We start from the raw sequence: 215,943 nt of genomic DNA, 5'->3' as shown, positions 1-215,943 counted from the left end.
TACACTCACTTCGAACCTATAGCAAACATTGTTGTGTATATGTATAAAAAATGTAATTCGTTGCAATATCGATCTATGTTCTTCAAACTATGGACACATTCCTACTATGTCTTATATTTGGTCTATTATTACACACAAGAGCATGTGAAGTAATTTTGTGAATGGTTGAATTGTGTTTTTATTTGTATGAAAAAGGGAAGTACATGAACCTCGTAGAGAATCATTCCCTTAATAATTTTGATGGGACATTTTTTAATCTTGGATTTTAATGCAAAAGAAAAGTAGTGAAATAAATACAATTTTTTATTTAATCAAAGTTTGCCTTTTAATGTGATTGGTTAGTACACGTTAAGAGCATTTGTTTAAGACAGCTTTGAGCCAATGGGTGGGTCCAAAGTCCCATTGGGTATGGAGTGGATGCATAGATGTATGTATTCCAACGAGAAACGGTTAGTGCCTTCGAGTTTAGACAAACTAACAGACCTAGTAAATATATAGCAATAGAAAAATAACAAAACTACTCTCAATCTCACCACGGCAAGCTTGAGCATAACACAATCGCAGTTTGATGGACTCAACACCCTTAGTTTATGGATCTCTTACTTGTGTCATTTCAGAAAGCAAGACCAAATCGAGAGAAGCGAGTCGAAGATCAAGTCTATAAGGACACATAACGACAAGAAACATAGATAAGATCTGAACACTAACCATATATATCTTGACATTGATTCAAATATTCATTCGAGAAAACTATCAAACTCATTCGTTGAAGAAGTAGGCATTGTAAAGGTATGAATACAACTCTTTCTATTTAGGCACTGTTAAATTGCTACTTAAGCTAATAGGATAGACGATGTAATATATTTAATCCTTATATACATTTATATATTCTTAACACTTCGTTACTAAAGAAGAAAAAGGGCATTGTTTGGCTAACATAAATAAATGAGTCAAGCTCTAAAACAAGCATATACTATACATGTTATTTATCAACCCCAAGCAATAGTTAAACATTGTACAGATTTTGTACTTTTCAAAGAAAATTGTGAGAGAAAGAGCGGGAAAATTTTTCCTGACTTGCTAACAAACAGGAAGTGCCTCCCTAAAACCAATGCTAAAGTTAGTATTCTGTTGACCCTTCTTGCCCAATTCACCATTTCCCTTTTGCATCATTGCGACGAACTCGTTGTAATCTATTCGACCGTCCTGGATACAAAGTTAATGACACAGAGATGATTTAGAAAAAACAGAAATACAAACAGATCCTTGAGAATTTTGAGTTTGCATTGCATGTAAAGAAAAGAGAGAGCAGATGCTTACATTATCCTGATCCACTTCCCGGATCATATCTTCCAAGTGAACGTTTTCAATACCGAATTCTTCGCAGGCTTGTTGAATTTCATCTTGTGTGATATAACCGCTCCCGTCCTTGTCGAAGTATTGGAAAGCAGCAAAGAGATGATCTTCTCGCCCAGCTTTGTTCAAATGAAGTGTTGCTGCTATGAACTCCCCATAGTCAATGCAACCATTGTTGTCGAAATCAGCCTGCATTTCGAAATCAGTATCGTTTTGTAGAGATATTGCATGATGTCGAGCAGAAGAGTAAACAAATTTAAAATGGAAAAGTTCAATTGTTTTTTAGAACTTACAGCTTGCATAAGATCTTTTATCTCTGTCTCATTAAGATTTGCTCCAAATCTTCTTAGTCCATCTTTGAGTTCTTCAAAAGTAATTTGACCGCTGTTATCAGTATCGATCATCTTAAACATTTCCTTTAAACCGGCAATCTCTTCTTCGGAGAGGCTCTCAGCAATGACCTGAGAGATAGTGCGGTTCAGATAAGGTGACATAAATTGAAATTTCAGTTTTTTAGGCTTTTAGACCATCAGCAACTAATGCTTTTAGAATTCGTCGTCGAAGAAAAAACGTACTCTCAGAGCCATTTTCTTGAGTTTGTTCATTGCAGAGAATTGTTTCAAACGACTCAAGACTGCAGAATCAAGAGGTTTGTCTGGAGCCATTCCATCAACCTGAAGCCAAGGATGGCCTGGAAAACCGATACCGAGGTTATTAGAAATTGGCGCAGTTGTACTACCAAAACAAAACTATATGTTGGTCTTTTTCAATACAGAAAATTTATTTAAATAACTAGTCAATTTCAGTTAACTTTCTCTAAAACTAGCATTTACCCAAGCTTGTACCCTTCAAGTGTTCATAATGAACAACAAAAGAAGACTAGTAGAATATAATTCTAAACCTGCAAAATCTCCTTTGGAACTAAAAAAGGGTGGACATGAGAAATAAAATTGGGACTGAAAAACGAACAGATATTTCAACCCTTGATCTGACATGTTTATTGTTGAACATTCCCAATTTACAGTTGTTTATATCTACTATTTTTCAGATAGAAATAGCCAGAATCGACCACTTTAATTTGGATTTACATGGAGGAAATTAAGAGAACTCCTTGTCTGATCTTTTGCACTTGATATACGCCTGCTATGAAGTTTCATATGCCTCTTCATTTAGAAGAACATTATTTTATATTCTCAAATATTTACACCAGAAGATTTTCCAACCGTCGGCATCCTAATTAATAATAATAAAAGAAAAGAACCATTACATATTAGAAACTTACATAAAACTTCATGAGCGGTTAGGCGTTCTTTGGGGTTTCTAATTAGCATCTTCCGTACCAAATCCTTGGCACCATCAGAAATACTCGGCCAGGGATCTAAGGTGAAGTCAAGATCTCCGTGTAAGACTTCATCAAATATCTCTTGCTCGGTTTCTGTGTGGAAATAGCGTAAAGGAACAAAAGAATATAGCATGATCAGAACATTCAAATGGTATATCACTATATGACGACGATTCAATAATCAATTGTAAATGCTAGATATCAAAGTATTTTTTATACCTGCCCAAAATGGAGGCACCCCACTTAAAAGTATGTAAAGCATCACACCAGCACTCCAAACATCAGATTCTGGGCCATATAATTTGCACAAAACTTCAGGAGCAACATAGTAAGGACTCCCAACCACATCGCTAAATATGTCTCCTGTAAAACCATCAGTACCAAATTAAACATGTAGATACACAAGAAATATTCAAATGAAATGTTGGATTCATGAAACTCTTAAGAATTGCATCTTAATTAAAAGGTTTGTCATCGACCCATTATGCATGTTACTTGAAAACAAAATCCTACTACAAAAATTTGACAATATGTCTAGCACTAGTTTTAAGCATACCTGGCTTGAAGAAAATAGACAACCCAAAATCGATAGCTTTCAAGGGAGAGTCTTCCCGTGAATCGACAAAAAGAAAATTCTCTGGCTTGAGGTCACGGTGCATGACTCCAAGAGAATGACAAGCTTCTATTACACCAATAATGGTTCTTGCAAGTTCAGCTGCCTGTCTTTCAGTGTAATGACCGAGCTTAACAATCCTATCGAAAAGCTCACCACCTTCACAGAGTTCCATGACCACATGTACAGCAACAGCATCTTCATAAGCACCTTTAATAGAAACAATGCTGGGAATACCAACTAAATGATGCATTATCTGAATCTCCCTTCTCACATCTTCAACGTCTTCCATTGTTGCTAACTTCCTTTTAGCTATCGATTTGCAGGCATACTCTTTCCCAGTTGACTTCTCCAGACAAAGAAAAGTTGTCCCAAATTGCCCATGTCCAAGTTTCCTTCCCAAGCTGTAAAACTCCCTCAAATGACCAGTTTTTGTTTGCAAAACTGACTCTACCATCAAACCTGCACTTACTATTTTCTTAGGCTTCCTGATTTTCATCAAATCTTCAGAAACATTATCATTATTACCACCACTACTACTATCTTCCTTCGGCAGTGCCGATTCAATTGGTGGCATTCTCTCTTCGACAAGTTTTGGTGGTTCGTCAGCTGGTTTTGGAATTAACAATTCAACCGGTAATCTCTCTTCAACATATCTAGGTGGTATTTCTGCTGGTTCGATCAAATCATCCATAGGCACCAAAGGTTCTAAAGGTTTGATGATGATCATATCTTCTTCTTTGGGTTTTATAACTTCCAATGGTTTAGCCTCACATTCCAATGGTTTAGCCTCACATTCCAATGGCTTAGTCCTTTCATCAACCATCATTACTGGTTCAGGAGGAGTGTTTTGAACTTCTTCATTAGGTTTAGGATTAGGGTTAGGGTTTTTGATCCCTTTGCTAGAAACCCCTTTCTTAGTATGAGGGTCCATTTCCGATCGAGACCACCAAATTGGATGGGAAATCGAGTAGAAAAACCCACCCTTCGAATTCCTACGAAGACAGTTATTACCCATCTGAAGAAACACGATTCAACACAATTTCCTTTCTAAAATTTTGAGGAACAAACATCACAAAAACGCCCAAATTCATCGTCCATGGCGATTGTCTCCCCCAAAAAAGGGTCGCAGAATCGGAATCAACCGATAATTATTAAAAAAAAACAGAAGATAATGCGGAAGAACTCGCACACGAACACCCAACGAGAAAACAAAGCAAACAAAATCCCAAAAGGAAAATGAAACCTTCAAATCGCTGAAAATGAAAAACAGAGAAAAACCCAGATAAATTTACTCAAATCCCACCAAATTCAAAGGCAGCCGGCCGAACCCCACTGAGATATTTTAATCAAAACAGCAATTTCAACGATACCCAACAATGAAGACTGGTTAAATTGACAAATTCCATACAAAATATCGACAGTTTGATCGGGTAAAAGCAGAGGAAAAGAATAGGGATAGAGACAGCACCGAAAATCGATGAAGAACAAGGAATCTTGTAATCGAGAAATTAGGGGTTTGATTTTGTGGATATTTTCCCAGTTCATATAAATATTCATTGGCGAATTTAAATGAAACAGAGGAATAGAAATTGTAAGGAAAACAAAAGCATCAAGAGAGATGAGAGAGAAAGCGTTTACCGTTTTTTCTGTTAGGATTTTAAATTTTCATAAACATTTAAAAATAAAATAAAAACGCGTTAAATTATTAACACAATATTGGGCAGCTTCCCACCGTTGGATTTTATCTGGACGACTCTCATCTTTCTTTAATCTTTGGCTAATTATGTAACGTTATTTTAATATTTATGTCATTCTTAATCCTTTAAGTTTATTTTATTTTTTAAATATTTAGATTTTCCTTCTCTGAAAAAAAGAAAGGTTGTTATTTTAATATATAAATTTCATCACTAAACTAAAGTTTTTGTTAGAATGATTCATTATAATAAAATAAACAAGACTATGATGATATATAATATAACAATTTAAATTTTACTTAGTATGACTATAAACCAATTAGTTAAGACTTGTACTTAATAATCAATAAATAGTTTGGTAATTAATCTAATTTTTTCTTTTAAAAAGGTCTAATTTTCATGAATTTTTTATAAAATTTAACAAAGAGGAATGCAATTTTAAAAATAAATTATGATATATTTTGAAATATATTTGTTTATTTTCCTATATATATATTATTATTATTATTGAGAATGAGTTTTGAACTCTCCGCCAACAGCCGCTGCCGGCCGGCGATCGTCGGAAGCTCTTTCCCTCTCTATAAACTTGAATTTTGCTTTATATATTATAGTTTAAAAATATATTTGGGTATTTTTTATATTTAATTTTGGATTTATTGTATTATATTATTTTATAGGTATTTAATTTGAAGAACTTAACTTTTCCATTATATCACTATATTTTAAGATTATGTTTGATAATGTTGAAATTATATTTATCTACTCATGATTGGTTTGATACTGTAGGGAATATGAAATTGAATGGGTAAAACAAAAGTTTCACAATATATGTATATATATATATATATGTATGTATCTAACTTGGAATTGAATAGCTAAAATGAAAGATTTGAATGAGTGATAGAAATGGAAGTTATTTTGTGGACCAAATCAAGTTTTGGTATATAAAATTTCCACAATGAAAGATATATGCGTTTTGGTCAATCAAAGTGGTGAGCCACTCCTCATTTACTAACAGATACCAAATTATATCTTAATATACCTAATCTTTTTATATGTATTGCAAGTAAACTTCTTGATTCCTTTGCAACCGAATCAACTTCAACTAATTTTTTTTTTTAAAAAAATAAACCTGTTATATTCCAAAGCTATAAATGTATAGATGAGCTGACCTACAAAAGAACTCTTGCTACCATGATGACGAGTCACACATTCTTATTGGTGGTATTATCTGCTTATTTATAAGACCTTGTAGCTAGACAGTATCGACATGAGAAATTTCAAAAAGATTAGTCATCCCGTGTAACTTTGGAAAACTCTAAATATTACAAGGAATTCAATAATTTTTTATATTAAGGTAGTCTTCAACATAAATTAGACATCATCATTAAAATTTGTGGTTTGATCCTCCACAACCGCCATTGTTGAACTTTATTTCTTTAACCTTTGTGTGAATGTACAGCCAATTGAAACTAAAAAACTTGGTTGTTTTCAAACCAACAATTTTGCACTATTCAAGAAAGATTCCCACACATAATCAATCAATATGTCAATATTTATAAGCAAACGTTGAATATATAACAATAATTGCTTAAGACTTGATCTCTTCCAGGGAAAAACAAAACTAGCTGAAGGAAAAACTAAAGAGTATTTTATTGATTACCAAATGTACAGCCACCAAAATTAAAGACAATATACTGTGTACCCGTAGTATCTAACATCAGAAAAAGAAAGGGGCGATCAGGTTCATTTAGGGCATTTAGACATCCCTGGCCAATCCAGATAGGTCAACGTGACCAGAATCGGGCTCTTTTGGGTTGTAGAAGAACACTGGATCATGATCTTCTTCAATGGGTATACCACGTCTCATCGATGCGGAGGACGACGAATCTCTGTTGAATAGGGGTGGATCTCTTAAAGAACCAAAGAAACCATTCTTAATCTCTTCAGCTGCTTCAAAGAACCCTTTCATGCTACCAAAGAGACTCTGTTCAATGGCATCAATATCACTACGGAGCCCAGGGAAATCAAGGGGTCGATGTTCTGATGGTGACGATCCCAACGAGAATGACCTATTGACCATCTGATCTGTTACATCCTCTTCCGTAATTTCCTTGTTGGACTTTATCACTTCGGTTGGCCTGTACAAAAATGATGCAACCAACATTTAGTCATATCATTTGTATCATTAATACAGCCCAACCTTTTGTTTTTCTTCTAAATTTCTGTCTATGCAGTGTAAAATTATCATTACCAAATTGTAACATTCCCCAACGATGAAGGGGCTGAACCGAAGAATGTTAAAACATAAGATATGTAAAAACTTCTTAAACAATAGGAATCAAATAGAAAAGGCCTTAAACATTAGGAACTTATATTCAGCCACTTCTTCGTTCTTTTGGCTAAATATCTAGTCGTGTAAATTAAAGTGCAACATATACCATATCACCAGTAGGATATTTTAGCGCAAAAGAAGAAAACCTGATGTGATAGTTTTAAACACCCTCCTTTTATTGTACTTCTTCAGTGTTAACCTTTATTTTGGTTAGCTTAGTTATGTTTTCATTTGTTGTTTCGCTATTTTGTGACTGGCTACTTAGGTTACCTTCACCGGAAGCTTAGGTATAAATTGGCCTTTAGCCATTAGTTTTCGTTATGAATAAAGATTATCCTTTGAGCTCTTGGTGCTTTTGCCTCAAAACCCTAACGAAATTAATATGTTACCTCCCTTCAGGAGCTAAACAAAACAATCACAATGATCCTTTATCACGAGATATGTAATTGTTACTATAAATAATAACCATAACTACACTTACAAGTATGAAGCAGAAGCATGTATTGTACCAATGGAGGAGCCCCAAATCAAAGAATAGAATGGTAATTCAACTAATTGATGAATGGGCTAGGAATATTGACAGCTTAAGCCCAATAGGAGAAGAAGAAATCACCTCCCAATGAACTACAAAGAAGATTGACCTTCGGACCAATACATTCTGATTCAACAATCAAGTATAGTTCTTTCTCTAGGAACTAAGCATGTCCTTATGAAGCTTACATGCAAATAGTCATAACTTCACACCAATTATTGGTTACAGATATTCTTAAAGTTTTTTTTTGGAGAATTGAGTTGCGTTGGTAATTAATATAGGAGTGAGTAATTGAGAGAGTCGACACAAATAACGAAATTTGAGTTAATAAGTGAGAAAGGTGAGTTAACATGAATAACGAGAGGATAACCTCTTGAACTATTGGTACTCCTAAGTGATAGATGTGTTTTTTTTACCCACCCAACTTTACTCAACTCAACTTGGGTGCCAAAAGCCCCCTTAGTGAGAAGAATCCCTGGTCTAAGATCAACAAATGATCTTGGCCGTAATCTTTTGACAATAATTATTTAGAAGTTTCACCTCAATTAAGAAAGGATTAAAGAAAAACATTTCAACCCTCTAATTTCGCATCCCCCTTAATCTTTCTCATCCTTCTCATATTCCAAGATCTATTTTCAGTTACTCCCTTGTCTTTTTTCTCTTCATTCATCAGTTCCTTCCTTTCATTCTTGTTTTTCCAAAACATTAAAATCCAACTTTTAAGAAAAAAATGTTAAGAACATTTATTTAGTGGCAAATACAAAAATGAAAATTTTGGATCCCTTATTTTAATGAATTTTCATAATTTGGAAGAAAGATCTAGAAGGAAGCCAAACGTGCACATGCATGTGAAATTGTGAAGTTAAAGCAGACAAGGAGAATGTCTGAAACAACTCAAAAAAGGATAAAACAAATCTTCTATCTTGGTGCCAAAATCCCTAGTGATCTCAATAAGTGGGGTAGGTCGTGATTTTTTTTTTGGTAAGAAACCAAGCTTTCACTGAGGAAAATGAAAGAATGTACAAGACCTAATCCCACACAGAAGAAAGTATACACTGTCAAACACTAACTAAAGAAACAAACCCCGAACCAATAGGATCAAACCCAAGGGCTAAGGTGAGTATAGCTCAAAGATAGTTCACATGTACTCCTTCTTGATCGAAGGTTCAAGTCCCCATAACCCTCAAATGAACGAAAATATGATCAAACCAACATCATGATTACAGAAGAAAAAAATAGTCCGGTAATGAACGACAATAAGCACCCATTAATCTAACCCAAACCTCCCAAGGCCAAAGGTTTTGAGACCACATCCCACCTCACAAAATTGAAAACCACCCTCTCGGCATCAACCAACTCCCACTGAAAATCTCTCATCATCTTCTCAATAGCCTTGCTAACCAAACACGCACCCTAAACAAAAACAGTAAGTAACTAAGAATGTCAGATAAGACAGACCGGATAAGTGTTAATCTACCTCCTTTGAAAAAGTGGCTCTTCCTCAAGAACCCAAATGCTTCCGCCTTTTGCCCCCTTTTCACCACAGGTTTCAGAAAGATTGACACTTTGAATTACTCTCAAAATGACTCCATAGTTCAATTAACAAACTGCAAGAACTAGGCTTTGCCTTTCACAATCACAATATACTTTTAAATTTACATCTGTGATATATCCAAAGAAACTACACCCATGTGGAACTGAAGGCAACACCCATTTGATTCCAAGTCAATGAAACCCAAGTTCAACAATTTCCTTTCTATCTACAACAAACAGAACCAAACAGTTCATCTGTTCCTTCACACTATCGTAGGAAACACACTTCCATAATCAAAAGACAACATGTGTCTAAAACAAGCAGCGAGAGGAAAAACAAAAATAGGAGAAACACACACGCACATACCTTCCAATGCAGTCTCTGAGAATCTCCTCGGTTCTCTCACACTTCCTGACGAATTTTCCGGGCTCAACCTCCTCGGTCTTGCAGTGCGACCTCACCACATTTCTTGTCGAACACCAATCGCTGGATGACGGAGAGGTGGAATTATTGAACTTATCGGCATCGGCAGCGAATGAATCCGAATCGTCGGTGTCGTCTCTCCAGACCCATCCCATTTTCGAAGCTCGGATATCGCGAACCTTCCTCAACGCCACAAGATTCTCTCTTAGAGTGGAGTTTTTCTTGAGCGCCACGGCTTGAGTTTTTATAGCTTTGAAAATGGCTCATAAAAATAGAAAGGGTTAAAAATGTAATATTGCAATCATAAGAGATCAAATTTCTAAATTGTAAAATTGAAATTAATGCGTGAATTTGATGAGGTCACGCTCGGTGGGACTCGAACCCACAATCGTCTGATTAGAAGTCAGACGCCTTATCCATTAGGCCACGAGCGCCACTGTGGACGATTGGGTCCCTTTTGATTATATTTAATATAAATCAATCTTTTTCATAATACTCGAACAATTTCATTGATTCACTGGAAACGAATTCGAAGAGATGATCCCCGTAAGAATGCGGAGGCTAATTCGTCTCCGTTCTCCATATTCAAATTCAACTCTTAATTTTCTTCGTTTTTCGACTTTTATAAGGAAACGAAAAGGTTCTTCTTCTTCTTCTTCTTCTTCAGGTGGAACCCAAAAATCTCAGTACCCGGAAGCGGTTGATGCTTCTTCAAGCTTCAGGTCGCTCTTCAATGAGATTACTGAGATTTTGGGTTCTGAAAGTTGTGTTCATGATAAGATATCCTTTCGGGATTTGGGGTTGAAAGGAAGTCCAGAAGGGGAGTTTTTGAATGGGGAAGAACACTTACCTGGCGCCCCAGATGTTTGTAAAAATGCTGAGCAAGAAACTGAAGGTACCCAGTTGGTTGTCTTGGAAGAAAATGATGTTAGTTCGGTTGTTCATGAAATTACAGCCGTCATTCGTGGTGGAAATGGGTTGGTTTCGATGGAAGAGAGATTGGGAAATTTGGATGTTATGTTCAGTTCTGAGATTGTGGAGAAAGTTCTGAAGAGGTGTTTTAAATTCCCACATTTGGCTCTTGGGTTCTTCAATTGGGTGAAATCCAGAGATGGGTTTCAATGTACAACTAATGTTTTCAACACAGTGCTTAGCATAGCTGGTGAAGCTAGAGATTTCAAGCTCATTGACAAGTTATTGGAGGAAATGGAGAGTTACTCTTTGCTAAAGGATATCAAGACTTGGACCATTCTCATTTCTCTCTATGGCAATGCAAAGTTAACTGGAAAATCCTTGATGGTTTACAGTAAGATGAAGGAAAGTGGCTGTGAACCAGATGGGGTTGTTTACAAGACTTTAATCTGTTCACTCTCTGCTGCTGGAAAGCCTGAACTTGCCATGGAGTTTTACCAAGAGATGGCCAAGAAAGGAATTAGCGTTGTTGACATGAAAATGTGCAAGATGCTGTTGAGTTCTCTTGCTGGATCAGGAGACACAGCCTCTGTTCTTGACATTGCAAAGGACATGGTAGCGTTGTTTAATGTTCAAGAACGTGATGTGTATCATTATATTCTCAAGAGTTTCTGCATTTCCAGGAGAATTAAAGAAGCTCTAGAGTTCATTCGTGACCTCAATAGTAAAGGTATAGTACTAGACTCCGAATACTTTGAGATTCTGATTGGAGGACTCTGTCGTGCTAATCGTATTGAGGATGCGTTGGAACTGATCAATATTATAAAGAGGAAAGGTGATGTTGATGGTAAGATATATGGCATTATCATTAATTGGTATTTAAGGAAAAATGAAGTTTCGAAGGCTCTTGATCTGTTTCAAAACATGAAAGAAATGGGGTATTTTCCTACGACTTCAACTTACACACAACTTATGCAACATCTCTTTAGTTTGGCTGAGTATGAGAAAGGCTTTGAGCTTTATAAGGAGATGCTGGAGAAAGGTATCGAATTAGATACAGTGGCAATCATGACAGTGGTTGTTGGTAATGTCCGCCAAAACCGTATAACTGAAGCATGGAATGTTTTCAGAACCATGGAAAACAAGCCTACATGGAAATCCTGTTCAGTCTTCATCAGGGAGCTTTTTAGGATTTCAAGAACCGACGAGATAGTCAAGGTTCTAAATGAGATGCAGGAATTGAATATTGTCATCCCTGACAAATTATTTCGATCAGTAGTGTCTTACATGGAGAAAAATGGAGATGTAATCTGTTTAGAGAAAGTAAAGAAAATGAAAAGTATCGTTGAACTCTTTCCACAAGAAGATGAGATAAATAGAGAAAACGACGCACCCACGATAAAAGATCTTGGCATGGAGGTGAACTTTAAGCACTCCAAACCAACAAGTGTCACTTGTCATTTGGAGACACTTCCAAGAAACTACAGAGAGGAGGATCTCGATGCAATTTACAAGATCCTATCATCTTCGACAGATTGGAAACTAATTAAGAAAGCATTGGAAAACTGCAGCGTTGAGTTCAGCCCAGAACTAGTTATCGAGATATTGCGCAAATGTAGTTTGGATGGTTGTGCTGCATTCAACTTTTTTGCATGGGTAGGAAAGCAACCAGGTTATAATCATACTACAGAAACTTACAACATGGCTATTAAAATCGCCGGGCTCGGGAAAGATTTCAAACACATGAGAAGCCTTTTCTACGAAATGAGAAGAAGGGGCTGCTCAATAACTCCATATACTTGGACAATCATGATCATGCAATATGCTCGAGCGGGTCTTACAGAGATTGCATTGAAGTCATATGAAGAAATGAAAGAAATCAACATCAAGCCAAATGCCAATACGTATAAGTATTTGATCATGTCCCTTTGCGAGTCAAAACGGAGGAAGGTAGATGAAGCCATTACCTTGTTCCAAGAAATGATTCACTCTAAGTACATTCCCGATAAGGAATTGTTAGAAACATATCTAGGTTGTTTATGCAAACTCAGTAGGCTTTCAGATGCTAAAAAATGCATAGATCACCTCAGAAAAGTTGGTTTCTCAATCCCCCTTACTTACTCTTTATACATTCGAGCTCTTTGCCGTGCTAGGAAGTTAGACGAGGCATTGACATTACTAGAAGAGGTAGTAGGGGATGAGAGATCCAAGCTAGATAGCTACATCTACGGAAGCCTCGTTTATGGACTTCTACAAACAGGACGAACCGAAGAGGCATTGGCAAAGATGAACTCAATGAAACAGGTCGGAATAAATCCAACTGTACACGTATACACATCATTCATAGTTTATTCATTTAAGGAGAAACAAACAAGAAGAGCTTTGGAAATACTTGCAAAGATGCTACAGGAGGGTTGCGAACCATCAATTGCCACTTACTCAGCAATTGTACATGGATACATGAACATGGGAAAAGTCTGTGAAGCATGGAAAGTTTTCAATTATATGAAGAAATATGGGCCATCTCCTGATTTTAAAGCTTATACAATGCTGATTTCTTGTTTGTGTAAAGCAGGGAGATCTGAAGAAGCATTGGAGATTATATCTGATATGCTCAACAATGGGATTGCTCCCAGTAGTATTAACTTCAGGACAGTTATCTTCGGCCTGAATAGGGAGGGAAAGCATGTTTTGGCTCGTGATGTACTTCAACAAAAATTGGGTTTAATTAGAAGAAGGAAGTTTCAAATTTGACTTTTTTAGCATTTGAAAGTTCCTTTGGGAGGGTTTGATAGATTTATGGAGAATTACATTTAACAAAAAGAATCTTTTCTACGATTTGTTAGTTCTAACTAGTGTAAAGATAAAAAATCAAACTTTCAACTTTAAGAAAGTTAATATAAAAAATCAAACTTTCAACTTTAAGAAAGTTAATACGTGGATTATCAAGATATATATTCTTTAACAAGTTCTATTTCATTTTCACTCGAAAGTTAAAATTTTGGATGAGTACAAAACAAATATTGTTAGATTTTGTAAAAACAAACTAGGAGATCATATAACATTTAACTACCTAAATATCCAAAAATTAGTCAAAATTCAATCTTCTCCAGCCATAAGATAAAGCAACTGAATGAACCTAGCCATAAAAGTATCAAAACTAACATATCCAATGATACAATTTTCATTAACATTAAAAAAAAATGCACAATCACCATCTCTATCTTGTTACAAATCTCCAAAATACATGAGCTCAACATAAAATTTCCACTTATTCAAATTCAATCAGATAAGATTATTATTTCAAAGTTATATTGGTTCATAGAGTATTGGAACAAAGGTCAACTTCACTGAATAAGGAAAACAAAAGAGTAAGAGGGATCCACAGACAAGATTATTTCTTCCTTCTTTTTAAAATGTATCAACATACTCAAATCTGCCATTAATTTAGGGAGGGAAAAAGAATTTTAGTTCCGAAACAAAATTGAAAAAGAATCCTGATCTGACAATCTGTAATTTGTTCTTTTATCTTCAAAAACACTGTTTCTTTTCGACCACACTATCTGTTGTTTTGATTGTACAAATCACAGTGTTAGTGTGGTTTGTTAAATCTGTGCTTTCTTCAAGAGATGATCCAATTTCTCCTCGGGAAGGAAACACCAAGTGGAGGTAGCATTGTGACACTCAATGCACATCAGCAAAAGTATAGTCTTGGGAAAATGCCCCATGCCCTCAGCGGCAAAGTTGTAATCTTCGCCTTTTTACCCGGTTGATGCATTTGAGATCTGTTTTGGCATGTTTTGACTCCATTCTGACTCTAACACGGTCCTACGGTCCTACTTCTTAGGTGCTCGAAACTTACAAAATCATGAAGTAAAAATATAAAAACTAGGAAACGACCACGATTTAAGTGGAGCGAGATGGCACATTTTTAGTGCTATCAAACCTGAAAACAAAGCTCACAAATATTATTTACTCTATATACTAATCTAAAAAAGTATGGCAAGAGCAATCCAGCAAATATCTCTTTCTACCCAAATTAGTAGTACACATACTATGATATTCTTAATGCAACAGTTAACGTAAGGATAAACACCCATATAATATAGAAAAAGAATTGATATCTTGTAATTTATTACAGCCTCATTTTAACGACATAATATCCATGCTACTTATTGTTGTCATCTTGGGCACTTTTACTATTCCAAATAACTCCCGAGAGAATTGGCAAAGGTAAAACCAGAAGGGCAAATTTTGGAACATATAAAAAGAAACTAAAATCTAAAAATCTAATTGAATATATAAAGTAGAATAACAAAATTCCGTCCAAGAAAGGTGGGATTTTTGTAACATTTTCTCCCCTTGGTCCTCTATGTCCATAAGTCCATAACTATACCGGCTTCTTCATACAAGCATAATAAATCGATAGTGAACAGTTTTGATGGATACATTGGATAGTCATTGATCAAAATATTGGCCTCTGAAGCAAAGAATTTTGGAATTAATGTCAGAAAGAAAACTGTGCCATTGATATGATATTAAAGCAGTATTTATTTGAAGCCAACAGTTATCTCTCGAAATCTCAGTTTCGCCATGTTAAATGGATTAATGGTTTCTCTATAAATCCAAGGTTTACTAAGGCAAATTTTTAGTGGACCATGTTGCTACTGCCAAACTTGCTTTAAGAGAAAATATAGTATTAACTTATATGCTAACTAAGGCCACCCACGCCCAGTTCCACTTACACTTACCAGACACATTCACTAAGATATATTACCAAAAACAATACCGAGAATGTGGTCATCTGTTTTATCTTTAAAAAATTAGAAGACATAACTCACCTTTTAATGCTTTGTTCTTACTGTTGCTGCTTGTGGAAAGAGGATTTGACAGTATGAGATCAGAATCACTTTATCTTGATAACTCTCCCTCCACATGTCAACTATTCTCCATTTCCTCATTTGACATAACTCATTTATTAGGGGGATAAGTATTAAGGAGAAAGCTTGGGAAAAGTCATCATGGTCAAAAGATCAAGGAGCAGCATGAAACGTTATATGTAAACCATCAACTGATCAGATGGAGTGTCATGAGGCAACATTGTTGTGTATGCCCTAGGGTGTCAACCATTAATGGATAAAATGGCATGCTGAGAAAGTTGGTTGTCATGAATTCCCTAGGCCCTCAACTAGTATGCTGCTTACGTTATCTTCAATGGCGGAATTCTCACTAATTAAAACCTTGTCCCCAGTCTTCTCTTGAAATAGAGAGCCAATCAGCAATCCATGAGTTGTAGCATCTGGTACCCACCCCTTTTCCAACATTGAGTCCAACAATTTACAAGCTTCATATTTTCTGTCCTCTTTCCATAACCCATTGATCAGCAAGTTGTATGTTGCAGTATTTACAAGGTCAGTATGAGTAACCAGTTTATCAATTGTAGTTGAAATCATATGCAGCTGAGAATGGTTGGCTATACATAAAAATAAATCATAAAGTCTTTCTGAATCAGGTAGAAGAGCCTCATTGACCATATGGTTGAAAAGCAATATAGACTCCTTTACTCGATTAATGGAACTAAAACTATGTATGAGAATGTAGTATGTCTCCAAATCAAGGTTACAACCCAACACCAGCATCTGTGATAAGACAAGTAAGGCAGTCTCTGCCTTATTAGATTTAGACAACTCATGTATTATAGAAGCATATGTCACACTTTTACAAGAAGTACCGGCATAACTTGCCAACTGTAGCAGCACCAATGCTTCATCAACATGTCCTAAATCACACATCCCCTTGATCAACGTATCAAATAAGGACGGATGAAGAGGGTGTCTATTTTTAGACATGTGGCAAAAAACTTCTGCAGCTTCAAGAGTCCTATTGGCTTGGCAAAGGCCTTCTATAAGCTCAGAGTAACATCCAGCATTAAGAATCCAACATCTAGAATGTACCTCATTCATTAACTGTAATGCAGCCTCATACCTCCTGGATTTACAGTTTCCAACTATCAGAGCTGCGTAAGTGTCTTCATTGGGAACAAATGAAAGCACAATCATTTTACCAAGGAATTCAAAAGCATTTCCAATTTTTGCATTGTTGCACAGCCATCCAATAACTATGTTCCAAGATTTGCAATCATCAATATTCATTTTTGACATTTTCCCCAGGATACAATTTGCTAATAAAATCTTTCCAGCATTGGTGCAACCTTCAAGCAACGCATTGTGAGGAGAAGTATAAAAAGCACATCTATCTTCCACAAACTTTATAGCTTCATCTGTTTTCCCAAGCTCAAAAAAAACTTCTACGATACTTACATACACACTTTCTTCAGGGATCAAACCATTTTCAACCATCTCCTCAAGCAGGAATAATGCCTTATCTAATGAAAGGCTTTTGCACAAACTTTGTATTAGAGTACTATAAATCAAGGTACCTGGTACAATATTCGAAGCCTTCATCATTGTAAACAACCAACTTCCAACATCTATTCTATCTTCCCTACAAAATAAAGATATTGCACATGTGTAGAAGCTCAAATGAAGTTCACACCGAATTTTGTACATTATACCCAAAACTAAAACAGCTTCATCCACTAAATTTTTTGTAATTAAACCATTTACGAGAACCTCAAAGGTTTTACTGTTAGGACTGCATCCTTTCTTTCTCATTCTCCTAAACTGGTTCATGGCTGTCTTAATTTGTTCAGCATGAAACAATGCAGCTAACAGAAAGTTTAATGTGTCAACATTTGGTACAATGCCAGCTTTCACCATTTCCTTGTAAACAAATAGAACTTCCTGAATATCTCTATCTTCCTCAACCAAAACAGCCAAAACAACATTAAATGTTTCTACTGAAGGCCTTAAACCAACCAAACTTATATGAGGAAGTACCCGAAGTGCTTCTCTAACTCTACCACGTCTAACTAAGGTATTAACCAAAGTGACAATAACTTCTTCTACACCTGAACACCCTTCATTCACAAGATCTCGACAAGTCATTTCCATTTCCTCAATGTTACCATCCAAACCCAGCTTGAGAATAGTCTCGTAATATGTTTGGACAGACTGAAAAATTCCTTTCTGGATAGCCAGAGATTTGAAGATTTCTACCTCTGAGTTCAAGTTCTTATCATAATCCAAACCTTTAACAGAGTTGACAGAGTTGTTCGAGACAGACTTATCACTCAAGAATTGAGTGCTTTGTTTTAACCTTGGACAGTTCTGATTGTTTTCCAGGAAAGTATCAACATGAATACCACTGAGAATTGGAGATAAGCATGAATTTGGTACGACCCCTTTGAGAAACTTCTTCATAAGAGTCGACGGCATGAGCCTTGCAGCCATTCAAGCTTATCATTAATTGAAAAGAGATTATCATTGTGTAACTCCTGAAAATAGGTGAGGAAAATATTAATAGAGTGCTCAAGTAGTATAATGAAATTTGAAAGTAATCAAACAGATAACTAAACCAAGCAGAGATGACAAGTACAACAATTTTTCCACACTCAGTTCACAATGCCCACAATCTATGTTTCTTTTAGCAGCATAACAATTATTTTCCCACATGTTCAAATTATCAAAAAGATGACAATTAAGGATTTTTAAAAAATAATAATACAGAGCAACATCTAACCCTACAAACAAAAGAATTCATTAAACCCCAACAGCAATATTCAAAATATTTATTTTAAAAAAAAAACCAATAAGATTGTGTACACATCCAAGCAAAATTAGTCATATGCAGATTTCAATACTACAAAGAAGTTCATAAATTACAGAAATCTCAACGGCAACAAAAGACAACAAGCGCAATGACACAATTTATTAACATTTCAACAGCTAACTATCACGACTAAGAAATCAAATCATTCTGTAGTACGAAATCAATGAAAATTGTAAACTACTTGGCATAAAACAAAACCACAGAACATTTCCACTTCAATTATTTTATCTGTAATCTGAAATAGATAAAAACCCATTTGTTTAGAGCACGAGAAGGGGCAGAAGAAGAAGAAGAAATTCAATATTTTCACGAAATGACAAAGATGTGTGATTGGGTCTGCAATCACAAAGCAGAATCAAAATAAAAGAAGGTGAATAAATGGAGGAAAAAAAAAGGAAGAATAGATTACTCAAAAATGGTGGAGGCGGAAGTGAAGCATGGAGTAAGAGGGAAGCAGTATGAAACATAAATGAAAAAAAAAAAAAGAGAAGGAAGATCAACAGCGACGATATCGGAAAACCAACAGGAGGAAGAAGAGGGAACCCAAGTTAATATATCTGTAAAATTGGGTTTTTTATTTGTTACTTTTTGTTTTTGTTAAGTTTTTTCATCTACTCAAATTGGAGTTGGAAGGGAAGATCAAAATTCAATATTGTTTATTGTATTAACAAGAACATTTTTTTCCTTTAGGGTTAACGTATTTTTAAGGTTAACTTCAAAAATGTCCTTAAAAAACTCTATTGTTTGTTTTAAAAATATGTCTAAAACTTTTATAAGCATTTCAAAAGTATTGTTTGGAATATAAAGTTTTATAGAAATTTGGACAAAGCTTAAGTAAATAATGACCTAAAACAAAAACTTAGATGACTGACTTATTGTTGTGAAGTTCTAAGTTTTTACAAGATTATTTCTTGTATTTTTCAAACAAAAGACAACAAAACAAAGTGCAAGTTTCAGTCTATATTTTATTTTAAAGAAGTATTCTAAAAATTTGGGTTGAACTGAACTGATTTCATAATTATCTAAGAGGTTATGATAGCCACCCAAAGCATAATTTGGCCCAATGAGGAAAAAAAAAAGGTAGAAGTAAGATTGTTGTTTCTATTTTCGTTTTTTTAAAAAAGCTTAATTACTTTTTATCTCCTGATATTAGAGTGAAAGATTAAAAAATAAAGTAAAATACGACCCACAAAATTTCTTAAACAATACAAATTAATGAATATTTATTAATTAAATATTATTATATGTAAACTGTTTCTCAACATTTCTAATAGTTAATCTGTCTCTCTTTATTGGTGCAGCTGAGACTACCAGTAAGCATTCAGCAACATCAGAATTACAAAATTGGTATGAAATATTTTACCACCAATCTATGAACTTTTTTAATACTTAAAAGCTGAAGTATAAGCAAGCATATGATGAAGAGGTTAGATGATAAAAGATCGAAGAATTCTTTTGTGGGAATTTTGTGGATAAGCTACACAGTGCTTCCATCGATTTTACACCTCCTGCACTAAAGCTTCTTTGTAATTTCTTCTTTCACCCGCTCATAGTATGTCATTCGCTGTATGGACGAGACAGCATCGTTGAAGTTCCTGTCTCGCAAAGCTTTTGCAAATGTGTTTGACCAATGATTTAACTTCTCTTGCATCTAGATGAACAAAAAAGAAAAATGAAACAGGTTTAGGCATCATTACATGCTATTTTAATTCTTTAAATGCAACTTCCACTTTCAATCTTCCACGTGAATTTATGAACGAAGATTCAAGAGAAAGGAGGTTAGATTACAAATTTAGTCTCGGTTCCAATTAAAATTAAGACCCAAGGTTTGATAAAATCCACTAAGACTATAGAGGAGAATTTTATTTATGAGGTTTTATCGAATCATAAGAACTAAATTCTAACTTTAAAAATCATAGATACTAAATTCTAACTTTCTCCGAACTTCAGGGACCAAAATTGTAATTTAACCAAAGAAAGATAAAGATGATGAACAAAATGAGCATTGAGTAGCACCTGTGACTGAATCTGGTTTAATTCCTGAGATCCAGATGCGTCTTCTACAGCTTCCCTGATTTCCATAATCTGCGAAAAGGGTTTGGTAACTTCATATAAATCAAACTTTAAACAGAACACAAGCTTGCAGTCAGACATTGAAAATCAGTCGAATGTGTTTGACTTTCTTCTCATAATCCATAACTCATCACATAAAATGCTCACAAAAAAAAAAAAAAGCTAAAAGCTCTCACAGAACTGAATAACTCAGACAGGGACGAATTTAAGGTCTTACTAATTACCTCATTTAGCAACTCTGGTTCAGAAATTGTATCCTCTTCATCAACATCTACACCCTCGAGTTTCAGCTGAAAAGAATGGCAAGAAAATACAACAATCTCATTGAAGGGGAAGACCAATAATTTACAAGTTGGAGAGGAAGCCTATAACTATCACCAAGACCAATACAAAATGTTCAAACTGAAATTCTAGATTGCAGATGGCATAAACATAATGCATAAAAACCAAGATCACAAACATCAAACTACAGAGATGCAAATGTCTCATAAATATAAGAAAAAATAAATTAATTCCAGAATATAAATGATTGGTTGAGCTTTACATAATTATAATTGTAATTGTAAAAAAAAAAGGCCCTATGAGGAATATTTCAAGTTCTAACCACAAACCAGCAACGTTGCTCTTCAGGAGGGCAAATGTTATACGGAGTAATGGACTAATATAAGAGTCCAAGTAGGAAATAAAATTGGTGTAGGTAGGGCAAAAAAAGTAAACCCTTCTAAAGGCTTTGTCTGTTATCTGATCCCAACACTAAACATCACTCGGGATTAATGCTTAAAGTGCAAGTCTGTACATCTTTCCAATTACACCTTATAAACAAGTCCCTCCCGTTCAAGGACTCAGAAGACTTGCTCTATATTTGAGCGATGTGCTCTGTCTCTTGAGGAAAAAATGAAAAAGCAACCTCCACCCAGTGCATCGAAAGACATTTAACTCCAAAATACCAAATCATATAAAATAGCTGTAATCAATTCTTCCGCAGCATAGTTTATAATTGTCAGGAAGAAGCACAATCAATTATAAATTTATAATTACCATCACATGTTGGTCCATCACTTCCATTTATAATGTAAGTGCTAAGTGGGATGGGGTTGCAAAGGAACTAAAAAGAAAAGTTGATACAGAAATTTCCTGAGAATGTTTTATTACACTTACCCAGCTTGAATCATAAAACTTGAAGTATTTGGAGGTGGAAATGGCTGATAACATGGAATCTATTTTAAAAGGAAACGTTAACTTTTCTTTTAAAAAATGAAAAGAGACTAATACTCAAATGAAAAAAGTAATAACTGGAGAAGAGAGAAACAAAATAAACCAAAGGTAGACAATAATACTGAAATACAATGACAAATTTCCAGTAAGCAAACTCTTATAATTCTAACAAACCGAAAAACGACAAATATATCCCACTGTCACAAAAACTTTAAATCGAAATCCAACAAATAAGCTTAAAAAAATCCTACGGTAGACATGCACACTTACAATATATATTGCTCTCGACAATGGCTTACTAAGAGTACGGTAAGCATCGATCACCCGAGCAGATTGTTCAGCAGCATATTCTCTTTCTCTCTATAAAACACGGGAAGATAAAAATTAGAGCCCCTCAAAGACTACCAAACTTCACAAAAGTAAAATGAGACAGACGTCTGATTTAGAATGAACTAAGTCGGGATGTAATTTCTTCTGCCAATCTTTATACTTGCTCTCCAGATTGACATCTCCAATTTCATACTCCTTTTCCCTGGAAAAAGATTTAAGAATTCTAATTATACATCACTTCGTTCGGGAATTCTATAACCCACCAACTAGCAATGAGTCAGAGAAGACATTCCATATGTCCTCCAGCGAGTGAGCCTGAAGGTTTAAGATAAGAAACATGACCAGTTGATTGCATCAATTCTCCAAATTAAAAAAGAAAAACCATTATCCCAATTTTCCATGGACCTTGAGTAATTAGAGGTAAGAGGTACATTCACACAGGATAGAACAGAGAGAGAAGCTTTGTAACGAATCAATACATCAGAAAACTTTCATTCGAGTTGAGCCCAACAAGTTTCAAAGAAAATGGATTACAACAGACCGACCCATCAAGCCCTAAGTTCAAATCTTTCATCACTTCCGATAATCAGCAGACAATCAAATTCCAACTTCTACTCACTTTCCTCAGCAACCAATACAAAGTTAACATAAATCAAGAAAGCGTAAAGCAACCCTCATTATTCTATACACTTACAATCCAAATATCTGAAAATAATCCACCAACTGGTCCACAGGCTGAATGCTCCGACAAGAATCGCACACCAGAAACACCGCCGACGATGGAGCCACCGCACCGCAATTCCAGCACCCAGGTTTAAGGACGGACGCCTCTGCCGACCGGGAGCAGAAAACCCTGGAGGAAAAGCTCAGATTGTCGAGAAATTCACATGCAGTGGGTGGCGAAGGCCGAGAACATTCAGCGATGGAAGGAAGTAGTGAAATTGAAGAAATTTGGGATGATAGAGCCGAATTGGAAACATTTGGGAAATAAATGGCGGAAGAGAGAGGTGTGTTGGTGCGTAGAACGTAGAAAAGTGAAGATCGAAGCTTCATCTTCAACATTGGAAGAAGAATCGGTCCGAATTGTTCGTAACTGAATCCACTCTCCAGAGGTTTAACACTGAGATTTTAGAGTGCTCTTAGATAGCTTTTTAGTGCCTAACAAATTTACAATTGTATCCTTTTAAAAGTTTTAAAATTAAGAATTAAAGCTTCCAAAATTACTCAAATTTCTCTTATATAATTGTATAAATACTTAAGTTTGATGATTCAATTTTTATTATTTGTGAATCCAAGTTTTAGAATTATGTTAAGTTACTTGACAATAAAGTGTTGGTGGAATCCGATTGTGAGATTGTTGCCTTGTGGAAGATTAGTTTTGAACATGTTAGGGTTATTGTTGGATTGGAAGGTGTAGTTGAGTTAAAGTAGGTTTTCTTCCATGGAAGATAATTAGGTGTTTTGATAATATTTAAAATATTAGTGAAAATTTGTTCAAATTAACTGGAGAGAAGAGATGATCTTTTTATAGAAAAATGGTTTTTATTTAAATCTTCTTTTACAAAATAACTTTTGAGGGTTATCTAAAGCATTAAAAGATTTCAAAATTTAAACAGTTGAAAAATGACAGCAAACACCCCTCAATGTTTGAGGGTAAAATAATTTATTTTGGGAATAGAGTTCATATAAAATCAAAATTCTTCTCAAACCCAATTATGATACATGATGATGATCCTAAATGCTATGGAACTTGTCAAAATTGCAAGACTATTGCTAATATTTTGTGAAGACTGTTCATGTAAATCTCAAATTGAAACCTTTGCACATTAATCTATGCCAAAAGGGTTTATTCAGGGAGCTTATTCCTTCCACAAATTATCAGTTACAATCACATAAAAGAAAAGAGTTATCATAAATATAATTATATAACATTGGTAATAAAAGAAAACACAAAAAATTCAACCATATTGGAGTTTATTGATGTTTTTACAGATGTAGCAAGATGTTAAGAAGAAAACTTGTTAAATAATCAGTTAAGGGTGGCTTCTTCAGAAAAGCCTTTGCCATTTCTGCTTCACCTTCAACTAAACTTCAACTTCTTCCCTTCTTAAGCCGAATTGGATTCCCCGGAAAGCACCAGTACCGGGTTTTTCTGCTCCTCACATACCTCTCCACTGCATCCTCACTGATGTCGTTGATGCTATTATGCTGACTTATTGATTGCTTAACATGATCATGAGAATTTTGATCTGAATGCAGGTTTTGTGTCATTCCATGTTCGAAAAAACTCGATATCGTGTGGTTAACTTCAGCAGGTCCAGAGGGTAAAGATTTCTGTTCTGGAGATGCTGGAACTATTTTGTTGTGGTTGACATCCTTGGACAAAGAATTTGATGATCCTAAACGCCTGTAATACAATTCAAAATCATAATTAATTATGCAAACTTGTCAAAGTACTGAGATGCATTTTCATTGCAGAGTTTTTATATGTTTTCATGTGGAAGGCAGCATAAAGGAGACTTGAGGGCTACAAAAAAATCATTGGCTAAACAATAATAAAAGCAAATACAATAACACCCATAAAAATTAGTTTAACTATGATAGCATGATCCAGATATATGGCAGAAAATGAACTAACCATGATGCTTCACAATCAAAATTAGTTTAACTATGACAACATTTGGATACCAAGAAAACTGATAGGTTAGGTGATCACCATAGAATTAACTCATGTTACTCACTTAGTCAATCTATGATAGTTTTCAAAAGCATTCATTTGGGAAAACATCATAGAAAATTGTGCAGTTCAATTAAAATTATTACCTGGAACTATGGTTAGAGCTCGTTCGATGTGGTTCATCTGAACCTCTCTCTGTGGTTTCTTTCTTTGACAAATTAGCAAATAACTTAACTTCCGAGTGAACATTGCTGTCTTTTGAAATACTCAAGTTCTTCTCAGTATCCTTCTTCTCCATATTTGGAGGCTTTTCATCAATCAAGCAAGAAGCAGCCTTCGCTTCAGTATTGAGTCTACATTTCCTCATCATATTGATGACTTCATCTAAAGTTTGCAGAGCCTTTTCCACCTCTGGACTAATTACAGAAATTCTTTTACCCTTAAAGTTACTTTTTTCTGCAATACTTATATCTAAAATGTCATTTTTATCCTCTTCATCTTCTTCTTCTTCTTCTTCTTCTTTATCATCCCTACTTTCTTTGCTCTCTTCCTCCTCAATCTCCCCAAAAGATTTAGTTTCGTTGATCTCAATGGTTTTTGTGGGTTCATTTGTATCATAAATGACATTAACAGTCTGATCTTCCATCGAGTTTTCCTCCTGCTCTTTCAGCTGCTCTTCTTGAAAATAATGCACTCCAGCCTGATCGATTTGATAACCGACCTCTTTTTCTTTGAACACCTTTTCTTTTCTATTCCTCTGGTAGAGAGCTTCATTAATACGAGTGTAAAGTGGGTCTTTCAAAGCCTTCATAAAATCTTCATCAGATTTGAAAGAACCCACTACCTGCAATATTATTGACAATGGAATTTTAAAGACAACAGTGGAACATAATACTAGAATAATTACGTCCAGGTAAACTTTGAAGGTTGTTTTACAGTTCCCAAACCTCTTACAAAATGGAAGATGGAGAACTAATGAAGATTTTAATTTGAAAATGAGAATTAGAAGAGTAGAGAAACAAATAATATGATTTTGAGGATTAGTTCCTGACTATATTGGATTAAAAAAATGTTTAACCTTTTGATAGAGCCGGAAACCACTGCCAATAAGTTGCCTTGAGACGAAGTTAATGAGCGAGGGAGGGACAAAATCCAGCTTCATGTCCATGTTTGCTATTGTCCTGCAAAAATTTTCACGGTTCAAGTTCCATATGATGATATGGACTAGGTAACAAAAAAGAATTTCTTACAGAACAAGGAGTCGAGGACAATAAATTTTTGAGATAGGTTTCTTTCCAATCCCCATAGTGGTCCATTATAGCATATGGATGATAATCTTGATTCTCAAGTTATTTTACAACCCAACATGCGACAAACTCAATCTCAGAAAATTCATGACATAAAGCTATTTTCAAAAGAGATTCTAAATAATTTTAGCATACCAGAATCAATAACTAGTCTAAAAAACTCTTTATCCCAAATAAGCAATATAATGCCATTTCAATTACAAAGGTCTATAGCATTTGAACTACATACAGAATAAATTTGGTTAGGGACTCAATTCAACTTTTTTAGAAAATGGTTAAATTATACATTTCAACCTAGCACTTTTGTGTTTGTAAATACATGCAATTTAAAAGTTTCTATTCTATCCTCGTCCTTCAACTTATCAATTCCAATGGTTGTTACGATAAATGAAGATTAAAAAATTATTGTCCAAGTCAACAGCGTACCATTCCTAGTCAACCGTACTCAATTTCTTGTATGTTTATGTTTAATTTAATTTATTAACATCAGAGTTCGCTGGGATTAGTAAATTAATGTCAATCATAAAAGAGAGAAAAATCTTCACCGGAAGTAGCTCCTGTTATCTGTCACCTTCTGTATAGCAAAGCCTCCCACGACATCGATCCTTACAAAGTCATCTGCATCTGGGATGGCATGCCTGGTGAATCCATGAGTAGTTACATCAATGCTGTCCAGATCAGATATCTGAAATGAAAGAAACATAATAAAACCATCTTTGTATTTAGATGTCAATCTAGCAGTTAGCGGGTTAGCCAAAACAAAAACAAGGAACAAAAGGGAGGGGGGGAATCCTAGCTTACAACGATTTACATGCTTTAGAAGATTTACAGCTGTTAATCTAAAGGAAAAATTACCGAGTTCAGAAGAATGACAATAAGGTCATCCTGAAAGTACTCGAACAAAAAGTAGTGCACAACAATCTCCCTGGTTGACAGGGGCCATGAAACCTTCACCCTTGCTTTCAAAAAAATTGAAGAAGTTCAGTATTCCAAAATAAAAATGAGAGACTGATATATTTGTGTGCGTGCGTGGAAGTGCTGACTATATAGCTCGACAAACCTTACTAACGCAATCTGTTCACCGATCCGCACTTTCTGGAGACATTTGCTGGTGAGAATTTTAAAGGATGGCAGGGTAAATTGAGGCCACCTGATGGAGAAAAGTGGTAAGAGGAAACTAGTGACTAAGCCTCCTACAAACGTCATTTAATCATTCATTGTTAAGAGTTAATTTAGAACTCATATTATTCAGCAGCTTGACTATGGCTGATGCCATGTTGTGGGTCCAAGGTGAATTAGGGTAATTTTTGCATAGCTAGATGGAGTCCCCTAATAATAATCTTATCCATTGTTGTTTCCTGAAGCTGGTCTTTGAATGAGTGAAGTCACATTATGAATTGAGAGATGGGCCATTTCAGGTAAGATTCTTAATACTCCGCACATAAAAAAAAGGGAATACTGAAAAGATCATCCCAACCAAATACCATTGACCATCAACAGAGATGTATAATAATAATTGGAAGGAAAGTTGATAACAACAGAACGAAAGAAAGAAATAACATAGAGTAATACGAATTAAGCGTATGTCATATTATCGACTTCAGCACATACGAGAAGCTTTGTTTACTTGTTTCTTTTGCTCTTTGCAAACTAATACATGTTTAGCTGAACTATATTTATGTTAAGCATGCACAACCAGACATAGTTTTTCCAAATGCACAAAAGATCAAAGATTATACCCACCATCTTTTATAAAGTTCAGACTCCCAAGACGTACACAAACCTGCAAACAAATAAGTGGGAGTTGTGTCCATGATCAACAATCACATCGGGCTTAAATGTGATTTAGCAAATTAAAACTTTTAGGATAAAGTCAACTATTTATCAGTAACACTTACAAATATCAACAGGCCCATCTACAAAACCTTCAACAAGTAATGTATGATATGGAGTGCCCTTTGGTCCTTCACGATACATAACTCGAAATTCTTCATCATCGTGCTTTGTCTGAAATATTGAAGATTTTAATTGATCACAGGATCCAAGTGCAACCCAACTTTCAAATAGAATTGACTTCACAAACTCTAAGACAGGTTCATTATACGAGAAAATGTATTTTAACATTTTCTGATATTATAGGAGTACTATACAACAGGTCAAAATTTCACAACTCTTGCATATTGCATGGAAACATAAGGCAATTGGCAAGGTTTCACTGTATGCAGGAAACAAAGATCAACAAATAAGTCATCAGAATGTTCTTCTTCCCCACTTTTTTTAACTTTAACAAGGGGGATAAGTGTGGCCTGTAAAGTGATAGACACTTTAGTTATAACAGTTGGTTTTCTTTTTATTCACTCCTCAAATTTTACCTTTCATTTTCTTTGGAATGAGAAAAGAGAATTTATTTAAATACAACAGAAACAATGAAGATGAAATTTCAGTATAACATACTTTCCATTCAGAATGCGCTGTCTCAGAAGCTCTGCTGCTAGCATTATCATTACTTGAAGGACTTCTCAACATGTCAAGAAAATTTGATACTTCGGCACTTCTTCGTGCTACCACATTATCATTACATCCTTCAACATATAAAAGAAATATCAGCACCTCCAGAATGGATGGCTAAACGAACATGATGAGGACATACATAAGCTCAAGATGTCTAAATATCCTAATTCATCAGTTCATCACCAACCTTCAGTTCCATGTCTCAAATTCGAACGATGAATTTGATTTGACACTAGAGAATAAATAGACTCCTGGTTTGTTAGATCAGGGGATGCAAGTGTTTTGTCTAGCCTCTCTCTATACTGCGTGATCTTTTTCTTTTTCTCCATCTTGCATTTGAACTTAAAAAAAGAACAAATGTATTCTGTCAGAAGGCACCAGGGAAAAGGATGCAATAATTTTCACCTTGTCTTCAGAATCACCTCCTAGATTTTTATGAGATGGATGGTGTTAATAAAGTTCCGAGAAACTGAACCAGAACAATGAAAATACATCATCAGTAGCCATTCAATCACAGGTTTATTGAAACCTTAGTACCTTACTCAAACTTGGTCGACTGTAAATACTTTAAGCAAAACATTTGAAGAACTTGGGTTCAAATTTGTAGCAGATAAATAGAAAGTGGGTTGAGGAAATAATTAACATCCCTTGTTGACATCAAATGAAGCACACTAGTACGTATAGGAAGATATAAACAGCTTTAAATGACAATCGAATCCTTAGGAAGAAGAACATTACTTACAAATTACCAAACAAATCTTAACAGAAGATCTTGCAAGTTCCAAAATGCTAGCCAACAAGCTCATAGGAATCTTACTTATTAGAATTTTCCTAAATTGAATGAATAGCACATGCCATTTAAGCAAACTCACCATCATCGTATAGCTTTACATAAAAGTAATCCTTACCAACCAATAAAACAATAAATCAAACCCACAAAAGATAAAAAGAAATGCATTCACACGTATTCAACACAAAGGTTCAAATAAAAGCAAATTTCAATGATGACATAACACCCCCCTTTCTCCCGGTAAAGAAGGCTTTCCAAAACTCTCCTTTTCAGAGATCTACAAAAGTTTCAGTGCGACAGTAAAGCTTAGAAAATCAAAGCACAGTAAACACATGATATGTACTGTTAATCATCAGAATTATTGGTAGAAGTACCCAGATGGAACTACAGTAAGAAAACTCCAAATGTTTCACTATTGAAGCTGTTTGAGGATTGACCAGTCAGCATATATAAACATCTCCAACTCTTCCAGAATAAAATTCCCCGACAGTAAATGCAGATCTCAATAAGACTTGATACAAATCACATCGGTTATCGCTGAGGAGACAAAGCCAGCTGATAAGAGCAAATCCAGAAACAGGGTCAGTGTCAGGCGTTCGTTTCGCCCTTGGGATTAACTCACTCCACCGCTAAATCACACGTTTCAAGAAGCAATCGAATCCACCAAAAAAGTGCGATAGAAGAAGAATCAAATGAAACCCACAAAGGGTTTGTTTGAATACGCTAAGTTAACTCATCCCCAATGGCAAGAACTAGTAAAAATCGAGCAGAGCAGCCTCTTTTCGAGGTGGGGTTGAAGGAAAACAGAAAAAGTGATAAACAGTGAGTGATTTGGAGCAAATCAAGAAGATGGGTCCAGAAGAAAACTATAATGGCGAAGGAAAAGGAAGGGAAAGGAGAGAAAGAAAAAGGAATTGGGGATTTGGCGCGGGGCCTCAGCTTTGTAATATTCGAAGGAAACGTCATTCAGTGAATGAATGAATGAATGAATGATGGTCACGTCCTTGCCTTCGTTCTTACGCTGAAATTGGTTGTTGAATAGTCAACTGAATCCAAAATTCTCAACCTTTCCTAATTCACATTCAACCCCCCACTGATTATTTCTAGATAATCGTCCTGAACAGAGATTGAAGCTAATGAATTTGGACTGTTAGTTTGGTTAGTTTGTGTGTAATGGTAGCCTCATCTTTGAAACCTTATAGGAGAGTGACAAACTAAGTCAATTCTTTTAGTATTAATCCGATAAGATTTAGGGATGATAACAATTTATCACAAGTTTAGATATTTTCTAAGATTTCATTAAAAGATCTTTCTCTTTCTTTCTTAGAAGGTGGAGATTAAGATTTTTTCTATCATACTCATAAGTCGAGATTGTGACCGTAGCATTTAATAATTTTCTTATTCTGCTGTTTTAACTCAAATCTAAAAAAAATATTGGCAGAGTAATCTAATTTAGTTTATTAAGTAATAATAGAATTTGAATTTAAAACTTATGTTATTAAATAATCAATAAACTATATGTTTAATAGAAGGATTCTCTTCTCTTATTAGCTTTATTTTTAGTACATATTGAGGGTTTTAATTGATTCGTTTTTGTGTATGAAAAACATCTTAAGTAGACTTACTTTTATTATTAGTCCAAATATTTAATGCTATAAGAAATTAGCTATCAATTTTATTTATATAAAAAAAAATCAAATGTGGGATCGTAATAAATTTTGTTTCATACTTATATAATAAATTGTACCCCATAAAATAAATGAGAAAATGACACATACCTATTTAATTTGGTGTTGAAATTGAATAATTCCCTTATATTAATTGCACTTTAGATTTAAGTTCATTTTTAAAATATAATAATTTAGTTTATTTGAAAATTTAGATTTCATGGTCACAACAAGAAACTACTCTCATTAATAACAATTAAAAGCTTACAATAATAGGTTATATTAAAATAAAGTCAAACTCATACCCATCCCATAGATATATATTAATTAATACAAGCCATTTGACATTCAATAGTTAAAAGACAAATAAGCAGTTGAAGAACATTGTGTATTAGGGATGTTTAAAAAAATTTAACCTACGAACCCAACCAATTCCATATAAATCATAACAGCTTGGTGGATTAAGGAAATTTTTTATTTCCGTTAGGTTGAAGTTTTCAACTATCTTTCATATCTTTAATACATCACAAAATGAAAATTTGAAATGAGAGATTGTGATGAACCACTAATGTTTTGTTATTGCATACCTATGTTGTGTAAACGTAATCAAATATAAAATCCAATTTAAAATTACAATTTATGGTTGAGAAGTTGAGGAGATTGAATCTAATCGAGAAGTTAGTAAAACCCACCCCTTTTCTCATTATTGTAAATATAACATATTCATTATCTTAAGTAAACATAATCAAAAATAATCTAAATACTATGAAGATTTATATTATATCCATTATTATTGATTCATCCATATAATCTCATTACAATTACACCAATTTTCATTACATATGGATAAATATGACCTAAACATTAACCGACCAATTTCCATTGTCAGGAACTGTTATGAATGTTTGTCGAAAAAATGTTCATTTATTTTGCTACTTTCCACGAAAGAACAAAATAAAAAGATGTAGACTAAAAGCACTTAATTCAAGGTAAGTTGATCATTAATTTCTTGAGAATTTCCTCTCACCCTCCTTAATTTCATACCATCAAATACTTTACAAAAAAAATTAAGAAATGAAAGTAACCAAAAGAGATGCTGCTTTTTTCTCCATTTCAATAATTGAAAGCTTGGGTGAAGACTTTCTTCTTGCAGTGAGTAATATATACACAAGGAATTACAGACGTATCCCTATGGTGGGAGGCAAAAATCTTATACTTGTCCCCCCAAAAGTGCTTTTCTTGCTGTACGTAAGTTTCCTTTTTCTTCTTCTTTTCTTGTCTCCCAAACATAATACAGTTGTATAACAGTGATGATGTAGTAAGGGAGAAGATCTCCTAAACAAAGTAAACCAGAAAAAACTCCTTTTTGGGGAGTGTGTGTAGGTGTGTAAGGTGTTGTCTAAAACACTAACCTTCAAAACCATGTGTAGAACTTTTACCAGATTATACTTCTGCAATTCTTTTGTAGAATAAAACATAAGCAGCAGACGACTTTACAACGTCTTCACTAACAGGGATAACCCGATCATCGTCGAAATCGTACCATTTACCACCGTGCTGCATGAAAAGATTGAGCAGTGTCAGAATAGAATAAGATATTAAGATCATAACCAATTTGAATGAGAATCAGATTTCAAATCTACTCATCTCTTTTTACATCAGAGACTTGGCCAATAGAGAACAGATTCAAGGGGGAAATTTTGTCTAAAACAAGTAAAATATTTGCATGCTTTTCAATTGTGAAACATAAAGGCCATTAATGACACTATATTAGAAGCTTGAACTTTCTAAGTCGTCTTCGAGATAATGATTTTTTAGAGTAATAGGAAAACCACTTACAAGGACATATGCAGTATAGTGACCTGCACCCATCCCTCCGTAGTGATTACTAACAGCATATAACATATAACGATTGCTCAAATGGCTATTCTGGTAAGCGATGTAGTTTGACAGATCTAGATCGTCTATTGGAAAATCAACGAATGTTTCCAACTTGTTCTTAAAAAATCGGCTATATGAAAACCTTTTGAGATGAATGACAAGAATCTCAGGCAACCTCCAGAGATCCAACTTTTTCCTGGCTTGTTGAGGCTTCTTGCATCTAGGACAATACCTACAAAATTTACAAGAATTATTTGTATTCTTCATAGTGTTTTTTAAACACCTATAAGTTTATACAACTTTGAAAACCCCAGTGAAGATATAGGGATGACATTGTGCAAGGAAGGCTTCAAAAAGGGGAACAAATCTTACTGAGCATGAAAAAAAGTGAAACAAACAAACAAGAGAGAGAGAGAGAGAGAGAGGAGATTTTATAAAAAAATATGAGGGCCACTAACTAACCACATATCGTCAGGTCCTAAAGGTTCCTCCTTCAAGAAAGCTTCAAGGCACTTGTACAAATCGACAGACTCTTGAAGTCTCCTTGGATGTAAATTTGGCTTGGAAACATCGGGCAATGAACTCATTAGACATGTATCATATTTATTAACCATCGTGTCCGGCCACATAACAATCACATCCAGTCTCTCAGTTGACTTGGAGATAGCTAGAGGTTCATTCGGTTTAATCAAGGTACCTTCAGAAGCTCCCATCTGATGAGCCAAATAGAATGTGAAATCAGCAGGCAAACAAGAGTTTACAATAGTTTCATCATTTGGACTACCATCAGGATCCAAGTTTGCCGGATCTGAGGCATCATCCATCTCGAAGTCATCATTAGCAGAAACGCCAGCTTCACCATCACAGTTGCTAAACGATTCCTCTGCAGGCATTTTTAATGGATCAAGAAACTTAAGGAACAGCTGACGAATATCCGATTCATGAGGAAGGTCAGGCACTTTTGCTACAAATGGGGCTCCAAATGTTTTCGAGCCTGAAATTAGCTTTCCTGAATTATCATGCCTGATCACCAAGCATAAGATTAAAGAGAGATGCAGAGGTTAAGGAGTTTTAAGATGTTTTAAGCTTGCAGCAGTGAAGATTACTAAAGGCTTCATTTGATAACCATTTCAAATTTTTTTCAGTTTTTTAAACACAAAAACCGTACATATTTGATAACTGTTAGTTTTCAGATCTTAAAAATGTAGACAGATGAAGTGTTTTAGAGAGAGATATATGCAAAAACATGTAAATAAGAATTTAAAGACATTGATACAAATGTTTTAGAGTGGAGTTAAAACATGGTATCTTAGAAACATGAAAGAAAAATATTTAGTGATCAAAATTAACGAGAGATATTATAGAGAGAATATTAGTTAGAAAAAAAGAAAGAGGAGGCGAAGGAAAATATATAAATTTTAGAGAGGAAAAAGTTTTTTAAAAAAAGGATAAATGTATAGAGAGAAAAGTTAAGAGTCAGGCTCATTTCAATAAATAAGAAAATTGATATGTTGGAGAAATATGTGTGAATAAGAAACATAAAAAAACTGTAGTGAGAGAAAATAATTTCGAGAGAGAAGTTGGAGATCTATTTAGTGAAGAGAGAAATTTTAGAAACAACTAAGTTAGAGAGAAGATTTTGTTGGAGAGAGAGATTAAATAAAGATGCGCATTTTAGAGATAAAAGAAAGTTCTGAAGAGATGGAAAATGTAGAGGAAAAAGAAGTGAAAATTATATAGCGCTGAAAATTTTAAAGAGAGATTTTTTAGAGCAAAAATATTAGAAAAAAATTGTTGGAACGAGATATGTCAAAAAGGAAAGAGATAAGAATTAGAAGAAAAGTAAGTTTTTGAAAAACAGAAATCTGTTTTAATCGACTTCTTTGGTTTCAAAATTCACTTGTAATTTCAAAAACATTTTTAAAAAGTGGGAAAAAAACAGAAATGATTATCATTAAAATGAAAAACAATAACCGAAAACAAGATTGTTATCAAATTGGTCGCTTAAGCAATTCAGGAAAAAACAAAACTAAAAGACAATAATGGCAGGTATTATTAATATGAAAAAGAGCTTTACGTTTCTGACTGTTGATGCATGTAGACAATCAACTTAGATGATTCTTCGTCTCTTGGAAACCTATAAGCAACAAGCTTGTCTTCATTCCTAATCAAGGCCAGTGAATCAGAAGGATCCTCCAGAACACGACAGATACGATTCTTGTATACCTGCTCATTCAAATTAGAAATAGAAACCAGATCACTGACATTGTAAAAAATGAACAAACAAATAATAGTATAATTTCGGTTCGCGTGTAGGTTAATTGATCAATGATACATACATTGGTTCAAAGTTCAATGTGGAAGGCAGGTATTCTTTAAGATATAACTCAACCTAAATAATAAATCAATCTAGAAACCTCAAAATTAACTGACATTGCTCTTGTAACACAGAATTCAACTCTTCCCAAACTTTACAACTCACTTTTAGACTCCCAAACTTTCAGGATTTAGTCTCTCAAATATATACTTTTCCAGAGAACAGACCTCTCTCTCAGTTTGTTGCTTTGAGGAATCCTAATTCTTAAAGTCACAAAAAATTGCTCCGGGATGACAGTTGGCTCTATGCATTCAGTTGTCTGCACTCTGCACTGTGTAATGGGGATTAAACTTGGATCCTATTTCAGGGAGATGTCACTAGTCACTTTGTTACAAATATTTGGGACAAATTTAGGTGTATCCCGATAGTCTTTTTTTTCTTCTTTATGTGGGTGCTTGTCAGCTTAGATGTTGTTTCTAAGTTAGTTAGCTAGCTGTCTTGGTTAGAAATAATCGATTCTTTATTTTCTTAGTTTTCTTCCGCATGTTGTTTGGTTGATTAGGAGCAAAATCTCACTACAAATTGTGCTCTCTTCGTGATTAAGGAAGATTTCCCTTTGAATAAGATTATTAAACAAGAAGGATTTACATCAAATTTCTTGATGTTTTTCACTTTAGTACGACTCTTATAATGGGTTGTCAAAGTAGAACTAAGTACTAACGTAGTGCATCTCCACTTTTTTCAAAGGAAGTATCTTATCCCATCCACCCTGTTCCCAACAGGAAAAAAAAATACTCTTCATTGGTTTAGAGGATATCAGAAGGATTTATGGAGTATGGCTCCCTCTCTTTCTGGTGTCGTCTAAATTTTCAAACTCTTTAATCTTCGATCGTGGACATTAGGAGCCTCAATCTTTAACTTCCTTTTTGTTAGTTGCGTTGTTCTGGACTTGTTTTTGGTAGCCCTCTCATAAATGAAATTCATGTGCCTGCGTGTGTGTTAAATGCTCGGGGGCTGAAGATGCAAAAAACCCAATCCAAAAAACTTCTCAATCCCACATGTTTTCAACCAGAGTCTTGTATCCCATTACTGTATTAAAGTAAAAATAATCACTGTTTTCTTCTTTTTCCTAAAGACCAACTTTCATAGGAAGAAACTGAAAGAATACATATACTATATAAACCCACACAAAAGAGCAAATCGATATATGCTTCTAGACCAATACATAACCATACCTCAGCTAACAACAGGGTCTCATCTGCTCTCAAAGAACAAGCAGTGCTTAAAGCATCAATAAGATCTTTCAATCTTCCCGACTTTGGCACTGATACAGTAAATGTAGAAGGCAATGAAATCCCATCACATGAAATTACCATCAGAGTCATACTGCGCATTGTTGTTGACGGCAATGGCAAAGAAAGGTACATAAATGGATCAAATGTAACTGACAACTTATTGCAAGCAGGGCACACCAATGTTGACCGGTACTGACCCTACAGTTACAAGAAGAAAAAAGGAAAGTCAGTTGAGGGCTAAGGAATTCCCCAACAACAGGTATATGAATAAGAAACACTTATTCCATTTACTAAACTAAAAGAAGTGAACTTCTTTACAAGACCAAAAAGAAGTAACAAATTAAAAATCAACCGTTGAGACAACCTACTTGCAGAGCAGCAAAGGCTTCAGCAAGTTATTTACAAAAGCAAATTAAGACCTTTGTTTATATATCAAAAAATATAATTCACTTAATCCCATATTTTTCAGATGGATTGCAGGAAATAAAAGTGCTCTCTCCTCTCTCCTGCCCTTCTCCACCCACCAAACCATAACCGCTCCTCCACCATGCTAATGTTGAATCCCCTGCTCATCTTTTTATTCATTGTCCTTTTGCTCGACAATTTTGGGGTCTCAGTTTGAAGGCTTTTGGTTGGTCTACTGTTCTGTCTAATGACATTTCGGACATCCTCAACTCTCTTATAGTGGATCACCCGTTTATTTTGGATGCAAGAAGGTTGTTTGGCTGGCTGTTCTTCGAGCTTTCTTTTGGGCTTTAAGGGGCAAGCGTAATAGGCATCTTTTTCAAGACTCCTTTTCATCTTTTAGTTCTTTCTTTGACATGGTGTTGTCCACAGCTTTTTATTGGGGCAAAATCGAGCACCCTTTTCAGAACTTTTGCTTATCAGTCTTAGTTGCCGATTGGCGCTCTTTTTGTAATCACCTTTAGGTGCTCGGGATTTCCCCTTATTTCATTTTATCAATGAAATGTTTGTTTCTTATAAAAAAAATTAAGACCTTGGTTTGGTTTAATACTTGCATTTAAACTTGCAGCAAAAAAAACTAATATTAAGGAAGAGAATAAGGAAGCTTTTAGGCAAGAAAACCCACCTGGCATAAATCAACTATAATAGAATCATTACGGGCAAGGTGATTTTGCCAATATTCTTCAGCTACTTCTTCGTCTCGGCGGCCCTCTACATCCTTTGCTTCAAAATATGGCTTGCATTTAACACGATTTAGATCTTCATGAAGGCCATCCAACAAAAAAGAAAGAAATTCCTGCACATTATATGTTTTTAGCATGCGTCATGACACCAGATTAAGAGAGGAAGATCAACGGACCAAATAAAAAAGACTGACTGGACTAACCTGGGAATCGTGCTGATTATAACCACTGAACTGGGGAGCAAAATTAGCAAGTTTAAGTTTAAACATTCTTGGAGGCACTGACTTCGAGCCAGGGGCCCATAGTTTCCTGAGCAAGTCTCCAAATGCTAAGGCAAGCTCTCCCTAAATAAGACATGACAAGTTAATTAAATGGAAAGAGCTGGCTTAAAACGCCTAATAAGGCCACTGTGGATAATAACTTACTTTCATTCCCAAAGGATTATCATAATTTATCTCCTTTTGGAAATTTCCAAGGAAATAATCAACAAGCTTTGGAGTATGCACCAAGCATTGAAGAGCACTATTCATGAAGCAAGTATTCCCGAGATTCTGCAATCCTGTCAAACCCATTGAACTGGCTACGCCAAAACTATTTCCAGCTATCATACGGTCAGACTCAGTCAAATGAAATTTCACTTTCTCTGTGATCCCATTTATGATAGTGGGGGACTTTTCAGTCTTTCGCTGTTCTTCAGTTAGCTTAGCGCCCTTCCCATATCGACCCATCATATTGTCCAAAGTTTCAAGAACTTGTAACTCAAGAAGGACCTGTTTAAGGACATTAGGTACCCATTATGCAAAGAAAAAACCAAATAGGATCTTGTAAAAAATTCTACAATTCTTTTGTATGAACCACCTCACAACAAATGAAAAAATGAACCACCTCACAACAAATGAAAAAATGAACCACCTCACAACAAATGAAAAAATGGAGGAGAACACAGAAATAAAATCCAGTCAGAAGGAGCCAAATTAAAACAAAATGGAGCTCTAATTCAGTAAAATAGGCCCCGATAGAATAGCTATGAAAAGGACCACACACGTTCACCTAAGCCCTCAACCCCTCTAAAAATTCTATTGTTCCTCCCAACCTAAAGACCACACAAAATCACACACAGTTATAAAGATTATAAATTTTCTCAATAGAATGTTAGAAACATTTTCATGAACAAGGAAACTCCAGAGTCATGTAGGAACTAATAATCGACAAGAAGGAACAAAATATCAGAAGGTGTAGGGTTGAAATTGAAACAACACTATTCTCGATGAGCAGAAAAAAAAAGCTATTACACAATTCTTTTTTCTCCATGCTTCTAAGTTCTATGATTTCATTGATAATATGAAATTACAAATGAGAAGCAAAACCAATCCCCCAACAAGGGAGGTTACTAAGTGTCGTTTGATAATGTTCCTATTTCATGTTTTGAGTTTAACAATTCCAGAAGTAGAAGATCGAACCCATTGATCTTTCGGGATGCTAATTGTTGTCGTATCCACTATGCTTTGCTCGAATTGTAAAAGATATGTTTGATAAATATTTTCAATTTCTTCTCTTTCATAAAGGAACTAGAAACAAAACTATGTTCGATAACTATTTCTTGTTTCTTATAATTTAGATATAATATAATGAAATATATAACATGCATGCAAGCAAATATAAAACCATGATAAAGAGTTTATAATATTTCATAATCTTTTACCCGAAGTAAAGTTTGGAAAATAATAACAATAAATTTCATCCTTCAAAGATAAAAATTGTGAGTGTAGTTATTTCATTGAATACACGTCTTTTAGCTATACTTAGAAAATGTATGCCTCTGAGGGGAAGAAAGGGCACAAAGAATATGAGAAAAAAGAACCACCAGGAAACTTCTTGGTAGAGGGTTAGGACGTGGAATTTGGGGAATTGTATCAAATCATAAACTTTTCCATCTTTGTAAATAGGAAGCCTATGGGCCTAGGAGGATTATGTGCAGTATATGGGTCGAGAGAAACAATGGAAACTTTAGAGAGGTTGAGATACCCAGTGAGGAACTCTGGCTGTTGGTCAAGTTTATTGCCTTCATGAGGGCTTCAGTCACTAGGCCATTTTGAAATTATGACTTTGGCCTTGTGCTTTTCTTTTTTTCTTTTTTTTTTTGTTCTTTTTTGTATTGGAGTCCTTTTCTCTACTTAGGTTTGGACTCCTTTGTCTTTCATTTCTCTCAAAGGAAGTACCCTATCTCAAAATATATATATATATATATAAACACATACACACATAACAAAAAAAATCTACATATTGCATCCTTGAATAAATCTTAATCCCTTCTCGAAGTATCATTGAATCAACCACTTCCAGAAACTTCCATCATTGACTCACATTCAGTAGCAAGGTTTTGCATAACATTTTACAATGGACTCCAACAGAAAATTGAAAAAACTATTCGGCTCATTGTTCAGATACAGATATACTTGCCTCTTTGACTCCTTGAACAAGAGAACCATCAAGAAAATTGTTCGAGTTATTTGTGAAAAGTTTATTTGTTTGCCCTGAGAAGTCCCAAATGTGAAACTGCCAATTAGATTACGGGGTAAATAAACATTAGTACCATTGAACAACATGTTTAACAAAACTTGCAATATTTATTGTATGCTGACTTACCAGTTCAGAGTTAGAATTGAAAATTACAGAAGCTCTCTTATAAAAGTTAGCTGAATTATCCTGAAAAACAGTTTCTATCAGATACATGATACAGATAAGAAAAAGAGGCGGTAAACAAGAAATTCTCAGAAAGTCTTTTTACCAATATTTTGCTGAATATATCAAATATTACCAAAGAGAATAGGATAAAGCCCAGAGCATAAAAATGGAACGACAAAAAAGTTATCCATTTGACCAAAAGTAATGTTACAAACTTACGCCATAATTAGAAAGAGGATGAAGATGTTTAGACCAATACATAGCCATAAGGATACTGTTTAAGAAAGTTGCATAATTAGAAAGTTGCATATTCATTTTTATAGATCCTGTAGTGTGTTCATTGAGAAAAAAAATGAAAGAATACAAAGACATTCAAAAAAACCACAAAAACCTCACTAGAGAAAGGGGGGCCAACTAAGTACAATGTTCCCTAGACAGCAATCCCAAAAAACCTTCGAAATCAATGTCCGAAAAGAATCACAAAATCTCACCCAGGCAAATAATTGTGTCTCATTAAAAGTCTTGTGACCACGAAACCAGCTTCATGGGGGCAACCAAAAAGCCCTCCTTTTGAGACTTCTTATGGATTTATCACAGTTGTGGGACTCTTTAGTTTCCTTTTTGGGGTGGGGATGGAGACCATACAAAGACCACATCAAAGAAGAAGAGAGGCTGTAAATTAATACAGAATCGAAGGGTTTTACTTCTTTATTAATAATGAGGGGAAGGAATACATAATAAAGGGCACAATGGAGTCCAGATCAACAAAGGATAGCTCAAGAAGATTCCATTTACAGAATAAACAAATTAAATTTTGTAGATTTTGAATTCCTTGCCCAAGTAAAAGACAATACTTCCTTCTATTCCAAAATTTACAGATGAGATTGGTTGGAGAGAAACACATTTTAGCAAGGAAATTTTTTAAGGTTTCTAAACTCTCTCGAGATTTTTTTTTTTTTTTTTTTTTTTTGAAAGGAAACAAAACCATTTAATTGATAAAATGAAATTACAAAAAGACATCTTTCCAGTGGATTACCAAAAAGATTTACAGTTGGGCAAAAGACTAATAAGGCTATAATTACTAAAGGGAGGACTCAATTTAGAGCTAAAAAGGTGGGTGGAAGTAAAGAAAGATTGAAAATCTTGTTCCTTGTCTAAGAAAATGCAAGAGTTACACTCCAACCATATTGACCATAAGAAACCCCGTGAGATGTTCATTCTCAAAATTACCTGGCATGCTCAAAGAATATCTTTACTTGGCTCCACATTTAGCTTTCATTTGGAAAGTATGGTTAGAGAGGAATAGTATGACTTCCAAAGAGAGTTAATGTAACAATCATATAGCTGGCCATATTCACTGGCTCTCTTTGGAGCTCTTAATCAAAAAACTTAAAATCATTCCTGTCTCAAATACTTCTTTTGTAGGACCTCTGTCTCCAATACGTTAGAGACCCTTTAACCTCCTTGAGCGGCTTCTGGAAACTGGGAAGATACCCCATCTTCATTTTTAATGAAAGTATTTCTTCTCTAACAAAGATTCCATCCCAAATATTTTACACATTGATTCTGTTCCTTTATAGCATAGATGCAAAAAGATAGTAATCAGAGTCTAAGTAGGTTGGTTTTCAATAATAAGTGTTAAAAGTAAGAAAGAGAATCACCTTTCGGTTTATCTTCACAGTTAACAAATTTGTCTCCCATGATACCAAGATCCTAATTTGCAAAGGAAAAACAGCCTGCAATATATCTTCATCTCTGAAAAGCCGGCCACCATAATTCGATGTTGCTTCAAAGTCATTATGCCTATCAAATCAGAACATATCAATACAATATGCCACAGGAAAAACCGGCTCATTCAATAGGAATGTAATGTCTCACTACAATATAAGGCAGAAAACTCACCAAATTCTAGATACAGGTGGAAATGTAAATTCTTCCAATCACATACACTTCTCCAATTTTAATGTTTTATTGTACTTTGCTGATTCGTTTATATCTAATTCTTTCAAGTGTTAAAAGAAAACACTCATAGTTTTCATTTTTTTGATAGTATCAACTGCTTTCATTAAGAAAAACAAATGAAAGAATACAAGGAGGAAAAAAACCCCACAAAAACTCACTAAAGAAAGGATTTCCAACTAAGTAAAATGTTGCCTAGGGATTTCTTTGATACTGAAGTCCAAAGAGAAACGAAAACTTGCCGAAGACTAAGCTTCTCTAAGGTCCCTCTCCACATTTTGAAACACTCTACTGTTCCTCTCCCCCCAAAGATTTCACAATAACACACACCCCCCATCAAAAGAAAGCAATTTTTCTCATTGAAAGGCAAATGAAGGAAGAATTTCTCAATCATCAAGCAAACCATCATAGTTTGGTCTAGTGGTAGAAAAGGAGACATAGTCTCAATAACTAACTAAGAGATCATAGGTTCAATCCATGGTGGTCACCTACCTAAGAATAAATTTCCTACGAGTTTCCTTGACACCGAAATGTAAGAGGTTTAGGCAGGTTGTGCGGGAGATTAGTGGAGGTAAGCGTAAACTAGCTTGGACACTTACAAATATTAAAAAAAAAACCATCCCTCTACCAAGCCATAGAGATATCAAACTCTTGAATGAGATCATTCCAAACAAAACTCGCATACACTCCCAAAGAAGGCAATCAAGGCTTTGCACCGCCTTCCAACAAAAAGGACCCATAACGAAGGCATCTTTCTCAAAGATGAGGAAAAATGAGGAACTTCTAGAATACCTCCTTTATCTTCAAGGTTTCTAGAACTGTCATGGGAATGGTGTAATTAGCTAATAAAACTTAGAAGTAAAGAAGAAGACAACGACCAGCAGCACTGGGGGATGATAATATAATTCGCTTTGCCCTTTGCCACCATGATGAGAGAGGGAAAGAAAAAAAAGAAGAAAAGGCTATCCTAAATTGACCTTCATGTATCATTACTATGAAACGTCGGAATGATAAATGGTAAATCAGCAATACATGAACGCTCATAAAAAACCCACGTCTATAGATGCCAAAAACAAGAGGCATTGGTTATAAATAAATAGCAAAAGGATCGTGCCTCACCGCTTCAGGGCCTGCAACCACATGGATTCTCCAATCAGGGCGTATTCACGACCAGAAAATCCCTCTTCTTCACCAGCGTATTCTGTGTGAACTTTTTCTTTCCTGAGCTCCAACAGAATTCCAGAATCACCATCCTCCTCTGATGACACGCTATATAGAACACCTACTACTTGATCACTATCATTTTGAGTTTCCAACCACCACCTAAATTCCAAAGCAAAAGCAAAGTTAAATTGTGAGAGAGGGACTGGCTTCTCAATGCATTGTCTAGCTCAACCAAAACCAATTTCAATAATCATAAACCAAACAAACCAATTAGTTCCCAGTTATCATACCATAGGGGTAATCTGGAAAATAAAAGAATGAAACGAAAGAAGAAACACACATTTCAACCTCCCAAATCTTCCAACCAATAAAATTCCCACCCACCCCACATGCAATCCAATCTGCACTAACTTACAATCAAACCAATCACAGCTAAACTCCGGAACAACAACAAAAAACCCACTTCCCACAAACATCCAACACCCATTTCCCCATTTGTATTAAAATTGAATACCTGAAGGGAACAAAGTAGACCTTCTCGGCATCATTATCATCATAATCAAAGTCATCGAGCAGGCGAGGGCGCTGGGGAGGTCGGGAGCGAGAGCCAACATCGATGTCCCAAAACTCATCGTCGTTGGGGAAGAGATTGTCCATGGTGAAAAGGGCTAGGGTTTTGGAGGCAAGAAGACGAACGAAGGACTTGCAGAGATGAAGAGTGGAAAGAGAGAGACGAGAGAGGTTGAGGAGAGAGAGAAAAGAGATGGGTTTGAGTCTGAGGTTGAGGTTGAGATTGAAGTTGAAGAAGAAGAGGAGTGAGAAACGGGTGGCAACTGATAAACGGGTCATATAGCAACAACAGTAGGTCGCCAAATCAGAGCAAAAGGTAATGTTATTGAATCGCCATGGAATCTGCTTCCATTGGTACTTCTTCTTCTAAAGGGCCACATTATTATTTTTGTTCTTTTTTTTTCTCTCTCTCTCTTTTTATATATGCTTTTGTGGTTTATATGCATTTAGCGAAACAAAAAAAACTTTGGCTCTAACACTTAATTAACATCGCAATTCTTTTTCTCCTCACCATTTTCCTTTTGTTATTGTTATTAATCTTTCCAAGATGATTTAGCTTCAAAATTAAGTATTAAAAATAAATAACTACAACAATTTGGAAAAAGTAACATCACAAGTATGAGTAAATCGCAAATATATAAAACAAATTATCAATATCAATATAAAATAACTTTGTGAACTTCCTTTTCTCAAAATGTCAAGATGGCCGAGTTGGTCTAAGGCGCCAGTTTCAGGTACTGGTCCGAAAGGGCATGGGTTCGAATCCCATTCTTGACAATAATTATTGTTAGGTTAAACCTTTTTTGTTTTATTTAATCAACTTACTTGTTATTTAAGATATCACAAGATAAACGCAAGATTACTGTTTCTATATATATATATGATTGTTATTTTTGGACGTATTGCTTAATTTGTACTTAAGCAATTAAAAAAAGTTCTCCTTTTCTATGGGTTTTTTAAAAATCCAATAATTTCCATTTTCCACTATGTATAGTACTACTATTAAGGAAATCACTATTTCATTTCTCTAAAAAAAACGAATGTTGTTTTTAAATATTAGTAGTTTTTCATTTAAAATAATTAAAAGAAAATAAAAACAATGATAAGACTATTATTCGGAAGAAAATAAATGTTTAGAAATAATAATAAGGGTATTTAGTACTTATATATATATAATTCGCCAAAGGCTTTTATTGGGCCGTTGTGCGTCACGAGGCTCATAAGAAAGGCCCGCTTTACATGGCCCAAATTATCTATTTGGACTTTGGAGGTACGTTCATCATTTTATCATTTGGTAGAAAACCCTCTAAGTTTCAATGAAAAATTTGAAACGTCATCGTCGTTGTAGTGAGCTAACATTTTCTCTTTAAAAAAAAATTACTCGTTTATTCTTTAAATTTGTATGTACATTTATATTTAATAGATCATTTTACTTGAAAAATGTGTAAATAAGTTTATGAAGTTCATTTTTTAATTTAATTGACCCAGCCCTCGAGTTATTCAGCACTTAATAAAATTAACAAAATTTTATTAAACCTAAAATTAAATATTGTGTTGAAAATATATTCAATCTTGCAGTGGATAAGTTTCTAAACACTAAAATCGTTAAACACTAAAATCGTTAAATAATTGGATGAACCAAATTGAAATACTTCATCTTATGTGGTGTATTGTCTTCTTGTGTGTATGCGTATGTGTTTTTACTGGTTAAAATAATCAAACTCTTTGATTTTGATATTGTTGTACTAGCAATATGTTAGTTGAATTTTACTCATTTTTCACGATGTGTTAAGTGTTGTCATGTGGAATCATGATTTTGACGAGTCAAGATTATAACCAATTAAAGAGAAGAGAAAACGACGACGTTTTGTGTAAGTGGGGATAATGGTGTGACAAAAAAGAAACTTGTGTGTGTCCCCAATTAAAAAGGCAAACACTAATTATTTAGATTCCTATCTAAACCCATTTGAGGAACCACAAAATATTCAAATACTCAAAAGTGAAACATTAAAGTTTGTTTGTCACACACCCCCACACCCCCACAACCAATATCATGGTGGATTCCAAACCTTTCAAATACCAAATTCTATTGCTATATGTACATTACCATTTATTGTAGGCTCAAATATTGGCACGAGTTCAAACTCGAAACTTCTTATTTGATATCACTTTTAACTATTAAATTAATGATTGAGTTATATTTGACTTTTAAAAACGTGCGAAGTTAGGAGTAGCGTTAATGCCTAAACAAAATTATTATAAGACTTTGTTGTAAGTTAATAATTTAAGCCTCAATTTTTAGTTGGTCCGTAATTTTTATGATTTGTAACTTTGACCTTGATTTTTCATTAAATGCTCGTTTTTCGTCTTAGGTATTTAACTATTCAAGTTTTTCTATCTTTCTTTGCTATCAAAATTTCACTTCATAATTATTTCTTGTTAATTTTAATGATTAAAAATGATTTTATAATGAAAAATCAAATTTGAAATTGCAACCTAAAGACTAAATTGAAATGAAACACAAATCTGATAGAAAAAATTGTATCATTCTCAAACCAATTAACAAAAATCGAAATTAAGATGTTTTATCCTTTAAAATTGAAGTAAGCATAGTCTTTTTCATCTAAAGTTAAAAGATTCCAATTCTGATGCCCAGCTCTTTTACGATTTGATAAAATCCAATAAATTGATTTTAGATTTTCTTTTAACTACAATTTATTTATTAGACTTTATCTATTTATCTATAAGTAAGCTTTTATAGTTTAGAATCACAAAAATTAAATGATAACTTTTGTTCAAACTAAAAATGATTTTTTTTTTCTTTTCGAAAACAATTTTAACAAACATTATCAAATTATTTTCAACCTAAACATTCCAAAAATAAAGTGGAAGGATTAGAAAATGAAGAAAGAAAAAAATGGAATGGTGATTTTAAAAAACAAAAAAGAAAGAAAGAAATAAGAATCCAACTTTGGAGGGGGGGCTTCTCTACTAGGGTATGACCTGGCATTTAGCTGGCAAATTCATTTGGTCCCCTAACATTATTTCTACAAAATATCTTCCTTCCTTCATTTCATTTTAATTAAACTCCTAATCTCTTCTTCTTCTTCTCTATATCTTTCCTTTTCATCCCTTCTGCCATCCTTCTCTATTCAATTAAACAAACAAAGAAAACTTACAACTAGTAGCTTTTTCTTTTAATTCAAGATTTATAAGTCCTAATTAGAGATAGAAAATTTGAGTTCTCGTTGTTGCTATTATCGTGCTAAAAAAATGGCTTTGATCATTACTTTTTTATGTTAAAACTTCAAACGAAATGCACTATTTGAAGTACAATTCAAATGTTTGATAATGTTGGAATGTATTTGCCAAAGTTAATTATCCTTAATGATTATGTCGTCGACTAATCTAATGATAAATTAGTGTAAAAACAACAAATTTAGTTGAGGGAGTAATCGAAACATGTCAATTAGTTGTAACTTTATTGTTATTATTTTTTAAATTTTAATAATATGTATGTGGCATACCATTATAATATAAAGAGTTGGATTGTTGTTATTATTATTATTATAAACCATATGGATGATTTTGATTTCTCACCATTTCATAAAGACACACAACAACAAAAAATGATAGAGTTATATAGGTTAAAAAAAAAAGTCTATTAGCTGGTGCAATGTAATTAAGAATTCCCTTTACTTTTAATCTAAGAGATTTACGTGTACTAATTTGTATCATGTGTATATATGTATAATCTAAAATTAGGTTGTTGTTGTCACGATACATTAACATAGTCTTGTGTCAAAATTATTAAAGTATCTAAACCTAAAATTTAATTGAAACTGATGTAAATGTCTTTTCTTTAAATCTTTTTTATTAATTCAAGAAGACACACGACATCTTGATGTGATAGTCTTTTTGTTGATGCATTTAAAAAATATATTAGGTTCAATTATAAATTTGGACTATGTGGTGTAGAAAATGTTAGAGTTTAGTTTTAATGATTTGATAAGACCTCATTAAAAATATATATTTTTTAATCATAGGGACTATTTGTGAAACTTTTATCAAATCAAGTGAATTAAATTGAAAGTTTTTTCAAATTTGAGGACTTGATTTGCAATTTAGTCAATATATATTAAACTTTGAATGATGATATAAAGTAGATTGATACTATACGATAAGTATATATGTTTTGAAGTTGACCTTGCCTCGACCTCTTTTTCTAACACAGCGCATGAGGCAAGATTACCGATTATTGTTTTTTTATATATAAAAAAAATTGGGTGTGATTAGAAAATGCAAGAAATATTAAAAGATTATTATTTATAATTAATAATAGGTAAATGAATAAGTAAATTAATAGTGTGGATATAATGGGGGCTTTTAAATGTGTGGTAGTGAGATGGAAGAGTAAGGAGTTAGTCAACTTCTACAATCCGATGTGGCAACAATGATTAGGCATTTCCAATAGGATCATTTTAGAAACTCGAAACGTGGCAGCTGATCATTGGTTTGGTGCCTCCATTGATTGGTTCGCTAGTGGACCCCACACGCCCACTTTGTAAAACTCGTGGCCAGCTTTGTCCACGCGTCCCTTTCGTCGGCTCTGTGTGGGGCCCACCTTACACGTCTATTTTTCTATATCGGTTCGCCACTAGTTGAAATAAAATATTTGTTTGTTTATTTATTTATTTATTTTATGTGGTTGAAAAGTCCAAAAACAAAAATATAAAAAGAAAAGGGTTAATAAGTCCTTTTACAATTGCCCATAACAATTTAATCGACTTATTAATTTTAAATGAATTTTTATGAATAAATAAAATACTTATAAAATACAGCAAAATAATTTAAACGTAAAATAGAGCAAAAAAAAAAAACTATTTATAAAATATAACAAAATAATTTAAATCGATTAGATATAAAATATAGCAAAATATATATATATATATATATAATATATATATAACAAAATAAAAAACTAGAGGCCAAATGTACCTTCATACCTAAAAACAAATTTTATTCCCAAACTAACGATTTTCAATTTTTGATTAAAAGAAAAATTATAAAAAATATAATATTTGATTAAAAGAAAAATTAAAGGTAATATATTAGTTTTGTTTTATGGAATATAAACAATTTTCAATTTTTGAAAAAACTTCTAATTTCAATCATAATTTTGAAAATTGTTGTCAAACTTCATGGAAAAAAATATATACTCTTGTGTACTTCTCATGAATTAAAAACCTTTTATTTATTTTATTTTAACAAAAATAGTTCATAAATGTTAATGATAATAATTTAATCATTATACTTTCAAATTTAAATAATTGTTAAAATCTTAACCATAGTATTCTTAAAAGTATAATCAAAATCTCGTAAAAATTAATGTCAATTTTTAGTAGGCAAGATTAAGTTTTAGAAATATTTATGTACACTAAAATGTAACACCTTAAAACAAAATTGTTACAAAATAAAAATGAATTACTAAGGTTGAATGCAATGTAAGTATTTAGTTCTTAAAAATGAATAGAACAAATAATAATTATAATAATATGAATGTGACGTGGGAGAGTGGGAATGACATCATTGAAATTAGGAAAATAAAATGAACCGACCTTTAACCGGTTGCTGAGATGGACTTCCAACTCAGATATAACCGAAAATGCCGGTGGATATTTTTGGAAAGCACTTTACCGAAATGTTTAAATTTTTCTAATTAAAATAATAAATACATTTTTTTATTTCTGAAAAAGGCAATACACAACAAATATATTTTATATATTTACAATCTACCTCATCTTATCATTTTATTTTATTCTAAATAATGTTATCTTGTTTTTAGACGAAGACCTAATTTGACAATTTTTTTGTTTATTGTTTACATATATTTTAAAAGCTAAAAACATGTATGAAAGCTATTTATGTTTTTTGTTTTCTTATTCAATATATGAATGAGAATAAACGTGTTGGATAAATATTGGTTGTTTCTATTTTTTTTATGTATTCTCTTATTTATAGTTTAAATATTACTTGATTATGCAAAAAAAAAAATTTTTTAAATTGCATCATCGATTACAAAAGTTTCTTAAAAAGTGACAAATAACAAACATAAACAAGAAAAACGATTCATCACATTTGTTTTATGCATACATTAAATTTAAAAGAATAGATAGAAGTTATAATATATATATTTATTTATTTTTTTCATTAATTATTTTTATATATCCAATAACTATTAGCCACTTTAAACATTATTTCAAAATTAAAATTACAAAGTCAATAAGTTAGGTTAATATTGCATTTATTTATTCTCAAAACAATTTAAAAGTTATAAATCTATTATTTAAAGTTAATTTTTAACTTATGAGTATGCTAAAACAATAACATTGGACGTTAATATTTTCTCTAAGTTAAAAAATCTATTAAATACAAACCACTAGAAGTTGATAAAGGACTTGTTAAATAGTAATTTGATTAAATTAAATGTCAAATAATAACATTTAAAATGAGAGATATAGCATCCCCACTCAAGAACTTGAAGTGAAATAACTTTGGTTATACATTTAATTATAGCCATTCAATTGAATGTGTCCACTTCTCCAAAATCCCACTTGAGTGTTCTTTCTCTTTTTTTTTAAACCACCAAAAGTAACAAAAAGTAAAACTTAGGTTAAATTAATTATTTTATTAATTTGAGTAATATGTATGTGTGTGTGTATATATGGAAGGCATGGTAGCTTTAATGGCATGAGAACAATGAGGAATATGGGAACCATTAAAATCATTGAAGATGATGTGTTTGGATGAACACACCACACATCATGATCATGCAAATGCCTTTCATCCCTTTTTGACCATTTTTTTCTTTTTTTGAATAGGAGAAAAAATGTGGTCTATTTTTCAATAAATAATGATTATTTTTTGTTCTTTTTTCTTTCTTTTTTCTGGGGATTTTTTCACACCATGAAGATATTCCACTCAATTTTATTCTCTAATTTCAATCTACAAAAAGTCAATCACATCAGTCTTTCAATTTTTTTTTAATATGATCACATTTTTCTTCATTTTTCTTATTTTCATGTTTTTAATTACGAAAATGAGGATTATTTATCCTTCAATTAATTAGTGGAAAGAAAACAAAATGAAATTCTTTCCATTAAACACAGTTCACACTACTGTTATTTAGTAATTTGATAAATCGAGTAAACTAGCGAATTACAAAATTGAGAAATAAATAAGATTCAAAATTATTCGATGGCATTAGAAATAAATAAATAAATAAAAAACAACTCGTTCTACAACAATATAATTTTGTTATTGATAATGGATATTTATATTTATATTTCATGTATTCTTTTTATATATTGAACCATATTCAAAATGTAAAATAAAACAACAAAAAAGTTAGCTTTGTTTACTTTGTTAGTCCAATTTAAGAAGAAAAAACTAGATTTGAATATAAAATATATTTTAATAGAAGATTAATTGTTTAAATTCTAATTTGATAGTGTTATTTTTCCAAAAAAGAAGAACACCGTCCAATAAAAATAAAAGCATATGAAAAAAGATTGATTGTAAATTAATAGTAACATGAAACGGATAAGCGGATTTGGTCGGTTAATCCATAAAATGGACCCTACAAATTTACGGATAATATTAAATTTTATTGACAATGAATTAATATCGACTAAATCGGTCAATTTATTATTTAACTTTGTAATGTTGTGACCATCCATTTTGCTAGTGTGACAACAACACTTTGGTAAACTATATTTATTGCTCTTTTTTAAAGAATGTATTTGTTACGACTCAATTAATCACCTTGCCCCCTCCTTTATCAACCATATAAATGTAACTCTTTTAAAAAATAGTTGTTGGAAAAACTAAATTACTACGTGTGACAATATTTTATTGGGTGCATAGAGAATTGAATTGATGCATCCTAATCGATCACAATTTTTGAGTTTTAAAGTTTCATAATATTTGAACTATTAAATTAAATTAGTTTTTTTTACTGATTTTTGTTTGATTATTTTTATTTTTAGTCCTATAATATGTTTTTTAATTTATTTATAAATTAGTAAAGTGAAGTCAATATGACAATTTGATTGGTTGAGTTTATTCGGTTATTTTTAGTTTATGATTTAATAGCTAAAATAGTTATTTGATTACGATTAATTTAAGTATAAAGTACAAATAAATTATATAGCATTATTACATAAAATTTTAAGTTATTTTATTATTAATTGGATAAATATTGTAAATCATGATAAAAGAATAATATATATGTTGAGGTTTTTATAGGAGTTAGCTAATGATCATCAAAATTGAGTCGAGAAAAGTTATAAATAAAACAATAATTGAAAAAAGTTTTTTTAAAAAAGAATAGTAAAAAATTTATCAAATTGACTCGACTTTACTATTTTATAAATAAAAAACATATTATAAGAGTAAAAGTTAAAAATAATCCAAACAAAATTTGTAAAAATAATAATTGAATTTAACAAATTAGGGAGGTTCAAAACTAAAACAAATTAGGGAGGTTCAAAACTAACGGATTAATAATATTAAAAAAAGAAAATCTAACGTTCAAAATAACTCTTTTTTTTTTTTTAAATAACCATTCATTTTTAATTTAGCTTTTCTAAATAGAAATTGATTTAGTTAAAGGAAAAGAGAGAATTTAATCAGAAAATTATAAAAAATAATAGAGAATTAAATCTCTAAGTTAAATAAAAAAGAATAAGAAACGCACTCTTATTCAGTCAAGAAAACGACTATTTATATCTAATTATTTTCAAAATAATCCTTTTTGCCTACAGTACTTTTTCAATTAAACCAAGTTGTAAAAAAATAATTTAATGTGTTTGATAATTTTTTTAAATACTAACACGATTAATAATGTAATGTAATTTGTTTGATTAAAATTTCTATGGCATTTTTCTTTAAATCGTGATAAGAAATCAATCAAAATATTATCTTCGGTGAATTCCATAAACTATGATTTTGGTTTTAACAAAGTAAGAATTTAGTTCGATCGTAATTTTCTGTATCGTAAATTATCGACTTTAATTTTTTGTTTATGTAAATATTTGTAAAAAATTGTAGAGAGCATAATAAGTTGGGATTGATGAAAATTATAACTTGCCCAACTTTGAAGGCACTCAAAAAAGAAAAGAAAAGAAAAAGCCAAGCTGTAAAAATTGCAAAAGAGTTGTCCCACATGGGAAGGAAGGAAGAGCCAAAACGCTTTTGAAAAGTCTTCTTAGATTCCAAACCATTCCTTTTGAACATACACTCACGTGCTTCGACCATGTCCCACACGTGTGCACTCTCTCTCTCTCTCTCCGTATATATATATTTTTCCACATATACCCCACTATACTCTTCAAAATTCCCTATCTTACCCAATAAGAAAAAACCAAATAACATATTATTATTATTATTAGGCAAACAATAAGATATATATATATAGATTGTTTTTTTTACCCATTGCTGAGTCAGAAAGCAAAAACCAACCATTTGAATGAGGTACCATAATGGGGGTGTAGAGAGAGAAAGAGGCATAAAACACAATACACCCACCTGAATTCATTTGACATTGGAACACACAACAAAACAAATTTTAAAAATTTAAAAATTAACAAATGAAATAAATAAAAAAAAATAGAAAGTCTAAGTTCAAAGGCTTGACTTATGGCATCCAATGACTACATTCTCTTTTTCCTAACAAAACTAACAACTCTTTATACAAAAAACAATGAGGAAGGGGCATAATTGTCCAAATCTTGGTTTCTTTTCAATAAATTTATTGGAGAATAGCAAAATGAACTTTAGAGAACTTGTAATGGTAGCAAGGACTCTACCCAATTTAAGTTGAAAATGGTAGTGTGTGTGGTGAAACTTTTGAAAGATAGTTGGATTTTGGTTTCACCTTTTCTATTCAATTCTATCTTGTTAGGTAGATATTGGACCAATGGCTTTCAAATTCGTATTCTTACTCAAGCTCGTGCAAGTTGCTTCACTCTAGTTTGATCCCAATAAACAAAAAATTCATTTAGTTTTTTTTTTTTTTTTTTGTTATAAAAAGATGAATTGAGTTAGTATGGTTGGTATAAACAATAAATATTAGGTTATTCTTTTTTGCTAACGGTAAAGTTTATAATTAATCAAGGCATAGTTGTACGATTGTGTTTTTAGATTGTTGAAATATATGATTATTATCATAATTGATTATGTTTTCACATTTTTTAAAGTAAATATATAGTCTAATTACAACAAACATAAATAAGTTTTTTATTTTTTATTCTTCAAACAAGACTTGATTTTTCAAAAGGATAGTCGTGAGAATTTTTTTTTATAGAAATTTATCGTTAATAAATTATGATATTTTGATATTATTCTATAAATATTTTCAACTAATAATTAATAAATTAGTATAATTAATTCTATTATATTTAATTAATTAATAATATTCATCTACTTGTTTTCTTCCATTTCACTAAATAATTACTTAATTAGTTTAGGATTCCAAACAATTACTTAACATTCAAACATTAATTAATAAAAATGACATTAATTATTCTATATTTTTATTTTATTTTTAAAAACCCATTAAATAAAAGATGGCTATATTTCAGTAAAAATTTACCAATAAAAGGAAAAGAAAAACGGGTCAAGTGTCTCATTACGACGCCGTTGGTTAAGATTATGAAAGATACCGTCTTATCGCATATATACCCATCTAACTGGTAACCGACCAAGTCGGTAATTGAGGGTTTACATTGATCAATTTTATTTGTTAGTTAAATAATTTATTTATTCAAACCTTAAGTTCTTTTAGAAATATACAAAGTATCTACCATCAATTTTATTAATAGATTATGTTTGAATATCTTCACCATTGATGTGAATGGTAATATTCGAAAGAAAAAAAAGAACACTAAAGTCATTCTTCATCAAGAAGTTTCATCTTAAAAAAAACAAAAAACAATGAAGAAGTTTTTCGTTGTAGCGTTGACCATATAGTGGCATAAACAAATTAAACCATTTTTTAAATTAAGTATAGATAAATGTATCGACATTTTTGTAATGAAAGTTGAATGGAGTTTGTAAAAAAAAAAATGAAGATTTACTAATAACTCAGAGGTTTTTTACTACTTCACATTAACTCAAATTTCTTACCAAAATGTTCACATCAATCCGTTGTTCACGTCAACTCCTCCAATAACTTTCTTATAATTATTAGCAACTCAACTCAACTTATTGTTTTTGTTGGTAACCAAACGTTCCCTAAGTGAGATTGATTATCATATCTTGTGGAGTGTAGGATCTTGAGTCAATGACCGTTTTATTTAAGATACTTGATCTTAACCTAATCTATGTTCAACTTAATTTTTAAGTTGAAATTGAGTAGATTTGAGGGTTTTAATAATCGAGAATTCATGGATTCTCATCCCAAAGGAGTGTCTAACCTCAATTCATCACGACTTTTTTTTGTTTGTATCATCTAATACTTGAGCTTCCTACTTGTAATACACATACTCTTTTTAACGTCATCATTGAAGCTTAAGAGACAAACACACACACAAAAAAAAAAAAAGGTTAATGAATACTATATTTTTTTCTTTTTCTTTTTTTTTTTTTTTGAAAAAGTTAACCATTTAATTTTCAAACAAAGACCAAAAACAACCAATCATAGATTGTAAGGACCAAAATGGATGATTGTCAACCTACACATTTACACATAAAATTTTAAAAAATAAGAATAAAAATTTGTCTCGTATTTATTATTTATTTTTTATAAGTCCATACATCAATATATTTACACAAACCAAGATTTATGTACATATCTATAATATCTACCCAAAAGAACAAGATAAGATTTTTACCAAAATGAAACACAGAACCTTTTTCTCAAAAAAACTCAAACAGTCAAAATGGTGATTTATGTTTTCCTTATTAATAAAAAAGTGATTTTTAAAATTAATTATATCAAAAAAAGAAAAAGAAAAAAACATATCCAAACAACCTCTCAGTTCCTCTATCTTTTTCCCCATAAAATGACCTCCACTGCCCTTCTTCCCTACCTTTCTTTGTCTCCGTCTCTCTAATTTTCATCTCTAAGCCAACGGCATATTCTTCTTCCTCTCCATTTCTCCCCAATTTCTTTTCCTTTTCTTCCTTATTTCACAAACCCACAATTTCCTTTTCCCCATTTTTCCTTCAATCCACCTGGGATTTCGCTAACTCTTTCTTCGAAGATCTTGGAACACTTTGGGGCTGATTTTTCCTCCATTTTTCCGTTACCCCTTTTGTTATTTCTTTATTTTTTCTTCTTCTGGGGTTCAGTAGGATCAGGTTCTTTTGTTCTTTTTCCTTTCATTTCTTTGTGCATTAAGCGATGGTGGTGAAGATGATGAAGTGGCGGCCATGGCCGCCGCTTGTTTCGAGGAAATACGAGGTTAGACTTGTGGTTAAGAGGCTTGAAGGGCTTGATCCGCCAAAAGATGGTAAGGGGGTTGATAAATTGACGGTCGAGGTCAAATGGAAGGGCCCAAAAATGGCTTTGAGCCCATTGAGGAGAACGGCTGTGAAGAGAAATTACACGAAGGAGGCTGATGGGTTGGATCAGAACGGCGTTACTCAGTGGGATGAGGAGTTTCTTAGCGTTTGTACTCTCTCTGCTTACAAGGAGAATGTATTTCATCCATGGGAGATCGTTTTCTCTGCCTTCAATGTGAGTTTGATTTTGGATTTTTTTTGTTGTGTTTTGTTCCTCGATTGAATCTTTGGCTACTTTTTGTGGTTTACGACACTGGGTTTTCCTGGATTTTGACTGTTCATCCTCGATGTTTGGATTGAAGCAGGAACATCTTTTAGCTTTTCCTATGAGTCTGTTTTTTTTTTTCTTTTCTTTTTTTCTTGTGATTATAATATTCAGTTTTTGGGTATTTTCTTCCTTAAGATTTGTACTGGAATAGAAATAATAATGGATGATATTTCTCCATTTCAGATAATCTGTGAGTTGTCATATTGTTTTGTTTTGTTTTTCCTAATTTTTTGAATCTGGGTCTCTCAGTTCTATTGTGATGAATTCTAATCTTTACTATGGCATTTGAAGAAACTGTAGCTGAGAGTATGAGATAAAGATTTGGCCCTTTCTCAAGGGGAGTTGAATTCATTAAAGGGAGTTGACTTTTGTAGCTTTTGATTTTGTGGGTTTCCTGAGTTTTGGTATTTGTATTCTTTTGAATGTTTTATGCTGAAAATCTTGTCAAAGCAAATAGTGTGTTTCTAACAGATTTGTTAGCATCTTATAGATGCCAATTTTTCTTTGTTATTGGATTATATGCTTTTACGTTAACTGTTGTTTGATTATGTTCTTGACATCAGATTTGTATGGATGAACTTGATGTATTTCCATTCTTTATCTTTACTGCGAGAAATTATCCGTAATGATCCATAGTGAACCTAAAGTTTTATTTTCTTTCCTTCTCTATCCAGGGCTTAAATCAAGGGTCGAAAAACAAAGTTCAGGTAGTTGGCTCAGCATCTCTTAACCTGTCAGAATACGTTTCTGTGGCGGAACAGAAAGAGCTTGAATTGAAGATACCTCTTAATCCATCTACAAATGCTACTGAGGCCAGTCACGTTCTCTGGGTCTGTATCTTCTCGTTTCCTTAAAATGCTTCTGTTTATTTTTCTATCACTCAAATTGCTGTTATGTTGCATACTTTTTTCTCACGGTTCCTGAATTGTGCAGATATCGCTAAACTTATTGGAACTTAGAACTGCTCAAGTTGTATCACAACCTGTACAAAGATCAATAGCCCCAGCTCCATCTCCTCCCTGGCCAGGAGAAAATGTCCCAGCAGAAAAAGATGAGCTCTCTGCTCTTAAAGCTGGCTTGAGGAAAGTAAAGATTTTTACAGAGTTCGTGTCAACTCGAAAGGCGAAAAAAACTTGCCATGAAGAAGAGGGAAGTGAGGGCAGGTGCTCTGCCAAGAGTGAGGATGGTGAGTCTAGCTACCCATTTGACTCTGATTCCTTTGACGACATTGAGGAAGGGGAAACAGATGAAGGGAAGGAGGATACTAACATTAGGAAGTCCTTTAGTTATGGCACTCTAGCCTATGCAAATTACGCTGGGGGATCATATTACTCTGATATGAAGATCAATGGTGATGACGAAAATTTAGTTTACTATAGTAATCGAAAATCAGATGTTGGCTGCTCGAGCATGGAGGATTCAACTGCATCAGCCTCTGAGCAACCTTTGCCACAGAGTTCAAAACGTGGTCTGTTGCCATGGAGGAAGAGAAAATTAAGTTTTAGATCTCCTAAGGCGAAAGGAGAGCCATTGTTGAAGAAGGCCTATGGCGAAGAAGGCGGTGATGACATTGATCATGATCGAAGGCAACTCAGCTCTGATGAATCACTTAGTATTGGGGTAAGATTTTTGAAATCATATGAAAATTGTTTTCTTGTCAATGTAGAATCTGCACCAATCTTTTAATGAATATCTTGATAATCTGTTCCTTTACAATTCTTGCTAAGTTTAAAGTTGGTTATTGCAGTGGCAAAAGACCGAAGAGGATTCATCTGCAAATAGATCATCAGTTTCTGAATTTGGGGATGACAATTTTGCAATTGGCACTTGGGAGCAAAAAGAAATTGTAAGCCGTGATGGTCACATGAAGCTACAAACACAGGTCTTCTTTGCTTCTATTGATCAACGAAGTGAGAGGGCAGCTGGTGAAAGTGCATGCACTGCTCTCGTAGCGGTTATTGCTGATTGGTTTCACAACAGCCAAAATCTCATGCCTATAAAATCTCAGTTTGATAGTTTGATTAGGGATGGCTCATTAGAGTGGAGGAAGCTCTGTGAAAATGATATATATCGGGAAAAATTCCCCGACAAGCATTTTGATCTAGAAACTGTCGTTCAAGCCAAAATTCGGCCCCTTTCTGTGGTTCCGAGGAAGTCCTTCATCGGTTTTTTCCACCCAGAAGGTGTAAATGAGGCGAGGTTTGATTTTTTGCATGGCGCCATGTCTTTTGATAACATATGGGATGAGATTAGCCGTACTGGGTCAGAATGTCCGGACAACAGTGAACCACAAGTTTATGTTGTGAGCTGGAATGACCATTTTTTTATTCTCAACGTAGAATCTGATGCGTACTACATCATCGACACGTTAGGAGAGAGGCTTTACGAAGGATGCAATCAGGCCTACATCTTGAAATTTGACAACAACACTACCATCTGTAAAATGCCTGAGACTAGCCAGTCAGCAGGTGAAAAGACTTCCAACGATCAATCGACTGTTGCAGCAATAGTTGAGGCGAAGGACCAACAAGTCAGCGGAAAGGAAGAGAGTTCAACACTAGCATACGCTACCTCACAACCTGAAGAACCATTGAAGGAGAAAGACGAAGTCTTGTGTCGTGGGAAAGAATCCTGCAAAGAATACATCAAGAGCTTCTTGGCTGCTATCCCAATTCGGGAACTACAAGCCGATATCAAGAAAGGTCTAATGGCATCAACCCCACTTCACCACCGCCTACAGATTGAATTACACTACACCCAGATTTTGCAACCTTCACCTATTTCTCAGCTACCAGAAGATCCAAACCCCACACCGCAAAGTCCTGACACCACATTAGCAGACGTTGCAGCTACAACTACATAGGTTTAATGTAAATTGTAGGACGCTTGGTTAATCTAACTAGTTCTTTTTTTCTTTCAAGTGACTGAGAGCTTAACAAAGAAGAGTTTATAGAGAGAGGCTTTCCAGTTGCATTAGTGAGGGGATGGAAATGCACTATAGTAGTATAGAGTATGCAGCAGCAGCAGCAATGTTAAGAGGCAACTGTCTGTGTGTTTTTTGCTTGCTTTTTTGGTGTCTAATCTCCCTTTGATTTGTCTGATCATCTTCCATGGCTATGAACCTTACTTTTGGACATAAAATGTGATTAGTCATTCCTGTGAATTATTGCATCAGCTCTCTTGCTTCTGCTATCTTCTCTGGTTTCAATTCTGTGGTTGAGGATGAAATGTTTTATTGCTGATTTCTGTTAGGGGCAACCAACGTTTGGCTATCTCCACAATGATGCACTTTATAATAATTTTTGTGGTTTATATGAGTTTTATGACAATTATTTGTTGCTCTCCGTTGGTATCCTATTAGGAGAGCTGGTAAAAGCTGGTGGGAGGGGCTATGTTGAGGTGTTGTTGGGGGCTTGGATTGCCTAGTGCATCATGATAAAGTATCTTTAGCCAGTTAGGCTGTCTTTCCCACTTGTTTTAGTTGTATTATTCTATCACTACAATTATTATACCATCTCCAAATAACAGGGAATCATGGTGGGAGATGGTGTTTGGCAACAGTATTCAAATAGTTCCCTATTTCCTTTTTGTTTTCAGAGCTAATTTTAAAGGGAAAGTTGAGACTATTGTGTATTTGAAATCTCATTCTCTGCTTTGTGATCTTGAAAGTAATTGACTTCATTTATTTCAAAATATGGTCTTGAAAGTGGGTTTTTTTTTTTAATGATTTTTAAATTCTCCTAAATGTGTACTAAATAGAAAATTAACAAACAAACAAAGGTGGGTCTTTACAAATGAATGAAAGGACATCTTTAATAGTTTTTATTAAAATAAAAAAAAAGGTGCAAATGAAAATAACCTAAAGCATAAAATAATTAGAGAAGGCATTACTTTTATGGTCAAAAGAAAAAGAAACTTTTTGTTTGATTAAAACTGAAGGGAAATCAGTTTATTAATTACTTCCAATCAAAGGGAAAGTTTTAAAGCTTTTGAATGTCAACCAAACCACTAAACATGCCATGATTTTAGTTTAATTGCATAGGATTCTTCTCCTTCCTTCTATGGTTCAAGTGAGTATATATATCTATATATATATTCCATTTCCAATAGCTTGAATTTTTCCCTTTTTAGATAACAAATGTGGTGCTGTATTGAACTTTCCACCTCTAAAAAACAAAAGTCATGTCAATTATTGTTAAACTAAGCTCATATTTATATTTGAGTTAATGTTAGAGTTTGCTCCCAAACTGTTACAACATTAAAATGAGGTTGGTTGTAAATTTTCATGTTAGGGTTGAAAATATGTTTTATATTTTTAATGGTTTGTTGTACTTTTAACAACTAATTTTTTTTTAAAGTATCAATGAGTTACTATTATGTAAATACTTGACTTTTAATTAATAAACATTTTTAGTCTCTAAATCCTAATCAATTAACTAATTTACAAATGTAAAATCTCATCAATTTTTAATATTATTTTTCATGATAATGACTAAGTTGTTAGATAGCTTAAAATACATGACTAAATGACAACGGATACTAAGATTCGATGACCTAAATTCTTACTATATAAAATTCAATAACTAAATTGTTGTTTTCACATAAGTTTATAGATAAAAATATTTTTGAAACATATTCTTTTCGTGGTTTTTTAAATTCTTCCTTAAACCCTAAATCGAAAAGCGTACTATTGAATTTTTAAAAAAACAAAAAGGGGACAAATATAATTTGAAAGTCACAAGAGAGAAAAAAAAACAAAAATGTACATAGAAGAAAGAATTAATTAGAATAAATTGAAAGGTTCAAGATTTGTTAGAAAAAGCATGTTGATTGACTCTTTTTTTAGTATGTAGGTATGGTTGTTGGAAACCCTAATCCAACTTTTAATGATTTTTTCACCTTTTTTTTCTTATTTATTTCTACTTTTTAGTAATAAATAAATAATAATAATAAAAAAAAAGCACATGTCTATTATAGCAATGAGGGAAACTTAATGATAATAATTGTTTGATTAAAGGCATAATTGAGCTTATTTAAACCAAAAGGAAAAGGCAAAATTGAGCTTTTTCTCCCTTTTAAACCTAATTAACACCTTCATGATATAATTGACATTTTTTATATATATAAAAAAAATTAATCAAATTTTTATTGTGAGAAATATCAAATCTCCTCCATATTATATTAAAATCTTAAACATACTCTCTTTTGTTAATATACCTTCGTGTGTTAATGTAAAAATGTCCTATATATTTATATTGTGATTATTATTATTATATTACTAATTTTGATAAAATATTTTGCATTCTATCTTCACATAACCTCCATTTATTATAGAAAAAATATAATAAGAATTCAACTTTATATATAAAGTTAATTGGTATGTTGCAACTTTAAATTGGACAAATAATAGGTTGTACAAAAATAGGCAAAGTTTAATCAACACAGAAGTATTTTTCTTATAGAGATAAAGTTAAATTTATTGACTAAAATGGAATTGGTAACAGAGGTGCCGATCCTATTATACCCAAAAATGCCAATTCTTGTAATATCAATGCTCAATGGTCCCATCATTTTCCAAGAAGGATTGTAAACCAAAGTCCAAAAATACTTTTGTACATTTTCTACCCTTATGGCTTCCTGATTTACTATCCATTCGTTCTTTAAGAAAATGGAATAACATCAAATAACATGAAAGAAACAAGTTCTTATTTAATTTTCTTCATCAATGGCTAATAGAGCCAAGGATGCAACTATTTTGAGTTAGTAATTGAATTTTGAATCTATTTGACCTTCAAGATAGAAGAAGATACTTTTTCCCCATCATCCATCTATTTCTTGCAAGACTGAAGGGGAGAGAAGGAGGGTAAAAAGACAGAACAGTAATGAAAGAGCAAGAAGAAAAAGCTGTCCTTTGCCCTTTAACATAAAGTTTTTGTAATCCTAACACTTCACTTTTCTTCACAAAACTTTTGATATCAATCAATGACTTTTTTCTAGGCTTTTATCAAAGCACCCATGTGCTTGTCCTCCTCTTCCCATCATCCATTTTCAATCATTTTCATATAAAAATACAATTATTTGAATGATCTCCAAGAACTTACTTTCAAGATGTAGGAGGTAAGAAAATGTAGCGTTGGTATGCTACAAATTCATTGATTTGCAGGAATACAAATGGTCTACTAGGAAAATAGATAACTGAAGAAAGAGAAGCTACATAAGAACTACAACGGCAGTCGTCGTTGAGTTCTAAAAGCTAAGCTAATGAACAGAAAAATCTAAAAAGATGTTGACTTACGTAGTAGATGGTGAGTGTTGTTACATGGGGAAGATGATTATAGTGTTTTCAGCAGCAAATGGGGCATTTGGCTAACCCATTCTCGTTGCAATCAGTACATCTATTATACAAGTTGTTATCGTCATCACCGTCGTAGGCGTCTCTAAGAACCTTGCAACTGCCATTGCAGTTTGGGCACACCAGAAACCTGGTGTTTGCACAACAAGAGCAAGGTGAATTTGCCAAGTCCAATGGTATGCCTTCCAGCAGTTTCCTTAGTTTGCCTTGCTCATGCAGGCCTATAACTTCGTCTGCTCCTCCGATGTACCTTCCCTTAATAAAAAGTCGCGGTGGGATCACCCTGCCTCCCAAGACTTCCCACAGCTCCTTCCTGAATTCCAAGTGCATCGATACATCTCTCTCGTAAAACAGCACTTTGAAGCTTTCGAGTAGGAACCGAATACTGTTGCATTCTTCAAATGTTTTCCTAATACTTCTCAAGCTTGTCGAGTAAAATATAACTGATTCACTTCCTCCTGGTGGGCATCTGTCTTCAAAGTCTAATAGAGATGAATGTTCTTCATGATTGCCCACTTTCACTTGGTGCCCACCATTTGGTTTCATGGCAATCGTGTCTGATAGGCATGGAGGCTCTGAATTATGTTTAGCAGCCAATATTTCTTCAGACTTTATTAAGGGAACGAGATGGTTTCGGTTGTTGACACTAATTTCGAGCTCACATTCTGCATCTTTTAGATCTCTAACATGTTGGGATATGATGGAACATTCTACTACAGGCAGGGACAGCCTGAAGTTGCTGCTCTTGGAAATTTGTTCTTCAAAAACTGGTGGGGTTTCACGTATTTGGCTACAAGTGTTCTCAGTGGGGTCAGACAGAAGAGAGAGGCCTTGTTTAAAAGAGTTAATGGAAGGAAAGAGTTTCATCTTCTTCAGCAACATTCCCTTGATTTTCTTGATCTATTTCTTCTTGTCATATCATCATTAAATAGACAATGGATGATGTGGTATTTGACATCTTATGATCAAGAAAGATAGAAGAAAGAGCCGAACTCACATTTTCACTTCTGGATTCCAATAGCTAGAAAGTGGAGGCTGGAAGGGAAAAAAAAAGCTGTTTGTTAGTTTGCTTTCAGAAGTCTGCATAAATTTATGACTTTAGCAGAGTGGGGCTTGGGTTGCCATTGTTTAGAGAGGCAACTATTTCTAACTCATATTCTGACCCATCACCAACAATGGTCCATCAATCATGTTATGACACACTAATCAAATAAAGAAAAAATAAACGATGATGAAGATGAAGAAAGAATCAGACCCCACCTAGTTGGTATGCTCATGAGAAAAGCAGCAAAATGAAAAGAGTGAATGCCAGAGGCTAAACCACACAATCATGATTTGGTGTATGTAAGAAAACGAACCTTCTATGCTTTAACTCGTGTGCTTTTTCGACAAGCTCCATAATTCATTGGGGGACAATGCATGCCTATACTGTTCATAGACTTTGGTGGATTACCAAAGTCCCCCTCTCATCAATTCTGACTATACTTTCTTACAATCCTCAGTCCAATGAAGAAATTTTTTATGGTAATTATGGACATATGAGACTACAAAATATCAATTCTTAAGTGTGTATATATAAAGTACATGAATTCAAACATCTATTGTAAGAAACTTCTTTACATCAATGACCACATTAAAACAAGAATGAAGAAAAGACTTGAATCTTTCCTGAAACAGTGAATCTTATTTTCATCTAATGTCACATGGATCGGAGTAGTTAATCGTTTCACTTTCCACTCTGTATCTACAAACAACAAAGACATGTGATGATAAGTAGTAGTAGTATAATGCTCCCACAATACATTTTTTTTTCTTGACTTTCACTACTCATTCTCTTGAATTAGTTCTTCCAATAGTCACAAAGCAGATGTTGTCTGCCCAAGGAACACACAAAGATCTACAGATGGCAAGGCTCTAGAAGGGTTCGTATATACAAAGATCAATAGCTGAATAATCAACAAATAAAATCTCTTAGCTATCTCCAAATAGTGATGCAATCACCAATTCATAATCAAAGCCAAAGCATGTAAGTTTATTATCATCTCCATCAACAATGGTTATCTGCATATGATACGAACCCTGAAAAGAAGGAAATAGTTAGAATGCATAATAGTTAAAGTCAAAAGAAATCAACGATTGTGTGAATATATCTAAGATATTTTATCTCAATAAATCCTAGTTTCTCTGGATAGTAAAGTTACCAGGAACCTCTTTACATGATATTCTAATTTTCAATAATTAAAACTCTGCTAACATAACTCCTATGTTTTTTGTTAACTGGGAGTTGGAGCTTTGCTCCTCAAACCCGAGCACATCCATGCCTCAAGGTGGGCTAGAACTACTAGTAGATTCTAATGAAATAGATAATACTAAAAGAAAACATTAAAATAAAGAGCTCATCCAGTTGTAAGGTAAATCTGAAGTAGAAAGAAAATTAGAGAAATGCTTCATATCAATTCAGGATGAAGAACGATTTAAGACTATTTAGTAGATCAATTACGTCAGAATAAAACATTGTTTATTTTAGGGGGGGAAAAACCAGAAACTAAAAGCAAAAGATAAACATAAGTGGTAAACATGTAAATAGTAGTAACTTACAGGTAAAAAGAACGCCAGAGGTGTTCGCAGTGGAGGGAGTGCAAAATCACCAGACAAGTAAGGGCAGGACGTCTCAACACAAATGTCATGGCTGTCACTATATATGTGCCATCCGAAATATGAAATATCAACTACCATTTTTCCTGCAATGATTGGCTTACCTGCGCCACGTACAGGTTGTTGTCGTTAACTAAAGATTGGACCAAACTTCAAAAAGACAATATATGAGTAGAAAGGCTCGATCAACTTGGGGTAGCAGGAGGGGATATACCTTTCTCTCTCAAGGGTTAAATAAAAACTGGAGGGGCAGTTGATAATTAGAAGTAAAATAGAAGTGATAAGGTAGGATCCCTCCAATCCTACTTATCTATAAAAAGATTACAAATCTAAAGGTGTGTACTAAGCAAAGCCAGCTTACAAATAATTTGACATCTTTTGGCTGAATCTCGTTATCAGTCGCACACACATAGGCTTATATGACCATTTAAAGATTCAGACACTCATGAGTAAGATTCACCTCCTTATTCTAGAAAATAACTAGCTGCAATTACATGATTGGCTCATGAGTAACAGTATACAAATTTCACCTTTGCATGATCTGTTTCTCATTAACACTTCTGTTTGGTCCCATCGGGGACATCCAATAAAATTGGAACGAGAAGATTAGCATGGCCCCTGAGCAAGGATGACACTCACAAATTGAAAAATGGTCCAAATTAACACTTCAGTTTGAAGTAACCTCAATCTAACAACTCAAGAACTCATTATTCTCCATAAAAGAAAGGAAATGTAGTCGGTCCTGATGAATAGATATTATTAAAAGAAGATGTCAGCCCTGTAACTAAGAAAAGAAGTTGTGCTCGTATTATTGAATCTTCAGGTAATTTTTTTTGCCTAATTTAAAGTTTGACTCTTTTTTCCTTCCCACTCACTGGGGTTAAGATACCTTGTTTTAAGAATAAAGATACCATGTCAGATTTTAATCTAGGCACACACACACATTAAATGGAATGAAGTGATGTATTTTTCTTTTTCTTTTTCTTTTTTTGATAAGAAAGTGATGTATTTTTCTATGTTAAGCACCAAACCAACTAAATTTACCCTTCAAATTTATTTTAGATGAACGAATTTGCACCAAGTCTTTGAGAAAGGGATTCATAGTTAATTTCAGCATGAATTTGTAAAAAAAAACATGGAACATTGAAATAAACAAGAACAGTAACACTAGAGATGATGAATAGGGCCAGGTGAATATCTGAAAGTACCTATAATTAGATTGAAGATCATATTTGTTGGATGACCTCTAACTACGGGGTTGGGAGATATCTCTACTCCTTTCACCGTGATATCATACTTAGCGGTCTCATCTGCATCAGTTACAGAAAAGATATCAATTACATGCACGACAATACAAAACTCCACTTTCTTTCAACAAAGCTCAACAAAATTAGAGAACAAAGATCAAGCTTCCACAGAACCCCAAGGGACGCCAGTGATAAGGATTTGAGAAGTTTAGAGTTACAAGATCTTAGAGGTAGGGGTCATAAGTACAATGTAGGAAGTGATTCCTAACCCCATTATTTAAAAAATCTGGTGACTTTGACTTCCATGGGATATCTAGTCCTCGATTACAATCTAATTAATTATCTCACATATCCATCATCAGTTCATCGCTATTCACCTTCAAACACGTAACACTCACTGAGATGTGATAAATTGAAGGGTGTAAGAAGTGCTACAAAATGAAGCTGTATAATCATGATAGTTAAATAGCATAACCAGAAATGCAACTATCAGCAGAAAATAATATGAAATGATGCTTCAAATAAAAGTATTCAACAGTACACTGACATTAACAAGTGGATTAACAGAGCATTAAAAACGAAAACTAAGATTATAAAACAGAATCAGAAACTGTATAAAGGAAAGCAAAAAATTGTCCAGAAATGGAATAAAAGCATTGATATCAGAAAGCACAAACCACATAGTTGGAGTCGAGTGGAAAAAGAGAACTGTGGAAAAAAGCACAACCAAAGAAGAAATGGGAAAATCAGCTTCATCTGAAAAATGGGTTCCATGGAAATGCTCTTTTTTGAGGTCTGTAACAACAAAAATGAAAAAAAAAAATTGAGAACTTCTAATAAAGAAGCTCAGAGGTTGCGAGAAAAACGGGGGGTTGGGTAGAGTAGAATGGGAGGAACAGAAAGATTCGATTGCCATTGGTGAGTGAGAAAAATCCCTTCTTCGTCGGAGTCTAGCAAATGGGATGATGATAAAATTCCAAAAAATTATGAAGAGAAGTTGAGCAGAAGCAAAGGAAACCGTTGACATAGCAATTTGCAGTTCTACAAAAACTCCACATTATATTTATCTCTTAAATAATTAAGTATATCAATTTATTTTATAAATAAATAAATTACTTTTGAGAATTTGCCATTAAATTTGTGTTTGAAATATACAAAATTTTATTGTTTAATAAGATTGATTATTTATGTATTTATTAAAATCACTTCTTAATTAAATTAAGCGTTCATTCTTAGAATTTTCTTTTTCAAAGTTTTGGTGTTCTTTACATTTGTAAGCTAAATTTTGAAAATAAATTTTATGGATATATATGTACTCTTCTTATGTCTTACCTTCTTGGAAATATATTTTTATTCCTTTTTTGAAGAATTGTAAAGAAAAATGAATGAGTTATAGAGATTTTAAATTAAAATTTGGACTTAAAATAAAATTGGAGAAAAAATTCCAATTTTGTCCTTCCTAATTTTGCTTTTATTGATATGGACGGTTGGTATTTAAGTCTATGAAATCATTTCCGAGATTAATAAAAAGAATTCACATGAAAAATCAAATTGACTTTATCCTTGCCTTTCCATTTCATTCTTATGTCTGTGAAATTCTGAAATCGAGACGTAGAGTATTAGGAATGAAAAATGGATTGAGTTGGATGGACAACTTGAACGGTATTCTCAATCTAACTCTTAAATATATGGATTGAACCAAATTTTTTTACTTAGATAATTCGGCTTGTCAAATTATTCTTATCAAATTTATAATAGCTATTTAAGCTAATTAACTACGATAATGATTAAGAATAATTTCCTTATCAAATTTATAGAGATATTTAAAATTATTTATTATCTCTGTCATTTAGCAATAAAATATTTAAAATTTTATTAAAATGATTCATACAAGAATCAACTATGTCTACTAATAAAGGGTATTTTAGGCATATATTTCAATTTCACTTTTAATCTTATTATCAGTCTCAAAATAAGTAACAAAAATGCAAAATAATTACTAACAACTTAGTAGCAAAGATAAACGGACAAGATCACTGGAGTCTAACAAACATATTGTTCTTTTATGATAGAAAAAAAAATTAATATTTTATGTGAACGAACTCTTATATCGACAACTGATAAATATGATATCTATCTCTTTTACCTAATATTTCCAGTAAGAAAACTAAACCTCAAACTATGAAGTTGATAATTTACGAGTGATGTTTATTTCAATAAAATATCATATCTTCCGTTTTTATTATAATACTTCAAAATTGTATGAAATCCATAAATTAAATTATTATACGATCTAATGAGTGGTAAAATAAAAACAAAAGAATTTTATGTAATAATAATAGAAATTTATTTTTCTGGTTTATAAATATTTTTATAACATGTGTCAATGTTGATTATGGTAACTCATTTTTTTAAAAAAAAAACGAACATCATCAGCTTAACCTAAGCTAGTTGAAAAATCTTTTTAAATTTGAAATTTACAACTTGACCTAAAGTTTAAACTAAACTATAAAAATATTATTTAATTAAAAAACTAAACTAAACTATAAAATTATAATTATTTTGAAGAAAGAAAAATAAAGTATTGCTATGAGAAAAAAATTAAAATATATTTACACGTCAGTTTTTTCAACTTCTTCCGACGGCCAACGGAATCACCTCCGCCAAAGGGGTGGAGATCGGCGTCGGCACTGGCGAAGTTCTACAAACAGGGCAGCTAGGGTTCAGCCGCAACCACGGATCAATACAACCACAGTGAAACAGATGGCCACAGTCTGGCAACAACCGCAAAACGTCGTCGTCTTTATAATCCACCAAACAAATCGAACAACCATTCGTGGCGGCGGACTCCAATTTCCTTTCCAATTTCGCCTCCGAGTACAGAATCTTCGGATATCCATTAATAACCTCATCTTCTAGCCCCTGTACAAAATCCACGACGAAATCCCGCCGTCCCCCCTGCGGGAGACGGCGATTCGGCGGCGGAACGGTAGTTCTGGTACATAAATAGGTAGTGATTGTAAGGGTTGTGAGGAGGAAGAGGATTCCGACTGAAATTCCGAGGATGTATGGGAAACCACCGATATCGCCGCCGCCGGAGTCTGGGGAGGAGTTCATGGAGGAAGAGAAAAAAGGTTGAAGGTGAGAAGAAGAGGATTTTTGGATTCTGCCATGGATGAGAAGAAGAGGGAAGAAATAGAAATGGTTAAGACCCAAATAAGAAATTTAAAAATAATTGTAAATAATACATCAAATTCAAACTCTTTTTATTTAAAGATACCTTATGAATTTAATTTCTCAATTTTTAATATAATGTTTGCTGGATTCTAATTTTAATATATCCTATTGTCAATGTCAATTTGTTTCAAACTATGCCTTAATTAATATAACTAAGTTTAATTCGTGAAAACATCATACCATCAATTAAAATATTAAATATTCTCATGGAGTAATGTTCATTGTGTTTAAATTTTTACAACTAAAAATAATATGATTTTTCAATTCTTTTAATAATTTTGAAACGAAGTATTGGAATCACCCGTCTTGTTGATAACATTAACAAAAAAAAAATCATCATGAAATAGACTATTTACCAAATTATTCATGTATATAATTAAAATACAACCATTTTTAAACACGAATAAAATAATAAAAATATGGGTAGAAGAATGGAACCTTTTAACATCGAGATCAGAATGATACAAGTTTCATATGATCAAAATGAGTTATACAATTATCTTTTTGCATTTTCTATTTATAGGTTGAAATCGATAAATCATCTATATAATTTTGTGAAAGTTTAATTTTAATATCTATATAATACCGTTATTTATATGTAATATGATACTGTTAATTATATCAAAATTGTTTAAATTATTATTATTCTTTTTCTTTTATATATATAAATGAAGTTTTATGTTTGACAATAGAAGATACTTTACATTATTATGTGAACAACTTGAGAGCTATAATAATTTTTCTTTAAATAAATGTTTACATTAAAAACAAATGATCTTTTTAAAGTATATTTTGTTAATGAAACAACTAAGTTTCCATTTGTAACCATATAGCCAGATGTTCATTTGTAACGGCTAAATGAGTAGGTATTGATATCAGCCTTTGTTCCCTACAATTTCAATAAAATTAATTAGATGTACATTAATATGAAAAATGATGGTAAAAGATAAAATTATTTTTGAAAATATTTACACAATATAGCAAAATTTCATATATTGTCAATGAAACACTAATAAAAGTATATTAATAATCGTATCAATTTATTGCTTTTTATGAAAACTGTTATGACATAGCATGAAAGAAACTATTTCTAAAATATAGCAAAATTTTTAAATAGAACGATAAATTTTACTTTATTTTTTTTTATGCCTCAAGGGACCTTTGAAATCATTGAGAGAATATATAATTGAGATGCATTAAAAACAAAAAAAACAAAAAAGATTGAGTTAAGACATCCAAAATAAATAGATTTAAATTGTCAATTAATTTGTACGTCAATAGTTTGGCAGTACGCACATCTTTACTCCATGGTATTTTAACCACAAACTAACCTATTACATTTTCTACACATATCAACCATTTATTTTTAAATTATTTTCAAATATCTAAATATTAATAAAATATAACAAAATTTTATATAAAAAAATACTCCTGCAATTGGATTTGAATACACTACCATAAATCTATAAATATGATTGATATTTAAAACATTTTTACCATTTTTCAATAATTTGTAACAAAAATTATTTATATAATTAGTTGATTTTTATAAGGGTTTGTAGCCTAGGTGGCATTTGAGAGGAAGATAGGGGAAGGTCAACTTTGCTCGTGCTATGAGTTGTCAACACATATAGGGTGGCCTCACTCAAGACACATATTTTATTACTTAATTTCTCTCTCATTTTGTTCCTCCCAATGTCTCCTAAACTTCTTTATTAACTACATTATCACAACACATCAAACTTCAAAATCTTTGTTTATTTGTCTCAAATTTTGGATTCACAACAATATATTTAATGTCAATCATAAATTTATCAAAATTACTTTAATTCCAACCTCTTATAAGTGAAAGTTTGAGACTTCTAGTTGATAAATAAGACGAAATTTATCATGTTAAATTAAATGACATTTTATAATTTATAAAACTTTCAACTAAATTTGTAATCTATTCTTTTTTTATAATTATATTAGAACTTTTAAGCTCACAAATTCAGAATCCATGCTAGATTATTTATTTATAGATAAAAGTCACATGAGCATGGCTAATCTTCCATGGTTTCTAATTGAACAATTTCTAATATGATTCTCATTTTAATTATTAATCAATTGTATCAAATATGGTAAAACCACATTAAACAAACTTGCCTTCATAGGAGAAGGAGCATGCATTCCACGTTGTCATCCTACTCTATTACCTTCTTTTCGAAAAAATAAATTATTACAACTAATAATTTAATCATATGATATATTATTATAATTACTAGTATATAAACATTGTATTTAAGTTTTAAATTAGTCGCGCCAATAAATATGTTTTTGATACATATTTATTTCTTTTTGCAATAAAACATGAGTAATTTCTATTTAGATCAAATTGTTCAGGGGAAGCTGACTATAAAAAAATTAGTGAGATATTTAATTATCGATTTTTGTGTTTTTCTATCCCTATTTTTATCGTTTAATATTAAAGTTGTTTTGAGAAATGGTTAAAAATAAAGAAGGGTGAATAGTTTGTCAATTTTTTAATTTTTTTTAAAGTTATTTTGTCCATTAGTTATCTTTTTTTTTTTGTTAGGTTCACTTTAAAAATTCTATCTATCTTCTATGACGTCATTTTGATTTTATTAAAATTTCGAATATCTTGTTTCTATCTTTTAATTAAAATTATAATAGGATGTGACACTTATCAGTCATTCTTCTTTTGATGATATTTTTTTAAAGTTAATATGGTGGCATGTTTTGTAAGGTATTTTTGTCACTAATTATTAATGTTTCATAAGGAAAAAAGAAAGAAGAGAAATAAAGTGGTGTAATTGAATTAGATAGGGTTTGGGGGAGACTTGAATAGTTCATTTTAACATTAATGTGGCTAAAGCAACTATCTTATTCATATATTATTTTAAGGAATTTGACTTATTTTGGTAAATGAATTTGTTCATATCATATGCAAAACCAACCAAATACATTAGGCTAAAATAATCATATAATTTTATAACTAATAATAAAGACTTTAGATTTTGGCTAATTTAAGTAAGACGAACCAAGTAATGTAGAGGCCCGAGGGGGCTTTTGTGATTGGGCTGGGCCCATTTCAAAACGAGCCCATTTAAAGTTTTGAATTCGGAATCTCTTTCTGCTTCTCCATGAAGTTTGACTCTTTACCATCACCGTTGACAACTTCGGTGCCGGTTTTTCTTCTTCGGCAGAAGTTTCCATTTCGACCATGGCGATTTCCTATCTCTCACCGGCGTCCGGCGTGCTGATTCTCTTGGTTACGGCGGTGGTTATCGAAGCTAGCGACAACAACCGAGTTTTCTCACCTTGCACTGACACAACTGTTGAAAATTCCGACGGCTTCACCTTAGGGTTTGCTTTTGCGACGGAGCAGAAGTTTTTCTTCAACAAAACATTGCAGTTGTCTCCTTGCGATAGCAGGCTTGGTCTTACGAATGGAAATTCTCTGATCTCTGTGTTTAGACCTAAGGTTGATGAGATCTCCCTCCTCACCATCAACACTTCTCGCTCTGTGTCCTCCTTCGATCCGGTTAGTTCTTCAAACTCTGCGTTCTTTGTTGATGTTGAATTTTTGGGTTTTCTGTTTGCTATTCGTTTGAAGATGAAACTAGTTTTACTTAGGATTTGTGCGAGTATTTGTCTAATGCAACGATCAATTTGTTTTGTGGGATAAGAGTGATAGGCTTTGTTAACTCTCCAACTAGGGCTTAGGAGGCAAAAAGAGCAGATCCTTATGAAATCACTTCGCCTACTTTGATTGCCTGATGCTAGTTCGATTTGATTTGGGATTTTTCGGTGTGTTATTTGATCATTGAGGGAAATTAGTAATCAATCTCCGTTTTTTGATAGTCTGCACGATTCAGTTTTATTGAGAAACTCAAATCTCAAACTTTAATAGGGAAAAAAGAAGGAACTTAGTTGGTGTTTGAGAGAGTAGAACCATATTAGAAGGAAGAAATTTATATCTCTGCTAGTTTGATTTCTATTGCTCACATAATTATGAATTTCTTTCTACTAGTTTATCTACGTTACCATCCTAGTTTTGGGTTCTTGTTACAAGTAAAGGAAACTGGGAAATTGAAGTTGGAACCTCTTGGTTCTTGGGACATACAAGTGTCAATCGAGCTAAGCTCTTGATGACATTTTGAGTTCTTATTACCAATCATGGACTCATGATTTCTTTTTCTCTTCTTTCATTATCAGTCTTCAAATGGCTATATGGTTGCATTTGCTGGTCGGAAATATGCTGCAAGGTCCCCTCCAATTTTTGTTGCAGATCAACAGCATATCGTAACCAGCTTTACTCTGGTAAGTTTATCTATTTATGGCATAGAAAGTATGCAATGATGATTTGATCCAGCTGTAAACAGGAAGCATGATCTTATAAAACTTAGGAGATCATGAGTTTGATCCATGGTGGTTAAGATTTAATATTCTGTGAGTTTTCCCGTCCAAATGTTGTAGGGTTAGACTAGTAATCTCGTGAGATTAGTCCAAATTCGTGTAAGCTGTTCAGACACTTACAAATATAATATATATATATATATAAATAAATAAAGACATAGAACGTATGGTATGGAATAGAATAACGTAACCTAAAGACCAGAGACACAATACTACACTAACTTGGTGGTATGTTTATTCAGAATTCAATGGATATATGGCAGAGGGTCGCATTGTAACAAATTTACTTTTATGTGAATGTGGTTGCCATAATATGGCAGTTTCCATTATTTTCGTTGTTAATCTCATTTATCCAACTGTGTAAAACTAATCGTGACATTATGACAGCATCCTTGGGTGAGAAGGGTAGGAGTTAGTGTTAGAGATGTGAGTGGGTAGGCTTGATAAAACATGATATGTTCAACATTTTCAAAACAGGATTTTAATTGTTTAGTTTCCCTCCGGAAACAAAAGATTAGATGAAAATAAGGTTGTATATATGTTTTTAGATGTGTGTTAGTGTTTGATAGCATATTTAGAAATTAGATTTTAAGTTAAGTAATTGTTCAAAATGTGTTTGATAAGCTATTTATAAACCATAAAACTACTTTACAATATTTGGTCAAGTATAAACTGTTAATTATTAAAATTTGTGACATGTTTTATTTTAAAATTTTCTATAATTATTATTTTGTAATATCCTGTAATTTATAATAGGTTTGTTCTTTTAATTTTAAAAAATAGAAACTAGATCGCCTACCAAACACTTCTTCAACAAATCTAAAATTGTAAAACATAATCTAGACTGACTTCCAAACAGCTCCTCCGAGATTAAATAAATAATCCATTGTTTTTTCTTGTGGATAGGTGCTTGAGTTTGAAAAAGGAAGGCTGCAAAACTTGTTCTGGAAAAGGGATGGTTGTGCTCGATGTTCAAACAATAGCACCTTTGTTTGCATCCACAATCAGGATTGCGCAATCAGAACAAACAGCTGCAAAAATAATGGTGGTTCCGTCGATTGTAGTCTCGCGATTCAGTTAGCATTCTCCGGCACGGATAAGCACCTTTCTGTCTTCAACTCTTGGTATGAAGTGTCGAGACTTCGTCAGTACTCACTCTTCAATCTGTATTCGAACCTCAAGGATTCTCTCACAAGTCAGTATAACAAGATTTTCTAATAGACCATATTTCTGTTGATGTATATTGTCATGATTTCCATCATTGTATGTTATAATTCAGTTTGTGCAACAAATTCGTTTGAAATCTTCTACATTTCTCATTAACTAAATGTGTTACAATAGGTTTGGGACGGCTAGTGTTTTGTATGTATTTTGTATACAATATCATAGTGTTCAATTTCTTCTCTTTCCCCCTTTGTTTGTTGCCTTTCCCTTCGTTCCAATAGTCCAATGCCTATTTTTGGGCTCTCTGTTTCTGTCGAATTAGATATGTTTGAGATTCATTTTAAGATTATCAAATTCGTTTTCAAAATGGCTAAGATTAATTTGGATGATATGAAATTTGAAATTAGAAGCGAACAAATTAAGTATTAAATTAATTTTTTTTTGTTATTAAAGACGGGTTAAAAAATGACATTAACAATTCACTTAGAATGTTGAAAAAAATCGATGTTGGCATGTGGCAATGTCTTGCTTGCACAACATCCCGTTTCTTTGTTAGTTTTGACCAAAAGAGTGGGAAAAAAAAATGAAAAGATGAGTCTCACAGTCATGTCTCACCTTGCAATGCATCTTGAACCCTAACCTTATACTGCAACACGCGAACACTTGAGTAGTCTTGGGATTCAAAATGAAATGTAAGAATGCTCAGTTTTATCTTAGATAAAAACTTTAATTTTATTGTCTAGTTTCAACTCAAACTCTTGTATTACTAAGCAATAAGAAAACATATAACAGGAGGTTCAGGAGGATGGGTTGCAAGGTGGGGTGTGAGACTCACTTAGATTGGATTCTAATAATTTTAAATGAAAATAAAGTGAGTATACTATTATTTGGAAATTAGAGATTAAATAAAAGTTTGATTTATCACCTTACATATTATGAGAAAGTTTTTACGAATGATGGGACCTACCATTAGTAACTGAAATAGAAAAAGCCAAATTAGCTTTGATCAAATACTGATCCCTTTTGTGTGAATTTCATGCCCTTTCCCTTTTATTCTTATCTTTTTACTTCCAATTTCCAACCCATCCTTATCGTCTCTCTTCTTTGCATTTCTTGTTTTTCTACCCTTTACTTTACTTACTACAACTTTCAACATCTGATATTAATCTACCTTTAACATGATACTTGATGTCATTTCAAAATATATACTTCAATTAATTGACTATTTTAATCCATTCTTCTTTGCTTTTATTATTGTTTTTTTTTTTTTTTTTTGTTAATACTCAACTCAAAATTTCAAATATTATATTTTTAATCTACTAAAAAAAACTTGTATTCTTTTAAAGTGTGTTTTGGAAGTGATTGCATGTAGCAAATTATTTGACAACTGTTTGGTTTTTAAAGATTGCCTTTTAATTTTCTCCAACAAAAAAATTTAATTGTTAAATCAAGAAAAACTTGAAAAAAAATTCTTAGATTTAGATTTTTTTGGGGGGGATGTAGGTGATGATTGTAAAACAAATTTTAAAACTAAATATCAATGGTTCAAAATCTCATTTGATTACTTTTTTTTTACCAATTTAAATATTATTGCTTTTATATGTGTATATATATATATATATATATATAATATACAACAATGTGTGGAAAGAGAAATAACCATTTAAGAAGTTAAATAACACAAACTTTATGTAATTAAGAGAAATTAAAAAAAAACATCCAAAAACACAAATACATTATAATAATTCGAATTTTAAAACAAAATAATTAATAATAGAAAAACAGACCTAAAATATCTCAAATGTTAAAAAAATTAAAGTTGAGAAAATATATTTAAAAGAAAAAGAAAAGGTTAGGAATGTGTATATATATATATATATAATTGATGTATTTGTGAGAAAAGAGACGAATAACTTTGATAGGTGAATGTTAAAATGAGTTGTCAAATTGGAAAATCTGGAACAGATGTGGTTTTAATTATTTCATGAAACCAATAAATATTAAAATATCATTCTTAGTTGTCATTTAGAATTCAAAAAGAATAACTTTATTATTATTATAATTATTCTTTTTCTTTTCAAAAAAAGTGAGAAATTGGAACTACCGTTACAAAAGATGAGTTTGAATTGATATTTGAAACACAATTGGGTTCATGAACTCTTCCCTTTTTCTAAAATTATTATTATTATTATTATTACAAATGTTTTTCTTTTCTTTGTAATATGCTATAATTTTTAAAAATCAAATAGTTATAAAAGTAATAATTAGATTATTACTTTTTTAAGTTGAGATGGTTACGAACGTTACTTTTTCCGAGATATTATTAAAGTATATGTTTTTAGGTCTCTAAACGGTTAACTATATGTTGCTTTTGAGGCTACTATTTTTATCATTGTCGTTTGTGGAGACTATGACTAGACATATTCTATAATTGTATGATATCTCGTTGTGCACGTGTTATTTGCATACTATAAGATCTTATCGTTCCATTCAAAACCGACGTACTTAGATACGTAAGCTACATTGTTTTTTTTACTTGTTTAGAATGTCAATTATTGAGATACCCATATCATTGTCAACGAACATATAATACTTGATTTCAACTATTAATAATCTTCATAGACATAATATATAGGTAATAATACACAATAACTTCATTAAATATTTTTAATATGACGAGATCGCAAATATAACAATTAGATTTAAAATAATTAAATATATAACAACATTTTAGAAAAATTGCAAAATCTGTCAAAGTCCCTATCAGTAATAGACTATGTTGCAAACAGTGATCTATCACTAAAAAAATCCTCACTAGTAAACTTTGTTATATGTATAATTTTTTTAAAATATTGCTATTGATAGCTCCTTTCATATTTTGAAATATATATATATATATATATGCATACATCAAAATTCAACTTATTCGTAACAAAATATAAGAATGACAATCAACACATGGATATAGAATCTTAAACTAAGAATTGGCCACTATTCACGTCCAATATATTAATGGTTCTTTTTCTTAGATGATTAACAATAATTAAAATATCAGTCATTCTCAAATATATATTTTAAAAAACAATATGTGTTTATATAACTTCAATTATGTTATATGAGATTTAAATATTCATGAAAAAGAAAAAAAAAAGATAATAATTCCTCAAAACTCTTTCCCAGAATAAGCCAAAAGAAGAATAATCATCCAAAATAATGCACACTCTCTCACACCCCTCAGGCCTCACGTCTCACCACCTTCCCTCAATTGCATGCATGGGAGACCTTTGTTTCTTGGACTCTTCTATAATACTAATAATAATAAAACCGATTATTTTTAAATATAATTAGATTAATAATAATAAATAAATAAAATCCTATTTATTTGCTATATGTTGTTTAAAATGATTTTGCTAATAATAATAACAATTACTGGAAGAATTACATAATCTGAACTTAAAAGATATCTAAATTAAATTCCTATTAGGAAAAAAGTATTTAATAACTCAACAAGAAATATATTTTAAAATTCACATTTGGATAGAAATACTCAAAATAATGATCATTATTAGAAATGGTGGTTGATCATACAATATCATTGGCAAAGTTGTGATCATCTCTCCAACATCTAATCTAAAAACTAAAAAGTATCTTCGCAAAATAAAAAGACTGTAAGATTATTATAAGCACTTAATTAGACACCAAATATTTCCCATTATTAATCTAAAAGGGAATTAGATTTCAACTGCTCATAAGAAACTAATTAATACGCTAATCTATTTCGCCTTTAGACAATAATTATCATAATTCATACCAACATAATACATATTATTATATATATATTAAGAGCTTAGATTATATATTTCTCCATTATTAAGAGCTTAATTAAACAAGAACTAATTAGCAATAATCATGGAGAACTGAAGTTGTTTGACCATTCTTTACTTAGAATATCATCTTCGTCATCTTCATCTTCAACTTCTTCATCTTCCTCTTCATTATTCTGATCGTTTCCATTTTGATTCACATTTTCATTCTCAGTTATTTCATTTTCAAACAATCCACTAAGCATCATCTCTCCATCATCATTCACATCAACGCCATCGGTAAACAGACTCCCCATGGGACCTCCGACGTTGCAGTCGATTCCAAAATCGGCTTGTGCGTGACTCAAATCCATTGAACTAGCATTAAGCTCAGCATGACCAACACCGCCAATATCGTTCACAAGCTTCTCAATCTCACTCATTCCACAATCATCATTTCCCCCAAAATTCCATTCCGATAACAAATTGTTCTCCTCACCATCTCCTTCTACGATAATCGTTCCCGTTCCGCCTATTTCGCTGGCCTCCATCATGGAATTTCCTCCTCCATTAGTCATCATGTCGACTCCATTCCCTTCCGATTGAACAAACCCTAACTCCCCTGCCATACTACTACTACTTCCGCCGGTTTTATCGTTGGTGTTCATCACCATATCAATAAACCATTGATCCATCAAATTCCTTCCATTATCAACCAGATCCATCTCATTATTCTCTGTTTCAAGTAGAGCAGGGTTAGAAGTAACAAGTCCAGGAGGAGGAGGAAGACGATGAACCTGATGATGATACTCGATTCGTTTTCGACAGTCTCTTATCCTCTCCTCGATCATCCAGAACAATCCAAGCAATTCGCCGTTGGTGAGTTGGTAAATCTGACGACCTTGATGCAATTGATGCATGAGGAGATCAAGTTCGAGTTCTTGATTCTTCTTGATGTGTTTCTTCAACAGATCTTGAGTCTTGGTGGTGCGTTCTTTGAGATAGGTCTCTTGGTTCGTCATTTTCTTCTGGCGTTCGACTTCGGGAAGGCTGTGGAAGCGGCGATAGAGGTGTTGAGCAGCGGAGAGGGATGGCCAGATGACAGGATGGTCTTCGTCGGGGCCAGTAACGACGGCGAAGGCATAAACGCCGCAGAGAGTGGTGAGTTCACTCACTTTCTTTAATAATCCGAGCCTTCGCTTCTTGAAACTGGCTTTTCTTGCATTGTCACTTGCAATCCAAACCAATTTCACTTTCTTCCTCGTCATTGAATTCTCTCGTTTATTTTCTCTTCTACTTCTTCTTCTTTGTGTTTTGTGAAGCTCTGATTCTGAGGTGCAACAATGGAGTTTATTTATAAGCCATGGGTTCTTTTTCTTTCTCTTTGTTGGTTTTTTTTTTTAATCTTTCGGGAAATGGATTACTGGGTGCTTTTTTGTCTTTTAGTATTTATAATAATAATAATTATAAATAAAAATTACATCACATCGGTGCATCTCTTCCACTCTCTTACTTTCTCACTTGATTAAAAATTCTCAACATAATTTGTTTTTTGAGTTTCAGCTCCTTTTATTTAATTGCATCCTCCTGTGTTCTTTATTAATATATATATGAAAAATATACAAATGTGACCATATATATTTCCTTTAATTACAAAAGAAAAACTATGCATGAAACAATGTGGATCAACCTCATGCACTAAAGTGTACGAGCAATTACAAATAAAAAAAAAAAGCCATAGCTTACAATTAACTTAAAACCTAAATTTGATGTTTGATTATATAATAAAATAAGTTTAGAGAAATCATAGAAGAAGCTATATCATAATTTAGTAGAAAATGAATAATATCCCAAAACTACAGATTTCTAATACATAAATTAGTATTTATTTTATGCCAGTCAACCTTAGAATTGTGATTGGTGAATGTTAAAGATGAGTTGTCACAAAGGAAAATCTGAAATTGTAGGGGTAGTTATATAGCAATTAACCAAAATTAAATATTACAATATCATTCTTAGTTGTCATTTGACTTTATAAAATAAATACTTTTTATTTATTTATTTATTATTATTATTAATAAATGTGTGAAATGGGAATTACGGTTTGTAACCGTTTGCATTCATATTTGAAACAATTGGTTGATGAACATTGTTGCCCTCTTTTTTCTTTATTCTTAAGTAACATTTTTTTATTTTTTTTCTTTCTTTTTTTTTTTTTATAATAATTTAGTACTCAATTTTAATATTAATATTTTACATACACTCAATTGTTACCCATTATATTAAAATCATACACTAAAATGTTACCTTTTGGTAGAAATCAACAATATGCTTTAACAGTGAAAATTTAATTACTAGTTTTGAGTGTTGTCTATTTTTATCAACGTCATTCCTAAAGATATGCTAATCATATTTTAGTACGATGTCGTGTTCTGCATGTGACGTTTGATTATCATGAAATCAATAATGTTCTTATTACGTCTTCCAAAACCGTTGTACTAGATAGCTAGGTTAGTTAACTACGTCATCTTTGACTTGTTTAGAATGTCCGTTATTATTGTATTTCATATCATTGTCCACGATAGCAATACATTATTTTAATTATTTATGATATATACAGTAAAAGTAGAAAAATTATTGCAAATAATAAAGCGGTAGAAAATATTTACAAAATATAGCAAAATTGTATCAATGTATAGATAAATATCTTGGTTTATTTTATTATATTTTATGTTTTTTTATTGACAAATTATTTTTTTTATGTTTTAATAAGCTTTTTAAATATAAATAAATAAATATATATATATATATATATATTTTGTCCTCATCTTCTCTCTTCTCCTTCCTTTCTCCATGGCTGCCACCTCTTACACTGTCTTTTTTCTTTTCCTATTTTGCCTTTATTCACATTTAAAATTGTTGTCCAATGCCCATTTTCAGATAAGTATTTATTTATTATTATTGTTTTTTCTTCTTCATGAAAGCAGATACAGAAATGGAGTAAAAGAGATAAAGAAGAAGAATAATTAAAATGTATGATACTGTAATTTGTTTTAAAATAAAAAGTTACAAAATTGATCAAACTCACATCTTAGCAATCAAAATTGTAAATTTTCTTATTATTTACATCAAATAAAATTACTTTAAAAAGTGAAAGACTGTCAAACAAACAAGATTTCATGGCAATATATGTGAAGCAAACAGGTTAAACTTAACCTAAGTTTTGAATAAATAAACTTTCAAATTTCAAAAGTTTTGAAGAAAATCAATCCAATGAGTGATTGGGCCTCAATTAAATGTGTTTCTGGTGGGTCAGGCCCAAAAACTTGATGGCAATATTGTACAATATTTTTACCTTTAAATTATGAAAACTAGAAATTTAATTCAACAAATTATAAGTTTCAAAATTATATTTCGATAGGATAGTATAAATTAATACCATTATTAGTTTGATAAACTCAATAATTAAAGAATATAAATTGATATTTAATTTGAATAAATTAATACCAAATAAATTGTAAAATATAAAAAAAGTAAATAATTTTCAAGAAAAATTAGGTTATACATTATGAAGAATTTAACTTTAGTCTATATACTATGAATGATTTTTAAATTTAGTTTAGTTTTTTGGTTTTCCAAAAAAGAAGAAAAAAAATGGTTTGTCTATTATTATCCGTCTTACGTCATATGTGACATATTTCCGTCCACCCCTCTATCTCTTTTCTCTCTCTCTCTCTCTCTTTTTTTCAAATTTATTTTATATATTTAAATTATACTTTAATGGGGAAATAAAATTCATTTTCATTTTTTAAAAAAAAGTCAAAAGGAAAATATATAAATTAGATATATCACATGGATGCCACATGGCAATTTATTTACTTTACAAAAAAGTGCCTACCATATATGGATAAAAACTATGAGCATGTAAATGAAAAAAAAAAAAAATGGTAGTGCATATCAGTTTGTATTCCATCTGTTACGTAGTCCTTTCTTGAATCAAATAAAAAATTGTCATGTGAAAATTATATGTTAGGAAGAATGAACTTAGGTACAACCTACCGTAGAGTATTGAAAAGAAAAAAAAAAAAAGTAAGAGAAAAGAAAGAGAATATTAATTATTAGTGATACCACATGAATGCCGCATACAAAACTTATTATTTTTTAAATATGTTTTCAATATAATATAAGAAGAATGATCGATCTATAAGTCAAATGCTAGAGAGATTTTTTGTTCTTCCTGCAATTACTTGCAATGATAAGCCCTTGAAACAGTGTTTGATTATGAAAAAGTTCTAATGCGTTACTAACAAAAAAAAAAAAGTTTAATCGGTAATAATATCATGTCCTTTTAATTTAGAAGTCGTTAGGATAATATAACGTGTTTAGAATATGTTTATAAGTTGATTAACTTGAAAAATAAATAAATTAAATATAAGAAGAAAATTATAAAAATATAACTGTTCTTATCTTAACATATATAAAAAAGGAGTTTTTAAAATAAAGTTTTCACAATGTTTCAAATATAAAAGTGGTAAAATTGTCTTTTTCAAAAAGGAGATTTTAAGGACCACATAACCTAAATAAAATTTCAAATCCCTTTATTTTCCAAATATCATTATAATAAAATTTCCATATATACATATAAAAAGAATATAGCTTATTTAAATGATCACCATTTTACCTTTTTAAGTCTCTAATTGATTGCTTTCAATCTAATTAATGTATTTCTATATAAAAATATAAAATTTAAAAAATTATTTCTTTTACACAATAATTACAATAATTTTGGAAGGGCCTTTATGTGTATATATAATTTTGAAAAAGAAGAAAACAACTAATATAAAAAATATTGTTTAATTAGAAAAGAAAAATATCAAAGGTAATACATCAATGTGGAATTATATTGCATATCGTTATTATTATTATTATTTTCTCAAGTTGTGTTGATATGGAATCTTAGTCCTATCCATCCCTCAATAATTATTTTAAATGGGAGTCAAGTTGTGAAGGACTTTTTGGTACCCAAAAATAGATTAAACCAATCAAGTTTATAGTACAATAATATTATGATATAGAAATTAATAATAAATGTGCCATGATGTTAAGCATATATATTGATGTCCTAACTTCCACTTTAAAAATATTTCATTTAGTGTTACTACTTTCTAATTTGTTTCAACTCAAAGCAATATAATATTATGTTCAATCTCATCATTTGTTTGTTTTTCTTTTTTAAATTATCAAAATTTTTAATTATACATATCTCGAATTTAAAAGGTGTCTTTTAACTACTATCAAGTAATAGAATAATAGAATAGGTGAATGTGATAAATGTTTTGAAAGATTTTGAAAAGAGAAAGTAAATAATAACAAATGTTAGGTTAGAGTAACTAAGTATAGCATATATTTTTAACCTAATTCTAATTACATAGTTGAATATGATAATATTTAAGAAAATCATTAGTCAAATGACCACGTGAAATTTATCATTCTCCCACATGATTTTTTTTCTAAACTTTTTTTTAAAAAATTTAATATTAATTTCCCATTTTCAACAATTATTTTGAATTCTCTTTCCACTCTTTGTTAGACAAAATCAACCAACTAACCTAATAGCTCCATTGTAATTAATTTTTTTTTAAAAAAAAAACAGAGAAAAAAGGTAACTTTGATGGAAAATAAACAAGAAAATAAATAAGGTAATTAATTAATGGTTTAAAGGTACTCGATTAACAGTGGTAGTAAAAATAATAATATTATGTCTTTTGTGTACATTGAAAAAAATAAATATTCTAGAAGATATCCATAATTTTAGTTGACCCAAATTAAATTTAATCACATTAAGTTAACTATATTAATATAACACTTAAACAAAATAGAACAATAAATATTCGTTTATATTTTATTTTTATCTCTCAAGTTTATTTCTTATTTGATTCTAATCTTTAATTTTTTAAACATTTTGATGAAATCTTCAATTTATACATAAAATGTACATTTTAGTGTTTATATTGTAATTTTTCATCTGTTATATTAACTATTTGTTCCTTGTTTTTTTTCCTACTTAAGTATATATATTTTAGATTTTTTTAAAACAATTTTTCTTAAAAAATCAATAAAAAAAACTTCCAAGAATCAAAATGTTTACTCAATTGATCATTAAAATTGCATACTGAATTAACTCAAGTTTATCAAAATAACGAACTAAGTCAATTGTCATAAAGTTTATTTACATAACTCAAAGATTAGAGAGTCTATTCTTCTTACCCTCTAGGTTGTAAAGAACCAATAAAAAAGCAATTTGTCCATTTCTTATATTAAAAGAATCTCCAAGCTTTGATGACCTGATCTGTTTTTATGTATCAATCCATTTTTTTAAGGGGAAAAAAAAGTTACAAATTATACTTTTAGATTTTCATTAAAATTTAAAATAAAACACTTTAATTTTAAGAAGAAAAAAAAATAAAAGAAAGGCATTGTTATGATTAATGTGTTGTATGTAGAGAATATTCTTTTAGGGTTCTCTTCTTCTTCTTCTTCTTATTTTTTTTTTATTGATTCATGTTGGACAGTAGATTCTATATTGACAAATGAAAAGTCAAATGTTATATAATGTATATATGATTGAAATAGATAATTGTTAAGTTCTTAATTACATTGTTTATATTTAACAAACAAAAATATATATTTTTTCAGAACCTAATTTATGAATTATCCACACTATGTTTTATTTTTTAAAAAACAATGTCAACCCACTTTATTTCTAAAAGAAAATGTCAACCCACAAAAAATACTACATTAAAGGGTAATGGGTAGTTATCATTTGGGAATTTAATAAAGAAATATGATAGATTTCGAAAAATTATTCAAATTAAATATTTGAATGATCTATTTAATTGTTAATTTGACAAGAACAATTTTTTTTTATTAATTTTGACTATTATCTTTTTAAAAAATTAATAAGATAGACACAAATATAGAGGGTTTGATTTACATTAATTTTACCCTAATTATTAGATTAAAAATAGTCAAAAACTATAATTGTTTGATAACATTTTATTTTTACTCGTGGTTAAAAACTAAAAAAAGATAGTTATATAACTTTTTTTTAAAAAAATTAATTTCGAATTCAACTCTATAGATAAAAGTCAGAAATATATGAAAGGAATAATGTTAATTTTAAAAAATAAAAAAACCATATAGTTATAGAAAAAAGGATATATAACTCTAATTTTATATATATATAAAAAAAAAATCAAAACCAGAAGGTTATAAGACATGACCTTAAAATTTGAAAAATAATTTTCTTTTTCAAACATTTGCTTCTTTTTATGATCGAAAATATGTAAATTAAGTAATGATAAATAATACACATAGTTGTAGCTAAGTTTAATGTATCATTAACATCTCTTTCATTTAAACAATATGAAAGATAATATTTGAGACACCAAACAATATAACTTTAACTAACTTTATTTATATGTTTTCTCTTTATTTTTGGATTTAAATCAGGTGGTTATTTAAAACATTGATAATTTAAGTTATATTTAATATGGAGTGAACACATTATATTCTTTTTGTTGTAATTACACTTTTGATGTCTCTTGAGGATCTCAAGAGATAAAAATCAAAAGAAAAAAAATAGCAAAATAAAACAAAACATTACTAATAACAGCAAAAAAGCCATCAAAATAATCCATTTTTATAATGAATAAAGTTTTAAAATGAAAAGAGAATCCACTGCATGCCTTTTCCTCTAAGTAATTTAATTTAAATTTTGTACATAATAAATAAGAACAAGAGAGAAAGTTGTACAAATCACATCAAATAAATTAAATTAAATAAAACAAAATTATATACATATATATAAAGAAAGACTTCGTGGACTCCACGTCACAGTTTGGAACTTCACTAATCCTCTAATGCATGCTGACGTAATAGCATACCCTTTTCAGCCTTTTACAATTTTAATAAAAAAATTATTTTGAATTCCATCTTGATTACTTGACTATAATTTTGGGTACAACATGACTATTACTTTTAAATCGTACTTTTTTCTTTTCTGATTTTTTTTTAAAACTCTCTTAATATTTTAAAATGAATCTAGAAGAATCATGTCATTTTAAATAATTTTTAGATTTAAAATACAATAATAATGCAGTATCTATATATACCCAACACTCTAGCCAACTTTTTTTATATTTAAAGTTAAAATTCATCAAAAAAAAAAAAAAAAAGTCGTGAAAAATTATTTTAAACGTTATCAAATTTTGTAATTTAACTAAAATTTGAAAGAGTTAAAGTGGGACAACAAATCTATTTATAATGTTTATGCATATATATATATATATTTATCTCTCACTCACTTAAAAGATGATTCTAATTTATTTTTATAATGAGAGAATCCAATAGAGTTGAATTAAATAAGTAGCTTAATTAACCCAAAGTCCATAATGTTAGAAAGAAAAGGAAAGAAAAAGAGTTAATTTGGTAATATGATGTGGGCTAAAAACCTTACTGGAAGAAAAAATTCCAATTAATTCGAAGTACATGGCATCTTCATAGATATCCCACTTGGACTCTTTTTCTCTGCCACGTGGCTTACACGTCATCATTCATGTAAGAGGAAAAAATAGGTATTTGGCTTTGTTTGATTTTTTTTTTTCTTTTGCTTAAATTTATTTGAGAACAAAAAAAGAAGGTGAAGGGTAATGGAGTGAGCACTAATAATTAATGGACACATATGTTTTAGTTAATATAATAGAAACCCTACTGATTATAAGTTAATGAATTGCGTTAGAGATTTAATGGGTTTTTTTTTTTCTTTTCTAATAACGAATCTCGTGATCTCTACCATATGTGTAATATTTGGGCAGGTAGAATCTAGTTTATTTATTATTTTAAATACTACTTTTTTTTCTTTCTAATAATAACACACTATAACATTTCAAAATTAGGAACTCGACTAAATCTTAATATCAAATTCTAAAATTTAAAAGTTAATTTTACACCAATACCAGGATAAAACTAGAATTAGATTACTTTTTAATGAAAAACCAAGAGATAATTAAGAATTCAAGGTTTGGACACTCCATAATAACAACGTGCATGATTAGATTTACCTGAAAACTTAAACATGCAATCCTATATTATCAAGAATTACAAGAATTGACGATGAATTTTATCCGAAAGGAAAAACTTATTTCAAATCTAATATGCAACCAATTAATTTTAGCACCTAATGAATCAAAACTTAAATGGTCTTCCAAATAAAGATAGGATGCAAGAGAATAAATTACAAAATTAGTCATACTTAAATGTTAAATGTTATTTAGAAAAATAAATTGAAAAAATGCTGAAATTACATCAAAAGTATTAAATAAAATATAAAAAATATTTTGATTTATATGCTATTCATATTGTATACTTTCAAACACAAAATTTTGCCCCCTTGTTAATATTTATTTCCCGAATTAGGATATAAGTTCTAAAATACGTTGGTTCTTAAATTTTGAGCTTTGTTTTGATTGGAGATATCATATTATACTACACGTGAACGGTCACGTATCTAAAGTTATACGTATGTAAATTTGTAGCTTGCTTGATATAAAAGTTCTAAATTCATCATTACTAACGACTAATATAGCTTAACCGACAATGTCAATCAATAATATGCTTAGCGATCAAGAAATTTATAGTTTAAAATACTTTAAGAAAGAATATAGTCGTGAAACTTCTAATATATCGTCCATCGTGATCGAAGAAAGATTTATTATTATAATATTATTTTTGTAAAGAAATTAATAAATAACAAAAGTTCAAATAAGTTGCATCGATATCACAACTAAAATAATGAATATAATGCAGTATTCAAAGGCATTTGATTGAAATCACAAAGCAAAATTCTTAGCAAAAAAAAGTCCAAAATCCTAACATTGTTTTCCTTTAAATAAATGTGTCGGTTTTAATGTTAACATTGCTTTTGATGAGATCGATGTTTCTTATTAACCTCTTATCTTTCTTTAATTTAATTAATTAGTCTTTCTTAATAAAATAATCTCTCTACAATTTAGTTTTTGATTGCTCATTAATAATTACTTAATTAAATCAAATATCTAAGCTCCTATGTACAAATGGAAGATAACAAAGTAGCTTCTTTAAATTTTATACTATTTTAATTAATAACCCTATGTATAACTTAAAATAATACACATATGTATTTGATCATTTTTCTTCTTTTTTTTCCTATTAAATTTTGAACATTTAATCTCTTGACTACTATGTTGGATGTTTTTAGAAAATATAGTAGTCTTTATTTAATTAATATATCAACACCTTTTTTTTTTTTCTTCTTGATAAAGTAAAAAATAAAAACATCTCAAATGTATTAACTAAAATTTCAAATATTCATCTCTCACTAAATGTATATACACGTACAATGAGGTGAATATATATGAGTGGTTCAATAAAACCCTAAACATTAAAATGTGTAATAATATATATGAGTTAAAAACAAATTTAATTAATAAAAAGAGGAAGATGAGAATTATTTTGTGAAGAATTTAGTAAGTGAAATTGTGTTAAAAATATTACTCAAATTCACCAAATTTTTTTCTTTTCTTTTTGGAAAGGTGGAAGATATGGGTGTTATCCACCAATGTGTTATCACTGTTTAGAGGCATTGAAATTGACACTGACACAAAAACACAAGTACAAAATAACACAAAAACAGTACATATAACTATATTTGCTTCTGACTTTGTGAACAAATGGTATATACTCAAATGTTCCCAATAATAATAATAATAATAACAGATGAGAAATTAAAAGAACATTGGAAACTCAGATTACATATTCATCAATTTTAATTTTATTTTCTCAAAAAAAATAATATTATTGATCTTCTCAACCCCATGTGTTTCACTTTGGAGCTTTACCTAACCCTAATGGGACAATAATTAAATTAATTTAAAGGAAAAAAGGCTAAAATAATTACATATATATATTTATATATAACTCAAATGATTATGTAAAACCTATCTAGTTTTCACAAACCACAAAGTATTTATCAAGTTGCTAAAATAAGAATGAACCATTGAAAGGCAAGTGGGAACCCTCCAAAAATATTAAATTATTAAAAATGTATGGTTCCTTTTTTCTTAAAATAGTTGATTTATTAATACTAAAGATTGAATGGAGAGTTTTGGACAAATTAGATATAAAGGGAAAATATAGATTATATTATCTATTTATAACCAAAACTAAATGAATTGATCAGAAAGTTAAGTTAAAGAGAGAAAGGGCAGAGCGTACCCTACACTTTGGTACTATATGGTTCTCTTTTTAGGGTTTCAATTGGAGGGATACAAATATGACAAGTCCCATTCTCTCATGCATGCAAATATGATATTAAGGGGAGTTTAAAATATATTAATTTTTTAATCAAATTAATATTAATAATGATAATGATAGTATTACCATTCATTTAAGACTTATGTGATTATATGTTTTCGAAATAAGTACAAATTCATTTTTACAAAGCTATCTTAATTAGTTCAAACTTCAAACCAATAGATCTTTGACTAAAAAAAAAAGTGCAATAATGGATCTACTTTTTATATATATATAAAATACAACTAATCCAAATATAACAAAATAATATACAAACTAAGACCTAACTTAGAGTTGTAGCTAGCAAACATTTTCCTTACTAATTAATATAGTCCATGGATTTAGAAGAAAAAACAACTTTCAATTACTTTAAAAAACAATTAAAAAAAAAAAAAAGGAAAGAAAAATAAACATGTTTGTATTTGGATCTCTTTAGGTATATTAAGAAAAAAGCTATATCCAAAGGGGAAAAAGTTTTTTTTTTTTTTTTTTCCTTTTAAATGAATGGAGGTTAGTAGCTAAGAATTCATTCTATCATCTTTCAGCCTTTTCACTAACTATTTCTTTTTGGTTTTCTCTTCTTTTGCCCTTCTTTTTTCATAGGAAATAGCCTTTTATATATATATATATATATATATATATATATATATAAGCAAACATATAGTAATATAATGGTTCTCTGATGCTGCATCTCACCTAAGAATCTCTCTCTCTCTCTCTCTCTCTCTCTAAAAGTACAAAAAAGATGAAAAATAAAAAAATAAAAACCCACTTTTGAATGGTTATTCTTCTTCTTCTTTTTTAATGTAAAAAAGAAACATTTATCTTATAGTTGGGGTTATTGGGTATAATTTATATATATTTACTAAAAAAGCCGGCTTTCAATTGGATGCTTAATTAGTCTTAATCCTTAAACCCACTTCTAATTGCAATTTTAAAGTCATATAACAAATTTCTCATTCTTAAATACACATAATATTTCACCACAATTTAGTGCAAATATAAATTTGTTGATAATAAACGACTAATCACTCATTTTACAAATCAATGAGCAATTCTTCACCCTTATATAATATAATTTACCTCCAAAATATTTCGATGTAATATTTTCTTTTAAGAACTAATGTTGAAAATATATTTTTCTAATGAAAGGTTGTTGTTGTCTTCATCGTGATTATCATCATATATTACTTTAATGAAAATAACTACAAGATTAATTTAAGTTTATCTAACACATAAATTTGGTATGAAGGCAATGGATGGTAGAGTTTGGTTTAAGGGTCAAAAGCTAAAATTTTGACCAATTAATTTCTATGGGTTTAATTTTTTACAAAAATTGTGAAAATGATAGGACTACTCTTCATGTGCATGTACATCATATTATTAATTAGGTTGTATGATTAATTACATTAATTTTCCATAATTAGCCTCACTCTCAGGAATTAAATTCTGTCATGTTTGAGTAATAAATTGAACAAAAGTTTGTAAGCGTTTGATGAAGAGGTAAAAAAAACTCAAATAAAATTTGTATAATTCTAAGTGGCAACGTGAGAATTTAAACTTTATAAAATTTAAAAGTGAATGGATTTTAGTTAGTATTGATGGCTTAAATTTGTTTTCTTTAAAATCTCATGTCAGTCTCAAAGAAGCATAAAAATCAATAATGCTCACCACCTATAAACAAAATTCAAGAACAATTGTGAAGAAAAAAAATGATTAAAAAATAAAAAATCTAGTCAACTTTTTGATATAGTTTAGAATAATCTGAAGCATCATCTAAAGTAGCAAAATAATGCAATAAATGCAGGAAAATGGTATTCCCTTCAATAAAATAAAGGGGAAAGAATTATGATATTTTATTTTGATGATATTCAACTTTGAACTTGAGTTTGGTGAGCCAAACCAGATCACAAACAACTATGAATTAAGGACTTAGATTAGCATGATTGGAACCACTAATCATTCCCTAAGCACACACTTTGAGTATTTGATTTATATTTTTTTTAATAAAAAAAACCCATCAAAGAAACAGAATTAGCAAACAGAAATTCAAAAAATTCCCAGAAAAGAAAGTTTGATTTTTCCCTTTTTTTTTGGGATAAACAATTGGGAGAAGGGAAAATCAGAGATTGGTGAAATCGCCCAAAAGTTGGATTTTTTATTTTAAAAAAATTGTTATGTAAAATAATTAAGGGAAAAAGTGATGGAAAGAATTTATGCAGTTATAATGAATGTGGTTCATATTATTAATGGAAGCTTTCCATATAGAAACAAAATTGTTGCATGCAAGGTAAAGATCATTGGTTATTGGGTTTTAGTTATTTTACACTTATATTTGTATTAATTCTTTTTCTTTTCTCTCTCCTCTTTCCTCTCTCTCTCTCTCTCTCTCTCTCTCTCTCTCTCTGTTAGTGCTTTGCTTGAAATGTACCAACAGCACTCCTATCAAATGGGGTTCCTGTGCCTCTATTCAATACCTGCTTCTGCTTCTTCTTCTTCTTTTTGCTGATTCTGAAATTGTAAGGACCGTTTTTTTTTTTTTTTTTGGGTTTTACCCTCTGATTTTTGTCCCTTTCTCTTCTTCTTCTTCTATGAACTAAGGTTTTGCAGCTTCAGTCCTCCATTTTTTCCATCTGAGGTTGTTTTTTGGGACTTCTTTTCATCTGGGCTCGTTTCATCCTTCTTTTGTTTGCTTCTATTTGATATTCTTTTTGTTCTATCTATTGTCTATGGCCTGTTGTTTGGGGGAAATTTTTGCTTATTGTTATTGTTTCACTGTTCTGTGATTGAAGGAAGTCCATGTGGGTGTTTTTCCCCTCTTGTTTTTTGCCCTTTTTAAAGTGGCTATTCATCTATTTTCTTTTTGGTTAATCCTTTCAGTTTGTTTGACTTGTGCTTCCCATTTTTGGATTAAACGTCTCATAGGCTTTTTGTTCCAACGCTGAATTGTAGGAATTGGTGTGAAGGGATTAGTAAAAACATCTGTTTGAAATGGCACCACAAACTGGGTGTTTGAAAGAACATGAACGAATTATTCCTAATTCACTTGGTCAGTTGTCACCTACTCCTGCTCGTTTATGGAGTGCTCTTGGGCAAGGTTCTCAATCAATCTTTGGAGATTTTGGTCAAGTGAAGGCTTCATCAATTCAACTTGGCAGTAATGGGAAGGAGTTCAATGGCACTAAACAAGTTGTTGCTCACGGCTTGGACAAACTGAACACAGCTCCATTTTCTATCTATCCTGGTAACTTTTTGTTTGATTGATTCATTTTCATCCCCCAAAGAAATCTTTGGAAGTTAGATGGTTTCTTCTTCTTCTTCTTCTTATTATTATTATGGTGGATATAGGATTTTTTTGAAGTTAATTAGAGGGGGCAAAGGAATCATTCATTCACAAAATCAATAGCTTCTCGAAAAATTAATAACATAAGGGGATTGATGAGGGAGTTGGATGTTTCTTTCCTGACCACTGGAAATAAATGTCTATAAGAAGAAACATGTTCGGGGAGAAGGGGCCTAAATTGTTAGGTGATTGAATCGACTTGTAGCTTAGTAGCTGAGTTGGCTTAGGCTGGGGGGGCAGGGAAACATCTGAATATCTCCAAGATTACATCCTCAATGCGAAAATAACTAATATTGAGTTCAATCCAAGAGTAAAGATTTTCCTCCTTCAATATTAGCTAGAATATCATCAAGGATTTAGCATCATAGAGCAATAAAGCTCAGATGTTAATGATTATAAAACAAGGGAAAGAGAATGAAATTCAAGATAGACCTGTTTTCCCCTGTTTTTGAGCCTTAGTTAAAATGTCGATGATAATGGTGAGTTTTCTATCCATGCAGGTGACTATAAGATTTCGATGGATGCACAAAAACCTTCACCAGTGTTTTCCCTGCAATCACCCCTGACAGAATATCACAATCGTTTTGAGCTCGGATTTGGCCAGCCCCTGGTATGATCTAGAATGTTATTTGGATTTCTTTTGGAAAAAAACAACGATGCTTGTTTATATTATATCTCTGATTCCGAAACAAAAAATGCAGATATGTGCAAATTATCCTTACATGGATCAGCATTATGGAATCCTCTCAGCTTATGGACCTCAAATACCAGTACGTTTCCTTCCATGTTACCTTCTGTTTTCTCTTGTGTATTGATATTCTATGTGAATTGTCTTATATTCTTAAATACTATCCCACAAAATGAGTGAAGAGAACTAAAGCATAGAGTAGATAGATGCATAGAGTGAACTAAAGCATGGCAAAAAAAACAGAATGAGAAGTGGGAAACAATACAAAATAGCTAAAAAACCAAAATTGGTGCTAAGGAGATGACAGAATTAGGCATCTATGAAATAAATATTACCAAAAAATTAATAGGAACAAAACTTAAGTTTTCACGTAATGAAGTCTGGATGAGTACTTTTCTTGAACAGTATTTTTGTTGGTTGGATTTTGATATTCACTGTAAGCAATCTGGAAAGGTCAGTCTGCCTATCTATGAGTTGAAACTTGAATATTTGCAATATTCAGGGCCGGATTATGCTGCCAATGAGCTTAACATCGGATGATGGACCTATTTATGTGAATGCAAAGCAGTATCATGGAATCATTAGGCGCAGGCAGATACGTGCTAAGGCAATGATGGAGAATAAACTTGCCCGAACTCGTAAGGTATTAAGTCTTACTTGGGTCTCTCTCCTAGTACTTGATAGGTAGATTATTTTTTTTGGGATCTCGGATTTCGTAGAAGATGTAGGTGGATCAAAGGATGTGAATTGTTCCTTTCGGTATATTTCCTCACCAGTATAACCAGAACAAGAAGTCAACCTGATGCAGATGTCTGTCTAAACAGTAACTCTTGTTCAGTGTATTTGGAAGTTCTGTTTACCAACCTGGAATTTTCAATATCAACAATCGACTTGCATATGATACACTAGTCATTATCATGTTAATTTTGTAAACTTAACAAACAGTTATCCTTTTCTATTCCATAGTAACATCCTCCAGTCCAAATATTTGTCTGTCCTGTACAGAACACTACTTTATATGCAATAGTAACAAAGCAATTTGTCTTTCCGTATATTTCCTCACCAGTATTACTAGAACAAGAAGTCAACCTGAAGCAGATATCTGTCTAAAGAGTAACTCTCGTTCGGTTTTATGAATTCCTGTTTACTAACCTGAGGGTAATGTGAATATTTGATACCAGCAATCGGCTTGAATATGATACCAGTAAGCATCACGTTAATTCTGTAATCTGAACAAACTGTTGTTATGCTTTTATATGCCACAGTAACATCCTCTGGTCCAAATATTTTTCTTTGTCCTGTGCAGAAAACTATATATCCACATTACTCCTGCTGATATAGATTGCATATCTGTCTTACAGCCATATATGCACGAATCACGTCATCTTCATGCAATGCGCCGTCCACGGGGATCTGGTGGTCGTTTCCTGAACACAAAGAATCTGAAAAATGGGAAATCTTCAATGGAACCAAAGAAAATTGATGAGGTGAACCTTTCTGATTCAACTGGTTCTCAATGTTCTGTGGTTCTGCAATCAGAAAGTGGAACTTTGAACTCCCCAAATGAAGCAAAAGGGAGGGGATTTAGTCTCTCGAGTTCTGAGGTATCGAGCCTATTCTCGAGGGGACTACAACGATTTCAAATCAACCATCTTGGACCATCAATCCCATCACTTGCAGAGATCATTGATGGAGGAGGACATGGCATGGTTCTACCCAAATGGGTTGCAGCAGCTGACAACTGCTGTGACCTTTGTGTTTGAAGGCGAAGGCAACGGGTTCTTGGTGCAAGTCATTGCACCAAAACCCTGTCTTTGTTGCGACCAAATCCAGCTTGCTGTCATGTTGTCAACGGCAATTGTCACAGGCTTCGCGATGAGGATAGTCCCCGCGTTTGGTTGCAATGGCAAGTCATTTTTGGCTCTTATCAAAGTAGGTGTAGGATGTCTCTTATCTCTTTGTTTTGCTTCTCCTAAGTATGAGAGGTGGCTGAGAGAATCAAAGGAATCATCCAGTCAGATACGAAGTACGAAGTAATTGCAGTGCAATAGACAAAAAGGGTCTGTTCAAGAATAAGAGCATCAAGAGTACGAATTCTGCGCTGCGTTTATTTGTGACCATGAAAGTAGAACAAGAAGAATGTTCATTAAGTGTAGTGTTTGGTTATCCAAAATCAGACATTCTGAAGCAATTTGTACTGAACAAAGATGCTTGGCTTGTGGGTTTGTTTAAGGACAACTGTTCGTGTTTGTCTTTCAGTCTGTGTGTAATAAAAAATATGACTGTGATATCATCCGTATTGTTTCCATATTAGCACAATGCAACATTTCTCTTACTTGACCATGCTAATGCCTACATCCTCTCTTTTCATAAAAATAAGTTTGACATACTTTTCTTTGACTATGCATTCACAGCTTTAGATGATTCTCTTCATAAAATTAATTACTTGGTGAATAAAAAAAAATCATATATAGTTTCTAAAAGTGTTTAGATGGAATAAATAATGAAAACGAACTAAATAGTTGTAGATTCCATTAATAATACTTATAAAGTAAAAGAAAATACCTTTTTGAAAAATCTAATGTAGAGAGACAGTAGATGATTCGAATAGTTAATGTAGTAATTCAACCCCCTTATGGAGATTGAAATAATGAGGAAGAAGAAAGTGATTTGAATAGATTTAAGAAACGAGAACCTGGATTTTGAGCTTCTTCTTCATGGACTCATATACACAGTCGATTGGTGAAGAATGTTTGGGTTTAGCTTATGCCTTGGTTCAAAAACCGATTGATGTTAATCAGAAACAAAGAGGAAAATGAAATGTTGTTTGGATTTTGGTTTGAATCGCCCCAACGTTCAAATCTGAAACAAAGAGGGGCGAAGTTCGCCGGAAGAAGAAGAGGAAGGAGAGGTGGGGAGTGGGAAAAGATACCATCTCATCTTATCACGTGGCAGCACATCTCATCTTTTCACACGTGACTAATTTTACTCCTACTTTTAAATAAACATAAATGGTGTTTTTTATTATTAGTAATACACACACATTTAGCAAAGTGTAAATATTATCTTATTCTATTTTTTCTCAATTAGTAAGACATTAAATTGTGTTTGCCTTGACATTAGGAAGTAAAAGTAAGATTAAAATGATATTTTTATCCTTAAAAATATAATATAAAAGAAATTAATGGTAGACATCAAATGCTATTGAACAGTTCTGTAGATCCAATCCTAAACTATGTCTTTTTTTATTTTTATTTTCTTCCCTAGAAATTAAACGTTGAGAAATGCTAATCAATGGAATTAATAGAGAATTAGAAAGAAAGAAAGAAAGAAAGAAAGAAAGAAAAAATCCGATAAAAGTAACCTTATCCAATATCAGTTGATGGGATTTTTCCAAGTGACGTGGAATTCCCAAGTGATATGTTACATTTTTGATCTTCCAATTCCCCAAGGCTTCCCGGAGCAGAAAAATCCATCCCTATCACTTGGGAATTTCACCATTCCCATTCCCCTTCTCTTCCTCAAATGTCAGCTTATTCTCTCTCAATGGCTGCTGCTGCTGCTGCTGCTTCAGTTTCTTCATCTCCACTCTACAACAAACACTTCTTCACTCAACATCCCAACCAAATTCCCTCTCATTTTTCTCCAAAACACAACCAATTGAAGCTTCTCAACCTCACATTCCATTCACCCAACTTTTACCCTCTTTCCTTCTCCTCTGTTTCTCATCTCCACTGTGCGCCTCCTGCTTTCGATGAGCTTGAAATCTCCGACCCAGAAACAGAATACGGACACATACAAGAATCGGATGGTGAAGAAGAAACCCAAGAAGAAGATGAACAAAAGGTATCGGTATCTCGTGAAGCAGGGAAGCTTTACATTGGAAATTTACCCTATGCTATGACTTCTTCCCAATTGTCTGAGGTATTTGCCGAAGCCGGTCATGTGGTTTCTGTGCAGGTTTGTGGTTGAACTTGTATTTTTTAGGGCCAATTACAACTGCTTCACCATTGTTGAGTTCTCATGTGATTTATCTTCTGCATCTTATGTTAGGTTATATACGATAAAGTTACGGATAGGAGTAGGGGATTTGCGTTTGTGACAATGGCAACTTTGGAGGAAGCTAAAGAAGCAATTCGGATGTTTGATGGCTCTGTAAATTACTTATATTCTTTCTCTTTTTCCTTTCATTTTCTTTTAGCTTAACAATTGTGGAAATTTTTGCATTCTTTCTAACTTTGGAGTTTGAAAGCAGTGGTTAGAAACTAGGGTTGGATATCCAGAGTTTGTTTTAGCTGTTAGCTTAACTTACTAGCGGTTGTTACTTTCAAATGCGTTCATAGAAGGGCAGAGTTTTTTGGAGAGTAATTTATTTATAAAGGTAGGGAAGTTATTTGAAGGTTTTGTAGAATTAGGTGATATTAGTGTTAGTGTTACACATCAGAGAGGGTGCTGATGATTCTAACACAACGGAGCATACAAATAGATTCTAAATGCCAAGTGTAATAGTTTTGGTACCATGGTACGATGTCTCTATATATGACAGACAAATTTATTGACAGTGTGTAAGATGTTCAAGATTGCTATAATGTTACTAATGGTTGCACTACTTGTCAGCAAATCGGTGGTCGAACCGTTCGGGTGAATTTCCCTGAAGTGCCAAGGGGAGGAGAAAAGGAAGTAATGGGGCCAAGGATAAGAAGCAGCTACAACAAATTTGTAGATAGTCCACACAAAATATATGCAGGGAACCTTGGTTGGGGCCTCACTTCTCAGAGTCTAAGAGACGCTTTTGAAAACCAACCGGGGATATTGAGTGCTAAGATCATCTATGATAGGGCATCTGGAAAAAGTAGAGGTTTTGGATTTGTATCTTTTGAAACTGCTGAGGATGCAGAGTCTGCTTTGGAGTCCATGAATGGAGTGGTAAGGAAGTGACAGAATTTACTGATGTGATTGATCCTTAACTACATTATTACTTTTCAACTACTTCAAAATGGGCCCATATTAACATAAACCTTGCAAACCAGAATTACATTATTTGAGAACTAGCCATGAAAAAATGTACCTGCATTTTGTATATTTAGCCCTGTGTTATAGATACAAGTCACACATTAACCTCTTCCTATGGCACATGCTTACAGGAAGTTGAAGGGCGACCTCTGCGTTTGAATATTGCTGCAGGACAGTCCCCAATTTCTCCAGCAGCATTCCCAAGGACTGAGAATACCATTGACGGCAAAGAATTGCTTACAAGTATCAGTGCGTGAAATCTGATGTTGTGAGTTGGCTTGAAAATTAAACTGAAACTGAAGGTTAAGGCAAATTCTGCAAATTGCATACCTTCAGGTCTTCCCCGCAATTCTCCCATTCCTTGCTCAACGACCAAGGAAGACTAGATTTTTTTCATTGAGTGGTGTATGTGAGTAGAGGGAAAGTGTGGATGTGTTGCCATAGGTTAACGAGTTTTTTTACGTATGGCTGGGGAATTGGACTGGATGTACTATGGAGTCTCTTTGCTGAGTTAATACTACAATATATTCATCTCGCAGGCCTTTTCTTACCTTATCTTTGCTAATTATGACTACAAATCTACAACTACTGATTGTTTGTCATCTCCTGAGAATTAACAATTTAAGTGTGAAAAAATCTCTACAAGGGAAAAGGAGACTGAAAAACTGGAAGCATGGTAATGAAAAAATGTAAACATACTGGAGAAAAATTGCTTCTGCTTCCAAAACTAATTGCGTGTATAAGTAATCGAGTTTAACAAAAAGTAGGTTCTGCATTTATACTAAATTTTTTCTTCAAGATCTCGAGAACCAGCAAGGAGAGCATCTGCTGCAGAGTCCAGATCTTGAGGAAAGAAAACTCTGCAAAGTAGAGCAACACAAGTAGAAAGAAAACGATAAGACTTCTACAAATAATTTGTTGCAGTCTTGCAGAAAATCCAAGAAGTGTTTGAACGTTAATATTTCATTCTCGGAAATTCATGATACCTGCAGGTATTGTGGTACAAAGTTTCACTAAGCTGATTGATATCCATGATGCCTTTACAGCCAGCCAAGACCTCAAGAACTTGCCTGAAAAAGAAAGCCAAATCTTAGAGAAGTAATAAACTGCATCAAATACAAATTCACCAAAAAAAATCTACCAGATAAGGGAAATATCCAGGATATGTAGAAACAAAACGATAAAGACATTAACAAAGGAAAACAGAGCCAAAAACATATAACTATAGTTGTATCAAACACAACCCCTCCTTTAAAGGAAATTACAAGGAAATGTCTAGAAACAAAAGGATAAAGAGATTGACAAAGGAAAAGTTTCATTTTAACAAGCTTCAACAGCAACAAATCTTTATCGTTTATAATCTACCAACAAAGCCAACAAATCTAATACAGAAATTCAATAGAGCTCACTATTGCAACTTCTGTTGCAAAATAGAAGAGGTGGAAAAGAAGAAACATAGGCTCCAGTGATGGATATTATCCTCCCAACTCATATTATAAATTTGCAGAACTATGTGCTTTTAAATTTGAGAATTTGCACAAAGTATGATGTAGTTCTTTCATATTATTTCTCCTTACAGGCATATCTAGTTGGTCCACTAAAACTAGAAGCAATTATTGGAAAGCATTTTCCTGGATGGTGATATAAATAACAGTTATAAAGTAAACAGGAAGTCTATTTGACGGAAAGAACAACAAAATATATCGCATCGTACCGAACTAAGCATGGTTCATTCCGGCCCTTCACTATGCACTGCTCATCATGCTTTTCTTTCTTCTTAGAAGCCCAGACCGATTTAACTAACTTAATCCCAGCATGTGTATTCTTGATTTCACAATATGGAGAGTCCGTCTCAATCATCAATCTCTCAATTGGTATACCCCTCACAACATCAAGATTTTCAGCAGTTTTCAGAGAGCAACCATTAATCCCTGTTTTAGCAGTTGCAATTAATTTGAGGAATGAGATGTAAGAGAAAAATAAATAAAGCTAGAAGGATGGGCACGTGGCAATGACCTATGTACAAATTACTGAATGAGAGAAGCTTATCACGATCTTCTGCACTATCTGTGAAAGAATGAACAACTCCAGCACAAAACCTATGCAACGAGCATCAATGACATAATCAACATCCGTGCAATCAGAAAGTAACTACAGTTGGAAAGTTCCTTATCATTTATGGAAAATACAACAATAAAAGGAAACGAGGAAAATGAAATGTGCAGACATGTAATACTTGAACCATATTCTTTATAACAGTGCAATTCCGTTGGACTTTTCAAGTTTGTGCCCTTGTGATTGTCACCTTTCTCCTCTCCGCCAAAAGAAATGATCTATGTATCTATGTGTATATGCATTTCTCTTCACTCCAATAGAGTATATTAAAGATGTTACGAAATCAACAATTAACCAATACGAAGAACATAAAAATCTGCACACTGCACACATATATACGTGGTTTACTAACAGTGTGTTAGCTATGTTCATGGACAAAGGAAGAACAAATATTATTAGAGAGAATGTTTTAGAATACAATACGGAACCACTAGGTAGAGAATTTATATATGCACTAAGAGTCAAAATCGTAAATAATTACATATACTCAATTACGAATTCAAGGCATTTCAACAAAAGATAATTGCATTTGTCTTAAGTAAGTTTATTCTTTCTTTGCTACGAGGAAATAATATGATTTACCTTTCAATTGCCCGTTTTATTGTTTCTATCATTTCCTTCACAATTTCTTACAAGAGAAAAGCTGGTGGTCGTGGTTAAATCTTAAATCTATTATGTATACATCACAGAACCGATTAATTAGTTAGAAAAACAAATTGGCCAAGGATATTGCTCTTGGTACTCGAAGCTTTATTCCTCAAAGCATTCACATTTTGGTTCTAATTTTCTATTTCAAAGCTAGATGACTAGGGCCTTAAATCTAAAAAATTTAATATGACAAAGGTTTCGTTTTCTCATTGGTTTAGAGGTCTGACCTTTGCTTATTTCGCTCTACAATATCACAAAAATCTTCAGCAGCTGCACGCATGTGTAGAAACATAGGAAGCTTTGTTGTATGTGCTAATTCAAACTGCTTCTCGAAATATCTACAATTACACAGCTCAGAAATAAATATCCAATTCTACAATAGAAGACTGCATATCTGTTGGGTTGTATAGAATGCATAACAATTAACATTGGATTTGAAGAATATTCCTCTTAGTATCACTTACTTCTTTTGAATATCAGCAGGGCAAAAATGAAGCCTGTCATAATCTAATCCACATTCACCAACTGCAACGACCTTGAATGCATGTGTGTGGCATGAAGATTATTAATCCTCTTAAATAATTACGCCAAAGACAACTAACTCTTTTTTCTTTTTTTCTCTTTTTGAAATGAGGTAGATACAAACCTTTCCTTTCTCAATTCCCTCTTTGGTCAATGAAAGAAGAGCCTGAAAATATGTCTCTGGGTCACCACTCTCTTCAAATTCCTGAAAAGAAAGTATATCACAGGCTATCAAACCATGAATGATGCAGAAAAAATAGAAGAATAAACTACCATGAATGATACACAAAAACAGAAGAATAAACAACCTTGCATCTAGTTGGATGCACACCCACAGTACAAAAAAGCCTTCCTACAAGCAAAACAACAGGTTGAACCAAGAGAAACAAAGTTTGAAAACAGATAAGAAGTTCAACAGAATTTAAACAACAAAAACAAAATAAACCATCTGTTTCTGCAATTTTAAGGGCTTCCCTTGATTCCTCGAGTGATCCACCGGTCACCTGCATTTACAAACTATTCTAGATCGTATCACTATCATCATCAGACCCAAAAAATCAAAAGACAGTAAGAAATAAATGGTTTATCAATTATCAGAAAACATCTTAAATGCATGCTTGTATGTTCATTTATAACTATTAAAAAAAAAAAAAAAACTTCTTTTCATCCTTACGGTCATGGAAATAAAAGCTCATAACCTCACTACTCTTCCGTTTCTTCATTGAGGCTCAGGCAAACGAGAGCATCAAGGAAGCCAATCCATGGATAAATGTTTCAGAACTTAAAGATACTAAAAAGGGAAATCAATAACCGAACAATGGGTAATTACAAAACAAAATGAAAAAGACTCACAATGATTCGCTGAACCCCAGCACTCCAAGCCCTGCTCAATACAGCTGCTAGGTCAGCTGCGTGGTATTGCTTACCATGGTAAATTCCTTTGAACATACCATCTGCATTCAGAACACTATCTCATTCCACAGAAAATAAAAGGGCAGAGACCCTTTCATTTACCCTAATGCACAAATAACTGACATTTTATCACCAAATGATATGCTGGCCTCACCTGTAAAATTAACTGCAATATCTGCAAAACGCCATTGATAGAAAGGAGAACTGAGTTAATTGCAAAGTGGATTGAGTAAAGAACGGGGAAAATTGTGTTTGGCTGGGAGGAAAGTTACTTACCTATCATTCGCAGTGTTGCCATGGTGGAGGAAAGCGAGAGAAGAGGTAGAAAGATTCGGTTTGATTTGAACTTGCTTGAAATTGGTTCGAATTGGTAAGGGAGATGGCCTCAAATCTGCAATGGATTAGCCGCTCGCCGGTTCTCTCCCGCCGGATTCAACGATGGAGATTTCTCCGATTGGTTCTTTTGTACGTTCCCACCCTCCCAATCCGACAACTTTTTTATTTTTATTTGAATTAATAACTTCTCAATAAATAATTTAATTTAAGTTAATTGTAAAAAAGAATAGCAAATTTAATAAAATATTTATTTATTCTAATCTAAAATTTTGGGAGATGGTAAATATTTTGATTTATTTAAAAATGTCTCTTTAATTTATGGAAAAAAAATTCAATTTCGAAACAATTGTAAGAAAAAATAATATACAAAAAGAATTATAAAAATAGTAAAATTTTAAGTTGTATGACTTATTGAAATGAATAGACATCTATAAATGTTTGATTTTATAAATAAATTATACATTGCGTTGAAATTAAAATTAATGATACAAAATACTTTTGAATTTTTATAAATCAATTAATTAAAAATCTTGGTAGAATTCTTTCTAAAACAGCTAGTACATAAATTCTCTAACATGTATATATTTTCAAAAGCTTGAATCAATGAAATGAGATATTTTCAATTCTTCTATTCTTCTACAAATGTTGGAACCTTTGCAAAGATGTTCAAATGTAAAGAGAGTGATTGAAAATTTAAAATAATAGAGTTTGATTGAAGAACACTCAAACTGATTAAGAAAGAGTGGTTAATTAGTTCAATCAACTTAAATGAAGCTTAGGTTTAAAGTCAAACAGAAGTCGACTGAATTACTTGAAATTGTATTATGGAAGAAGGTCCAAAAACTCTAGAGATAAAGGTCTGATAGAAGCATTGAGTGCTTAAAATTAAAGTGATAAGCACAACGTAATAGTGAAAAGTTGAATGATTACAATTTACAACTAATTGTGAAAAGTTGTGCTTGAAAAGTTGTGTTTATTCAAGCTTTATAAAGGTACCCAATCATCCAAAAGACTTGATTAATTTTAAAATTCAAATTTGTTATTATCTTTGATGCATTTCATTAGGTAACTTTGAAAGTTTTCACTCAAAGTTTTCAAATGTAATGTCTTGAACAATTGAATTATTTTGGGAAGAAGAACACAGAGAGGAGTTTGTGAGTGGAATAGAGAAAGAACATAATATATAAACAAAATCACTCAAAAGAAGGAAAAAAAAAAAATGAAATCTATTACACAGAAGAATCTAAAATCCAAAGGGTGTATACAACATCCAACAGGAACAAATCCTGCCTATTCAATGACATCAAGACCTCAAGGTTTTTCATCAATCAAGCCATTCTCCATCTAACCTCTTCATGTCTAAACTGTTATAGAATTAAAAAAAATTATGGATACTAATGAAAAAATCGAAACAAAATGAGGTAAAAGTAGATAATAAGATCCTGGTGTCTCAAATAATATGGGCAGTAACATACAGCGGTATGGTGTGAGAACTCGGTAGGAGATGACTCATTGAGCTTCGTAGGAAAGAGGCTTTAGACAAGGCGTTTTAGGGTGTTGCGGGTGAACTACTGTTATTTTTCTTCCAAGGCTGCAGGCTGAGGACAATCACCAAGACAACGAGTAGCAAAATGATGATGGCAATAATTGTCCATTTCCGGGTGTTTTTCTGGTATACTCTGGCTGTTGTCAACTCCTGTGTGCCACCTCGAACAAAAGAATGAGCCCTGTTCACTTGGCTTTCGATGTCGTCGAGTTTCTCGCCTTGTTCGTGCACTAAAACTGCCATGTCCATGAAAACCTGGTGCAGCTCTTTGAGGTTCCTTTCCAGGTCTTTTACAGCATCATGCCTCTCCTGGATCTCACTAATGGTGTCTAAGATTCTGCCTCTGCCTTGTTCTTGAATGGCTTTCTGCAAGAATGTCTCACTTTCACCTGCATAGTTGGAGATATCTTATCGTGTTAGCAGATGTTAATCATTCGTCTTGAGATTAAATTTCTGAAATCAACTCGAGCAATTGAACTTCTCATCAATCACGCATTTGATATATAACCATTGAGGAATTTAGAACACAAGCATGAGCCCATGGGATTAGATTTGGGATTCAAACCATCCAACATCTCATTTCTAGCAATCCTAAGAAGAAAAACAAACAAAACAACAAACCTTACAAAATTACATCACGTGACACAAACAAATTAAATCACGCAGGGGAAGGAAGAAAACAAGACTCTTGAACACTATATCCTATTTTAAGACAATGTTCCAATACAAAATATATTCATATTTCCCTTTTTTCCCACATACCAAACACTACATCCTTCATTTCCAAAGATATTGAAAACTCAATCTTATTCATCCACCAAATAACGGCATCCATCTCCTAGAAAAATGAAAGAGAACATAAAAAACATGGGATCAAAGAAACAAAACCTACTTCCCCCCTTGACATCACCTTACAGCAAGTTTAGATGATCTTCAAGCATTTATATAAACACATTCAAATGGGGAATATATATATAACATTCAACTTCTCATCAGATGCAGTTTGGAACAAATATTCTTACTCTAACTTAACTTAACTATAGATGAATTTCATATTATATCATGTGATCATACCAACATCTCAGAACAAATCCCCATCACAAATCATGGTGATCCAGCAAATGATGGGTCTTAAAATTTCATCATCCTCAAGCCAAAGTTAGGAAACAAAGAACTTGAGACAGTCAAATTTGAGTAATCTAACCTGTAGATATCAAGACATCAATGGTTTTCTCGTCCGGATTTTCACCAGTAACAGTGTAATATCTTCGCTGAACGGTCTCCCTGTACTCAGAGGAGATCTGTTGCCTAAGATTGTTAAAACTCTCCATAGAATCCTGCAATTTCTTCCTCAAACCGTTGACTACAGAAGTCCGAGTCCGATCAGAAGAGGAACCAGGACCACAACCAGGGAGGCTCCGGTTGGCAGCATTGGAGCGATCAAGAGCCTCCAATCGAACCTTAATGAGTTTAGCCTTCTTAAGAGCAAGGGAAACATCAGTATCCATGCGAGATCGGAGGTCCTTGACAGCCTTAGCATTGTGAAGGGTCTTGCTCTGTTCATGGGAGTCATGAAGGTTGGAGTAAAGTCGTTCAAGCTCCTTGAGCTCGTCTTTAACAGACTCAACGTCTTCAAAGAACTTATCGAGATTAACAGCAGTGGGGGAAGAGGAGGCGTTGTTGCCCATTTCAACGACATGGGCGTCGCGGGAAAAGGAGCGAGAGGAGAATAAATCGTTCATTGGTGAAAACCCAGAAGAGGAAATGGAGAATGGAGAAATGGATTAGTTGAGAAACAGAGGAAATGAAGAAGCCAGAAGAGGGATTTGATGGGTTTTATGAGAAAAGTAGTCAAATGGGGTACAAATGGAGGAATCTGAAGGGGAAAAGGAGAAGGAGAAGTCAAAGGGATGGGGCGGAGAAATGGGACAGGTGAAGCAGAATTGGAAGAGAGGAAGTTCCTTCGAAAGATAGCTGATCAGACTTGGAACCGGTCGTATACATAAAATAAATAAGCAACCTTTCTTTATTTCTTTTTCCTAAAGGATATTTAGAAAGTAAATTTTTATATTAACCCCCAGATAATATAAGTTAAACTAAGATAACTTAGTGAGAATTTAAACTATGAATATCTGAGTTATTAACAAATTTAAGACAAAGCTCCACTGTTATTTATTAATCATAGTTCATAATGTTTTGCTCCACTGTTATTTATTAATCATAGTTCATAATGTTTTACTATATTTATAAATATATTTATAAATATTTTCAGGATTATTGTTATTTAAAATAGTATTTGGAAGATTTTTATTTAATTTATTGTTGCAAGGAAGTTGTTAGTTAGTAATTAGACTTTTTGAAGGGGTTTTGGAAAACGCGTTTAAAGAAATACTCTTTTGACTAAGTCCTTTTCCAACGGCGTCTACACGGACCACTTGTTCGTCTACTTCTTTTTTTTTTTTTTTTTTTTTTGATGTTCATCTATTTTTCACTCTTCAATAATGCTTTTGAATCATTAAATCTTCATAAAGTTTATAGCTTTTTCTTTATGATAAGGACAAATATGTGGATGCAATTTTTAATCGTACCCTTCTTCCAAGTGGATCTTTAACTTTGTTTTTATTCAAATACAAGTCTTATGAATTTTAATGTACAGACCCCATTTTTTTAAAAGGAGTGGCGTCTTATTTAATTTCTTGTTTATCCAATTGAAATTCATTAAAATCGAAAGACCAACCCTACCAACTCTTCAAAGAAACTGATGTATATTGAAATTCTTAAAGCTTTTGTATTGATAGAATTTGTTTGTTAAGGAGTGGCGTCTTAAATTTTAAGAAATTAAAAGGAACCAACTTTAAAGAAAATCAATTAGATATCAAATGAGATTTAAGGAAATAGATAGTCACACTTTTTCTTGCATGTTTTACTCTCAATTAAGAGTGGATTATTCTATTCATACCATTGAGTTCCTTAACCATTATAGTCCGTCCTAGAAGATTGTTAATGTCAAATTATCTCACAACTACATGGTAGGTTAATTAGACAACAATAACTTGAAACTCATAAAAACAAAACAAAAATTTGAATTTATAAGAAAATTTTTAATTCCTATAACTTGGAAATCAAGTTTCTCTAACCCAAAATGTAAGTCTGTATACAGCGATAGGGTGAAAAAGCCATCGTAGTTTCTAGTTCCCCCTTATTACACCAACACGAAGAAAGAATTTAACTTATGTAATCTAAATAAACTTGATTAAGCTTCCTACCCCAATCAAAAATGCTTTTGATATGAATTATAATTCACAAGGGAAATTATAACAATGCTATGGAAACACTCCTACTGCCAAAAATGAATGGAAAATGGACCTGCATACATGATTTTGAAATTTCTCAAGTAGATTGAAGGACAGTAAGATAGTGTGGATAGCCTCGAGATGTTCCTGATGATGTGGTAGTTTCCATGTTTTCTGAACCGGCCGTCGGTAGAAGTTCCCACTGTAAAATGTAATTTGAGAGATCATATATTCCAGGAGAAAATATACAGATCTGAAGAGGAGCTTCAGCCATGGACTTGGGTTCAATTTGTACTGTTGTTGAGCTTGTTCCTGACCAAATAAATGGGGAGACGCTTTCAAGGGAAGATGATTTCCCTATTTGTGTTCCAAGAACATCAGATGTGACCTTAATGTCCTGTGTGAGTGAGGCATAGTGCCATCCTGTCAGGTTCGCAGAGTTGGGCGATTGCGGAGCAGTTTCATTACCTTCACTCGTTGATGCTGAATCACTTGTTTTAATGCGTATGGATGCAGTTGAGTTTGAAGAGTTGTAGATTGTCATTTTCAAATTGATTTCACTGAAAGAAGTAGAGAAGTCGTGATATGAACTCCGAGGCCCTTCAAGTAGCCACCATATAGGACTGTTGCTTGAAGTACTGCATAAATAAAAAGAAACGATAAAGGAAAATAAGTAGATAAATCCACGACACAAACAAACGAATTCTATCAATAGAAAAGCTTGTGTGACCAAAATAGTAAATCTTTACTCTGTATCTTACCTACAATGGCACACATGATGAGAGAATAGACTTGATGATTCAGAAATTCCAGGATCAGTAGTATTCTTAAGTGGCCGAGTGATCAACATAAAGTCCACGGTATTTGGGTCCTGATAAATGCAGAATGTCGTAGTAAGGAAACAAAAAGAACTTTATGATCTAAGAAAACGCCATACTGAACAGTGTTCATTACTGGTTAGTTTTGTCACAAGCAACAGTATGATATGAAACCTCTGTCTATATTTTTTAACTGAGATAATCTCCCAAGTGTGAACCAAAATAATGTTGGAATATGACTAGACACTACTCATGAACCTTACAAGAATCAGTTACTACGACCAACACTAGAGATTCAAATGCTAAAGAAACCCCACTCTGTGGAAGAACATAGAAACGACATGGCATGGCACACCGGTTTTTGAATAGTTTAGCCTAATAGACAATGGGGTTAAAATTAGCGACTACTATTAGTAAGCATTTGGAAGTTAAATGGTTAAAATGAAAATCAATTACCTGGTTCGAAGTTGCTTGGTACACTCTTTCTGAATAATGGAAAGCAGCCAGAGGAAAACTAGCCGTATCAAAGAGTTGTTCATCACTACTCTGAGGACCCAACTTTAGATCACTTGCAAGTAGCACCGGGACAGAAGATACTTTTTTTTCGGAACTGAACGATGTGTTAATATTCTGAATGCAAAGAAAAAAATGTGAGATTCGTAGTAATTGCATTTTTTCCTTTTTACTTTCTTTGACATGGTGTAGTACACCAGGAAAAGGAACAGAGACTTTGTCCAGATAACTAAATAAACTTCAGAGTATAAGCTGTACTTGAAGTTTGTTTGAAAGGCAAATTGTCTATAGATAGAAAGTGAAAATATCATATTCAAATGACATCTTCATCTGTTAAGCATTCGAAACTTCATCCCTTATACTTGAAAGCTATAAAGCACCAACACTCCTAAAATGGTCAAATGTCGGTGTTAGACATTGACACACTCCCAACATTTGTCTGACACACAAAATACCGTGGCTTATCATTTTATTGTTTTCTTTTTCTGACATGCTGCAACATGCAAAGCCACACTGGGACACATGGACACACTGCTGAGTTTTTTTTATATTTATTTTAATTGGTTTTGCCACCCCACTTAAGTCAATTGAGGTCCGACCCATTTTTCTCTAAATCTTAAGACTTTTTCTGCATTCGTCCATGGATTTCTCTATCCTCATAACCCACTAGCCACTTACTCTTCCATCCTCAGAAGCAACGGATATTCTATTGCCTTTTTCATGATATGTATGGATGTTCTTTTGAAGTTAGTAGGTAATATTCACAATATGTCAAAATATGCGCACAAGTATTTATTTGTGTAAGAAAAAAAATAGCTTGTCCCTAACGTGTCCCATATATTTTTAGAAATTGACACGTCGGTGTGTCCATGTTGTGTCTGTGTTGCGTGTCAGTGTTTGTTCTTCTTAGATTGAAAGTTTTCGTCTGTTAGGTAAGGTTTTCTCTTCAGATCCAACCTAGTTAGTTATTGATGCCCTTACATGCAACAACTCCTGAAATAATTTTGTTCCGAAAGGGAAAAGATAAACTCATATTTGTATATGAAAGAGCTGTGGTCTTCCCAAAAAGAGACATTTATGAATTGAAGCTTTCATGTCATCCTCCCGCAAGAATCTCTACTCCAATCAAGAAGGAAGGATCCTCTCCTCTTCCTAACTGTAGATCAGTATGGGCAACTCGTGGATGTCACTAGACGAGATCTCTTAACTTTTAACAGATAAGACTCGCAAACTTGAGGCTAAATAACGTTTTTCACAATAGTACGAGGGAGCAGATTGAAAGCACTTCCAAGAATGTGCTTTACACATGGTTACTCCAATTATGAAGTGCCTACTTGACTAATAACTACTGTCTCCTGCTTAGTCAAAGATAAAATAATAGTAATACTCAAAGTGAATGTTCAATAATGAGAGAAACTTAGCTTAGCTTCAGCTCCTTGTATATACCTTTAGAACGAAGAAACATGACAATGCTTGACTAGGCATTAAAGCCCGTGAAGGAAAAATCGTATCAACAGGTTGAAGCAACGAAAGTTCCCAGCTCTGTCCGATAGATGACAACTGATGAATTTGGAAAATCTCAGAGCTAGTCTTGTTGATAATATCCATTCGGACGAGAAACTCATGCAATCTTGATGGACATGGATTGATTTGGAATGATAAATCCAAGGATGGCAAAACCTTAAGATGGTTAAAAGAAACAACCCAAATTAGAAAATTTAGCAGACCATAAATCCATTCAGAAGGAGAAACTTATGTTCACGAAGTATTTAATAAATCTGTCATGCAACTCAGAGAATATGGAGAAGAAAACTCGACCACCAAAATTAAAGCAGACAAAGTAAAAAAAAGAACTATTTATTTTATCATTTTATGGTAGAGAAAACATTCAAACCACTGAATACAAGCAAACAGAAAGAACAACCCCTTCAGAAGGAACAGAGCTGTATATACTATATATATATATATATATATATATAACCCAGACAACCAATAACCAAAACAGACAGTCTGCTCCCATATGACGGGAAGAAAAAATAAAAGAAAAGTTCTTCTGAACCATAAAGAATGGAACGCCTAAAAAGGAAGTATTTTAGAACCTATGCCAACATGAATTATCATATATCGAGGGTAAACCCACTAGTTTCAACTAGAAAGGCAAAACTATACACAGCTTAAAGCCACTCAAGCCACCAAGTCATACTATTTTACAATACCTGAATATTGTAATGCAAGCGTAGAATCCGATATCTCATGATATTTGATACATCTTCCATCTCATAATATATGCTTACGTACAAGGATATATTTCCAGGAACAGCAGCTCGAAACCAAAGAGGCAACAACAAGGGTGTTCCACCTTGAATAAAAGTGTCCTGGAACATTCGAATGTGAATTATTGATTTACTTACAAGGAAATATGAAATACAATACATACGAGAAGTAAATTACAATTTTGAAAAGATTTGAGAGTAAATCGTCTTTTAAAGTACAAAAACATTAACATCTACAAAAAAAATTGTCCAGCTAGATTTACAACAAAAAGAAGAAATTGACATCTAAGAAAATCATAATCTAGGCTGACGATAATAATAGATAAAACTCTATCCCAAAATTTGAATAGTATTGATCTTAACAACCTTAAAATTTACATGATTGTCCAAAAGCAAGAGGTCATATGAAAACCTACATGAACATTTGTCCAAAAGAAATTTTGCTTCAAAATTTTAACTTAACAATGCCTCAACCATCTATGGATCAATTTTTAAGATGCTCAAGCTAAAAGTATGATGTACGGAAAAGCTTTGCTATTGTTATAGACTGGTTAATGAAAGCCACCACAATAATGTTTTTTACACTGACCTGGGGAAACAAAAATGTGTCATTTGGTGTTGTGCTGGGGATGGGGTGTACTCCCTGTTCTCTATTATTTGGCTTCTCCAAGCAAGCAGGGAAGTCTTTATTCGTACTTTCTTGGTTCCCAATTTTTAAGAATCGTGATTGACTGATCTTCATTTTCAAATTCTGCCAGAATTTAGTTACTGGATGGTTAAGTAAGAGTACTTCAACATTAATCACAAGCTTAAAACATATATGCCTCTTTCCACAAACACCAAAAATAAATAAAGTAAACAACAATAATAGTAATTTTAAATTAGAAGAAAAAAAGAACAACAACAAGAAAGATACATGCACACACAGAAACATTTTTGCCAGACATATATAGAGGTACTAGTTGGACAGTCTTTTTTATGAAAAGTTGTAAGTATCCCCCTACTTGGAGCATAGATGTCAAAACTTCAAGACTTCTTTAAGGTTAACCAGATATTGATTGACTGAATTAAAAATTTTACAGGTCAAGTAACTCGGTGTGTGAAGAATATCCAAGATGCAACTGTCATACCTTTACAGAAAACTTGGATTGATTTTTTAGTTCAAGAACAGGGCGCTGTAAATCTCCAGCATATGCCACTTGAGGAAGTGACAGAATGCTACCCTCAAGCTTTGGTAGACTCTGGATGTCAAGAATATAGGTGTAAGCAAAAGGTAGTAACAGCTTAATCTGCAATTCCAAAATCCTAAAAACAAACAGGCAAGATGATTTCAGACGCTAAGAAGAAGATATGCACCTTGATCACTACAAACTTCAGGTTATCAGCAAGAGAACACTTAGCTTTCTGTCTCCCCTTGGCAATATTCTTCTGTCCTGGATTGTCAATAAAATTGTGAAAACCCAAGACAGAATCTGACAGTTTCCATCTAATACCAACAATTTGTAGGATGCCTTCTATTTTGGGAGTAACTGTCAGTTGCACCTGCAAAATTAGAATCGTTATTATAAATTCTGAGATGTCAGCAATTACAATAAGAAAACATTAACTATATGTCAACTACCGATGCATAACCTAGCTTTATGAGTTAAGACTAAAGTAATCATTCACTGAGACTGGTAGGATTTTTCTATGTAAAGTACTGTTGGGATAAAAATGTAAAAAAAAAAAAAAAAAATACAAACACGTGCAATTACTGACACTTAGTTGGCAAGTGGAGGAAATTCTAAAGTCGATCAGTTCTCTCTTTTAAGTTTCACAAATGCAACGCACGTAGTAACAAACTAGTTGGAGAAAATGACAGAATAATAAAATAAAAATCAAGAATATAGAACATAAGTTCAAACTTATGGTGGCCATGAGACATTAAAAATTATCTGAACACCCAAAAATCTAAGGTCAGTCATGTTATGTAAGGCTAGCTGAAGTGCAAAAAAGATGTCTTCTCAATGCAGGCAATACACAAGTGATCTCTGCAGACTGAATCACAAGAGCTAAAATAATAAGGACCAAATTATTCTTATTTTCTTCTATTTTGTTTGATGATAGGGCACAAAAAAAAAACACTTACAACTTTTTCTTCATTCTCTTCTAAAGAGAGGTGAACTTCAGACAAAGTATACGAGGTATTGTCAGATCCCATGTCCCTGGAATGAGGAAAAAAATAATATTCTAAATATATCAAGATCAGGTGCAAAAGTGCAATGGCCTTTTTTTTCTTTTTTCAATGGCTTGTGCAACGACTTAATATAATTAAAATCAAAATGTATTAAAACACACAAACCAATCAGATGACCACTTGAATTCGGTATTTTTCTGGACACCACCAATTATGTTATTTGTACCTGTACCATCAGTGACACTCATTCTCCTATTTTAGAAAAAGTTTTTTTAAAAAAATGAATATCCAAATTCCAAAACAGGGAAGAATTGAAGTACCAGATTCAGTTTCATCAGATTTTGAAGAAAGATCACATATCAGGGAAACGCTAGAGATGGAAATAGGGATTTGAAGAGGGTTTTTAAATACAATGTCCACTTTCACTGGTTCTGCAAAACAAACAAAAAAAGAAAACACAAGGTCATGCATCACCACATAAAGATCTGCTATAAAGTTTGTTTGTTTCGGATACTATAAAAATGCATCGCATAATAGCTAATATCTGATGATTCAATCATGTCTTGACCATATAACTGACTATATTACAACAAAGACGCTGCGTAAACACTATTAAAGAGAACAGTTAATTAACATAGAATTCAGTGGCGTGTTCCAGAAAGCAAAGATTATTTAAAATAAGTGAAGTGTGCAGAAGCAACTATTATTTAGCTCTTTGTAGTATTGTATCTCTCTTTGTACTTTGAGCATTAGTCTCATTTCATTATCTTAATGCTTGTTTCCATTTCCCAAAGAAAGTGAGGTGTGAATAGATATCAAGCCAAGTTTTCTTGCTATAATCATGGCTACACTGGTGACTAAAAATTTTATTTGTTTAAAAACGCAGGAAAAGACTTTTGTAATTACACCCTTTCTATGATTTTCAACAATTGAAAGACTCTTATCTGCTAGTTTTTCTTCGGGAGGATCCCCTCATCCCTTGCTCTTAGGCTGTTTTTTTTTTTTTTTTGTCCATTTGAATATATTTGTTTCTTATAAAAAAAAATAAAAATAAAAATGCAAAAAATGACAGCTTTGTCCAGCCAGTAGCATACTCTAATATTCTCAAAGATTTGACAGAATCAGATAAGTGAACAATTACTTGCATGAACATAAAGGCCAATATAAAAGAATAATCCAGAACTTAAAAATTCACTAATTTCTCTGTTTCAAGATGTCCAGAAAAAAGGATAAGTTTAAGTCCATCACATTTCTATCTTTGTATCTTTGTATCTGTATCAGAAATCATTAGCCTTCCTGCAACACTGCAGTTACCAAATGTTTGAAAAGGCTAGCCCCAGATCCCTCTAGAGTAGCTGGTTGCAGATGCATATATTTTCACCTTTCAGGGAGATCATTTATTCCCTTACATATCATTGTTAATAATGTGGAGATACTGAGATGCCGATGGGCACATCAATATTGTCTGACATTTCACACCATGGTGAGTACACATACCATGGATTCTGATTCAAAGAACTCTCTTAATGGCAATTCATGATTTCTTTTTCTTTCATCTTATGCAAGACAAAAGCTATGGTATTTTTTAAAACGACAAACATTTTTCATTCTATTAATGAGACATGATGAGATCATATCTTGCATGTGATGTCAAACAATAGCTGGAGTTTTGGAAAACGGTGTTATTACAGTAACATGATTTCCCATGATTATCAAGGTGGATATGTACTACTCGATACCTCCTGCAACGCAAATACTTGATTCTTTAAACTTTTTCGACATAATCTTTGACTGTAATTCCAACCAATTTGTCCTCCCAGAGGATAATGATGGAATCATGTCTTCCTCTAACGACCGCCATAAACTTTCTCGAACATTAGCCTGCAATATTTCGGAAGATATCAATCAACTAGGCAAAAGAGACAATTGCATAAGCCACAAGAATCATCAATGACATCTTGCACTTCCATTAACCTTAGTGGGACTCTTGTTTTCTCAAAAGAGACAAAAATAATGGGAGTATACCAATCAACAAGACTATCGTTAACAGTAAATTTTTCATTATGCCCTGTTTGAGCGAGAAAGAGCATTAATGTTCAAATGGAATTGCAAGGAAATGGAAGGAGTGAGATAAAGAGGCAGACTGAGAAACTTGTTTTAAGGAAGTTTCCATATCCAAAAACTAACGGCAAAATTACACTTACAGCTGTAGTTGATGCATATGTTCGATGATCTTCAAAGATAACCTTTAATGATGAAATGTTGATCTTGGGCAATGGTAGTTTTAACACCTTGACTGTCTTTCCTGCTTTCTGCAAGATAAAATCAGTTTTGAAAAATCAATTCAATAACTGGAAGCAACAGAGTCGAAATGATCATTGTAGTTAGAAATTGTCAAATGTAAAGCCACTGGTCCACTAAATTTAAAATTGGAAAATTTGAAAAGAGGGAGAACTGCTTTTTTTAAAAAAACGTTTGTGTCACATTCAAGACCACATTCAAATTGTTTAAACGCCTGAGTGGCCCTAAGTCATGACCACATTCAAGAAGTCTGTGTAGACCACATTCAAATTGTTTAAACGCCTGAATGGCACTAAGTCATGTCATGACCACATTCAAGAAGTCTGCGTAGACCAGCATAACTGTTTAAACGCCTGTATCCTATAAAACTAAGAAAGGAACTATCAAAAAGTCATTCTCAGGAAGCATGGATCATGAAGCAACTCAAAACATAGATATGAATAGCTTAATAGCTTAATGACATCAATCCAACTTTAATGATCAATACACCTTGCATACATGTAGTATAGCACAATGAGTTCCAAAAACTGCAAACACTGCCGATAAAGACTGAGAAATCAATAATAGCTCGGAGATAAATAAAATAACTAGCACAAGGAGGCACCTGAATAATTTTCAGAAAATCCTTCAAGAACAATTCCTGTGTTGCCTTTGACTGATGATTACAGTCAAGAATTTCCAACATTTGAGTAACAGCAACATCATATAGACCAAGAGAAGCATACCACCTATAAGAGATAATATTACATAAGAAATCTTATACTTGATACATGTCATAATATCAGTGGAGACACCCAAGCAAAATATAGCTTCGTTAGAATTACACTAAAATATATTTCAGAGTTTTTAAAAAATGAACTCACTGTCCAATGTGGAAATGTACATGATCTTTGATGTGGCTCCACTCAGTTCCTTTAAAAACGGCAATCGCATTTCTATATGTACGAATTGCATGATTAATCTGAAAAGACATGCCAGTCAGTCACTTAATAAACCTTTGAAACATTAATCAATCCATGTTGCTTGTTAAATATTTGGATAATTAAATATACGTACTTGGTCCATTCTTTTGTAACGATCACCAGAGAGAACGAGATGAAATCCATATTTGCGTATCAAAGGAGGTTTGGATAACAGGTAACAATAAGATGCTTGCTCAAGCATGACAGCTGAATGTAAAGGTTCCTATGAATTTTAAAAGGAAAAAGAAAGAAAAGGCTTATAATCAGCAATATCTTTGAGATTGGTATCAAGGTACTTACACCCTACCTCATTACATATACGGAAATAGACAGCAGCAGCCTCTCTGTACTGTTCTCTTGCCTTCAACATCTCTGCTGACCAAAGACCACAGCGTGTTGCATTTAGGTGACCAGATGGGCCCATTTTCTGCATGGATATAACTTCAATTAACTATTACAAATTTTATAGACCTAAAAAATACAATGAATACAAAGCTTATTACCAACATCAACCAAACAAATAGCATTAACATAGTTATTCAAGTATCATCCTACTTATCAGTCCCATTTCCTCAGAGATATTTGGAAAGCTAAGATATCTGTACTAATGACAACTTTCATGTGTAAGGCTGCAGAAGGTTAATTAAATAAGTTGGTTCTATGATAATTCAAAAGAAGATAGTTTTTATGTGTTGTCATTATGATAACTTAACAGAAAACACTTTATATATATATATATATATATATATATATATATATATATATATATATATATGAGAAGTAAATGATATATATTCTAATTAGTTGATAGTTTATGGTAGGATACATACAATCCTTGAATGCGTCTTCTTTTGTATTGATGGACAAAATATTCTTTAGAATTTCCAGTTTCAGTTTTCACCTACGTCTGCTAGTAGTTTTTAAATGTAAAAGGACGATGGATCTAATTCATAGAGAGATAAAAGGGCATATATTTGCAATGAACTTACACTTCATCTCAAACAGGAGATTATATGGGTAACTTAAAATTTTCTCACAGAAAATAAGCAGCAAGAAAGCTTTCATATTAAAGAAAACGTCAAGAAAAGAAATATCAGAAGAAATACTCGTACCAAATAAGTATTGAAGGCATTTTCCATGCAATACTCAGCTTCCTTTCTTGATTGATCCAGTAAAAAGTACGCAAGCCCCATCATCTCCTGCAAAAGAAAAAAACAAACAAATAAATAAATGTAAGTTATGATCGTGAACACAATATGAGTAAAAAATAAATGAATAAAGAAAAACTAAAACAGAGGAACCATACAGAACATGGTCCAGGGAAAAGCGCAGAATAACTCTGGAACAGACAATAGCACATTATAACAAAACTTCATTTCTTTTATGAGAAAATTTGACACCATCTTGATGATAGTGGACAAGTTGAGCAAATTTATGGGAGGACATATTTTTCTTTAGGTTTGGAGAGCATGTTTTCCACTCTTTGGGTGGTTGTATCGCTATCTTCTTTTTTCTTTTTTCACTCACAGAGGAAGTTTGTGAATACAAACCACCAATATCTAATAAAACCTAATACTTGACATCAAAAACCATCTCCTCTACTTTCGATATAATAGTCAATAAAACCCTCAATAATCAAGCATCAGTGACCGAATCCATGCCTAAAATCACAAAATGCATACAAAATATCATCAATGTGAGATTCAAGCCTTGAGTGCAGATCCAAAGAGGAGCAATGAGAGCACCAACACAATAAAGCTCATCTTAGAGACGGGCATAAATAAAGCTCATAAAAAAGGGAGTCCAAGAACCCAAAAAATAAGGTCTTCATTTCAACAAAATCAAACTAAGACTATAATTACAAAAAGGCCAAATGGTTGATGTCCACAAAGAAGCATCAAATCACGCTACCAGGAAACTTGTTGGTTGCTAATTAAAAGTGGAATCAAAAGCCACAGCATGTAGCCAACCTCTTTCTTTTGCTTATGGACATAATTGGCAGTTGGCACATATGGCTCATGTTATATGTGCCAGAAACAACAGAATTTAACAATTTAATGAAGCAAAAAGTGGACACAAAGATGCTCACAAAACTCAAAACATTTTTGAAACAAACTGACCAAATATGCAAATTGTACTACACAAAAAATCATTCCTTAACTTTAATGTTGAGATGTTGTATACCTAATAATCTAGGGAAAAAAATAAATAAATACCAAAACAAGGTTGCTCACCATTAAAAAATACTCAAAGTCAGTAATGTACTGGAGAAAGTGGCTTTTTTAAAACAGAAATGAGCCACTTTATTAAATAAAATATACAAGAGACATATACCAAGAGCAAAAAGGACTAAAAGAAAAGATACAACATAAACCGAAACAAGAGAGAACATAATAAAACTTCAACGAGCTGGACAAGACCCTCTAGAACCCGAGCAAACAAGGAGAAGAAAATTCAAAGCAAAGAGAAAAAACTTTCAACAAGGAGCCCCAAATTAGCTAAAATCTTAATTACAAATGGCTTCAGAAATGAATGCAACGGAAAACACCAAGAAAAGGTAACCAGCCGAGCTGCTTCAAGCTTGATTTAGAAATACAATCATGTGCCCTCGAAGTCTTGCTGAAATCTTCTAGGGCACAGGATTGTAGAAGTATAAGGTAAAAAACAACAGTAACATCAAAGACTTGGAGCTACCTGGACACCAGCATAGCGTTTCCAAGCTTTATCGAGTTTGTAATCAGTTGAAATCAAGCGATAATTGGACAATGCAAGTTCATAATCCCGCAACAAGAAGGCATAATCACCCAATACTCTAATCTGAGACTCAATGGAGTTATAGGTATACCTTCAATGCAAAAATAAAAATTTATGAATACAAAGGAGAAAACGAAGGCCAAGAAAGTAAACAAATGAGACATCTACGTTGGGCCATTTGGAGAATCTACTGCGTCATCTTTCCCCTTTCTCCACCATAAGTTTTTAATCTGATTTCTGAAACCTTTCCTCGTAGCAGACACCTAATCATGGAAAAGTAAAAGGCAAATCTGAAACTGCATCTTTGCACAGAACTTCTCGAAATTAGAAAGCCAAAATACCTGCTGGTTTAATTCTCGTATTTTTTGCTCCATATAGGGAATGATATGTTTTGACGACAATTCTTGCATTAACTCTCTTATCTGTCCCACAAGCGACAGAGAAAGTCACCTCCCAACAAAAGCATATATACACTGTGCCATGAAAGAATATAGCAAATACTTCTACTGATAACAGCAATTTACCTCAATTAGATCCTCATTGCTAAGAAAGCAGCCAAGTTGCTTACCAATTGAAGCATCAGGCTTCTGTTACACAAGAATATCAAGAATGTGAAGTTACAGGCCAGATTTTACCAATTCTTCATCAATTACATTTTGAAGAACAGTATTAACTAAGTTATGTCAAAAGATTCACCAAGTTAAATAAGAATGCATTGAGTGACTTACGAACAAACTCCAAGGATCATCTTGACGTTCAATGTGTCCATCATGAGAAGAATTGATGCAAAGTAATTGGCAGTCATTTGAACCAAACGTACTCCTCATTTCAGCTAGCATTTTACTTGCCCTAAAGATGAGATAAAATTACAATCACATTCATCTATCTCTTAGAAAAAATTGCAAAGATAAAATCAATAACTAAAAAATAATGAATTCAAAATGTGAATCTATCTCTCAAATAATACTACGATTCTATTATATATATATATATATTTATTTTTATTTTTTTTATTTTTTTTTAAAGTACTTTTTAAGTACAACTTGGGGGTGGGGGGTTTAAACACAGGACCTCTTGTCCCCGGGAACATAAAGATGCCAGTTAAGCTAAACTCATGTTGGCAATCCAATTATATATTACAGAGTTGAGATTTACGAAGGACAAAGCATCCTATTTAGTTATGACCTATAAATTAGTTAACTATAGTCGAAGTGAGCTCAACATTAATTGGCATGGCCTTCCACCCAAGGGGTTGGAGGTTCAATCTCTCATCCTCACAATTGTTGTACTAAAAAAATAATAGTAAATATAAATATCTCATCTAATTAACAAATAGGCAACCATCTTAGCAAACCAATCAGTACAGTTGTTGATAAATATTACAGCAAACTGGTGAAAGAACATTAAAAAAAGTCCCATACAGTTAACTACTCAAACTACCAGCAAACTGTTAGGTACTTAAGCACCTTGGAGAACCAATTCTCCAAAAAAAAAAAGCACCTCGGAGAACCAATTCTCCAAAAAAAAAAGCACCTTGGAGAACCACACCTCAAAAGCCAGTCATGGGAATGGAAGAGCCAAGCACTTAAGTACCACATTGGTCATCTCGTTTTAACCAACGTGGGACAAAGGTAGCCCATACTACCTTGGTTCCCATACCCATCCCCATCCCCAAAAAGCCGATATCCTATCAATTACTCTGATTGTGCTTCACTTGACCACACCTGATTAGAACCTTCCACCTACTCCACTCGAAAACATCAACAACCAACTCTGACACCATTGTTAGGTACTTAAACACCTTGGAGAACTACACCCCAAAAGTCAGTCAATAGGGTAGGAGAGCCAAGCCACTTGAGTACCACATTGGTCATCACATTCTAACCAATGTGGGACAAAGGTAGCCCGTACTACCTTGGTTCCTAACACAAACAAGGGTAAAGAATTGAATAGCTCAAATTTTACTAAATTTATTGACTAGATAACAAATCAAAATCACGATTGTAGGTATATACCATGCTGAAATATTCAAAATGATTGAATTGCAAGTATGTATGAAAAAAATTCTCCTTAGAATAAGGAAAAGAACAAAAGTACTTCTCTGAAGAGCCATCTTGATTATCGTGCAACAACAAATAGTGTTTCATAATCTTCGGGTCCATGGTACCATCATTTAGAAGAGAAGGCAATTTGCTTGTGTTAAATAGGTCAGATAATTTGTTGATAGGATGATCATCGCGAGAAGAGACAACCAAAAGGCCTGCATGCAAGTATGAACAACGAGGATAAAAAGAATAAATGTTTTTGGTAAAAATTAAAATAAAGATATAAAGATATAAATAGCACACAAACACAAACTTCTTAATAAAAATATGAAAAGAACAAAGGAATGTCCCCTCGACCAAAGAAATCCATATTAACAAAGTTTGATTCACATTTCTTTTCATTCTTTATCAATTAAAAGTTTAGTTTCTTGCCCACAAAAAAAATAGAGTAGAAGTGAACGTGAATCAAACATCTGATCAAATTACAAAAGGATCTTGGAGAAAAAACAAATTAGTGGCCTCCTAGGTACCTTCTCCTATCTTGCACATTCAAAGAAAAAAAAAACAAACTCTCTCATGTTCCTCTACGATCAAGCTTCGATAAAGCACAAGCACCAACTCACCTAAAATGGCCAAGTGTTGATGTCAGACACGTGTCTGATGACACGCTTTGACAAGCCAACTGGCCTCTCTATTATTTTTTCACTTTCCGACTTGCCAAGGACACCCCATATTCAAATTATATATGTATGTATGTATATATGTGTGTGGGTGTGGGTGGGGTGGGTGTGTATTTAAAAAAAAAAAAAAATCGTGAGTGTCCGGATCATACGCGCACCTCGACTAATCTCATGGGACAGCCCGCTTGACCCTACAACGTTTGGGTGTCAATGATGTAATTCAAAGTAGGGATTATTTCTCCAAATGAATTCTCTGTCCATCAAAGGCTAAGAGATGGGGTATTTATTAAGAGGCTTGAATGAGTTTGTTACAAGGTAGTTATGGGGGAGTTGTTACAAAACAGTTAAAATGGTTATGGAGATAGGATAACTATCTTATTCTACTTATTACATCATTCCACCCCAGCATCAAACTCGTCTCGAGTTTGCCATGAAAGCATAAATCCATCCGGCGCAACGGAGTATGACCAAACCAACCTCCTACGTTTTGGACAAAAATATTGTGATCGAAGGGATAAAATCGAGACAAAAAATCAAATATGGCCACTAAAAGATGAATCTCTCCATCGGCCGTAAACTTGAAAAAAATGTTCCCTAGAATCTCACATAAAGTCATCTTCAAAGAATCAATTTCAAAAAAATTAACTTTCGAAGAAAATCCTTCAAGAATCATATTTTCTTTATTATTCGCTTCAAGTTCTTTGACGGTTTGAAGATTCATTTTCACTGCAACCAATGTGTCGTTGATCTTTTTTGCTCGGTGTTTGATACTTCTTTTTCATCTTCTTTGTTGGATTTTTCTTCACTTGTGACCACTTCCAAGCCAACATTTTCAAATTCTTGCTCTTCAATTTTATCTTCATGATTTTCTATTTGAAAAATTTCCAACCGTGATTTCTTTGTTTTTTCTTCTGTACATGAAACCAATATGTTCTTGGACCCTTGCAAATAAATTGAAGGTTGATCTACATGTTGAGTCATTTTCCCCAATGAACATTGATTTTTTGAAAAATGGGTTTAATTGGATCGTTGGGTCATTTATTTATATTGTCGCCTTCTTGTTATGTCCCAAACTATTTTTTGATCGTTAGGTCATCTTCCGCTTCTTCTTCCACACGGCCGTCCCCCGCAGCTGGGTTTATTCCTCTCCAGCCAGCCATCCGTCCCAAAAGATCGGGGCTGCTCTGATACCACTTTGATGTAATTCAAAGTAGGGATTATTTCTCCAAATGAATTATTTGCCCATCAAAGGCTAAGAGATGGGGTATTTATTAAGAGGCTTGAATGAGTTTGTTACAAGGTAGTTATGGCCCTTATGGGGAGTTGTTACAAAACAGTTAAAATGGTTATGGAGTTAGGATAACTAACTATTTTATTCTACTTATTACATCAATCAAGGAACCTAGGTGTAAATTATATATATCATATATGTGTGTGTGAAACAACACCCACTATTGCAGTCCATAAAAATTCACTTTTGACACAATTTCTCTGCATTAACACACTTCACCCTCAAGAGTTAGCCCATGATCTACCAGTAAAAATTACATTTAAAAAGAACACACACCTCGTCAATGGTGGCAACTTCAAGAGACCCTGTTGGCAAATTTCTTTCCTGCTATTCTTTCTTTCTTTTTTTCCCGTTTCTATTTTCTTTTCCCTTCTGTTTTTATCTTTCATTGGTTAAATATTTCCCTTTTTTCATATTAGTTGTTATTTCGATGTTCAAAGGTAATATTTCACAATATGTCAAACTATGCATACATATATTTATTTTTGTAAAAAAAAATGTATAATAATATAATAATAGCGTGTCCTACTTTTGTGGAAATTGATGTGTCAACGTATTGGTGCTATGTCGTATTCATGTCGCATGTCAGTGTATGTGCTTCTTAGACTAGGCTTTCTAAAACGTTACCAGTTATCACTATAAAGTTTTTGCTTTCTTTTCAAATCTCAATCCATACCCAAGTTTGAGAAAAAAATTCAATAAGACCCTTGGATAATATGAAATTATCAAAATTATCAAAACATTAAGTTGGCTGACAAAAACAGTAACCTCGAGCAATGGGATGCGTCGTTTGCTTTCCTAGTGGCTAGTGGTGACTGCAATGTGTATAAAGTTTAAGCTGGTTAATAGATCTAAGTTTGGTCCTAAGAACAACTTCGTTTAGTAAGGCTGTATTGAAGGTATCAATGTGTGGAAGGAGAATGTCGTAAGACTTCAGGCGTAGCAAAATAGATAAATTCGTGAGAAGAATCAATAGAGTGATTTAGAACTGCACGCTCTATTGTTAGCTTGTCTAATGCTGTTTTCACCTAACCTAATATGAGAAAGGATACAATCTCATTCTTTAGGGGTTGTTTGAGTTTCCAACTTGGAATGGGTTGAGTGGACTATACAAGCCCACTGAGCATTTGGGAAGCGTGTTAAGAAGGTGGGGGTAAGAGTAACTTTAACCCTTGTTTTACTATAGTAGACTATTTACAACTCTTTTAACCAACTCTCCCTCCTTCCCATACTAGCCAACAACTACCTCTGGAGGCCAACTCCAGCAAAGATAAAAACTACCTCTGATGACCAATTTTGGCAACAACCATCCCTAATTACTAGATCTAACAACCACCTTCAGTGACCCACCTATGCAACCAACTCCAACTATCATTCCAGTGATCAGTTCATGACGGTATTATATTCTATTCACACTAAAGATATATGAAGAAAAGCGACAAGGTTTCTAATATTTTTTATTTCTTATATCTCAAAGCATTGATCTTTTTTCATTCCCTTTGTGTATCCTTTTCTAGGAGGGAAAAAAGACAAGATTAAACTAAATACAAGAATGTAAAAAAGATGGTACAAGAGTATATGTATAAGATACTTTACAACACTAAATATACAAATATAAGTACCATAACACTTAAAGAAAGAGGCATACAGAATACTTCTTATCTTCTATAATCTTACATGCCACAGGATGATCAAAAGCTTCATGTTCTGAAAAGGATACATTGCGTATAAGCTCTTTGTTGAACAGGTGAAACCATGAAGGTAGAATTGCAGACTCAAAACCTGCAGAGATTGTTCAGTCAGTAATAAACCAAAGATGGTGTAAACTGTACAGCTTCAAGAAACCAAAAAACCAACCACAAAAGAATTTCTTCCTTTTTTTCTTTTGGTGGGGTGAGGAGGAACAAATTCATTGACAGTAAGAGTGGCCATTTTTATTCATGAAGGTTGTTCCATGACCAGTGAAGATGAGGTAAACTGCAAACCAAAAAAGGGATTCTAACATAGTGCATTTCACAAAATCTCCAACTTCTTTACTTCTTTGTTTTCTTTTCTTCTTCTTCTTTTTTCAGGATAAACAAAGTGTTGCAAATCTTGCTTTGTAACTTTTGTTTCTTTTCACTCCTTTTGTATCTTTTGAGCATTACCTTTTTCCACTTTTCCAATAAAGAGTTTTGTTTTCAGTAAAATAAATAATAAATGAGTTTTAGATCACGAAGCATTTACTTGAACAATGTACATTGAATTTCATAAATGAGTTTTATAATTATGCGCTAGGACTTTTGTTTTTAATTGGAGCCCTTTTTTGTATGGCTCCACTTTCCAGCTTCCTTTTTCTTTTTTCTTTTTTCTTTTTCTTTTTTTTGGGGGGAGGGTATGCTCCTGTTTCAAATAAGTTGACATTAATTAAAAAAGTGAAAAAATAGAAAGGGCCAAAAGATTTGCGTGTCACATTATCAACTGATGAAAGTCAACCAATAAAAGAGGCTGGAACAAAGGGAGAAACTAGCTATCAGGAAAAATAAAAGCCTCCAGTTTAAACAAAGCTCCTGAATGATATAGTCTTCTAAATTATATCAACTAATGGAAGTATTTTCTATATTAAAATTTTTACATGAACATACAAAAAAAATCCAATAATCGATGAACGTTACTTACTGTTAATTACATCCTTAAGTTGAGGTGGATCAGAGCATAATTCAGAAATATCTTTCTCGCTGGCTTGTGTAATAACTTGTTTCAACCGATCTTTTGAAGCCTAAATGAATAATTGGGGATGTGGGAAATAGTTGAAAAAACAAAAGAAACCAAAACTCATATAGTGAATACAGAATTAGAACAGGAAAATTTTGCTGCAGTTTCACTTTTCTGCCATGTGATTCTATGAAACATTTTTAATGGTCTAACAATACAAACAATATGGTAAACGATTGGCACTTAAGAAAATTCAATTTCAAGAATGTTGTAGGTGATGCTTGAAATGTATTTAAGACCACTCTCTGTATGCCACATTTGCAAATATCGATGTTCGATACATAGAATGGGGATGCTAACAAATTATACTTTTTTTCTTTGGTAAAGGTATTGTAATAAATGCATGGGTGGAGATTTGAACATGGGACCTCTTATCCACGGGTACATACAAGTACAAATTATACTTTAGGCAAAACCCTTCCAAAATTTCAATAATTTTTCTATAACCAGGTCCCAATCCTCAAATATAATGATGATTCACTTCTAAATAAAGAAAACATAATTTATACGAAACAGAAACAAATTTAGAAATAACAGTGTTCAATATACACCTCTTTTTTTTACAGCTACAGCACCTCAGATTTTAACCTAAATTGGAGCGCTTTTATCTCCCAAGTCTAACCAAGAATCGGCGTTGCTTGGGCATCTACTATGTTTCTTGACCGCTCCTTAACAGTTTCAATAGTTTTTTGGTTTATCAAGGATTGTCCCTTTGTTTTACATGTATTAATATCTTACGACGTAAAAACTGTTCGTTTGGCCTTTTAGTCGTGCTTGTTGTCACTTATTTTGGATATGATGAGAGCGCTAAGAGGGTATCAACCTAGTTGAGATGTCTGGAAGTGCCTACTGATCCTTAGGTTATTTTGCTCATTTGTATAACTCTCTTGTACTATGAGTTTAAGTCTCATTTTATCTAATAAAAGAGGCTTGTTTCCCTTGCAAAAAAAAGTTACAAAAAGCCTTTAAAACTAAAACCTTCAAAAAAATATGAAAACAATCGAGAGATAAAACCTGACTAGGGTCCCTCTCAACACTTCTAAAAACCTAACTATTTCGCTCTCCAACAAGACCCACAAAATAGCACACATATCCACAAACCAAAGAAAGTGACCCTTCTCCCCACGAGGCGGGTTGAGAAGAGACTCACTTTGTGACGAGCAACCATAATGCCAAATGACTGAAAGAAAGAATACCAAACCGAAATGGCAAACTCACAGGGCCAACGAATAAACACAAAGTCCATTAGTGAGGCTTTCATTAAAAAAAAAGATTAATTGAGCTTGGTTTGATAGGCCCATTTACTGAAGAATCAAGTTATTTTGTGAAAAAAAATCATTTATAGCTCTACGCTGTGGATAATTTGGTTTGGTCTTCGAATAGAAGTTTTCAAATCCAAAAGAAATCTGTGACTCTATCCAGCTCTTTGATACCTCCAATACAATCTTTGGATATAAGTTTTCAAATGCAAAGTAGTCATCAAAGATCAGAGTTAAAAACTTCAAAAACCAGCTGAGGCTTCCGTATTGCATCAAAATATCTTGAGACAGAAAGACCCTTTCAGAACTTGCTGTACATTTTTCATTTCATCAACATGGTTTTAGTGATTCTTCTAAGTTTGTGGCTTGTCATGTGAGTTGAGGGTCTTCTCTTCCTTTTTACTTCCAACGATTCTAATGCCTTCTTCTGCTAAGTAACCCAATGACCAAACAACGGCCTTAGGTGCACATCAAAAAGAAATATATCCTCAAACTATTTCCTTCTAATTAGCTAAAACCCTCTAAGAGGAATTGATCGATAGGCTTGACCCAGCCAAAAAACCCAAAATATAAAACAAATAATTCAACAACAATTAGGCATGTGCCAATTCATGGTTAAATTATCCAATCCATCTTCAGTCATATCACGCAACGTGGAATTTTCAATCTCAGTACACTAGTGTGTTTGTAGTGATTAAACTTGGCTAGGTTGTTGTATGAGCTTCCAAATGGCTAGCTGGTTTTTACATAATCTTCGTTCAATCACTGTCAGTTCAGCTAAATTCTTTTGTGTCAGATATCCAAAAGGAAAATGCACTATGTAATGCTGTCCAACTAACTTTGACAAGAACCAAGCATCTCGTTTCAAAAGTTACCTCTAAATTTGGTTGCCGAATGTCCGAACCGTAAAACAACCGTGAACTGAATTTCTTAATTCTGTAAGGTTGATCACTTGCGGTGCGTACGGGCACTGAAACGAAAAGGAAGTCCAGCCAAGCATGAAACATTCTCGCGTTTCGTATTCTCACAACTTTGCATAAAGGGTATGAACAAAATTGAATCTGTATGAAGAATATAACAAGCAATTACCGTCAATGTTGTTAAACGAGCAGAAAGGGCTAAGCATCTGGATGAATGAAAAACCATTCTTAAGACAGGCTTCTTCCACTAGTGGGGTATTCAGCACCATGATAACCGGAGTGATCTCTTCCAGCAGCATCTTGCCCAGTGGTGTATTTGCCGGATCCATGACTCCCTTCCTTTCAGCTGCCGGCAGTGACCAACGCCGGCTTCAATGGCGGAAGCAAATCTCCCAGCCGGATCAACGAGTCAGTTGGTGTTAATTGCAAGTACACCAGTAAAATTCACCGGCGGCAGCGGCAATGGAAAATTGGAGGGAACTGCCGCGTTGGAACTGAGACGGAAACAATTCTGGGGTGGTGTTGGGATGGACTACTGAGGCAGCCTACCGACGAGCTTTGTCCATTTTCTTGGTCTAATAGGCCATTTGTTTTCGCACGCTAAACTGCAAAGCCCCTTCCTTCTTTTTTTATTTTTATTTTTATTTTTATTTTTTACTTCTTTTATCCATATTATTTTAATTAATTGTGTTGAGATTAAAATTAAACTCAACAATGTTCGTTCAATCAAATGTCTAGTCGGTTTAACAATGTGCCACGTCTTTGTTTTTACCTTTTTTACGTCTTCTTAATCCTATCACAAATCTTTTCAAAAATAAAAGAAAGAGGGAAAAAAGGATTGTTGTAAGTAAATTATTTTAAATCACTTGTCATGATTAATTTCACGCGTGGTTTCTGGAGATAGATTATTATGTATGTCTATTGTACGCCTAGATGCAATGTATTGTCATATTGTATTGTATTTATAAATATTTTGGTTCATTTTTTTTATATTTGAAAATAACATTTGTACAAATTAATTACAAATATGAACAACAATAATGAAAGATGTTAAAATGACATTTATTTTATCATTACTTTTGGTACACGACTATGCTCATTTGAAATTAACATTTTTATCATTATAAAGTAGTAAGTATATCATCACATACACCAATTTTAGCCAAACTAATTGGTTTTGTGTTGTATGTAACTTTATTTTGCACGTAATCATTGTATATATAAATTAAATGCCAAAACATTTTATCTTAAAAGAAGTGTGGCGTGGGGTTAAACTATAAAACATATGAAATCTCATCCTTAACATTGCATAGTAATTTGAGATGCGATGATACAGATGTCAGTCATTTGAAAAGAAGTGTGTCACGTTGAATATTGGAATTGCTGCCATTTGGCCGACTGAACGCGACTACGTTAAATGTTTGATGTGGTCCATGATGGTTTTGCAAGTAAAAATTGGTTCTCTTAACGTTGACAATAAAGAATGGCCTAGATACATAAAATAAACCTACTAATCAATTACATACAAATGGAATAATTCGTAACCATTTGAATGAAATCTAAGGCCATCACGACTATTGCATTAAAGATTATCGTAATCATTAAACTCAATAACCGAGCAATATTTGTTATTATTATTTTTTCTTCCAGCACTCAACCACTGATGCATTGCTGCCACGTGACTATGAATGTGTCGGTTTGGTTGAACGACTTCGTGCATGAAATTTCCTTACCCGTATTGAGTATCATTGATCATCTATTTGACAGCTTGTCTACGATGTTGATACCCCACTATCCAAACCCCAAAATCATAAGTTCAATTTTTCATCATCAAACATTTAAAACCTCAATTTTAAATTTTAAAAGTCAAAGTTTGTTTAACACAAAAAAAAAACCTTGCATACGAGTAGAAGCACACATGTGAAAAACACACAATGCACATATGTGAAGAATCACTCAACTTAACCCACTTCCCTACTATATTATTTTTATGATTTTACTCATACGATTATTTAACATAGTATTATAATTGTTTATTCAATCCACCGTGAGTTTATGGTCACCTTACTTAATAATTGATTATGTCAATTTAAACATGTATAAATACAAAACTTGTCTATAAATTTAACTATAAAGTTTGTTAGGATTGTTTTCAAAACAATATAAACTTTTAAGAATAAAATGAATGTAAAAGTCACACGAGTTGTAACATGAACTAGCAAAGTGATCCGATGTATAAAACATGGATGTGACTTTTGAACTATCTTGGAAGACCATTCACTATTTATCACGCCAACGAACGACTCACGGCGCCACGTACTACGATCGTCGAGTGCCATTTCACGTACTATAAATTAATGTCCCTCCGGACCTTCGCATTTAACCACTCTCTGCTTTGCAAGTACCCATTTCTTCCGCCTCGACTCTCTGTACTTCGGCCAGTTTTTTCAACATTCGCAATGTCATATCGGCCGAACTATCAAGGTGGCCGTCGTGGGAGTTCCTCTGGAGGAGGACGCGGCGGTGGTCGACGAAGCGGAGCTGGAGGTGGCGGCGGTCGAGGGGGCGGCGGCGGCAGAGGAGAGCAACGTTGGTGGGACCCGGTCTGGCGTGCTGAGCGTCTGCGACAAAAGGCTGCCGAGGTACTCCTTATAAGTTTTTTATTATTTTTCCTTTCGAATTTGGAAGGTGGTCGAGAACAGTGATGATCTGTTCGGTGGCCGTGGAAGGGGAGGAGCGAAAGTTAAACAACCGTTCAGCTTAGTAGCTGGGTTAGTTTTTGCATTAGGTTTAGCTGATTGCATTAGGTTATTTTTTAGTGTACAACTTCAATAATGATTGAACCTTACAATGTTGATTTGATGTCAAATCATTTGGCGTATAATTTTTGAATTTCAAGCTATTTCCCCATTGAGAATAACTCCTAAATGCAGATGGAGGTTCTTAATGAAGACGAATGGTGGACAAAGATGGACCAGATGAAGAGAGGAGGGGAACAGGAGATGATAATTAAGCGTAGTTATAGTCGAAGTGACCAAGAAATCCTTTCTGATATGGCTCATCAACAGGGTCTTTACTTGTACGTTTCTGCTGCCATATAAACAAAAACTAATTTTGGTCTCAGAGCTCTGCTTATCTTAATCATTGAGGATAGTTTTTCCTTCACTATTAGCCATTTATCAATATACGTGTTAGGCGCCTGCAACCTTTTGTACTTTCTATGCTACAAAAACAAATATATATGCTACCTCAGATGGGATCTGATACTTTATTTTTCTGATTCTGTGCTTGTGGAAAGGAAGCCATGTGTATAATAAGGGGAAGACCCTTGTGGTTAGTAAAGTTCCATTGCCAGATTACCGGGCTGATCTTGATGAACGCCATGGATCTACTCAAAAAGAGGTTCATTTTTTGTCTTTGAATGAATTGTAATCACTTATATGTTTACCCAATCTGTTTAATCTGAGCCTAACCTCATTTTAATCTTTGTGTAGATTCGAATGACTACTGATATAGAGAGGAGAGTTGGAAATCTTTTGGATGATTCACAGGGTAAGGGAAGGGAGCTCAGGGTTTCTTCTACTGCATCAGTTGAAGAAGGCAAACAGTTTCCAACTTCTGTAAATAACATAAAACCTACCAGCAAGTTGGAGAGTGATTCAGCGAAGGAGAAACTTAGTTCTGAACTTAAGCAGAAACAGGAAGCGATGAAAGTAAATTTGCTAGTCTTTTGTAATAATGCTCTCTCTCTCTAACATGAATATAATGTTACCAATTGTGCATTATAGGGAAGCGATGGCTTAAAAGCAATGTTGGCATTTAGAGAACAGCTTCCTGCATTCAGTGTAAAATCTGAATTTATAAAAGCAATGACAGAAAACCAGGTACAAATACTCTGTCTCTATTGACCTTCATAATTATTTTAGCCAAAAGTTACATTCATTTTTGAAAATTTGAACATTTTCTTCTCTCCTTACCTGATTTGAACAAAAAAATACCAGAAAGGATGTAAGCTGTGCATGCAACACACTATTTTATGCTGAACATTTGCGATCGATTTGACATTCTTTGAATTGTTAATTGTTTGGTCCATCGGTTGTTTAACATGACTAATGGTGGAGATTTAGACTTGGACTACCTAAGAAAGAGTGTGGATGCCACAAACAAGCTTGGAGCTCACTTAAACAGTATTCATGTGGTTATATGGGATAGCTGGAGTATGTTGACTTTGTTAGGGGCATGTGGGCCCAAAGTTGTCTTGGGTGGAGCGGGCTATCATAACCCACTCGATGTTTGGGCTTTCCATTATAACATTTGAAATCCCTAATTATTATAACTCACATTTAGCTGCGGTATAATTATTTGAAAATCTTCATTGTCTACGGTGTTTACAATTTTGTAATTATCATCTTTTCTTATTTATAACCTAGACTAAAATAGTTAGCACCTCAAACATAGACTATTGTAACTCACAAACTATAACAATAAACTCAGCTTCCCAAAGAACTCCTTAGAGAGTTGAGTCCATTTCCTATGGTTTACAAGGAAAGGGGGAAGTGTGAGTAAGGTAGGAAGATATTTGGGTATCGAAATGGAAATGGGAGAGAGAGCTTGAGCTTGGGCATTAACATTTGCAATTTCACTTCGTTTACTATTACATGCTATTTCCTACCAAGTGGCATCACTAGTTATTGGGCATGGAGATTTTCGAACACAATTTGAAATGAAGCTGTTTGCTTGTGATTGGCTCTGATGAAGTGTATGTTGGCATCCACTAGTTTGATGAGAACAGCAGCCACTGGAATTGACTAAAAAACCTTGAAAATAGGGTTTATTATTATTAATTTTAATTTATTTGTAAGCCTTTCTTCTCTATCCAGAAAGTCCCATTCGGCATGGCTATAATAGCCAATGAAGCATGGCTATAATAGCCAATGAAGTCATTGGGGAGGGTGTTATTTTCAGGCAATTCCAGGCTCTCATAGCCAATGAGGATTATAGAGCTAACAAGAAGGAGGATGTTATTTTCAAACTTCACTTTCAAAAGGCTTATAATCGGTTGATTGGATCTTTTTGTATAAGGTGATGAAGAAGAAAGGCTTTGGTTAGAAATGGAGAATATGGATGTGGGGTTGTGTTAGAAAAGCGAACTACTCTATTCTTATTGGAACTGCTAAGGGATTGATTCGGGGTTCTAGAGTCTTCAGACAAGGGGACCCTCTATCCCTCTTCTTGTCCCACTTTGAGTGCTGATGTTGATTCCATGTTGTTGTGTTATGGCAATGAGGACTCTTTTATCCTTAACCATATGGTGGGGTTGTTTAGGGCGATGTCTGTGATTAAAATTTGTAAGAGTAAGTGCAAATCTTGGGTATTAATTGTGATTGGGATAAGCTTGGAAGGTGGGTAGGTGAGTTTTTTTGCGAGCTTGGGTCCTTGCCTTTCTGTTATCTTGACCTCTCTTTTGGGGGTTAACTTGAGGGTTTTGTCTTTTTTGGATCCCATTTATGAGAATATTTGTAAAAGGCTTGCCGCTCGGAAGAAAGGCTATTTTTCCAAGGTTAGTAGGCTTACAGCTTACTCTGATCAAATTTGTGCTGAGTAGTACTCCTATATATTTTATTTTCCTATTTAAGGCTCCTGACTCAGTTTGCAAAAGCCTTTCTTTAGATTGTTGTTGGATTCCTTTATATTAGTGAATCGGTCATTGATGTGGTTTGGAGGATTAAGATACCAAAGGAAATGAAGTTCTTTACCTGGTAGGTTTTGCTTGGCCGTGTGAGCACTTTGGACAGGCTTGCTCGGAAGATGATCCCATTAATGGGTCCTTTTGATTGTATTTTTTTTTGGAAGGCGGAGAAAAACTTGAATCACCTTCTTTGGGGTTGCAGTCTAAGACTTGGATCCTTCAAGAGTTTGTTGTTTAGATAGCTGACAGAAGGGATATTCATGCGATGATTGTAGAGTTCCTACTCCATTTGCGTACTCCATTTGCCTTTTAGAGAGATAGGCCATTTGCTATTGTTTGCTGGAGTGTATGCTGTGTTATGAGATATTGGGGAGGGTCACTTGGGTGTTTAGAGGTTCTGATAAGGACCCTAGTGAGATTTCATGTGTTGTTTTGAATTTTTTTTGTAATTACACTCTAGGTAACATCTTACTTAGTTGGAAACCCTTTCTTTAGGGGTTGCCTTTGTGGGTTTTTTTGTTTTTGTATGCCTCTGTATTTTTTCATTTTTTTTTTCTCAATGAAAGTTGTTGATTCTACTTCCAGAAAAAAAAAGAAGAAAAAGAAGAAGGCTATCAACCTTTGAATTTCCCTCTAGTATTCTATATATTTTTCTACAAGATATATTGTATCAATTGATTGAATCTCTATTTTCTCAAAGGCGACTTTCCATGGAGTGTGTTGATTTCTTTGAATGTTTGACTTAGGGGCATTTTGGCTTTATTTCTCTAGTTAATGCTGACCACAATTTTTGTCTTGAATGCTAGGTATTGGTTGTTTCAGGAGAGACAGGTTGTGGTAAAACCACACAGCTCCCTCAATTTATTTTAGAAGAGGAGATATCAAAACTTCGTGGTGCTGACTGCCGAATAATATGCACCCAACCTCGGCGTATCTCTGCTATTTCAGTTGCTGCTCGTATATCCTCTGAAAGGGGAGAAAATCTTGGTGAAACAGTCGGTTATCAAATACGATTGGAAGCAAAACAATCAGCTCAGACTCGACTACTATTTTGCACCACTGGAGTTCTACTCCGGCAGTTGGTACATATGCTTTTCACGTGCATGTGTTCTGATATCCTTTTAATAGGCCATAGATCCCTTTTTTTTCCTCCAATAATCTCATCTATGTTATGCATATTTATAATTAAACTATAAAGGTGTTGCATAAAGTAGCTTGATAAAAAAAAATCTCTGGCCTATGCTTGTTAGTTGTGATTTGCAGTGTTTACTGAATTATGAGTCAGCACTTGAAAACTAATTCCTAGCTATTTATGTTGTTGGAAATTTAATTCCATCTAGACACATCTTCAGATTTTTCCAGTCCTTACATAGGCTCCAAATTTTGGCTATTCTGTTTTAATTCTTGTCTGAAAATTGTGCTTGTGCTTGTGTTGTGGTTTTGGTAAGGTCATGGTCTCTTAGCCTGCTGAAAGCTGTGATAGGTACACAATCTTAGGGGCTCCTCGTCTTGAATTTCAGGTTCAGGACCCACAATTGACTGGTGTTAGCCATTTGCTTGTGGATGAAATACATGAAAGAGGCATGAATGAAGACTTTTTATTAATAATTTTGCGGAACCTTCTTCCTCAGCGGCCAGATTTACGTCTTATTTTAATGAGTGCCACCATCAATGCAGACTTGTTCTCCAAATACTTTGGAAATGCCCCGACGCTACACATACCAGTATGTATAACATCTTTCTTGTAACATATTTTTATTATGTATTGTGTAATAATTATAACGTATTGTGTTACCCTCAAATATCAGGGAAAAACATTTGCTGTGTCAGAGTTCTTTCTAGAGGATGTGCTAGAGAAAACTCGTTATAATATCAAGTCAGAGTTTGAAAACTTTGAAGGAAATTCAAGGAGAAGAAGGAGACAACAAGAATCTAAGAAGGACCCTTTATCAGAATTATTTGAGGTATTTTTTTTATCCCTAATACTGTATTTAATGTTTAATTGTTTTTTTTTGTATTGGCATGGTTAGTTAGATTGCTATTTGGTATATTTGAATGTTATACCGTGCTAGTTGTGGGTTCCTTTTTGTTCTATTCTCTTTAGAAAGTGGTAGTTAATAACTTCTTAAATATCATTGAAAAGTTCACATTGCTTGTAAGTTGTAAAACAAAATTTTCTTTGAGAGCGAAACATGCAAGACTAGAAGCTTGTTTTTCTTATTCTCTTGCAGTTTTAACATTTATGTTACTTCTACTGCACTAAGAAGATTTCAATTCTATATTACTGAAATATTGATTGGTGGGACTTCATTTTTAATTTTAGTGCACTGCGGGGAAAACAACTGAGTTGTTGGTTTAGTATGTATTTTTTGTTAATGATTGACTAATTCAAGGTATCTCTGTTGACATTTGGTGTATAGCCTTTAAAATATTAGAATAATTTCTGATCAGAACTGTGTAATCAATGTATTATTTCTACTTGTACTAACCGGCACATTATTATTGATGTATAGGATGTTGATATTGATTCTCAGTACAGAGGTTATAGTTCATCTACGAGAAAGTCACTTGAAGCCTGGTCTGGAACACAACTTGATTTGAGTCTGGTATGTTTTTAGATGTTATAATGAACCACAGAAGATGAATCTATTGTTACGTCTTCTTCTTCTTCTTCTCCTCTTTTGTATTTTTTCTTAAATTAAAAGAACAAAGTATTTCTGATGAGATGAAAATTTAAAACATGGGGACATCAAGAGTCTGAATCTAACATAAAAAACTTTGCTTTATTTGATTTCTTTTAGTTTTAGTTTTTTTTTTCCTATTCATCTTGTAATAATGAATTTCGTATTAATTTATGAAGTAATTTTAAAATGACCAATATCAATAAAGTCTATTGAACTTTTTCAAATAAATGTTGTAAAAAGTACAATTCAAATTTGACATTAAATAAATAAAGTCTCAATCACATCTATGAATCTTTCTACTAAATACTAAACAAACGTTATTGGCATTTTCCTGCATACTAGCCTCCTTGGAGATTAAAAGCTGAACTCAGATGCTCACTTTTCTTATCCCAAAAATGGTCACTGTTTTATGCTCATTCAATTCACTTGATAGAGATGAAAATATATCAGTTTTGAGATCTTCACTTCAATTTGACAATTGAGATCTTCAAGCTTTACGAGTTTAGTTGACTCCTTCCTTTTCTTCACTAGGCCATGGTACTGCTAGGCATAGATTTTTTTTCCATATATGATATAACCAGTTGTGTACATTTTCTGCAGGTGGAATCAACTGTTGAGTATATTTGTCGCCGTGAAAGCAATGGTGCTATCCTTGTATTCCTAACCGGCTGGGATGACATTTCTAAACTACTCGACAAAGTCAAAGCAAACAATTATCTTGGGGATTCTGGGAAGTTCTTAGTCCTTCCTTTACACGGTTCCATGCCAACCATTAATCAGCGGGAAATATTTGATAGTCCTCCCCCTGGCAAACGGCAAGTTTGACCCTTTGTTGAACTCATAGGATCCCCATCCCTTCTTTTTTTCTTCCCTTTTTCCAAATGTGCTCAAAAGTAAGCAATTTTTTTTTTAATTTAAAAAATATCTATTTCAAGATTTTGATCAGTATCTAAAGGATTTTCACCGACCCTTAACAATTGTGAAAAGTAACCAAGAAGTAGTACAGTAGTAAAGATCTCTTGGATTCAGTTTCGGCTAAGAGATGATGAGATTGAAAACCCTTTGTGATATTGTATTGTTCTTTTCTTTTTAAAATAAAACAAACTGAAGAAAATGACAGAATGTAGAACAGTTTTAAACACCATAAAAGAAATCCCTGTGGGTTGTGTGAGTAATCATGTCAAAAGGAATTTTTAGGTTCTTTTTGGTTGAGAATCCAGGTTTTGTTTCTGAAAACTGTTTCTGGATTCCGTGATACAATAATGTAAATTCTAAAAACCAACATATGTTTTCATTTAATCCAAATTTTGAATTTTGAATTTTAAAATATGAAATATAGAATTATATTAAATAAAGATGCAAATATTTATACATACAATGTGTCATGTTGTAAGCTTAATTATTTTTAAAACTATATAATATGTTTTATGTAACGTGTTAAAATGATATAATACTACTAAATAATACTTATATAAATTCTTTTAACAGAAAGTATATTCATTAATAAATTGGTAATAGTTTATTATTAAAACTATAATTAGTTTTATGATTAATAAATATATAATATCAAACACATCATTTAAATTAGAATTTAATTTCTGGATTTGCTACCGTTACATATATAAAAACATGATAGAGAACTCCATTTTCATTGACTTCCATTTTTCTTCAAATTCTCTGCCAAACGGACTCTTCTTCCTTAGGAAATTCATAAAACTTTTTTCATCTCTCTCTCATGGATTTGTATTTGTTTCGAATTAATCTTCATCTGTTGCTGCATTTTCCTCCTTTCAATCCCGACCTGTCCATTCTTGTAGAAAAATTGTGCTGGCAACTAATATTGCTGAGAGTAGTATCACCATAGATGACGTTGTCTATGTCATTGATTGTGGAAAAGCAAAGGAGACGAGTTATGATGCTTTAAACAAACTTGCTTGTCTGCTGCCTTCATGGATTTCCAAAGCTTCAGCACACCAGGTATTCACTTTCTTGTAATGATAAATTGAAACTGATGACCCCTTTTGGTTGAAGGCAGAAAATAAACTTCCATAAAAAAATGAGTGTGTGTGTGTGTGTGTGGGGAGGGAGGGGGGATTGAATAGCCCCAGAAGAGAATCATAAGACCATTTAAAGGAATCTGTCCAACAACTACAAATATATCTTTGCTTTTGAGTAAACAACCTAAAATACAATTTTGTTACATCCAAATGGAGGGCACTTGGGTTCATTGGGTTTACAAAATGCTTTTGGTTTCCTGACAAGTTGATTGCAAAATTTTCAGAGGCGAGGTCGTGCTGGTCGTGTGCAACCTGGTGTTTGTTATAGACTCTATCCAAAAATTATCCACGATGCAATGCTTCAGTATCAGTTACCTGAAATTTTGAGAACTCCTCTACAAGAGCTTTGTTTGCATATCAAAAGCTTGCAGCTAGGAACTGTTGGTTCCTTTTTGGCACAGGCATTACAACCACCAGATTCGCTTGCAGTCCAAAACGCCATTGAACTTCTCAAAACAATTGGTGCTTTAGATGATATGGAGGAACTTACACCACTGGGTATATAATGGTGGATTTTCCTTTTCTGCCTTTTGAATATTGAGTTGTGATTGCTAATCTTGCGCACCATGTTGCAGGTCGTCATCTTTGCACCCTACCTCTGGACCCAAATATAGGGAAGATGCTTCTCATGGGTTCTATATTTCAATGCCTGAATCCTGCCTTGACCATTGCTGCTGCAATGGCTCACCGCGATCCATTTATTCTGCCCATTAATAGGAAAGAGGAAGCAAATGATGCAAAGAAATCATTTGCTGGTGACTCTTGCAGGTGACAATGTTTTGTGTGATATCTAATGATGATGATGATGATGATGATGATGATAATAATAATAGAAAGTGATGACTACTACAGTGGAGGAGGATTTTCAAATTTTTTGATGCGAGGTTCTTATGTTTTCTATTTCTGAAATTGGAGATAAAACTACCTTTTGCAGTGACCACGTTGCTCTTCTTAAAGCCTTTGAAGGATGGAAGGATGCAAAAAGAAATGGAGCAGAAAGATCGTTCTGTTGGGATAACTTTTTATCTCCAGTAACCTTGCAGATGATGGATGACATGAGAATGCAGTTTCTAGATCTATTATCTGATATCGGCTTTGTGAACAAGTCCAGGGGTCCAAGTGTAAGTGTTCTGTCAAAAACTTATTTTGGGAGGGAAATTTTGGGTCCCTTCTGAATCTAATTTGTGCACCACAACAATTATTCCATTGAAGTGATTGGTCTTGATGTACAATTGCGTTAAGTTAGTTTGATAAAAAGCATAAATAAAGAATGCAGTGAACTTCATAATTTAATAAGATTTATGTTCTTGGTATTTAGTTAATATATTGTTACATTACCTAAACTCTCATGTTGACCGAAAGGTAAGGTCTACCTAGCAACTAGTAATGAACTTAGAGAGCTAGCTCTTGGTTAGTAGCAAGTATATGTAGGCAACACAGTCACAGATAGAGAATAGACATGGAAGAATTAGTGCATAAGCAGAAGGAATTTGGCCTTTCAAATGCTTGAGGATTCGTCATACAATCCTGCAACTGTGTAAGAGGCATCAACCTTGAGTTTTATGTTGTGTCAAGTCCTTAAATTTTGGTCTCAATGTAGTTTTATTCCTTGAAAGGTGGTTGTATGTTCACATTTTTGTTAGTTGTTTGTCCTTGATTGATCTTTGCTAACTTTCCATTGTTTTTGTGAAACAAGTACTCAGGGTTTTCTTTTTCCCATGAGCCCTTAAATTTGACACGGTGGAAATTTTATTTTCCTTGTCTCTCTTTTCCTTTGGTATTGGTTTCAATCTTGCTTGTGTATTCTCTTCGATTAGAAGTTGGAAGAAATCTTCCTTTTATTCTTTGTGTAAAGGAACATCAGGCATTTCTAGGTTAACAAAAATGTCACTTGTTCTGCAGGCATACAACCAGTACAGTCAAGATTTGGAGATGGTGTGTGCGGTGCTTTGTGCTGGACTATATCCTAATGTCGTACAATGTAAAAGAAGAGGAAAGAGGACTGCCTTCTATACTAAGGAAGTTGGGAAAGTGGATATTCATCCCGGATCTGTGAATGCAGGGGTTCATATCTTCCCTCTGCCTTACATGGTTTACAGTGAGAAGGTCAAAACGACTAGTATATACATTAGAGACTCTACCAATATATCGGACTATGCCTTGTTGTTGTTCGGTGGTAATCTTGTACCTACCAACACTGGAGATGGCATTGAAATGCTCGGTGGCTACCTTCATTTCTCTGCATCAAAGAACATTTTAGATTTAATAAAGGTAATTCTCACTATGTCTAACTTATTTTTCACTTGTTTGGCCCTTCAAGTGCTTTCTTACTCCAGAACATTTATGTATTGCGAAGATGGGCATCAAACATTTTAGTCTTTTTGGACACATTTGCTTTTACTCGCTAGCTTTCAAGATGGTTGTTGGGTTTAAATATAGGTCCCTTTTCTTTTAGTCAGAGCATTTTTTCTCAATGGAAGTTGTTATTGATTATTAGGACAATTAGGACAATGAAGAATTTTCAATTTCTTTTTCTCCGAAGGGACTTTGGATTTATGGAAGGCATGATGCCAAATTTTGATAACAAGTATTAAATGGCTATGGCATTTATTATAAAACGGAGCCTAGGTAGCAAATATAATGTTTATGGGTTCCTTTGCAATGATTTACCTTTTTTCCGTTTATTTCTTCTTTAGAAATTGCGCGGTGAACTAGACAAGCTTTTGAATAGAAAGATTGAGGAGCCGGGTTTCGACATTAATACAGAAGGAAAAGGAGTGGTGGCAGCTGCAGTTGAGTTACTGCACAGTCAAGTTGTACGTCACTGATTCATAATTGCTTGGTTTAGTTGTAATTTTGCTTCTTCTAGTATCAACTAAGAATATAGCAAAGGATTCTTAACAAAGGGATTGAACTGTTCTTTCTGTTTGGGTTCCCTTACTTGAATATGGTATATAATGATCCCTAATCAATAGTACGGATCATTTTGTTGGTATGGAACAGTTTGCTGACATGTTTTTTTCCAAGTGATTACACTTACGCCAGGCCGATCTTTGTACAATTTATGACGTATGTGAAACTATTAGGAAATTAATTACTTGTATATTATTTCCCAATCTCTTGTTATTGGTTAGTTGTAGTCTTTGTTATCTAACACTTGGCTATTTATGCCCTTGATCATTCAATAAAGGTGCACAAGTTTTATTTACTCTCGGCTTTAATGTGGCATTACATTTACAGAAATTACTCCCAGAGTTTCTTCGTCATCCTCGTTTGCTATGGTGAGGATCAATTCACTTAACCCTAACAATGATTCTTGATTTGACTGTTAAAGAACGATATTAGTTTTTTTAATGGAGCTCAACTGGCCGACTATTTGAAGAACTTGTGGATTATAGGCAACAACGTCATTACTACTTGATTATAAAATCGTTGGTTTCAAATGAGATTTCTGCTGTGAATTTGTTTTTTTTTTTTGTCAATGAGGATACTTGACTTCAAATTTTAATTTCATAGGTTGTTATGATGTAAGATTGAAAACAACTTGTTGAATCTTTTTTAAAAACTTATTTACCAGATAAACACGCTTGTTATGAACTAAAAAATTGTAATTTCATTTGAATTCTCATCATCCAAAACTGTGATAAATTATTTTCATTTACAAAATGAAATATGTATCTATACTACACATAAAAGTATCATGACTTGCTACATTGCTTCTACATTTTAAGAAAAAATGCAACATGTCTTAAAATAGATATTGTTTTGAAATCAAATGTAGATGTGTGAACCTCCATTATGTCAATAATTTAGATATACTAAAATTCATTTTTTAAAAATAAAAAGTAAACTAAAAAAACTTGTTAAAGCAATATCAAACATTCAATAAATTTTTTCTTTAACCTAATATGATAAAAAATAAATGTTAGGAATCAAAATAAATTTTTTCTTAAACCTAATACGATAAAAAATAAAGGTTGAGAAACCATTTTGATTCCTAAACTTTCATGATGTAACAACTATATGATATTGATCAAGTCTCCATACTATCAAACATGTAATATTGTATTCTCATAGTTCATTACTAGCAATTTGTAAAAATTTAGTAATTGTCACAAATTCAAACTACATTGTACACCGACTCAATATCTCTAATGTATAAATAAATTAAATTTTTGATTAAATCATTGAATTAAGAGTGAAAGAAACGTGATTGGGAAATGTAAATTATAGAACTATACTTAGAAACATTGATAGAAGTGTCATAGTTTAAAATAAGTTTTTTTGTTGCAAAGGTTGAAGCACTCAAATAAATCGAAAAATATAGAGTAAATGAGTGGGGATGAAAGTTAAAAGAAAATCACAATTTAATCAAAATTTTAAAAACCAAAAGAAAGAGAAAATCACAATTTAATCAAAATTTTAAGAACGAAAAGTATTATTTAACCAAAAAGAAAATAAAAGAAAATCGGCGCGCCGGACAGTATTCCGAGGAGCGAGTTCGCAACTCACAGCAGTTTTTTCCGGCTCGCTAAACCCCAATTTCCCTCGCTCAGGTCGGTGGCGAAACCATCAAAAACCCTTCCAACTACCAAGATTCTCCCTTTTTACACGTCACCGGAGCCCTAGATCGCATAATTACCACCCTGCGTTCCCCTTCCATGGTTTTTTAGCTGCCTCATCACCTTCTTCAGATGGGTCGGCCGGAACCCTACGTCTTGTTTGCCCAGACCTTCGCTCACCCCCACCTGGATGAGTACGTTGACGAGGCAAGTACCTTTTATTTATCTGAACATTTTTGTTTGATAATGCGAATGTAAGCATCTTCGCAACTGACATTATTTACTTGATGAAAGCCCAGGTATTATTTGCCGAACCAGTTGTTATTACTGCGTGTGAGTTTATCGAACAGAATGCTTCGTCTACCTCTCAAGCAGTTGCACTTGCTGGGTAAGTGTGTTTTGCATCATTGAACCTGTTGTTATTACTCCCGAGCATCTGGTTTTTAGATTTATAGTTGAAAGTTTGACTCTTGATTTTGAATTGAAAGTTTGCTCAGTGAAGTACAAATTCGTTCTTATGCTTTGTGGCTGTAATGTCATTCTTATCTTTTCCCTCAAACTTCTCTTTCGTTATTGAGGTCTGGGAGCAGGTTCTTGTTGCACATGTTTCTAATGCCCATCTACTTTTCATTTTTAGTGCAACTTTGCCCCCTTCATTCGCCGTGGAAGTGTTTGTTCAATGCGAGGGAGAGACAAGATTTAGGCGCCTCTGCCAGCCCTTTCTATATTCTCATTCATCATCTAATGTTCTGGAGGTCGAGGTAATTTCTTGTATGGAGATGTTAATTTATCATGGCATTGATGACATATTACTGTTTTTCTGAGTGACGACACGTTTATGTTCTTTAGGCTATTATTATTTGATTGGAAACAATTTCATTGATGTATGAATTTCTTTAGACGAATTAGTTGAAATTAAAAATTTTCTTTTGAATGTTAACATCTTGGTAGTGTTATTACTTATGGTCAACTTCTTGCTGTTAAATAGTATTTATTTTGTTTGACAGGCTATTGTAAGTAACCATTTAGTTGTTAGAGGCAGTTACCGCAGCCTAAGTTTGGTGATATATGGAAATACAGCAGAGGACCTTGGACAATTCAATATTGGTTTGGATGATAGCTCATTAAATAACCTTGTTACTTCTACTGAAGGGAACCTAGAAGATCTCCCTCTGGCTTTACATTCAAATAGTTTGATGATTGACGAGCCGGTGACTTCTCTGATGAAGTTGTCACAGCCTGGTGTTGTATTGGATATTTCAGCAGAAGTTAAGCAATTTTTACAGTTAATGGACAGCATGTTGCAACAGTTGAGTCTAGGTGATGCGATTCATAAAGTATTGGTCATTGTAATTTCAGCTGCCTCCTCCTATATCTCTTACATACGAGAGAGTTCAAAAGATTCAGAAAGATTATGTGCTATTTTCAACAATGCCAAAAAGGATCTTCTTAAGCTGTGTAAAGCTATGCAAGAATCAGAGGATTTATCAGCTCACTTTTCCACTGAGTTCTCTTTCCTTGAATCTGAGGATGATTTGGCTTCTACAAAACAGCTGGTGGATATTTTGAGCAAGCATTGGAATTTTAACTTGAGCTCCTCAACTGTTGGCTGTCCTTGGAAATCAAAGGTCTTTTAGGATGTCTTCTTTTTAAGATGTTGAACTGCTTACAAATTTACTTGAAGTTGTTTTCTTTTAAAATAGATGTCTCCTCTTTGCTGTTTTAACTGCTTATTTTCTGTCTTTTCAGAAAAGAAAATAAACAAAAAGTGTTTCTGCTTAATTTTTTGATTCTCTGTTCTCTTTCAGAATACCAGTGTCATTTTTGGGTTGAGTGTGGCTCTTTTCTTATGCTCCGCTAGAGAGAGTTGCTTTCATTTTGTCAATGGTGGTGGAATGGAACAAATTGTACATGTTCTGTGTAATGACCTGCAAGATTCTACATCTGCCACGTTACTTCTTCTAGGAGTTATTGAACAGGCTACCCGACATTCATTTGGATGTGAAGGTTTTTTAGGTTGGTGGCCTCGTGAAGACGAAAATGTTCCATCTGGAGCTAGTGAAGGTTATAGTCAGTTGTTGAATTTGTTGTTGAAAAAACCACGTCATGATGTTGCTTCTCTTGCAACTCATATCCTTCAACGCCTAAGCTTTTATGAAGTTGCTTCACGTTATGAGGTAGTATTTTCATTTGGATATGTATGCCTCAGTTTATCTGATTGACTATAAATAATAGATTTATAGATGACTGTTTTCATTCTGTATAAGGGAAGAAGTTCTGATCTCATTTTTGCAGTGTGCTATCTTGTCTGTATTTGGAGGTCTTTCTAGCACTGGCAGAGTTTCAAATGTTCACTTGGACGTGCTTATCAGTATGAAGTCCCAATTAAAAAAAATTTTGGTCAGTTTTGCTGTTTGCATTTGTTTGTTTTTCCATTCTAGTTACGACTTACTGATTTTCCTGGTAATTTCTTCTCCAAAGTTAATTCTCAGTTTGTGTCCACTGACAAGTGTAATTGCAGAATTTGATAAATTTATGTGGGCCAATTCAAGATCCTTCTCCACCTTCAATTGCTGCAAAATCTTTGTTTCTTGGTCATACTGATGTGTTCTTAACATGTAAAGCAACAAGTTGCTTGATATCATCGTCGAAGTGTAGATTTTCACAATGGGATGCTGACCCTCAGTTACTTGCGCTTCTAAAGGTCCAGAACTGTGGTTCTTGTCTTGTCTCATCTCTGTATTTGAAAAGCAATTCTTGATTCTTCATTTTCATGTTGTCTTGCCTAGTGTCTAAGGTATTTTTTTTTGAAAAAGAAACACAATAACTTTTTATTGATAGATTGAAAGGAGATTAATGTTAAAACAGCACAAGAAACCCAAAAAGGATACAAAATCATAATAGAAAGTGAATTAAAACAACAAAACATAACGAAATTATGAGAACAACATAAAAGCGTTCCAATTAAGACCAATATCCTGCCAAGCTTTTAAAAATACAACACTTCGAAGAGGCCTTCAAATGAGAAGAGCCAAACCAATCATCCCAAGAAAGATGTTTGTTGTGAAAGACTTGGATAATAAAGCCTTCACTGCATTAACCTTAAGTCTTATGGTTGGACCATATGAGTTCTCTTGTATTTGGGTGTGTGTTTTTTTGTTGGAAATGAATCTATGATGAGGGTGCTAAGGTGGTGTCAACCTAGTTGAGATGTCCGAGTGTGCCTACTGATTTGTATTTTTCTCCATGCATTGGTGCTCTTTGTATACTTTGAGCATTTTGTGATTAATAACAGTGGTTGGTCTCCTTTTCAACAAAAACTTGTAAGATGTTTTCCTTCAAAAGAATTAAAGAAAACCCACTGGATGTTGAATAATGAGAAAAGTTTCCACCAATAATTGCTTGATACAAACACTCAAAGAATAAGTGCGGGAAGGATTCTCTATTCCTCATGCAAAGAGGACATATAGTAGGTGAAACGTAGTGCCTCACGATCATCTCATTTCTCACTGCTGGTATATTGGGAATTTCCACATGTTACCAAAATTCAACAGTCTTTAACAATTATGGAATGATTTGTAGAAATCATTGCAAATGTTCTGGCACCTCTTTCTATTTTCATAGTCTTAGTTTTAGTTGAACTATATATATATATTGTTGAACGCTAATTTCTTGATCACCATAACTTCTGATCTTCATTTACTTTGTTTTAGATAATATTCTGAATTCTAATGTTGCAAATATGTTTCTGAAATCAGGAGAGAGGGTTTTTTTCTCTTTCAGCTGCACTGTTGTCATCCTCCGTAAGACGTTCAGAAGAGAGTAAAATCATGGATGTGTTTTTGGAGATTGTATCTTCTATTGGAGCCATTATTCTTTCACTTCTTTTTTCTCGCTCAGGTTGTCAAACTTTCATCTAGCTTTTCCTACTACTGTTGCACGTATGAAAATGATACTGCTATTCTTTGGTCAAATGCAATTTTATAGGTTTTGTGGGGAGGGCGGGAAAACAGGGTGCTTAGTAGTGTGGAAAAGGGATCCTAGGCTGTTTTGGTCCCTTGTTTGCTTTCATGTCTTTTTGTGGGCTTCGATTTCGAAGACCTTTTGTGACTATTCTATAGGCACAATTCCGCATAGTTGAAGTTTCTTCTTGTAGAGGAGCTTCCCTTTTTTTTTTCGCATGCTTGTTTTTTTTGTATCCAAGTATATTTTTTAATTTTTTTCTCAATGAAAGTTGTGGTTTTCATAAAAATAACTAATAATAAATAAAAATTAACCTAACATCTTGGAATCACAACCATTGATATTAAGTCTGTTTTTCAGGTCTGATATTTCTACTCCAGCATCATGAACTTTCAGCTACAATTCTTCATGCTTTAATGGGTGATGAAGAGGCCAGTTTGGAAGAGTGTATGCCCATTCGATATGCATCAACCCTTATATCTAACAACTTCTTTTGTAAGCCCTCACATGTTTCTATGATTGTACGGATACACTTGAGAGTGGTAAGTTGCCCCAACTAAATAACAGTGGTCTCTCGAATTTTCTGTTTTCTTGTATTATATCAATGAAATGTTGTTTCCTTTAAAAAAAAACTATGAAGTTACCATGATATAAAGCAAATTTCATGTACTCTATGCAGGTCTCGGCAATTGATCGCTTACTTATGACCACTCCAAACTCAGAAGAATTTTTATGGGTCTTATGGGAACTTTGTAGTATTTCTAGGTGGAGTTCTGGATTTTCTTTTCCTTAACTTTCTCCCACTTATCATAATTAATCATTTGATCTACCTTCTGTTTTGCAGGTCTGAATGTGGACGCCAGGCCTTGCTTGCTCTGACATACTTTCCTGAGGTAATAGAGGCCGGTTGGAGGACTGCCATTCAAATTTCAGGAAATTAAAGTAGATAGTTTACAGTTTTTATGTTTCGTAACCTAGTTTTATTTATATTAAACAAAACTTTTCTACTTTTAAGTGAAAAGCTAAAAAGTTACAATGATAAGAACCAATTGCATACATAAACTCCAAAACACAGTAATACTAAACCATTGTGGATTAGCCTTGTGGCAAAAAGGTAGACATTGCCTCAATAAATGGCTAAGAGGTCATGGATTCATCCATGGTGGTCACCTACCTAAGAATTAATATCTTAAGAGTTTCCTTGACACCCAAATGTTGTGAGTTGTCTCATGAGAGATTAGTTGAAGTGTGCGTAAGCTGGCCTAGTCATTCACGGATATCAAAAAGAAAAAAAACACACTAATACTACAACCTCCTAACTTGACGACGAGTATTTGAATTTCAGTAAAAATAAATATCAGAAGATACTCATGAATTGTCTTGATTCAAATTTTCAGGACTTTTTGGCTCTGTGTAGTGGGTTTTTTTAAAAACATTTTTAGGGAGTATTTCCTTTACGTGTTTTCAATTGTAAATTTGCAACATCAATTCCCATGTCTGTTTCTTAGCAAAAAAAGGTTAGACAATGAGTCAACTGTGAAGACTTTGGAAGGCCACCCCAAGGAGCTGAAGATAATTTAAATTTTAATAAAATCAAACTCTACAAACTTCACTAGACACCAACAATAAATTGATAACTCGTATTCCTTTGATAATTATAATGACATTTTAACTCGTACACACTAATAACTCAATTGATTGATCGATAATTTTTCACTGCTTTGCCTCTATTTTATTTATTACTTTATTTTTGTGTGAATCGAACAATTATTATTACCTATATAATAGACCAACAATTATGGTTACTTCAAAAGTTTACAGGTGGCTTAATTGTCAATTTTTTTCCAGGCCATTGTCATTTTGATTGAGTCCTTACGATTGGTCAAAGAACCAGAGTCAGCAAGCAGGAATAGTGGTAATCTCATTTTTATGGGCAACAGTAGTTTTTTGTAGTTTTTGCAACTTCTTTACTTCTTTTGTTGGAAATGTTTATTTCTCCCACCTCTGGTGTTATTCAGGTGCTTTGCCTCTTAATCTTGCAATATCTCACGCTGCTGCTGAGATCTTTGAAGTTATCGTAACTGACTCCACTGCATCTTCTCTTGGTTCTTGGATTGTGCATGCCATGGAGCTTTACAAGGCTTTGCATTCTTCTCCTCCAGGGTCTAATAGAAAAGATGCTCCCACTCGATTGTTGGAATGGATAGACGCTGGTGTTGTTTTCCATAAGAGTGGAGCTGTTGGTCTTCTACGATATGCTGCTGTATTAGCATCTGGAGGCGATGCTAACTCAAATTTAGCTAATACTTTAGTGTCAGAGTTAACAGATTTAGATAATACTGCAGAACCTGATGTTAATGTAATGGACAATCTTGGTAAAACCATTTCCGAAAAGACATTTGATGGAATTACTCTTCGTGACCCTTCTATAGCACAACTGACAACTGCATTCCAGATTTTGGCATATATATCAGAGAACTCAGTATGTTTCTTTTTTATTATTTATTTATAATCATTTTATTACTTTCTTAAAAACAATTCTTTAAGCTTGTGCTTGAAATTTCTTTGTCAAGAGCCTAAGCTATTTTTGATGTAGACTGTTGCTGCTGCTCTGTATGACGAAGGTGCAGTAGCGGTTATCTATGCAGTACTAGTTGACTCTCGATATATGATGGAGAGGTGCTCAAACAATTATGGTTAGTTGTTTAAATCGATCATATGTAATATGGCTCTGGTAATTGGTAAATTCAAGTTGTTCTTTTAAAAACCACTTTGCCTTTCAAAACTTAAGTATATAAGATGAAATAATTTTGTGAGCCTTGGAGAGGAAAGACATCTGATATTATGCACTGAAATGAAGCCAAGAAGCTTGTTGTCTCGTAGTTCAGAATGCTTATGCCTATTGTATCTATTTCTAGAAGCTAACCACCAGAAGCTTACACTTCGGCTTTTGGTTTGTTGCTATATATAAGGCCCCCAATTGTTAATACTAAGTTTATTTGAATAAGATTGTTAGTACTTATGTTGGAAGGGTTAGAAAAGGAATTTCACCTCCTGACATGATTGATTAGGTTAATTGTCAGTTAATATATTGGAAAATTTAGCTGTAAGTTGTAAGGGACATGTGTATTTAGTAAGGAATTCTAAGGATAGTGGGGAAGATTTCAGCTTGTCCTCTCTAAAGGCCGTGACTTTACTGATTTGACTGAGTAGGCAACCTCAATTTTTGGTGGGGATTGATCTCACATGGTTGGATGCCCTCGTCCCTCACCTCTAATAGAAAGTTAGATCGACAGGTGGTTTTTCTTACCTTCTTATGGGAAATAATAACAGAGGAATGAGTGGAAGCCAATTGCTGGCTGAGCTGCCTTCTTCAGACAGTATTTCTACTGGGAGCCCCTTGGTGCCAAGTGCCATTAGTATTTAGATGCACTGTGGTAGCCAATTGTAATCTTCTTCTATAATTGTATTTGTTTATGAATCATGTTATAACCGTCCAACAAATTACGCAGTCTGCTTTATCATGAATATCCTTTTTTGTGATTGGCTATCTTTTTAACAGATTATCTGGTCGATGAGGGCACAGAATGCAATTCTACATCAGATTTACTCTTGGAACGTAATCGAGAGCAAAGCCTGGTCAATCTTTTGGTACCATGCTTGGTGCTGCTTCTCAATCTCTTGCAAACATTGCAGGTTATTTATATTTTATTTCTATTAGTTTTAATGTTTAGCCAGAGTTTCAAATTTTACAATTACTGAGCAACGGTACTTGGTTTTTATCTATCTATCTATTAATTTATTTTTATATGATTGATATCTCCGAATTATTATTATTATTTTACATGAAGAATACTGGGATACTTCCTCAAACTGGATTAATCTCTGATAGTGTTGCACGCCCGCATGTCCAAATACTTTGGCCACTTTTATTTTTCTGCGTCGTAAAGGAGCCTTATTTGTAAACATTACATGCAATTTTCAGAATAATATATGGCATGTTTGCATGTGTATCAAATATGGAAAAGCTGTCAGAACCTCAATCTTTTTAAAGAACCACCCTAGCCAAATAATACCATAGAGCAAGCATTTAATTTAATGCTTTGTTATTCTGTATTGTTTATCCTCTTTCATTAGAACTAATTTTTTTCATTTGCAATCATATGCAGGTTGCTAAAGAGGAGCATAGGAATTCAAAATTAATGAATGCTCTTGTAAGATTGCATCGAGAAGTAAGGTACGAAAGAATTTCTTGTTGTCAGATGGCTGAAGTTTTTCACTCAGGAATCATGATTTACCCTGTGTCATTGCAGTCCAAAACTTGCTGCATGTACATTTGATTTATCCACTTCATTTCCCAATTCTGCTCTTGGCTTTGGAGCTGTCTGCCATCTACTGGTGTCTGTACTTGCTTGTTGGCCTGTATATGGCTGGTCTCCTGGGCTTTTCAGCTCGCTCCTGGATAGTGTTCAAGCTACCTCCTTACAGGTTTTGGGCCCAAAAGAAACTTGCAGCTTGGTTTGTCTGTTGGTAAGCAAGCCTTCTGATTCATAAATAATGTGTTTGTATCCATAGAAATAACATTTTTAGACGCTAATCAGTATTTTATGGTGTAGTGTTTTCATTCATGCTAGTACATTAGAAACTACTTCAGCCTTTGCACATCCAGAAGTAGTTAACTGTTATGACCTCGTTATCTGTCCTTGGTTGATATCAATACCCTTTTATAGTAGACCTGGTAGTTGTGTGCTTTGTTGAGATGACAAAAGTTCATCATTAGATGCTTTTTTTGGGTGATATTTTCACTTCGTAATGGAATCAAAATTTCCAATTCTTCAATTCTAACTACAAAAAAGGAATTGCATCCAAAAGAACAAGACCGATTCCATAATTTTAAAAAAGGGGTTGAGGTAGAGCAATGTTTCATCATCATTTGTTATTTTATTTTATTTTTTAATGAAATCAACAACCAATAAATGGAAGAATACAAGGGCATACTAAAAAACCAGCCCACCAAAACACTCCAACTAAACGAAGGGGCTTCAACTAAGTAATAATTTATACAATTTACACCTCAATGAAGATAACATGCTCTAAAAAAAGGTCGAATTGTTGAGCTTTGCCATTGAAAATACAGAGGAAAAATGAGAGCTCTTCTCTGGATTTATCACCTGATGCAAAGGCTGGTTCTGCTAGAATTTTGTTTTAAAGTCATTTTTATTTTTTTAATTTGCTGTTCGTCCGAAGGGGAACATCCTGTGGAGATGCGCCACTCGATCTCTTTTGTGGAGCATTTGGCATGAGAGAAATAATAGAATTTTTATGATAAATATGATTCTTTTAATTCCTTTTGGACTGTTGTTTAACACACAGCTTCTTGGTGGAGTACCAATTACACCGAACACTTTTGTAATTGTAGCCTTTCTATGCTTTTCAACAATTGGAAGACCGTTATTTGCTAGTTTTCTTGGGAAGGGTCCCCTCGTCCCTTGCCCTTAGGCTGTTCTTATTTTGTTCCCTGTAACATATTTGTTTCTTATCCAAAAAAAAGGTCATTTTTTATAATTTAATTTAATTTTGTTTTTGTTTAATGATTTTTTATGCAAGAAAAAGTTTTAGTTAGCATCAATTGTTTTAAATTTGCATTTGCCGCTTTTATGTCTCCTCACTCTTCATCTATCATTGTTATGGTGCTAGAACGATTTATTTCCTGATGAAGGAATCTGGCTTTGGAGGAATGGTATGCCTTTGTTGAGTGCTGTTAAAAAGCTTGGTATCAAGACAATATTGGGACCTCAAATGGAGGATGTGGTCAATTGGTATTTGGAGCCTTGCCATCAAGAGAAACTGTTGGGTCAACTGTCGCTACAACTTGAAAAAATTTCCCAAGTTGTCCAACATTATGCCATTTCGGTCAGTGGTTTCTTTCCTATTTCAAGTGCTTATCATGTATATGTTTCAAAAATGCTTTCTTGATTATTATTTATGTTTCATGTCAACAGACATTGGTGGTCATCCAAGATATGCTTCGGATATTTATAATTCGCCTTTGTTGTCTTAAAGCTGACAGTGCTTCTATTCTTCTGCGACCAATATTCTCGTGGATCCGTGCTCGTGTTTCTGATTTGTCTTCTCTGTCAGACATAGATGCTTACAAAGTAAAAACTTCTATATTTCCTCGATAGTCTCTAATCCTTATCTTTGCATTTAGATTCATCAGAATAGATATATGAAGTAGGGGTTGAAACAGTTTGGTTTGAGGGCAAAACCGAACTAAATCGATTTATTGGTTCAAACCGAACCGAACCGTATTTATGCGGTTCGGTTTCAAATTCGATTTTGTATTTCTAAAAAATTAATTCAGTTTGGTTTGGTTTCAAATTCCATTTCATTCTTTAAATTAAAAGTGGTTCGGTTTAAATTCGGTTTTGTTTTTTAAATTCGTTTTTTTTAAAATTAAAAGTGGTTTTCTTTTAAATTCGGTTTTCTTTTTTTCTTAATATATGAATATAAAAATATATAAAAGAAAAATACAGTAGTTAAAAACAGTTCGGTTTGGTTTCTCTTCTGTTTCAAGTTTCTTTAAACGAGGCTGAACCAAAATTTTCAGCTTAATTGAGTTTTCGGTTTGGTTTTAGAAGACGGTTCGGTTTTTGTGATTTGAATGGCCACCCCTATATGAAGCAAACACTCTTTAGTTTGGTTACCATGCTTGTTTTTTTACGTATATTGGACACTGGCACTTGTCGGGCACATGTTATATACTTACAAATGAGAAGGTTAACATTGCTACCAGATACAAAAATAAATATATTAGACACATGCAGATTCAGATATTAAACAATAAACATTCATATACATGTGCATGTTTGTGTGATACATTGTTGACCTAAATGAGCTTTATGGATGTTGCTCATTATTAGATTGAAGAACTTTGGATGACAAATTGCATAACAAATTGAATTCGTTCAGTTAGGCATGTGTTTTAGACCTTTGGTTTTGAATTTCTTGTTGATTGGTTTTATAAGCTGCAATTCATTTAGGAATTTGTCAGATATATTATATTTATGATTTTTTTCTTAAAAAAAAATTCTTTACTCAAAATTTTCAAGAATGAATATAACAATGAAACTGTCCCCAAATATGTTTGCAATACTTTTTCTCCATAGTTTTATTCGACCATTTCTTATGTTTTATGGGACAGTGGTTTTGTTAAGTGAGTGTGTGTTTGTGTAATCATAAAAAAGTAGTTGTAGCTTTTTTGGGATTTCGATTCTTAGTTATTAACCTTAAATGGTTATTGAAGTCAATGTATCTTATCTTGGTATTTTGATCTTGTTGAAAGTCAAATATTCCAACTGTTTATCCTGGTAAACGTTGATTGTGTCATTGTCATTTTCTTTGCAGATATGTAGGTATCTTGATTTTTTTGCTAGCTTACTAGAGCATCCTCGTGCCAAGGTATTGCAGTGTTGTAACCCTTTTGCTCTCTTGAAATAAAAAGGTTTGAAGTGTCAGTTAGAGATTTTCTTACGTTGACTACCTCTTAATCAGGCTCTATTGTTGAACGAGGATGTTATCCAGTTGCTAATTGAAGTATCACATAGATGTTTAGATGACTTAGATACAGATGAAAAGCTGATTGCGGGGTGTAGATTTTCTACTAAATGTGGCTTTTCTTTACTCAACTGGTGCCTCCCTGTTTTCAAGTCATGTTCACTACTTTGCTACTCCAGACCATCTCTTAAGCACATTGGAAAACACAATCTGTAAGTAAACTGTTTTTATGTTGATTAATTTTATTCATTTCTTTATTACTTTTTTCTATAGGTAATTCACAATCTAATATCTGCTGATTTTGTTTCGTTATAGGCGTCATTTTGGATTGTTAAGTGCAGAAGACTATTCATTGATTTTACACAGTGTCCTAGTGTTTTGTCAGGTAAATTATTGTCCCTTTCTGAAGTAATTTGGTAATGGGTCTTTTTCCCCTTCTATTATGAGAGCTTCAGAATTTAGTCACAAGATGAATTCAATCATTTCCTCATAATTTTGATCAATCAAGGCTTGGGGTTTATTTATTGATTTTTTTATGTCAACTGTCACTATTGGATATTAAGGACCATGTGCTCTGGCTGCTACTTCATGATGTCTCAGGCTTAGGTTATATGTTAATACCTCTAAATTCTATTTGCCTTAGTTGAAGGGCATGTTTGTAACTCCCTTTTTATTTACTCTATGGATTGATGCAATTGGTAATTGTTCTTTGATTTTACAAGGGAAGTGAAATGTTATTAAGTTAGATGCCAATCTTCAATTTTGAACGTGAGTTTCATCATGTTATATAAAGTGCTTCTTGTTGATTGACTTTCCATGTATTCTCGTTTTATCAAAAGCTTCATCAAGTAGAAGAATGTGTTTCCTCCTTTCTATTTTAGATTAACTAGCGTGTACTGATTCTCAGGTGCTCCCTGTTGGAAAAGAATTAGTTGCCTGTCTTGCTGCTTTCAGAGCCTTGGGATCTTGTAGTGAAGGAAAAACTGCTTTAGCATCTATTTTGATTGATATTTTTAACGGTGATGAGCGTGGATCTCAAGGACATAAAAAGGGTAGTGACTGTACTTTTAACGTATCAAGTTGGAGGATGAATCCTCCTCTGCTCTGTTGCTGGAAAAAGTTATTAATATCAATCGATTCAAATGATTACATGCCAACGTATGCAATTCAGGCAGTTGATGCTTTATCTTCGGGATCACTAAGTTTCTGCCTCGATGGATCAAGGTTAGGTTTCTTCTGGAGCTACTGTTTGGTGTGTATAAATGGAAGTCATAATTCATATCAATCATTTAACGGTTTTGAAATTTCTTTTTGTCTATACTCTAAGCATGTTTGTTAATTTCTAAATAAATGCTGGGACACACGTGTATGCCCATGAGAAAATGAACACTTCTCAACTTTGAGCTGCTGGGTCACTTTTCTAAGTATTGGTAGTGGTGGGTTAGAGGACCAAATGATGCCAGAAAACTTTACTATGACAACATGGGTTGTCAAGAGGGAGAGGTAGTAGGCATAGCTGGTCAAATCTATAATACTTATTTGTCAAGATGGTAGTTGGAGTCAGTTTCTCTCTTGGGATTCTCCCTCATCTAAGATTCTTAGGAACAAGATCAAATTAGATGTGCAATTCTTCACGTGTAACCATGGACTTCTTGATAGTTCAACTCAAGTCTTGTTTATAGTTCTAGGGTTTGCCTTTCCGGTATTTGGTGTCCTGTCCATTTATTTTCTGAAGAGTTTGGAATTTTTTGTGGAATTTCCATATGGCTAGGATATTGTTCTATTCATTTGAAATTGGAAGATCAGTTACCTATGGGCCTGCGTGAAGTATTATGTTAATCAGAATCAGAATTTTCAGTTTTGTCACACATGTTTGGAAGGTCTTGTTGTGTTTATGTTATTCAGCTTTTAAACACAAAATCTGCTTAGTTGTGATTATGTTATTCAGCTTTTATTCAGCATTATGTATTTAACATGAAATCTGCTTAGTATATATGGAAGTACACTGAAATTGTTTTACCCCCCAAAAGTAAGCATCTTTTTCCTTCTACGTTCTCTCTGTAGATGGTTATTCTGTTTAGCAACTTTGAAAAAATTTTACTTGTTTCAAATCCAGAAATATATGATTATTTTCTGGAAACCAATTGACCTTTTCTGAGGAAATTTCTGGTGTCTTTGGCTTGTGTAAATGGTTGGCTAACTGTTTGCTGTTGTGTAGTTTGGTCTTGGACAGGATTGGAGAAATTAAATTTCTCTTTGGCTTTTCTGATGCTGTAGATGGTGTAAATGATTCTTCCCCCAAAGACGTTATAGGTTATATACAAGAAATGATTGATGTTTTTAAATTAAAACTGAGACTTGGTGATTATCCAGAAGACTCCAACATGCCGACTTTTATGCATAAGGTACAAAATATTTAGAATCACACTCTTCATTTTACTCTGAATTTAAAGTTAAAGTTGTCGACCTTGGCATGAATTGCAGGTTTTAGAGAGTGCAGAATCATTATCATTGTTGTTAGAGAAGCCTACTGGTTCAGTTAATGTTGAAGATGTTAATCTACCTGACAATGCTTCTTTGACACCTAGTAACGTGTTAGATTCTCTGAAGCTATACCAGTTTGCTGATGACAGCATAGGAAATGTAGATGACAATCTTCTTCTAGGTCTTGGGGACAAGTTTATGTGGGAATGTCCAGAAACATTACCTGATAGACTGAATGCCCTTCCTGCAAAAAGAAAAATGTCAACAATGGATGGGCAAGCTAGGCGTGCTAGAGGAGAGAACTCCCCAGCTGAAATCTCGTCCCAGAACACATTTTCACGTGGATCGGGCATTTCTACTGCCCCTTCACTTCCATCACGTAGGGATACCTTTCGGCAGAGGAAACCAAATACCAGCAGGCCTCCTTCCATGCATGTTGATGATTATGTTGCAAGAGAACGAAATGTTGATGGGGCTATTAATTCTAATGTAATTGCCATTCAACGAGTAGGATCTTCTAGTGGGAGACCTCCGTCAATACATGTGGATGAGTTTATGGCCAGGCAAAGGGAACGCCAGAATCCTGTTGCACCTGTGGTTGGGGAGGCTGCATCTCAAGTGAAGGGTGGGGTTCCTGCAAATGACACAGACTTGGAGAAGTTAAGCAAACCTAAGCAGTTAAAGACTGACCTTGATGATGATCTTCAGGGTATTGATATCGTATTTGATGGTGAGGACTCAGATCCTGATGACAAATTACCCTTTCCTCATCTGGAGAATGGTCTGCAGCAATCTGATCCCGTGTTGGTTGAACAAGGCTCTCCTCGTTCAATTGTTGAAGAGACAGAAAGTAATGGTAATGATACGGGCCATTTTTCTCCCATGCGTGGACCTTCCGTGTCTAATGTTGATGAAAATACTCAAAGTGAGTTTTCTTCTAGGATGTCTGTGTCGCGTCCTGAATTTCCATTGGCTCGTGAATCTAGTGTGTCTTCTGGTAAGAAGTACTTTGAGCATCCCGATGATGGGAAGAATGCTATTCCTGTTAGAAGTACAGGTGGGGTTGATACTTCCGCTGCAGTTAACTCTTCATATAACAATGCAACCACTCCACCTTCAAAGTTCTTACCTGAGCCTAGGGCAAATACACCGAATCACTTCCTCAAAAATAGTCCTCAGCATCTTGGTAGTGGACCACCACCATCCATAGGATCTCAAGGATTCTATGAGCAGCAGAGGTTTTTCCCAAGTCAGCCACCACTACCTCCGGTGCCTCCACCACCAACAGTTACACCTGCAATATCTCAACCATCTGATCTGGCTCCCAGTCAGTCTTCCCCATTTGGCAACTTTGTATCTGATACTCAACAACGATATTCTTCGACATTCCATGTAAGAAAACTGTGTGCCAATTGAATCTGCTCTAGCATATTTCTTTGCTGGTTGTCACTGTCTGCAACTTATTTCTTCATTTTTCTTTTGCAGGTCCCTTCGGATTATCCATCTGGATACAACAGTTCTACATCATTTTCCAGTGGATCTGTCAGGCCACCCCCGCCTCTTCCTCCAACACCGCCACCTCTTTCGTCCAGCCCACACAATTTATCATCAAGTAAAATTTCTCTTCCAAGCACTCCTGTTTATAACATGGAAAGTGTTGGGATGGCTGAGATTCCTCATAACCCTACTGCAAGTTCATCGGACACACGTTTAGGTGGTGCATCTGCTCCTGGGGTCATGCTAGCTTCTAATTCTCTGCCTGGACTTCCACACCTGGTATTTAGTAGGCCTTCGATGCCTGGAAATCTTTATGGGGGGATTTCAACTCAGCAACAGAGTGAAAACACGTCAAATATTTTGCCAAATCTAGCTATTCCTCCATCTTCTATGCCTTCACTACATCCTCTGCCTCAGTTACAGCCCCTGCAACCTCCACAGCTTCCTCGACCTCCTCAGCCGCCCCCTCAGCATCTTAGGCCACCCATTATGGCTTCACAACAACCAGAGCAGGCAGTATCAATGCAAAGCTCGGTTCAAATGCAAATGCATCAATTACAAATGCTACAACAGCCAAGAGTTTCTCCTCAGTTCTACCAATCACAGCCAGTGGGGTTGTCACATCCTCCTCCTCAGCAACAATTTGAACATCCTCAACATCAAACTATGCATCAGCTTGGGGATACTGCAACCACATCTCAGCAACAACAGGATTCAGCAATGTCATTGCATGAGTACTTCAAGTCTCCAGAAGCAATCCAGGTAACCAACTTTGTTACTTCCCATCAAGAATTATTTCACCAAGTTCTCTCCTTTCGATTTTAATCAGTGAGCTTTCCTTTTCGTATGCAGTCATTGTTGAGTGACCGGGAAAAACTATGTCAGCTTTTGGAACAGCACCCTAAATTGATGCAGATGCTTCAGGTAATTTAATGCGTTGATTTTTAAAACTGATTGGTTGAACAAATATTTGAGATTGGCATGCACAAAAATTTCTGTTGCTTTAATGTATTATTGTGGCTTTTTCTCTGTTATTCAGTAGTAGTAGCCTGCTTGTCACTGATCTGTGCTGGTCCATGCTTGTTTGTTTGTTCGATAACCATTTTGTTTTTTAAAATCAAGTTTATAAACACTGTTTTAGCTCATAAATTTGTATGTAATACTACTATCCACACTTTAAAAAACGATTCAAATGTTCTCACCAAGGAGAGGAAACAAAAATAAATTTTGAAAACAGAAAACTACAAAGGAAATTGTTATTAGGCCAATAGATTACTTGTAGGTGATTCTGGTGACTAAACTTTTTATGCTTTTCTTATTTACAGGAGAGATTGGGTCATCGATAGTAGCGTGAGATTGTAGAATAGAGGGGACACTAACTTCTCTTTTGTACTTAATAGTGGCTCCTGTCTAGATAAAGTCTGCTTCAAAGGAAAAGAAAAAAAACGGCTTGTATGTAACATTATCGATGAGTTTTGTAGTAAATAGCAATTATGTATTAGTTATTATTCTTGTAATTTCTTTCATCACGTAACCACAAACAGTTCTTTTGTTTTAGTCCATGAATTTTACCATCATTTTGCTTCATACTGCCAGCTTCACTCCAATCAACACCAATTCCTGTTTGTAAATATGGTTGGATTAATGTCATTGAGCTATTCTTGCTATTTGGTTTTAAGTTATTACATTATTCTTCTGGAACTATTGCCTAGTGTATATTTGCTTTATAACTATTCAACTTCAGTGACTTAAGAGATCTGTGCTTCAAAATAATTTTCAGGTGAAATTTCATGCTATACCCTGAAATTTATGGTATTATCTATAAACTTTTTGTTTAAAAAATTGTTATTTTATTATTTATTTAATCTTCAAATGGGACTAATACTTGGTTCTGATTTCTACAATTTATTCAATTTTTACTAATTCATGCACCAATTCTATCAGAAAGCAAGATAAATCTACGAATGTCCAAGTCTTGCACACAAATTTAAGGTTAGATATGCATAATCAAATTAGTGAATAATTTTGCTAAAATTTGAAAAGTTTTAGCTCTAGTGCATTTTTCTTTTGTATCGTATATGTTGTAAACCAACGTTTTATAAGCAGATGAAAATATAATTTTTATTGAATTGTCAAACGAAAATTCTCTATGGAAATACTCAACACCTTGATGGATATGTTCAATTTGATCTTTCAACATGTGAATGATTGAATACAAAACCATTTTGTTAATGCAAATCAAAATGGAAGAGTTTTAATCTTAATAAGTTTAGTTCGATTTGAGGATTTTTTTTCTTCCAAAAATAAATAAATATTTACTTCGTCTTCTAATATTTTTTTCCCTTGCAGCCGTATCATATTATGGTTCAAGATTCCAACAAAAGTGTCATTTGGTATTCATTTGAGAAATCTCGAAAGATTAGTCACCAACTCTCCCTTTCTCTCCTCACTCAACCTAAATTGAAACTCAAACTTTACAAAGACATATGTGTTCTTTACATACTTTATTATTATTTAATTTCACTCTCACTACTATTAAGTATCCATTTTTGGCTAAACAAGTTTTAAAATCTTAAAAGTATTACAAAATCTAAACATCTATGTAGATCATATTGAGGAATATTAATTATCATCATTATTTTTTCTGAATTTCACACATAAATATTCTTAAAAATCAAATTACAGTACATTGAACTCAAAACAAGATTCATAAAATCTTCATTCGTCTCTCACAAATAATTATTTTTGGCAATTTGTTAGTTAGACTAAAGTAAAATATATATTTTTATATACTTTTCAGTGATTACGTGGCAAAATATAATTGGGTGCACGAGGCAAAATTAAAAAAGAAAGAAAGAAGGAAAAGTAATTAACGTGATCCAAGAAGCACATAATAAGCACATGATCCAAGAGATCCTTTCTTTACTGTAGTACGCTACTTCCTTAGGGAAAGGGTTCCATCTAATTTCGGCTCTCTCATTCAACAATCATATATATTACTTTATCAAATTCATCCATCCAACTAGTTTTTGTTGATTTATTTAGAAAACAAAAACAAATATCTTCTTTATAACTTTTGAAAATATATCTACACAAGTGTATTTTTGCACGAATTTTATCGTTATTATCTTACAAATTTCCATAATATTTAACTTTGGACGATTAAATTTGTAAGATTAAGATTATGGGAGAGTATAGGAAGATTAATAAAAAAAACTTAAATTCAAATTGAAAGTAGGGAAGACTGGAAAAATATTCAAATTAATTACATTGATTGGCCAACAATAGTATTTTGAATTATTTTATGTGATTGGTTTTGTATTCTTACCCAGTGATGTATGTTATATTTAAGAAATGTCTCTAAATAATATTTTGTTTTGGATAATGAAAATTAGTTGAATTTTTATGTCTAATAATTAAGTGTACATAATTACAAAGTTTAATAGATTTGATAGATTATATTATTAATGTGTAAATCATCACGATTAGTTAAGGCAATAAATGAGAGTTTCCTTAACAAATATAAAAACTAAATGATTGAAAATTTGTAAGGAAACACCAAACGAAAAATTTTAAAACATAGTGGATCTCTAACTTGGGTAAGAAATTCAAAGGGATATGAAACAAAAAAAATTAATTTAACCTTAAAGATAATAGCTACTTTATATCGACCAAATTATTAATATTTGGATCAACATATTAATCTATGAATACTTAAACTTTTGGTTAAAAGGAAAAATAACTTAAAAACTTTTAAGTTTCATAGTGATTAATGTTATGAATTTAGTTGCAGCATAAAGTTGGCAAATAAACAAGTTAAATTGAAAAAAGAAACCCTATATGTGAAACTTCTTTACGAACTTGAAGTATATAAAATTATGTTTAACAATCAATATTGCACATACCCATAGGCATTTAATTTTGTAATTCATGTATTGTTTTATAAAAAAAATGATATTAAGTCACAAATAATGATGAAGTGCAAATCTATTTATAATCCATGATGGAAATGTATTAATGCTTAAATTCATCCAACATACTTTTATTATTTTCAAATATATAAAGTTTAATGAATCATTCTATTCATAAAATATAACAATTTTTTTTATTTTATCAATATTAACAAAAGTTTATCTACCATCAATAGTTACTCAAATTTTGCTATATTTTAAAACAATTTTATCATTTATAATACTTATCTCAATCATAATTGGACATGAAAATCTGAACATAGTTGATATTTGTCAAATTGTATAAAAGCATACATATTAGATCCATTTCTGAAACTTTAGGAAAGAAAATTTGTAAGAATATCAAGGGATTGGATGATCCAATTCCTCAAAGCACAAATATTTGAATATATATATATGTGTGTGTGAATATTATATATATATATAAAAAACCAAAGCATGTGGGGGGTTTTGTCTTGATAACATAAAGCAAACCCTAAAATTAGGTTATCGAGGATTTTGCTTCCCTATTCAACTTCATATCAACCAATCACATTTTGCCACGTAAGCCGAACACCGACACCTCATATTAGCCTTCGGATCAGTTGCATAATTCCCTCCTTCTTTCTTCATGTGCTCATTACATAACCAAAAACCACATTCCCAAGGTCTCTTCTTCTTCTTCTTCTTCTTTTTCTTCTAATTTTCTTCTTGACATAGCTCCTTTGATTAAATGCTCAATTCCCATTTGGGGTTCCTCTTAAAATCCCATTTGAAACAGAAATATGGAGAGAGGATGGAAACCTATGGTGGAAATATCACCAAATTGTCCAAGGTGTGGCTCTTCCAATACTAAGTTTTGTTATTACAACAACTATAGCCTTACCCAGCCTCGCTACTTTTGCAAAGGCTGTCGTCGCTATTGGACCAAAGGCGGTTCCCTCCGTAATGTTCCCGTCGGTGGTGGTTGTCGGAAGAATCGACGTTCGCCCAAGCCCTTAACCCTAACCCCATCTTCCTCAAACCCTAAATTTCACCACACTAACGATAGTGATTACCAACGATACCACTGTGGTCTCTCCGACTCCGATGTATCACCAACCATCGATTTGGCAGTCGTCTACGCCAATTTTGTGAACCAGAAACCAGACACGCCTGAAACTATACCAACCTCGAACGCAGCTGGCCACTTTCCTGTTTCCGTTCAGAGTAGGGTGGTTGGATGTGGGAATTTTTGTGAGTTTTCCATGCAGGAATGTGGATTGGGGGCCAATGATTATCAAGTGGGAGGTGGTTGCTTTGGGTTAGAGGAGAGTAGTAATAATAATGAAAGTCAAGTGGCGGCGCGTGAGCTTCAATTGCCGCCGTTGCCGGGGGAGGACATGGTGGAAGCATGGGGAAATTCTATGATAATGGTGAATAATCATCATCGTTTGCAACCAACAAGAGTAGAAATGTTCGAAGACCCAAATTTGCTGAGTGGTAATTGGAGCCCTATTGATCTGTCTAATTATGATACATTCTCAAAAGGCTTAACAAATATACATATATAATATAATCTCTGCTATTATATATTTTTTTCCCAAAGTATTTTTGTGTATGATCTTTCATACACACACATATATATGCATACATATGTCTTTGTGTTCTACTGTACTTTGTTTATGTATACAAAAAAGATACCATTTTCCCATCTTTGCTTATGTAATAAATATTTATTATTGCAATATCCATCAATAAGTGATCCATCAAATTAATGTCCTTTTGGTTATCTCCAACTCTTTGAATATATATGAGTGTGTATACAAAGTCCTCTTGTAATTATTTTAAGTTTGGGGATGAAAAAGAATTTATTTTTATATTTGGGTAATTGTACAAATAGACCTAATTATCAACATTTTCCATTGATATAACATATATATATATATATATATATACTCCTTTTGTATTTACTTGAGCTAGTTCTTATGGTCGTTCCAAGAAAAAAGATAACTTTTCAATTAGGTTTTAATTTATCATAACTTCACATTCCTCATTTGCAATCACTGAATGATGACTTTAGAACTATCTTTATTTGTTTGTTTATGTATATATATATAGTCTCTAAACACAACTTTCTTCATTAATCTCATATATCTTATCTGTTCAATTGATATTTAGAGTTTAAGTTTTTTCTTTTAAGAAAGATACGAAACATGTTAGTAGATGTACCAGAATGTTTTCACCACTAGTGGACATATTTATAACATCGTCTTCATTATCTCCAAGTGCACCTATTGAATCTTATTATTTTATAAAAGTTTTATTTGTAACCTGTTCAATTCCTTGAATATCTAGTAAGAATTATTATTTTGGTTGTCTTCTTTGGCATTGGTATTGACATATATGTATGTAGTATAATATATGTTCATGCTTGACTCATTCTAATGGCTGAGAGATCTTAGACCATTCCTAATAAAAAAAGAAAGCATAGACAGTAATGATCTTAAGCATTAGAGGTATGACAACCTTGTATATACCAAAGTCATGATTACTGTTAATACTACATTTGAAGTTATTCAATATCTAATATTATATTTGCTGAGATTATGTAAATCAACCACATTGTCACATTTAGCCATCAACAAACTTAGAACCTTCCCCAACAAAACATTCTAAATGATCTTGACAAGTCAGAGAACATATATGGATTAAAATTTTATTTATATTGCCACGGTTTATTGCAATAATATTAGTACAAAATACAAAAATATATATCAATTCATCATTGAAAATAAAGTCATGTCCCACAGAAAGTATATATAGACGACGTTTCCTCTAAAACCCATTTGAATGGTTTAAATTTAGAATGTGTTTTTTTTCAATTGTCCAACTTGTTATACTTTAAATCTTCAATCTTTTGATACTTTTCAAATTGACCTATTTGGAATAAAGAACCCTAAAATCTTTGAAATTATTTCGAAGTAAAGCTTTGAATTTACATACTATACTTTAATTTGTGGACCAAAGTAGGTCAAAAGAATCAACATCTGTAGCGTAGGGTTCAAAATTTTATATTATTATTATTATTGGATAACAAAATTACTGATTAATTGCAAATTCTTATACATACATACATACATATATATGCACTTATCAATCCTAAGATGAAATTAAATGAGGGCCAAGAGAAGGGAACTTTCCTACCTTATTTTCATACTTTTCCTTTTCACCCTAATTACCATATTTTAATTATTTTATTTATAGACTTTCCTTATGTATCTTACGTAGACATAAATAATGTTTTTCGATTTAGAATTAATTATACTTATTGTTTTTGTATTTTGTAAATAACTTTAATAAGTTTCTCATCCACGATAATTTTTCTTAATTAAAATACCATTTTGATCCCTATATTTTAAAGTTTGTTTTATTTCGTTTCCATCTATATCGTTCAATTTCAGTCTTTATATGTTTTAATTTTCTTCAATTTTAAATTTAATTTTTGCCAAAAAATGTTAATTAATGAATACAATTTTAATGTGAGGAAATACTGCGTGAATATATTTCTATTCATAGTAAATAACTATAAACTAGAAATTCTAGTTTAGTTAATCAGACATCTAGTGTTGCTGTGGTGTAGTGGTTATCACGTTAGTCTTACACACTAAAGGTCCCCAGTTCGATCCTGGGCAGCAACATTTATAAACTTTCATTTTTCCTTATTAGCTTTGGTAATCTCACATTCAATTAGGACTTTTGCCTTTAAAAATTGTTCATCCAATCAATTAATTGAAGTAACATTTGAAATAATAGTCTACACTCATCTAGAAATTGATACATGAGTAACTTTCAAAGGTAATAATGATTAATGATCTAAATTAATTAACTTGTTAAAAGAACAAATAAATAGAGAAAAAGAAAAGGCTCTAACTTTTACCTAACAGAACCCTTATGCTGGTAAGAGGTGAGAAATAATTACTCCAAGTCAATGTGTACATTTATTGTGGCATCTAGAAACTTTCTAAAGTTTTACAATATATATTTATAGTATGGAATAAAGAATCCTTAATTAGCTGTTTTTTTTTCTTTAGTAAATGGAAATTCAAATTCTTTCTCAGCCACAAAAGTTTTAGAATTTTTATTGACATAATGATTTTAAGTTTTGGAAGTTTTAATTATATCCTCACTCAATGAATATATATGCCAAAACCATATTCAAAATCCTACAATTGTTCACTTTAAAATATTTTATTCGCATGCATGTTATATGAATAGAGAGTCTACACACTGACCAATTTAATTACGTTAATTTGTCTCTAAGTTTATTAATTTAAAAAGTTGATATAAGGGATAAATTTGGTTTCTTTTTCCAGCTCTAACAACTGTCTCCTTGTTCAAAGCTTAATTAAATGAAAGATGTGAATTATTAATATAAAATAATTTCAAATGTCCATAAAAATCAACTTATACATTTGTTATATTTTAGGTTAGATTCATAAATATTTGCGTAGCCATGTTTTCTTATTTAAATTTTGATTATTTATAAGTGGGATGATGGACAGTTACTCTGAAAATGAAAAGAAGGGAAATACAAATCAAATGGTTGGCTTCAAATGTATTTGTTTAGTCAATGAAAATGGCTAATTAAAGATTGGCCAAAGAAAAAGAAAAAGGAGGCCAAAATTTCAGAGTTGTACAGCTAATACCTCCCCATCAGATCCATAACTATTGAAATTGCTGAGGTCTCAACAAGAATGACTTTCACGAGTTCATCAATCAAAATCAATGGCCAACAAATCTCCAAGTACTCCCACCCTTTCCTACTTCTTTCCCACTATTTTCATTTTATTTCTGTGGCCATTCTTTATTATTCATCCACCATTATTATTTGATCACGAACTATATATCTATATATATATATAGCCACTAAGATTGGCCCTATAAAATGAAAGTCGAATAGTCAACCAAATTTGATGAAGTGGATCTTAGGATCTTACTAATTCAGTCAAACAATATGATCCACGTGTCATCTAATTCATGACTTCTAAAATAAAAGTCTAGCATGCATATGCATATATTAGTTTAACCCAAAGTAAGTTCAATGCTACTAATAAAAGAAATTGCATGGATTTTGATCATCTAAAATTAAGCTATTAGGACTTGTTCTTGAATTTATGGCATATGGCTTTACCAAATACTAAAATTTCATATATATATTTTTTTAATTTAAGAATTTGAGGTAACTTTTGTTGATTAACCAATTAATTAGTGGACTGGGGTTCTTAATTAATTTCATTCTTTGACCAAATTATAACAATAATATATATATATATATATATATATATATATATATATATATATATGTATAAAAGTAAATTACAACAATGTTTTCATAAAGATAATAAAATAGGAAATTTTCAAATGAGCAATTTATATAATAATCTATTCTATAATTATACTTTTATTTACAATTACTAGTTTACTACTTCCAAGACATCGTAACTTTGAACTTTTCATTAATCACTTTGCCATCACAACTTGATGAAAATAATGAGAAGAAAAAAAAGATCATATATATGATAAAACATGCACGTAATAATAATTAAAAGAATGTATTATTACTATTGTTATTGTTTTGAGTACATGCATATATATTGCCTGATATTAGTAATTATCAATTGAAAAACTAAAAACACGAGTTTTAAAAAATATGTAAAATTTTGTAAGTTTTAAAAGAAATATGTGAAGTATTAATTAGAGAAAACTAATAGAGATTAATAAGCTTCTAGGACAAATCTTGAATAATTTCAATTCATTTTAACCAATGCTTTACACATAATTATTATTATTGTTATCATGAAAAGAAATAGAAAGGAAGATTTTAAAATTTAGTATGATGTAACGGGTCTGAGTTAAATGAATTAAATTAACATATATATTCTTATTCTATATTTGCTGAAGAGAGTATATTAATGGTTAATTAATTGGATTAATTCAAAGTTCAAAGCTAAAATATTTGTGCTGAAAACATGACATAATCAAAGAAGAATATCAAAACATACACATGGGTAAATCATTATTTTATTGATGCAAAAGAATTGAATAAGCCAAAGTTTTAGTGAATGTTGAAGATTACTACCGAAGCCAACCCTTCTTGAATCTTTCACACCATTAATTGAACATTACCAAAGTAAATAAAGAATTAGCAATCGTGAATATGAGCTCAATTATTTGTAATATTATTTTCCAAAACAACTATAAAAGTTATAATGATAAAAGTATCAATCAAAAACACTCATCAAATGTTGAAGATCATGACAAGGCGTTCCATGAGATTGGTATAACATAAAATATTGTATGTATATAACATTCAAAAACTCTATATAATCAAAACATATTGTTAAAAGAAATTTCATTATTTATTTTCTTAAAAAATAAATATCCTTATTAGAAAAACACAATCTTTAAAGAAAGCTAAGAATTTAAAATAAAATTCAGATTCACATCCTAAAAACTAAAAGGTCACTGAGGTTTTGTAAGTTGAGCTAATTTTGGAACATTATTATATTTTTCACACTAAACTTTGATTTTCTATTTAATTTGGCAAAAAATAGGAGCTGAAGATCCTATAACAAAAATTAATTAACTTAAATAACTATTATTGAAATGGAAAAAATACTTAAATTTTGTACAATTAATTTGGGGGGTATTTTTTCCTTTTTTTTTTTTTTAATAAAAAACCCACATTTTTTCTACTCTCTTCTCCATCCTCACCTAAATGGAAACTTCTGTTAAAAGAATATTTCCAAAATATAAATTTATAGTTCACAAACCTTCAACATGTTAAGATCTCGTTTCATAATTCTTTCGTTTTTTTTTTTTTTTTTTTGTGTAAAAATTACTACAATTCAAAAGTGTTTCAAATTTTAATAAAAAACTAAATGAGTAATTAGGCATATTCGATGGAGGTGTGGATAAAATGTATTCATACTAAATTATAAAGACAAACGTTTGCATAGAAACAATAATGTGGATCCTTTGGATTCTCATTTAACTAGAAATTAATAGTTTACAATTCTATTGAATTATATACACAAAAATGAGAAGAAAAATGAAAAATAGTTTTAAAATGTGTGTATGTGTTTTTTCTTTTTTTGTCGATAGAAATTCCTTTTAATTTGTAGGATATGAAGAAGCCAATTTAGAAGGAATACAAGGTGAGTTCTTCCAAAGACGAGAATGCATTTTCAAAATCTCTTTAGCTTTCTCCTTCGTCTTGCCTCCATTTTCAATTTGCAGAACCAAACATAGCTTTGCCACAATCCCCAGTTGCGCCATTTCCATCAACACCGCAGGACTTCCTGAGAATTTAGCCACCGAATACAATATTCTCACCGCCCTTTCACTCCCCAATTGCGACACTCTCAATATCTTCTTCGAAACCACTGCCATCCCTCCGCCGTGTGCCAACAGCGCCGCTCTTCCATCCGCACACCCACACAGTATATCCATCGCCGTCAATGTCATTTCACATACTCTTTTTTCCGGCGACGACAGTAAAATCTCAACCAAAGCCCTAACTCCACCTGCTTCTACTGCCTTCAGTCTGTTTCTCCCCAATGGACTCACCGCAATCAAAATACCCAATGCCGCTTTGAAAATCTGTTGAGAGGATGATCGATCTTTCAAAATCTCAACGATTTGCACAAACAATTCGGGTTTCAAGAAGCTTAGTTGAATTGGTTCAGCGACTTCAATAATTGATTTCAAAATCAACACCGCGTACGTTCTGGACGATTCATGAGTACCCTGTTGTAATTTCATGAAATCGGTCAAGGACTCGAGGAATTCAGGGCGGGTAGCCAATGATTTAAACGTTGAATCAGAGAGACGGAGGTTATGAAGAGTGGAGAGGGCTTCATGAGAAGCCGAGGAATCAGAACCCACAATAACAGAGACTAAAAACTCCGGCGCACCGGCGAATTCAACGCATCGGCGATTAGTTTCAGACTCGGCGGAAATGGAGCGGAGACGGCGAATGGAGGAGATTTGGGAAGAAGGGGAAGTGTTGGAAGTGGAAATAATGTGAAGGATTTGGGATTTATGAATGGGGGGTTTAGGAGTGGGGAAACGTTCGACGCCATGGGAGGAGTTCAAAGTACACCAAGCTTGGATGAGACGGCGGAGGGTGTGGTTGGGGGTGAGGAGATCGGAATCGGAGTCGGAGACTGGGAGTTTAGTGACGGGGCAGGAGGAGTTTTTGCCGGAGAAGAGCCAAGTTTCAATGGAGTGGCGATCGTAGGTGATGCCGGAGGGAAGAGTTACAGGGTCTTTCATGATTTGGAGGGAGATGGGGCAGAGGAAATAGTGGGGGACTTCGATTTGTTCATCCATAGATGGAGGCTGGAGGTTTGGATTGTTTGATTGATTGGTTGTTTGTTGTATTGTGAGAAATGAATTTGGAGAAAATGTTAATGGAGGTTTAGGTATATATATAGGAAGCGTTGAAGAAGGTGGGAAGAAAGTCAGAAAACGCGAGTTTAGGGAAGGGAAAAGAGTTGAATATTCAATGGATTGACCAACTTTGATGTGTATATGTTTTGAAATAGTGAATAATGTGTTTTAAGTATTTTGAAAGCGGACTTTCTTTCTTCAACACGCATTAATACGGCTAACACCACACTTCTTTTCTACCACACTTCTTTTCTACTACATTTAACACACACTTCTATTCTATATATCTATCTATATCTCTATATTTCTTTCTTCCTATTAACTTCTAATTATATTCATTTTTGTTACTCTCTCCAAACTTATAAAATTGATTAAACAAATAAGTCATTCTTAAGTAAATTACAGCAACCACGTTTTCATAAATATAATATTAGAATTTTCAGATGAACAATTCATACAACAATCAACTTTAATTCATTTAATTTTTCCAATTGTTAGAAAGTGGTTGACAATAGTACTACTTCTACACTGTTTTCAATAATATTCAATCTTATAGTAGGAGCCCCTCAAACATTAAAGATCACTATGGTTATTTACACACATCTAAACTTAGGAAACATCTATTATTTAACATAAAAAGAAGATTCATTTAAGAGCTAACCGAAAACACAATGATTTCAATAAAGTTAAAATGAAACCACTGCACAAGAAACTCCATCCTAATAAAAATTTGCCATAAAACATTCAATTATCATATGCACTAAAGCAGCCCTAGCCAAATGCATGATAACCCCACATAAGAGGACATAGCCAAAATTAATTTTGATGTTTAAACTCTTAGAAGGAAAGACTGCACGTGGGGGAAAAAAAGTCAAAGTTAATTTAAAATGGTATTCTAATCCTTGGAAGAAGAAAATAATACAAAGTTATTGCCTCAATATAAACAGTAACAAGATGCCAAAATTAGCCATATGTTTATTTGAATCATAATAAACTTAAGGCAAAATTGAACTCAATAATTTTATGGAATGATACAAAACTTAGATGTGATGGCACTTTTAAAAACAAAGAATTTTATTCTCATGCATGATATCATGAAATTAATGACAGCATGGCACATGAGACAAATTAAAATAAAAGTTAAATTACTTTTACGTTGACTCTCTCTCTCTAGAATCTTCTCATCTCTCTTTCTCTCTCATATTTTCAAAAATAAATTTTAATTTTGAATTTTATGCTGGCCAATATGGAAAAAAAATATATAATGGTGGGCAAGTCAGACCCTCTCCCTCTCATCTAATCAATACTCATTCTTTTCATTTGCTTAATTATTTGGGTGCTGTTATCATCATTTTAATGTTATATATATACATGCTTCTTCTTTTTTATTTTACGAATTGTTCATACACTGTGGCTGTTGAACTATTCACCTTTTTGAGTTGAGACTAATTCATTTATTAATTAACAAGGTTTTAATACCAATTATATATATATATATATATATAGCTAAGAATTTAAATATGTTTTTGAAATGGTTAAAGCATAAGCTTTAGAATCTACTCATAATCTATATGGTTATTTTTTTTGTTTTTATAAATTGAAGTTTTCTTTTATACACTGATTTAATTTAAAATAAAGTTTATAAGTTTTGCATGTGATATGCTATTAAAGTTGGGAGGTTTCACAGCTATTTAATATGAGCTACAAATTTAATGAATAAAAATAAGGGTTAATTTCAAATATCACAAATATATCTACCTGATAGATAATTAATGTTTGTCCGAATAGATTGCTATTTTACTTCTAATATTTTTATAAGTTTTTTTTATTTAAAATAATTATATTTAAAAAATGAGTAAAATTATTAATTTTGAAAGGTCAAAGTTGGGAGTGTTTTTCATTTTCTTACGAAAAAAAGAAGCTATGCGGTTTTTGCTTCTAATACAAGCAGGAGAGACTTTCATTCAGTCTCTCTCTCTCTCTCTCTCTTTTCTTTTTCTTTTTCTCTTCTAAATTTAATAAAAGTGATTTTATTTTTAAAAAGAAAAAGTTGATTATAAAAGATTTTCTAAACTAAAATGGATTTAGTTTTAGTAATTTGACATGACGTTCTTTAAAAGTAAGAGATTTCATCTTTCTCATGTAATTTATTATATTACGAATTAACTAAATAAAGTTTACCAAGTATAAAATTAATCTTTATTTTTAATTCAATTAATAGTTTTAAAATAATAATCAGTAGTCAAAATTTTAAAAGTATTTTATTTCTTAAAAACACAATTTTGTTCTTAGAAAATTAGTTCATGACGGAAATCGAAAGTAAGAGAAAACAGAAATAAAAAAAATTGTTTACTTGAAACATTCTTTTATTAAGCAGTTAAACAAAATTGCTTATGATCAAAATAAAGTTAAAAACTAATATTTATTTGAAAAAACAAAAGTCATATTTAACCAAAATGTGTTGACGTATATAATAATAAATAGTATTAAAATGTAGAGGCAATAACTTGAACAAACTTTTATATAAGGTTAAAATGTTACAAATTATCAAATTCTTATTACATTGAAAAAACATTTGTAATGCTCATTGCCCCAACTCATTTACTTAATCAATGTGGCACACTTGTTTTCTTTTATGTTTTAATAAGAAAAGAAGGACCTATATTTAAGGTTAAAAATTACCACGATAATTAGAAGTGTTTTTAAATTATAAGAAAATGATGAACCACTATTTAGCTTTTTTTTCTTTTTAATTATTTTTCAAAAAGGTTACTATCTTAGAGCACTTAATAATCAATATGCATGGAGTCTAAAGGGGATATTGTAATGTAACTTCCACTTGAGGAATTTTTAATTTAACAATGTGGTCAGTATATTGCACGTTATAATGCACGAAGGTATAATATTTTAATTTGTAAAGGACCAGTCCATTTACTACATGGAAAGTTTAACTTTGTTGGAAAGGAGATGATTAAATAATATTGTATAATTGATAAAAGTTATGAAATTTATTTAATATTATTCAAGTTATTTCATAAGAAGAAAAAAAACACGTTTAATTTACATAATGATAGGGTATGAAGTGTGAAAATGTAAATGCATGAAAATTAAAATATAATAAACTTGACCTTGAGCGTAGTCTCAAATGATGAAGTTAAACACATTATATAAGCGATGAGAAACTTTTCACAGTGTCTTGAGAAAAAGAAATAAAAGAAAAAGAAAAGACTTTTGAAATGCAATAAAGTTGAATGAATAGGTGAGGTGTTTTGATATAGAAGGATAAAGTTGAAGATGCATGGAGAAGAGTAGAAAGAAAGGTAATTGGTGGGGGGGGGGGGGGGGTGGGAATATACCAAAATAGATACGGAGAATGTAACCCAATTCTAATAATTAAATAAGTGGATGGAAATGGGAATAGGAATAGGAAATGAAGAGTAGGTGAAAACGGGATGAGTTTGAGAGGCGTCACCGTCGCCGTCGGTGATGAATTTAGAAACACGTGGTATATATTGAATCAAATACGGTGGTCGCACATCGCACCATCTTCCCCTATTTCACTTTCACTTATACTTTTATGGATAAGAGTTTAAGACTCACTATTTATATATTATAACTCAATACTACTTTCCATTTTCCTTCTCACCTTCCTTTCTTTCTCTTCCCTATTTCACTCCTAAATACTACACTTTATATTATATTATATTTATAACTCCTTCTCACCTCACATCTCTCCAAATTCTTCATTTTATTTCTTATCTTATATCCTCTCGTTTTTTTTTTTTTAAAAAATATTCATAAATGAATTGATTACATTTTCAAGAGTTTTATTTAAAGAAAACAATTTCTTTCTCATCGTTAATTGTATTATCTAAGGAAATTTATTGGAAAGTTGTGATTAGTAAAATGTTTGAGTTTTTGAAAAATTCAATTAAATTTTAAAATGGATATAAAAAGGAGAAAGTGAATGGCGTCAATGACCGCCGTTTCAATTGCATTCTTCCTAATTATTTATTAAATTATTTTCTCTTACGTTTGCCACTTTCTTAATGTTGAAATTACTTAGTCAAATTAATTTAAATTATTTTGAAACTTCCTACCTATTTTCTACATTCTTTTTTTTCACTATTTGCTTCTTCTAAACATTATTTTGTTTATTTTGGTTTTAAATTCGAATTTATTAGAATTAAGCCTTTGTATTTGAAAAATAGTTGACTATAATTATAAAGGATTATTCTTCGTTAATTGAGTTGTTCTCTTCAAAATTATATTCTTCAAGTTTCCAAACATTTCTGTATTCCATCAGCTAGGCTCAATCTTATTAACTTTATCACATTATATAATGATAACACACAAAGGATTATTTACAAGTTTTCTCATTTTTGTATCCATACTTAATTTGGAATGGATCTCAATTTATAATTGTTCACTAAATTAATATTACCTAATTTTGCCATTGAATAATTAATGATGTGGCAATTATTTATATCATTATTGACAAAGTTTCTTATTTATCTAACCACATAAATTATCAATGCAAAAAAAACAAAAACATTCCATTCAACACATAACTCAATCAACCCACTTAAACTTTTCTAGAATTTCAATGAAAAAAAGAATCTTTTTAAAAAATATAACAAACTACAAAAAAAAATATTTCAATTTCGAAAACAAAAAGACATCGTAAATGGAAAATACAAAAAATACCTCAATAACACGCGGTTAATTGGTCGCATGCGCGCGTGAGTGATCTTCTTTTAAACGATAATCTATTATAGTCTAAATAAATGATCTACGATCGTTTATATCATGTAGTTCTTTTTAGCGATGGAAAAAAAAGTTTCAATTTTAAACGATCATGTTAACCATGTAAGTGATCATTTAGATCATATCGACACAATCGTGTAGTTTTTTTTAAATGATGGAAAATGTCTATAAATCTAAACAAATGTGTTGACCATGCTTAACGATCCTGTTGATTACGGTAAGTGGTCGTTTAGATAATATCAACACGATCGTTTAGTTTTTTTTAAATGATGGAAAAATAGTTTTAAATTTAAATGACGATGTTGTTAATGGTAAACGATTGTTGAAATATTTAAACAATCATTTACATATTAAAACGATCTTGATATTATTGAATATGAGAAAGATGAAATAGCACTAAAGAATTTTATCGAAAATTGTGAATATGAAATATGATATTTAAACTGAATAATAAATCGTTTAAAATTAGAAGAAGAAAAAATCTAAAACAGAATATGAATAAATAGCAAAGAGAACAAAATAGTGACGAATCATCCACAATATTTAAAGAGAAATTTAAAAATTATGAAAATATTGTACCGACTTCATCGGTTTTTGCTTACCTAAGTCGTAAATATTTGTGTGTTTTTTATGAAAATTAACAATATATATATATATAATTAATTGGGTGCTTAGATTAATTAGGTTGATCAAATGCCCAAAATTAAAGTGTGATCTATTCTTTTGTGGGCTTTCAATATTCATAAATCTGTAGCCCATGGACTTTATATTCTACCCTTCCATGGATTTCCAACTTTTGCCCAAAATTAAAAAATAAAGAAACTACAACATTTCTTTGAATCATTGACTGATTTAAATTAGTTGAAATGTTGATCAATCAAGAAATAAAACAAACCATTGTTCAATTTAGTGTATTTGATGTCTATCAATCAAATTTCAATTTGTTCCTTTTTTCTAATTTGTTAATTAAGTATGCCATTTGTTTAGTTTTACACAAATCGGGATTGAGTATAAAAGTAAGATTGTGTATGAAAAATATTTGCAAAAACACCTATGGGTTGGAACACTCTTTGAAAAATATAGGGAAAAAAAAAACTAATTTTGATATAAATTATTCTAGCCATATACCTCATTTCATTTAGATTCTTTTTCTAAAAAAATTATTGAAAAATTTTACTTCTATGATGATCTATCATAACATTAATTCACACCATATTTACAAACTTCTCAAATATTATTTTCATTGTTATATTATTTTAACTTGAAAATATAGCAAAAAATATATTGGTTACTAATAAATTAACAACTCATATAGTAATATTGTTATTTGACAATTATAGTGCTTAAATAACAAAAAATACATTAAAAATATACATGCACACATTTCTCTTTTCAAAACTTTTTCTGTCATTATTTCATGCAAAACAACATATATATGCAGCAAGCTAAGATATAAATTACAGACTCCGATTCTTTCTTAGGTTGGTGATTAGGTCGTACGTGTTCACCTTGTTGGACTTAAATTTAGTCGCAAGATACAATATGGTTAAGGTTAATTCTTGGAATGAGGCACTGAGGGGATATTAGTGATGGGTCTTCATAGTAGTTTTTTCTCCTCTCAATAATGCTAAGCATATATCAGGGTTGAATCTGAATATCTACAACTTATCTAACTTGCTTACTGCCATTTATGTGGATGTCTACTTATTCTCACAATACTTTGGTGTACTCACTTGTGTCTAAAGGTATATTGGGAGAACAAATTATTTATTTTCTTTTTTCTGCACACCTTACCGCCGGTGGTCTGCTCTATTCGTGCTCATGATGTAATTCTATAGCTGCCGTCTGTGTGCCTATATATATATACTCTTTTCTATAACGTAATCGGTTAGAGATAATAGTAACTAATAGACATAAATCTGTGGGTAAAGAGTGAAGCTTTCTTAAACTATTTACATCTAACCAAAATATGGGTTGAATATATAACTGCTTAATCAAATTCAATAAAATTGAAATTTTATCATATAATTTATTTTTGATAATGAAAACATAAAAAATTAAGAAAGGAGAACCTTCCAATTTGTTATTAATTAATTAATTAAATAGAGATGGATGGCTTTAATGATATTTTGGAAGAATCTCTTTGATAGATAAACTCCAAGAAATAATTGATAGTTTATTGTTAGGCTTTTGAAAAGTAAGTTTATTTTTTAAATAAGTAGAAGAAAAGGTAGATTTTGCAACTTCACAGTCTTTTGTTTATTTTAGTACAACAATGAAAAGGAAAAGCAGTACATGCGTATTACTACAATGTTTATCATTTTGATTAAGATAGCCAATATATTATTCTTTGAACTAAGTACTATTGTCTCTATCATTAAATTAAAATCCATCAAATAACTTATTATATGGATTTGATATACAACTTTTATATATGCAATAGATGAGAAGAAGGAGAATCAAACATAAACACACCATCTATATATATTAAGAATTAAGAAAAACTTCAATAATAAATTAGGAAACACAAAAAATATGTTAGATCCAATAAAATTGACGACAAATCATACAAGAACAAAGGGAAGAACAGTGAAAAAAAAAAGCACATAAATAAATATAGTGAGCACTTATTTAATCCATATACATATATTTGAAATCAATATTCATATATTTATAATATATATAATGGGTATAATAACACATTACACCAGCCAAACTGATCTAATCATAACAATCCATCTAACCCATTTTTTAAAAAAAAAAGAAAAGAAGGAAAAAAAAGCCCTTACAAAAAACAATATACAATCCCCAAAAATATATATACCCTAAAGTTCTAATTAACCCACTGACTGAGATTTATAATTCTATGCAAAGTGTAAATGGAAAAAAAAAAACTATACTATTAAAATTTGCTTATTTAATTTTGTTTTTTTTTGTTTTTTTGTCTTTTTGTTGTGTCCTTTTTTTACAATAGTACCTTAACAGCAATTTCTTCCTCCAATTTGTGTTTGCTCAGAATCTGAGAATGACGGATTGAATTTTCTTCCGTGTTTTGAAATTTTGGTTTTAGGCCACAAAATCTGGTAGTAATTGAGCAGCAAACCTTTTTCCATTTTGAATGTTGATGGTCTCAAAAGCAGTGGAAGAATGAGCAGTAGAAGCGTTAATGGCTGAAAAATCAGTGGGCTTTCCAATTTCTGTTCTTCTTCCTAAATGGATGCTCTGGTTTGGGAGGAAGCTTTGGTGGGTAGCTGGGTTTAACGAGAGATTTTCGCAATGGGGAAGGCCTAGAGTTAACGATACGCCATTGTTACCGGAGAATCTTGGAGTGAACTGATCGGCGTCGAATCTGGCGATTTCTCCAATTGGGTATTGGCCAAATCCGCCGATGTTGAAATGGGGTTGGCCTAAAAATGAATACCCATCTCTGTTTTGTCTATCTTCATCGAATTTCATTGGAAGAAGATGATGATGATGATGATGATTGTTTTGATGGGGATTGTGATTTTGATTTTGATGTTCTTCTTCTTCTCGAGGTTTGATGTCCATGTTTATGAAAGGCACGTTGTTGTTTGAGGAATGAAGGATGTCTGGGCCTCTCTGTTTTTTCGGGCTTCCTTGTGTGATTCCGTCGAGTTCCGATGAGGTTCCGATGAGTGTAAATCCAGATGAGTTACGAACATTTCCGCCGGAGGAATTTGAGATTGAGATTGAAGGATGAACGTTTTGGTTTGGAGAGTTTTCTTGTTTTGAATTTGGGCTCTTTGTTTCCGGTGGTGGAGCTATGGATTTCGAAACTGAATCGTCGTTGCTTTTTTCTGTTGTCGGTGTCGATCCGTTGCCGTTCTGTTCTTGGTCTTTGATTTCTTCCATGTACATCTCTTCCACCATTGGCTTCCATAGTCGAACTCTCGCGTTTATGAACCAATTGGAAACCTGCATTTGTTGAATCCAATTAATTTGATGATTCAAGCATTTCAATTGAATTAATTTTGATTGGAATTTCAAACCAACCTGACTTCTTGTGAGCCCCGTTTGCTTAGCAAGCATGTGTTTATCGGAATCCTTAGGGTAACTGCAACGGAACTCAAACGATTCAATTGAGATTCTCATGAAATTTTCAAATGGGTTTCTGAGAATTGAACAGAAAAATTCGATAAGAACTTACGGATGGAGGAAGTGTTCGAAAAGCCAAGCTCGAAGAATCGAAACAGATCTTTCGGGTAAGCCTCTCTGGGGTCTCCAAGCATTGTGTTGGATCATACCCAATTGTTGAAGAGCTCGTTGTTGCCGGAGATGGTGGTCGACGAATTTCAACCGTGAACCTTCCACTTTTCTTCCGATACATTCTTCTTCACCCAAACTCTTGTTCGCCGCTCTGATTTGGCCGGTAATTGCGTCTTTTAAGCAGCGGAATTGCTTCGAAATCGTCTGAAGTGCAAGCGCGGTGTAGGTTCTTGCCGAACCGGCTCCAGCGGCCTGCTCGAATGAGGATATCACTATCTGCATCTGGTGGTGGTACTGTCGGTATCTTTGTTCCACCTAAAATTTGAAAAGAGAACTAAATTAAGAACAGAGCATGAAACAGAGGCTTTCCGGTGAAGGGTTTTTTTTAAAGACTTCTTGTTGTGTACCTCCTCAAGCATGCTTATAAGCTTTGCTTTCTTCATCTGAATTTCTTGTCTCTCGGAGGTTGTAAGCTCGGCGGCTTGTTTACCGTCGGCTTCACCTTCTAAAGAACCATCTGCAGTTCCGGTTGCAGCGGCTGCATCTCCGATCATTTTGGATTGATTTCCAGTAGCTTTCTTTGGAGATGATTCACTTTTAATTCCATTTTGGGTGACATTAACAACTTCATCTAGAAGTTCTTGCGTAGCCTTAAGATATTTGGAGCTAATCAAAACACCCTGAATTCCAGCCACACCATTGGTCACACCGGAAGCCGAAGAACTGGATCCCCCGGAGATTCGCATGTTATCCTCACCAGAAAGCGCTTGTTGGTTCTGCGACTGAACATCTCTGGACCCAAAGGCTTGCTGATGTTGTGAAGAAAGGGTCAAAGACAAGCCCTGCTGAGCACGTGCAGAGTCACGCGCGGCCGTGGAAGGATCAATTTGGTTCCAAATATTATGCTGAAGGCGAGGAACAAAGCCGTGCAAGGGAGAGATGTCATGGTGAGGATTCAAAGGATGCGAATTATGGTCTTGAGAAGTAGGGGAAGCGGCGGATGTGGTCTGTAGTGGAATTCCAACAAACTGTTGGGTATGAGACGAAGGAGGGGGTTGTACGAGTGTAGTGAAGGTATTAGCAGTGGAAGAAGGAGAATTGAAGAAGAGGAGATTAGGGTGGGAAGGAGGAGGAGGAGGAGGAGGAGTGGTATCGGAGAATTGAACATAGGTTGGATTCATTAAGACAAGGGTTTGAAGGCCGCCATCAGAGGATTGGAATTGATCAGAATTGCCATGAAGGTAAGTCGCCATCGCCGACCGGGGGGTGGGGGGGAGAGGGAGTGAGTTTCGAAGAAAAATATGTTTTCCTTTTTTGTTGGGAATTTACTTCACTGAAAAAGAGAGTACGTTAATCAGTTAAGCTTCACATCCATTACATCCAATCTTCTAATTCATATATTTTAACTTCAAATCATCAAATCATCAAATCATCAAATCATCAACAAACAAAATAAAAAAAAAAAGAGAAGAAAAAAACACCTAAACTTGGAGCCTCTTCTTCTTCCTGATCTTCTTCCAAACTCATTTATCAAAAATAATTGACAACTTTCAAACCATCTCTCTCTCTATTTCTCTTTCTCTTTCTCTTTCTCTCTCCTTTTCTCCTTTTTTATTTCTTTTTTCTATGCCGACAGAAATATATAATATATTTATACACAAGCCTCTTACAAGTGTATAAAAGAGTGAATATACAATAAGTTAAACTTCAATTTTCCTTTTTTCTTTTCTTTTTAAGAAAACAATAAATTACATAACCCCATTTTACATACTATTTGGTAGATGGGAAAATGGGGGAAAAACTATTGAATCCGATCAAAGATGGAAACAATAGAATCAGCCATGAAAGAGATTGTTTGCAAAACCTTCAAATACACAAACAAATATTTATAAAAAGAACATCTTTTTATGACACCCTTTTCCTGTCACTTCCCTTATCAACCCCAAAGATCTCTCTGTTTCTTTTTTTCTTCTTCTTTCTTTCTTTTTGAAGAACAAAGAAAGCTGCAAACAGAAGTTTCTTCACTTATATATATTTAAGAAAGAGAAAGAGAAAGAGAAAGAGAAAGAGAAAGAGAAAGAGAAAGAATTTATTATAGTATTAGTTAATACCTCAAAGTATAATGGGAAATCTGAGAAAACACGTGTGATTCATGGATCAATCTGCAATTTAGCAAAGGAAAGGAATGATTTTTTCAAAAACCCAGATCATTAAAAAAAAAAAAAAAAAACTCACTTTTCACATAGACAGATAGAGATAGATATATATATATATATACACACACATACAAATAAATAATTATTTTAATTATATAAGAGAGAGAGAGAGTGTGAGAGAGAAAGAGAAGTGACCTGTTGAGAGTGAGATATAATTAAAGTGAGTTCAAATATAGAGAGGGAAGAAAAAAAAGGGCAGTGTCAGACTTCAAAAATCTTCTTCTGCAACTTCCCCTACTTCTAAAAGGGAAAACCAAATGAATAAACTAAAACTAAAAACCTACATATAAGAAAAGAAAAATAATTGCCCATTTTAATTACTTATATATATATATATATATCATTTATAAAGGCTGAGAAAAAGATACCCATCTTTTTTCACTTCATTATCCATATAATATATATCTCATAATTTCCTTTTTCTTTTCAATATAATATATATCTCATAATTTCCTTTTTCTTTTCATTTCTTTTCTTTTTTTCCCTATCTTTCAATTAATGTCTAATTATAATATATATATATATATATATATATATATATTTTAGTTTTTAGAACAAGAATGGGGAACTTCTGATTTGACTCTGCCTTTTGTTATATAAAAATAATAATAATAATAATAATCATAAAGAGGTGAAGAAGATTTTTTTAAAAAAAATAATTAATAAACAAATAATTGGCTTAAATAAATTAATAGAATGTGAAATATATAATAAAAAGAAAAGAGTGATTTTAATGTAAGTCAGATAGAGATACTAACAGCTGAAAAACGAGGAAACGTCTCCTTCTCCACCAAAGCTTTATTTTTATTCTTTATTTTTCAAAAAATAAAAAGATGAAGATGATGATGGTGTGAAAAAGAAGAGAAATTGGGTTTTTTTTTTTTTAATTTTAATTTTTAGAAAGAAAAAAAAATGGAGGGCCCTTTTGCTTTCATTTCATTTTTAATATCTTCTTGTCCTTTTCGTAATCTCTAAATTTTTTATTTGTTTATTTTGATTATTTTGTTTATTATTTTTATTTTTATTTTTTTGTGGTTTTGGGAAATGCTTGAGATTGGAGATAAAAGCAAATTAATTTTGTAGAGAAACTCTGGACCAACCACCCAACACCCACTTTTAATGCTTAGGGAAAAAAAAAAAGAAAGAAAGAAAGAAAGAAAGAAAGAAAGAAAGAATAGTCATAATTTTGATTTTCTTGTCATTTTATTTATTTTGAGGTGGATTTTTCTTTTTAATCCAAAAGTGAAAAGGTTGAAAATAGAAAATTTTGGTTTAATAGGAAAAGAGAGAAATAATAAATTTATACAATAGAAAAGAAAGACACATGTAGGTATTATTGGGATGTGCCAAGTTTGTACATAAGAAAATCTATATGGAGGAAATGATTTTAAAGCAGTCTTCCCAATCTACCACATTTGTATAAATACCATATGCTTTTTTAATTATCTAAATATATCATTATAGGCTTCATCACATTTAATCCTTACCTAAATATATAAACGGTAAAACAAATACGGTTCCAATTCTAATTTTTCTCCTAATGTCAACAATATATATATATTTGATGTATTCTTGTTTAAATTTCAATCATTAACTTTTGTTTTTAAGAAAGTCATGCTAATTAAGAACTAATTGATGGGATTAATTTTATTAATCATCATATTTCAATTGTACAATTACATATTATTTTTTGTTCTAAATAAAACTAAGATGGATGTCAAAGATGTAAATGGGTTCTTACCTTGTTTGTTAAAATGTATGTGAATTTAACCTTGTAGCAATAGTCGATAGTGGTATATTGATCTTTCCTTTATAATAGTTTAATTTATATATTTATTACTCTCAACTTTATGTAAACATATATATATAGGATTATTTGAGCGTGTTTAATAAAATTCTAAACTTTCAATTTTATAACTTTGAGTATTTTCAAGTTTTTTCTTCTTAAACATTATTGATCTACTAGATATGAAATTGAATTTTACATTTAATAATAAGGCAATCCCCGATTTTGTTTCTAAGTATAGAGTTTTACAATTATTTTTGAAAAAACAAAATTGGTTAGACACAATATTGATATTTCAATGATCTATTGAAAACAAATTGAAAATTTAAAGAATCTATTCGACTTTAAAAAAAAATTAAAGTATAAAAGTCTAGAAATCTATTTGATTCATTTCAAAATTGGATACATCAAACATACAAATATATAACATGAAATTAAAAATTTTATATACTAAATTTGTAACTTAACCCTTTATAATATTACATAGTTATTTAATTTGATTGCATCAATGTATACAATCTACCTATCTCCCCCTTAAAAAGAGTAACAATGAATAAAGTATAGATTATAATATAGCACTAAAGTATTGATAGTCCTAGCCCTAATTTCCATCACAATCAAGTAACAATAATTGACTAATTAAGATATTAGATGTAAATTGACTATTTGACACTATCCATTATTTTTAATTTATTAATTTCTATATATGTAAGTTGTAATGTTTCTTTTCTATCCTACATATATACAATATACTATTTTTTTTTTTATTTTACAATTTAATTTGGTAAGTGGTAGTTGTTCTTTGACCTTAAGCGAGTAGAATTTTTCTTCTCCCCAAGATTTAATTAGTTTATCCATTTGTTACCCATCTAATCACCTTTAATAAAGTTAAACCCTACTAAACTCATAATTAAAGACATCAACACCTATATCAAAACACACCTACTCTAATCTTAAATTTTAAATCAAATGACAAGGTTTTCAAAAAAAATATCTCTTAGCAAACAATAAAAAATCTTAATTTAGGATTATTTTTCAGTGTTTTCAAGATATACCATTATTATTAATTATTATTGCATGTTTATTATATATATATATATATATATAGTAATTTCAGGGATTTAGATTGTATGCCATACTTATTTTTCTTTTATATTTGAAATTAGGGACTTTTGAAATAATAATTGATATCTCACTGTTCAGAATATTGAATGAATAACAATGCATATGTTTTAAATTCTATTCAATTTATGGAATCTCTGGGATGGAAAAAATCAACGAGGAAAATAAATGATAAGTTGAGAGGATTATTTTAAAATTTAAGACGGTTTGAGTTAGTCCAATTCAAGAAAATTATTGGTTATAAGGTCAAATTATGATAGACACTTTGCCTATAAATTTCAACATTATTTAAAGTCTTCAATGTTCAATATTATTTGAGTCAGATGAGTTTTTAAGAAACTAGATGAAGTGGTATAAACATTAACTGTTATAAAATAATAATAACAAAAACATTATACTCTAAATATATAACATACAATAATACATTTCTACAAATTATACCTAAAAATGAAACACGTATTATAAATTTATGTTCAAATCTCTGACTTCAAATAATAATAATAATTAACAATTAAGTGATTAAGTGATTGTAATTAAGAGCATCATCCTGAGTCAATAGAATATGACTGAATATGTATTATCTTAATTGTCACAGATAAGTTGAATAAAGCAAAATTGAACCCACTTTTGAGAGCTAGGGTTAGTAAGAACTTTGAGTCACAATCACTGGAAGATTGATGAAACAATAGGAAGAAGAAGAAGAAGAAGATGATGATGATGGATATGTTACAATAATTAATTATGATTAACCCTATGAATCAATAAAAAAAATTGCTTTTAGTTGATTAACTATCTTAGTGACAATGATTCAATTGACTCCCTCCTAATAAACCCATATTCTTCTATCTTTCAATTGCATCACACTATGAAATTAACAAATTAAAAAATAAATATATGTTTTTTAAATTTTTAATTTTTCCCCCTCTCCTTAAACCTCATTTGCACATGTCCGTACATACACCAATGTTATTGTCCCCCTCAATGGTATATATTATAGTAATGCAATATATATTTGTAGTAGATAAAAGACAGCATCACATCAATCTCTCTCTACAAAAATAATATTTTGTATGAATAATGATATGATATGATATTTCCCTCTCTCTCTCTCTCTCTCTCTAAATATAGTGTATAAATGATATGATGATTATAAGTGTGTGGGAACTGGGAAGTGGGTACATTTTTGTAGCTAGCAATGGTGTGTAATGCTCCAATTTTTCTATATTCAACAAAGGCAATAATGGGGACTCTTTGCTTGCCTTCATGCTTGTCTTTTCTACTCCCAAAAAAAAAAAAAAAAAAAAGCTTTAATTTCTTATCAATTCTTTTCTATAAAGAAAATGACAGCAATGGAAAGAATATTAAAAAGTGACAGCATTATTAACAATATTAACCCCTTCCTAAGTTTGTTTGGTAAAATTTTAATTTTTTCTCTCTAAAACATACATGGTTGTAGTGATTTTTTTTAACGTACAAGAAAAGAAATGAAAAATGAAAAATGAGAGAAAGAAGATAAAAGTTCAGAATAAATAGATTGATTAAGTAGATGTTAGACACACAAGTGAAAGGTTAGAGGTAGAGTTATATATTAAATGCTTTGTAAAATTAGAAGAAGAAAAAAGTTGTGTTGAGCTTCATTTAGGTCACATGAATGAATATGAACAAGATTGTTACTATTTGGATATGATATACTAATTATGATATGATGATGAAGAAGATAGCTGAAAATGTAAAATGAAATACAGTGTACGTGTTTAATTAAAATAGAGAATAGGGGATATGAATCCAAATTAATAATAATTAAATGAAAGGTTTGGGAATAGTACAAATTGTTGTGTATTGAGCTAACAAATAAGCGAAGGGCGGCTTTGATGTTGCCATGCCATTCCCTTTAGCCATCCTAAAAGGCAACTAATAAGGACCCTTTTACGATTTTTCTTTCTATTTTCATTTTTTTTTCTTTTCTTTTTTTAAGGTTTTGGGTCTATTATTTTATTCTTGTTTTAAATATTATACTTTTATGGTTTGATTTTTATTTGATTCATACGTTTTAAAATACCACGATTTGAAATCTGATTTTTTAGTTTATTTCAATTTATTTTCACAATTTTGCTTTTCATTTTTCACTAGACTCACTCTCAGGTTTTGATATTACTGTCTATAATTAATTTTGATCACAATGGTTTTCATTAATTTTCTATCACCATTCAAATTAATTAATGGAAATTCACATCAAAATTCCTATACCGAGGAGAAGGATAGTAAAAGAAAATATCATGGGTAAAGGTGTAAAACGTTGAAACCTATCAACCAAATAAAAGCAAATTCAAGGAAATAAGTGTAATTTATTGAAATCTAAGATTCAAACGTGGATTGCAATTTTGAAACAAAAATGATTTTAATAGTTTCAAAATCACTCCCGAATACACTTTTAATAACAATTAATTTAATATTCAACTTTTGCACTCTAAATATAATTTTTATATCATCAAAATTGATTTTCAAATAATTAAAAACATGTTTTAAATAATTTTTAAAATAACAAAATTAATTTTAACCATTTCAAAACCACGTGTAGGAAGTACGAATGAAAATGAGTATTTTTTTCCTCTTAAATGGAGGGTGCTGTGGATGTACTGATCCTAGTTGAAATATTGAAACGTATCTACTAATTTAGTTATAGACAATGCATAGGGTAGAACACACTTCTAACTTTGAAGTTGATAATCTATATTTGTTATCAATCAAGTTACACTCATTTTGACATGATAGATTTAAATAATGATGTCAAATTGAAATACTATAGTTCCAACGAAAACCATACCTTTAAATATGAAAGTTTAATATGCCTCGAGTTCCAAAAGTTGCGGTAATATTAGCTAGTTAGATTAGCACGCAGACAAAGGTTAATAATTCAAATATGATTACATTTTTATAACTAATCAGCATAGTTTTAATTGGTTAAGTTGTATACATTGGATTATGAATTTAAAGTTGGAAATTTTATTTATTTTATTTTGAGTATCATTTCTATGTTATCTCTAAATTTCATCATTTTACAACTTGTACTCCTAGTTTGACTTTATTTTCAACCTACCCTCTTAATTTGAAGATATTGCATATTTCTATTAAGTTAGTTTCCATTTAGTATTAGTAAGTTTTAGGATTTCACTTTTACCCCTATATCATTGCTAAAATGCTCACTTAATTACCGTTATCTTTGTGTTAATTATGTATAAATTAATATTGAAAAGAATTAAATTAGTTTCCGTTGATTTTCTATTAATATAAAATTAATTAAATATTTCCCCTAACTATTTAAAATTAATGAATAAAAGTTAATACAATAATGAATGAAAACTCCAAGTAAAATGTAAGTCATTCTTTATAAATAAGAATTAATTAACTCAAAATTCATGGATGATAAAAATATAACCATTTGAAAACTAAATAGGAAATAAACTCAAAACTAATCCCATACAAAAATCAAACATTTAAAAACATTGGAAAAGAGTCACAAGTAGATTATATATCAATTTATTTCTTAATTGTAATTAACTTAAAGTTCAAGAGTGTAAGCAAGTGTGTTTGACTCCTATTTCTTCTACAAATTACATATGTATAATTTTTAATACCTTATCCAAATTAATTGATTTCATCAATTATTTATTTATTTTATGACTTGCACTTCTAGATATGTGTACTTCAAGAAGCAAAGAGAACATTTTTGTTGGATTTTGTTATAATTTTACAAAAATAAATAAATATAGATATATAAGAAAGAAATACAATTTATAATATTCTGTAAAACTTGTCTATATCCGATTGTTCGTACTTTATTTCATTTTCTTATACGGCACTAAAACAGAACTTATTCTTCTTTTTTCTTATGAAAAATAAAGAAGAAGATATATATTAAAATTATAGCCTCTAGAAATTTTGTGATAATATCCTCTACAAAAACGACACCGTAAGGAAGGAATATATATATATATATATATATATATATATATATATATATATATATATATATATATATATATATATATATATATATATATATATATATATATATATATATATATAAGATGAATAAATAAATAAATTCTTAATTGAGCTGTCGTCAAAAAGTCTAAATTATATTCTCATAAAAAAATATCTCGATAAAAAGTGTAATAATGTCATAATTTTCGGTATTTTCCCATTAATTCAAGAGTGTCTTAAATTTAAAACATTAGTACTGTTAAAATATATAGTCAGCTAAGAAACTATTTAAAAAAATATCTTCTTATTCCTTTTTTAAAACACTAGTTAAAATGTCATTTTTAATTCCTTTTAGTTCATGTATTTATATTAAAACCCTAAATTTAGTGGTTCATGTTCAACAAAATTGATTAAATAATAATTTCATGCTAAAAAATACGTAAATATACCGTCACAAACTAGTAAAGACTATTTCTATATTATATGATATATATAAATTGACAATAAAACTAATTTTAAGATTTATCAGAAGATGAAGCTTTGACTAAAGTTTATAGATCTATAAAATGGGACAAGCACTAGACCACAAAAAATGATATTTTAAGTAGTAAGTTTTGTTAAAATTTACTATGTTTAGGGAATTACTATCTTTAAGATTTTCTTTTAAAAAATTCTTCCTCATTTTCTTTTATGGATTCTCTTACACAAAAGACCTAATTTTTAGAATACAAAACTAAAATTTTGTTATTTTTTAAATTAACATTATTTATTTCAATAACCACAAATAATATAATACTATAATTTACAATTTTCTAAAACAAATAAAAAAAAAAAATCAAGGTTTCGAAAACAAATTTTCAATCAACTTGTCAATTACGTACTTACCAATATCATGAACGGGCTAAATACGTCAAATATAAAATTTAGTTTCTTAACATGAAAAAAAAGGAAAAAAAAAAACCTAGTTAAGGATGATTTTTATAGTTAGCTTGCATGGATTGATTCAAAAAACTTAAAGTAGTAGGTGAATGTAACTTTATCTATATTCATATAACATTCTCCTCAACCGAACAAGTGAAAATTAATATTATTAACTTGAAACGAAACAATGTTATAGGAATTTGAACACAAAACCTTTTGAACAAACCTACTATAATATCATCTTAAACCATTGATTAACCCAAAAAAGTTAAACTAATGGATGAAAGTAAATTTAGTTAGATGTATAACGTAGAAGTAAATCCACCGAAGAATTTCATACACTTGCTCAACTATTATGGGAACAGAATTAATTAATGATGTAGATCAGTTGTATCTTTATCGTCGATGTCAATATCAAGCATTAAAACTTTAAACGATAAGGAGGAAAAAGGAAAAGGGAAAGAAAAATGTAAAGAGATGAGAATAGGGATGTAAAAGTCTGATCCATGGCATGAGGAAAAAAACTATGATAGTTTGATGAAATAGGTTAACATTTAGTAAGAGAGGTTGGAAATTCATTGATAGAGAGGTATAGCTAAGAGGATTTTGTTGACCACGCACAAGTTAAGAGGGTAAGGGTAGAGTTGCTTTCAACCATTTGGACCCCATGGTTTTGATTGCCAACAAAAGTGATCCTATCTACTTTTTTTTTTCTTCTCTCCCCTACTAAGTGATTCTCCTTCTCTTCTTCCCCTTTTGCTACAATACCCACCCCAATACGCAAACTCTTTCCCAATCTTACCCTTTTTCCTTCTCTCTCCTTCTCAAACCCTAATTCTCTATGATTTAATTATGTGTCCCGAACGCTCACACGTGATGAACTTTTCGTTCGTATTTTGACTCAGTGGTGTTGGATTTGTTTGAACATGGTTGTAGTGATATGGTGACGTGCAACACACATTTTCAACAATTAGTTCAAAAGATTAATTATTTCTAGCTAGTTATATGTGTTTATGGTTTTAATAACTGAATTGTATTAGTTTAGAGTCTTCACGTGAAAACAAGTTGACTAAATATTGGTTAAATTGTAAAGTTAGTCGTTATAATTTTTTTTAAAATGGAATTTAGAATATATGGTTTGAAAGGCTCGTAAATACAGTAAAATATGATCTACTACTTTTATAAAACCATAGAAACTACCGAGGAGGATTTATAAAACCATATGAATTATTAATGAAGATTTGTTAAAAACCATCATTACTAAAGAGACTAAATTGCAACTTTTTTTCAAAATTATAGGGACAAACTTTACAATTTAACAATAAACACTTGAAGAATCGCACATGTGGTGAAGTTTGAAGTGTTAGTCTTTTTACCCTTACAACTTAAATGTATAGTTTATATTTTATTAGTTAATTAGCAATATTTTGTTCCTCTCTTTTTTTAGTTAAACACTACATTTTAGGACGGAGAGATTTGAGTCTATGATCTTTTGTGATATGTTATTTAACTAATTAAGATATACTCAAGTTAAAAAATTGAACATTGATTTGAAAACCTATAAACGATATACGTGAACTTAATTAATTATTTTATTTTGAAAAATGAACTCCTACCTTTTCATCTATATATATATAGAATAATTATTTGTGATTTGGGTTTTATGTACTTTTTTTTTCTTTTGTAGAGTTGAGACCTTGTGTGTGTTTGTTTTAGACCTAACCTTTTTTAGGGCACTTGGACCTTTAACTTATGCTATTGTTCCTGATGATGATGTGGTAGTGGTAGAGATCAGTTCATTGAATTTCTCCAATTGTAAAGCATAATTCAATCATTAAAATTGCATAGGTTGCTTTCCTTATAAAAACTTTATTAGAATGACAGTTGGACTGACTGTTTGAGGTTATTTATTTCCCTATACCCTCCTTTATATATTATATAACATAATATTGTCTCTTCTCTTCTCTTCTCTTCTCTTACTCTTCTCTTCTTTCCCACATTCATTATTTCCATTTTAATTACTTTTCTATTAATTTAAAAAAAAAAAAAGAAAAAACATCAAACAAACTCTTTAATCATATTCATACCCACACCCTCAAATCCCATTTTGTTTTCTTACCCATCTTTATTTACAGTTTTGCTTTCTTTTGCTATGTGATGATCGTTTTCTCAGAAAAGGAAACTTGAATACACCACCAAAATATTTGTGCTTCTGTTACATTCTATGAATTTTTGTATTTTTCTGTTCTATTATATATTTTGCTGTGTGTTTGGTATAATTTCTTTAAGTGTTTAAGCAACTACTCAAAATATCTTTAAAATTCTTTTTAAATAATCATGTTATTAAAAGTTGGCGTTATCCGAATTTAAACCAAAGACTTCCAATGCCTTAGATTGACAATCAGTAATTTAAACCACCAAGTTAGAAAGAAAAAAAAAAGTAAATCTAAATTCTTGTTTATAGTTTTGATAAAGTTTTTTAAGAAATTAATCTAAAAAACGTCAACTCCGCAATCATCAAACCCTTGAATTTTTATGAGGAAAAAGAAACATAGAGATTAGATTATATAAAATTAAACTGATCTTTTTCCCTTTTCTTCAATTCTTTCAAACCCCAATAAAAATTTGAAGTAATAATTACATTTATGTGTTTCTTTCCTACACTCCAAATAATTAAAATTAATTTATATCTTAATTGTTAAGAAATTTGTATAGTCGGTTATTCTACTAAAAAAATAGTTTAATTTCTATTCATTTGTGTATAATTTAATAATAATTTACATGTATTCTTTGTAAAAATGAAAGACTCGAATGTAATACTCAAATTCCGGATTCAAATTGTCTTATAAAAATTTAAAAAGTGAACACCTACCCTTATGTGTGTTGTAATATAATATTTTAGTAAAAAGAACAATAATCCTAATATTTATCTTTATACATGATACGTGCATGAAGATTAATTAAAAGACATCCATATATTAATTAAATTAAATAATTTTAATTAACCAACATACATATATTAACTAATGAATCCTTACTTTGTTATCATATATATATTTTAAGAGTGACATGGGAATGACCAAACCATAGAGAGAGTACTAATGTGGTCATGAGTATCTAGGTGTATCATATGATTAGTTAACACTATTTTTTTAAATTATGTCTATATATATAATTAATGTCTAATAAACAAACAAATTAATATTTCAAAAGGAATAAATAAACAAACAAATTAGTATTTAATGTAAAAGTCTATCAGATTAGCTATATAAAGCAAGCATGTATCATGCTATATGAATATTAGGCTGTTTTTATCATTCAAAGAAACAAAATAATTAGGCTATTTCCTTTATTTAAATAGTCCGTGTGGATGATTACCTAGTGTTACCAAACATTAATTACTACTTTTTAAAAGTGCTTTTACATCACAACCTTTACCTTTTAACCTCATCTTTCAACTTACACTAAGAAGATGAAAACAAGGGATCACAAGTTGTTTTTGTTTTATGATGATTTCTTTTACAATTTGATAACGTGTTTATTCGTCGTCGAAATGAGCATAATTCAATTGACGTAAGTTTTGTAAATTTGACTAAATATCAATAGTGATAGACACTCAAATTCTCACTCTAATAATACATTTTAATCTTAGAATTACATAAAATTTGAAGTCTGTTCGTTTATCAAATAATTTAATAAAAAATAAACTAAAATTAATTGTCGAAATATATTCGTCAAGTAACTTTAAGTTGGTGTAAACACCTTTACTTTAATGGAAGACCTATTGAAGTTTGTACATTTATTGAATAATTTTATTCTCGTATTTAAAACTTCTCTTAACAATTATCAATCTCATGATTCTACGCTCGCTCTGCTCCTAACTTCTATGGTTAAAATAGAGTTGAATTGGTCTCTTATAAAATGATTTAATACTCAAAAAAAATTTTATGTAACCCTCTAAATTTCAAGTAAAATTAATGTATAGTCTTTGAGTTGTCTTTTTAAAATTAATGTTGATCATTGCTTTCCAATATTTAATTACAGTTCTCAACTATCTTACAAAAAGATACTAATAAAATTCCAAGAACAAAAATAAGTTTAAAATCTTATTTAAATTATGAATAATATAACAAAAAATGATATAACTTAATTTTCTATTATTGATCAATATTTTATTCTTAAATGAAATTACAGGTTTGAATGATAATATCTATTTAAATAGTAATATTCTCATAAAAGAGGAAACAAATTATCCTAATAATTATCTATTAAAACTTGGTTTAAATCTAAAATAGCTAAGACAAGCTCTCCAATCATCTAATAAAATCTTTAAAAGTGTTATCTCAAAGAAAAAGAAAAAAACTTTAAATGTGAAGTTGTTTTTGAAGAATTCTCAAATATGATAAAATTCATCTATTATTTACCTAATATAGTAAAATTTCAAATTTTATCAACATAGATAGGTATGGTTAGACATCTTTATTGATATTAATAAAATTCTATTCATCTCTATCATTAATATAATCTAAAATTTTATAAATGTTTGTTTCATTTTACTATATTTGAAAATATTTCGATTGTTTTTCTCTTATTCATTTTGGCCAATTAATCAATGAACATATTTGACCTGATCACATCATTAATTATGCCTTTATATTCTTTTTTTAAAAAAAAAACTTCTAGATGTATCATATTAAATCTTAGACGCAAATGAACCTTTGATACAATTTAACGTTAAAAAGGAAAATTTAACAAAAGTATGTAAAATTTTGAGGGTGAAAATGGTTTTTTACTCTCCTGTTACAAATTTAAATAATTTTTAATTGATAACAATTATTTAAAGAATTGATTTCAAGTATAATCGAGTATTTAAACTATTTATAAAATATAGTTAATTTGATTGAACGGTTTGTTTAACTTATTAAAATTCTTTTTGTTGCTATATTTAGTAAATAGTATAGATATTTTGCTATATATAACAATTCCTCCTATTTTTAAACTAATAATAATAAATTATTTTTAAAAATCCTTCTAAATCTACCGCTATCAATTCAAAAACTAAAAATTTAGTTGGATAAGATATATTTTAAGAGAACTAAATATAAATAGTATTAAAAACTCAAAATTAAAGTGTATGGGTTTTTATTCTGAAAATTACTTTGGAAAACAAAAACAAATTAATCTTTTATAACATATACTAAAACTCATTTAGTCTTAATTTAAAATATTTATGATATATCTAAAAATATTCATAATTTCTTAAAATAAAAATTATTGTTTTTGAAAATAAATTATTTAATACATTTTGCCAAATTTCAAAACTCCCCCTTTCACTATAAATATAAGTATATGAAGAACAATATTTTGTTTTTGAAAATAAAAAAGAGAACCAAACGGAAACAAGAATTGTTGGAGTTAAAAGAAAAGAAAATCACGAGTCGGCCACGTCACGCAAACGGTAGAAAAGAGTTAGGCAGAGGGTGAGTAGGGCCCAGGTGGGTTGATCCTACTTGGCAGGTAGAATTGCGTTAAAGGTCCGTCGGGGGGGTTTGGACTTTTCTTAGTTAGAAAGAAGAGTGGAGCCCACAGAGAACCCAATCACTGTACACGCGTCAACCATACGGGTGGGGATTTTAATTGTGCCCCGAAATTTTATTGCTTTTTACGAAGATTCGCCAAAAGTGGGGCCGAAGCAAACATCCAATCAGAGACGAGGCTTTTGGTTTTTTCGAAATATTTCTCTCTCTGCTTTAATTGAGGCGTGTAATTCCACGAATAGGAGGGTCCCACGTGTCTTTTGTAGAAGAAAAAGTCAAGAAAGCAACCAATAGGAGAAGAGAGATGGGTGTGTGGGCAACTCAAAACTGCCTTTTTGTTTAATGCGGGATAATGTCCCGCTTGTCATTGTCGGTTCTATGATTTGACACGTGTCGCATTCTTGTACCACGTGACCAACTGCCCCCGCTCTACTTCCTTTACTTCCTTCCTCTTTTCTCTTTTTTGCCCCTCAACTTTTCTCTCTTTTACACCTCTCTCCCTTTCTTCTCTACCAAATTATTGGAGCACAACCCTGAAACTCTCCTATCATTTTATTTTTTCCCCCTCATCACACGTTGGTTGTTTTGCACCCTTTAATCCTTCAAAATACATTATCTTTCTTTTTTGTGTACATTATTACTACGACACACAATTTCTAATTATTCATTTCTATCATCTCTTACTTACACTTAAACCATGTTTACCCACTTTTCCTTCTCTCAACCATTTCAATCTTATCTCATCACTTCAACATATCTTTTATGCACATAATTTCAATCTGCTTGCTACCATTTTAGACCCACTCTTTCATTTTCAATTTTGTTATAACCTCTTAACTTTCAAACCAATTGTTCAAATCTTTTACTTGTTCATATATCTATATATTAGTTGAGTTATGTTATATTTGATAAAAAACAATCATCTTTCAACCACATCTTCTCATTTGTTTTAACAAAATGGACTTCAACTAGATAGATGCTTATTTGATGAATTTTAAACTTATAAAAAACTAAAAGATTATAAAGATTATAGATACATAAATAATTAGCTAGAATTATGTTTCCATCCAAGCTATTTAAACAACTAATCAAATCAAATTTAGTTAGTTCTGCAATCATTTTCAGTGAAATAGAGACTAATTAACCTTGCAAATTTGCATTTTTTAATATATAATTTGAACAGTATCTCAACTATATAATTTTCATCCGTCTAAATTATTTCAACGGCGTGTATTTGATTTTGTATACTTGTTAATTTCAATATTATTGACCGTCTGTCTATTATCAAAATATCTTTTAGTAATAAATGTTATGCTAAGAATTTTGTAAATCAAATTATCTAATTTAATTAGTGGATTCATTTGGTTTAATTGGCCCAACAAATAGGAGATTGAATATATATATGGGAGGAACTAAACTTAATCTAATAATGAAATAATATAGTTTAGAAGGTTTCTATAACTTTTGGTTTGTTATTAGTTTTTTTAGACAGAGATAAAGAGAATTGAGTCCTTTGATCTCTAAGGAGGAATTAAGTACATGTTTAACTTAAATTGAATGTTTATCAAATATTATAAATAATTCTATAAACTTTTTAAAGTGACAAATAATATACTTGCGCTAACATTTCATTTTTATAATCTTTATGCAAGACAACGTTACAAATAAAATATGATATATATATTTTTCTAGTGTCATTTTTAGAAGTCAAGATGAAAGCATATGACCCATGATTAATTAAAAAATGGTCAAAATAACCATCATCACCTTCACCTACATCTGTGAAAACAATAGACTAAGAAAAGCATGAAAGGCATTGTTGTAACTTTACAATGGTGACCTACACATAAACCTTTTGGTTTGAATGAAGCCTATTTAAAAAAAATATTTTATATGGATAATATATGTTTATATAGTTAATATTTTTTCATCAAATAATCATGAATATATGGATGTGATATGCAAGCAATAATGGTTTGAATAAAACTAAAGAAAGTAATATTATTGAATGAAACTAGCAATAATAACAAAGAATGTCCACCTAAATAGTTTTAATCGATGCTAATTGTAAATTGTTTGAAAATTTATATTTTAACTGTAAATGGTGACTAAATGGCTAATACTAAAACTTATTGAATCTTATATTATATATGGTTAGATATTCTAAATGGTTGGATGATGAATTACTCCATCATTTCATTTTTTCACTAAAAACAGTTATGACGAAAAATAAATAATTTTTTTTTATAAAATTGAAAAGTGTTTGAAACTAACACACATATATATTTAAAAAAGAAAAATTGAGAAGGAAGAATTTGTAAAATAAAATAATAATTTCCAAACAATGGGTCAAAATCGAGAATTTGTTGATGTGATTATTTAGACGAAGATGGAGAGGCTTTCATCATTGCAACAAAAGGGATGTTGGTGAATGTAGCAATTTTAAGAAACAAACTTGATAAAATGGAAAAAAATAAATAAATAAATTTGAATAAAGATATGTAAAAGAATATATTCCATGACATACTTGAAAAGTAAATAAATTATTGAGAAAGGCAAATTATTGTTTTAAACTTAAACCCTAATGAATTATACGAAACTTAACATACATTTGTTGTCTCTAAAGTGGGTGAATAGTTTTTATTTCGTCCCTACAATTTTAAATGACAATTAGTTCTTAAATAAATTTAAATTATACACGCTATAAATTTGATTAGGTTACATTTTGAACATGTTATATCCATTTTTTTCTCTACCTTGTAAATGTTTAAATAAATAAAAGACAATATAACAGCATAGGTTTACATCAAGGAGGGGGAGATGTGAAAATGGAAGACATGAGAATTTTAGGGAATCCTAAATAATACTCACGGCAAAGTGTACAAAAAATGAGTATTAAAAGGATTAGACCGTAAATCATTGCTTGGGCGGGTCTACGTGCATGGTGTAGTATTTGGTTTGTGTACTAACATTTGATGCTGACCTCAGCTTTCATATTAAACTTTCAACATCTCCTCCTTTTCTTTACCCATTTGATTCCCTCAGTAACTGTCGGGCTCTATTAATAGTAAACTTTTTATTTTTTTAATAATAACAATTTGTTTTATAGTCAATTTTGCAATAAATATTACTACTTCTGTTCTAATAGACTTATTTGAAGCTGGTATTATTAGATTTATAGATAAGAGTTTTTATATAAATGTTTTCTTTTTTTAGTAGATAGGAGTGGAAGTTTGAACTACAAACTTAAATTTCACCGTTGCTTTGTATAAATTATTATTATTTAGAAATATGCATAAGTAAAATATTTTAAAAATTGATTCGACTAAAATTAATTTTAGGTGGTTTTGAAAATAATAAAAGTATTTTTACCATTGCATCACTTTTCAACATATAAATAGTCTATAACGATAGCCAATGATAAGAAATTGAAGTGATTTCTTTGTCTTAATTTGTTGTAAATTCTAAAAGTATCTATAATTATAACTAATTAAGAGTGTTTAGATTGAATTTGTAAACCCTATTTCAAATTTGATAAATAAAATGGTATTTTAAACCGTTTTGAAAATTTGATTTACACACATTAATGCATGGAAGATTTTATCAACTAATTAATTAATTAAAACTTTCTAAATTGGTTTTATCATATATTATAGATATATACAAATTGGAAGAAAAAAAAGTTGGAAGTGATGGAGCACTACGAGTTGATTAGACCAAGCTAGATTTAGGTGATATATATCTATCTCAGACCCTAATCTCTTGAACCAAGATCATATTGCAAAAGTAGGTTTTCTCCCCTAGCCATAAAATAAATTAAGAAGAATACAAATACAAGAAAAACAAATGAATTATTATTTATGAAATTAAAATAGTAAAGAAAATATAAAATTTCCATAGTGATAGACAGCAAACTTTCTATTAAAAAAGAATCTTTTCAAACTAAAAAGGAAACAGAAGAAGGAAGTAAAGAGGCACAAATTATTAAGAAAAATTAATGGATATATGAAAAGATAAAAAATAAAGACACATGATTCATGTACTTAAATTGTCACACCCATTGATTATATATAGAGCGAGAGGATGGACCATAGGGTTGTTTGAAGGGTACATCCACCACACACCATACATATTATTATAATATATGGTCTGGTCTTCTTGTTCCTTCCCATTTAATGATCTTTCCATAAAACTTGTCTGTTGTTCAACCTTTCACATTTTTATGTTTGTTTCTTAGTATTTCTAATTCCACAGTTCTTTGTTCTTTAATTCATTGCTCAACCAACCTAACTCAATTTATTAGCTACATTCCAGCTCTTTTTGTTTTCAAAAAGTTTCATATAGTTTGAATCAGATCTATTTTAGTCATTAATATATTTATACTTGTTCTTTAATTATTCTATTTGTATTTTATTTGTATTTTCTGTCTATGATATCATCACCTCAAAATTTCTCTATCGATTGTGTGTGTGAGATTTCAAATCATACAAGTTCAAGCTATGCTATGAATTTTTTATTTTAAGAAAAACGCATTTTAGAAAAGAGACAAAGTGAACTTTTTCACATATAATAATGTAGTTTAAATGGTTAATTAATAAGAATAAAAAAAAAACCCTTCCAAACTTTGTCACTTGAATATATATTGCAAAGTTGTAATATTATTCTTCACCGTTTTATTAAAACTAAGATTTCAATTGTGTGACAGTTACTTAGAGTAAAAATTAAAACTGAATATTGCTTCAATTTCCTTAAATCAGGATTTGAATAGTTTCACAGTTACTTAGAATAAAAATTAAGATGTGAATATTGCTCTAACATGTCAATTTTTTTAGAAAATAATAATTTTAATATAAAATATTTAGGAGAGAACAGTATAGAAGAAAGTTGAGCTTTTTTTTTTTTTTTTTATATAATTGAGCCTAGTTCAAATTTAAATATCAATCTACAAATTAAGAATGTGTTAGGTAAGATTCCTTATTTATTTTTTTTCCGTTCTTCAAACCTAAATGTATAAGTTTTATAAAAGTAAATAAGCTACCTTCATATGAATGGGTCTAAATCGATAACATTTATCAATGTAGCAAAATTTTAAATTTTATTAATGATAGATAAAATTTAAAATTGGCTATATTTTGTAAATATTTGTTTGAATTTTATAATTTTTGAGAATTCTCCCTCCTCAATTATTTTTTATTTTGATTCTTCCGCTATATTTTGTAAATATTTGTTTGAATTTTATAACGTAGGTTGTCTATTTTTTATTTTAAAAAATTACAAAAAGGTCATATATCCAATTTAACCATGCATTGAATTTGTAGTTATTTAAATAATCAAAGTGAACTTTTCCCTCTAAAATGGACCTATAAATTCAAATTCTAAAATCTAACCTAGCAATGAAGCTATAGCTTTACATAATAATGTTTAGGATTCAGAGAACAACACCAATAATACAAAATTTAGACGTTAACCCTTAAATAATATGATTGAGAAAAACAATAACACGATTCATCATCAAGGAAATGATTGGATTAATTAGTTTAGAATAATTAACGTGACTATGTCGATGTAGTTGAATCTTATAAACTAATTAACCACAAGTTATTTTTACATAATTTAAAAACCAGATTGCTTAATTTCAAAGGAAAATATATTTGGGTTGGAAAATATAAGATATTTGGTTAATTAAAACGTGTACCACTGTGGCTGATATATTTAATTCTAAAATATTCATATTTGTGTGATGCTATGCTAAATAGGTTGCTATATATTAAATCACAACCATTTGCGTATGTGTGGTCTTAATAATTATTTTGTTAGGTCAGCTTTTGGATTTTATAGAAGGGTCCCGAGTTTTGAAAATGTTTATTTATAAAGAAAAGAAATAAATGCATAGTTTTTTCAATTAGATTTATAATTCAATTAAAGATGAACAAAACAAGTGGAGACAAGATCCAAATATCTTCAATACTATTTAGTTCTTTATATATATATATATATATATAGGGAAAAAAATAACATTTTAAATTGTGCAATTATCTTCGTCGGTCCAAATTTTAAGCTCCTTTTTTTTGTCTGAATTATAAAAGGTTTAATTACTCATAATCTTACGATTCATTCAAATCCTTTCCCATTCACTATTTTGATCAAACTCCATGGAGGTTATTTTGATCAAATAGTGTTTGGTAAATTTGAACCTAAACTTGTTTAATTTGTTTTTGTAATTTAAAATTTAAAATTATTGTTTAATGTGATAAAATTTATTTGTTATAGATTAATTTTTAAATATTAAGAAAAACAGTTTTTTTTTTTTAAAAAAAATCAACATTGTATATATTTTTTTGAATAATGTATTTAATTCATAAAAAATAGAAAATATATAAATATATAAAATAAGGAATAAGGGTAAATATTAACTAGAATTTTAAACTGATTTTAGGAAAATGTAAAAGCTAGTAAGATTCTTTTAAATAGACGTAAAATTTAATGCATTTTCTAAAAGTGATTCTAAAATATATTTAAACTTTAAACATGTTTTATTTTTCAAATAACTCTATAACGCAACCAAGGGAATCGAAGCATAGCCTTAACATAGTTTCATCTCTGACCTATCCATTTGTATATATGTTAGACTTCACTCAAATATGTGGTTGAAAAAATCAAAGATCTTAATACGTTTTTTTCCCGAACTATTTAGTTTTTTAATATTAATTGTCTGAAAATATTTACATATAAACAATAACTAATTAGAGAAATCTTTAAGAAATGATTTTCCAAGTCAAGAATTGCGATTAGTTGTTGATAAGATTATCCTATCAAGGAGACATATGGGAGATTATGATTGGATATTGTAATTTAAGAGAATTAATATCCAAATTATATTGTGTTTTGAGGCAGTGGTTGAAATTTTGAATATTTCAATTTAATTTCTCTCGCATTTTAAATTCCAGCTGTATTTTCCCGACAACCAAACAAATGGTTTAATTAATAATATCCATATAATTCTACAGTAGTCTTATTGAATTATTATAAACCTATATTCAAACTTTAAGTTACTATTTCGAAACACCTTGTTCATTTTTCAAATCCACCCATTTAATTAGGAACAACTCCAATCATTCTCCCAATACAAACTCTACCATTAATTGATAATAACAATCAAGTTATTATTAAATAAGTTTAGTTCATAAACCTTTAAGTTTAAAATGAATTGATATCAAATCCAAAGGGTAGAGAATAAATTATTATGTCATACAAATTTAAAGATCAAAAGTATTTTTTAACTATTTTTAATTTTGTGATAATTAAATTTTTGTACTTGTATATAAGATTTAATCAACCAGGTCAACCTCTAAGTTAATTTTGTTTCTATTAGATACTTGATATTAACATTTATTAATTTACTATATGCCCAATTGAAAGCTTAGGGTTCTATAGCGTTTAGGTTTAATAAATTCATTATGTTTTATACATTTTGAATATGTACTCATAAACTTCAAATTAAAAAAAAGACCCTACTGGATAAAACAATTTACTTTTTTTTTTTCCTTTGAACTAGCTATTGCCTAACACTTTGTTGATTTGTTGAGATATCAAAGACTTATCAATATTTTTTTAAGTTTATAAATTTTAAGAGAACGTTTGGCTCTCCAACTTCGAGTGAGTGGAATGGAGTATAGTAGTTGATGTTTTCAATTATTATAACTTACGTTTAATTATAATATAGCTATTTAAAACTTCACTTTTTTATACAATACTATTTACTATTTTCTATGCATTATAAAATAGAGAGGTATTCCAAACAAGGTTTATTATAATTTAGATAGTAAGATCATTTGAACTTCAAACACAAACGACAATGCCCTAATTGAATTTAGTACTCCAAATATATGTTACAAAAGTTTAAAGAATAAAATTTGTGAATTAACCTTTTATGTATATATTATGAAAACATGAGAGAGAGAAAAGAAGAAGAAGATAAGAAGGGCAGATGAATTTGGTTTAAATAAAACTATTCAATTAGCCAAACGTGGCCCTTCCAAGTTCCACAAATATAGAATAAAGAAAAAAGGTGGAGAGATTGAAAGATGGTGAGGCTTTTTTTTTTATTATTGAATTTTGTAGAGACAAGTGTAGTACAAGATACCAACACATACAAACCCATAATTGGGGGGTCACCTATAAAGTCAATAAAACAACTTGGGCATACCTAACTTAATCTCCTAATTCAAAATCCCAATTTCTTTATTGGGACATTTCTCCATTCTAGACAGAGAAATACCCATGAGAGAGAGAGAAAGAAAATTCCTTCTTTTGGCATATCTTTCTCTTGTGTTAATTTAGAGAGAGAGATTGATGATTCCTTGATTTTTGGTTTGAAGTGGAGTAATTCAATTGCTTTATTTAAAAAACTAAAAAATAAACGATGATGACGATTTGTTGCATTAGGTTTTTGGGTGATTTCATATAGCATTAAAATTTTAAAAGAGAGAGGTGGGGGGTTTTATTTTTAAATTTCAAATTGGTGTTAGTGAAAAAGGAAGAGATACAGCTATCACTTACCTTTTTTCTTTTATTTATATCAATCTAATATATATAGAGTGGAGAATAGACAAAAACACTTTTATGTTGAAACCTTTTTTGTGTTTTAAGAATTAATGGGATTTGATCAAGGGTGTGGGTGACAATGTTGTTTGTCTGTTGATAGATTTCATTAAAAAATTTGTTTAATCCAAACTGAGGTTCCAAAAAGTTGGAGTTCAAGATATATTAGTTTTATATTTCATATAAATTAGATACCAATATGCATCACTCAAGTTATTAGAACAAAATAATATATCGTTTGATTAATATATACTATATGTCTTATAAATACTCCTACAATAGAAGACCCTGTTACCATCCATAATTAAGAAAACAAATTAACTTTCAAAACACCCCAAAACTTGATAGCAATCGAAAGAAAAAACTTGTCAAACAAAAGTCCATATCACCATGCACAAAATCACAAGATTTTATTATAAAAAGGGTTTTTTTTCTTTTTTCAATTTTATTTTATTTCATTTTCATTGCTTTTGTTAACTCTAGGGCTTAGTCTCTCTCTCTCTCTCTCCCCTATATATATAGTTCAATGGGGGTTTAGATTCTGTGAGAATTGGTTGTATTTTGTTATAATAATTGGATGAAATTGAGAATGGGGTCAGAGATGAAGAAAGTGCCTGAGAAAGCAAAGACAAAGGCAAAGAGTTTTGAATGTAATATTACAATATACTTTCATTATCAAAGGCCATACCCCAAAGTGTATCTTTCAAAGTCAGTTTTCTATATGTTGTGTTTATTGCTAACATTCTTCATATAATATACAAAAGTGTTATATTCATATATATAATTTTCAATTGAATACTATATATAAGAATGTTTCAAGGGTTCAGAAACAACTATAGTTTGGAATTGTGATTTCAAAATAGATTTTTTTGTTTTGTTTTTATTTTATTATTTAAATGCATATGTTCCTAAAGCTAGTCTTATATACTTATTTAGAAAAGTTACGAACTAATTAAAGATAGGTAGAATGAAATGTTGAAAGGGATTGAAATAACCCAATAATTGTCACAAAGTAGAATAACTTTAATCGTTACAAATGTTGAAAATAAATTAAAGTAAAAGGACAAAAAGATGAAGCATACCCAAATTAAATATTACAAAAGACACATACACATACACAAAATTTAAGTAGTGGAATAACACCTTTTTATAGGGGGGAAAAACCTACTAACAAAAAGTAAAGGATTTAATTATATATAATTGAAAAAATGGGTACAAAAGTAAAGAAAAATTACTTAAAAAATACAATATATGTATGTATGATTAAGAAGAAGAAATCCATGACATTGAGCCAAACAATTAATTACATGAATTAATCTCTCTCTAATTTTTTTTAACAGAAATTAAATCTTAATTTTTCTCACTTAAAAAGTCGCACCATATGAAATTTTCAATTGGGTGGGGCCAGAAATTGGAATTCACAATTATCTATTAACTTTTATTGAAAGAGAAAAAGAAAAAAAAGGCAAAAATTTAGGAAGAAAATTGGATATATGGTTGAATTTGGATTTGGAGAAAAGAAAGAAAGGACAGAATGGGAGGGTGTGAGTTTGGCAAATTAGGCCATGAGAGAATTGAATTATTGTCAAAGTTGGTGAGATGAGTTTTTTTTTGTGAGGATATAATAAAATTAGGTTTAGGCTAATTGAAGGATAGTCACAAAAATATATTACTACTTTGGCAAATTAAGAAGATGATATCCATTTTTGGATAATTCCTTTTTAGGCTTTCAATTTCATTAATCCAATGGAGAGAGATGTTTATTTATGACAATATATATTCAGTAGAGGGGTCGAACCTAAAATGTTGACATAATAAAAATTCTTAAAACATTTCAATACATTGTTTTTTTTTTTTTTTGGTTAAAATCAAAAGGTGCTTATTGGAATATATTTTAAATTATATTTATACACAAAACTTGTTTCATATTGTATTTGATTTTTTTTAAGTAAAAGAGTATAAAAATTGTTATATCCAACAAATTTCTCACATTTGTTTTAAAGAAAGAGAGACAATTTCAAATCCTTCGTTAATTCGACATTAAACCCTAAAAGTAGAATTTTGAACAAACTGCTATTATTACTTTCATGAATTTAATTTTGTGTGTACAATAGAAAATTTGTTTCAAATTTTTTATTTTCTTTTCATTGAAAGAAAACAATACAAAAATACAAAAACAATAAAATAAAGCAAATTAGAATCTGAAACCAAAAGAGACTATTAAAACGACAAAAAAAAAAAAAAAAAACGAGACTATTAAACCAAAAGAGCATATGGGAACTACAGAGAAAAGAGTAGAGAGGAAATGAGAATGGGTTGAAGCCCAAAACAGAGCTTTGGTCTTTGCTTGGGCCAACGTTGCTTAAGTCCAAACTTCACGTGGCTCCACCTAATCCACCTTTTCCATCTACAACATCATCAAACAACTCTAAAATGAATCCATTACCTGTCTAAACGGATTGAGTTAGATTGATCCGAATTTTTCAACACTCAATCCAACAAATAAAATAAATTTCAACTCAATCCAACTCATATAACATGGGATTGAGTAGTAGGTTGTCAAGTTATTCGAGTTATTCTTATCCTTCCTACTTAACAGGATAACAAAACAAAAGCCTTGAAAAAGTCGAGCTCTTTCATTTTGTCACTGTTGCATAACCAAGGTCAAAAGTTGAATCTTGATAAGATTTTAGCATAGCATATCAAGGTAATCGGAAGAGTAGTAATAATAATAATAAATGATCAATAAGATATTTATTAGGTCGTTTTTTTGTATGTTGGAGGCATTGTCTCCACACTTAAATTTATATATACGATTATATTCTCTACAATATACGTCGCTAAAAAAACATTAATTGACTCTCTAAAAGAATATATAAAAATAAACCTAGTTGCAAATTAAATGTACTAATTTAATTTATTTAAAATTAGAGGATCAAATTTAAAATATATGATAGAAAATTTAAAATGTACTTATTGCAATTTGTGCAATTGAGTTTAGTTTTTTTTGTTGAATAATTCTTAATATTTCGACCACATTCATTAGGGTGGACTTTGATTGGGTAAAGCCCAAGAACAAATATGAGGCAGCCCTTTTACTTTCGGCCCAATAGTTATGTAACAACGGTATCACAAATGTTTGGGAGACTTTTAATTCCCAACTTTATCATTCATAATTTTATAATTATAAGTTTTTGATACACCACTCAAAACTTAAGAATATTTAAATTATTTACATCATCATATTTCTACCATCTATATTGTGATTACTAATTTGCCATCTAATCATTCTTTATTCAAATAATTATAAGCAAACCTAAAGGTAGTTGTTTTCCACTATTAGATCATGATACTTCGTGTCTCTATTCCAAAACACTTCAAATGAGATACATCAATGAAGTATAATAGTTGTAAAAGAAAAAAAGAGAAAATAAAAATTATTAATCAAGGGAGAGGTAAAGTTTTATCTCCTTCAATTTTTTTAATTAAAACAAAAACCTCTTAAAATACTTTCCACCCTAACAAAGTGTATTCAACATAACTTAAAGTTAATCAAATGTTCTTAACGTATTTAATCTTAATTTTATGCATATATAATCTCATCATCTATATATAATTAATAAAAAAGAATTAATAGCATATAATTAATAATGAACGACCAAAAAAAATATGAAACTAATTGTGGTAATATATATACAACTCCATGGTGAATCATATCTACTTTTTTTTTTTTTTTTTAAAAAAAAGGAGGAAATTCTTAATTAATGCACTCCAAGTAGGCCCATTAAGTTGTATCATAATCATTTTACCTTATAAACATTAATTCTCATCTCATAATACTTCCCATTATGTTCAAAAGTAGTGTTCATAATTTAAGGTGCAAAATCTCATGAATAATTCACACAATTATTATATGTTGCATGCCAACTATTCATAAATGGATATGTGGCGTTCACTCACAAATTTAGGATATATATATATATATAGCTTATCCCTATTATTAAGTGTAGCTAGGAAAATAAAACATACACATTATTTTATTACACTAGATTCCAAAGGAAAATAGGCAAACATGACCCAATTTTTCTTTTTCTTTTGAACACATTATGCATTAGAATCATTTTGGGATTTGAAAACAGACTGTTGTTATACAATAGAGACACTACATATCCTTTTCTCTTTCAACTAATATATTTATTGTGTGGACTAAAAAATAGTTTGGATTTGGTTTATGGTTCTTTTGTTTAAATTACATGTTTTGAATTAGTTTGATATTAAGTAGAAATTTCCAACATTTTATCTTTCCATCAAACATATATGTCTTAACTCTTTTTTCATATTTTTCTTTAAATTAAAACTTCGATTACTTTTTAGTGGATGTTTTGGTGAATTGGAGGTATATTTTTGTAGTGATATCAACAATATATTGCTTCATTATAAAATTTGCCGTAGGTAGGGTTTTAATCTCTCACACACACATGGAAGGCACATTTGTAAATTAAATTGAAAATAGTTAAAGAGAAATAGATTAAAGTGGTGGGTTTTAAAAGTAAAAGAGATGCATGAGAGTAGAGTGTAGTTATCACTTTAATTATTCCCTTCTGGTACTCTTTTTTCTTCAATACTCCTTTTATTTTAAGTTGTGGAATATAACTTCCCATTCCTATCTCCATCACTAGTTATCACTTATTGATAATGCACTTCCTTTTTTCACATTACAAATTTCTTTAAATATAATCTAATTTAATGACGGCACATTTTAGTTCATTCAAAAATAATATGTGTGTGTGTGGGTGGGTGGGTGTGTGTGGTGGATTTTTTTTCTAAAAAAAATGAGTTCATGACTGTGTATTATATCAAAAGTTATCAGACTATAGGTGTTGAATTTATGGATGAGTATGAGATATCGAGAAACTATGTTGATCAATCAAAACTAGTTGAATCGAAGGAGGTCATTCAGATAAAGAAAAGGTTTGATCGGTGCCGGTTTGAAAAAAATGTAAATCGATAATATTTTAAACAGATTTTCAAAGTCTTAAAACAGCTGATCGATCACCACTTGGTTTAATTTGTAATCTTTACAGGTGAGATTAGTTTAAACATTTACTTAACCAAATCATAGTTGATTCAATGTTAGTTCAATCAATACTTGTTTTAGTTGCATTTTTCTTTTGATATAAGATTTAAAGTTCAAACTTTTTTAAAAGAAGTAATATAATATGGAGGGAGAAGTCTCTAGATATTGAAAAGGGAAGAAAGTAGATGTTATTAAGTTGAAATAGAAAAGTAAATATACGACATAAGATTATGGTTTATAAAAAGTCAAATAAAGGAATAAATTATATGAATAGAATAATACAAAGTTTTCCAATAAAATAATCGAAATCTGATTAATAATAGTAATCCTTTGACATATACTTAATTATTTTATTTAAATTGTCAATTTAAAATTTGATTTACAAACTTTTGTAACTTTTATCTCCATTTCGATCATTAGAAAGAAAGAAACAAATGTATTTTTAAAAAAAGAAAAAAAGAGAAACTATGTTGAATATTCTGCAAAAAGCTTAAAAGATCTAAGTGGATGCATCACAACCAGTTGTTTAGGTACAAAACAAAACCAATGAATTTCCTTACACACAAGATATTTTATTTGTTAGTACTTTTTATGTCCTTTTTCCTTCACCACCTAAGACTTATATATACATATATATATATATATATATACTTGAAAGAAAAATGCAAAACAAGTGGCTGTCCTATTAAGTATTAATCAATGGAGGACAAGCAAAGTGGAAAAGAAAAAATTAAATGGCAAAAATAATTTTTTTTAAAAAAACATGTCTTCCACTAGATGAACCCACTATGGAACATAATTAATTTTGTGGCTTTTAACAATCTATCATTTCACAAATTTGGAAACTAAACAAATATATATATATATATCATAGCATTTTGTTGGTTAGGTTAGGTTTTTTATTATATTTTTAAGAGATTGATCATTTCTCATGCTAAAGGAATTAGCAACACATTTTTAAGAGGAAGATGAGTTTGTGTCGTTGTCTTTAATTAATTGTTCAATTGTTAAGATATAGATGCTCTCTATTTATTCAAAATTTCAGCCTTCACTTAGAGTAAGCTGAAGTAATTAATCTTACTATAATCATGAATAATTATTATTAACCTAAAGTTTTGAGATTTAATTTTCCATGACAAAAACAAAGTTGTCATGAATTTTTGGCACAATTTTCTTTTAATTAATCGATAGTAAAATTAATTTCATTTCATTTCAAGAATATGCATGTGTTCCTCATGGTGAGAATTTGTATTTGTTTGAGGTGAAAGATGATTTCATTTCAATTAAAATATTTTCTAGAAAGTTAGAATGAATGTGGGGTTATGATTAAGTTATATATTTTTTAAAAATAAATTAACTTTCATAATGGGTGCTAGAACTTAAGAAAGGAAGAAAGATCGATGGATGGTGAGAAATAGTATGGAAATTAAAGTTTAATTAGGGAAAATGACACTTTAAGTTTAATTAGGGAAAATGACACTTTAAAAAGTATTTTGTATTTTGCCTCCAAACCCTAGCTAGGGGAAGATGAAAACTCTACTCAAATAATTAAAAGCTTCTTAATTCTTCCAAGTCCATTTTTTTATTCTTTCAAAAACTCAACAAAGTTTCCAGTAAGATCGATCTCCACCATTTACCTCTACACCTATGATAAGACATTTTTTAAATACATAATGGACGGTTTTTGAACCTAATTTAAATTCTGTGTATTAAAAAAGAAATCGTCAAAAGTCATTCGATGATTCAATATGCAATTATATTGAACTAAAACGAGATTATATCAAAAGGCATACCACCGATTATAAAATTAGAAATTTCATAATTTACCCAAAACACAGGTGTTATGAAAAGATTAAAATATCACTAATATTTATTTTCTATATGACGTATTTTTTGACATGTTATTTAATTACATATTTGAATTTAATTACAAATTTCATAATTAATTACAAAGCAATTTTCTTGTATCATGACTCCACAAGGGTTGAGAGTTCATTATTTTTAATGATTAGGTGCTAATTAAATGTTAAATTAAAATTTGTAACTTAAATAATGAGTGTTTAGAATATTAATCTTGTGCCATCTCTCTTCCATTTATTGGTTGTTCCTTTCAATTAATATTCTATCTCATTATTTAAGTTTTCCAATCCATTCCCTAAAGTGGTTTCTACATAATAAGATTTAATCAATCAATCAAGGGTTAATACGATATAGCATCAATACTAACTTGTGCATTAAAACAAAAATTCCTACCTAAATGATCGTGTCTAACACACAACCAATGATCAAATCCTCCTTAAATTGGTGAAGCATAAGAAATTCTCAGAATCAATTAAACCACAATAAACTCAATTGAAGTTAAAAGGAAAAATGACAAAACAAGAATATAGCTTCATTTGACACCCATATACAAAATTAAAATAAAATTTAAATCCAAACATGCTATACCTTGTAAATAGAAAATAATAAAATAAAATTTAAATGTTTTTGCCAAAAAATGCCTATAACTAAAATTTCTTTCTAATTCCATAAAAGTTGTGAGCCACACATTACTTTTCTAATTCGAGAAAAACTATTGCTCTCCATAAATTAAGGGGTCATGTTTAATTAATTAGGTTGGCACTGTAGTATATATTTTATGTATATATGTCCTATCTAATTTGGGGCATCCATTGTAACCTATCTTAATATGTTACAACAAGAAAAATTAGATTAATGACTAAGAAAAACAAGTATTGAAATACCTTGAGTCTATTATATATGACTTTCTTAATGATCAAGTACGAAGTCTCGTTTATTTATAACTATGATCCTAGAGTTTGGAAAAGTGTACTTTATAAAGTCTGTAACGATTCTAAAGGTATAATTCATTCTATAACATTTTTCTCTAATAAAATCATTCTCTCTCTGTTTCCTAAATATAGTAAATACATCATTTTAGTGAACTTCCTGAATCTTTTCTCATTTTTAACATTATTTGTATCTTTTTGTTTGAGAATTATGTAACAAGGAAGATAATGTTCTCCTAAACACGATTTTGAACCTTTTAAATGTTATTGAAATTAAAAGCAGGGCATTCTACCCGAAAGGGAAGGAACATCCAATGTTGAGACAAAAATGATATTAGTTCCAACAAAGGTTGAGAGGAAAAAAATCTGTTACTCATGAATCCACCTGTTTACCAATATACATAGAAAAGCTTGAAAGAGAACCAAAACTTTGGGTTTGTTTCTTTGTGAAAGAGAGGCCATTCAATGATTTCCATATACAATATGTTTGTTGCATTGATATATCCATATACATGAACTCAAAAGGCAATGGATAAGCTTAGAAGAATTGTATCCAAAAATGAAAATATGTAAATATATATAGATATATCACTTGAGAAAGCATTATATTACTTGGCTTTTGCTTCGTTTGCTCTACCTTTATCACCCACTTCTCTTAACCCAACTTGCATCCCAACCTTAGAATATTTTTGTGGTAAAATGCAAAAATAGAAACGAAAGTCCCCATCGATTATTCTATCTAAACCTATTTGTGTTTGAGGTTGAATGTACATTATCGTACACACATTTTCATACTTCTATTTTTTCTTTTTAATTTAACACCGTACACATAAATATCTCAACTAGGTTGGTAGACTTTCAACGTCTTTGTCATATCTCAAATTTGAAAGTTATTTTCATACTCCAAACAATTTTATTTAGGTGATAAGCGAAAAGGAAATAGAATCATAATGAACCTCTCATGTCTCCTCCAACTTTAAAGTCTTTAATTTTAAAAATAAGTAATTTAAAAAAAAATGAAGCATTTGCAACCATTCAAAATAGCTTTTAAAACAATTATTTTATAGCTTATTTGAAATAACTTTTATCAAAATAATGACGACCTTTTTATTTTAAAAAATGATAAAAATGTTAAAGATGTGTCAATCTAGTTGAGATGTAGGTGTACACATATTGATTATATTGATTATGATTGCTCTACCTAAGAAATATTTGTTAGTAACTCAAACATACACTCAACACATAAGACTATCGGGAGTGAAATTAATTAAATATTTAAGGTTGTTAATTTGAACAAAATTTAGTTTTAACATATCTTCTCACTTACCTAATATATGCAGACTTCTCTTTATAAAAAAACTTCAAAATATTAACATGATTGGCCTGAAATTGAATTTGACTCAATTAAATAAAAATGAACAAATTTATTTAAGGTGGCTTGGATTAATTTAAAAAAAAACTACGTTTTCTCAAATTCGTTTTTATTCCAATCCAAAGCTATTTGTAGTGCCTATCAAACCCTTTAATTTTTTTAAAAAAATCAAACACTACCTTAATAAACTTAGCAGAAACGGAAATAAGTTTGAAACCAAGACATAAGTTGGTACTCATATGGTTGAGTAAAATGGTTCGTTCCCAATTTTTTTTAGGGTTTTGTAAATGAAATAAAGTAATTAAAATGGGCAAAGTCACTGTATGATTGAGTCAG

At 31.9% G+C, this 215,943-nt stretch overlaps 22 protein-coding genes, 1 long non-coding RNA gene, 3 other non-coding genes and 1 pseudogene across 36 annotated transcripts; 11 read left to right on the top strand and 16 right to left on the bottom strand.

The window, feature by feature from the left end:
* Window positions 1-833: 833 nt before the first annotated feature.
* Window positions 834-4,947, bottom strand: LOC101220888 (calcium-dependent protein kinase 26). The gene is made up of 7 exons (XM_004136674.3): window positions 3,255-4,947; window positions 2,918-3,061; window positions 2,639-2,791; window positions 1,932-2,047; window positions 1,650-1,817; window positions 1,321-1,545; window positions 834-1,206 (listed from the first exon to the last, which is right to left on the bottom strand). Exons 1-7 carry the CDS (start codon window positions 4,327-4,329, stop codon window positions 1,081-1,083), a joined length of 2,007 nt encoding a protein of 668 aa, XP_004136722.3. The 5' UTR covers window positions 4,330-4,947; the 3' UTR covers window positions 834-1,080.
* A 1,595-nt stretch (window positions 4,948-6,542) lies between these two features.
* On the bottom strand, window positions 6,543-10,068 carry LOC101211397 (fra a 1-associated protein). The gene is made up of 2 exons (XM_004136481.3): window positions 9,776-10,068; window positions 6,543-7,149 (listed from the first exon to the last, which is right to left on the bottom strand). The coding sequence occupies exons 1-2, from the start codon at window positions 9,985-9,987 to the stop codon at window positions 6,768-6,770; spliced, it is 594 nt and encodes a 197-aa protein (XP_004136529.1). The 5' UTR covers window positions 9,988-10,068; the 3' UTR covers window positions 6,543-6,767.
* A 125-nt stretch (window positions 10,069-10,193) lies between these two features.
* On the bottom strand, window positions 10,194-10,266 carry TRNAR-UCU. The gene has a single exon. It is a non-coding gene; the product is annotated as a tRNA-Arg (tRNA).
* An 80-nt stretch (window positions 10,267-10,346) lies between these two features.
* Window positions 10,347-13,660, top strand: LOC101220651 (putative pentatricopeptide repeat-containing protein At5g06400, mitochondrial). Its single transcript, XM_004136673.3, has one exon. The coding sequence runs from the start codon at window positions 10,370-10,372 to the stop codon at window positions 13,496-13,498; it is 3,129 nt and encodes a 1,042-aa protein (XP_004136721.2). The 5' UTR covers window positions 10,347-10,369; the 3' UTR covers window positions 13,499-13,660.
* A 355-nt stretch (window positions 13,661-14,015) lies between these two features.
* LOC101220416 (pentatricopeptide repeat-containing protein At1g62914, mitochondrial) lies at window positions 14,016-19,101 on the bottom strand. 2 transcript variants are annotated; one of them, XM_031883105.1, is made up of 3 exons: window positions 18,885-19,101; window positions 15,586-18,140; window positions 14,016-15,224 (listed from the first exon to the last, which is right to left on the bottom strand). In XM_031883105.1, exon 2 carries the CDS (start codon window positions 18,094-18,096, stop codon window positions 15,910-15,912), a length of 2,187 nt encoding a protein of 728 aa, XP_031738965.1. In that variant the 5' UTR covers window positions 18,097-18,140; window positions 18,885-19,101; the 3' UTR covers window positions 14,016-15,224; window positions 15,586-15,909. The 2 variants fall into 2 exon arrangements, with proteins under 2 accessions (XP_031738965.1, XP_004136720.1); XM_004136672.3 differs by having other exon boundaries at window positions 14,016-14,690.
* Window positions 19,102-19,687: 586 nt separating this feature from the next.
* On the bottom strand, window positions 19,688-23,238 carry LOC101211147 (iron-sulfur cluster co-chaperone protein HscB homolog). Its single transcript, XM_004136480.3, has 6 exons — window positions 22,788-23,238; window positions 22,199-22,295; window positions 22,034-22,123; window positions 20,773-20,838; window positions 20,492-20,560; window positions 19,688-20,126 (listed from the first exon to the last, which is right to left on the bottom strand). Exons 1-6 carry the CDS (start codon window positions 23,153-23,155, stop codon window positions 19,989-19,991), a joined length of 828 nt encoding a protein of 275 aa, XP_004136528.1. The 5' UTR covers window positions 23,156-23,238; the 3' UTR covers window positions 19,688-19,988.
* A 685-nt stretch (window positions 23,239-23,923) lies between these two features.
* LOC101210898 (hypothetical protein) lies at window positions 23,924-30,530 on the bottom strand. 2 transcript variants are annotated; one of them, XM_011653743.2, is made up of 11 exons: window positions 29,753-30,530; window positions 28,776-29,057; window positions 28,532-28,659; window positions 27,976-28,084; window positions 27,821-27,860; window positions 27,138-27,227; window positions 26,933-27,032; window positions 26,623-26,762; window positions 25,849-25,951; window positions 24,917-25,614; window positions 23,924-24,500 (listed from the first exon to the last, which is right to left on the bottom strand). In XM_011653743.2, exons 2-11 carry the CDS (start codon window positions 28,915-28,917, stop codon window positions 24,185-24,187), a joined length of 1,866 nt encoding a protein of 621 aa, XP_011652045.1. In that variant the 5' UTR covers window positions 28,918-29,057; window positions 29,753-30,530; the 3' UTR covers window positions 23,924-24,184. The 2 variants fall into 2 exon arrangements, with proteins under 2 accessions (XP_011652045.1, XP_011652044.1); XM_011653742.2 differs by having other exon boundaries at window positions 28,776-29,013.
* A 1,494-nt stretch (window positions 30,531-32,024) lies between these two features.
* LOC101210657 (ubiquitin carboxyl-terminal hydrolase 8) lies at window positions 32,025-44,464 on the bottom strand. The gene is made up of 13 exons (XM_004136478.3): window positions 44,009-44,464; window positions 43,450-43,653; window positions 42,033-42,174; window positions 40,333-40,392; window positions 40,147-40,242; window positions 38,112-38,456; window positions 37,890-38,030; window positions 37,629-37,799; window positions 36,479-36,736; window positions 35,004-35,152; window positions 33,389-33,949; window positions 32,885-33,158; window positions 32,025-32,602 (listed from the first exon to the last, which is right to left on the bottom strand). The coding sequence occupies exons 1-13, from the start codon at window positions 44,341-44,343 to the stop codon at window positions 32,489-32,491; spliced, it is 2,850 nt and encodes a 949-aa protein (XP_004136526.3). The 5' UTR covers window positions 44,344-44,464; the 3' UTR covers window positions 32,025-32,488.
* Window positions 44,465-44,760: 296 nt separating this feature from the next.
* TRNAL-CAG lies at window positions 44,761-44,841 on the top strand. Its single transcript has one exon. It is a non-coding gene; the product is annotated as a tRNA-Leu (tRNA).
* Window positions 44,842-56,136: 11,295 nt separating this feature from the next.
* On the top strand, window positions 56,137-60,091 carry LOC101210414. The gene is made up of 4 exons (XM_011653741.2): window positions 56,137-56,806; window positions 57,574-57,729; window positions 57,833-58,519; window positions 58,647-60,091. The coding sequence occupies exons 1-4, from the start codon at window positions 56,471-56,473 to the stop codon at window positions 59,760-59,762; spliced, it is 2,295 nt and encodes a 764-aa protein (XP_011652043.1). The 5' UTR covers window positions 56,137-56,470; the 3' UTR covers window positions 59,763-60,091.
* Window positions 60,092-62,982: 2,891 nt separating this feature from the next.
* Window positions 62,983-65,202, bottom strand: LOC101219941 (uncharacterized protein At3g28850). The gene is made up of 2 exons (XM_004136670.3): window positions 64,610-65,202; window positions 62,983-64,286 (listed from the first exon to the last, which is right to left on the bottom strand). Exon 2 carries the CDS (start codon window positions 64,131-64,133, stop codon window positions 63,243-63,245), a length of 891 nt encoding a protein of 296 aa, XP_004136718.1. The 5' UTR covers window positions 64,134-64,286; window positions 64,610-65,202; the 3' UTR covers window positions 62,983-63,242.
* On the bottom strand, window positions 64,916-68,203 carry LOC101210162 (MD-2-related lipid-recognition protein ROSY1). Its single transcript, XM_004136476.3, has 4 exons — window positions 67,831-68,203; window positions 67,115-67,216; window positions 65,850-66,010; window positions 64,916-65,330 (listed from the first exon to the last, which is right to left on the bottom strand). Exons 1-4 carry the CDS (start codon window positions 67,925-67,927, stop codon window positions 65,223-65,225), a joined length of 468 nt encoding a protein of 155 aa, XP_004136524.1. The 5' UTR covers window positions 67,928-68,203; the 3' UTR covers window positions 64,916-65,222.
* Window positions 66,474-66,570, top strand: LOC116403007 (annotated as a pseudogene).
* A 5,304-nt stretch (window positions 68,204-73,507) lies between the features above and the next one.
* Window positions 73,508-76,221, top strand: LOC101209667. Its single transcript, XM_004136474.3, has 3 exons — window positions 73,508-73,934; window positions 74,609-74,713; window positions 75,716-76,221. Exons 1-3 carry the CDS (start codon window positions 73,614-73,616, stop codon window positions 76,025-76,027), a joined length of 738 nt encoding a protein of 245 aa, XP_004136522.1. The 5' UTR covers window positions 73,508-73,613; the 3' UTR covers window positions 76,028-76,221.
* Window positions 76,222-79,622: 3,401 nt separating this feature from the next.
* Window positions 79,623-81,171, bottom strand: LOC101219702. Its single transcript, XM_004136669.3, has one exon. It carries the CDS (start codon window positions 81,042-81,044, stop codon window positions 79,881-79,883), a length of 1,164 nt encoding a protein of 387 aa, XP_004136717.1. The 5' UTR covers window positions 81,045-81,171; the 3' UTR covers window positions 79,623-79,880.
* A 12,355-nt stretch (window positions 81,172-93,526) lies between these two features.
* LOC101219461 (nuclear transcription factor Y subunit A-10) lies at window positions 93,527-97,541 on the top strand. Of its 3 annotated transcripts, none has more exons than XM_004136668.3 (6): window positions 93,527-93,686; window positions 94,120-94,411; window positions 95,011-95,120; window positions 95,212-95,280; window positions 95,701-95,841; window positions 96,560-97,541. In XM_004136668.3, exons 2-6 carry the CDS (start codon window positions 94,159-94,161, stop codon window positions 96,959-96,961), a joined length of 975 nt encoding a protein of 324 aa, XP_004136716.1. In that variant the 5' UTR covers window positions 93,527-93,686; window positions 94,120-94,158; the 3' UTR covers window positions 96,962-97,541. The 3 variants fall into 3 exon arrangements, with proteins under 3 accessions (XP_004136716.1, XP_031737693.1, XP_031737692.1); XM_031881833.1 differs by having other exon boundaries at window positions 93,527-93,805; XM_031881832.1 differs by having other exon boundaries at window positions 93,527-94,411.
* LOC116402494 lies at window positions 95,415-98,189 on the bottom strand. Its single transcript, XR_004214893.1, has 2 exons — window positions 97,894-98,189; window positions 95,415-97,187 (listed from the first exon to the last, which is right to left on the bottom strand). It is a non-coding gene; the product is annotated as an uncharacterized LOC116402494 (long non-coding RNA).
* A 426-nt stretch (window positions 98,190-98,615) lies between these two features.
* Window positions 98,616-100,749, top strand: LOC101209421 (33 kDa ribonucleoprotein, chloroplastic). Its single transcript, XM_004136473.3, has 4 exons — window positions 98,616-99,158; window positions 99,252-99,353; window positions 99,816-100,124; window positions 100,343-100,749. The coding sequence occupies exons 1-4, from the start codon at window positions 98,724-98,726 to the stop codon at window positions 100,466-100,468; spliced, it is 972 nt and encodes a 323-aa protein (XP_004136521.3). The 5' UTR covers window positions 98,616-98,723; the 3' UTR covers window positions 100,469-100,749.
* Window positions 100,750-100,803: 54 nt separating this feature from the next.
* LOC101209174 (putative deoxyribonuclease TATDN1) lies at window positions 100,804-104,917 on the bottom strand. Of its 4 annotated transcripts, XM_004136472.3 has the most exons (12): window positions 104,685-104,917; window positions 104,563-104,583; window positions 104,349-104,449; window positions 103,942-103,999; window positions 103,805-103,848; window positions 103,621-103,701; window positions 103,439-103,509; window positions 103,202-103,312; window positions 102,228-102,310; window positions 101,926-102,142; window positions 101,198-101,281; window positions 100,804-101,071 (listed from the first exon to the last, which is right to left on the bottom strand). In XM_004136472.3, exons 1-12 carry the CDS (start codon window positions 104,704-104,706, stop codon window positions 100,993-100,995), a joined length of 972 nt encoding a protein of 323 aa, XP_004136520.1. In that variant the 5' UTR covers window positions 104,707-104,917; the 3' UTR covers window positions 100,804-100,992. The 4 variants fall into 4 exon arrangements, with proteins under 4 accessions (XP_004136520.1, XP_031737690.1, XP_031737691.1 ...); XM_031881830.1 differs by having other exon boundaries at window positions 103,805-103,999; XM_031881831.1 differs by having other exon boundaries at window positions 103,805-104,012; window positions 104,685-104,908.
* A 986-nt stretch (window positions 104,918-105,903) lies between these two features.
* LOC101208931 (syntaxin-121) lies at window positions 105,904-108,265 on the bottom strand. Its single transcript, XM_004136471.3, has 2 exons — window positions 107,495-108,265; window positions 105,904-106,679 (listed from the first exon to the last, which is right to left on the bottom strand). The coding sequence occupies exons 1-2, from the start codon at window positions 108,030-108,032 to the stop codon at window positions 106,294-106,296; spliced, it is 924 nt and encodes a 307-aa protein (XP_004136519.1). The 5' UTR covers window positions 108,033-108,265; the 3' UTR covers window positions 105,904-106,293.
* Window positions 108,266-109,353: 1,088 nt separating this feature from the next.
* Window positions 109,354-130,931, bottom strand: LOC101219226 (trafficking protein particle complex subunit 8). The gene is made up of 28 exons (XM_004136667.3): window positions 130,499-130,931; window positions 130,285-130,379; window positions 128,055-128,154; window positions 127,074-127,178; window positions 123,478-123,640; window positions 122,109-122,229; window positions 121,905-121,967; window positions 121,722-121,802; window positions 121,549-121,643; window positions 121,321-121,471; window positions 119,739-119,825; window positions 118,934-119,053; window positions 118,721-118,849; window positions 118,528-118,625; window positions 118,269-118,392; window positions 117,568-117,675; window positions 117,103-117,244; window positions 115,684-115,794; window positions 115,529-115,589; window positions 115,316-115,391; window positions 114,544-114,729; window positions 114,318-114,428; window positions 113,777-113,938; window positions 113,131-113,289; window positions 112,361-112,594; window positions 110,858-111,031; window positions 110,345-110,454; window positions 109,354-110,221 (listed from the first exon to the last, which is right to left on the bottom strand). The coding sequence occupies exons 1-28, from the start codon at window positions 130,656-130,658 to the stop codon at window positions 109,681-109,683; spliced, it is 3,867 nt and encodes a 1,288-aa protein (XP_004136715.1). The 5' UTR covers window positions 130,659-130,931; the 3' UTR covers window positions 109,354-109,680.
* A 1,685-nt stretch (window positions 130,932-132,616) lies between these two features.
* On the top strand, window positions 132,617-143,967 carry LOC101208686 (DExH-box ATP-dependent RNA helicase DExH1). Of its 2 annotated transcripts, XM_004136470.3 has the most exons (16): window positions 132,617-132,971; window positions 133,263-133,408; window positions 133,632-133,731; window positions 133,824-134,042; window positions 134,118-134,213; window positions 136,825-137,100; window positions 137,539-137,742; window positions 137,827-137,982; window positions 138,532-138,624; window positions 139,303-139,517; window positions 140,520-140,679; window positions 140,984-141,257; window positions 141,335-141,527; window positions 141,694-141,880; window positions 142,662-143,030; window positions 143,456-143,967. In XM_004136470.3, exons 1-16 carry the CDS (start codon window positions 132,687-132,689, stop codon window positions 143,585-143,587), a joined length of 3,105 nt encoding a protein of 1,034 aa, XP_004136518.2. In that variant the 5' UTR covers window positions 132,617-132,686; the 3' UTR covers window positions 143,588-143,967. The 2 variants fall into 2 exon arrangements, with proteins under 2 accessions (XP_004136518.2, XP_011652039.1); XM_011653737.2 differs by lacking the exon at window positions 132,617-132,971 and having other exon boundaries at window positions 133,267-133,408; window positions 133,628-133,731.
* Window positions 143,968-145,212: 1,245 nt separating this feature from the next.
* LOC101218984 (protein virilizer homolog) lies at window positions 145,213-162,523 on the top strand. Its single transcript, XM_004136666.3, has 28 exons — window positions 145,213-145,528; window positions 145,621-145,709; window positions 145,959-146,082; window positions 146,329-146,949; window positions 147,130-147,498; window positions 147,617-147,721; window positions 147,843-148,025; window positions 149,080-149,221; window positions 149,645-149,826; window positions 149,964-150,049; window positions 150,129-150,177; window positions 151,133-151,199; window positions 151,303-151,766; window positions 151,881-151,980; window positions 152,847-152,980; window positions 153,454-153,521; window positions 153,598-153,814; window positions 154,982-155,197; window positions 155,287-155,442; window positions 156,692-156,745; window positions 156,839-157,053; window positions 157,157-157,226; window positions 157,749-158,065; window positions 159,060-159,246; window positions 159,326-160,717; window positions 160,811-161,584; window positions 161,675-161,746; window positions 162,148-162,523. The coding sequence occupies exons 1-28, from the start codon at window positions 145,454-145,456 to the stop codon at window positions 162,166-162,168; spliced, it is 6,549 nt and encodes a 2,182-aa protein (XP_004136714.1). The 5' UTR covers window positions 145,213-145,453; the 3' UTR covers window positions 162,169-162,523.
* A 2,931-nt stretch (window positions 162,524-165,454) lies between these two features.
* On the top strand, window positions 165,455-166,525 carry LOC101218755 (dof zinc finger protein DOF3.5). The gene has a single exon (XM_004136665.2). The coding sequence runs from the start codon at window positions 165,558-165,560 to the stop codon at window positions 166,323-166,325; it is 768 nt and encodes a 255-aa protein (XP_004136713.1). The 5' UTR covers window positions 165,455-165,557; the 3' UTR covers window positions 166,326-166,525.
* Window positions 166,526-168,379: 1,854 nt separating this feature from the next.
* Window positions 168,380-168,452, top strand: TRNAV-UAC. Its single transcript has one exon. It is a non-coding gene; the product is annotated as a tRNA-Val (tRNA).
* Window positions 168,453-171,764: 3,312 nt separating this feature from the next.
* On the bottom strand, window positions 171,765-173,226 carry LOC101208445 (E3 ubiquitin-protein ligase PUB23). Its single transcript, XM_004136469.3, has one exon. It carries the CDS (start codon window positions 173,146-173,148, stop codon window positions 171,928-171,930), a length of 1,221 nt encoding a protein of 406 aa, XP_004136517.1. The 5' UTR covers window positions 173,149-173,226; the 3' UTR covers window positions 171,765-171,927.
* Window positions 173,227-180,620: 7,394 nt separating this feature from the next.
* LOC101208201 (BEL1-like homeodomain protein 1) lies at window positions 180,621-184,721 on the bottom strand. 3 transcript variants are annotated; one of them, XM_011653734.2, is made up of 6 exons: window positions 184,554-184,721; window positions 184,314-184,364; window positions 182,610-183,535; window positions 182,144-182,517; window positions 181,990-182,050; window positions 180,621-181,911 (listed from the first exon to the last, which is right to left on the bottom strand). In XM_011653734.2, the coding sequence occupies exons 3-6, from the start codon at window positions 183,453-183,455 to the stop codon at window positions 181,042-181,044; spliced, it is 2,151 nt and encodes a 716-aa protein (XP_011652036.1). In that variant the 5' UTR covers window positions 183,456-183,535; window positions 184,314-184,364; window positions 184,554-184,721; the 3' UTR covers window positions 180,621-181,041. The 3 variants fall into 3 exon arrangements, with proteins under 3 accessions (XP_011652036.1, XP_031738074.1, XP_004136516.2); XM_031882214.1 differs by lacking the exon at window positions 184,554-184,721 and having other exon boundaries at window positions 184,314-184,441; XM_004136468.3 differs by lacking the exons at window positions 184,314-184,364; window positions 184,554-184,721 and adding an exon at window positions 183,684-184,248.
* Window positions 184,722-215,943: the final 31,222 nt, after the last annotated feature.

This window comes from Cucumis sativus, chromosome 3, assembly GCF_000004075.3.
Source record: "Cucumis sativus cultivar 9930 chromosome 3, Cucumber_9930_V3, whole genome shotgun sequence".
In the NCBI taxonomy this organism is placed as follows: Eukaryota; Viridiplantae; Streptophyta; class Magnoliopsida; order Cucurbitales; family Cucurbitaceae; genus Cucumis; species Cucumis sativus.
The sequence above is the reverse complement of the archived record's forward strand: the minus strand, read 5'-3'. Positions and strand labels throughout refer to the sequence as shown.

Coding starts and splice junctions, on each gene's coding strand:
- LOC101220888 (XM_004136674.3), bottom strand. CDS start 4,329: ATGGGTAATAACTGTCTTCGTAGGAATTCGAAGGGTGGGTTTTTCTAC. Junction 2,048..2,638: donor AACCGCTCATGAAGTTTTAT/GTAAGTTTCTAA, acceptor TCGGTTTTCCAG/GCCATCCTTGGCTTCAGGTT. Junction 1,207..1,320: donor GGGAAGTGGATCAGGATAAT/GTAAGCATCTGC, acceptor CTTTGTATCCAG/GACGGTCGAATAGATTACAA.
- LOC101211397 (XM_004136481.3), bottom strand. CDS start 9,987: ATGGGATGGGTCTGGAGAGACGACACCGACGATTCGGATTCATTCGCT. Junction 7,150..9,775: donor CTCAGAGACTGCATTGGAAG/GTATGTGCGTGT, acceptor ATTTTTGTACAG/GCCAACCGAAGTGATAAAGT.
- LOC101220651 (XM_004136673.3), top strand. CDS start 10,370: ATGATCCCCGTAAGAATGCGGAGGCTAATTCGTCTCCGTTCTCCATAT.
- LOC101220416 (XM_031883105.1), bottom strand. CDS start 18,096: ATGGCTGCAAGGCTCATGCCGTCGACTCTTATGAAGAAGTTTCTCAAA.
- LOC101211147 (XM_004136480.3), bottom strand. CDS start 23,155: ATGTTGAAGATGAAGCTTCGATCTTCACTTTTCTACGTTCTACGCACC. Junction 22,124..22,198: donor TAGTTCATTCTAAATCAGAC/GTCTGTCTCATT, acceptor CGTGTTTTATAG/AGAGAAAGAGAATATGCTGC. Junction 20,839..22,033: donor TGTCGAGAGCAATATATATT/GTAAGTGTGCAT, acceptor CATTCTTTTCAG/CTGAAACTCGAGGGTGTAGA.
- LOC101210898 (XM_011653743.2), bottom strand. CDS start 28,917: ATGGAGAAAAAGAAAAAGATCACGCAGTATAGAGAGAGGCTAGACAAA. Junction 27,861..27,975: donor AGATGGGCCTGTTGATATTT/GTAAGTGTTACT, acceptor ATTTGTTTGCAG/GTTTGTGTACGTCTTGGGAG. Junction 26,763..26,932: donor TTGTCATTCTTCTGAACTCG/GTAATTTTTCCT, acceptor CTTTCATTTCAG/ATATCTGATCTGGACAGCAT.
- LOC101210657 (XM_004136478.3), bottom strand. CDS start 44,343: ATGACCCGTTTATCAGTTGCCACCCGTTTCTCACTCCTCTTCTTCTTC. Junction 38,031..38,111: donor ATAATCCTTTGGGAATGAAA/GTAAGTTATTAT, acceptor TGTCTTATTTAG/GGAGAGCTTGCCTTAGCATT. Junction 35,153..36,478: donor AGACCCTGTTGTTAGCTGAG/GTATGGTTATGT, acceptor TTGAATGAGCAG/GTATACAAGAATCGTATCTG.
- LOC101210414 (XM_011653741.2), top strand. CDS start 56,471: ATGGTGGTGAAGATGATGAAGTGGCGGCCATGGCCGCCGCTTGTTTCG. Junction 57,730..57,832: donor AGGCCAGTCACGTTCTCTGG/GTCTGTATCTTC, acceptor TGAATTGTGCAG/ATATCGCTAAACTTATTGGA. Junction 58,520..58,646: donor ATGAATCACTTAGTATTGGG/GTAAGATTTTTG, acceptor TGGTTATTGCAG/TGGCAAAAGACCGAAGAGGA.
- LOC101219941 (XM_004136670.3), bottom strand. CDS start 64,133: ATGTTGCTGAAGAAGATGAAACTCTTTCCTTCCATTAACTCTTTTAAA.
- LOC101210162 (XM_004136476.3), bottom strand. CDS start 67,927: ATGGAACCCATTTTTCAGATGAAGCTGATTTTCCCATTTCTTCTTTGG. Junction 67,217..67,830: donor CACTCGACTCCAACTATGTG/GTTTGTGCTTTC, acceptor TAACTGATGCAG/ATGAGACCGCTAAGTATGAT. Junction 65,331..65,849: donor CTCTGGCGTTCTTTTTACCT/GTAAGTTACTAC, acceptor CCTTCTTTTCAG/GGTTCGTATCATATGCAGAT.
- LOC101209667 (XM_004136474.3), top strand. CDS start 73,614: ATGGCGATTTCCTATCTCTCACCGGCGTCCGGCGTGCTGATTCTCTTG. Junction 73,935..74,608: donor CTGTGTCCTCCTTCGATCCG/GTTAGTTCTTCA, acceptor TTTCATTATCAG/TCTTCAAATGGCTATATGGT. Junction 74,714..75,715: donor TCGTAACCAGCTTTACTCTG/GTAAGTTTATCT, acceptor TCTTGTGGATAG/GTGCTTGAGTTTGAAAAAGG.
- LOC101219702 (XM_004136669.3), bottom strand. CDS start 81,044: ATGACGAGGAAGAAAGTGAAATTGGTTTGGATTGCAAGTGACAATGCA.
- LOC101219461 (XM_004136668.3), top strand. CDS start 94,159: ATGGCACCACAAACTGGGTGTTTGAAAGAACATGAACGAATTATTCCT. Junction 95,121..95,211: donor TCGGATTTGGCCAGCCCCTG/GTATGATCTAGA, acceptor CAAAAAATGCAG/ATATGTGCAAATTATCCTTA. Junction 95,281..95,700: donor CTTATGGACCTCAAATACCA/GTACGTTTCCTT, acceptor TGCAATATTCAG/GGCCGGATTATGCTGCCAAT.
- LOC101209421 (XM_004136473.3), top strand. CDS start 98,724: ATGTCAGCTTATTCTCTCTCAATGGCTGCTGCTGCTGCTGCTGCTTCA. Junction 99,354..99,815: donor TTCGGATGTTTGATGGCTCT/GTAAATTACTTA, acceptor ACTACTTGTCAG/CAAATCGGTGGTCGAACCGT. Junction 100,125..100,342: donor TGGAGTCCATGAATGGAGTG/GTAAGGAAGTGA, acceptor ACATGCTTACAG/GAAGTTGAAGGGCGACCTCT.
- LOC101209174 (XM_031881830.1), bottom strand. CDS start 104,706: ATGGCAACACTGCGAATGATAG. Junction 103,702..103,804: donor TGCATCCAACTAGATGCAAG/GTTGTTTATTCT, acceptor CTTTCTTTTCAG/GAATTTGAAGAGAGTGGTGA. Junction 102,311..103,201: donor GTAGAGCGAAATAAGCAAAG/GTCAGACCTCTA, acceptor CTCGTTGCATAG/GTTTTGTGCTGGAGTTGTTC.
- LOC101208931 (XM_004136471.3), bottom strand. CDS start 108,032: ATGAACGATTTATTCTCCTCTCGCTCCTTTTCCCGCGACGCCCATGTC. Junction 106,680..107,494: donor TGATGTCTTGATATCTACAG/GTTAGATTACTC, acceptor CCAACTATGCAG/GTGAAAGTGAGACATTCTTG.
- LOC101219226 (XM_004136667.3), bottom strand. CDS start 130,658: ATGGATCCGGCAAATACACCACTGGGCAAGATGCTGCTGGAAGAGATC. Junction 127,179..128,054: donor ACTTAAGGATGTAATTAACA/GTAAGTAACGTT, acceptor CAATCTCTGCAG/GTTTTGAGTCTGCAATTCTA. Junction 123,641..127,073: donor TTTTGATCATCCTGTGGCAT/GTAAGATTATAG, acceptor ACTTGCATGCAG/GCCTTTTGGTTGTCTCTTCT.
- LOC101208686 (XM_004136470.3), top strand. CDS start 132,687: ATGTCCCTCCGGACCTTCGCATTTAACCACTCTCTGCTTTGCAAGTAC. Junction 132,972..133,262: donor TGCGACAAAAGGCTGCCGAG/GTACTCCTTATA, acceptor TCCTAAATGCAG/ATGGAGGTTCTTAATGAAGA. Junction 137,101..137,538: donor GAGTTCTACTCCGGCAGTTG/GTACATATGCTT, acceptor CTTGAATTTCAG/GTTCAGGACCCACAATTGAC.
- LOC101218984 (XM_004136666.3), top strand. CDS start 145,454: ATGGGTCGGCCGGAACCCTACGTCTTGTTTGCCCAGACCTTCGCTCAC. Junction 151,767..151,880: donor CATATATATCAGAGAACTCA/GTATGTTTCTTT, acceptor TTTTTGATGTAG/ACTGTTGCTGCTGCTCTGTA. Junction 160,718..160,810: donor GATATTCTTCGACATTCCAT/GTAAGAAAACTG, acceptor TTTCTTTTGCAG/GTCCCTTCGGATTATCCATC.
- LOC101218755 (XM_004136665.2), top strand. CDS start 165,558: ATGGAGAGAGGATGGAAACCTATGGTGGAAATATCACCAAATTGTCCA.
- LOC101208445 (XM_004136469.3), bottom strand. CDS start 173,148: ATGGATGAACAAATCGAAGTCCCCCACTATTTCCTCTGCCCCATCTCC.
- LOC101208201 (XM_011653734.2), bottom strand. CDS start 183,455: ATGGCGACTTACCTTCATGGCAATTCTGATCAATTCCAATCCTCTGAT. Junction 182,518..182,609: donor TTATAAGCATGCTTGAGGAG/GTACACAACAAG, acceptor TTCAAATTTTAG/GTGGAACAAAGATACCGACA. Junction 182,051..182,143: donor TTCGAACACTTCCTCCATCC/GTAAGTTCTTAT, acceptor GTTCCGTTGCAG/TTACCCTAAGGATTCCGATA.